At 33.2% G+C, this 208,542-nt stretch overlaps 25 protein-coding genes across 29 annotated transcripts; 12 read left to right on the top strand and 13 right to left on the bottom strand.

The window, feature by feature from the left end:
- Positions 1-2,444: 2,444 nt before the first annotated feature.
- LOC130621886 (actin nucleation-promoting factor WASL-like) lies at positions 2,445-12,757 on the bottom strand. Of its 2 annotated transcripts, none has more exons than XM_057437255.1 (11): positions 12,554-12,757; positions 7,688-7,825; positions 7,027-7,113; positions 6,407-6,506; positions 6,078-6,158; positions 5,833-5,965; positions 5,527-5,569; positions 5,128-5,296; positions 4,535-4,962; positions 3,596-3,707; positions 2,445-3,295 (listed from the first exon to the last, which is right to left on the bottom strand). In XM_057437255.1, the coding sequence occupies exons 1-11, from the start codon at positions 12,644-12,646 to the stop codon at positions 3,240-3,242; spliced, it is 1,440 nt and encodes a 479-aa protein (XP_057293238.1). In that variant the 5' UTR covers positions 12,647-12,757; the 3' UTR covers positions 2,445-3,239. The 2 variants fall into 2 exon arrangements, with proteins under 2 accessions (XP_057293238.1, XP_057293237.1); XM_057437254.1 differs by having other exon boundaries at positions 4,535-5,040; positions 12,554-12,755.
- A 9,461-nt stretch (positions 12,758-22,218) lies between these two features.
- On the top strand, positions 22,219-24,129 carry LOC130621208 (proteoglycan 4-like; the record flags this gene model as incomplete). The annotated part of the gene is made up of 1 exon (XM_057436523.1): positions 22,219-24,129. A coding segment is annotated over one exon (1,911 nt), but the record flags the coding sequence as incomplete, so codon positions are not given.
- Positions 24,130-26,601: 2,472 nt separating this feature from the next.
- LOC130621207 (integumentary mucin C.1-like) lies at positions 26,602-27,750 on the top strand. Its single transcript, XM_057436522.1, has 2 exons — positions 26,602-26,648; positions 27,018-27,750. The coding sequence occupies exons 1-2, from the start codon at positions 26,602-26,604 to the stop codon at positions 27,748-27,750; spliced, it is 780 nt and encodes a 259-aa protein (XP_057292505.1).
- A 13,474-nt stretch (positions 27,751-41,224) lies between these two features.
- LOC130622116 (late cornified envelope-like proline-rich protein 1) lies at positions 41,225-42,736 on the bottom strand. Of its 2 annotated transcripts, none has more exons than XM_057437519.1 (3): positions 42,626-42,736; positions 42,153-42,216; positions 41,225-41,689 (listed from the first exon to the last, which is right to left on the bottom strand). In XM_057437519.1, the coding sequence occupies exons 2-3, from the start codon at positions 42,214-42,216 to the stop codon at positions 41,466-41,468; spliced, it is 288 nt and encodes a 95-aa protein (XP_057293502.1). In that variant the 5' UTR covers positions 42,626-42,736; the 3' UTR covers positions 41,225-41,465. The 2 variants fall into 2 exon arrangements, with proteins under 2 accessions (XP_057293502.1, XP_057293503.1); XM_057437520.1 differs by having other exon boundaries at positions 41,225-41,686.
- Positions 42,737-45,923: 3,187 nt separating this feature from the next.
- LOC130621206 (uncharacterized) lies at positions 45,924-50,064 on the bottom strand. The gene is made up of 5 exons (XM_057436521.1): positions 49,907-50,064; positions 48,023-48,086; positions 46,943-47,404; positions 46,746-46,754; positions 45,924-46,691 (listed from the first exon to the last, which is right to left on the bottom strand). Exons 2-5 carry the CDS (start codon positions 48,084-48,086, stop codon positions 46,105-46,107), a joined length of 1,122 nt encoding a protein of 373 aa, XP_057292504.1. The 5' UTR covers positions 49,907-50,064; the 3' UTR covers positions 45,924-46,104.
- An 8,663-nt stretch (positions 50,065-58,727) lies between these two features.
- Positions 58,728-68,186, bottom strand: LOC130621205 (basic proline-rich protein-like). Its single transcript, XM_057436520.1, has 12 exons — positions 68,031-68,186; positions 66,250-66,316; positions 64,771-65,297; positions 64,399-64,417; positions 64,134-64,169; positions 63,539-63,997; positions 61,762-62,121; positions 61,284-61,425; positions 60,498-60,623; positions 59,815-60,353; positions 59,714-59,733; positions 58,728-59,541 (listed from the first exon to the last, which is right to left on the bottom strand). Exons 2-12 carry the CDS (start codon positions 66,314-66,316, stop codon positions 58,903-58,905), a joined length of 2,934 nt encoding a protein of 977 aa, XP_057292503.1. The 5' UTR covers positions 68,031-68,186; the 3' UTR covers positions 58,728-58,902.
- Positions 61,462-62,403, top strand: LOC130622115 (uncharacterized). The gene has a single exon (XM_057437518.1). The coding sequence runs from the start codon at positions 61,548-61,550 to the stop codon at positions 62,049-62,051; it is 504 nt and encodes a 167-aa protein (XP_057293501.1). The 5' UTR covers positions 61,462-61,547; the 3' UTR covers positions 62,052-62,403.
- A 731-nt stretch (positions 68,187-68,917) lies between the features above and the next one.
- LOC130622110 (uncharacterized) lies at positions 68,918-74,497 on the top strand. Its single transcript, XM_057437513.1, has 2 exons — positions 68,918-72,501; positions 72,730-74,497. Exons 1-2 carry the CDS (start codon positions 72,408-72,410, stop codon positions 73,911-73,913), a joined length of 1,278 nt encoding a protein of 425 aa, XP_057293496.1. The 5' UTR covers positions 68,918-72,407; the 3' UTR covers positions 73,914-74,497.
- Positions 74,498-75,181: 684 nt separating this feature from the next.
- LOC130622114 (uncharacterized) lies at positions 75,182-78,182 on the bottom strand. The gene is made up of 3 exons (XM_057437517.1): positions 77,583-78,182; positions 76,226-76,328; positions 75,182-75,761 (listed from the first exon to the last, which is right to left on the bottom strand). The coding sequence occupies exons 1-3, from the start codon at positions 77,887-77,889 to the stop codon at positions 75,626-75,628; spliced, it is 546 nt and encodes a 181-aa protein (XP_057293500.1). The 5' UTR covers positions 77,890-78,182; the 3' UTR covers positions 75,182-75,625.
- Positions 78,183-79,585: 1,403 nt separating this feature from the next.
- On the bottom strand, positions 79,586-80,897 carry LOC130621204 (neuropeptide FF receptor 2-like). Its single transcript, XM_057436519.1, has one exon. The coding sequence runs from the start codon at positions 80,663-80,665 to the stop codon at positions 79,586-79,588; it is 1,080 nt and encodes a 359-aa protein (XP_057292502.1). The 5' UTR covers positions 80,666-80,897.
- A 1,726-nt stretch (positions 80,898-82,623) lies between these two features.
- Positions 82,624-111,958, bottom strand: LOC130622105 (uncharacterized). Of its 2 annotated transcripts, none has more exons than XM_057437508.1 (4): positions 110,271-111,958; positions 106,885-107,067; positions 106,159-106,272; positions 82,624-83,847 (listed from the first exon to the last, which is right to left on the bottom strand). In XM_057437508.1, the coding sequence occupies exons 1-4, from the start codon at positions 110,362-110,364 to the stop codon at positions 82,745-82,747; spliced, it is 1,494 nt and encodes a 497-aa protein (XP_057293491.1). In that variant the 5' UTR covers positions 110,365-111,958; the 3' UTR covers positions 82,624-82,744. The 2 variants fall into 2 exon arrangements, with proteins under 2 accessions (XP_057293491.1, XP_057293492.1); XM_057437509.1 differs by lacking the exon at positions 82,624-83,847 and adding an exon at positions 103,595-105,891.
- On the top strand, positions 91,678-102,994 carry LOC130622111 (orexin receptor type 2-like). The gene is made up of 2 exons (XM_057437514.1): positions 91,678-91,750; positions 101,296-102,994. Exon 2 carries the CDS (start codon positions 101,324-101,326, stop codon positions 102,470-102,472), a length of 1,149 nt encoding a protein of 382 aa, XP_057293497.1. The 5' UTR covers positions 91,678-91,750; positions 101,296-101,323; the 3' UTR covers positions 102,473-102,994.
- Positions 111,959-123,762: 11,804 nt separating the features above from the next.
- On the bottom strand, positions 123,763-128,447 carry LOC130622113 (uncharacterized protein C8orf74-like). The gene is made up of 3 exons (XM_057437516.1): positions 127,851-128,447; positions 126,665-126,972; positions 123,763-126,138 (listed from the first exon to the last, which is right to left on the bottom strand). The coding sequence occupies exons 1-3, from the start codon at positions 127,969-127,971 to the stop codon at positions 125,821-125,823; spliced, it is 747 nt and encodes a 248-aa protein (XP_057293499.1). The 5' UTR covers positions 127,972-128,447; the 3' UTR covers positions 123,763-125,820.
- Positions 128,448-128,585: 138 nt separating this feature from the next.
- Positions 128,586-130,505, bottom strand: LOC130622112 (kynurenine formamidase-like). Its single transcript, XM_057437515.1, has one exon. The coding sequence runs from the start codon at positions 130,006-130,008 to the stop codon at positions 129,166-129,168; it is 843 nt and encodes a 280-aa protein (XP_057293498.1). The 5' UTR covers positions 130,009-130,505; the 3' UTR covers positions 128,586-129,165.
- A 697-nt stretch (positions 130,506-131,202) lies between these two features.
- On the bottom strand, positions 131,203-133,856 carry LOC130622106 (phosphatidylinositol-glycan biosynthesis class W protein-like). The gene has a single exon (XM_057437510.1). The coding sequence runs from the start codon at positions 133,594-133,596 to the stop codon at positions 132,166-132,168; it is 1,431 nt and encodes a 476-aa protein (XP_057293493.1). The 5' UTR covers positions 133,597-133,856; the 3' UTR covers positions 131,203-132,165.
- A 6,204-nt stretch (positions 133,857-140,060) lies between these two features.
- On the top strand, positions 140,061-143,254 carry LOC130622107 (uncharacterized). The gene is made up of 4 exons (XM_057437511.1): positions 140,061-140,230; positions 141,016-141,635; positions 141,782-142,046; positions 142,380-143,254. The coding sequence occupies exons 1-4, from the start codon at positions 140,206-140,208 to the stop codon at positions 142,811-142,813; spliced, it is 1,344 nt and encodes a 447-aa protein (XP_057293494.1). The 5' UTR covers positions 140,061-140,205; the 3' UTR covers positions 142,814-143,254.
- Positions 143,255-144,723: 1,469 nt separating this feature from the next.
- LOC130622108 (uncharacterized) lies at positions 144,724-147,271 on the top strand. Its single transcript, XM_057437512.1, has 4 exons — positions 144,724-144,830; positions 144,980-145,587; positions 146,032-146,296; positions 146,804-147,271. Exons 1-4 carry the CDS (start codon positions 144,794-144,796, stop codon positions 147,232-147,234), a joined length of 1,341 nt encoding a protein of 446 aa, XP_057293495.1. The 5' UTR covers positions 144,724-144,793; the 3' UTR covers positions 147,235-147,271.
- Positions 147,272-150,410: 3,139 nt separating this feature from the next.
- Positions 150,411-162,129, bottom strand: LOC130621838 (uncharacterized). Of its 2 annotated transcripts, none has more exons than XM_057437190.1 (2): positions 161,544-162,129; positions 150,411-153,217 (listed from the first exon to the last, which is right to left on the bottom strand). In XM_057437190.1, exons 1-2 carry the CDS (start codon positions 161,556-161,558, stop codon positions 151,568-151,570), a joined length of 1,665 nt encoding a protein of 554 aa, XP_057293173.1. In that variant the 5' UTR covers positions 161,559-162,129; the 3' UTR covers positions 150,411-151,567. The 2 variants fall into 2 exon arrangements, with proteins under 2 accessions (XP_057293173.1, XP_057293174.1); XM_057437191.1 differs by lacking the exon at positions 161,544-162,129 and adding an exon at positions 160,205-160,494.
- A 153-nt stretch (positions 162,130-162,282) lies between these two features.
- Positions 162,283-169,788, bottom strand: LOC130621202 (fibrillin-1-like). The gene is made up of 7 exons (XM_057436518.1): positions 169,646-169,788; positions 169,412-169,568; positions 164,612-164,678; positions 164,062-164,175; positions 163,534-163,656; positions 163,052-163,138; positions 162,283-162,858 (listed from the first exon to the last, which is right to left on the bottom strand). Exons 1-7 carry the CDS (start codon positions 169,786-169,788, stop codon positions 162,752-162,754), a joined length of 798 nt encoding a protein of 265 aa, XP_057292501.1. The 3' UTR covers positions 162,283-162,751.
- Positions 169,789-171,317: 1,529 nt separating this feature from the next.
- On the top strand, positions 171,318-174,972 carry LOC130622673 (60S ribosomal protein L23-like). The gene is made up of 5 exons (XM_057438162.1): positions 171,318-171,473; positions 171,618-171,827; positions 173,796-173,867; positions 174,541-174,582; positions 174,865-174,972. The coding sequence occupies exons 1-5, from the start codon at positions 171,398-171,400 to the stop codon at positions 174,945-174,947; spliced, it is 483 nt and encodes a 160-aa protein (XP_057294145.1). The 5' UTR covers positions 171,318-171,397; the 3' UTR covers positions 174,948-174,972.
- Positions 174,973-176,381: 1,409 nt separating this feature from the next.
- On the top strand, positions 176,382-179,290 carry LOC130622671 (carbohydrate deacetylase-like). Its single transcript, XM_057438160.1, has 3 exons — positions 176,382-177,181; positions 177,537-177,814; positions 178,859-179,290. Exons 1-3 carry the CDS (start codon positions 176,864-176,866, stop codon positions 179,166-179,168), a joined length of 906 nt encoding a protein of 301 aa, XP_057294143.1. The 5' UTR covers positions 176,382-176,863; the 3' UTR covers positions 179,169-179,290.
- A 321-nt stretch (positions 179,291-179,611) lies between these two features.
- On the top strand, positions 179,612-186,939 carry LOC130622674 (HIG1 domain family member 1A, mitochondrial-like). The gene is made up of 2 exons (XM_057438163.1): positions 179,612-179,815; positions 186,678-186,939. The coding sequence occupies exons 1-2, from the start codon at positions 179,692-179,694 to the stop codon at positions 186,851-186,853; spliced, it is 300 nt and encodes a 99-aa protein (XP_057294146.1). The 5' UTR covers positions 179,612-179,691; the 3' UTR covers positions 186,854-186,939.
- Positions 186,940-187,226: 287 nt separating this feature from the next.
- LOC130622668 (uncharacterized) lies at positions 187,227-194,214 on the top strand. Its single transcript, XM_057438158.1, has 7 exons — positions 187,227-187,612; positions 189,634-190,098; positions 190,325-190,709; positions 190,989-191,242; positions 192,725-193,183; positions 193,410-193,794; positions 194,074-194,214. The coding sequence occupies exons 1-7, from the start codon at positions 187,552-187,554 to the stop codon at positions 194,129-194,131; spliced, it is 2,067 nt and encodes a 688-aa protein (XP_057294141.1). The 5' UTR covers positions 187,227-187,551; the 3' UTR covers positions 194,132-194,214.
- Positions 194,127-197,294, top strand: LOC130622669 (ZP domain-containing protein-like). Its single transcript, XM_057438159.1, has 5 exons — positions 194,127-194,332; positions 194,762-195,065; positions 195,538-195,752; positions 196,228-196,801; positions 196,995-197,294. The coding sequence occupies exons 2-5, from the start codon at positions 194,782-194,784 to the stop codon at positions 197,185-197,187; spliced, it is 1,266 nt and encodes a 421-aa protein (XP_057294142.1). The 5' UTR covers positions 194,127-194,332; positions 194,762-194,781; the 3' UTR covers positions 197,188-197,294.
- Positions 197,295-199,510: 2,216 nt separating this feature from the next.
- On the bottom strand, positions 199,511-200,743 carry LOC130622672 (39S ribosomal protein L2, mitochondrial-like). Its single transcript, XM_057438161.1, has one exon. It carries the CDS (start codon positions 200,659-200,661, stop codon positions 199,801-199,803), a length of 861 nt encoding a protein of 286 aa, XP_057294144.1. The 5' UTR covers positions 200,662-200,743; the 3' UTR covers positions 199,511-199,800.
- Positions 200,744-208,542: the final 7,799 nt, after the last annotated feature.

The following is a 208,542-nucleotide window of genomic DNA, read 5'->3' as shown; positions in this document are numbered from 1 at the left end:
ATGTTGGATAAAGTTTGATCTCGGTCAAACTTTTCATCTAACATTTTCAGCTTTATATCCAACACAATTTTAATGAATTTTCATGTTGGATGCATTTGATTTCCTAATTTAATTTTCGAACACATTGTCGAACCTTTTTTGACAATTAATGTTTTTTTTCGATCGAATACTTGTGAATAAATTAATCGAGAGTGTGTGTGGAACGGTTTCAAGCTGTTTTTCTTGTACAGGATTTTTCTTAGTAGCCATTTTAAAACTTGGTAGTCATTTTAAAACTAATTACGTCAAGATAATACAATCAAATTTGACGTCAAATAATGTGTCTCATACGCAAATACAAAGCAACGGAAGAAAGTGGTACTATTTGCTGCAATGGAAATCAGCAGTAGTGACATGAGGACTGTGGGAAAGGTGAAGAAAATTGTAAAAAGTTTCAATCGTATTTCTACCACATTGTGTCTATCCTTTTCATGAGCTTGTCGAATTCCTAAAGCGAAATATAACGGAGTCAAAATGATCAAAAAATAGTTCCTTAAAGAGAGAAGATAAAAAGAGTGACGTTTTAACTAAATAGAAAGATGGATTGAACCACCATGCCTTCAATATGGAATGCAAAATTAAAGAATTGGAAGTACTTAATGCATATCAACAAGATGCGGTAGAAGATCTAAACGGAAAACTTGCCGAACAACATGAGCGGTACACACAATGCAAACAGCATGCAAAGGGTATCACCGTAATTCGCAATAAGCTTGATGGTATTACAAAAAATTTTTCTGTTTTTTTTACTGGAGTTTCTCTTTCTCTTGTTTTTTATTTGCCAGACACGACGAAACGCTATGGTCGGGCACAAATGTCCATCAAATACTTTTAATGATCGAGCTTTTTGGTATGACAACTTTAGGTTATCTGTAAATAGGCAGCCAACTTGAATTTTCTTTCTGGAACTAGAATCTAGTAGCCTTTCTATATATTTTTTTTCTTTGCTTTTAAAACTTCCTTTAGTTTTTGTAAGGTTTTACTGGCCATCTTTTTTGCACATAAAGAATTTATATGCAGGCATCTGTATGATGTTGTCGTAAAAGGCGGCAAATAACTGACGACGTTATATTTTGTTTTTAATAATTGTAGTCTTTAATTCTTTTTTTTTGTTAATTAGGTTTTCGAGGTCTATTTTCGTGATAAAGGAAGGGCACGTCTATCATTTGTTTGTACATTTTGTTTTGTAAACATGCTTCAATAAAAATTTAACGCGAAGTTTTTATGGCTTTTTCCTCACAGTTAGGTCTGTCATCGGGCATACGGACTGTCACAAGAAAAAGCTTAAAATATGGTGCTGATGAGAAATAATGAAGTCAACGGGATAATGTGGTTTATCGATGCACCAAGATACAAGTTCTTTACAATTTTTAATTGCTACCATTAGCACAATGAAGGTCAATTTGACATCCTCTTTTCCCACCCTCGTTTGTTAGGAGCATAGAGATATAATAGAATATCTCTATATGTTAGGACAAAGTGACTTTGATCATATTTTTAGCTAAGAAGATTCGGAGAGCAGGACAAATTTCAACCATCATTTATAAAATAGTAGCAAAAAAAAAATTAAAGTTTCAGGGTGAACAAGTAACAACTTAGTTTGAAATAAACCTTTCTAAGGTTAAGCGTTGAAAAACATGAGTAACTAAGACCTATCTTAACTAAAAAAGATAGTTAGATGTGTACTTCAAGTTATAGCCATGACGGCGTGCTTGATGGATGATCTAATGTAACGGTGGCCATTTTGAAGGCTTGTAGATCGTGTTTCGCCGTTTTGTTTTCTCAAAGCTTTGTACTGTTTCTTTATATGTTTTGTATGTTAAGCTATATTGTCACTTTTTTAGCTATATATACTTAAACAGAGCAATTTTAGGATTTTAAGGAAAGGTGGCTTAGCGAGCTAGCTAGCTCAATTTATTGCTAATCTTTAAAGTTTTTGTTCAGTTTGGTATAAGAGTTTTCTATCCTAGCCAAAATTATCTATTTTTATGTTTGGGTTGGTGCCTATCTGGCTAGCTGTTTATTTATATCTGGCTAAAAAGTGAAAGTGTAACCAAACGTAGTTTAGCTAGCTACACTAACAGTCTTAATCAATAATTCTTATGCTAAATGCAGGAAGCTATACCTTCTTATACTGTCATGAAAACTTTCTCTACAAAGAAAATTGCCGAGTTATTGTTTTAGCTATAGGATAAACAATCCTCGAAATTTTTAGACTGTCAAAAATTTGCTTGCAAATTTTTTTAAAGAGCAGTACTTCGCAAAAGTCTATGTTAAAGATTTCGTATTTTTTCATCTGCAAATACAAAGCATGAGTAACTAAAAAAAAAAAATCAGTTGAAAATGCAGTAGGATGCAAATCCAAATTAGGTGACTTAATCATAAACATATCAAAAATATGAATGTTTAACAATTTAAATGTATTTATTTATTCAAAGATACATACTAATCCAAACAGGTGCAACTAGCAGAAAATACGAACATATAATAACAAAAACAAAAACAGACCAGCTGTAATAAAAGCAAAAACAGAACAACAATACGCATTAAACACCGTGAGCATTGGACGTCTATTTGAAAAGACGTGTATTTGACAGATTTACTTTTCCCTAATGGTTTTCAATATTTAAAAATCACAGAAATACATCTAGGTAAGTCTCAACGTATGAACATTTCACTTGAAGCTGTTGAGAGATTTGTATAATTTCCATATTTCAAAATTAAGCTGTAAATACCAATTAAGACTTCCTTGTTTCAAAATATCAGCAATCTTGGATTTATCGTAGGTATTTAAGAGAATGAGGGATTATTCAGCCATGAGACACTTCAAAACAATTAGTTATTTGACTTTTTTTGTGGCTAGAGGGCTATCAAAAAGAATGCAAATATTCCGCTTCTATAGGAATAATTAGAAAAAATGTATAACAATAAAAATTTATACTAACTTGAAGTTTAATACTTACATAAACAGTGCAAAAATTACTAATAGACTTTTTATTGACTCTCCTTACAAATCAATTTTAGATTTAGCTACTTCAGGGAGGTAAAAAGCAAAAAAAGAGAGTCTGGGTCTGTAAGTAAGAGGCTAAATTCATCTTTGTAATACCGCCTCACCTTAACTGCATACAGTACAAATAGACTGAAATTGCCAGATAACGTAAATTCAACACAATGACAAATCTGTCGAAAATTGTCACTTATTAATCCCAGTCATCATCGTCAAAGTCATCATCTTCGTCATCGTCATCATCATCATCTAAATTAGAAATTAGTATCTTTATGGTGTTGTAATTTTTAGTTCATATTTAAGTTGACAAAGTTGGTTTTTTTAGATAAAAAAGCAGTCAGAAAAAAAGGTGTCCTATTGGCTATGTGCTTATTAAAAATTTATTTCACTTGGATACTGAAAAATTGATCCAAAAACTAGTTTAATCATGCCAAGACAAGGATTCAGTCTGCTGGATACAATGATCTCAACTGCTAAGTGACAGAGTACCCATGTAACGATTAGTCCTGTCATTACAAAGGTTTCTATAAAAATATAAGTAAAACCTACCAGAAACTTGAATATGAGCAGATCGTTGAGCCAAAGCTTTTGCAAGTGCACCTGCCATTCCATCAAGATCTGATGAGGAGGAGTGATCTTGTTCTATTTCACTTTGTGACACCTAAATAGGGATGGTAAAAAGAAGAAAAAAAACAACATAACATTAATAGGAAATGCTGAATTACCGTCAATTCTTTCCAATAAGTCTGCCTTAATTGGAAAAATATTTCCATTGTTTTGATTTGGCATTAATTGACTCAATGGCATCAAATTCCAACATATTGTGTTACATCAATTATTTTGTTAAGTGCATTGACTTCAAAATCCACTTGATTAAAAGCATTTTCAAATTTTAATGTTTTTACTTAATTAAGGAGCAATTTAATTTAGTATAGTTGTTAGAAAAAGAGATGACTGCAAAAACAACAACATCCTATTGTTCTATGTTGTAAGAGACTTTAAATACAGGTTGTGCAGATTGTGTTAAGAAAAACACCAAAATCTAAGTTTAAAATTATGTTTTTATTTCGAAAACAAAATAAGCGGATTTTTCATATTAAAAAAAGTCAATTCTAAATTACCACCAGTGTAATAAAACATTTAAACTAATTAATTTTCACAAATTACTTGAGGCTAGCCAGGGTCTGTATGGTAGTTTGTTTTTTCCCATGTCACAAATTTTGGATCCTTAGTAGAGCAAATAATAAGAAAAAACAATATTGATCATGGTGTTTGGTTGGTGTGAAACAAAACTTTATATACATTTCATAATATACTTAATTTGACCAAGCAAGTTTAAAAAAAAATTCCTTTACAAATCATAACAAAATTCACATAAAAAAACATATTATTGTTCTTTAAAAAAAATGATTGATAAATGTCATTTCAAACAGGAATTGCGGGGATTTGTAGACCTTTACAAATGCATGCTATAAGGAATTTACTTACAGTTTTTAATTGGCGACCTTTCCTAATAGCAGACAATAAATCATCACGTCCATCTCCACCAGCAGGTTTGTCGTTAACTTCAACCCTGTTTAGTTGTTTCCCTTGATGAATCTGGTCCAACAGTCCACCTCTGCCAGGACCACTGCTTGGTGGTCCAGTATTCATAGGTGGGGGTGGGGGTGGAACTGGGCCAACCGTAGGTGGAGGTGGTGGTGGTGGGGGAGCAGGTGCTCCAGTAGGTGGTGGGGGTGGGGGTACATTTCGTGAAGATGGAGGGGCTGGTGGTGGTGCCTTAGGGGCAGCACCAATAGGTGGTCTGCCACCATGTCTTCCAGTTGGTGGCCCAGATAGATGTGAGGGTGGTGGAGGTGGAGCTGTTCTAGGTATACCTCGTTGATGCATTGGTGGTGGTGGTGGTGGTGGTGCAGCTCCACGAGGTGCAGGACCACCACGTGAAGGTGGTGGTGGAGGAGGTGGAGCTGTCCTCATGGGGGGAGGAGGTGCAGCTAAAAAAAGGTTATAAAATTAAAGGCACATGTTTTTTACAACTTCAACCAAATACGTTGTCAATAACTACACAATATATTACCTACCTTGTGTTGGTGGTGATGCTTTCTCAAGTTCTTTTGTAGCCTTTTCAATACCTCCATGAGATTCAACAAAATCATAAATAAACTGAGATGTTTCTTCGTCCTGAAGTTGTTTCGCTGTAACACCAATGGTGTCAAATAGCTTCTTCCATTGGGGATCAATATTATCTACCTAAAATTACTTATTTTTTAGTCATGAATGTGAAAAGTTTGACCTGATGTGTACAATCATTTTTGGTATGACTATTCAATATTGGCTCTTTCCCGTCTCCTGCAAACAAAACCTGGCATACAAGCTAATTTGAGCTCAAATCAACTGACAACACTAATTGAAAGCGTTAGGGCACCGTTAAATCTCGAACTTTTGTTATCAGGTGAAAAGGTACTTTTTTATATACTCACATCAAATCCTCCTTTTGGATCCCAACCAACATGACCAACATGTCTAAGGCGTGAACATAAAAACAAGTTATTCTATGTATATATCTACAAATGTTCTTTCCAATGTTCTGTAACTTTCACGTTCTTTATTTAAGAAATAATCAACAAAGAAAGAAAAACTACTGAAATGACTTCATTTTTCCATAATACTGTTATCATTGTAAATGCCTCCAGTAGCTTATTTGCATTAACTTGCATAAAATGTTTCTTAACAAAATGTTATATAATCAGCAGAGAAAACGACTTGTTAATCAATTTAATGCATACCTAAAATCTGAAGGAGTACCAATATCATCCTTGGTTAATCTTGTTTTCTTCTTTACCTTACCACCTTTCTTTTTCAGATCATTAGAAGAACTTGATGGGCTGATAGTAGGTGAAGGTGAAGCTCGTTGGTTGACTGACAAATACAGAGAGATATAAGATTACAGACCAAATATGTTACATTAAAACAAGACTGCTATCTTGTTGAAAAAAAAACTATTTTGGTAACAACTTTGAAAAAAACTCACCATTGTTGTTGATGGGTTGCAAAACATTGCCTTGGGTGTTGGCAGAACTTGTACCACGCCGTGCCATAGTTTGTCTTCGATCTAACCAAAATTATATTCTGTTTATTTATTCAGTATAATTTTGAAATATAAATTACAGTGATCCTCGTTAAAGAGTTTTGTTATTTTTGCTATGAAATAACCATTCTATTGGTCTATACATATATTTAAATCTGACATAACGAAGGTTCTTGTTAATTATTTGAAATTAGATTTACACAAGAAAAAATATAACATCTTCAAATTTAGGAATTACACATACTATATATACTTCTTATTTTATTACTTACCATTCTTTCTTTGTTGTTTAGCCCTCAACTTTTCTTCGATAACATGTTTAAAATGCTGAGCTTCATTGGCATCTGCAAAATTAAGACCGGCTATGCAATCCTGTGAAAATTCAAAACAAAAAGAATAAGTAATTGTATTAAAGTTATAATACTTTAGAATCTGAAAAATATGCTACATACAAATAAACATCATGGAAAGAAGATTTAATTTAAAATATAAAATAAGAATCACTAGATCTCTAGGAATATTGGTGACAGCCACCTTCAGGAATACTTATTTTTAGCTCTTTAAAATTCATCTGCCCAAAACCGTGAGGGCTTCACATAATTTTGTGTCCTATTTATAATGCAGCGATTGATACTACAAAACATGAAACGGCAAAGACTACTTTATGGTAAAATGGTGACTGCTTACTTTCTCTTGAATCTAAAAAGGGGAAAATGCAGGTATGGCTTTCTTGGTCTAGTGAAGTGTTTAACAGCTACTGAGGGGAGTGAATTAAACCGTGTAAAAAAACAACTTTTGTGTACATTTGTATACCATAATAAACATTTCCAGAATAATGTGATGTGATATACTGTTTTTTGGGTTTATAAAAACAAATTAAAATAGCACTTACATCTGCTTCAAAGGAATGGAAATGAGGTCTTGGTGCATTATATTTAAACTGGTTGTATAATTCTTGTTCCCAAACTATGATTCTTTTCTAAAAATAAACAATGTTAAAAACAATTGTGTGTACAGATTCTTTTCTAAAAATAAACAATGTTAAAAACAATTGTGTGTACATACAACACCTCGGACTTCCTAATAACTGACTGCGGCATTTAAACATGTGATGGTAATATAAAGGTAAACATTTTTTTGTTTTTTAAGATTTCTCAGAATGATACAACACGTAAAAAGAAAATAATATAATTTAAACCAATCAAACAAAACTTTTGACATAATTCTTTGAATGTCACAATTACATCGAATTGTATCATAACATGTAAACAAAAACATCTAAAAGTAGTTTCCACAAGATATTAGTATTGACCAAAATAAAAAGATGTTTTCAGTGTACTAGCCAAGTGAAATTTTGTTTGTTTACGGCTTCCTAAAATATTTCTTTTTTTGAACAATGTAATTACATTTGTATTGCCCACGCATGATATAAATGTGAGAAACGTGGGGATAGCAATGAAGTGCCTTAAATTATTTGCAAACACAACAAAAATGATTAAAGAGATAATGTAAAAAGTAACATGAATCGATACATAAAATTATACCATACATACCGAGAGGTCAACAATTCGTATGAAATAAGATTTCTTTTGGTTATCTTTTGTAAAGCAAGCCACACCAACAATTTTTTTTTGCCAATGGTTTTGATTGGGTAAACAATGGAACACTTGAACCACAGTAGTAGATAAGCTCTAAAGGAATTATAATTTGAAACGGTTTTAATAAACATTAAAATTTTCGCCATTTTAAACAAATTTAAAAAATATTATGATTTATAAACATTTATTGGTGGATTTTTCCACGCGCTTATATACTAATAATGTAAGAGATTTAGGCATAAGGGATAGTGCTGTGACGATCACATAGCCATTTCTTTTCTTAATTAAAATATAAGGAAAATGCGCACAATAGTTTAAACAAATGGTTTCCTACACAATCAACATCGAAAACTAGAATAGCCATAATTAAGGAGGGTCAACAAGCATAAAGGGGTGTTTTTTTCGTAATAAAATATATGGCATCGGTAGTTATAAGGTAGGTAGAAAATCTATTCAACAATCATGATTTTATAAACAATCAGTTGTACTCTTTTCAACATTATAGAATAACAAAGGAGGCTGTTACGACAAAGATAAAAGGGACATTTATTTCTATAAAAAACATGGGCCATTTCTAAAAATAACTAATAATTAATTTTATTAAGTTCACAAAATTATATAATCCAGGTTTAAGAATTGGTTGCTTAGATTTATGAACTTTCGGTTAAGTTTTGACCTATATTCTCATCTCAGACTTTAGTAACTTGGTGTAATGTGTAATGTGCACTACAGAAATAAAACTGAGAAACCAGCAGGCTAAACTAAAAGTTTATTTGTACAAGCATAATTTAAAGTTTCACGAGCCTTAAATAAATGCTAACTTCATCTCAAAAAATCTCAGGACACTTACTGGTATCCTGCACAATGTGTGTGTCAACAATGCTGTCCTCTTTCAGGCCCGGTCGGCAAAATTTACCCCCCCCCCCCCCGACCGCTAAATCGCTCACATAAATTAATCTGCGTGAGCGATCTATGTGCGATCACAAAAGCTTGTGCAAATTAGTTTGCGTGAGTGGTCAAAGAAACAAAAAGGTTACGACATGCACATGCTTGATCTCTAAAATAAAACTAAAAATAATCCAATCATCGCTGAACAAAAATATCAACAAAAACACTCGATCGAGAGCCCTTAAAATTAGGATTTTTTTACGTCGGCAATAAAACGTCGACATTGTGTCAGCAATATTTTTTTGTAGTGAAATTGTTCAGCTGGCAATATCTTTCGTCATTTACCTTTCACTAGGGCTAGACCTCTCATAAATTCGATGCACTGATCTCCTAAGACGATGACAAATAAAAATGGAGTGCAAGTCTTATTGACATACCTCCTGGATGGTGAACTTATAGTTCACTGCCAACTGGCTTTTTATGTTTCTAGATGAACTTATTAGGTTATAGCATCATTAGGTTGTATATCGCAGAAGTCGCCGGTGACATGCTTCGAAAATGCTTGTCACCAGCACAGTTTAACATGAAGTAAAACTGTACAGGAGACTCAATTGTTAGAGTCTTTGAAGAACATCTCTCCTCACAAAACCATGGGCAGGGTTGACTTATTGCCTGCTGTGTGGTGTGGGAGAAAGAACTTCTGCACTTCTTTTTAATACAATATATACGGTTTTTCAATTATTATTACGAATCGAATAGCACCACAGTATTTCTGTAGCCTGAATTATTTTAGTTGGTGATAAGGCTGGATTTAAAATATTTGTGTTTGCCGTCGCATGACCGGGTCAGTCACATAACGCGGGTTGAAATTATTTTTTTTAAGGTCACTGTTACAAAAACTTTTTTTCTTTCTGCAGATGCAGGAATGCCTTAAAACGAAACCCAATAAAAATGAATTTTGTAAAACGTATTAACCACAAGTGCTAAGTTGAACGCGATGATGTGATGGCAGATTTGCTATATATTTTTAAAACTTTATTCAACATGTTTTTTCTTTGGTATTACATCACGCGAACATTCATCCGAAAGTGGTTTTAAGGTTGCTTGCATATACATGTCTGCAAAACTGCTTTATTTATATACTTCTCGACAATATAAAAAATATATTTATACTAAATAAAACATATCTACAGTGGCATACTTGTTTATGTAGATTCAAAAGGAAATTTGCAGTTTGAAACTCACTGATAAGAAATGGCACCCTTTGTAATTCATGTTGGTGGTCAGCAATTAACAAAATTCTTTGATTTACTGATGTTCTTTTTTTAATTTGGATGTTTTTTTGCTGGCAAGGACACAAACTTTTCTGGCATACTATAAAGTCCTTTGAATAAGCCCCTGAGCTTATTTTTCAGAAATATTTTTTCTAGGATTACAGCTTATTGGCAGGAGGGAGCTTAATCAAGTACTTATGGCAACGTACTTTTCCGTATTTAATATAGAAAGCTATATACGTTGTGTTTGTTAAACATCAGTAGGACTGTTAAAAATATTTTTGAAATCCTAACTATAAAAACTGAAGAGAATGGAGAATTTGTCTACTAGCTAGGAATAATTTAGAGGCATAAACCTCTAGCTACGAGTCAACAGTTCAGACTGTTCAACGTTGACTGTTAAACTAACTAGCAGATTTTAAAGTGATAAAATTCTTTCACTGAACTTTATAGCAGGCTATACCTACTGACACATATGACTATTCTAGCTAAACTTTTGAAACACTTGTAATTGGTTTTTGGAAGGTTTTATTCTTTGAAAAAAGTCTACAGTGTCCTTTGGACATCATTCAGCCTTAGTTAAAACTACTATTCAAAGTTTTAAAGTACAGAACTGACAAATCTGGAGATGTGCACAGCTAGCCACAAAGAAACAAAGGTTCTACCCTTGGTGTTAAATGTCCACCATATTAGCTTAACCCTATTATCCCTGAGCTTTTTTTGCCCTTGTAACCCCGGGGGTGGGGGGCACGAAGTGCCCGCGGGTTATATAAATCCTGAACCACTTATGCTTAGGTGATAAAACTTGGCACAGTTGTAGAATGATACAAACCCATTCCAGGTAAAAAAAAATTAATGACGTCATAGGGATCGGAAATGACGTCATATATATGAATAATTGGGCATTTTTGGGTAAATTTGAATAAGTCTTCAGTTATCAGCCATAATTTTTTTATACTCTAATATAGAAGCAAAATATATGCATAAGGTAAAATTATATAAAATAAAAACAATATAGACCATTTTGAGCTTGGGAGAATATGTCTATTGATCAAAACTTTGTAAAATATGTTCACATTTTTTTTCTTCGAATTACTGCGTTTTGAGGATAATTTAAATAAAGTTATAAAAATCAAACGAAAGACTTGTCATTGATGGATGGTATTGTCAATAAAGGGTAATGAGAATATGTGTATTGAGCATAAAGCTAAATATTATCAATAAAAAGATAATGTACATGTTGATAAAAAAGTTCATTGGTCACATGAAGCGCATGACAATGTCAAATGTTTTTTGCAGAATGGTTGCTTGCATTTTGTGCAAATTATTTTAACCTTAGGCAAAGCATCCTTTTAAATTTTCAACGATATCAGGTATTTTACTACTTTAAGTATTTTTTTGCATGCTTTAAATTGTAGGCATTGGGCAATCCAGCACGTTTAATTTATGTATATATGTGAATCTTTGTCTCTTTTTTGTAAACTCTTTAATATTATACACTTCACATAACCTACATTGTTCTATCTATATAACTATTAAAGGGACAAGGGATCAACAAAAGAAAATATAATATACATAAAATATAATAAGGCTTAGTTTTAACTGTTTTAACCATGAACAGTGACTATATAACTTTTAAGCTTAGCGTCTTCTTTGACACTAAACTTTGCACCCCATCCCTCCCTGCTCGTCTTACATCCATAAAAAATCCTAAAATTTATAAAAAAGCTAAAAACAAACAGCGTCTCTTCTTTGATCATTTATTGAGCTTAAAAAGTCCTTAAATCTATGCTGCTGTAAAAAGTCATTAAGCATGGAAAAATTGATTTTTGTGGGACACCTTTGGCTAGGAATTAGTGGGTGGATCGAATCATGCAAGGATTTGCATGAATCGATGCACCATTAAGGGACTGCCTTAATGGTGCATGCTAGGATTTGCATGACTGCCTTAATAATAATCCAGTCTTAAATCCAGCTTAATAACTGATTTCACAAGTAAAAAACTAGTGATCTGCTAGTATGTATAGCTGAATTCTGGTTTACATTCTCAGTGGTAAGCTCTTTCGGCTTTGGCATTTGCGTAGCAGGAAGAAAGATGGCGCCGTAGCTTAGTGGTTATAACTGTCATACTTGGGGTTGGGTTCCTTTTGGCGGTCATTCAATATGGGTGAGTGAATGTTACCATAGACCCGGGTTAAACCAAAAATGTGTGGGAAATTGTGGAGATGTCACAATTTGTGGGCCATTAGATATTGCAAGGACTTGTCTGATAGATTGGGTATGCGTAGCTCGAAATGAGCATTAAATAATCTAGGGCATAAGTTGTATCTTATTATTATTACCGTTTTCTGAATATTTGAAAGAAATTGATACAAAGAAAGTTAAAAAACTGGAGAAAACACGCTTTTGTCTCTAACAAACTTGTTTTTTACCTCCTTTTCTCCGATATTGTAAAACGATGGATAAGCCGTAAGAACACATGTACAATTGAATTATCGTAAAGGTGTATTAAAATAAATCAGATAGTTTATAACCCCAACTATGTTTGCGTTAGAAGAAATCCACAGTAAAAGACCTCTTTTCGCCAAATCCTTGTATCAGCTAGCTAGGGTGATACTGTACTAAAGACTGAAAGAGAAAGAAAAAAACAAAGTCATACCACACTTCTTCGCCCTATGATCGCGAATATATCACTATTTTCTCCGTTATCAAGGAGTGAAGAGGGACGGTTAACATCAGTGCCTCTACTCATGCCTGATTTGACAATAAGCTACAACAAAATCTTTTTTGTAAATAAAAATTCCCTGCTCCTTTCCCAGTTTCAGTCCGTGGGAGTTTGTTTTCTTGTTACCAAATTTCCCGAAAATTTAACTCGGGTTTACGCAATCGCTCGTCCCCAGCCTCTGATGTCTTATTCATGAAAAATATATAACCTGGTCTCACCCTGAATAATTGCTAATTGTTGCTAACGCCGCATTCCCTTTTTTGAAATTGCAGGTCATCGTGTGTCCGGACGTGCAATATTTCGTAACAGGGCCGTGTTAAAACTGCGATCAATCCGACCCCGGTATTTGTAAAAAAGACTTTTTTATTCTATGTGCTGTTGAGATTTTTTACAAAATAGCCAAATAAATAATATAGTCGTTAGCCCGTGGAAAATCCACGGGTTCGCCCGTCCTTTTTACACCGCATTGTGTGCTTCTCGCTACTGCGCAGCTAAGCTACCCTTTTACGTGACAGACAGACAGACAGACAGACAGACGTATACGGGTATTATAATATAGATGAAGATAATTTTTATCAGAGAGCGTTTTTATTTAACGATTCCATAGTTAGGCGTTGTTACTTAATTTCCTACCAAACGACGGTAACTTTCGAGGGCTACCAGGAGACGTACGTACCGCCACATGTGCCGATCTATTGGAAGAATGTAGAATAAATGTCAACCTCGTTCCCAGGGCAATTTGCCCTTTTGAATTTCATAGCGTCTGTTAACCACTCCGTAATAATGGCTCATGTGCCACAAGACCATGAGGACGAGGTTAAATAAATATAAGAATTGACTGTATGCGTTTCACAGGCGTTACTTAAACAAAAAATAAATAAAAATATATCACAACAAGCAAAAATATGATGCAGTTCACTTCACACGGATCATGTTTGAACTGACTGCGCACAGCAGATGCCAGAGTGATTAGGGAGAAAAATTGACAAGTTTATTGTGTTTTGGAATTGTTACATTAATATTTGGGTTGATATATGTAAAGAGAAAAAATTATTATTCGTTAAACACCTTCTTGCTTTGTATGTACAACACCTACGAAGTCTCCAGGGCTTGTTAGTTTTTTTTGTACGGTGATGGACAGACTACACCTTAAATTTTTAACTTGATCAACTAATGTCTGTCTAGTCGATAATTTACTTAAGCGTTGATTAGAGAAATCATATTGATGTCGGCACCAGTACTGAAAAGGTTATCTTATGTAAAACAATTAAAAAAAGGTAATTACAAAATATACAATGTTTGCGTGATAAATTTACAAAAGACAAGTAACTCCATTGCAACTTTTAGTTAATTGACACAATGATCAAAATAATGGAAAATCTTTAATAATTTTTTCGCTAAAAATGTTTCTTTAATCCCACTCTTCGTCACTCGATCCATCATAACTCGATTCATCATCTACAAAATTAAAATATATAGTAATTACAATTAAATACGATATTTGGTTATCACCATCACCATACGTTATAATCCACCATTTTAGTTCTAATTCAAGCATTTGGAGCACTTTCATAATGGTAGCTAATATCTCATAGTCTTTTTTACTTGATCTGAACGAGTAAATGCCTATCTGAAACTTTAAGAATGTCGGGTTTGTATTGTAATGACACTTTTCAATGAAAATATTTGAAGTTGTCAATGCAACTATTTTGAAATTTCCCGCTGACGTTTTGTAATTTTCTCCACTGCAAATATATTTCGAATGTTTGGTCTGTAAGGAAATTGAGAACTCTTGAATGTTTCCAATTTTGTTGTTGTTTTCTTTGATAAAAAAATGTCGCTGTTTTCAAAATTTAAAATTTGAATTCGGTAATTTTATCCTAAATTTCCCCTTCAGACATGTGATTACTAGTACTAATGACATTCCAATATGAGCGACCACTGTATGTTACCTATAGTAAGGTTTTTGTTAGAAAAATAAGTTTGTTACAGTCTTTCTAATTTAATTTATTTCACACTAGCAAAAAATGCTGACATGAAAGGCTAGTTTTGCCGTTTCACGTTAGCAAACTTTTCTTCTAGGCACAAATAATAGTTAAATCTAAGTTAAGATTGAAACTTTTGACAGTTTAAATTGCATCGAGGTTTAATAAAAATCATGGCAACAAATTTCCCGACATGAATCAAGAATTTTCTTAGTACATCGGCATTCTCCTCGGCAATTTTCTGGTACCGACGTGAATTAAAAAGTCAGCCGTTAGCACATAAATAAATGAAGTTACCAGAAACGTGGATGTGAACAGATCGTTGAGCCAACGCTTTTGCCAAAGCTCCTGCCATACCGTTAATTGCTGATGCAGCAGTCTCTTCATTCTCTTGATCAACTCGAGCTACCTACAAATGTTGTATATACATTGCAGTTCCTTGTTTGCCATCAATGTAGCAATAATAAACAGTAACAATATATATTAAATCTTACAGTTTTTAGTTGATGGCCTTTTCTTATTGCTAATAGTAGATCATTCCTACCATCGCTACGATCGTTGCATGCATCTATCTCATCTGTCGCGTTGTTATCTTGATCAGGAATCTTCTCCACTTTATCTACGAAGCCGTTTGAATCTTTAGCGACAACGTTTTGTGATGTTTCTGTTGGAATTCGTTTAGGCGGCGGAAGTGGTGGGGGAGATGTATTTTTATTGGAAGATGATATCAGTTTTGGTGGTAACGGTGGTCTTGACGGCTTTTCATTTCTCTTTTGAGGTACATTGGGTTTTTTTGAATGGGGTGGCAAAGGTGGGTGTATTCTACTTTGGTCCTCTACTGAATCCACTGCTTTATTACAACGCACAGGTAAGATTGGAGCATATCGCTGAGTTGCTGATAGTAAAAGAACAAATACAAGTATTAGATACAAAATAATGTCATTTTAAATTTTGGTCAACGTTTACATTTACAACGTTTACATACATTTACAAGTTAAATTAGCGTTATCAGCAGACTGAGCTGTGCAAAACATCTGTAAGAAGTAATCACAGATTTTTAAATATTTCTAAAACTGTTTTCAAGGTAAAAAAATTGTTGATCAGAAAAACTATGCTACTGACCTTGCGTTTGCTTTGCTTTCTCCAGTTCTTTTGTAGCTTTTGCAATACCTCCATGAGATTCGACAAAATCATAAATGAACTGAGAAGTCTCTTTATCTTGAAGTTGTTTCGCGGTTACTCCAACAGCATCAAATAACTTTGCCCATTGTGAATCAAGGTTATTTATCTAAACCGAAAGTTGGCTCTAGATCAATAAAGTGACTTTGATCCCAGCGCCTGTTGCCTTTTTTTTGTCCGTCTCGCCTTTCCGAAATAAAAAAAGACAACAGACGGGGTTCGGTAAAATAAAGGAAGCTGACATTTACTTCGGAATTAATCATTTTTTTACCATATAAAATTTGTTGAATGCGATATTAATTGCCTTGAAAGAAAATCTGCCTCAGATAATTTGAACAGTTTATTATTTCCGTCTATTTTTTTCTGTAAATTTCGTTCTAGATTGACTCATAATGACAACTATAGTGGGGTGTTGTTGGTATGTGTAAAGATAACTCACATCAAAACCTCCATCTGGATCCCATCCAACATGACCAACATGCCTGAAACAAATTTAATGCAATGCATTAGAACACTGAAATTATAGTGGCTTATACAAAAAGCTCTCCATGCGAGTTATCGTTAGAGCGCCTGGAGAACAAAACGTAAAGCAACTGGGTTCTAAACACAGCAACCAGGCCACTCTCTGTGTTGAGTTTAGGGTTTGGGGATTAATTTTTAACAATTATTTCATACCTAATAACTAACCTAAAGTCAGATGGAATGCTTATATCATCTTTAGTCAGAGCTGTTTTCTTTTTACCCTTTAAAATCTTTTTCTTAAATCCATTTAGTGATAGTGTGGTTCCATTCGCTAAAAACAAGCATTAAGATGGATTCACAAAATGCTGTGAAGAAGACATAACCTAACAACTATTACCAGAAGTCGAGAAGCATTACACTACTGCTAACGTTCTTACAAAAAAAAGCTCTTAATTAGGCATTTACAATGACAGAAGCTGTATGACGTCACCATTGAATTATTAAATTCCACTCAAAAATGGAATTAAAAAAACCTCTGCTTACGTAAGGAAAATTTCCTGCTGCTGACACTATTGCTGTTTTCTTGTGACGCTGATTCAATTCTGTTCCCTAGATTAAAAAAGTACGTAGTATCATAGTAACTGCTTTTCGAAATTTTGGGTCAGGATTAGGTCTAATCGCAAAAGAAAGGTGATGACTAAGGGTTATAGTCAATAAGAACAGCAATGAAGAGTAGTGAGAGAAGTTGCAGAATAATACGTAGATTTCATTACTTAGTCTTTCTTCGATTACTTGTTTGAAGTGTTGGGCTTCTTCGTTTTCAGCAAAGTTAAGACCAGCTATACAATCCTAAGAAAATAATATAAGATGCATAAAAAGATATACTTAAAAACCTGGCAAACAAATCGACTTCCCACACGCAGGCTAACTACTGGTCGCTGTTTTGAGAATGAAGAAAAAATATTCTTGATGTGCAACGTTTAAAATTTATTTTTGTTCCAAGACAAAGGATTTCAAAAGATAGGACTGCAAGAGAAAGAATATACACACCTCTGCTTCGAATGAATGGAAGTAGGGTCTTGGTGTACTATATTTGAATTGCTTGTATAATTCTTGCTCCCAAACGATGTCTTTCTTCTAAAAAGAGACAAGAAGAAAGTTAGGTAGTCATTACTCAAAAAATAATTATGGAAAGCAAAGAGTTTGTGTGTAATGCGTCAGAATAATAGTTTTAGAATTAGCTGCAAATATAGACCCATGCGGAATAAATTAAGAAGCATGTCCAATTTTCGCGACTTGAGAAACAATTTTTGAAGACACGGAATAAGTAAGGGCTTCTCAACTTTTTTTCCCGACAAAAACGGACGAAAACTCAAAAGCACAAGGCGATGCATAGTTGACAGTCTTTGCCAGAGAATTTGATTGGCTATTAAAGAGTGCAAACTTAGCTCAGGGAAAGGAGATGCGAATCAGCCATTATCCAAACGACTGAAGCGAAAAATAATTCTACTTGCCGCAGTAATCCACAAGACAACAGGTAACAAGAAGAACGTAAACATACCTACCTTAGGGTCAACAATTCGAACAAAATATGATTTCTTCTGATTGTCTTTCACAAAGCATGCAACTCCGACGCACTTCTTCTGCCACTCTGTTTGATTCGGATAGCAGTGATATAACTGGACGATAGAGGTTGATAATGTCTGAAAAATCACACGCACGGTTTAGTATGGATAAAGAAAAAGTCTTCTCAGGAACAGAATTAAAGTGGAACTATTTTTCACTAATTTACTACCTGGTAGTTAGGGAGATTCGATTCGCTATTCCAAAAGTAGGAACCTCAGACGAACCCATTACACTACGTGCGGGTACCATATTACAGACGCGCGCTGATAGCCTATCCAGATGGAAGTTAAAGTTACGTATGTAGATGATAGTTTGTCATGGCGCATCCGTGTGTTTATTGTCTGCGGAGAATGATTCACTCAGATGGGACATCCGATAATGCCGGTGTAGCCCATCTTAACGTATACAGCCTGGCAGCACCTCGAGACTTTTATATAAATTTTTTCAAAGTTCTTTGGCAAAAAGATTTTCTGTCAAAACAGATGTATTAAGGAATATTGATAAAGAATCAAGAAACATTTCACACCAGTACTCGGGTTCTTTCGAAGGAATGCCTTAAGCACTATTCAAGGCTTTAGAACGAAAAAAGGAATAAAAAACCTTTCGCGAAGATTATTGTTCCTATTGTCACTTTTAATGTTGACAATGGAGAAACTTAAAACAACTGTACGCATGATAAACTTAAGGTAGCAAAGTTTACCACGCGGCTTAATAATTAACTGTCATAATTAACGTCTTGTGCGATGATTAATTATTTGAGCAGAACTAATTATTCTGCTTAATTAGCGTGATTACACAATTTAAAACTACCGAATTTTTCTCCAGCTGGTACTCAGATCAAAATTGTGCAATTATATTCAGTAACTTTCAAATACAACACAATATACCTGATATTAGCAAGGTAGAGATTTCTTACATTTCTGGCTGAAAACGACTTTTATTTGTACTTGGAAGAAACCTATTTATAAGCGACGAGTCAGAAATGTCTTTTTCTGTTTGACGAATAAAAAACCGAAAATGATAAACCCATCATGCTTATACGACTCATAAAGGGATATATAATTCCAGGCGTGTTATAGTTCTTAAATAATTAAAAATTGTAACTTCTTTTAAAGCTCTGTTTTGCTCAGAAAAAATAGCTAATTACAAGATTTATTTCTAATTCACAGACGCATTGAAGTCAAACTCTGCATTTTTAAAGTCAACTTGACAAACTTATATATGAAATCGTTTCCGGCAGATTAAATAGCCGTTACGGTTGTGCCGCTGATCTATCGTTTAAGGATGTAGTATATATATAAGAGGACGGAGAAGTTATTAATTAAAAAGGTTTAAAATAGTTAGCCATTGTTGGTTAATAAATTTTCTGCATTTGTGACGAATGCTGAAAAAATTCGTTAACGTTTTAGCAAATTCTGGAATATCCATCGGAAATGTTTATCTTGGAAAAAACGAAAATAACAAAGTTATGAAGAAACCAAAAACAATCAGAGAAAACACACAATACACATACCACGGACCCTCGTCCAATACTGTTAAAGACATCTTCATTCTCCTTGCTATCGAGAAGAGCTGACGGTCGATTTGATTTCTTGTCTTTGCGCATGATTACTAACAAGCTGCAGTCATCCCGTGCACACAACAAGTAATATAACGTTTAAGGATTGAATGCACCGATATACATCTATCCCTTATGCAATATCTGCACTCCGCCAACATCTGACCCCAGAGGAGCACGTTTCTTGAATGAGAAGATATAAGCGCAATATGAGATCGTTACACATTCTTGAGCTCGACTAATTACTTGGCAAGTGAAAAGTCCGCAGGCAGGTTAAACTTTGAAAGGGATAATTAAGATTGTTGTGGTTTTAAGATAGCTGCAGGAATACACGATAATGTTTTTTATAAGTATTTACAAACTTTCAGTTTAAAATAATGTTTGATTTTTTAATAGATATATTTCATTATTGGAAAATATTTTATGATTGTTTTTTTTATTAGTAACAAAACCCACTATTTTTCATATAAACAATAAGAAAAAACACGACAGAAAAAATAAAGCTCGTTGACGATCTTCGTAAAATGTTCTAGAACGAGGCTTTAGTTTAAGCATCAACTTTCACCTCAATGACAGAAGGATTATCCCTTGACCTTACCAGATTATAAAAGTTTTAAGAAATGAGATATTCACGTGGTGGAGATTTTATAGCGCGATAAATAGGGATGAAGAAAAGTGCAGCGAAAAAAAGTTTTTAAAAAATCGTTAATTAGATATGTTTTTTTCCGGAACAGAGGAACGAAGGTGTAGAAAAAGGACTTCATTTTCGCTTGCCTAAGATTTTACAAAAGAAAATATAAAAATTATATACAGCTTGTAAACAAACAACTGTTGGGAATCGAAGATGGCCACGACAAATAATTTGTTTCTCTCTGTATAAATGTCTTTCATAGCTAAATAAAGTTCTCTTGTCAAGTTTAAAAACAGAATAGTAGCTACGCGTCCATCTTTGCAGTCCATGGCTGATCGTGTGCGTAAATCAAATCTATTCTATCAATTCTAAAACAGAACAGCCTAAATTTAGGGCAAAATTAAGCATCATGCGACGTATTTTTATTTTGCAGGAATCACCTTTTTGTACAATTCTAAATATATATAGGGAAGGATCTGAAAGTCCTGTTTCATGGAAAGAAACATCATGCTTAACGAAGATTTACAATTTGTAAATAAAATTATTGTTTTAAGATTATATTAAAGATTTTGTTAGTTACACATAATTGAGATCTCTACTCCTAGCAACAAAAACAAGAATAAAAAGTGTATCAATCACTTTTTAACTGCAACAACTAAACAAAAATTATAAAAATTGTAAACAAAACAGCAAAGCGTTCACAGTAATAAAATTGCTTTAAACCATGATTTAAAATAAGAGCAAGCTTCAAACCCTCGCCCAATCTACAACTCTTTGATTATTAACTCGTTTGATTTGCCAATGCCAGTACGGTAAAGTAAAACCCCTTATTTACAAACCGGAAAAATTTGGGCACTATTTAACGAAGCATGCAATACGCTTAGTACAAGTTTGGTTGAAAAAGTCTTGTTGAAAGAAAATCGATGAGAAGAAATTATACAACATGACTTCATTATTAACTTTATCATTGTTGGAATTGTTATGTTCCTTTAGCTATCTATTAGCAAGACAGTATAGCGTACAGATTCTTTCTGGTGGGAAGCTGGAATATCTTCCTGAAGCACCAAGCGCCATGCCTCCAGGTTCATGCATAATTATCGACATATCAAATTTGAATTTACGCCCGAGTCATCCTCACGAATACAAAGTGATCCATTCTCCAAGCTCCGTTAAAAATAATTTTTATAAGGACATCTTTTTTAAAGAAGAAGATCATGCAGATGAAGAGATGAGAATTAAAATAAAAAGGAATCCATATGCAACGGTGACAGTGGTGGTAAACATGAATAAATGTACCTTCGCCAATAACAAGTATAATGTTAGTCTTGGCGATTTCTATGGGAAACAAACATTTGTGAAACAGCCAAAAAAAAATAGACTCCTCTCAAAAGGTTCAATGTTCTTCTATTACATGTTATTACCAGCACCTGTGAAATTAACAAAAGGTAAACAATTCGACACATTATTTCGCGCTCTTTACTACTCGAAACAAAACTTGCATGTCTATGAACGTTTTTTGATTAGGAAGCTCGCTTTTTCACTCTAAATTCTGGATTCGCACGCTATATTTAATAACAGTACATATATTAAAACACACACATTTAGCTAAAAGCATACTTAAAGTATTTTTTGTTTAACTAAAGTTTTAAAAATTGTGATTTTACAGTTTTTAGCTAGTTATACGAATTTTGGCGTGAATCATTCAGTACTACAACAAATTGTATTTCTTTCTTATTTGGTATGATTATTTTGAGCCTTAAAATCATTAGAGACGTATTTCGCACAATTTTATTACGAAACAAAAGGAATGAAGTAGTAAAACTATTTTCTTGCTGTCCTCATTATTCTCTCTGTGTAAAAAATACCATTACCTAACAAATTAACATTCAGGAACGTTCTGGAAAATATCTTGCAGTGTAATCTCAATTCTCTGTTGCTTATACAAACAATTTATAACATATATACCTGTTCTTGCTCATAAAAATGTATACCAGCAAAAATTGCACTAAATTTTTTTCAAGTGATATTTTCGCCCTTTCCTGTTTTTATCAAAATAATTTTACAAATTGAAAGTCTTTAAAATATATATATATGATTACGTCATTTTGGAACAATAGACGTTATCCATTTTTTACCGACATAAGTAATGCAGATCTGATTTGCCCATCTGTCTAAGGTTAATCATCTTTTATCAGAAAGTATATTGACAAACATTGTGTTTAAACTTTCTTTAGTCATTCTAACAACCACTGCAACAACAACAACAACAACAACAACAACAGCAGCAGCAACAACAACAACGACCATCTCTCCAACCACTATCCTAACCACTTCCACTAACAAACTAAAGACCACTGAAATTCCAGAAACAATCCGTAAAAGAAGAACTACAACACGAAAACTACGTCCAAACACAGTTCGAAGCACGACAACTACACGAAGAACATCCAAAACACAAGGTGTAAAATCAACAAAGAAGCCAGACACCACGATCAGCCAAGAACCTGACACTACTACTACAGAAAATCCAGATACCACTACTACTAAAGAACCAGCCACCACCACTACTGAAGAACCAGATACCACCACTACCGAACAACCGGAAACTACTTCTACTGAGGAACCAGGAACCACTACTACTGAGGAACCAGAAACCATTACTACTAAAGAACCAGAAACCATTACTACTGAAGGACAAAATGCCATCACTACTGAGGAACAGGAAACTACTACTACTGAAGAACCAGAAACCACCACTACTGAAAGACCAGATACCACCACTACTAAAAGACCAGATACCACCACTACTGAAGAACCAGACACCACCACTACTGAGGAACCAGAAACTACCACTGAACCAGAAACCACTACTACTGAGGAACCAGAAACCACTACTACTAAAGAACCAGAAACCATTACTACTGAAGGACCAAATGCCACCACTACGGAGGAACCGGAAACTACCTCTACTGAGGAACCAGGAACCACTACTACTAAAGAACCAGAAACCATTACTACTGAAGAACCAAATGCCACCACTACGGAGGAACCGGAAACTACCACTACTGAAGAACCAGAAACCACCACTACTGAAGGACCAGATACCACTACTACTGAAGAGCCAAAAAACACCCCCACTGAGGAACCAGAAACCACTACTACTGAGGAACCAGAAACCATTACTACTAAAGAACCAGAAACCATTACTACTGAAGGACCAAATGCCACCACTACGGAGGAACCGAAAACGACCACTACTGAAGAACCAGAAACCACTACTACTGAGGAACCAGAAACCACTACTACTAAAGAACCAGAAACCATTACTACTGAAGGACCAAATGCCACCACTACGGAGGAACCGGAAACTACCACTACTGAAGAACCAGAAACCACCACTACTGAAAGACCAGATACCACCACTACTGAAGAGCCAAAAAACACCCCCACTGAGGGACCAGAAACCACTACTACTGAGGAACCGGAAACCACCCCTACTGAAAGACCAGATACCACTACTACTGAAGAACCAGACACCACCACTACTGAGGAACCGGAAACCACTACTACTAAAGAACCAGAAACCATTACTACTGAAGTACCAAATGCCACCACTACGGAGGAACCGGAAACTACCACTACTGAGGAACCAGAAAGGACCACTACTGAAAGACCGGATACCACTACTACTGAAGAACCTAAAACCACCACTACTGAGGAACCAGAAAGCACTACTACTGAAGAACCAGACACCATCACTACTGAGGAACCAGAAACCACTACTACTGAGGAACCAGACATCACCACCGCTAAAGGACCAGGTACAACCACTACGACTACACCGGAACCTAATACTACGAAAACTAAAAATCCAACCATCAATCCTAAAACCATAGTCAAACCAGATCCAACTGTGTCTGAAAGCATAAAAACCACCACATCTACCACTAACAATGATCAATGCTGGCATTGTCCATTACATTGTGGCATAAATTGTTCAGCATCATGCCGAAAGTGCTGCTGTATATACAAACCACACAAGAGGAACAAACCGCAGAACAAAGCTTAAGACCGAAGGCCGATGTAGTTATTATGGCATGTAAAAGTGGGGCAAAGGACGAATGTAACAAAGAACACTCTTTTAAGTTATGTTATTTTTAATCCATTTCGTGATTCAAATAATTTTTTTTTTCCGCATTAAAGCATCATCGAAACAAATGTGTGAGTTGTATATGACAACACAGAATTGTACATCAGCTGCTTCAAATAATTGTACAATATTGCATACATCATATTGAAGCAGTAGAATCCCTAAAAGATGAAAAACAGAAATAAAGAGATTTATCATGTTAAGGGTAGTTTCATATATGGACACAAATAATTGTACACAATTGTATATATTTATAGGAGAGATTGTAAAGGTGTAACCACGATCTGCAATATATTGTGACTTCAAAGCTTAAGTTTTCTTAAATCATATTAGTTTGAACTACAATCATGGACATAATATTATTGGAAAAGGCCGATTTTTGGCTATTTTTCGAACTGACCAAATGAAATCGCCTTGTCAAAACTCTGCAGTCGGCAGGCTGCAAAAGTCTTGCTTTGGGAGATGTGTAGGCCAGGTAAATAGCGTCGAAAATGCACTGCTGGCAGTTTCTGCCATGTCTGCATTTCGAAACAATCCACACGACGGCCCGCTAAGGTGCTAAAATTCGGGAAAACGGGGTGTGCAAAAATTAGTATGGGTTAAGAGTTTGAAACTAAGCAAATAATAAGATCCGAAGTGCCAAGTCCGTTTGCGATCATTGAGAAGTGAACTTTGACAAGTGTTTATAGCTGTTTGTTGGACGAACCATGAAATTCCTCTTTTCCAATAAATTAACTCTAGGATTGCAGTAGCAAATTCATATTGAATGAACTTCATTAAAATTTCATTCATTTTTTGTTTTCTGCACATTTAAGCAATAGAAAAACAAGCGTGTGAAGTATTTATATCCTTCTTGTATATAATTTTTCTTACGATTAGTTGTACGTTATATCAGTAGAAACACTCTTTGAGGGTAGTTTGAAGTTAAATGAAGTTTGTTGAAATCAACCCGGAAAAAATCGTACATTATTTATTGATGCATGAAATGCAATGTAAAAGTTTGGTTGAAAAATTTCCTGTTAAAACGATATCGATGAGAAAACACTGTACAACATGGCTTCTTTATTAGTTTTTTCGTTCTTAATAGTACTAAGCTTCTGTAACTACTTATCAGCAATACAGTATAGCGTACAGATTCTTGTTTCTGGCAACCTAGAGTATCTTCCTCAAGCACCAAAAACCATGCCTCCAGGATCGTGCATCATTGTCGACATATCAAACTTGAATTTTCGAGTTAATCATTCTCACGAATACAAAGTGATCCGTTCTCCAATCTCAAGTAAAGAAAGTTTTTTTACAGATGTTTTCTTCAAGGAGGAAGATCATTCAGTTGAAAAGATGGAAATTAAAGTAAAGAGGAATCCATATGCGACGGTGACAGTGGTGGTCAACATGAATAAATGTACCTTCGCCAAAAACAAATATAATGTTAGATCGGGCGATTTCTATGGAAAACAAACATTTGTGAAAAGGCCGAGAAAAAATAAAGTTCTTTCAGGGGGTTCAAATTTCTTCTATTACATGTCCGTACCAGATCCTGTGAAAATAACAAAAGGTAAAGAATTCGATACATTATTTTGCGCACTTTAACCCCTGGGCCACCGTAAGGTATTAAAACTTTCATTTTTTTTCCGAATGTAATTGCTAATATCTCTAAAAGTAAAAAGCTAATTCCATCCTCTTAAAAAAAGTGTTCAAATATTTCGTCTATTCTTGACGTGCAACACGGCAGGGGGACTACGCCGCGTAACCCCCCCCCCCCCTGGCCGGGTCAACAGCGGCCTATGGTTGCCAAAGGGTTAATAAACTTGCGTGTCTCTAGAAATTTTTAAAACATTGCTTCCGTACATTTTTGCACTAAAAACTTTTTTGTTTTTTTGTGCAGTCTAAATTTTGTTGTTAGTATGTTTTACTGATTTTCTTTTATACTGAAACTATAAAAATTCTGTTTTCAGAGTTTTCAGCTTAAAATAAACGTTGTTTTTTAGTATAGGGGTTTTTAATAACCCATAGCTAAGCATGATAAAAGCAAATTCGTAGTGAAGGCTCCTTTTTTTCGATTTCTGATATTTAGCTAGCGCGAAACAAGTCGAGCAAAGCATGTATATCAGAAAGCGAAAAAGAAGCTCAGGGGACGAAATTGTGATAAAGGAAAAAATATTTGTGCATTTCTTACAACAATTAAGTCTCGTGCACCCATGTAATAAAATTATAGATCTGCGTTAATTTTTGGCGTGAATAGGGCACTTTATTAAAAAAATAATCGAAGGAGAAAATTTGGGACAACTTTCCTCACTAAAAATTTATATCGTCAGGGAATTATGCCCTTTAGTCATTTCTCTTAATGGCATTTCTTTTGTCAACAATTCTGTTTTTCATTTTTTTTCCAAAATGTTCCATCAAGTGACGAATATTTGGTCATTTTTCTCCGACGACACGTAACCCGATGAGATATGTGTCACACATTTAAGCCTTAGGTCAGGCTTCAGAACTCGAATTTACTGCTGGCGAGATTTAAACGCTAAACGTTTTTAACAAGTTATTGAAACAAAATTTAGCCATAACTAGCTCACTCCTACTGATTTTAAAAACTAAAAAACTGAAAAGTTGAAAATGAAGAAGTATAATTCTAAATATAAATATCACTGCATAGTTTTTTTATGATTTGGGAGACATGTTTTATCTGTAGTGTGATTAACAGAAAGAAAGTAATGCCGATCTGAATTGTCGAATTGTCTATGGTTAATTATCTTTTAGAAATAAATGACACTAACAGAAATTGTTTTAAAATTTTATTTAGTTATTTTTACGACCACAACAACAACAACAACAACAACAACAACAACAACACCTATCGTCCTTCCAACCACTGTCCAAACCACTTCCACTAAAGAAATAAAGACCTCTGAAACACCAGGAACAACCCTTAAAAGAAGAACTACAGTACGTAAAACTACTACCCCAAGAACAACAACTATGGCACCAGAACTAGTGACTATATATATAAAAATAAAAACACCTAAAAGAACAAGGCCGTCAACAAATAATAATAATACCACACAGGATGTTAAATCAACAAAGAAGCCCGACACCACTACTACAGAGGAACCAGATACCACTACTACTGAGGAACCAGAAACCACCACTACTAAGAAGCCAGAAACCACTACCACTGCAGGACCAGATACCACCACCACTGAGCAACCAGATACCACCAATACAGAACCAGATACCACCACTGAAGAACCAGATACCACCACTAGTACTGGAGAGCCAGACTCGAATACTACCGGCAAGCCAGACACTGCTACTACTACACCAAAGCCTGATACTACGATAACAAAAGAGTCAACTACAAATGTCTCTAAAGAACCAAAAACCACAACATCAACTACTACAGAGATAACTACTATCTCACCTAACCGTGCTCAATGCCGCCATTGCCCATTACATTGTGGTATAAAATGTTCAGGATCGTGCCGAAAGTGCTGCTGTGTATCCAAACCAAACAAAAGAAACAAACAATACTATTTTCTCTAAACGATAACCAAACGAAGAACATTGGTTAGCACCAAAGAATGAAGATGTAGCTAGCAGTATGGTAAAAAACAGAGCCCTCTTTTAAGTTATCTTATTTTTAACGTAGTTTACATTGAAATAAAATATTTAGTAATAATAAAAAAAAAATAATACAGAATATTATTATGCTTAAATTTAACGATGAAAAACTAAAATATAAAGGGATGACTGATTTCTTCTGTTGACTAAAGGTAATTTCCACTATTACAATGTATATTCTTTTACAAAGAATTGTACTGATGTAACACGGCGTACAATATATTCTGAAAACAAGTCTCACAAGTTTTTTTTTTTGAATCAAATTATGTTTGATATGAGGAAACTAGTGGCAGGTAAAATGAAAATAAAATTATAAAAAAATATGTATTTTCAGAAAAAAAGATTAATTTCCTATCTAATTTGGCGTTTCTTTCTTGCGGAAAAAGCGAGTAGTAATAAGGAATAGAAGAGTCACATGTTGGAAGTTATTTTTAGGTGTACTTTAAATCGAAAACATTTAGTAACTGTCTCCTTTTTTTCCTTATGTAATACATAAAAAGTTGCTCGTAAATACAAGAGATTATATAGTGTGATTAGGTAGGATTAAACAAGTGTGACAAGGTAGGATTACAGAATGCGACAGGTCAAGGGATTAAAAAGTGCGACATGATGGGATTACAAATTTGCAATAGGCTTGGGATTGTAAAGTGCCATGGAATGACAATGTGATACATCACACATTAAAAAGTGTTTCAAGCAAAATTGATTTCGAGATTTTCATCTTTTTTTATGTCAAATATTTATATTTTTATTTGAAATAATTTTTTATGCATCATAAGCTTGTCAGTAAAAAAAAATTTGGACTAAAAACTTCGGTGTTCTGTGTATCCTTAATATTTATATCTGTAACGTGTAAAAAAGATTTCTACAACAACAAGAATTACCATGTTTCTTAAAGCACTTGTCTCCACCAATTTTTCACGATTTAAGTGGCTGCGTTTCGGAAGTTCCTCATTAAAATCTCACATCGTTTTGTAGCGGAAATGAATATCCTCTGCGCAGTAGCGTCATCAAATTAATTAGAAATAAATTATCATTAAATAAGTTCCATTGCCACACAATTTGAAATCCAGTGTAATATTTTTGCACAGAGTCGCAAATTAGAAGCATTAATTGATCATTAGTCCGTAAATAAAGTGGATAATTGGTTTATGGTTATATTGTTTAGCTATCTACTCGTGCATTAAAAATTCTGGAAGGGGTGTAAATTTCAAGCAGTCAAAACATGTTTCTAACAACCCTCGTCATTTTCACGTGACGTCGTGTTTCTATATTAGGAAATATGCCGTTGATATTTCTTACCGGTTCCGTTATATAATTACATATAGGAATCCGTAGATGACCGAACTTTTTCCTTTCTCACATAAGAATTGTTAGAAACGTTAAACGCTCCAATTAATTTTTTTCAAGTTAACAATTAAAAAGAAATTATTTGATATTGAGCCTCCTGTTATAAGCTCTAATTATCTTTTTTTGCTCCATAATGGCAACCTGCAGCTCCGTTTCCATTGTCTTCGGAGAAAATATAAAGCTCCAGTTCTATACCTTTCTTCATTCGCTTTTGTGTTTATTGAAGCTACTGCATTTGTTTTATCTTGTCATCGAACTTGTAAAAATGAGAATCTGTATCGTATTCTTCTTTGTATTGCTTTTGAGAGACATTGAAGCAAATCCAGGTAACGCTATTTTTTATTCAATTATTGAATGATTATCTGTCGCTTTCCATTCTTTATTAAATTAAAGAAGTCGTGAGTACTAGGTTTTCGTTAGTTATTCGCGATATCAGCTCGTTAAGGGGTTATGATTCAAAGCGCGATGTACAATGCGCTTGGTGAAAGCTTCTGATATAATAAACACCACTAAAAAGTGCAGGTTTTAAAAAAAATAATTTGCTATAACAAATTTGATCTCTTCTTGTTACTCGTCGATATAACCTTACTTGTAAAATCTCCAGGATTTTTGTTGTACGCTTTTAGCTATGGTTTAAGGTTGAATATATGTTCAGAAGGCGTTAGAAAAATAGCTTCAAAAAAATATCTAAAAAGAAAAAAACATTTTTAGAAAAGTTTCTACAAAGGCAAATCCTTGATTGGTACCGTAAAAAATTAAGCTGTTGGATATAATCATTAATTATATTGACACCGACAGTTGAACACTGTAGAAGATGGTTCCTATGGCCTGGTAACACAAAAGGGACTGGTCACAGTATCTATCAACTCTATATTGTACACACGCGTATTATGTTAGGGTTTGTGGAATAGAACCTTTCAAAAATAGTGTGAATAAATTCGAGTTTAAGAGGATTATAGTGTACAAGCATTACGTGGCCTTTCTTGAGAAATAGTATTTTAAAAATTCCATGTGTTTTTATAAAAGGTTATAACATTATAGAACTTCCTGATGGACTAAAAAGTTATGAGAAAGTCATACCAAAAGAAGTTGGAACCCATTCACTTAAATCAACACACGAGGTGAGTTTACCGGCAAGCAAGGACTCCCGTCTTTTAAGTCTTGCAAGCAACTATATGTTTTCAGAGTTCGCCTATCCTTTTTGTGTACGTAGACACAAAACAAACCAACATTAGTATCAACATCGTCATTAAATCAATTATTATAACCAGGAGTCCGTTCATCAACCACAAAACATCTTCCCACCTCCCCCCGTTTTCACCACTCAGCGCAGTTATAAGCATTTTGAGTGATCTTTATTCCAAATCTTCCCCTAACCTATTCACATAACACGATGGATGGTCACACGGGCTTAAACATTTCTCACTAAGAAAAATGTTAGAAGCCATCCAGGGTTTTTGTTTCTTTATGATGAAACACACAGCTAATCCATGCTAAAAATTAACATTACTTTTAAATTTAGAGATTCGATCCAACTATTCGGGAATTTCTTCTGTCCACAAAAGAAAGGACTTTTCACCTTATATTACGAAAACAAATGTATGTTACACGAGTATTGGGTTTTTGTTCTTTCTATTTTCTTGTTTTTCTGTTTTGCTTGTAAAAGGTCATGTTTATGTTGCCATAACAAATTTCTCATTTAAATATTTTCTGTTATTTTAGTAATATAGCATCGGATTATTTCTCCATCACAACAGACTACGGATCAAACCAAGAAAATGTAAACACTTCATATCTTACTATCACTTCAATTTGTGCTACTTCTCAAAATTGGGGAAAATTTTATGCACCTATTTACAGTTTAAGTTGTTCACTCATTTTCTGTATAGAAAAAATGAAGTCAACAGAGTGAATTTAATAATGGTTTGACCATAGGCATTATGAATATTTTCATTCTTTGAAAAAATAACTAGTCTCACGGCATGAAAATTTAATATGTTGTCGTAAAACAGATGTAAAGGAATTGTAACTTTTCTTTTCAAAGTATTTCACAATAAACATATTCCACTTTTCTTCATGGTCAGAGCCATCTAATTCACAACAGTTTACTTCCCTTTTCCAATTCTCAATAAGAGCTTTGTAACAAAAGAAAGATTTATTTAAATAATGATTAACTAAAACTGTGAACTTGTGTATTAAATTCCTAATTACCTTAAATCCCTATCAAGCAATCTCTGAGACTAAAATCACCTGCTTGTAAAACATTTAGGTTTCCGATTTGAACCAATGTCATTATCGTGGAAGACTTAAAGAAGGAGGAAGTGTCGTAATGAGTATCTGTGAAGGACTCAGGTAATAAATAATACTTAATAAGAGTTACGGTATTCTATTGATTTGTTAGCATTGGGCTTGAGTCACTGCGACAGTATCTATCATTTTTCAGAGGTTGCATTACTGATGCGAACAACGAAGTCTATTTCATTGAACCACTGGTATGCATTAATTTCTTTGTGGATTCCCAAGAAAGCCATCTTCAACTTTCTTTTTGAAAGTTTCTTTATTAACCCACTAAAGGTCTACGTTTCTTTTTCTTTAGGGTGGGCGCGATGAACATATATTTTATAAACTTGAGAATGTCATACTTGACAAAGGTAAAAATAGATTCTCTGATTGTTTATTTAAGCTGTGACATATCTCATGAGAAATCAAATGGAACATTGAAATAAATTAAATTTTCATTTAGGCTCCCTTTCACGTTACTTCTTCGGAAATGAGAAAAACACAAAACATCGCTTTAAAAGAGTAAGGATTGTTATCATTGTAGCAGAAAAAGAATTGCTTGCAATGCTTGTATTCTGTTACAAAAACCTTCTTCTTTCTCTGTAATTTAGATAAGAAGGTCGTCTTACTCACAGCAATCATTAAAATATATTCCAATGGCGGTTGTGGCAGACCATAGCTTTGTGAGTTTGATTTACTCAATACAGGTTGACAATCTACAATTTTTTGTCAAGAATAAAAGCACTTATAGCTTATCTCAATTTCAAACTAACAACGAACCGGAAAATGTCTATGTTGAAAGTTGAAGAAGTATTATTACACCAGCCGTTATTGTGTTAACGCATTATTAATATTACCGTTTGAATGTAGAATTTAAAAAATCACACTGTTACTGTCGATGCAAAATGGGACTTAACAGCCAACAATGTCAATTTATATTTATGTACGGATTCAATGTCTACTAAAAAGACATCCTACTCTGAAAATCAAAATTTTTGGTGTCGCAAAATTATATACTTTTTTACATGTTATATTAACGTGTATATGATTATATAATTTTTCATTTTTGTGTTTTCTGTATGATTTAGTACAAAAGCTTCAAACGCGATGAAGCAGCCGTGGTTGGATTTATATTCAGCATACTTAACTATGTGAACCACGTAAGTATATGAATAATAGCTATTGAAGTCCATATAACATTTAAAACTTTTTTTGCAAATCTCTCTCTAACAATACTAGTGAAAACTCCAAACATGACACAAAACCACATATTTTTTTCTTAGATGCAAAAATATTTGTATAGTAACATCTTGACTATTTCAATTCATTTACATTGTTTTGCTTTGCTAGATTTACAGCGCAATCAATATAAAAATTGTGCTGACCAACTTAGAAATATGGACAATAAACGATCGCGTCAATATAACTGATAATGCGATAGTCACGTTGAGTAACTTTCACCAGTACCATCGAGACGTTCTCATCAAAGAGAAAGGTTGGATCCACCATCATAATGCTCATCTGATAAGGTAAATTAAAAACTTTTTTGGGATGGTCTGTGGTCTTTTAAATGATGTGTGGACTAAAATTGGAACGTGACCATCAAACCCCTGTGTCTAATACTTATCAAAATAAACCATTTTTTTCGAGATTTATTAGGGTTAAAAATACCGATATTGTGAAATTTAGAGTTATTCAAATAATTTTTGTCTAACTCTAGTAATGTTGTCATAAAAAACTATAAATATTCTAAAATTAAAATATAAAATGTATTCTTCTTTATAGTTTCAGTTCTGTTCAGTCCAGTTCGCCTTTTTTTAATATTATTTTTATAATTTTGTGCAATTGTACTAACTATAATATTTCTTTGTCTTTCGTTTCAGTGGTAAACATCTCGGAGGTCTGGTTGGCCTTAGTCGAAGCAATACTTTGTGTAAAGGATTGTCGGAAGCCATGACAACCGTAAGATAAACAAACACAATTTCTCAGCATTTTTGTTATTTTTCTATCCTATTTAAATACTTTGTGAGAGGTATGTGATACCATAGTCATAAAAAAGAGACTATGGTGGTACGTACCAAACTCAAACATATACATATTTTTGTGATCATAATTTAGGTGTGGCACTCTAACCCTTACTTTGTTGCTGGTGCTGTCGCCCATGAACTGGCTCACAATATTGGAATCAGACATTTTGGTATGGCTATACTATCCACTACGAATGACTTCTATAGGCGAATCTCCTCGGGACGATTTTTACGACGATCATCATCAATAATCGAATTTAATTGGTCGCGATTTTTGTCATGACGAAAAGTTGAATTGGTTTCTACTTTTCGTCACAAAAACCGTCGCGAATATCGTCCAGTGGAGATTCGGCTTATAAGGACGACGGGCAAATATATAAGGATCGGCGAGCCCATGGACTTTTCTCGGACAAGCGACTAGTATAATCACAACATTCTATATTGTTCTTTTTAAGCATCACACGATACATAAAAGTTATACAAAAACAATTTCCAAAGCTACATCTGTGAACTGTTAATCAAAGCCAATTTGTTTATACGTGTTTTGATTTTTTTGAATTTAGGTAAATCATGCAGATGTACTGCAAACCATTGTTTGATGTCTACACATTTAAGGTTTGTTTTTATCTATTCTTCTACATTCTGATAGTTGATAGGTTATAATAGAAAATTTTAATAGGTAATAGCAAATTCAATTTTCTGATATTTTAAAGAAATGCATTAAAAATAATGATAATCAAAAGATTGCAGGCAAAATACGTAAAGCTGAGAGGAAATCTCCCATTTTCGGCTCACTTTATTATTTTACAATCAGATTTCTTATCTCCATGTTGGTTTCTGTTTTAAAATGTAAACTTTTCAAAATGTGGCTTCGCTGGCATACTAGATGTTTTTGTATAATCTTAAAGAGATATTAAGATATGTAGAAGGTTTTTGAACTTCTCACGCGATTATATTTGTCTTTTCTTGGGTGAATGCAATTTAACGGTAGACAGAAATATAGATTCTTCACGCTGATTTAATTTAAGAAAGTACCTCTTCGTTTGCTAAATTACGACATTTACGATAACTATAATAACTACGATAATTACGGCATTTACGCCAACTACAATAATTACGATAATTAAGCCATTTATGACATTACGACAATTACGACATTTAAGATAATCTTATAGTCTGCGTTACTTGGTTGATGGTCTTACTGAGTGTACAAAGCAATCATTTAATGAGGTTTGTAGACGTGGAAGCTGCAGGTGCATGCTGTCGTCACCAAAACAGGTATTTTATGTGCTACTTAGTTTGCTCATACATAAGTTTCAAACTCTGACTTTAATTCAATTAAATAGGAAGGTTCAATTCAATTTTTTAGCGCGTCGTTCCAGGCGCACTCGTTCTTTTACACGCACTGATTGTTTCAAAATTCAAAATTATTTTGACTTTTTTAACAGCATTGCAGTGTATAATGACGTAATTTTATGATTTTCTTAAATTGCTGCCATTGAGAATTTGTGCGCACAATTCTGTTTCGAGTGGACATTGTGCAGCTTGGAGGGCCAACCTCGCAGTGCTAAGTACGTCGTGATTTGCAATCTAGGTGGACTTTCGCCTTAAGGATATTTTGTTCGCAGCTTTCGGAGTTCAGTACATGATATGCACATTACATTTTTTTATTTCTGTGCGCAACGCCTGTGTTCTAGAGGTTTTGGAAGTTGGTACGGGTCGACGCTGGAAGATAAAGCCATGCTTTTATAAAAAAGTAGCTTTAACATTAGTAGATAAAAACGAAAACATGAATTCACAAAGTATCTGTAAAACGATTCACCTATTGCCTATATAGGCCTAAGCTGTTCTAAAGTAGTGGACATAGCTTGCTTGTGGCTATACTATGTAACTGTATTTTAAGACAACAAAAATTTTTTTTGGTATTTAGATTCTTGATACAAAAACAAAATGTGGCAATGGGTACGTTGAAGAAGGAGAGGAATGCGACTGTGGACCAGTTAAAGTAAATACTCGATTTAGTTTCGCCATAATATACGCTTTTTTATAATAATGTGTACAATGTTCTATGTAGCTATACCAAAATGCTGCACTTAATTTCAGTAAACTGTTAAATTTAATTTTCAATATATAAAAATATTTATTCATAGTAATTCTATTTTCTGTTCCAGCTGTGCCAAAACAAATGCTGCAATGCAACAACATGTAAATTGATCAAAAATGCTCAATGTGCTGATGGGAAATGTTGTAACACTGATTTGTGTATTTTCATAAAAGCTGGTACAACATGTCGTAATGCTACTGATGTATGTGATGTTACAGAGCGCTGCAGTGGGAAAGATGAAGAGGTAGGAGATGAACTTACTATGTGTTACGTTAAACGTTACGTCGAATTTTTTTAAAGAAAATCACACTTATTGAAATATTTATTCCTTCTTTTTTTCAGTGTCCACTTGATGTTACAGTTGCAGATTTTTCTTCGTGTAATAAAGAGACAGTGAGAGAAAATATCTTTGTTCTGATTCACACTTCATGATACCAGTTGTAACATTTCTGATCAATAACTTATTTTATTTGCCAGGGATACTGTTATAAAGGAAAATGCTCTCCAACTTTGCAGCAACAATGTCAAAACCTCTGGGGAAAAGGTATTAATATGATTTTCCTTTTAGATGTAACTGCTTTAAATTCTTTTTAAATTCTTTTTAAAAACACTCGGTTTAAATCTTTCTTTTTTAAACTATTTTAAATAAAAAGATACGCGAAATGTCTCCTGAAACGATCATAACGGCTGCACGTTGAGGTTGTTTTGATAATGAATTTTTGACAGTAGCGATGGAAAGTGCAAAGAAAGACATAATAATATCTGGTTATCAAGCCATATCGTTTTATTTTTATAGAAGCTAATTATGACGAAAAGAACTGCTTACGGCGCACCCAAAATGTTAATGAATTTTATAACTGTGGAAAAGCAAAGAATGGTTCATTTATTCCTTGCAAACCAAAGTAATCTTCGCATCATTTTTTTATTTTACTTTACTTCGTTGATTACATATATACAATATTTTGACGTGTTCCCTTCTAAGAGATGCAATTTGCGGTAAGCTGACATGCGTTGGAAATAAATTACCAGTGTTTCCAAAAATTGGAACTTCAAGAAAAACAACTTATTATTATGGGAAGAATGGAGTTTCTTGCAGGTAAGGGGTATAGGACGATAATAACGCTTACTTTTTACAAACAACATTTTTTATCTATTGCTTTTTGGTATACTAAACAAGCAACAGAAAATAGAATATTATTCTGTTTCCTTCTTGGTTTAGATTGTCGTCAGTATTTGTATACGACATGCCTGATCCAACAATAGCGGCACAGGCAACAAAATGTGGTGGCGGGAAGGTAAAAGAAGGAAGGTTTTTGATTTTTTTTAAAAAGCAGCTTTATATACATAACCATTCCTATAAATCTGTTCATATAGAGCAAGCCGCCATTACCTAAAATATCACGAAGGGCAGCTATACAGACATTTTTACCACTTTTACTGCATTAAATTTATCTATGAAAAAGAAATGTATAACAATTATGGCAATTGGCGGTCGACGATCTTTATTTTTCCAGTTTATGCTCTAGCTATTTTTACCTAATAATAAATTTCTCCCGACTTCTCGAAGTATCATACTATTTTGTAGGTTTGTTACAACCACGAATGTGTCGATGTAAAAGCCCTTCAAAAAGCGAAATGTCATGGGCTTTGCCGAAAGGGAAAAGGGGTGAGAAATCTTCGTATATATAAACATCTGTCACACGGAAACATTTTTAGAGGTAACCTTTTTTGCAAAGGATTTCAGAACCAATCAAAATGTGTAATTTCTAGATATGCACCAATCAAAATGCATGTTATTGTTATCCATGTAATGGAGGTTCATCGTGTTCTCGTTTTGATGGCACCAACTTACGAGGAAAGCTGTATTATCCGTCGTGTCTTAATCAGTGCATAAATGGTGGTGTACGTCTCTTTTATTGTTTTTGCTTCCATTCTTTACAAAATTCAAATTTTCATTCCTAATTAGATGTAAGGCGAATAGTTCAGCAATATTTTTTTGTAAGAATCAGGCGCTCTAAAGAAACAAAATACTACAACTTTTAGTGAGAAATCTATACTATAGTGGATTGCCCTTGGGAAAATATCCCCACAACCAGTAATAAAATTTCCCTAAGAAGAAGGTATTATCATGAGAGAATTATGTAACTGGTTTGTTTTTTCTCAATATAACATGGATACGGATATAAGTATTAGAAGTTATCAAATGGCCAAAAAAAATCAAATCGTCACAAAATCCGAATTATTAATTTAATTAGTTAAATTTTTCAGAAAGTGCTTAAAACCAAAAATGTTTATAAAAAAACTAGTGTTTCTACCAATTGCGTTTTGCTCAATCTTTGCTAAAAATGGAATACGTCTATAAAGGATTGAGTATTGAGAGGTTGTAGCGGAAACACGGTCTAAGGTCGCTAATTAGGCAGTGATAATTACCGCGATTTATCTGTCAGGTGGTACTACTTTGACGAAATTAGTTTTCTAATTTTTGCGAAGGATTTTCTCTGTGATTTCGTAAAGAATAATTTTCGAGAATGTAGATTTCTGGGTAAGTTTAATTTTCACGAGTTATAGGCAATAAGAAAATGCTCAAGAGAGTTGCGAAAAAAACAAATATGTGTAGTCACACCATAATCACAAGAAAAAGACTATGGTCACACGTAGTAATAAGATATAAGATATAAGATATTGAGAATATATATATAAAAGAAAAAGAATATATTGGTAATTATTTCACAAATTTCGCAAATAGGGACTTGGTGAGAAGACAACTACTGTCTTATTCTTGCTTCTGTCATTGTTAAACACGTTATCAAACCCTTTAAAGGATGTGCAATCACATATTTCCATCTTCTACTACTTTATAATAGCCATAAACATACATAAGACAAGAAAAGTGAAGTCTTTTAAAGTCATCACCATAAGAAAAGTGAAAGGTTTTGTTTATATTTTCTCAGTGATTGATTTTTTAAAAAAGGGCCTATTATCGTTAATCGCTAATATAGAATTTCGCAAAAATAGAGAAAATAACTTAATTTCGCGAATAATTAATCTCCTTAAGGTGACACGCTCAAATACGCATTCTTCCTTATAGAAATGTAATTGGAAAACGGAAAAATGTTTTTGTCCAGCTGGAACAAATTGTCCTAGTTGCAATGCAATTGATCCAACTAACATACATGGCAGACAATGTTATGCAGAATCATCTAAAGGTAAGTATTAAGGTGAAATTAGTAAGAGATGAAATAACAACCTCGTTCTCAGCGCTTGTTGTCTCTTTTTTATCCCGGGGTTAGAAAAGATACAGGATGCCATGATGACAAGGTTGATAAAACAAGAACTTTGTTTCTGATGAAACTGTTTTAGCTGGGATAGGGGGTGGGGTGGGTGCTGCAGGTGGAGGTAACAAGAATCTGCCACATAGTTCATATGATGTGTCTTATATTTTTTTTTAACATTGTCGTCGCTGTTGTTATCATATTGTGATCAAACTTATCAAAAATAAGAAGTAACCAGAACTTGAACGCTTAAAAGCGGACAATTTAGACTGGTGTAGAATAACATAAATGGAGGCGGGAAAATTTATATTGGCATTCTAAAATGTGAATTTTTCCAAATTTTCTCTTCTGCGTAGGACCCAACCCTGGTGGGTCCTGCACCTTTCTAATTTACTAAAATATGGCCCCTCCACTTCTACTGTTTCAATGGTCGTATTATTAGGATTTTTCTGCATGTACTCAATCAATGTCTTTTTTATCTGTTGTTAGGCTTGACATGCATCAATTTTGGTTTCGACGGTTTTTTCACTAAGCAAGGATGTAAAGCTAGCGCGGAGGGAAAGAAGAAATCTTTTGTGTTGTTGGAAAATTTTCGGAGTGTGATTGATTGGAAGTTTCTCGCGAAATCAATGCATAAGTAAGATCGTTTGTTAGCTGATGTTGTGCTGACTGACACCATGTTTGAGAAATGTTGACAATTGAAAAATTTAGGCGCAAAATCTTCTAATGGCAATTCTTAGTAAAGTGTGTCAGTTAAGCAAATTAATTCTGATTCTCGTAATCAAATTTTTACCTGATTGAAAGATTTTTTCACCGGCAAAGAATAAAAAAGTTATTCAACATGTCATAAAATAACTTTAAAAAAATCTATTTTTTTTTAGGATTTTATGCAAATGTGCTAGAATGGCAAAGATAGGTGGATACAGGATGTTTGGAATTCAATATTGGGGGGAATGCTGGGCGTCTCGACGAGCTTTGGTAACGTTAAAATCATCAACAGAATGCTTCAACTCGACATATAAGAAATGTGAACAAAGAAGTAAAACATGTGGTGGAACACATCAATCCATATTTTTATACAAGATTATTTAAGAAATGTTTTTATTTGCAAAGAAACAGCTGGTATAAAGTCGGTTAACATGATTTTCCCTAATCATATTTTTTTTAAAAAACAAAGTGCAACAGACAACAATAACAGCTATATTGTAATTTAATAGATAATTTTAATTTTTTATATGTATATATTTATATCTTTTGTACTTGGTCATTTTTTATATCTCCAGAAGTTATTTACTCTTGGACGGTTAAAGAAATAAAAAAGGTTTAAAATTTGTTTAATGACACATTAATCAGTTCCAAAGCAGGCGGATTAAACCCAGTATTAAGAAATTAGTCCCATTTTGATGCCAGGTGATCTATGCAGGAGATGACGTCAGTTATTTCCACCAGTTTTCAAGTTACTTCGCCAAAACTTAAGAGTGTAATGCTTCGCCATTCTTAATAAACTTACCTTTGACGACAATAATGTTTGGAATTGAAAAGTTTGTAAATTGCAAAACGTTATACGTGATGTTTTATAGTCTTTATGTAAAGAACATTGTGAACAATATAATCAACTTTGCATAAGTCACATTGAAATGGAGAGTATTATTATATAAGACTAGTCCATAGGCCTAAAGTTTAGGGAGAAGAACAATGTAAAAGTTTCGTCTTTTAATCTTGGTGACGCCAGCAATAACCCGTTGCAAAGTTTCTGATGGCATCATCAACCCGTTCATTCTGAAACAAATTGAATTATCCAGGCTTTGGGAACTTACTTAATTTGGTCTCATGCAGTCTGTAGTAAACCACGCAGGAGATAATGTCAGTCATTTCGACCCGTTTCCAAGTTCTTAAGCCTTAAAGTTATATGTGTACTGCAACGGCTTCATTAACTTTAAAAACTTTACTGGCGTCGAACTAATGCATTACCGTCAGCAAAGAGCTAATTTATCGGAAAAAAATGATACATAATAACATCATCCTTGTAAAGGCACATACACACGAACACACAGAAGCAGAGAATTAGTTATTAGCTTTTCGGTAACTTCAATAATAATTATGAAGTCACCGCCCAAATGCTGATATCAGCAAAAATGTATGTTATTTATTTCCTCACTTGCATAGTACATTTTTGCCATTAGTAACAGTGAAAAGGTATATAGAGTGGTGAGAATTAGCCACGCCCCATTTCTGTGGTATCAAAAAATAAAAAAAAAACAGAAAGATTTTTAAATAACTTTGAAAAACAATATCTGTAGAATAAGATTAACAATACGCCAATAAAAATTAATAGGGATTAAAATAAAAATAAAACAAACAAATAATTATGAAAAATGTAATTCATTTTTTGTTCAAGACTCGGCATAATAGCCGACGATAGAGAGTTCCAACTTATGATTATTATTTGCACCGACATATAGGGCTTTATAGATATGAGGACAGGTTTTATTTTATTCTTAAATATCAAAAGCACTTTAAAGTAAGCTAGTAAAGAAAACGTTTATATAAAATAAATGTATTTTCGTTGTGTGTGAATATAGTGTAGTATTTGTGGCACACAGATTACTTCTTCTCCGATTGACAGCAGGCTTGTGGACAGGTACCTACGCAAGAAATTGGACACATTGGAGGGCACGCCTCTGGTGGCGGTGGAGGTGGTGGTGGAGGTGGAGGTGGAGGTGGTGGAGGAGCAGGAGGTTGACCACAACAGGATGGCAAGCAGGCAGGTGCACAACCTCCCGCACAACCATCAGAACATTCTTGTGCGCTTCTTTTTGTTTTGTCTTCTAAAGAAAATAAACAGGTAAATAAAAATCAATGATAGGCTAAGAAAGTGAATAAAATTTCAAAATTTTGTTAATTTATATTTATATGATAATAAACATTGATACTTATAAAACAGATTCTGCTTTTATTAATAATAAAAATAAATAAAGCGTAAGAAAAATCGAACTAGGCCAAATAAAATCACAAGTTTAGTTTACATATCTCTTTAGACATATGTGCACTAAAAAAAAGTGACGAGTTGAAAAACACAGTAGCTGTTATTGGTATATTTAAATTTCCCGCAGCAGGTCTGAGAAAAAAGAGTGTTAACTGCAAACTCGTCTTCCGAACAAAGCGATCACCTGAGTTAACTATGTGGTTTTATTAAGCATTCTTTGCAAACTAAACTACTATAAGAATTCAAACTGTTTTCTTTTTCAGATATATCGCTGGTATAATATTTTATAAAAGTGATTTACTCACCGTGAATGGATTTGGCATTAGATATAGCTACCAAAACTAGCAAGACGGCTAGACAATATCTCATCTAAAAAGGTGGTAGCAATTATGTTATCAGAAATGCAATTAGGTACCTCCTTGGTCGGTTCTAGGTAGGTCCTAGGTAGGTCTTACGCAGGTCCTAGGTAGGTCCAATATTTGAAAGTAGAGCACAAACCGTTCTTTGAGGTGCAAAAGGTACCGACTGAACTGTCTTTAAGGTTTTAATTAACATGGATAAACTAAAATTACAATATGGTTGAGACGGTGTCTTATTGATTTTAAAAATATTACTAGTTAAATTAATACTTTGTGAAGCTATCTTATAAACAACGGTATAAAATACTTAATGACGGACCTTAGAAAATACATTTCTCTAAGACTAATAGTTACTGAAGCCAATTGTTGAATCAAAACAGGATTTAAATGTTAAAAGTCTTAAGATTATATTCTATTACCTTGAATTTTTTCTTTTATTCCTGAAATTAGTTGTTGCTTCTCTATGGCTCAATATTGTAACAGAATGCTATGTAATTTTAAAAGCACAAATAAAACTGGTAGCCTTGTTGTTATTTGCGCATGATTTCTCAACCACAAAATGTTTGAATTTTTGTAATTACATTCGACATGATAGAAAGGCTGTCCGAAATAAATAATAAAACATTTTAAAAGAACTTTATGAAAAAAATTTATTTCTTAATCTATTGTACAAATTAATGTGAATATTCTTGTAGGAATAAGAAAATGTTGACTATTTAAGAACATGCACTAACTATCAATAAATCTCTATTATAATAGCCGTATTCCGTCTGTCCGTCTCTGCGCGGACCCCCGCTGAGTTAGAAAATGATGTTACGGAAACACCAATATCAAATGCGATATATTTTTATCCACTTTGTTGCGACGGGTAAATATAAAGGACGGGCGACCCCGTGGGATTATCCACGGGCAACGACTAGTCTCTATGTAATAATAGCCACCGTCTGTCTATGTATGCGCAAAATGGTACCGCAAGTAGCGAGACACACGAAATGCCGTAAATTAAGGACAGGTGAAACTGTGGATTCATTAACAGGCCACCGACTAGTCTTTATAATCACAGCCGTCGTCTGTCTGCCTATCCACAAAATTGTACCACAGTAGTGATACGCACGAAATGCGGTATATAAAAGACAGCGAACCCATAGATTTGTCCACGAGCCACCGACTAGTGCATATACAATTTTGTCCCAATATGACTACTAATGGCCTTATTACAGCCGTAGTCATTATGATTTTTTCAAAGTTCCCGTAAAAAAATTTAAAATCAACATTTCAAGAAAAAATAAGGACAATAGAGCGAGTAACTAACTCGTACGAAATAAAACTTGCGTACCTACATATGAAATCTGTAGATATTTTCGTCAATTTATTTGCAGAAAAGCTGGAGAAATGACGAGGGTGAAGATGAACAGGTACCTTAACAATTTGAATAAGCAGTTTTAATTTGCTTGGCGACTTAAGCACCAGGCTTTTTACCAGTTATGTTTCACTTCAATCTCCACCACCACTCTCCCCTCCCTCCTCAAAAGTTTCATTTTGTTGATTTTTTCATTGTTAAAGTGTTACCACCGCAAAGAAACAAGTTATTTTCATAAAAAAGATTTTGAGAAGATTTCTATGATCTTGATTGGTTCTTAAGATTTTGCAGTTAGAAGTTCCACTAATTATGCATGGCATTATGCATGACATGATGATGAAGGTGAGGTGTTGTATTTAACAGTTTTGCCTAACATATAGATTCTAAAAAATGTTTTGACAATCAGTTTGCCCTTTTGTACGTTTTACATAAATTTTCATATTTAGTTACTATAATTAAGTTCGTTAACAATTGCATATTTTAAAGCTTGTTGATGATGTTAGTTTTTCGCATAATTAGCGAAAGTTTTAAGACTTACATCTCGACCTTAGACCAGACAGAATTGAAAAGTAAGTCCAAGGGCCTCTTGAATTAGCTAAATCCATATGTGACTCCTTGCTTTGAACGTCCGTCGACCATAACGGATAACCCACATGTTTAGGCTGCAAATCTTAAAAGCTATGAATATGTTATTTTAAGATTCTCGCTGTGATTTAAAACTACTTGTCAAACGTGGACATCTTGTCATGTTCTTCTTCGTATTGGTTTTCGATTACTTAAATTCTATACACTGTATTATTTCTACCAAGAGGTAGGGTTTTTACCTAAATCTACAACTAATTGTATTTTTAGACCTTAATGGAAATGGAAAAAGACAGCGGAAACAATGTGTATCTGTTGTTAAAAGGTCTAAACAAAATTGGTGAATTTATTTATTTATTTATTTTTTTATTTATTTTCGTATTTATTTATAATTTATTTATTTTTGCGAATGACTGAATTGACAAAAATTCACGGGAACATATTTTTGCGGATTAAAACATTTCCCTTCAAAAAATAAAATTTCAAAAAAATTTTTGCCATAAATTCCATATTGAATACATACATGTTTGCTACCTTCGGGATGATAAATTTGTAAACATTGAGTTTCATGGCATTTGTAAACATTTTAAAAAATTTGAGAAGAGTCAAACCACTTCAGCCTGTCAAATTTTAGAAATAACTCAAAAGAACGTAGGTATTGTTTTTCTAGAGAAATATGTGATCACGTGACTGATTATTTTATTTACTAGAAGAAACTCATCCTTTTTAATTAGCCCTATCTTGTATTCTGTAATTGAGCATTGAAAAAAAGTGAAGAAGAACAAAAAAGAATATGTGTACCATTTCGTCGTATCTTGTTTATAAAAAAGAAAAGAAAAATGGCGTTTTGAAAAAAACAGTCAAAGGATATCCACAATTCTCTTTCTTCATACAGAAAAATACAAATGTGTTTGATTATGGTCTTAAACTTCGTGAGGTGTATTTTTAAAAAATCAAAATGATTCATGTCTAGTTGATTCCCTTTGGTGAATTAATTTCGCGAATTTTGTGAGTTTTTTTCAATAATTTAATTTTTATCTAATTAATGGGAATAATATTTCCCTTAAGGTATGCGCAAACTTGTTTATCCCACTACATTATTTTATTTATTTATTATGATTTAACATTGAGACAAAATTTGCACTAACTCATAGCATTGTAAATAACGCGATGGACTCACGTTTTTTCCTTTACTTTAAAAATCGACTTTTAATTTTTTCATATTTTGAACGTCTTAGGTAACTTAATTTCAATGTCTTTTGTTATGACACAGCTAACCACCGTTAATACTGCATATCTCAAAACCACATAACACGAAGAAGTGGATAGGTGTTAAAGAACTTCTTTTGAGTGTTATAAAGCGATAGGAGATGCAATGAATTCAAATGCAACAACTTACCTTTACCTAATGTTGACCCTTAAGAAAAACGTATTGAAGTTTTTGTATATAACTGGCAAAATAACACCAATACAGGCAGTGCTTGAACATGCAACTGTTCGTCACTTTGTTCCTTCTTTTGGCAATGTTGCAATATTATTTGCAAGTTAAACCTCTTCGGCTCACCATAAAAGGGACTTTAAATTAGCTCTATTAAACTGACTTTCGAAGGAAGCATTTAATCTATCCTAGCTAGTGTAGTTTCAGCTTGCAAACTTTGTTGACACATTGTATCAAAAACCTTTTTGTTGTTGTCCTTGTTAGTCCTTAGCCTTTTTGCCAGGGATGAAACGAAATTAATATTGCTGCAAGAGAGATACAAGAAAAAAGTCAACGCTTTACTTTTACTACCAAAAATATTTCATTTAACAGCTCTACGTTATCGCAGATAAGAAAAAGCTACATAGTAGTTAATAAAACAGATGGTCAGTTAATTATAAATCTTCTCCAATCTTCCTTTTTATCTTGGTTTAACAGCATCTTTTACGACACCACACCAATATTTTTTATCAGTAAATTTACTTCTTTCTTGCTGGGCAACAGTATTGTGGGCACGTTGGCACACAAGTTACTGGGCAAAGTGGAGGACATGGTGGGGGTGGCGGGGCAGGTGCTCCAGGTGGTCCACCGGGTCCAGGTGCTCCAGGTGGTCCTGGGGGTCCTGGTGGTCCTGGTGGTCCAGCTGGTCCTGGTCCTCCTGGTGGTCCTGGACGTCCTGGTGGTCCTGGATTTCCTGGGATAGCAATTGGTGGTGGTGGTGGTGGTGGAGGTGGTGGGGGTGGTGGTGGTGGTGGAGGTGGTGGTGGTGGTGGAGGTGGTGGAGGTGGTGGGGGTGGTGGAGGTGGTGGTGGAGGTGGAGGTGGAGGTGGTGGTGGTGGAGGTGGTGGTGGAGGTGGTGGCGGAGGAGGTGGCGGCGGTGGTGGAGGTGGTGGAGGTGGTGGTGGTGGTGGTGGTGGTGGTGGAGGTGGTGGTGGAGGTGGAGGTGGAGGTGGTGGTGGTGGAGGTGGTGGAGGTGGTGGGACACAGCAAATTGGTAGACAAGCTGGTGCACAAGTAGCTGGGCACTCTTGGCCACAAGTTTGTGGACTTCTTCTTGCTAATGATTCTAAAAGGTAAAATCAAAAACGTAATAATGTTTATACAGGAGTTCAATCAATACTATTTGCAGCTGCTTGGCAAAAAATACATCACATTTACAAAAGGAATTTCATTTCTATATTGTATACAAACATTTTATTACAAATGGATATAATTATATATACTAAATGCCAGAAAAGGCACGTCGTCATGTCGTCGTCTTCGGTTTTCAAAGTCATTAGTGTTGAAAATATGTCCAGCGTTGGTAAATAATGATCTATTTCTTTCCAGGTGCTGGACAACAGTTTACTGGGCAATAGGCAGGACAAGACTTCGCACAGAGTGGTGGACAAGCTGGAGACCCAGGAGGTCCTGGTGGTCCGTTTGGTCCTGGTGGTCCAGGTGGTCCTGGTGGTCCTGGCTGCCCTCTGGGGCCATAAGGTCCTTGCCCCCCTGGTGGTCCTTCTAATCCAGGAGGTCCATATAATATTTCTGCTGGTGGTGGTGGTGGTGGCGGTGGTGGAGGTGGTGGTGGTGGTGGTGGTGGTGGTGGCGGTGGTGGCGGTGGTGGTGGTGGTGGTGGTGGCGGTGGTGGGGGTGGTGGTGGTGGCGGAGGTGGTGGCGGTGGTGGAGGAGGTGGTGGTGGTGGAGGTGGAGCACAGCAGATTGGTAAGCAGGCTGGTGCGCAACTTGCGGGACAGCCGTTAAGACAACCTTGTGGGTTCCTCTTCTTTCCACCCTCTACAAGAAAATAGAGAGAGAAACGTCAAAAAGTCAGTTGTTAGTCGAATTGGTTTTTATTGTTTGTTAGGTTTGTAAGTATGAAAAATGGTACATCTTAGATAAAGTAAGCAGTTGTGGTGTTATTTTACATGTCTGTTTTAAATGTCCGTTCTGTCACTACGTTTCGGTTTTGTTTTTTTCTGATGTAAAACGTTTACTGTTGGAAAGAAAAGGACTCCACTTTCTCCAATGATGATCCATTTTTTATACATACATTAAATACACAACCATTAAAACATCCACGGACATAAACGAGTTAAATCCAAAGAACGTTTTAATGTGAGCAAAGACAGGTAAAAGACTAAATGAAACTTCTGTTTTAGGAAATAATCAAATATACTTTCGTTAAAAGAAATAGGTAGCCAATAAAAGAAAACTGTATATATTTCAATGGTTAAATACTAATATTTGATAAACATAAATCTCAAAATGAGATTTTGTAATAAAGCAGTTGCTTAACCTCATAACAAAGAGTTTTGTCAGAAACAGATGGTGTTGTAAATAAAGCACAGAAACAAATTAAAATGGACGGAAGGATGATTAAGGAAGAACGAAAATACTATGATAAATACTCACCATGAATTGACTTGGCGTTAGCAATAGCCACCAAAAGTAATAATACGGCGATACAGGACCTCATCTAAATAAGATGAGATAAACATAAGAATAAATATAGTTATAAATAAATATATCTTTTCATTCTTTGCACTACAAATTAAGGTTGAGTAATCGGTTAACAAATCAACATATAGCTGATTTTTTTTTCGAATAGATAAAACTATTTATAACGAAAATGACTGATTACTTGCTAGTGAACTCTAGTTTAAATGAAAAGTTATCTTTACCTCGAGGTAAATATATTTTTCTTCCAAGCTGAAATTAGGTTTCAAAAAAATATGCTCGTCTTAGATAAGATAGGTAGATAAATTTTACACTTTTTAATTTCATAATTGTAAACAAAGCTGGTAGCATTTAAACTCTTTTGCGCATGATTAATCAACCATGAATGTTTTCTACTTGAATCATTTTCGGTATGATTTTGTTGTAGTGCTCAAAAAAAATTAAAAAAACTGTACGAAATCAGGAAAATAAAGATGTTATATTTATGGAAGAATGCAGAAAATATTATTTTCAGCCCGACATGAAATTTTAACAAATTTTTATGTGTATTAATAAGAATTTATAGAACTATAAAAATATAAAAATATGATGTAAAAAGAAAGTCACCCACAGTCAGCATGATGTAAGTAATCTAGCCCCACTACCTTACCTATCTTAAGCGGAATTTAATATGTCTGATCCTCAATAAAGATCAACTCAAACGGTTACCGTAACAATGGATATGGTAAGGACACGCCTATCCTATTTTATAAGAATAATTTTTGTAGCAATCATCAAGGCTTAATCTCCAAAATATTAGAAATATTTTAAGAATAATGATGTAGTTTAATCATCAAAGACTAAGAATGTTTTTGTGAAACTTGAATAATATAAAATATTGACTTTCTTGTTGGGTCATGAGCCCTTTCATTTGATATTGGTCTATTCTTCATTTATTCAACCACGCTGAAAATGTTATTACGTTTTTTAACAGATTCAATTAAAACATTAATCGATTATTTAAGAATTAGTTTAAAAAATTTTCAATGCTGAAAATGAACCACGAGTCTCAAACAAAAAAGTACGATTCTTATTGTGTAAATATTTTTATCCTTTATAGCTATTTCCTTTTCAACTAAAGTCTTCGGATTCCGATCAAGGGAAAAAAAATTAACCATACATTCTTAAGCATAGTTAAGCGCAGTTATTTCTCTTTGCCTTTTAAATTTTTTTGAGCTCATATTTGTGCAAGATGTTTGAGACCCGATAATTGTATATTCTCGGAAGCACTTTTTTGGTATATTTTAATGTCGCGTTTTTATCAATTTACTATTTAGTTAAAGTATAAAAAATCGAAGCATTCATGCCACAGGTGTGTAATTTTAACTTTAAAGTTCTTAAATCACTCAGGGTTGAGCTAGCTACTTTATTAGTGCTGGCATCATTGAATTTCGAAATAAATTTAATTTATTAGAAAAACTCCCGAATATTTTCTCCTTTTCTAGTTATAAAGAGTCACTCAAAAAAGGCATGTTTATGTTTTTTTAATTAATGTTATTTTTTAGCTAGCTACTAGTTTCAATCTAGTGTTTAACACGTGCAACAATGCAACGCTTGCAGAAGTCAATATTTTACACAATCAGTAAATGTAAAATTTGAAGAGAAATTGTAAATTGGCTGACAGTGTTGAAAGATACACGCCAGTATTCTTAATGAAAATTGTGTTCTGAGAGATCATTATAATAAAAACCTGTTGAGTTACATCTTCTTTATATTTAATCCAACTAAATTTATATGTCTTTTGTTACTGCACTGTCATGAAACCATGTAAGAATTAAAAGGTATTGGAAAATAACTCACCTTGACTGTCTGTTAAGAGATCTCTACCCAACTAACTCAAGCCAGTACAGAAATATCGAACAAAGATGCCAAAGTTATTAATTATTAACAAGGTTATTGAGTTTTGTATACCATATCATGCCGAAAAGCATATTTGGGTATTACAACTTTCAACAATTGGATGATATACAAAAAAAATTGAACGGTTGAGCGATTATTTTTGAGAGTGTTTATGTTAAAGAAAAATGTGTTGCATTTCCATTCAGACTATTAGTTGTTACTGATCAAAATCATTGACCGTAAAGAAAGTAATTGATCTAGAACGGCTTATGCTAGCAGGTGTGGTTATATGGTTAATAGAATTAATTGTGCACATGTGAAGCTCTCGAAATGCAATGATTGCCCAAATTGAAAACCATTTAATGCTTGCACATTCGCAAATGGCAGGTTTATGGTTTTGACAGGCAGCTGTGCGGAAAATGTTTTGTTCTATTTTTGTTTAAACACGTGCAGGCGCAGCTTTTGATTGGTTTATCTTAACATGAGATCGCACAATGCAGAATATGCTGAAATTCCAGTCGCCTTCTTTTTGGGAATTTGTATGATTTAAAAAGAGATTCTTGTGCATATCTTGTGCAATGCAATGAGTAGAGGATATTAAAATGTCAATCAGAAAGTTTAAGAAACTAGTCGTTAGCCCGTGGAAAAATCCACGGGTTCGCCCGTCCTTTTTATACCGCATTGCGTGCGTCTAGCTACCTGCGCAGCTAAGCTACCATTTTGCATGACAGACAGACGGACGGACGGACGGACAGACGTATACGGGTATGATAATACAAATGTTGGGTGAAATGTCTTCCCGCCATTTTTTACTCTGTACATAACCGTAATTCCTATAGCTTTTATTGCATTGTCAGCAAAATATATACTTCCTTTGAAACTAACCTTTTGACTAATACGAGATTTCCATTGATCTTGAATCTATTTGAGCAAAATTGTTTATTGAATTTTTATCAAAACCTACTGAAAATAAGTAAGGAAATAAATGTTTTAAGTGTTTGTCCGAAATTCTAAAACATTTTAAAAGTTTGCAATTTTCTATTGATGGTTTAGCTAATTCCGCAATTATTAAAGAGGAAATCCAATACACTGATATAAATCTTCTCAGGCAACCAGTTTACTTAAAAGGGAATATTAAAAATTGCATCATTTGTATTATCTATTAAGATAAAAGTTTCAAACAATGTTGGCGACCAACCAATCGTAGGCAAGTTGGGCAAATTGACCAATTCAGGCAATGTGGGCAAAGTTTTCTTATAGCCTACCACAGGGCAATTAATCCTAAGAATTTCAAGCGTTGATGGTCATTGCACAAAACGATAGTTTAAACCTAATTTTGAACAAGAACTTTTTGTCCTGCCAAAATATTTCTTTGCATAAGACTATGGCAATCCAAAGTGACATTTCATGAGAGACACCTTTTACTTTATCAGTTATTTTAGCAGATTCCATGTAAATGCATGATGCATCAATACAATACATGTTTTAGAATTATTAGTAATTATCTAAAAACAAACTGAGATTCTGCCAAAAAATACAGAATAAAAACAATTGAAGGCTCAAATAATTTTCTCCAAACCAAGAACAACCGAAGCCTAAATATTGCCATAAGAACAATCTAGAATGCAAATTTTTGCAAAACTCTGTCAAAGCTACCATTTATGATAATTTCTTTGCCTAGTCACAATAAGCTGGAAGTAATACAATGGTCTCTCTAATTAACGGACACTCTAAAAAGCGGACACCTTCAATTAACGGACAAATTTCATTACACCGGACGAATTCTAGTCAAGGTCTCACAGAAAACTTTCTAAACAGCGGACACTCCAATTAACGGACACATTTTTCGGCGATTTTTCCTTTCTAATTAGCGGAAACCTCGAGAAATTTTAAGACTTTTTTTGTCAGGGTAAAGAATATTCGTTTATCTTTATTTCTTTTATTTACTTTATATAGTTTTATATATAGTTTATTGGTATTTTGAAACAAACACGTACTTTTATATTTTTTCTAGGTTTTTAATATTTTTCTTGTGTTGACATAAAAAACTTTGTATATCTTAAATTCTAATTTTTCTATTCTTCTAAGTCTAAAATAATCAAATTTCCCCCCAAAACCTCACAATATATCACTTTTTCGACTCAACAACAAAAATTTGTTCAAAAATAGTTAACGCGGACACCTCTAATTAGCGGATAGATTTTTTTGCACCAATGGTTATCCGCTATTTAAGAGACTACTGTATTCATATAAGCGCGATTGTGGCTTTTTTCAGGAAAAAATAAAAGACCAGCATCAGCAACAATTGCTTGCACTAAAAATAAAAACATTTTGATGCCGAAATAGTAGGTTCCATATTATAGCAGATTCATAAATAAAAGCTGGATGAAATTGAACTCTAAAGTTGTATTATTTAAAACCAATAAAAAGAAACCGGGATAAAAAATGCTTAAGAAATAAGAACAGGCAATCTTAACCTTATTTGGTATAGGGGAGGGGGAAGCATAAAATGCCCACGGCATTTTCAAAGTCTAATAACTTTTTTAAAACTGAATGAAATTACTTGAAATTTTGTGACTTTTCCTAACTTTTATTTGACTTTTGAAAAATAAGAAAAAATATTTCCAAAAATGGTTCTGTCAATGTCACTTTGTCCTGTTTGACAGGTGGTCATATCAACTTTTTTACTGTAGTGCTAAAAATAAATGCTTTCTAAACTAAGCAGTTGTACGAATATGGGATTATGTATGTGACAGTGACAAAAAGTTATCATACAATGTTGACATGTATACTGTGTAATTTGCAAACCAATATATTGGTAATTTACAGAACGGAATATTTGTAATTTCGTATTTCTCTATTTCTATTGTCATATGATGCCGCCATAGGTCATTTTCTCCCATGTCAATCCAAATGCTCTTTATTGAGTAGCTACTGACGTAAGTGCTAATAGATATACAAAGTTTTATATGACAGCTACTTACACTAAGGTTCTCAAATATAGATTTTTCAAAGAAATTACTTGAATATTTGAATTCCGATCGATTTCTATTTTCTCCTTAGAGAAATCCTTTGTCTTTATACCACCTGTTAAGGCTTCTAATAATATCTCACATTCTTATATTACTTTTTAATGACTAGTACTGTAAATAGTTTTAAAATAGATACAAAAACGAGAATTTCCAAGAAAGACATATTTTCTTCAACCATTGTCTCATTATGACGTCATCACTTCCTGTGTGACATGTCAACCTAAATATTTTTTCACGAATTAAGTCACAACATATTGTTGCTTCTTTGTGCCAAGTTTAGTCACTTAAAACCAAACTAAACAAAAGTTACAGTCCGCGGGCACTTTATGCCCCCCGCATATTTACAAGGGTCAAAAAAGCCCATACCAAATAGGGTTAAGTTTTACTTAACTGATTCCTTATATAAAATTTATGTTCTAAGTTGTCCCAAATGTTTTAGTAAAGGTTTTATCTATATTATAATACCCGTATACGTCTGTCCGTCCGTGTGTCTGTCACGCAAAATGGTAGCTTAGCTGCGCAAGTAGCGAGACGCACGCAATATGCGGTATAAAAAGGAAGGGCGAACCCGTGGATTTTTCCACGGGTTAACGACTAGTATTACTATATTACACCACACTAATCATGACTAGTTACATTAAATTTTCTTCTTTACAATTTTTTTCTGTATTAGAACAAAAAAGATCTGAAAATGTGCGCAAAATTTTTCGCCATTTCAAAGTAGCCGACATTTTCTCGACGCTTTGTAGTTGGGAAGAATACTTTCCTTCTTCCCAAATCACCACTGCCCAAGACGGGATGTTTAAAATGCAACACCCTGGGAAAAATTCTGTGTTACTATGTATGTTCAATAAATGCTTTTCTATCCCCACCCCCCTTCCCCTTTCCATCTTTTTAGTAAATTCCGTAGCATACCACATGTCATCTTTTTTAGTGTGACGTCACGTTCTTTGTTATCATGAATCATCGTATAAAAAGGGGGTCAGGGAAATTATTAGGATTTTTTTGTCAATTATCTTATTTACAACCAAAGCCATAATAAACATTTTATGCGTGGATCAACTAAATTTACACACTTAAATCGGTTACAAGACTTTTCCTTATTTTGAATTTCGGTCCCATTGTTTTGCCTTTTTAGAGCTCGCAAATTACAATGACATTGGACTAAATGACGTCATCTAAGTTTTTTCAGCCTAATTTTCCACCAATGCGCAAAGAACCAGCAATAAACCAGACCGAATAGAATATTGCATTTTTTATCTGGCAAAGTTGTTACAATTGCCTTGTCCAAAGAAAACTGATCTATAATAACATACTTAATCTTAGGATTAATCCTAACTTTTGAAAGAAAACAATTTTCAACAGTCATCCATTATTAATTATGACTAGCTTTTTTTGCTGATCGCTATAATAGATGTAATTATAGTCAGTGTTTCTTATAACTATGATGTAATTTAAGTGTAGTAACTGCAACGCTACTTAATTTGGCAAAACTAAACAACATTTGAAAGTAAGGATATCTGAACATTTGGAAATTTTTCCCTGTGACCGGTAGGGCTGTTTAAAAGTGCTCAGTTATCTGCCGTCAAGGAAGAGCTTTTTCTCTGTTTAGCTTCCTTTAACGATTTTAGTGTCATCACATCAGCTCCCAATAATTTGCTTTTGGAGATTAAGGAGAGCGTGATGATCTATGGGGAGAAACCTGTATTTAACAAGAACATCTTATTATCTTTATTATATTTTTTCGACAATAGATGTCTGTCGAAAAACAAACGAGACGCGGTAGGCAGACGGCAAAAAAACGCCACACAATAGATAAACAATCTAAATCATCTGAATATTAATTGCAGCTTTAATTAATTACTAATTAATTAGTTACTTGCATGACACAGAAGCTGCAGTGATAAAGACACACGAAGGAATTTAATTACTCCACTAGCTTCACTGAGGACGCTAGCAAATATGTGAATTTGGTATAAAGCAAAACGTACGTAAAAGTCGATTCTGTAAAATAAAGAAACTTATGAAACAATGAGCCTCTGCCCAAATTTTGTGCTACTTATAAAAAAATTATTTTTAACAGTTTGTGGCTCAAGTCACAAGTACCTCCGTTGAGTATCAGGAGGTTTCCACTTATACGAACATGATCGAATTGATCGATTCAAACAACATTGATATCCCACTTATTTAGTTTAAGTGGCCCCCAAACTTGCCTCAAGGTAACCTGGACCAAAATGAATGTAGTAGCAATTTTGGGCTGGTGTAAAAATATGGGGCTATTTCGCCCTCCCCAGTATACGTTTTGTGACATAATTTTATGAAAATGTTTAAAATCTCCTAAAAATCCGATTTCTTCAGAACTTCGGGTAATCTCTGAAAAAAAAAGATAATGGAGATGATCACATGTAGAAACTTTGTATAATTAATCTTGGTGGAATAGCGTTATGGTGTAAGTATACCATGTTCTATTGCGCTCGTATTCCTTACTGAATTTATTCTCGATGATATTAAGGTGCGAGTCCAGAAATTATCTCTTTTCGTAAAGTAGAAAAAAGTAACTTTGATGAGCTGTTTCTCAGTTTTTTTTCATAGTCTGATAAAAAGTGACCTACCGTTGGTCTGCAAATTTAATGGTTGCAAACATAATGGCTTTTTCTATCTTGAACATTTCCCACTAGTAACGTATTCTCACGCATGAGATAATATAAAATGAGCGCCTCCCAACGAGCCCTTAATAAGGTCCTCTCCATTTTTAAAATTTAGCGCTCGTTCGACAAAATAGTGCTATTTAATACAACCTTTTGTATAAAAAATAGTGTTCTTTACTTCCATATGAACATTCTTAATTTTTGGGGAAATTTATAGCATAATCTTAGCACAGTTTAGAAAAATCACCCTTAAGGTATTAGCTTAATTTCAAATATTTACGATAGGATGCAAGCTATATTTCAGGATGATCATATTCTTAAGATATTCTTAAGATATTCATAACTTTTTTTCTAATTTCATCTTGAATATTCTTATACAGTATATTCTTAAAAGATAGGGTGCAGAGTTATAATAATTAAATTAGTGTTTAGTTCTATTTATTATGTTGTTAAATGCTCTTGCAAGAATTTTTAGAGAAACTTAAAATTTCAAAATTAATACGTTTGAAGTTTTTTTTCTTTCTTTAGTTTGCGTAAAAATGTCACCTTTTTAAAAAGTCTTTTTCATTTAAACAAACGCCTCTTAAAAAAGCGCGCCTCCAGCAAATAAATTTTCAATTAACATTCGAGCGAAAAAAATTCCGATTGTTGATTTCCAATTGTTTTTTATCACAGTGCGTGAAGTTGTAACCTATTTCAAATGCGGGAGAAGTATTGTTTCTGTAGCAATCTGATTGGTCAATATTTTAATGTTAGCGCGAAACGAAATAAAAGTTTAATCAGATCAATCAAATTTTTCGCAAGGATATAATTTTTTTATTAATAAATAAACTTTATGGAGTGATGAAAAATTTCACTTGCACTTTTCGCCAAAAAAATGTAAGTAAAATTGTGACTTTTTTATTAGAACAATGAAAAATAAAGGAAACCAATAATCAGGTTAAAATTTTACTGATTTTCTGTTTTTCTTGGAATATGCAAAAAATGAGGATAGCATTTTCAATTGTTTTACTTAGGTAAAGGAAATAAAAACTGCCAGACCTATTAGAAAGATAGATTGGACATAAAGATCCTTTTTTATGTGCATTAAAATTTTTAGCACATGTAAATAATTTTAATTGTAAAGTTACTCAAAACGAACATAGACCTCTTGGTTTTTGACCGGACAGTCAAAACTGGTGCTAATTTTTTGGCTCTTATAAAATAGTGTATAGCGGAAACTTTATTTCTAGACTTCTTTTTTATATCAGGGCTGTAATCTATAATAGATCTGGTTAGCGGGAGATGATTTTTTTTAGCTTTTCTTAGTATTAAAATTCATTTTGTATTTACACGGTAATATCATCATGACCAACTAAAATCAGTCGCGCCCTCTCAAAAGTGGAGAGAACTGGGGAAACTCCAAAAGCTTAAAGTGAATCAACAACTGTTCAATTTAGTTAGGGTTTCCGTTTTTTTTTTAAGTCCCGTCCTGCTTAAATTACAATTCTAACCCACCCTAATAGTTATAAGCAATAATGATTAAAAGCGAGAATATTCACGCTGGCCGCTCTCCAAACTGTTGAAAAATTTGGTGTTTATTATTTATCAACATTACTTCAATTGTTCCAACATTGTACAGCCGGGACTTTAATGCGTTGTAAGTGGGACCTGACTTTTCAAATATTTGTGGCATAAACAAATATTTTCATTTCCAGGAGACCCAGCGTGATTTTTCTTACCACAGGGAACAGAAAGGCAAGGAAACATTACGCCGGGCCGGAAACAAATTTTCTGCGACGTTATATTTTATTTTGATATTTTAATGTACGATGGAGAGGCTAATAATCTGTGTAATTAAATCGAACAGTTTTGTCTCGTTGATTCAGAACAATGGTTGTTGTTCACTTTAGCAACGCACTGATTTTGTACATTCTTGCCGTTTGTGATATCAAACCCTGCTTTTTTTCCGTAATGGCGAACTTGTCGGAGGAATGCTCAACAAACACAAATGTAAAAATCGACATTAAACTTTTGTAATTTTACGACTTATAACAACGAAATGTGAAAATAAAATTCTGAATTCGTTAATCCAACAATCAAGCTCGACCCCAGCACCTATTTCTCTAAACCTATCAGAAAACGCAGCGCTGTTTAGAAGCATATAGTCGTGGGGACGAGGTTGTTCAACAATGATATTATGATCAAATCTAAGTCAAATTAATTTTTTGGCGGTAGGTCACCTTTAAACACAGTATAGTATATATTTTTATAAAAGTATATATTTTTGATGATGGAAGAAGATCCCGAAATATATTGATAAAAAGTAATAACTTTAATTTTATTATTCTTTGTTTTTTTTTAACTACTTTAAAAAAAAAAATCAAATATTACTGTGAAAACATTCACTTTTATATTTAAAATGACATTTCTTTAAACGAGCGCCTCATTCATTCTTTTGCAGGCACTCGATATTTTTTTTTTAAAAAAAAAACAAAGGTGCATCTGTTAGACTGCATATTTTTTTAAAGAATATCGTACCTCTCCATCTGTTTTCGACTTTGTCCAAGTTAAATTTGAGTGTTTAAAATGTAATAAAATTTCATTAATCCTCTTTTATCGCCACATACATCTCTTCGTAAACAATTTTGACAGAAATACACACGAAAAGGCAGTGATAAGCTCGAACCATTGTGAGATGAATCGTAAAGGTAGTTTTAGGTATACCATTTTTATATTTTTAATGTGTTGTAACAACCCCAATATTTTTTGTATTTTGTTGAGTGAATTAGTTTTTTTTTCAGTCGATAGCTTGTGGAAAAATCCACAAACTCGCCAATCGTATATTGCTATTCTGACATTTTGGCACAACGTACGGATTTGGCGGCCATTTTAAATAAACAAAAAAATAACGTCAGGTGAATAAATTACTCTACGCACGGCCGTCGAAAAAACAAAAACAAGATACGTGTATTAGTATAAGAGATATGTGTAAGATTTAAATAACGTGGTAGGTATGTGTTTAACCTATATATGTAAATGTTTTTAACAAAAAAACGTCCAAAGAGCGTTTCGATTTTTAAAATTAAAATTTTGAAAATAGACATTACAGAAGACGACAAGTTTAAATAAAATATGTTTATTATGAAAATTTTTTTAACTATCCAAAAATGTATAAAAATACATTTTCTAAATAAATTTTGCTTCAAGCAATTCCAATGAAAACTTTTTAATGCCAAATAATAGCGTCCTCAGCTTTTCTCTTCTTCTTGACTCCAAAAGTTAGTTTTAAGAGAAATTATTTACCACAAGAGCAAGGTGGTGGTGCGCAGGTGCAAGCTGGTGGTGGTGGTGGTGGCGGTGGTGGTGGTGGAGGAGGAGGAGGTGGTGGTGGTGGTGGTGGAGGTGGTGGTGGAGGAGGTGGTGGTGGAGGTGGTGGAGGAGGTGCAGCTACACAGGCTGGGGCTGGTGCAGGACAGATTTTCATGCAATGATGAAGACAGATTGGTGGTGGTGGTGGGGCTGGTGGGGCTGGAGCACCTGGTGGTCCTGGTGGACCTGGTGGACCTCCACAGCCTGGGCCTCCTGGAGCTCCTGGTGGTCCTGGTGGTCCTGGTGGACCTCCACATCCTGGTCCTCCTGGTGATCCTGGTGGACCTGGTGGGCCGGGGGGACCAGGGATTGGTGGAGGTGGAGGTGGTGGCGGTGGAGGAGCACATCCTGCTGCTGCCGCTGCTGGTGCTGGTCCGGCTGGTAAATTGATTACTTGCATTGGTAATTCTTGTACTACTGGTGCACCGCATCCCGCTGGAGGTGGTGGTGGTGCCCCACAAGGAGGAGTACAGCGTTTTTCTAAAATAGAATTAGTCATTGGAAGTTGCTTTCTGGCTTTATTTACACCATTCTCCATAATGATTAAATTAGTAAATTTTATACTCTTTGGATAGAAGATTTAAACAAACTATTGAATTAACTTGAGCTTTGATTTTTTGTTATATTTCGAACAGTGAAATATATGTGCTTGAGATAGTGTGACTGTTAATAAAACGTGTGTAGTGCTTGAGTTAAAAATAAAAAACAATTGATTAAAAAATTAAATTTTATTTCACAAAATCAAACTTTTTACTTTCTACATAATATAGAAGTGTTAATATACTATCCGAACGCGTGGGTTAATTTTGATGTCCACATTTGGTTTATTTTCCACAACTGCATGGTGGAGGAGCACAAGAACAGGCTGGTGGTGGCGGTGGTGGTGGTGGTGGTGGTGGCGGTGGTGGCGGTGGTGGAGGAGGAGGTGGAGGTGGAGGAGCAACACAAGCAGGGGCAGGTGCTGGGCAAATTCTCATGCAGTGATGGAGACAGATTGGTGGCGGCGGTGGGGCTGGTGGTGCAGGTGCTCCCGGTGGCCCTGGTGGTCCTGGTGGTCCTGGCATTCCTGGACCTCCTGGGCCTCCTGGTGGTCCCGGTGGTCCTGGTGGTCCGCCCTCTCCTGGTCCTCCAGGTGGTCCTTGTGGTCCTGGTGATCCTGGTGGTCCGGGAATTGGTGGTGGAGGTGGGGGTGGTGGAGGTGGTGGAGGAGGAGGAGGAGGAGCACAGCCTGCTCCCCCAGCTCCGCCAGATGGGATTTGAATTACACTCATTGGAAGTTCTTGTACGCCGGGACCTCCTCCGCATCCGCCGGCTCCACAATCACATGGTGATCTTTTCTCTAAAACAAGGAATACGAAATGCTGGAAGAGTGTCCTTCTTTGGTGTAGTAGAAAAGTTTAGTTACAGCGAATTTATTTTTATCTTTTAGTTTTAAATTTTAATTTGTGTCTATGTTTTGGCGTTTCATTGTTTTGATGTGCATAAGTTTCGTGTGAATACATTAATGTAAGAATAGATTACAAAACATAATTTTCAAGAAGTAATTTGAATGGATTAGCATCTTTGTGTAGAGTTTTTCGCGCCGAAAGGACCGCAATTTTTGTGATCTTTTCCTTAGCTTTTTTGTCATACGATGAATCTATTCTTCTGACACATACTCCTTTTAAATCGTATTACGAATAATTCAAGCAAGATATAAATTTAAAGATAATATGCGATGATAAGGTCTTAACATGCTGATGTCAGCAACGGGGATTCCTCAATAAAACAATAGATATAGCCACACGATCCAAGGCGAGCTTTAGAAATTTAAAAATGGTAGCACGTTTTACTTATTTAACAGCCACGCACAACAAATTGAATTGCATTACTAACGTAATATAACTTCGCATATGGGACATAATTTGTGCTAAACTAATAATTATTAAAGTAATAAATTTCCAGGTCCAAAGTTTGAAAATACTTTGCTAGGTAGAAGGTTATATAATAAGTGAATAAAATGTTATATAGACAGGGTTGCATTCTCATTCTCCTTATAAATAGAGCTAGCTTGCGTCGTGGTTTGCTCGTCTGTGTCTGCCATTTTGTTTTTTATTTGAGGCGAATTATTGTTGCCCTGAGCAACGCCCATTGTTTTTTTTAAATAAAACGTGGACATTTCCCGGCAAAAATAGTTGAGTCATTTCTTGCTTTGCCCTTATATATTCGCATATTACCTTTAAGTCTTTCAATAACAAAAAATTATGTGTGTTTTAGAAATCTTCAGAAAAATCTGTTTTACTACTAATGAGCTTTTATGCTACCTACATGTATAAGTTTAGGATAATTAAATAGAGCAGAATGTAAGCGTTAGTTAAACATATGTAAGGGAAGTACTTTTTATCTGCTTGTGGTTTTGACATCAAGCAATCACTTATGTCTACATGTGTTGTGGATAGAAACATTAAAACTATATGTGTGTGTGAAGATATTTGTATTTACTATTTCACAAATATATAAATTAAATTGCGTAAAAAATATATGTGTATACAGATATGTAATTGTTCTCATCCATTCCATTATTCTACATAGATGACGTGTATGTGTTTGCATTATCAATCATCATTTCTTACTTCCTTCTGCCAACGCATTGTTTATTTGCCACATGAACAAGGTGGTGGAGCACAAGTGCAAACTGGTGCTGGAGGTGGTGGTGGTGGAGGTGGTGGTGGAGGTGGAGGAGGTGGTGGTGGTGGTGGAGGAGGAGGAGGTGGTGGAGGTGGTGGTGGAGGAGGTGGAGGCGCACAAGCTGGAGCAGGTGCTGGACAGATTCTCATACAATGGTGGAGGCAAATTGGTGGTGGTGGAGGAGCTGGTGGGGCAGGTGCGCCTGGTGGTCCTGGTGGTCCTGGTGGTCCTGGAGCTCCTGGTCCTCCTGGACCTCCTGGTGGCCCTGGTGGTCCTGGGGCTCCTGGGCCACCTGGTCCTCCTGGTGGTCCTGCAGGTCCTGGTGATCCTGGTGGTCCAGGTATTGGTGGTGGTGCGCAGGCAGGAGCTGGCGCTGGGCCACAACCAGCACTAGGTGCTGGAATTTGAATGACGGATGGTGGAAGTTCTTGACAAGCACATGGTGGTGCTGCGCATTCACATGGTGAGCGTTTGTTTGCTGAAAAAGATATTTATGTGTACCGAATGGTGTATATGTTAAACTAACAAGAATATTAGACTTAGCCTGTTCTAATATTGCAATCCAATTTATTGCTGTCGCTTGATAAAAACTTAATCTAACTCTGAAAGCGTGTTATTAAAAAAATATATAATAATTTCCTCTAATTGTTGAAGTTAAATGCTAGTATATAAAAAACTACTTTGAACACTAAACTGTATACTAACTTACTGCGGATGATTTTCGTAATATATCGCTATTTTACCGTGCTAGGTTACCGTGCCTAAATTTATATGCCTGTTAAATTTACCACGTAAGTGAATTAATAAGCTGTCTGAAAGTGGAACCTACTTTTTTAAGTGGTCGTAAACATAATTAAATAGAATTATTTTTCAGGTCATTTTTGGATTATAAAGATTATATCTATAAAAGTTTTATGAAAATGCTTCCGAATACCAAAGAAAATAAATCAGGAACAAAATTAATTTTGAATGGAACAGGTGCGTTGAGTATTCATAATTTGATTGTATCAAATTTCTCAACATACAAAATATTTACCAGACGAAGAAGGCTTAATGTCTTAATGCCTTAACAAAAAATCTAAGGTATTTCTTTTAGTTATGTTAATTGTTGTAACTGTTGAGAATTTTCTTTTTTTATAAAAATTTAAAGAAAAGAAAAATTTCCACAAAAAAGCGACAGAATAGATTGTATTAGAACTCAGTGCATAGAAAAGATTTTTTAGAATTAATTTATAGTAGGCATAATTTTATAGAAAATTGATTGAATTTCTCTAAAGTTAAATGTTTGTTATTGTAAATTATATTTTTGAATTATTTTTTTTTTAATTTTTGACAGATTTTCACAATAAATAAGTGTCTAACAAATTTATCGTAAGAATATGCAATGAACGTCTTTTTTATTCAGTTTCAACAATTTAGGCTTTCTTTAGCATTAAGAAAACGAAAAACTAACACTTAATTAGCTGCAGGAGAAAATCAAAATTCAAGATTGCCACATGTTTACTGTTTTTTGTTTACTGAGCACGTTGAATTACTTTAAAATTTCAAAACTTTATTTTATTTTCTGACTCCAATTTGTATCAGTACCAACTAAAAAGTAATTTTGTGTCATTTTTAAGCACGTTAAAGCTATATGAAAATGACCAACTTGTAAAACGCATCCCTTTAAGCTGCGCTAGAAGTTGCACATATGCTTATCTAACTGACTAAACTAAACTCATTCAAACAAAATTGATCAAGGAGTTAGAAAAACAAGTCGCAGGTATAAATAAATAAATATTTTTAGTGACTATTTTAATGTCATTTACAAAATGAACTTCTTGATTAGTTTTTTTTTCTTTACTCATCAAATTCTTCATTATTACATAAGCAAGCGCAAGTGATCATCTATTTACCACATGAACATGGAGGTGGTGCACATGTGCATGCTGGTGGCGGTGGTGGGGGTGGTGGTGGTGGTGGTGCACAAGCTGGTGCAGGTGCTGGACATATTCTCATACAATGGTGGAGACAGACTGGTGGTGGTGGTGGAGCTGGAGGAGCTGGTGCTCCTGGTGGTCCTGGTGGTCCTGGGGGTCCTGGAGGTCCACCAGTTCCTGGGGATCCTGGAGGTCCTGGGGGTCCAATTGGTCCTGGGCCACCTGGTCCTCCGGGTGGGCCTACTGGTCCCATTGATCCTGGTGGTCCTGGAATTGGTGGTGGAGGTGGTGGTGGTGGTGGTGGAGCACAAGCGGGTGCTGGTGGAGGTCCACAGCCTGCTGGGGCAGATGGGATCGTTATAACTTGGGGAGGAAGTTCTTGACAACTGCACGGTGGTGCTGAACAACTACAAGGCGATCTTTTGGAGCCAGTATCTGGAATAGATCAGAATAAATGTCTTAGAAATAAATTTTAAGTTGCTTTTCAGCTATTCTAATTGTTTTTTGTTTTTTGTTTTTCATATATCAGTCAGACATGGAAGGGTCAGCACTACCGTTCAGTTATGCAGACTTTGCGATGATCGTATTGCCATTGCTTGCGTTGATTCTTAAAATATTAGTTAATTAATGGTTATGTATGTGCAAAAACTCTTCAATGTCTAACTAATTTATGCTTTCCTTCATGCAAGAAACATTAAACAGCCAAAACGAATTAAATAAAATAGATATTTCAGGTTCAACATTTTAGCATTAGATTAGTTAAATATCTGATAATTTAGTCAAAAATTTATATTTATGAAAACAGAAATTTTTCATTATTGTTTTATTAACATTACCTTTAATTCGTTGTGACTGCTATGTTTAATAAAAATATATTAAAAAACGCTTAGTAACATAAATATTAGACTAAAGCGTTATGCAGAAAAATAAAAATAATTAATATAATGGCATCATGAAAAATAGTGAGCATGCTATATAAGAATGTAATAGAAGTAATGGAAGTATATGGGATGTAAATAAAACAAGTTTAATTATAAAAAATCTTAAGTTTCTTCCGAAGGAAAATAATTTACATTCTTTCACATTTGAAGAAATAATTCTGTTGTTGTCAAGTCAACTTGTCGATTTAATCTTTCTCCTATCAAGTCCTTGAATTGTCATCAGTTATATTAGATGGTCAATTGCCAATTACACGTCTTTCGTACTTATTTTCCACACGAGCATGGTGGAGGGCCACAACTGCACATTGGTGGTGGTGGTGGAGGTGGTGGTGGCGGTGGTGGTGGACATGGTGGTGGACAGGGAGGTGGGCATTGTGGAGCACATGGTGGTGGTGGTGGTGCACATGCTGGTGCAGAAGCTGGGCAGATTTTCATACAATGGTGAAGACAGATTGGTGGTGGTGGTGGAGCTGGTGGTGCTGGTGCTCCTGGTGGTCCTGGAGGTCCTGGGGGACCTGGTGGTCCTCCACAACCTGGACCTCCTGGAGGTCCTGGTGGTCCTGGTGGTCCTCCGCATCCTGGGCCTCCTGGTGGTCCCATTGGGCCTGGGGCACCTGGTGGTCCAGGCATTGCAGGTGGTGGGGGTGGAGGTGGTGGAGGTGGTGGTGGTGGAGCACAACCACATGGTGCTGGTGCTGGTGCACAAACACATGGTGGAGGTGGTGGTGGAGGTGGAGGGGCACAACATGCTGGAGCTGGGGTGCAGCCACATGGCATGGCAGATTTCTTTACACCTATAAGAAACAATTGTTATGTCAGTTATGTCAATGTCGCTGTGTGTACTATTAAGTTGGTGGAACTGTAATAAGATTCCTGTTACCAAAATTGTCAAAGAAAGCGTCAATAGTCTTGTTCCTTAGGTGCAAAATGAAGGACAAGTGGGCTGCACACATGGAATTGGACATGTTGGTTGTAATGAAGGTTGAGTACAACATGGCATTGAACAAATCTTCATGCAATGGTGCGAACAAATGGGATTACATGCTGATGCAGCCAAAACTGGAATTATTTGTCCTGGAAGAGGAGGAGGAGCAGCCTGCGCTAATTGGGAGGCACAACAAGAGGAGGAACATGTTGGGGCACAAGAAAAGGGACAAGTGGAACCACATAAACTGGTATCTCTACCTAGAAAATGAATTTCCTAGTGTAAGGATAATTACCTATCCTTTTTTGTCAATAAGGATTGTTACTTTTTGGTTTTTAAAATCAGTAATTTGTACAATGTCATTCTTTCTTTTAATTGTTTCAATTGTCGTTTATTTCATCACTTTATTTTATTATGAAAAAATTTGAGTTAAAAGCAAGAACATAAGTAGAATAAAAAAAAAATATTTCTTCTTTACAAATTATAAAAAAGATGAGTGATTAAAGAAGCAAGGAAAAGATTTTTTATCATTGCTTGAAAGTGCTGTATGCTGTACGGTGTCATGCATAAAATAGACTAAAAAGCAATCTGAAAATGTTCCTTTTCGTTCGATCGTATTAGCCATTGAATTAGTCAACACCGTTGTAAACCAAGTTCTTGAAAGAAGAAAAGAGCTTTGCCTTTGAATAAAGGCAAGGTATTTTGAATAGATAATAATATTATGTTTATTTTCAGATTGCTTTTTTTGTCATATATAAAAATAAAAAAGTAAAAAAAGAAAATGAATTAAAACAGAAAAAGTTAAAAGAATAAGTACTTACGGCTAACAGATTTAGCTGATGCATAAGCCACGAAGGCAAATAACAGAATCACTAGCCTCTTATCCATCTAAAAAGAAATGAGAAGATGTGCTACTTGTAAACCATCATCACAAGAAATAAAATATACATAGGCTAAATTTATATCGCCATCAATTCTTTTTCAAGTTTAATACTTTCTTACTATAATTCTTATTTATTATTAGTACCTTTTAAATTTGTACTATGTTTCTCTTATTTTTATTTAATTGTAATACTTTTTTTGAAGTTTACCTTATAAAAAATCTTTCTAAGGATGGTCCTCTCCTACTTGAACAGTTTCTCGAATATTGTGAATTAAATTTGTGAACAATTATCAAGAACAGGTTAACAACTATTCAATGATCTTATTATGCCCAGTTGAGTAGACGATCAGATAATGCCACCTGCATTATTCAAGTTCATTGATCTCATTATTAAAAGTTGGTCAACCGTAAACTATATATAATTATTCTCATTTTAGGCATAATTACGCTAATAGCATGCATTTATTTTGTTCAATCATGCTTAAAGCTGCTCACAGCATACAAACTGTTTTTTTTTAAAATATGTAATGCGCATGCGCAAAGTTCGGCATGTTTTTGGCAAAATTGAATAATTTAAAGCAAAAATTATATTTTAAATTATTTATGTCGAAAAGTGAGAGTACTTCTTAAATTTTAAAATTTAAAGCATTTTTTTAAAAAAAATTTTTACCGAAACGTAAAAATCGCGTAATAAAGAAAACATATAAAACTACTAATGCTGATTTTTTAAAAATGCTTCATAAAAAATAAACAGCTTATGATCAAAAGGTAAATAAATAAAACTTAAACTGTAGTCTCCTTATAATTTTCTATTTTTCTTCCAATATTTAGGCCCAATTTTTTTTACTTGATTTTTATAATTTTTACTTCGTTACAATGATTTTAATAATCACACTAGCTGATAAAATTGTTAGCTTTATGTTGTTCTGAAAACAATTAAAATTACGATTTATTAGTTTAAAAGAAAATTCGATAAGTTTTTTTAAAAAATGAGTTGGGTAAAGCCGATTAAGCAAAATTTTTAGATTTTTTATATTCTCATCTTGTATTACTTTCTCCGTTCTCCGTATTTTCCGTTCTTTTTGACTTTTAAGAACAATAAATAACAACTCGTTGCTTTTTTATATTAAATATTTTTTACAAAACTTTTCTTCTTTTTTTAACGACACTTTTTTCTAATACATCCTATTTAAGTAATATTTCTCAGATGTTTTCCACTTTTGCTAAATGAGAAAGCAAGAAAAAGTTTGTATTATATTTTGCATAATACTTTGAGTGAATATAAATATGCTCAAAACTGATTTTCTTTAGCATTCTAACATGATTTTGATGATTTTACTGTTTGAACTACTGCTGCCATTTTTTTAAAAAATATAAGCCAATGGAAAAATGGTACAAAAGCTTATAAAAGTAGATATAAAAAATAGTCAGAAACAGTAGATACAACTTTTTTTTCCTTTACTTAGTAATTTACACTTATTGTTTAACTATTTTTTTTATCAACCTGGTCACAATTCGTCACATCGTGATAAAAAAATTTAAAATCGTAAAATAATAAAGAATGGAAAGGCAACATAATTTTTATTAATAATTAAGAACTTAAAACCATTTTATTTTGTTTTTAAAAAATTTAACATCCGAAGAATCGGCATTTTCGGTATTAGACATTCCCATATTCAGAAGAACTATACAAAAAGAAAAAGAAATATGTGAACTTACATCAATCTATCTATGTTAACCACTTTCTTGAGACGTCGTTACAGTTCGTGTACTGATTACAGACTGTTTTGTTGTTATAGAAATACCTCGATAGCGGTTCTTATAACAAAAGCCCTGAAACCTATTGAATCGCCCTTTCTTAAATTACACGCATCAACGATTTAGCAGAATACAAACATCACATATGAATAGACTTTGTAAGAGATTTTTCAATTTACATCAAATGTTGTTTGAGGTAACCACATTGAGTTTTCTCACTATGTGACTTTTTACGCCGCTTGATGAAGCTGTGCGGTCTGCAAAAGATTACACCAGATCAAAACAGTAGATGAGGATTGAATTTTAAGTAAGAAAATAAGTACTCAATGCTGTATGATATTTCAGCATGCTGAGAAATTTTTGAATTGAGCATGGCTTGGTGTAAACACAAAAATGCTACTACTTGCACCAACATTGAATACGATCTCAAGCTCAAACAAGGTCGAGATAATAAGAAAATGTAAATATCTAATAATATTGACACGAATAAAAACTGTTTCATAATTAAATGCCAAACTTTTTTACAATCTTTCAGCTAGCTGCTCTTTTTGTTTTTGTTATGACATCAAACTCAAAAATGTTTACCAAAACTGACAGGAAACTAAAAGAACGCTATACAAAATGTATGAGGAGGCTTCTTACTTAAACTTTTTTTTATTTAAAATGGTTACAATAACTGACATGCGCGATATTGTTGGATTCGAGCTATTTTCGAGCCTGATTCTACTCAGAAAGCAAATAAGCCAGGGAGAATCTTTACTGATTTTATATTTTTCAATTTCGAAAGAATAATGTTACATGCTTCTTAAGGTTGAGAAAATTAGTATTTATGAAAAATATATTCGTAAAACTGTATTAAAGGATGATAAAAAAGATAAAGTATTTTGATAAACTTTTAGGCTCTTGTAAATAAATGTGCTTGTGCTTGGAGACATTTTTCTTAAAATACAAATAAAAAATGAGATACAATAAGAGACACATCTTGTGATAAGGATTTGTGAATGAAAGACTCACTCGCGAATGTATATTCTTCACTTTTATATTGTATTTAATATTTTTTATGTCGTTTAAAAAGAAATAATAACACAACATCAAGTAACAATTTTCATAATTCTCTTTTTCTGAATAATATAAAGAAATCTGTCTGTATAAAAACCATCTTGTGTTATGTCTAGAAAATACATTATACCTTTAATAACTTTAACTGTTACAATCCAAGAACGAACGAGAAAAATGTATTGTTTTCGATGGGAAAATAAATGCTCATAATATTTTTTAGCATTTTTGTCAGAACTGATTGAGTTTATTGGAGCTAAGATATTAGTGTTTTTTGTTGTTGTTTTTGCTTCATTTTTCTTTTTTGCTATATCGAAGAAACATGATAACATATAATTATTTACTTCTGAAGCAAGGTGTTTAGCCATTTCTTTTAAGACAAATAGAAGTAAAACTCCTTCAAAAGCTGAAATAATTATTTAAGTTGAAATCCACACTAAACGATTGGTAGATACTGACACAAAAATTTGTTTTGCTGTAGAAAAGAACAAAGATGCTTGATCTAGTTTCATCCTTCGATAAAGAATCTAATGCTAATTTACTTCTTATCAGGCCTATAATAGGTAGCTTTACCACCCTGTAGATTAGTGCAGATAAAATATATGCAATGTTATTATTATATTTAGATTTCATAGCCTAGAAATGCCGAAATATAAGAAAAGTTATATTTCGTCTGGGTCACAGACAACTCACTTATGCACAATTTTTTAATATAACAGTATAAAATTTCATGCCTTTGAAGAATTTAAAAACCTTAAGAAAAAAATGTTTGCAAAAAACAAAATGCAAAACTCCAGAATTGTGCAAAATGTGAAATACAACATTGCGAATGCGCAAATATTTAAACTGTGAAAATAAAGATGGCGAATTAAATACCTCGACTAGCTATTATATATACAATACGAGAACATCGCTTATATTTGTAAAGTGATTTTGTTTATTTTGAATTTACAGAGAAAATTCAAAGGTTGAAGTTTGCGAAGACATGGTATAATATCGCAGACATCACTTCGATAATTTTTCTTTCGCATCCGTTCTATAGTTATTTTATAGTTCTAATCACGATTGTAAAGCAATTTAATTCTCTTACATTAACTATGAGATACTTTTAGTAACTTTAGCTTAGGCAAGCCAGGTTGTCATGGCGACAAAGAGATATAAACTAATAAAAACATGACTGTAATACTTTTTTGATGACAGAAAATAAAGCTTTAATTCACGTACGAAATTATAAGGATATAAATGTAGAAAAATGGAGAAAAATAAAAAGTCAGTGTAAGAAAAATTGTTTTCTCAATTTATTAACGCAGGCGGCTTTAAAAATGGGAACTTCAATTCGCCTTAAGTAGGCCGGTAAGGAGAAATCATCCAAAAGTTTTGATGCGCAAGTCTGAAGGATCTCAGGCTACTTTAACCCTATTCGGTCCAGGGTTTTTCAAACATATTATGACCGGGAGGGGGAACTTCGCTCCCCTCGATAACTTTTTATAAGGCATGTCCAAATCGAATCCAACTTTACACACTTATAGTACGTCAAGAAAGGAACAAAATGTCAGTACGTTTTCTGTGACGTCCCTGAAAGCATGAAATTTGATCGAAATACCACTATCTAGTTAAATTAAATTTGTTTAGTTCTAGAACGAATTTTTACATTCTGTTTCATGTTTCTAAAAGCCAAAATGTTTGACCTGATTTTTACATAGTTCGCATAAAAAAATCAAAAGTTGTATGAAAATCTAACTTCTCCCAAATTTCGGATAAAATCCAAAGAAGTGGGGAAATCGGATTATCCACGTGTCCAAAACATACACAAGGATTCTACTTGATGAAACAAAGTTGTGTTGGAAGTTTCAAGTTTTAAGAATAATCCCATCAAAGGCTATTATATTTCTCTATTATAAGAATTTCATAAAGATTTTTGCTTTTAGTAATAAAGATTTTTTGGTAGTTTTTAGTAATAAGCCAATGTCAAAACCGCATGAGAGGTATTTGATTAAAAAATTTGGCACGCATGTGTCTAATAGATAAATATTATTAACATAAAGGGGTTATTTAAAAAAAACGTCCGGGGAGGCGGAATCTTGCCTTAGGTAAAAAAAATATTGCCTTGTCGAAGAAGTCAGCGTCTTGGACAACAGGGTCAATGTCAACGAGGGGAAGAAAGTCCTGATGGTGTCGTTTGATTTTAGCATAAAAATATCAAATAAAACTTCATAAATCTTTTTTTTTTTTTTTACAAAATGAAACTGATGTGCTGTATTTTTCATAATTAGATAATTAGATAAGTATCCCATCTTGTGAATATACCAGTTATTTCTCTACAGTGATCAAACTAAGTACATTTTTCACCGTTTTGAAAAATAACTTACTGAAAATAATATATATAAAATGAATTTGTGTTCAAAATATTTTAATATATATTCCACAGATTTTTAGTCCCACTCAGAAAACCTAGAATTTCCTAAGTTACTGATAACTTAAGTTATCTAACTTCGAATTTTAAATGAAGAATTGTATTGACGACAGAAGTAAAGAAAAGTGGAAGAAGAAGGAAAGGTAAAAATAGAAAAGAAGAATATGGAATAGAGAATTGGTAATTTTAATTTGGGCTATTTGAGAATTGGTCATCATTTAGGTCAAAAATAAAAAGTCTACAAAAACACCCGTTAACATTTGATTTAGTTTTAATTAGGTTATGCTATGGGAAAATAACATTTAATACCAAGGCAGGTCCTACTTTTTCGTACATTTTGCACCATTTGTACAACTCTCTTGAAAAATTTAGTGTCGGACGGAAATTTTCATTATAGCCTTTTACCGGCGTTTCTTTTTAAAAAAGAAGTTTTTGAACGTCTCAAATCTGTTTGAGTTGGAGGAGGGATTAAAAAACTGTCCAAAAAAGATAAATAATTAAAAAAATAGATTGAAATAAAGCTGTTTTAATTAAAGTGCGTCCAATAAAAATGAATACTTTCAAGAACTTTTAAAAACACAAAACTTTGAATATTTTTCACGGTTTATAAGAAAGCTTATTAAAACCGAAATTGTTGCTAAGTATCAATTAAACCCTTTCGGAGAAAAGAAACACAGATAATACATCCATAACTTGTCAAGATTTTTCAATGTGAAGACTATTTTAAAGCGATTCCTTTTTTTCCGTCCGACACTAAAATAAATAATGTCACTCCATTGCTCTTTAAGCTATTTTAGAACTTTCGAACGTCGTTCGAATGATCGAATGTTTATTTTTTTAAATCATTCACGTCTTTGCTGACATTTAAAATGGAGCCAACCGAAAATGCGTCGTCTGTCTCGTCAGCAATGTCTCATTCTTCTACGACCAATGAAAATGCACCAGCCATTATTAAAAAACGTGGTAAGTTTTTTTTAAACACGTAGCCTAAGTTTTCTTAGATATCATAGATTTCTTGTATTATATATTATTTATTGCTGAACCAAATAATCCTTTTTAACTGTTTTACTATCAGAACATGATGAAAAGACTTATTCATTCCGTCCAACACTAAAATACCATTATGTGTGTCATAATGAATCTGTCGCGATTCGATTGTTCTTTTTTTCATAAATTTAATTTTTTTTCTAGGTCGTCCAAGAAAGGGTGAGCTTCCCATGACGAACTCTCAAAAATGCAAAAATTATCGAGCAAAGAATAACACAATTGAAAAGAAGAAAACCGAGGCGCTACGAAAAAAGATTTGGCGCCAAAATCTCAAGAACAATCCTTCAGACTATGAACGTTACAAAGTATCGGAACGTCATCGCAAACTAAAGAAAGCACAAGCAACAGCGGCCCAACAAATTGAAGACGCATCCATCGAACCTACCAGCAGTAACGATTCGACCCTGAGCACCAGTTCTATAGAAGACATCGATTCTACCGAAAACACAAATGGTATCGACTCAGAAAGTCCCACAAGCTCCCAATCATGTCGTTCCTCATCACCATCGTCGTCATCTACCTCAAGTTCCCCAAGCTCCTTCACCACAAAGCAATCGCTTCACCGTAGCGTATCGCGTGTGAACAACCTCCTACCAAAAAGCCCACATAAAAAAGCTGAAGTCATCGAGAAATTAGCTAAGAAATATCAGGTGAAATTTCAATTCAAGAAAACTTCACGTGGTAGACCTCGAAAGGACTTGGATGAAAAAGAAAAGCAATGGTTGATTGGCTTTCTCTCCCGCGCAGATCTCACCTACACTAATCCTGGACGAAAGGACAATGTATACATAGGTAAAGTCGACGGCGAGAAAGTGTTCAAGCAGAAGCTTTACTTACTATGGAACATTAAAGACGTTCTTAATATCGCTAATGGATCCGGTAAAATCAAAGTCCCGGACACTTTCTTTCATAAATTTGAAAAAACATTCTCACAGCTTTACGATTTTTTAAAAGCTCACAAAGAATACGCCTTTAATAAAAATATTCCACACGGCTCTTGCCTGTGTGAGATATGCGAGAATGCAACTCTCCTAGCTAAAGCATTGAATAAAGTTTTGGAAAACCCAATCCCTTCAAATCCCCACGATTTAGTCGAGAAGTTTGCATGTAACCTCTCTTTAAAGAAATGTGCGTCTAGTCAGTGTGAACAGTGTTCTACTTTTGATTTTGGTCCAAGAAAGTCCGATTCACACTCCGAATCCTCATCCTCGTCTTCATCTGAAAAGGACAGTGCCGATGACGACATTCAATATTTCTGTTGGACAACCATAGAGAAAAGGATAACAAAAGCGAAATTTCTCTTGGTTTCGAGGATGCTGTCGCGTTAAAATCTTGAAGGAACGTTAAAATCTTGAAGGAACATATTTCGGTCAAACGCATCCAGTTTTCTGCGTATGTTCAACAGAAACAAGATCTCACTGCTGATGATTTGTTTGTGCACGTAGATTTTGCAGAAAACTATAAGAACGATCAGCAAGACGAAATTCAGAGCGCTTATTTTGGTCACCAGAGCTTCTCCTTATTTACATCATGCTGTTATTTCCTGGACGAAGAGCAAAAGCTAGATCATAAAAGCATTGTCGTTATTACCGAAAGTTCAGATCACAATCGCATTACTTCGATGAGCTCCTTGAAACAAGTTGTGGAGATTGCTGAAGAATGGACTAAACGGAAATTTCATCGCCTAATCGTTTGGAGTGATGAAATGGGCTCCCTATTTCGTTCGCGTTTCGTGTTCAAGATTCTATCTGCTACCATCCTCGCTGATAAAAGTTTGAGTTGGTTCTACAATGAGCGTCACCACGGAAAAGGACCGATGGATGGGGTTGGAGGTACGCTAAAAAATGTCATTTTTCAGCCTTCAAAACTGTATTTTATGAAGTTATTTATGATGTTCCTTGGCATTTATTTACGATGATTTTGTTTTTCTTTAAAGATTGAACTAAAGTTCGAGCTAACATTCATTTTTAAAAAGCTCTATTTATTTTCTTACTTTAGTGTCGGACGGAAGATTTTTAAAAGTTCAATTTAAACTGGACAAACCTAACTCATCTTTAGATAATTTCTTGAATTAATTGCGTTTCCATATAAATCAACGTTCTGTCATGTTTTTTTGCGAGAATAGAGACATTTATTTTCTTCCGTCCGAAACTAAAATTCAGCTTCCGTCCGACACTTTATTCCATTGCTGAAGAAATTTGTTAATATACAAAGTTCAAAAATTGTAAAATTTTCCAAATACTGTTCAAAAGAAAGAGGAACGTTTCAGTACAAATATATATCCTACTGCATCTTTCTTTCTCTTACTTTCGATTCTTTTTTTATCGATTTCGTCCGACACTAAAATCAAACTCTAAATCCTTCCCCGTCAGTATCTAGTATGATCACATCCTTTTTACCCAAACTAAACCAGCCCTCAGGCAATAGAATAAACGCATAGGGAAACCGTAATTATTTGTAGATTGTTTTTTATAGCCTATTCAAGTATCGATTTTTCCGTCCGACACTTTTTTAATAAAAAAATAGCCCGAATTATAAACAGCGCGATATTTTCTGATAATTAATTTTTTGTCCAAGTTAAAAAGAATTTCAAAGAGAAAACGCGGAAGTTATATTTAAAAAAATGTAGCTACATTAATAACAATTCTAAAATTATTAAAAAACATATCATATATAGGATAAGAGAAAAAATTATAATAAAAATTAAATAAAAAAAGCGTGTTCTGTTCTTTAAGTCTGCAATGTTTATTAAGGTCCATTCTCTTTTGAACACATATGATGTGTGATCTTTCGTGAGGTCCTGTACCCATCTATCAACAGAACATGGACATATATATTTATTTAATTCCAAAGGATCGAAATTTAGTATCCTGTTTAGAATGACACATATATGACTTCTCACAAGCGTAGCTCTGACACACCATTTTATTCTCCTCGACAGCTTTCCATCAGATGTAGCTATGGTTCGCAATTATCAACTTCCTTTCTTTTTCTGCAAGTTCAGCTTTATCAAAATAAAATTTCAACACGTCAATAATTTTTATAAATTCACCGTTCGAAAAGAACTTTTTTTGGTCAGTATTGGAAACCGATCAATATGTTGATATATCCACGTGAAATCATCTGGATCGATGGCTAACAGGTGGTTTTTCGGTATAAATGCTCCAGAATAGAATCTAAGAAGGAAGCACACAAATATCAGCTGTATATATGTTGCATTATAAATATCTTATTGAGGAGAAAAAATACGAGACTTAAGCAAGGAAAATTCACTAAAACATAACATTAGTCGCTTTCTCCCGGCTAAAGTTGTGTTTTAGTGAGAAAAAAAAAGAATTTAATTTTTTAGAAATAAATTATGGCTTTGTTTTTTCTTTCTTGTTATTTTATCCCTCTCTTGTAATCACCAAAGTTTATTAGTTAATATGAAAACAACAAACTGATTAATTAGTAGGAACAAAAAAAGGAAAATAATTAGTCAGAATTAAGTTGAAAACATTTAGCCGGGAAAAAGCTAGTCACCAACTTTCAAAATTATTCACTTGTCATGCAAAATTAGGAGATAATAAGTCTTTGTGTTCACCAATCGTTACCACACCTACACTATCTTAAACTGTTTACAAATATGTTTATTACCTACCCGCGTAAAGTGACGTAGAAATGAACGATGATGAAGATCGCAACAATAATAAGGAGAACGATCAACAAAACGATGGCTGTCTTCAGATATCGACTAGCTTTTTCTGTGAAAACAAGAAGATGAAAAGTTGAATGTTTTATTATTGATTACTAGTCGATAAGGCCCATGAGAAAATCCACTCAAGCAGAAGTACAATAAAGAAGATCCGTCATTTAAATTTTGATGATGTAAGCAATGACCCATCAATACACAAAAATGTTTTTTCAGAATTTTGTTTGGACGCTGCCTCTATTGTGTAGAGCTTGAAACTGTGATCAAGAAAATGTATAGGAAGATGTACGTTTGGTGAACGGTTGAAGAGATATTGAGATTTAAAATTTTTTTGATGGAGTCATCAACCCATCTGTTTCGAAACGGCTGGTATGACCCAGCTTTGGGGAACTTACCCAAATTGGTCTTTAATGGCCCCTAGTTATCCACGTGGGAGATGACTAAGTTATTTTTAGCCGTTTCCAAGATATAAGGCCTTAAACATAATAGTGCAATGCAATGGCCTCACTAATTTTAAAAATACTATTCGCGTCAGTTTAAATACATTTACGTCGTGTCTTAACGTCTGAAAAATTAACAAATAAGACATAACATTTTTTGCGGCTTCAAAGGGAAATGAACACATCCACTTTGCCTGTTACGGACAGACACAGTCTTTGTATTATTATAAGAGATGACTCGATCGGTTAATATTTGTTATTTTAAAGGACCTCTCTAAGGATTAACAAAATCAGTTTTTTGTTTCTGGATCAATCCTAGATACATAACGTATTTTACTTAAATAACAAAAAAAGTGCAAGGTTTTTTTTGTAAGAAAAATTCTGAACAGGCTATTAGTTTTTGTTTCTCTATTGTTCTAAATAATAGACCCATTGTTTTTAATTAAAAATTGAACAATCTCTTAACATGGTGTTTGGTTAAAACTTTGTCCAACTGACTCGATTATGCCACAATGGATTCTCACCCAGTCCTTTATTAATGTCTTTTTTTTTTTATTTTGTGTGTGTTTTAGCTGGAGGACTTTTCCTAGGTTAAACTTTATAATGCGATTAAGTTCTTATTGGAGACTTGCTTATTTAATTCACTTTGTTGTACATCAAAATTCGGAACATCAAAAGGAATATTTGATCACATTTTCTTCAATTACATTATGCAAATGTGTTTGCAAGAAAAAACGAAAAAAAACGAAGATCAGCCAGGAGTTTCTCAATGACGTCATAATAATAATCGAAATCGCACAACTTAAAACACCCGTTCATGGAGAAAAAATATAATAAATTATTATAATAGACTTATTCACGCTTACTACTCTTTTCTGCCTTCGTTGCGTTCTTATCATCCCTAGATTTCTCTATCCAGTTAACTGTCTTGTTTTTTACTGCACTGGATATTTGAGAGCTATTTCTGGATGGATTACCGTGTGTTCTTTCAGTTGCAACTTTTAAGGGAACATGGTTTACTTGATTGTAATTTAACTCTTCTTTTGTTGGTTCGGATTTTTTAACATTTGTTAATTCTGTGTTAACTAAAAAGTTGCTGTTTATTGAATATGTGATAATAGCAGCGAATAAATGTACTGTTATTTTCTTCATTAGCCATGATAACACTTTCATTTCTCCTTCCTTCTTCCTTATTTTTCCCTCTTTTTCCTTCTTTCGTCTTCTAATTCCTGTTCCTATTCTTTTTGCTCTGCCTTCTTCCTTTTTCTTTTTCTTCTCTTCTTCTTCTTTTTAGAAATTGTCAAGTTCTGACCACTCGATATTTATAATTTTGTTCATTTCAATTTACCACCTTATTTTGGGTTGTGTTTTTTAGAAGATTATTTTGAGTGTTTAACGTCGTAATATAAATTATATATTTTTTTCTTTGTTATATCATGCAAAAGATATAATCAGCTTAAGGTTTTGTTTACTTATTTAGCTACTCAAGTTATAAAAAATTTCGCATTCATATTATTATGTTTCCTTTGTTTAATTCCTTTTTTTTCCCTTTAAACACATCAATATTTCATATTAAACAAAATTTATTAATATTTACAGAGGAAAAAAATTAAAATCATTCTTATCCTCTATTTTTTTTATATCTGTTTTGTTTTATAATTGTTTATCATTTTTTTATACAGGTTACAAAAACAGAAATCCTATTTTTAATGATTTTAAATTAATGCTTCTATATTTTTAACTAAAACACTGCATAATTATTTACCGCCTGCATGCACAAAAATCCTTTTTCTAAAATAGATTCCAATATTGGAAAATCAAGTACTCTCTCTCTCTATCTGCACTTTTCTCTTAAACTGTATTTATAACCTAAGTATTCATACCCAATGTTTTTTTTATTGTCGTGACATGAAAGGAAGAGATTGTTGTCGGGAGGAGAGTTGAAATCTCATTTTCGTTGGTGCTATACTCATATGCGTTTTACATGTTTCATATGAGTTTTATTTTTATTATATTTTCGATAAACAATAAATTTTAAAAATTAATTTTCTATGTAAAGTAATTCCTTTATATTTCCTAAGTAATATATGTATTTTTACTTAATTTAAAGAGCGCTTATTTAACTTCGGCAGATTTAGTGTGCATCTAAAAATGAAAAAAAAAGTTTTTCAGTAGATATCTTTCAATCTTATTTCCAACACCCTTATCGGCGTTCCATTGTCCAAATGCTGTAGGAACAATTGGTCGTCAATTAAGTGATTGCGTCTCTGATATCAGCCAGAAAAACCCTGGAGACAAGGATGTCTAAATCAAAAATACCCCAGAACTTTACTTTTTGACGCATAACAATGTACTTGTGATCTAATTTCACATCGTGATTTTTAAAACTTTTTCACCTAAAAATATTTGATAAATTATTACTGACTTTGTACATATGCATTGTTTTATCGATAATGTATTCTAATTTTATAATTTTGAATTGAAATTACATCCAAGACTTCACTGTAACCGACTTCACGTATATATTCTTCCTCTCCTTTTACAGTTAGATGTGTAAAGCGAGTGTTTAATCCTGTGTTTTAAGCCTTTGTTTAAGTTGACACCTGTATCTGTATGGCGGGCGAACCAATATATTTTTTCGCGGTGTAAAAAATACACAAAATAGCATGGTCAACGGCGCACATAGACGTTGAGCTCTATGTCTGTAAGGTGGGCGAGCCGAAACGTTTTTTTAAGGGGTAAAAAATGCACAAAATAGCCATGCCTGAAATGCACATAACGGGCAGATTCTAGTGGTCGACAATTAGATTATTTTTACCAACGCCATAAATACAGTTCCTTTGCTTACGGGCATACTGAATCGCCGTTCTTAATTTGCAATTGAACCAACCCTTGTAGTTTCATTCATAACGCATGTCGAATTCGTGTTAAAGTCAAAGGCAAGTATACATTTAAAAGTTTTTTTAAACGATGGACTGATCAGAGCATAAATAATCCAATTAACTGCAGCAGTAGCAAGGATAAGTAGCTGAGACGTTCTCCAAATCATCACATGCACATGTGTGTTAAAATATTTTGCTAACCGAATCACAATGAATGGTGTCCATAAAATGAAAAATATGCCAGTCACAACAAGGAAGAGCTTAATGATATTAATTCGTTTTTTTATATTACGTTGTTGACTTCTTTGCAATACTGGGAGTCGTCCTTTTCTTGTGTTCGTCGATCCAATGGTGCTTCCATTGTTAGGTTCGCCAGTGTTTTTATTTCTAACACCTAAGGTATTTGGCTGAACCTTTTTTTGTCTGATGAGAACTTTCGATATTCTGTAATGCGATATACACATGACAGTCAATGGAAGTAAATAAATCAAAACAGAATGAACGACGTAAAAAATTAATCGAGATTTTTTTGACCAGTTATCATTTGCGCATATTTTTTTGCTTTTTTTATTTGTTTGTCCGGATGTTTCCTCTAATCGTATGAAATAGCCGTAAAACAAGGGAGAGCAAAATATGAAAGCAATCATCCACAATGCAGCGGACATATATAAACTTTGTTTAAACGTACGTTTTCGTTTGTGTGGATAACATATGGAAACGTATCTTTCTACAGCGACTGCAACAAGTGTCAAAACTGATATTGTGTATGAAGCTTCAATAAAGGTGCCCTGAACGCGACACCAAACTTCTCCAAATTCCCACTCGCCAACGTAAAAATCAACAGCATTGAATATGGAAAACAAAACAAATAAGATGTCAGTAATTGCTAAGTTTGCAAGAAATCCGTTGAATACTGTTTTCATGTGTTTGAACTTTAATACAGCTATCAATATCAATACATTGCCGATAAGCCCACTCAGAAATACAATGCAATAATACATGGTAAACATAATTGTGACAGTAATGCCTGTTTGTTCATTGATTGCTGTAATGGTTGTATTATCCATCAATCAACACATATGTGATACAACCAGTATGTCTGACAAGGGAAGATAAAATGGAGAAGAAGCCGATAAAAAAAACAATACAATAAATGAATGTAGTACGGCTACCTTACCAAGATATATTTGTGTATATTCTTACTAACAACAGAGAAATCAGGAAAACGCATGCAATGGATATTAACCAATAAAAAAGAATCATTCCTAAGCGATAAATTTACGCAACATGCAATCCTTACATTCGCAGGACCCTCGTTGATAGCAGTACCAATAGGAACTGAAGAGGCTATCCTGGGTAAAAAAAAAATAGTAATAATAAAGTAGAATTTTACGTAATTATCTTTAAAAAGATTATATTTCTTTTCTCCTTTCGTTATAAATTTTCAATTCTTTTACAACAGTGTACTGATGCAACGCTCAATTGGTGTATCCTTATTGATCATCATGGGCATAATCGATGAAAGCATCTACCAACTTTTTCCCCTATGTTCGTATGCCGTTCTCTCTTTAAGTTGATCTTCCTTACAACTTTTAAAATAATATTTAACTAATGTTTTACTTATGGCAAATATTAAAAATTCACAGGGACTTGCTGAATAACATTTTCGAGTAATTTGGCGGGGAAGAAGTCTTAACACTTTAGAAAGTTCTCGCAGGTGTTATAATAAAATGTTTATCACTTTTTGTTGCTGAAATATTGAAGTACAAGGTGTCTCAACAACATAAATTAAAAAATGTATGTTTCGGAGTACAAATCGAAAAAAAGGTGCATATTAAATCAATATTGCAGTAGAGCAATATTACCGGGCAACGAGGTTCAAAAGAGGCCTTAAGTAGCAGTGTGTTTTATGAATCACGCACGAGATGTTCTGTCGTAGTTGCTAAATACGTTCACACAAATATCCTATTGAGATTTTCATGTCGTAAGTTTTATGGGGAATAAGGTCAAACTTTCATGATAAAAACTTTAATTAAACAAGAACTATTAATTCCTGAACTGAAGGACAACTAATTTACCGAAAAGTCACCTGAAACAACATAATATGCGAGACTTGAAATTAAAAAAAAAAAACATTTCTGTAAAAATTAAACTCGGATTTGTGGGGAGCTGGTCATGTAAAAGGGTCATTTTCTTCGCAAAACATAATAGCTACTCCGAAAAATACTGACATGTGATGGGTACAAAGGATCGCGTGACATATACGCAAGTCTTCTTGTGAAACAAAACTACGTGTGATAATTAAACGCTTTCCTTTTATTCAACACTAATTGTTAACCCGTGCAAAAATGCACGGGGTCGCCCATCTTTGAATTACACACTATTTTGTGCGCCCGTTGCACGACGCTCTTGTCGCGGACAGAAGGACAAAATACGGTTATTATTAAAGAGATAGCATTTAACCTTTTTTATTTACATTTTTATTGTCAATATCTATTTGACAGCTCTTTTGATAAAGCTAAATAAGGTGTGAGATAATAAGACTACGTAGTCTTTTACTTTTTCCTGCAATTTTATTCTGCGTACCTGATACATACATATATATACCACGGTAATTATTTATGCTGATACTTATGAGTACGTAGAAGTTTATCTGTAATTTTAAAATAGCTGTATGCAATTGTTTTGCGAAAAGAGAATAAAAAAAATAATACCGAACCGGGATAATGAAACATATGTGCTAAAGTCTTACTTCAATTGCATCTTTTTGACGCTGTAGTAACCTGGTTTCTACTTACGTATAGTAACTTGGTTCTATGTGCGTCTTTTTACATTGATATTATGTCTAATATGCTTTTTCAAACACATAGATTACTTGACAAAAGTGGAAACAGGCCTGACGCGTCAATAACTTAAAGAATTATTGTACAGAAAGAATCTAAAATGCACGCATGCATGATGAATGAATAAATGAATGAATGAATGAATGAATGAATGAATGAATGAATGAATGAATGAAAGAAATACGAATTAGAAAATATTAATCCTTGTATTAGAAATTATCTCTTGCCAAACAAAACTTAAATTTTATATTTAATTTTAGATTGTTGCACTTTGGAAATGCCATATTAAATTTATACTGATTTTTAAACAGCCACTGAACGAACCCTTGTAGTTTCATTCATAATGCATGTCGAATCCGTCTTAAAGTCAAAGGCAAGTATACATTTAAAAGTTCTTTTAAACGATGGACTGATCAGAGCATAAACAATCCAATTAACTGCAGCAGTAGCAAGGATAAGTAGCTGAGACGTTCTCCAAATCATCACATGCACAGGTGTGTTAAAATATTTTGCTAACCGAATCACAATGAATGGTGTCCATAAAATAAAAAATATGCCAGTCACAACAAGGAAGAGCTTAATGATATTAATTCGTTTTTTTATATTACGTTGTTGACTTCTTTGCGATACTGGGAGTCGTCCTTTTTTTGTGTTCGTCGATCCAATGGTGCTTCCTTTGTTAGGTTCGCCAGTGTTTTTATTTCTAACACCTAAGGTATTTGGCTGAACCTTTTTTTGTCTGATGAGAACTTTCGATATTCTGTAATGCGATATACACATGACAGTCAATGGAAGTAAATAAATCAAAACAGAATGAACGACGTAAAAAATTAATCGAGATTTTTTTGACCAGTTATCATTTGCGCATATTTTTTTGCTTTTTTTATTTGTTTGTCCGGATGTTTCCTCTAATCGTATGAAATAGCCGTAAAACAAGGGAGAGCAAAATATGAAAGCAATCATCCACAATGCAGCGGACATATATAAACTTTGTTTAAACGTACGTTTTCGTTTGTGTGGATAACATATGGAAACGTATCTTTCTACAGCGACTGCAACAAGTGTCAAAACTGATATTGTGTATGAAGCTTCAATAAAGGTGCCCTGAACGCGACACCAAACTTCTCCAAATTCCCACTCGCCAACGTAAAAATCAACAGCATTGAATATGGAAAACAAAACAAATAAGATGTCAGTAATTGCTAAGTTTGCAAGAAATCCGTTGAATACTGTTTTCATGTGTTTGAACTTTAATACAGCTATCAATATCAATACATTGCCGATAAGACCACTCAAAAATACAATGCAATAATAGATGGTAAACACAAGTGTGATAGCCAAACCAGCATTTTTATTATCTTCTGCTATTGTTGTATTAATCATTCGTGAATGCGCAATCGATATATCTAAGAGAAAAGAAAATCGGCTATAATGTGTCTCAACCAAGTACGCTAAGGTACTTGTTTTTAAGTGAGTGTGTGACAATTTAGAGTAGAGACAAGTGTTAAAAACGGCGAAAAGATTTGGTTGTGTTAAAGAAGTTTTCTTTGTTTGAAAAAAAAGAGCTAGGTAAATTGGTTAATAAATGCAAACTGAAGTATGAGAAAAATGTTAAAAAACCAAAAAAAACAACCAAAACAAGTGATCTGCTACAGTAAAAGAATTTTATAGCAATCTTTTCAATGTTAAACACAACGATTCAAATCTAACTAATGCTTTAAAGTTTGCTAAAAGATGTCACAAAAAATACGTAACAAACGACTTTGCAAAGGCAAATCATCGAATCACTCCCCCCTCCTTTTCTCCCCTACACTCTTACGATAGAAGACTATTTAAGTGGAGTGGATTTTTACTACAGGGAAATTTAACTGAGCTGCCATCACTTTGCCAATGTCTCCCATATCTACCAAAATAAATTTGTACTTAGCATCACAAACTTCCAATAAAACGATGCTAAATGACTCTTTGTAATTAGAAAAATGAAGAACGAGATAAATATTTTTATCCTTGCATGATTACATGTTTACCGCCAATAGCGCGAAGTACATTGGAAAAATTCCATCCCTGTTCAAACTCGAGTGCAACGTTTTGCATTCTCTTTCTGTTAAAGGCGGTTAAATATATTTCTCTTGAAGTAAGACGTTCCAAGTTACATTGACGATCCTACTGTCAGCTATTGAACTCATTCTGTAGCCGGCACCAATTGTATCTTCAGCATCGCCGTCACTAAACATTGCAATGGAACATTTACACGTTCCTGTGGACAAATGGGTTTGCCATTTTTGTTATTTACATAAAAATGCTTCAATTGTTTGTTGAGACATCCAAAGATCACGACAAAAGTATTCAAAATCGTGAAGATCTTATATCAACATTATAGATTTAACATTTATTTGGTCGCTCTTTGCTTTTTACACAAAGGATTTTATTTGCATTCATCTGCAAACTGAGTTTGTAAAAGAAGTTTTTTCTTTAATAAAAGCAAATGCTTTCTTCCCTTTTTGGCTTTCATGTTAGCCGTTGTATTTCTTGGCGCTTTTTTTGATCACGTAGAGATTAACATTTCATTTCGCGCATCACTTTCCGCCACGGAAACCTCTCCTAGTGGATATGAGACTTTTTGACCTCTAGTTCTAGTTAATTTTAATCTTGATTAAAATTATTGAAACAACGAAATTATTTTGGCAATTTCTTAAATGTTCTGTTTTAGCTATGTAGGCCAGATAAGCTCGTATCTTCCACTTTCTAACAACTTCATGTTATCAAAGAATTCAAACAACTATAAAATAAATAATTAAAAAATAGATTGCTACTGGCGAGAATTAACTTCTTTTGAGATATGGGATCTAATGATATACCAAATTTCAAAAATACCAAAAGGATTGCGCCGCAGCTTTATTTCGGAAAAACTCCGCAAAACCCGATTTCAATAACACAACAAAACCCGAAAAAACAAAAACATGCTACGAAGGTCATTTTGGTTTAAAAGGGGTGCGAGAGGTCTCCTTTGGACCTTTTGCTCTTCTAAATACTTTGTACATATTGAATATTTACTTTTTGTATGTCTATGTGATGAATATATTATAACGTTTTCTAGACATGTATAAATCGTAAACAATCCAATTTTAAGATTTTGGGTGCAAACTTAGATTTTCAGGCAGCACCCTGCTAAAGCCATCTAGCTATAGATTGCTTAATTTATTTCTATTCTCTTAAAATTTTTTATCCACTTTCTTTTATGTTGGGATTGTGGCTGTCAAGCTAGCTAGCTCTGATTTAAAAGTGAAAGTAGCCAAATGCTTGTAATCAATAATTCTTATTTTAAATACAGTTAGATAGCTACACTTTTTAGATCACGACATACTGTATACCTGTACTAGAGCGCTTCACTTAAAGTGTGGCACAGTTTACGGCTGTATTAAGCACTCAACATTGCATTTAACACCGGATCACACATTTACTTGTGGCTTTACTTGGCGTTTCGACTGCAAGTCCCTAGGCTAGTATAGATTTAATCGCGTTCGTTAATATCTCCACTCTCTGTTTTTCGGTCAAAATAGTATCCGAGTAACGATAGCTCTTTTAAACATGCGACGATGCTACTAAACAAGCGAGTGCATGAAAAGCAGTAAAATTTTAATACAACATTTCAACAACGATGAAATAAAAAATGTTCAGTGTTTGTCTAATATATTTTGACTAAGACTTACTTAACTACGGCTTAATCGAAGAGTCTTCCTTTTTTGTTTTTTTATTCTTTACTTTTGTTAACATTTTATACACTGACAATATCGACTGCTAATTTTACCTCTAACTTCATACCGTACAAACAGACAATACGGGAAAAGTGTTTCATCGATTTTAAGGATCATTGAAAATAATCGTTGAACAATGACAGTTTAACCGAGTCTATATCAATCGGCTTGTACACAAATCCTTTAACAGAAGCTATACCTATCTTTCAATCTATTTCCATACGTCGTTTTCTTCTTTTAGCTGATCTTCTTCTCAGCCCTCAAAAGGAGTTTTTAGCATCTTTTTTCTTATATAACGTATGTTTAAAATTTTAAAGTTCTCACAAATGTTATAATGCCTTTGCGCTATGGAATATTTTGTCCACTTTTGCAGATGGTATATTAAACGGTTAACACTTTATTCTGTTAAGGTTTTAATATCCTATCTTCAATGATCATTTTAAATGCTTTTTTATGATTTTTGGCCATATACCAATTACTTTATAAGCTGTTTTTGTTGTTATATTTTTCGCTTCTATTTTTATAAGTTCTTTTTACCTGCTACATCTAAATATTGTGTGTCTGCGTGCATGTGACAGGTAGAGGCGGTTATTTTGGTCCAAATACACCTTTCCCGAATTTCATAAATTATAATAGATATGACGTCATCCAAAATTTTATAATAGTTCTGTGCTCTTTAAATAAGGATATTCAGATAGAATATTAAAATATCATGAAAAAAATATAGTTTTTAGAGCAATATAATGTTCTGGTAGGATTTTATTTAGATTTAAAGAAAATAAGTTTTTTGAAAACGAGGCTATTCCTATAAAGCTCGGTTATATAAAAGGTTTGACCGTAACTTTCAGTTCGGAATTGACCCACTTAACGAACAGAAATATTTACGAAATTAGGTAATTTGTTATACCTTTTGCCACAGAAGTAAGGAAAAGAATCATTTTAATATCGACCTCTTTAATTGAGTTTGGCATAATCAGGAAATTCGGGAAAGGTCTATTGTTCTACAACAGCGTCTTCAAAACATTCCTTTAAACTCTATTCTCACATTAGGCAATTTCATTCGCTCGGAATGTCACGGGCAATTAAACTTTTTTTTGTTGTTGTCTATTTCATTTTTTTTAAAAACAAATTTATTTTTTGCTTTTTTATAAAATACACGTTGTTTTTTTCATAAGCAACTGCATTCTTGGGTTCAGGTTGTGGTTGCTAGGCCTTTTTGCAATTTCAGCCTCAAAGTTGCCTAATGGTTGCTTCATCTGTACAAATGCTTCTGTAATATAACCTGGAATCTCATTGAGCAAGTAAAAAAGCAGACACAGGCAATGAGTTTAAAATAGCATCAAATAGAGTAAATCAACACTACAACTATTTTTTATTTTACTCAAATAAAAATGTGGGAAAAAAATTCTGATTTAGTAAATATCAAGGACAAAGGAGTGTTATGGTCAGTAACCGATGATGTTTTGGGATTTCTTGTAGAGATTCTTCTTGTGGAAGACTGATCTAAGTGGTTGCTAAGCATGTAGTAGAATTCAGCCTAAGTTGCTTACCACTCTGTCAAAACTCAGCCTAGGCAGTTGCTTAGCAGTTGCTTAATTTTTGACCATATTTCAGCCTCAGTTTTGTAGCAACCAATTACTTATAAGAAAAAAACGTGTAAACAAAAAACTTTTTAAATTTAAAAGTTTCTCTACGAGGCGATTCTGCGAGTTAACAATTCTATGCTAACACGCTGTCAAAATTCGATTTTATTATAAAGCATCATTATAACACCCGCTAAAAACTATGTTCTGTGTTCTGAAGAATTTTTGTGTACTTTTTTAATTGTATATTAATTAGTGTAATTGATAATCAATGTACGGGCAAAGTGAGGGGTTATTAACCTTGTTACTGTTATTGTTAAACGTTTATCATTTCTTGAATATGATAGTTTAGTAGGTGATGTTTCGGAAGATCCTTCTCCCATCATTGGGTAAAGTCAAATGATGTTGAGCATCTATTTATATTAATTCAGAAAATTAAAATTCGTAAGAAAAAAATAATCAGGAACAAGTTGTTAATTACAGTTATTACATTTTCAGGGCCGAGATGAAAATAATTACTTCTTCTGTAGGCCAGGTAGTTAATACGAGATGCTGTTTATGTGTTTGTCACGTTTTACACTATTGATGGTTTCTTTTATTTTCCCAGTGATTCCCAGCCAATGATTTTATTCTCATTCCAGTTAAACTGATGACCGTGATCCGCAATTTTGTTTTTCTTCGCCCTCCGTTTTTTACTGCGTATATGTTTTGCCTATATATACTGCATCACAATCTTTACATTTCATGTTGTGTTGCTTCAAAACTCGACGAAGGATGTCGCTGGGAGCTGGTACAAAGGGTAGAAACGCTGATGTGGTAAATTCCTCTAATATTCTACTGTTGGTTGGTTCTTTTCTTTATTTTGTTTTCTACTTACGTGATGACCTTCTGACTGTATCCATATGCGAATGATGCAATCTTCACGACACTAACTACGCTGTTGGGAGATTCAGTGAAAATTTTTGATGGCATGATTCGTAGATACGGGTCAGTGCTGTGATGGTTTGCGATACATTAAAACTGGAACTTATACAAATAGATGATCGACATCATTTTACTTTGTCCAATAATGGGAGAACGATCTATGTGGCTTTATGTGCAATAAATTTGTATGTTTCTATGCAAAATTTCAAAATATATAGCTAAGTAGCTAGTTCAGAAGATTCTTAAGTTAATTTTTTGATAAAACTTGAGTTAAAATCAAGGTAAGTGCTTACATATGTAAAGAACTTCACTGTCATTTTAAGTTAAATTTAGATGCCCTATATTATATTTATAATTTTGGATGTTATTTTTTTTCTCAGTGATCATAAACTTTACCACTGACATTAGCTCGACTTTCGTGTAAGTCACTAAAGCCGAAAACCAACACCCGTTTTGTAGCCCCTTTAAGACAGGCTTCCGTTTTAGAGGATATCCGCTATCAAGTGTCAGAGGTTTTGTTATGAAAGTTGTGATTTAGTTTGTTGCTGAGCATAAAGAGAAACGTCCGCTATTAAGGATGTCTGCTGCAAAAGGGTTTACTATATGCGCATTAAACGTTAAGGTTTGATAAGAAACAATTGCATCGAGGATTTTCATCTGCCAAAATTCAAACAGATTAGCATCACATATGCCAGGTGGCAAACTTAATTACCCATTTAACTCCTCTCTTTAGTTAAAAATTACCATCTTAAAACAGCAGTTACATAATATTCAGGGCGGTTTTTTAGGTAGCTATAACATTAAAAGTGCACAAACATAAACTGAAATGTTTTCACAATCATATACTTACGCAGAAGAATTCAAAACTTGCGAAAGCTTCTTCTCTTTAACCCTATTTGGTATAGGCTTTTTTGACCCTTGTAAGTATGGGGGGGGGGGCATAAAGTGCCCGCGGGCTGTAACTTTTGAAGAAAATTGAAATCGATCAGAATTCAAATCAAGAATTTTTTTTGAAAAATCTATATTTGAGAACCTTAGTGTTAGTAGCTGTCATTGAATAAAACTTGGTATATCTATTAGCACTTACGTCAGTAGATACTCAATGAAGAGAATTTGGATTGGCATGGGACAAAATGACCTATGATGTTATCATATGACAATAGAAATAAAGAAATAGGAAATTACAACCATTCTGGTCTGTAAATTACCAATATTCCGGTCTGCAAATTATATAGTATGCATGTCAATATTGTATGATGACTTTTTGTCACTATCACATACACACCTGTCAAAAAGGACAAGGAGACATTGACAGGACAATTTTTGGAAATATTTTTTTTTATTTTCTAAAAGTCCAATAAAAGTCACAAAATTTCAGGTAATTTCATCCAGTATTTAAAAAGTTATTAGACTTTGAAAATGCCGCGGGTACTTTATGCCTCCCCCCGTACCAAATAGGGTTAAGCTTGGTTTCAAATACAGCCCGTGATTTTTGTGCAACTATTGTAATGGACAACGGCATGCATATCTTTTGCGCTTTATAATCATTCTATTGCACCGAATGTGGAATTCTGAAAAGATCCCCACTCGAAAAAAAATGGCATCCCTTCTTGTAGAACTCAAATTAAAGCGACCCCTCAATAGAAAATTGCTTCCTGTCTACGTGTTAAAATCGTAACAGTGACAATGTACAAAAGTTGCTCAACAATGTATTATTGAAAATCAAATTTTAAGTAGATAGTTACTGTATTTATTGATCTACTTATTTGCTGACAGTATTTAAGCCCAAGGTACTGGTACAGGTAAGGTAAGAATTGATTACCAGGAAATGTGTAAATTAAATTGAATTGACAATTCCTCTTCTATTAATAATTTACTAGGAAAAGTCACTTACAGAGTTTTGTATGCAATTTTTAGCTAGTTTATTACATAAGACAAGCTGTAACAATAGGACAGCTTTAAAATAAGTAAGTTTTAATTAGAACGTCACACCTTAAGTAAATCACACAGCCATAGCTGTTTGAAATATCATTACATAAAGTTCATTCATCAGTACTTATGTTGTTAACCAAAAAAAAGAGAGAAAATAGATTTCAATATCGAGCCACATGGTTGTAAATATCGTTTATTTGTTTTTTTTTCATATTTCATTGACCATTCTGGAGAGATCAAACACTATCGGTATTTCAGAAATACCACAAGTTGTTCCAGTTGTTGCATGTAACGTTTAAAGAGAGAAAAAATGCACATAGAGTTCCAGTAGGATACATTGGCTGATACAATTGACTTAATAAATGTCCACTTTTAAAAGTTCGATATAAAAAACCCTGAAAAATAAGGTTTCCATTAAACTTTGCAACTGTTGTTTAACTGTTGTTGAGATGGGAAAAAACTTTAAAACAACTACAAAAAGCTCAATCTCTATAACATTTCTTATACAACATCTCTTGCCTTGCTTTGTTGCAAAACATCGCGTAAAATAAAATTGTAACAGCTGCTAAAAAAGATTTTTATTTAAATGGAAAAACGACCTTGAAACAAAAATCTGTTGAAAACCATTTAAATGGTAATATAGCACGCCTATGAACCATACATTTCCAATGTGCTTTAGTTATGAGTAATCTATGAACTCTTCCACGTTCCGAAATATGTTGCCACGCATGTGACCACAGAAAACGTGAGCATGCCAAAAAAGAAAAAAAAACTTTTTTTCAAGAATACTTTAAACCGGTGAATTGCATCTAAAGAAAGCTTTAAATAAAACGTGAAGCTGTATTAAAATGAAACTCATACTTTGCACGATGCATATTTTTTGTACAAAATTAAAATGTCATTATTGATTATAGATTATGAAATAGTACCTATTGTTTTCAAACAAGATTTTTAATTGTTAGTATTATTAATTAATGGCAAACATTCAGTTACCAATGTGCTTAATTAATGTCAATGCTTTATTAATTAAATGTCTGATGTACAAAAGTTCACAAGTGTTCAATACAGCTGGCAGAAACAGAAACAAGAAATTTTTGTCTTTGTGAGTAGTTAAGGTAAGAATGTCCTTCTATAAACGTTATGTATTTTAAATTTGATATATTTTGTGACAGTTAGAAACTAGTGTTCTAAGCTACTTTAATCTATTTTATTTTGGTTTATTTATAAAATTAAGTTATACTTGTTTGTACATTAGCTTTTTTAATGTAACAAGTATTTTTTTAGTCCGTTGATGATTCTAAATCGGTTGATTTTTTGCAACTACTTCCTAGTGATCTATATTTCATTTTTCATAATCTATATTTAATTTTATTCTAAGCACTTCCATCCACACGTGATGTTAGGTCTTATGCAATACCTTTCTTCCAAACTTAGGCTTAATAAAGATAAGACCTTTTTAAAATACAGCTATGACTTGCCTTGACTTGCCTAGATAGTTAAGGTTAGGTTTTAACTATAATTTCTATCATCTAACAGAAATTTATTAATATGACCAGACCTATACTAATCTATACAACTGCCATTTCGTGAATTTTATTTTTCTAATACAATTCAAGTTGCATATCTCTGTGTTAAAATCATATTGGCTTCATTATACATATCTGCTTGGCATTTAGTGTGAGAATTCTATTTTAATGTGTTACACGCACGTCCGGTTGTTTCACATACGAGACATATAGATTGTGAGGTCTTCCCTCTAACGGTGGGGTCAATACTATATACCTGTTCTTAAAACATCTAACTTGGCTTGCACCCAATTTTGGACAGTTATTGTGTTCTTTTTAAGTGCATTGTACTTGTCATCTCCCTCTTTTCATTAATGAGGAAAGTAGAAGTATCCATATACTGTAGTTTTTCCTGTTCTTAATTAACTTTCCTGCACAAAGAAAAACTCAAGAGGTAATGGGACATTGTAACTAAAAAAGGAATTGTTACGTTTTGAGTAGCTATCTCTACATTAATAATATCCGTATTCTGCCTGTACATGACAAAACATCGTGCTACGGAAACACGAAATGCGATGTATAAAGGACAGCTGACCCTGTGTATTTTACACGAATTAACGCGACTATAGTTTTCTTACATTTCGAAAGAAAAAGAAATCGCTGCTGTGGTAATGATGCATCACATTAGACAAACTTCAATTTATTGCATAAAAACACTTGTAGTCACAAGGCTTGCGAAAAGATATATCCAAATCTCGAGGTATCATGATGTTTAATATAGGGGAGTTTGAAATACCTTATATTAAACCGTTACTATATACATAGCTACTTTGAATATGTTTAACCACAACCACATCAGGAAATTTTACTGCCTACTTATTAGTTATCACTAAAATCTTTTGCTTAGTAAAAAATAATACGACTAGACAGGACGCCATTTTAGTTAGTTAGCCTCGCCTTCATGTGAGACAATTTTACCGGTTGAGTAGAATGCAAGTCACGTATCACGTTTTTATTGTTTATAATGTAAACGACCTAATTGCTTAGTGTTTAAATCCGCAACACGTTTTATTTCGTACTTTCGGCAGATTACGGTGGTTTTTCACATACACTACTTGTCCCACAAAATACTATAAATATAAATTTATATGAGTTTTAAATCCACAGAATTTATTTTCTAGAAACCCATATCGACGTACTTTTATTACACGCTTTTTTATAAGAATATGTTTTACAAGAATATGTTTTATAAGAATATGTTTTATAAGAATATGTTTTATAAGAACATGTTTTATAAGAACATGTTTTATAAGAATATGTTTTATAAGAATATTTTCTATAAGAATATTTTCTATAAGAATATGTTTTATAAGAATATGTTTTATAAGAATATGTTTTATAAGAATATGTTTTATAAGAATATGTTTTATAAGAACATGTTTTATAAGAACATGTTTTATAAGAACATGTTTTATAAGAACATGTTTTATAAGAATATGTTTTATAAAAATATGTTTTATAAGAATATGTTTTATAAGAATATGTTTTATAAGAATATGTTTTATAAGAATATGTTTTATAAGAAAATGTTTTATAAGAATATGTTTTATAAGAATATGTTTTATAAGAATATGTTTTATAAGAATATTTTCTATAAGAATATTTTCTATAAGAATATGTTTTATAAGAATATGTTTTATAAGAATATGTTTTATAAGAATATGTTTTATAAGAATATGTTTTATAAGAATATGTTTTATAAGAATATGTTTTATAAGAATATGTTTTATAAGAACATGTTTTATAAGAATATGTTTTATAAGAATATGTTTTATAAGAATATGTTTTATAAGAATATGATTTATAAGAACATGTTTTATAAGAATATGTTTTATAAGAATATGTTTTATAAGAATATGTTTTATAAGAATATGTTTTATAAGAATATGTTTTATAAGAACATGTTTTATAAGAACATGTTTTATAAGAACATGTTTTATAAGAACATGTTTTATAAGAATATGTTTTATAAGAATATGTTTTATAAGAATATGTTTTATAAGAATATGTTTTATAAGAATATTTTTTATAACAATATGTTTTATAAGAACATGTTTTATAAGAACATGTTTTATAAGAACATGTTTTATAAGAATATGTTTTATAAGAATATGTTTTATAAGAATATGTTTTATAAGAATATGTTTTATAAGAATATGTTTTATAAGAATATGTTTTATAAGAATATTTTCTATAAGAATATGTTTTATAAGAATATGTTTTATAAGAATATGTTTTATAAGAATATGTTTTATAAGAATATGTTTTATAAGAATATGTTTTATAAGAATATGTTTTATAAGAATATGTTTTATAAGAACATGTTTTATAAGAATATGTTTTATAAGAATATGTTTTATAAGAATATGTTTTATAAGAATATTTTTTATAAGAACATGTTTTATAAGAACATGTTTTATAAGAACATGTTTTATAAGAACATGTTTTATAAGAACATGTTTTATAAGAACATGTTTTATAAGAATATGTTTTATAAGAATATGTTTTATAAGAATATGTTTTATAAGAATATGTTTTATAAGAATATGTTTTACAAGAATATGTTTTATAAGAATATGTTTTATAAGAATATGTTTTATAAGAATATGTTTTATAAGAATATGTTTTATAAGAATATGTTTTATAAGAATATGTTTTATAAGAATATGTTTTACAAGAATATGTTTTATAAGAATATGTTTTATAAGAATATGTTTTATAAGAATATGTTTTATAAGAATATGTTTTATAAGAATATGTTTTATAAGAATATGTTTTATAAGAATATGTTTTATAAGAATATGTTTTATAAGAATATGTTTTACAAGAATATGTTTTATAAGAATATGTTTTATAAGAATATGTTTTATAAGAATATGTTTTATAAGAATATGTTTTATAAGAATATGTTTTATAAGAATATGTTTTATAAGAATATGTTTTATAAGAATATTTTTTATAAGAACATGTTTTATAAGAACATGTTTTATAAGAATATGTTTTACAAGAATATGTTTTATAAGAACATGTTTTATAAGAATATGTTTTATAAGAATATGTTTTATAAGAATATGTTTTATAAGAATATGTTTTATAAGAATATGTTTTATAAGAATATGTTTTATAAGAATATGTTTTATAAGAATATGTTTTATAAGAATATGTTTTATAAGAATATTTTTTATAAGAACATGTTTTATAAGAATATTTTTTATAAGAACATGTTTTATAAGAACATGTTTTATAAGAATATGTTTTACAAGAATATGTTTTATAAGAACATGTTTTATAAGAATATGTTTTATAAGAATATGTTTTATAAGAATATGTTTTATAAGAATATGTTTTATAAGAATATGTTTTATAAGAATATGTTTTATAAGAATATGTTTTATAAGAATATGTTTTATAAGAATATGTTTTATAAGAATATTTTTTATAAGAACATGTTTTATAAGAATATGTTTTATAAGAATATGTTTTATAAGAATATGTTTTATAAGAATATGTTTTATAAGAATATTTTTTATAAGAACATGTTTTATAAGAACATGTTTTATAAGAATATGTTTTATAAGAATATGTTTTATAAGAATATTTTTTATAAGAACATGTTTTATAAGAACATGTTTTATAAGAATATGTTTTATAAGAATATGTTTTATAAGAATATTTTTTATAACAATACGTTTTATAAGAACATGTTTTATAAGAACATGTTTTATAAGAACATGTTTTATAAGAATATGTTTTATAAGAATATGTTTTATAAGAATATGTTTTATAAGAATATGTTTTATAAGAGTATGTTTTATAAGAATATGTTTTATAAGAATATGTTTTATAAGAATATGTTTTATAAGAATATGTTTTATAAGAAAATGTTTTATAAGAATATGTTTTATAAGAATATGTTTTATAAGAACATGTTTTATAAGAATATGTTTTATAAGAATATGTTTTATAAGAATATGTTTTATAAGAATATGTTTTATAAGAATATGTTTTATAAGAATATGTTTTATAAGAATATATTTTATAAGAACATATTTAATAAGAGTATGTTTTATGAGAATATGTTTTATAAAAAAATCAGCATGTGGGTCCATTAAAATCAAATAGTAAAATAAAAATAACGACCAGTCTCGTTAAAAATATTATAAAATTAATATTATAAAACTAGTCGTTGCCCGTGGAAAAATCGACGGGTCCCCATTCCATCCATTATATTTATCCATTATATTTACCCGTCGCAACAAAGTGGATATAATTATATCGCATTTGATAATCGTGCGCATTTTAAAAATTTCGACGATTATTAAAGAGATATTTAAAAAGCGTGTGGAGGCCAAACAAAATTGCATTTCCATAAAAAATTCTTCTATAAAATGCTTTTCATATATGCCCGCTCTACTTCAACTTTGGAATAACACAAGGAAAGAAAAGGCGACATCCTTAGAAGACCGTTATTGAAGAAGTTACATACAGAGATATGTTTGAATTTGACTAAAACTTGTTTAACAAAGCAATATTTCCTTTGAACATGCTAAGTACTTCATTTGCCAAAGCACATTTCATCAAGGATTATATCTGACATACGATTTTCTTCCATGAAAAATATTATAGCTTGAATTCTTGTGCGCATTCTACAGCTGAATTCATTATAAATGCATTAAAATTTGCCGAAAATGATAAAGATATTATACCAAGGGATAAGACACGAAAAAAATTCTACATAACGCATAATTTTTCATAGCAAAGCAGGTTTGAAAAGAGAACCTACCAGCTTTAGAGCAAACCATTTATTGATAAGCTTGAGAAAGTTTAATTTTGACATCTGACTGCTTATATAATTGCTCGACGTAATTTCTTTATAATGCTATCTCGTATCTCTAAGAAGGTTAAATTTCTTTAATGGTAAAATTATAGTATGTGCAAAAATGTCTTTTTGACTTGCAAAGAGATTCAATTGAGTGGATGTAAAAGGATTCAGCTGACTCATAGGAAATACTCTTTTGAAATTTTTACTCATACATGTTGGCTACACATGTAGATACGTGTGTGTTCTTTTCTCATATTTTGTATATTGGCGTATTTTATCACTTGATGGATTGTCATATATAAATTTTAGTTTGAAGAAAATCTGCTTGGAGTATTGACCGCTTTTGAGAAATTATTTCTATGTGGTGAGAATAATAATTATAATAATTATTATTGAGTTTTCAAATTTCAACTTAAAAGAATGAAAATGGAAATTGTTAGGGGTCAATCAAAGAAAAAAAATAATAAGTGACCTAGTCTGTTTTTAGTCTTCAAAAAAGGGTTCTTTTAAATTGGACTTTCAGAAATGGGCAAAAAAAAAAATTTGAAAACCAGATTGGAAACACCTTTTGGTGTGCTGATGAATAAAAATCGATCCGCCTTCGCAATAACATTCGTTCATACTTTGTATTTTTAAAATATTGTCCTACTCAATACAATAAATTTCTACATAACGCATAATTTTTCATAGCAAAGCAGGTTTAAAAAGAGAACCTACCGGCTTTAGAGTAAGACATTTATTGACAAGCTTGAGAAAGTTTAATTTTGACATCTGACTGCTTATATAATTGCTCGACGTAATTTCTTTATAATGCTATCTATTATCTCTTAAGAAGATTAAATTTCTTTAATGGTAAAATTATAGTATGTGCAAAAATGTCTTTTTGACTTGCAAAGAGATTCAATTGAGTGGATGTAAAAGGATTCAGCTGACTCATAGGAAATACTCTCTTGAAAATTTTACTCATGGATGTCGGCTACACATGTAGATACGTGTGCGTTCTTTTCTCATATTTTGTATATTGGCGTATTTTATCACTTGATGGATTGTTATATATAAAATTTTAGTTTGAAGAAAATCTGCTTGGAGTATTGACAACTTTTGAGAAATTACGTGTATTTGGTGAAAATAATAATTATAATAATTATTTTTGTGTTTTCAAATTTCAACTTAAAAGAATGAAAATGGAAATTGTTAGGGGTCAACCAAAGAAAAAAAATAATAAGTGAGCTAGTTCTGCTTTTAGTCTTCAAAATAGGGCTCTTTTAACATGGTTTCAGAAATAGGCAATAAAAAACCAGATGGGAAACACCTTTTGGTGTGCTGATGAATAAAAATCGATCCGCCTTCGCAATAACATTCGTTCATATAATGTATTTTAAAAATTTTTTCCCACTCGATGCTAATTAGTTATTTAAAGACCTCTTTTGTGTATTGTTAGGCATTCTTATTAAATTTTTACTCCCTCAGATACTTTTCGTCAAGCTCTTCTTTTCGTGCTTTTCTACTTGCATCCTTCTTTTTAAACTTCTTTAGTTTTAAAAATCCTTTTCACAATTTTTTTATCTTCTCGTGAGAAGACAGTAAAGTGCCCTAGACATTTTAAGTTTTTTTGTCTTCGTATGACAACGTTACGTAAAGTTAAATAAACTTTTTTGACAATGTGATTTCCTGATTGGAGAAATTGTTACCGATACACTCTGCCATTAATAAGTGGAAAGAAAATATAAAGTAAAGAAGGAAAAAATATCCAATGAATGAAACTTTTTTAGCATTCGATGGTGTGTAAGAATCTAAACTGTCTCATAAAAAATGCCAGTAATGCATGTTTGTAAAAGTCTGAATTAACTTTATCCAAAGTCGACGTAACAAACGAAGCAATCAAATCTATAGCGTTATGTTTTTTTAAAAGCAATAGAAATTCTAAAATGAGACTTGGATGCTTTAAAAAGTACTTTTTAGGCTTAAAATATGCTTAGGTTATACTCAATGGCAAATAAATATATGCTTAAAAAACACACATGATCTCAAAATATGCTTATTGGAAGAAAATATTGCATTTAAATTTTGAACATCCATAATTACAACTTAAATCTCACTACATACTCGTTAATTCAGACATAAAGAATAAGAATAAAAAGAAAAACATAAAAAACTTCACAACATTTTCTTAGGCTTCACATAGTGCTTAGCATATGCTTAGAAGTACAAAATTTAAGCCTACGGATGCTTATAAATGTCATGCTTTTTTAATAAATATGACGTGTTATGATGTTGGTGGTTGTGGCTGTGAAAGGATAATCTATTTTTTTCAAAATACAACTCATATGGCCCGTCGTATGGCAGTTCAAACTGCACGTTTTTTTCATTAGAATCTAGTTTTAAAGATTATTTAGTTAAGAACATAATAAGAACAATTTAAGCCAGTAGTTTCTTAAAAAATAAGCACGTCTAGCTTTAGCCAAAAATAAAAAAATCTGAAAATGGTTCAAAGATCAAATTAAATTAAGATTTTAGTAAATATGATTCTTTTATTATTATTATTATTAAAATCGATTTTTTTTTAATTTCGATTAAAAGGTAGAAATAAAATTGACAACTTCAGTAACTACTTATTTTAAACGAAATGGGTAATGTAATGTTAATTCTCCGACATTTTGTCCATGTCTCCATATTTTCTTAAAGAAAAATAAAACGTCACAGACAGACGGAATTATTATTGTTATTACGCTGATCAAGAAAATATGCAAAACCATGTGTTTTTGACGAACGGTTACAAAGATACAAGATTTAAAGATGTTTTGATGATCCATCAACCCAACGGCCCTGTTATCAACGTGAGAGATGTTATTTCTACCTACTTCCAAATTACTAGGAGCAAAATTTATAAGTGCAATGTACTGGCTACAATTGTATTTGCGTCGTGACGTAACGTTAAAAAGCTAACAGATTAGTTAACAGATTAGCCTTTGTGGCGATTTCAAGTTTAGCACGACTCGTTTTTGGCCGACAAACAGACAGAATATTATAATAATTTTTACTAATACTTATTTTATCAGAATAATTCTTTAAAAAAGATATATTATTTTAGGTTGTGTCGCTCCTCAGATTAGTCAAAACTTTAGACCATTTTTAAAACTCGCTTGACCAAATGAATGAGAAGGAGAAGTATTAGAAAAAAACAAAATCAAATAGAAGATAACTTAGACGTCAAAAATTCCATCTAACTTCTGTTTAAACTTCACGTTTCTCGTTGCAAAAGAGATTAGTGGCATTCTGCAATACAATCATGTTATAAGTCATTTTGAAGTCAAAAATATGTTAAAATGTCACAGAAATAGGATCCTTTGAGTAGAGCAGCTTCAAGATCGATTATACGCTCAAGTTGATTATAGGCTCAAGTTTTGCAAACAAACACGAAAATTCGCCTTCATCAGAATTTTGACGTTTCTTCAACAGAATGTGTAGTGTTCATCCATACCTAATGCGTGCTTTCCTAAAATTTATTTTTATAATTTAAATCTCTACACTTCGCTACCACTGATTATGTCACGATTGACAACAATTCTACAAAGATTTAAAATCAAAAAAGACAAGTAGGTGGTCTTATAAAAACACCTTCATCGTGACAAACCGTCTAATATCAACACGACTCAGCATTGTTTATTTTCAAGGGTTTTTTATGTCACATATAAATATTTTTATTGTGTTTGTCAATAACATTCGTATCCCTAAGTTATGAATGAATACAATTTTTTTTATGCTATTTTGTTTTTTATTTCTTATATATATTTGTCTTTCTTTTTTATTGACAGTTTAAAACAAAAAGAGGCTTAAATAGAAAGTGTGACAATCAAAATATAATATACGCCACCATGTCTTTTTGTAGCGTTAGGAGCTGATCCTTCCAATGGCAGAAGTTATATTAACGAAACAATAATCTTAGCACACATGGTATACAAATCAAAAGAATTTATCTACAGCATTAGTATTTATGGAGTTATAACATATAAATAAATATATAAATATAATAATCTATGATGTATAGGTAGATATTCACATAAGAGCTCTGTTTATTAGGTTTTAGTGGATGTGTAAGAAACAAGACAAAGAGTAGCACTATATGACCACCTTGGTCAATGTGTTTTTTAACATTTTTACTCTATACATACATCATGGTGGATAGACCAACTATCCATACATTATTGATGGCAAGCTAAGGACATCTTCGATCTTTCCACAAGGTATAACATTACTTTATTCTCTGTTATAGATTCACTGGTTAAAAAATTTATTGATCGATGGCTAACACAACCATAGCCGAAGACAGTGATAAAGCTGGCATCACAATCACTATTATATTTTCTATCTACTACGGTATTGTATTCCTGAGTGGGTTTATTGGTAATGTATTGATAATGGTAGCTGTATTTAAGTTCAAACACATGAAAAGTGTTGTGAATGGATTTCTAGCTAACCTAGCATTAGCTGACATTTTATTTATTTTGTTTTCGTTATTTGACGGGTTAACTTTTCTGTTTGATGAGTGGAGATTCGGAGATGCAGTATGTCGAATTCAAAGCACTTTTGTTGAAATTGCATACACGATATCAGTTTTGACACTTGTTGCAGTCGCTGTAGAAAGATACGTTTCCATATGTTATCCGTACAAACGAAAACGTACGTTTAAACAAAGTTTATATATATCTGCTGGGTTGTGGCTCATCGCTTTTATATTTTGCTCTCCCTTGTTTTACGGCTATTCCGTACGATTAGAGGAGCCATCCGGACAAATAAATAAAAACAAGAAAAGAATATGCGCAAATGATAACTGGTCGAACAAATCTCGCCTCGTTTTCTACATCATCCATTCTGTATTGATTTATTTACTTCCATTGACTGTCATGTGTATATCGCATTACAAAATATCGAAAGTTCTCATCAGACAGAAAATGGTTCGGTCAAGTACATACAGTTCAGAAAGCAAACAAGAGATAATCTCTACAAGTAATGGCGATATTAACGAGAATAAAAGCAGCCGCACGTCGGTTAACAAGATAGACAGTAATAACGCTTTGTCGACTATACAAAGAAAGCGACAACGAACTGTAAACAGAAGAGCAAATATTATTAAACTGCTTATAGTTGTGACTGCGATATTTTTCACGCTATGGTCGCCATTTATTTTTATTCGGCTGTTACTTTATTTCAAGGTTCATATTCATCAGATGATTTGGAGAGCTTCTCAGCTCCTTATACTCGCTAATACAGCAGTGAATTGTGTTATATATGCACTGATTAGTCCAGCGTTCAAAAAAGCTTTTAAGTGCTTATTTACCTGCGGTGCAAAAAGCAACTCGATGTTAACGATGAATTACAGTATATCGAGGAGTGTAGAATTTTCAGAATCGATGAGAAAGCACACGACAATAGCTCAACCTGTACCGTAAGGAAGAATTCAATTGGTGAAAAAAATTAGATTGATCAGAAGGTTGGAAAAACTGCTTCGAAAGAAATTGTTGTTATAACAAACGTAAGCTCGTAAAACATTACTTTGTGCTGGCTCGTAAATACGGTAAAACCGCGATGATTTGGTAACATCGTTAAAACTATATTGGATTGTAAAGCAAAGCAACACTTTGTTACAGTTAAAAATATGTTATTTTTAACTTTTGCAAATTACTGGTTGGATAGCATCAATTTAAAAAAGTGGCTTCATTTGCAATTTTTTAGAAAACTTATAACATTTTGGATAGAATAACTTTCACTTACTTGACCTATTACCTTACTTACAGAAACAAACAGAATAAATATATGACGACAATTGAGATATGGAAGGATGCAATTTGACATATAAGTGACATAACACATCTTATTTATATGTGACAGGTTTGTGTAGCTTAATATCTTTTAATTTGTAAGTTAATAACATTGAGTACATGACTAATAAAATGAATACACGATCACCACAAGCAGGCCTATTTTTATCACATGTTACAAAGCGATGTCCTCTGTTGCAAACATATTTTTTTGTTTATAAGTACGTAAAAATTAGAAAGCAGGATGGGATATGCTTATGCGCAAAACACAATCAGGCTTAGAGTATCCTTACGTATGCTTATTTGAGAAAGAGTTTAGAACTTAAATGACTTCTGAATACGATGAAATGGTCAGGTTTTTGCGATATTTTAAGTTTCCGAAACACACTGACACACAAACATGGTACACAATAAAGTAATGTGAAAGAAATACCCAAAAAATGGAAGTCCTGAACATTTAAGTGTGTAAAAAAGGGTAAGCACTGCAAAGCAATATTTTAATCACTACAAACGGTGACAGAAAATGTTGGCACATGAACGCAACAGGGTAGTAATTTAAGCTATTTCTATATTTATACAATTTGAACTTGTCACTGTTCACTAATCAATGTTCACAGCTGATTTAGGACGTAGAATACTGTTATTTGGGTAAATCCAATGAGACTGACACCATTGTGCAACTGTGTTAAAAAATCACCAAATAACTTACGCTACAAGCAAAAGAAAGACAATACATAATACATGTGAAGAATATGTAAGCAAACCATTTATTCAGCCAAAAGCTACTAATACAAGATATGAGTATACAAAAGTATTCATAAATAAAGCGCCTAAAGTTAAATGTTTTAAATTTATATGCAGTATATGTAATTAAGAACAGACATACATTTTATACAATTGATTTCTTTAAACAAAAGGGGAAGTTTGTTTGCTTGAGAAAGGAATATTTTATTGCAGTTAGGGGTACCACACCCAAATAATCAAGTATATCAGTTGCAAGTAATAAGTGCTGGATTAGAAAGTTTTATAATAAATGAAAAAAAAAACCGCGGTGGTTCAGCGAAAAGACGCGGTATATATATCTTGATGTTAGTCAATTTCGAGGGCAAGAAGTTTTGCGAAATTAGGATGAAAAATGTTAAACAGGGTACGCTTAGAAATTTTTTGCTTGTTTCGCAAAAAAAAAAAAAAAAATCTCGCGAATTTCCTTTTTGACTGAATCGCAAAATTGAGCTTCCAAAAAACCTACATGAAAGTAAATATGAGGCATTTAATAATTCCAAGATATAGATGTCTATCTTAATATCCAGATGCGATTAATCCACACAGTCTCGTGTATTCTATAAAAATTTCTTCATGGTTGCCACTCTTTTTATCGAGTCAAATTTGAGTCCTTTAATGAGGATTATAAGCTTTTTTGAGAAGATGACGGTACTTTAATAAAAATTGAGGAAATTTTCCTACGACACAAGTAAAGAAGAAATTATTTCGGTAACAATGTAGTACTTCTTTAAAAAACCGTATAGGTTTTTATAAAAGGTATTGAGGAGATTGGAGTAGAAAGTTGCAAAATCTACTTTTGAAGGAGACTTAAGAAGACTTTTCAAAATTGAGGAGGATTGATGAGAATCGAGGAAGCGTGGTGGCCCTCATTTTATGAATAACGCGATTCGCGAAAATTTCTGCTCGCGAAAATTTCTGACATTATTAAAAAAAACACGTTAAAAATGTCAAAGTATGAAATTTCTCGTGAAATTATTTTATAAAAATTTAAAATTGTGTAGTTTAAGGTAGCCACCAAAATTGAAATTCGATGTGATCATGAGAAATAATAGTTTGGTTTTATAAAATTAAAGAAAAAAGGTATTTTTAAAAATATATTGAGGAGGAAATTGTTTTCCAGAAGTTATAAGAAGCCACCTTGTTTAGGAAAGTCGAGAATGAAAAGTTATAAGAAAGAAGGAAATTCATTCTAAGAGCAACACAACACAAATATAACTTTTTAAAAAATTAAAAAAAAAATCACACGGTCATTTATACTTCAGAATAAGTAGAACAGTAGCGGGACGCGATTTGTTCAAAACAGACAGACAAGGTAAAAACGTAAAAGTTAAAATGAAAACAGGAAGCATTAACTGGCTCATCGCTAATTAAGCATTTAATTTGTTTTGAAAGTTCCAAAGTAGATAAGATATCTTATTTGATCTAATTTTATAAATTACTAGCTATTTTTAATTCAACTGTAACAATAAATTCATCAATAAATAGTACGGAATAAAAACATTGAAAACTTCATAAAAGACTACACAAGTTTTCAAAATAACGTGATCTGCTACAAATCTGGTCTTTCCAGCAACTTTGTTATTTAAATAGAGAAAAGCGATAATCTTCCGGTACCGATTCTAACAAGTCTTTCTCTTCCAGCCACTTCCTACTAAACAAATCTGCAAAGTATCTTTGTCCGCTGTCGCATAAGCAGGTGACAATAGTGTGTCCCGGACCTAGTTGTTTGGCTGCTTCCACAGCTGCAGCTACGTTTAAACCCGATGAAGAACCAACAAAAAAACCCTCTTCGTGAAGCAATCTAAAAGTCCATTCCACTGCCATTTTATCGGTGATATGAAACGCTTGATCCACAGGACTTCCGTTCACGTTGTTAGTAACACGACCTTGTCCGATGCCCTGCGTGATTGATCCGTCTCCGGTTCGTTCGAGCTCACCGGTCGTGAAATATTTGTAAAGAACGCTACCTTCCGGATCGGCTAAAAATGCTTTAATGGAGGGATTTTGTTCTTTTAAAAACATTCCCGATCCGCTTAATGTTCCACCTGTCCCTGTACCAAAAATAACACAGTCCACCTTGCCATTGGTTTGTTCCCAAATCTCCGGACCTGTAGTTTCGTAATGAGCTCTCCTATTGGCTAGATTGTCAAATTGGTCTGTCCAAACTGAATTCTCGGTTTCTTGAGCATAAGCCATAGCCAGCTTATTGAAGTTTAGAGGACTAGAAAATGGCGCGCGAGGGACAGCTCTAACATCTGCTCCCAAGGCTACAAGAGTAATTTATATATTTTCTATTTATGTTAAATATATATACTTATTGGATTACATAAAGATGTAATTATCAGTCCTTATTTAAAATAAAATTGCAAACTAAAACGGTGTTACAGTACTGGAGGAGATTTTGATGCCAAAACCGGAAAGTGCGGACAAAATGGATTGTGTATCGCTCACATGATTGTGCAACCATACACATATAAGAGGGTTTTTTGGAATCATTCAAATATTGAAATCACTTTCTACTAAAAAGCAGTTACCTTTTAACATGTCTATTTTTTCTTGTGTTTGATCATCTGGAATAAAGATGACACATTTATAACCAAGCGTCAAACACATGTGCGCAAGCCCAATGCCTGTATTTCCAGCAGTACCTTAATGAAATATCAATGAAATTAGTGTATGCAAGCCTAATACATCTATCCATGCACCTACATTGAGACATCGAAAGGGTGCATCATAACAAAACATAATAAATACAAGTTTTAAAGTACAGAATAAAAAAAAAACATTACCTACCTTGAGATGCCAAAATTTGACGTGAAATATATATATTTTCGTTCACTATCCATTATATTGTGACGAAAGTATTGTGCTCAAATTCCACTTTATTAATTTTTAAGGGAGTTGATTAATTTAACGTAGTTTAATTTAAGTTAACAACGGGAAAAACATTTTAATTTCAGCGTGGATTTAATTTAGCGTACTTTGGTTGCTTATTTCGTCAAATGCAAAAATTTCTCCTTCTAAGGTATACACAACTATCTAATATGTTTACGTACATAAGAGCGCAATAGAGATTAGGACAAAATTAATGATTTTAGATAATTGGGGAACTAAGTGACAATTTAGGTGTGTTGACTAGTCCGTAAAATCATTTATTTATTTTTTATTTATTCTTTACAGTAATTCACTTGCCATATGTCCAATTTGTAAAAAAAATGCATCTATGCATCTATCAGACTAAAGGCTTTCGACAATCTTACCTTCCACAATAGTTCCACCTGGTTGTATTAAGCCTTTTTCTTCAGCATCTTTAATAAGATAGAGTGCAGCACGATCTTTAACTGAACCACCAGGATTCATCATTTCGGCCTTCACCATGATGTTACATCCAGTTAACTCACTTGCTTTTTCTAATTTGATCAGAGGAGTGTTTCCAACAGACCCTATGGTACATGGAAGGAGCATTAACACAATGTCAACTACATATACTATATATACGGTGCATGATTATCAATATACATGTTTTAATAATGGGAGCAGTACTGTGCTAACACAAAACTCAATTACCTTTAAAATTTAGGCTTTTAACCCGGGTTCAGGTTGTGGACATCAGAAGTAACTTTTATGCTTCGTTTTTAAAATCTAGAGCCATGATGATGCTGCAATAGACCTTGCTACAGACTTTTTTTTACATTCTTAATTTTTTGAGACAACAATCCAGCTGAAAATATATATTGGGACAAGACAGCTAATTTCACTTGTCAATGTTCACAATAGACTTGGATTTTAGGTTATTACATTAAATCAAAACTCTTAAAATGTTCTTATTGTTGCTGACATCAACATGACCATTTCCCAGGATATCCAGGGCCTTTGTTGGGCCTAAACTTTATTATTTTGTTGTTACAATGTGAAAATGTGACTAGAAAAAATTTCAAATGCTGTTTACCTAGTGTGCGACTGCAGAGCATTGGCCATTTGATGCTTTTGTCCATATTTAAAAAATGATAAAAGACTGCCTGTCTCAATTTTTTTCTTCCTCTTATTGTTCATAACGCACTTGAATTGACAGGCACTATAGTTCCAGGCAATGCAAAAGTATGTATGGTTGCTTTAAAAACATAAGCCAACGCCTATAACTTAGTTGTTCAACTTATTTATTGAATAAAATTTAGAAAAGTGGTATATATATGTAGTGATTTTTATTTTGAACCAAAAACAGTTTTTAGTATGACAAAATCCTTAATATGGTTGGTTTACAGCTTATTTTTTCAGGGCTTTATATAGGGCTTTGTATAAAGCCACACTAACCAGTTTGGGAAGCTATTATCAAAATGGTTTCATAAAAAACGCACACAAATAACAAATTCCAAAAACCATTTTTTAGTTTTAATTCACAAAAACAATAATTTAATTTTCTTTGTGAGCCATAAAGTTTAAAATAAAGATCTTCAATTCAAAGAGCATTAAAATTGAACATTTATTTGACCTGAAATAACAACTTTAAAAAATTGATTAAAAATTTTAGTTTATATATACATAAAGAAAAAATAATTTGCATAAGATGCAGTCATTTTTGCAAGCTTTAGTCTGTGCTTTTCTGACATTTAGCTTTGCATTTCACAGATCAACATCAAACCAGTCAGTATATATCTGAACACTACTAATCTTAGATTTATAAATAGGTACACCATAATGCTGCCATGATTTAAAATGTCATATCTTGTAATGAAGTAATTTACTAATATAATCTTAGCAGTGAAGTGACTAAGCCCAAAATATTTTGCACGACTTTTATTATAAAATATGTAAACAACCTGGAGTTACAGATGCACCAAGGAATTTTTTGATTTTTTTTTAGGTTGATTCTATGGATTCTTGAATGTTAAGGAGAGCAGGTAAAATGTTGTTGTTGCTGTTGCTTTTAGTTGAAATGAAATGATATGATGACACAACAAGCAATAAAAATGGTAAACAATGTCACGGACAGGTCGTGCTGCCTGTATTCTTATATTTATCATGTATTTGCATTCATAAAATATTACCTGCTATATATTTCTTTACACAACTATTATGTAGTGATTTAAGTAAATTGAAGTTTTTTTAGCAGCATCCCAGGGTTTTTTGTGATTTTAGATTCTCTTTTTAAAATTTATCTAATCATTAATAAAAGCATTTAAAAAGTGAAGCACCATTAACAGGCCTAAACTTCTTTATATCCTTGTTCCTTGTTTCTAAAATAAGGAAGCAATTCAAAAACTTGACAATTCAGGGAACAAACTTATGTGAGTTCTGATTTTTTTAAAACCTAGAAAAGTTTGGAATATCAAAAGTTTGTATATACACTTAAATTAAAAATATGTGCCTTAAGAAAAAATGCAAGTCCCAAAATTACAGTGTAAAAATACTGATAATTTGATAGTATTGACAACATATATACATATTACAGCACCTCCTTCACTAGTGCTAACAATGTCTAGTTCTAGATTCTTTTGACTAAAAACCTGACCTTTAACAAAAATTAGATTTAGAATGTTTGAGTTTTTTGAACTTTTCCAGGAGTTTTAGGGTACCAGACAGTCAGTGTTTGATTGTTACATTTAATAAAAATGGTAGCAGAATAGAGCAAAAAACGAAAATTGCCCACTACTCGTGAAAACGCATTTAACACAATTCAGAAGCAATGTGTAACATTGGCACTATAAACCCTACAACAAACGTCCAAACAACGTTACCAGGGTGCTGACTCACCAAAAACACAAAAACCACGGGGCTGTCGTACGACTTCTGGCGTTTTAAAAAAACTTAAATTTCTCCTGGGAGAAACCCCAAATCAACCGGAAACAACATTTTTTTATACATTTATTACCATGTATTATTTATTCTTTTAATTTAGAGCAGTGGTAGCAAAAGAGTTCAAATAAAAACTGTTTTTTATATTGTTTATTCCATAAATAGCTGTAACAAAATTCCAAAAATAATAGATGAGTTGCCAATGCTTACATTTGCAAGATTTTTTTTGTGTAGAAAATGTAAACAACAGACCACGGGAATCAAAGAAATCCATCCAAAAAAAAAAATGTCTGAATCCAATTAGAGATTTTTTAAAAAAAATCCAAAGAATGTTGTTAAAATGTAACTCCAGTACTTCTTGGCTGTATGCTTTTATAAAAAATCTCCATTAATCGACAATTTGCCCAGTGTGAGTCTTGTTTTTTTACCTACACAAAAGTGTGTGCATGCCCATTGTTCTCCAACAAAATCAAAACAAATTACATCACACGGAAAGTGGTCTATAAACTGAGAGTACAACGACAAAATAGCACATTCTTTCTTCTCGAAAAAAATTAAATGAGAACAATAAGCTCGCACACATCTTATTTCGGGCTCAATTTGGGCGGTTTCAGACGGGTGACTTTTACGGGCCGGGTGGTTACAGACGAAAACCTTGAAAAAAACCTGAAAAAAAGACGAGGTAGATAGCTAGCCACAGCTATTGTAAAAGCTTTTTGTGTCTGTAAGCTAGCTAGCTAGCTATCTAGCTAGTTATATTCAGCTGGATGTCAAATTGATTGTTTTCGTGGCAACTTGAGAATGGACGTTGCCCCTATATAAAAGCTGAAAATATAATTTTCTAAATCCAAACCTTTAAATCCAGTGTAGACATTCTGTGTTACTACTCCTCGTTTCAAAAGAGCAAAAGAATTTAGATTCTTTACGTTTTGAATTGCACGTTTCATCTTTGTTTGAAAGATCTTTATGATTCAATCTCAAGCACAAAAAACTACTATGCTGCCACTGACTGAGCTATTTACTGCAAAGCCTGCAAAAAATAAACGGCAACAATAACAATCTTGATTTAAGGTAATGACAATTAGTCCTTAATCGATAATTGAAGGGCAAAGAAGATATGGTATTAAACTAAACACTCGTAAAAACGCACATCGCCGCCGTCAGAAGTTTGCAATCTTTGTTGAAACTATGTTTTATTTTTGAAAAAAAATAACACATGATTTAACGCTCTTATCACATGCTGCAACGCCAAAATGGTGCAAAAAATTTGGACTCAATCCAATCTTGCCACCACAAGTGTACTGGCGCACCAGCAGGTTGTGTGGTAGAAGCCTACCTCATTTTGCGGCTACTTCGACATCATTGACGTAGAGTTTTTTTGTCAGTCCAAATTTTTATCTGCCTTCCTCTTTTGGAGCCTGCCGCGCCCTAGTGTTTCCTCTATATAGAAGAAGGATGAAATAAAGGCGCGTGTGGTAAGAACACAAATTAGATCACTTTTTAGAATAAACTTCTCTATGCGTAAAAAAATACTAAAATGAAATATAATGTTCAGACTTCCCGTTTACTAAAAAAATTCATTGTTTTACCTTCTCAGATAAAATAGTCTTGGACAAAGTTACAAAATATTTTCTGGGTGACTTATGTCTAGTCCAAATAGGGCTCAATGTCCCACAGCTTTCCTCTAATGGCTAATAATTTTAGAGTGCTTTTTATCTTTCTTCCCAAAAGAATTTGTTGAGCCGTGCCGATAAAAAATATGAAATAAAAGACCTAGCGTTAAACCTCGGATACCTTGACACAACCGGCATTAAATATAACAACCAAGCTTAGACAAACCTGTTTACCCAGAATAGGTTACAAAATAACACTAGACTGAAATTTTGAGTATGACTACCACTTTCCCAACCGGATCACAAATCGCGCCGTCCCTAATATCAAAAAAGGAAAAAGGAGTCCTGGGACGAGGTTGGTAAGTTTTGCGTTATAAAAATAGTTTAGGTTTTGCTATGTAAATGAATAGATGAAGAAGTATTGCTTTATTCTCGTCGCTAGAGCTCTTTGAGATTAAAGCCCTTTCGAGGTTTATCTCAGAGGGTTCTGGGGTTTGAGAATGGTACAGCTCTCGAATTTGGATTGTACTAACTTTGCGCAAATACACAAACTCAACGTCCGGGATTCTTCTTTCGCGCAAAACACATTGCAGCGCAGTACAGTAGAGGTGTGCATAAAGTTACGGACATTAACTTTCAAATTTAAGTTCTATAGAATTGAGTCTTTGCTTTTTAGAACCTACTTTTGACGCCAGAACCTGTGTTGAATATTTAGCTTAACTGTTAAATATTTATTTAATAGTTTTCTAAAATAAAGCGCTGCTTTTTCAAAGACACCAAGTAAAAAGAACTTTTTCTAAGTTTGTTGCGCATTTTGCAGCAATGTTTACGCATTTTTGCATTTTATATGAAGAACGATCTCGCGCTTTAAAATGTACCTTAGTACTAGCATTCTACAATATAATCAAACAGGATTCAAAAAAAGTTTGACTTCTTTTAAGAAACCATTTACTCTTTGTTCTTGTTTTTTAATTGCCGCGCGTATAGACTAGATGAAGTAGAAAGAAAAAATTCTTCAGTTAAACGCCTTACTTTTATTTAGGCCTTGCCATCTGATAAAAACTACATCATGGATTGCATGAAATGCAACCAATCGTTAACAAACCAAAGTGAAATGAAATTACAAAAATAGTTATTTATTTAATGCAAGATCTGTGCCTCATAGAGACACATGGAACAAATTCTTCATACAAAATGATGATGAATGTAAAGAGTCCATTCCACATGAAAAAATTTGAACATATTTCTTTTACTTCTAGCTTTAAATTTAATGTTTCTTCTGTGGACAACATGGTGCTGGGCATGCTGGGACACATTGAGTTACACAGATAGCTGGGCATGGTGGTGGTGGAGGTGGTGGTGGTGGAGGAGCTGGTGCACCAAGTGGTCCTGGTGGGCCATTTGGTCCTGCTGGTCCTGGGGGTCCTGGTGGTCCACGGTTTCCTGGTGGTCCGTTTGGTCCTGGACCTCCTGGTGGTCCTGCTGGTCCAGCTGGTGCTCCTGGTGGTCCTGGTGGTCCTGGAAGTCCTGGTGGTCCAGGTGGTCCTGGAGGTCCTGGTGGTCCGTTTGGTCCAGCTGGTCCTGGTGCTCCGAGTGGTCCTGGTGCACCTGGTGGACCTGGTGGTGGTGGTGGGGGTGGTGGTCCAACTGGAATACAACATACTGGAGAACAGGCTGGAGCACAGAAAGAAGGACATGGAGCTGCACATGCAGTAGGTGATCGCTTGTCTAAAATGAAGTCATAAATGATTAAAAAATGAGACAGGATTAAAAAATAGGGATGGAAAAAAAAGAGGATACGTTGTAGATATTTATTTATGGTTGCGGTAATATTCTATACTTCAGATAGAAACAATGATATAGAACCTCAATGGTTTTGTTTATGATTTTATTCATCAAGTGATGCTCAATGTGAGATTTTAAGCAGCAGGTGGCTTGAACACCAAATTATAAACAAATTAAAATATTCTTTTAAACTTTTGAAAAAATGTTAAGTATTAAAAAATGCAATTTTAGGACTACAAGAAAATATTTTGAATTAACTTTAAGCAGTTAGTATAAATAAAATACATTTTCTAGAAAAGAGTTGTCAGAAAAATGTTAAATTAGCCATTTTTTCAAAAATGATACAGAAGTGTGCGATTCTTTAGTTTGTTTTAGTTCAATGATTGATGAGATCAAATGATTAATTGCGAAGCTGGCGAAAAAAATCTTTTTTGTTTGCGTTGTTCGAAATAAAGTTTTAGATATGCATGTATTTAAACCAAGTCGAATATTATAAGTATTACAATAATATATTTTTAATTACTAATATTAAATAACTACGCTCACAATTTATGTAAATAAATGTAAATAAAACAAATGCTTACCCTTTTGTCTTGGGATTCCTGCCATGCAGGCGCCGATGATGGCGAATAATACAATAAGCTTGGTGTCCATGATTTATGACAGACTTTCTATAATAGATATAGAATTAATAATATTAATACTAATAAATATTCCAGATTCCATCAATACAAAATTGTTTTTGGTAACAATCAAGATTGTGTTCAATTTAATTCTAAAGTCAAGAAAAGAAGTCAACCGAAACTACCATGTTAAAATTAAATGTTACTTGATTCAGATATTTGTATTTTTATACATTTTTCTCATTAATACTAATATGATTTATATTTGATGTTTAGATTTTAAATTTATGTTTAAATATTTCGCGTATCATTATTATAGTAGTCAAGTTTAATATGAATAATAGATTATTATTTTAATTGTGATAGACTTTATAGTCTGTAAAAATTTAGATTAAATCTAGTTTATACTGGATAATTTTTTTTGGTTTTCAGAACAAGTTTTTCTTATTTCTGAACTATTAATATCAAAGAATACACAATAAATTTATAAGCAGTAATATTATAGTAGAAGAAAAAATAAGAAGTATATTATTTTACAAATACTTTAAAGAAATATTTCAAAGTTATAAATACATATTCTTTTTCTTACCTCAAGTTAGCTTGATATTATGTCTGCTCGATAGAAGTACTCGATATGGAATGATAACGTTAGGTTCTTTAAGGATGAAGGGGTCGCTTGAAATCACATATCTCACACTTCAGTGCGTTTCACAATACCTGCTATTCATGAAAACTCAATGCAATTACCACGCCCAGTGAGCATCGGGGTTCTGAACCGAATAAGATCAACTTTACTGAGCATTTTCTGTATTATCTTTTCACACAAACTAAACACTTTCACAATCACTAGAGCGTAGCAGAAACAATGCTGAAATGTTTTCAATAAAAATGAACCGTTTTGGGGTTTTGCAGCAATTTTTTTTTCTGAGATATAACTTTCTAGAATAAATGTCTGTTTTCAAATAATGCAACTTTAAGGTCACCATAAAAAAATAGTGGTCTACAATTTACAAGGATGACAATGGGTACTTTAAAAAAATATTACGTTTCGGACAGGAATTAAGCTTTATTGTTTTTCGCATGGTTGGTGAGCATGGCTAAACACCAGTATCTGCAATAATTAAGCTCGTTGATTTGTTTATAATTTCACTTGATCTTATTTCGGGTGGCTCCATTTAAATGATTACCAAAGCAGAGAATGCATTTGACATTGAATTGTGCATAATTTTTCATACTGTGTATAATCATGCGCAATGAATCTGATCAACAAACTGCAACTTATCGACCAATCATTTCATCAGGAATAAACTTCGCTCGTGAAAATTTAACAAAACACTTGATCTGCAATAATCTAGCTTTCATTTGCTCTACGCAATCGTATGTTAATCATCATTCAGCATGATTTTTCAGACATGATAATTTACTAATGAAAAAAGGTTCGTTTAGCCAAGAGAGCGTAGATATTTCGTTCAACACTCAATGCATTTCGATGGTCTTTTACTAGAACGGTGAGCTTTCGTTTTTCTCATTATCATCTTCAAGCCTAAATTCTATGTTTTATATGTAAAAAGAAAATTATATAGAATCAAATAATGAGCTAAAACTCAATGAAAATTAACAAGCAAAGTTTCTCAGTTAAATTTAAAAAAACTGATTTTATGTATTACACATTCAGGAAACGAATTTTACTGAAATTTATGCAATAGTTAATATAAATTTGCTGTTTTTTCAAAATTTTATGTTTTGTATTCGCATATCTAAATTAAAAATTCCAATTGAACCAGAAGCAGCTTCACTAGTTCAACGAAATCCAAAAATGAGTTATCATGTCAAGAGTTTTATCATTATACAATAAGTGAATCAATTTTACTATTTATACCTCTTTTTCCTTCATTACTTGATAAATTTGATGTTGGTCTCGCTTGAAGATGATAATAGGGTATGCTGATTTGCATTTATATAAGAGAATGTGCATCAGCAGACAATTCATGGAACAAGAATAAAGCTGTTCTTTTTAGTAAAAGTCCTCGTTTAAAAACAAAACATGATATTCAGATAATGATAATAATAAAATAATATAAAAAACGAACTCGATACTATTAACATTAATAAAAAAGACGTGCTTTATTTTTTGCAATAAAATCCAGAGATAAACGTTATACGTGAATGCGCATGATACCATGGTACACGTTCTGTTTTTCGAAAAACAAATCCTTTATCTTTGGGAACATAATTATTTTATTGGTCAAAAATTTTGGCTCTACATGGTTTTATCTAGGAACATCGAACGTGGTCACAAATTTAATTTTACAGTATTTATATTTACTTTGGCACTTTCAACACGGATAACTAAGAACATCTTAAGGCTTCCCTTAAAGTTCATGTACTTATAAAGAATGCCATATTGGATTTTGTCCACACATTTAAAAAGGTCGCTAAGTATCTTTTAAACACCAAGCAGAAATCGTCGCAAAAAATAATAACAAACGAATAAATTAAATGTGCTAATATTTTAGGTTTTATATATTTAGTTAAATTTCTCCAAGTTTGGACAGTAAAACGATTGTAGGTACTTAAAAAGATATGGTTTCTTAATCATCTGAAAGAATGATGTGCTATATACCCTGGTGAGAAAATACGTCATAAAATGCATAAAAAATGCCACAGAAAAAATAAAAAAATTCTAAAAGGCCAAAACACCTGAAGAACTGTCCAAATTACAGGCCCTCTCAAAAACACAAAGTTGCGTTACGGTAATGCTATCCACTTAGTTCTCAGAAATTTTTCTTTAAATTTGATTTTTTTGGTCTATAATTTTGTTCCGTTTGTTTTTAACTATCACAAACAAAAGCGAACACTGGCGATCGAGCCAACATAAACTTTAGCCTCGCTTATCTCAAACATTACGCCAAAGCTTCCGCCGTGTCTGCTAAATTTTTTACAAGTTTCACAAGACCCTGGGTAGGAAGTTGAAATGTTATTAAAAATTATCCTTGAATTCAAAATCTTCAAAGTCAGATAGGACAAAAAGAATAGATTTCTATCCCCTTAGATATCAGGTTTTATCATAAAAGAAAGTTAACCAACCTCGTCCCCAGGGCTTGTTGAGCTTTTATATTTGACCCCATATAAAAAGCCTATCAAGCCCTGCTTGGGGACGAGGTTGAACAAACGGTATATAAATTAAATATAATGTTTTTTATAAGAGCTTTGTTTAATCCACATTTTTAAAGTAAATTGACTTTTTTGAAAGGACATCGCCACACAAAAATAACAAAGCAAATTAGAGATAATTGGCTTGTAAACACAAATACTTTCCTAACCATTAGACAGCACAGTTGAAAATCGCGCAAAAAGAACCCCACAGGGGGAGCGTCATAATTCCTGGCTGAGAGCTAATGTAAATTAGGCTACTCCTTGGCGACCAACTGCAAATTTTGGAAAACAGGTGCACATTCCTAGGGTTAAGAATTCAACAAGAAGGAAATTTTGTCTCGCAACCGTGATCACCTGGAACTGTTGTCAAGAGCTTATTTTGTGAATATTTTTCACTCCTTTGCTAACTTTGAAACCGGAAGTGAGCCATATTTAATAAAAAGTTGGCTAATTATATTACTAAATTTTTCGGCTTTTATCGCAAAAAGTAAAAACTCGCGGGTTTTTTAGGAAAGTATAGTCCTTTAGCCTGGTCCTTTCTTACCCAAAACAGCGAGGAAAGACTAAAACAAAAAATTCTGCATCACAGACGATTTCCAGATTTCGTTTTCGTGATCTTATTTTGCTGATTAGTCACATCTATTGTTGTTTTAAACACATAGGTTTTCAGGAAAAACTCATTTCTTCCCAATTTTTGTTTGAGCTGGTTATCTGAAGCGATGCTTCCACAAACTAAAGTTTTCGAAAGCGAAACGTGACAATGTTTATAACAGAAATCATATTAGATGCAGTGTTTACCTAAGCAGCATCGTTTCTTACTCAATTTCCAATTAAGGGAAACTCCCATTACAATTTGACCAAATCTTAACTTGGTCAACCTCGTCCCAAGGGGCTGTTGCCTTTTTGACATCGAGGTCGGCGGCGAAAAAACTTGTTAGCCGTTAAGTAAGCGCTAGCGGCTTCGACATAGGCAACAAACCCTGTGGACGAGGATCAGATTTTCGAGAATATGTAATAAATTTGACAGAAAATCTTTGCAGGAGTTCATTAAAGTTAAAATCTTTGGGTTATTGACAACAACTATATCTGGTGTTTTACATTCATTGTTTATAACGCAAACTAGACGTTAGCCCGTGGAAAAATCCACGGGTTCTCCCGTCCTGTAAATTTACCCTTGGCAATAAAGTGGATAAAAATATATTGCATTTGACATTCGTGCTTCCGTAATTCGATTTTTTAACTCAGCGGGGGGTTCGCACAGAGACAGACAAAATACGGCTAATTATTAAAGAGATGACTATTAATATTTGTTCATGTTATATAAGACATTTCTGCTAGTTACAACAGGTAAGGAATCTGCTGATAGTAGAGAGCCATTTCTTGTTCCTATGTCATCATAGCGTACTCTTAATAGCTTATATTAAAACTTTCAGAGCAAGTGCGATTATTCTCGTTTCCAGAGCTTTTTGAGATTAAAAGGTTTACCTCGAAGAGCTCTGGGTACGAGAATGGCGCAAAGTAGAACGAATAATGCATGTTGCATTTCGGAAATCTCTCTTCCGCAACTTTCTTTTAGAAAATTTTCTAAATGTTCACAAATTTTAAAAAAGTATGAAAATTAGGGAACCCGAGATAGAAATATAAGAACAGAATTTACCGAATCGTGTTATTTTTTCTCGTATATTTTTTTATATGGCACTACCGGAATTGTAATATGGCTTGTGACATGGCGTAATTCTATATTATCGAGCATTCAATTTGACGCAAAGAAGAGAAACGGTCAAAAATTACACTTTTGATTTAACTCCCGTCGAGCGAGTAATGAAATAGGAGAGCTTGAAAGCGACAAGTATTTTCGGATAATCCTTACAGCTTTCCTCAAATGCACAGCAAAACTTCATAAAATTACAGCAATTTTTGTAACTAATTTTAAAATCAAATATTAATAAGTGAAATTTTCACTTATTTTCAATAAGAATCACGAAATTCTCTAAGTTTAATACTTTAATTCATATTGCCAGTAATCGAGCGAAACAAAACAAGAAAATGTTATTATCTACCCAACAACCAGATTCAGTTGCTTATAAAGAGGTTATTGTTGCGGAGATGGTGTAGTGGTAGCTCATTCGGCTTGCAATCATAAGGTTTAGAGTTTGAGTCCCACTCGGGGCGCTTTAAATGTAGTGTTGTCAGCCCATATGGTGCAATGTACTAACCGCTAACCGGCTTGTGTGGCAGAGAACAAAGTCAGAGCTAATGCTATACAATTTCTCGGGCGGTAATGTACCGTAGTTACAGTCAAAGGGGAGAAACAGCCAACCGTATGGATGTAATCCCCAAGGACGGTAAAACTTCCCGTTACTTACCTACTTGTTATTGCTTCTAATCTTGTTCTTATGCTAAAAGGGTATAGAGTTTACGCCTTTTTGTACAGAACACGAGTGTTGTTACACAGGACTATCAGTTCACAGGCGCTAAATTACTTTTCTGAACTCGAATTTTTTAACTCTAAATAGCAACCTCGATCCCAGGACCTGTTGTCTCTTTTTACTTATCGGATGGCGAGAGACCTATCAATAAGCGCAGCGCCAATGAAAGACAAAAAGCCCTGGGACAAGGTTGTCCAATAGATGGAAAGGTAGACAAAGAATATTATCATCGCAAGACACTGGAATACGCACGGGAAAATACAAGAAACTAGTCGTTAGCCCGTGGAAAATCCACGGGTTCCCCCGTGCTTTTTTACCGCATTGCGTGCTTCTCGCTACTTGTGCAGCTAAGCTACCATTTTGCGTGACAGACAGACGGACAGACGGACAGACGTATACGGGTATTATAATATAGATTGTTATAGCCCACACGGTACAGCTAAAAATAAAAACTTCAAGGGGTGCAGGCACAAAAAACTATTCCTTTGGAAATTTACTTTTTCTCCAAAAATAAACTTTATATATTTTTATCAAAAGAAATGAAGTCCCTTCATTCTTCTATTTAAATCCTTAAATTATTTTGATAATAAAATAGTTAAAAATCAAAATAATTTCAGAGCTTAAATATGGTTGACTTATCAAGTTCATTTTGTCTCGATTACGTGACAACTCGTTGCAGAGGAAATACTATATGAAGGGACTATGTCATTTTGCTAAAAAATACAAGCACCAGATAAATATGTACGCTGCTGTATATTATAAGTGAGAGGTCTTCGACATTATAATCTAACGTTAACCGAATGATATTGAAGAAGAAAGAAAATTCTTCAATACATTCTCCCCATTTCTAACCACAGGTAGCAAGTATAATCATATATGGATCTAAATCTTTCAAATATATATTACAAGGTGATCAAGGCAGTAGAAAGTAAAGTATTATTAGTTCTACACCTTTGCGAAGAATTCAAAATTATAGTAAAAACCAGATCGACTGGGATATATCGGGACAAAAATTGCTAGAATTTCTACTGCTTCGATCAGACCTTTTTCTCTAGCTTTGAATATTTCATTTTTTCCCAGCAGTTGTTATAACAATTTCAGAGTTGATATCATCAAGTGATCCAAGCCATCGTCAAAAATAAAAAAAAGCAAAAAATAGAATAAAATAAACTTGATCTTGTCCCGTTCCCTTTTCAGTCTTTGAAATAAAACGTGTTTTCTTAAAATCTAGAGGGAAACTAATTATTTTGTTACTCAAAGTTCAATTCCTAGACGTGCAATGAAGTTACAACTTCTTTCGTTCGATGATGATGATGGGTTTGGCGGCAGCAGCTTTAGTGATTTCACTTCTCTTGCGTGCACAACATGGTGGTGGACAAGCAGGAACACAGGCTACATTACAGACGGGTGGGCATGGTGGAGGAGGAGGTGGTGGTTGGCTAGGACAACAATACGAAGGGCATGTTGGAAGGCAGATAGTAAAACATTGTTTTGGACATGGAATAGCTGGGGGCTGTGGAATGCCAGGTGGTCCTGGTGGTCCTGGAATTCCTGGAGGTCCAGGTGGACCGGGTGGTCCAGGAGGTCCGTTTGGTCCTTGTGGTCCTGGGGCTCCGAATGGTCCTGGTGGACCTGGTGGTCCTGGTGGTGGCGGAGGTGGTGCTGGTTGGCAACAAACAGTTGGACATGGTGCAGAGCAAGATATGGAGCACGAAGCTGGACAGAATGGTTGTGCAGGTGGTGGTGGTGGTGGTGCACAGCAACTAGGTAAACATTTTGGAGCACAAGATGATGGACAACCAAGATTGCAAGTTGATCCTCTCTTGTAGCGTTCTAAAATAAAAAGTTTATAACTATAGTGCAAGGTTTTTTAATGATCGGTACCTTACTAATCATGGCTTTTTGTTGTACAGTATGGACGTAGATGTGCAGTATAGAAGTAGCTAACCTATATGCGGAACTTATCTGGCATTTTAACGCATCAAAACCTTTATGAGTGAATTAAAATACTCTTGGATTAGTATTCAGGACAAGGTTAGTCAAACAATAACAATAATTAAAACAAATTAAAATCTCCTAAATCTTAGTAAAACATATACCACATATAGAGCACAGAACTGTTAAAAAAACACAAGAGATCACATTCTTGTTAAAAATACAGATTATTAAGTTGAAGCAGAAAAAATCACAGTTCTGAATCAAAGGACTAAGAGAATTGCACAAAATAACGAATTATTGATAAAATAGTGAATAACCATTAGCATAGCATACAAAGATCTATAAATTACTAAATATGTAATATATGTAAATATGTAATATATATAATGAATAAATACCTGTCAGTGATTGAGCATTTATGGTAAATATAGTTGCCAGTAAGCAAACCCAGAAGGTAGTATCTCTCATTTTATCGTTTTATTAGACCAAAATGTTCAAGTTCTAAAGAAAGTCAAAGTTTTTTTGCGTAACAACAAAAACGTTAAATATCTTGCAGATTATTCTTTCGGGATATTGTCAAGCTCATACGTCCTCACGTGAACGTCATGTTATTTAGGCGATGACAAAATTCTTTAATCTTCAAATGAGATAAATTTCCACAAAAGCCGCTAATTAAATATCGATTACTCCTCAAGATATATTCTTTCTTCCCTTACAGAACGACAAAGGGCTATGAAAATTTTTCTCGATATGCACAGGCTGAGTAAAGGAACGGGTGTTTCGTGAGCGAAAGATTAAAAGACCACGTAGATAATATCACACCAACCGTAATAGCAAAATCATATCTTGGCTGAAAATCTCTTTCTCCTCGAAAGGGAGATTAAGCAAATTGAAAGACAGAATTTGTATAAAACAACAAAAATAAGATAAAAAACATAATACTTACCTAAACTGCCGCACCGAAAGTTCAAATTTTTATTTTTCTTTACAGAAAACCGTTCGACCAGGAGATCAAGAATATTTACGCCGTAGGTGAGTGTAAAGTATGCCGAAATGATAAGTTTTGAACGCAGATTAAACGATTCAATTGGCAAACTGTAAATTAAATACAGATTGCCTGCAGGTGCTGAGAATATCTACGAGCATTTTCGGCATTTTGTCAGTTGCTTATTGGTTTAAAAAGCAACAACTTCTTTCTGATTGGTTGCATAAGAGATTTATGCAACATTCGAATGAATATGCGGCAGATTTTTTAGAAGTTTATTTTTTTTAAATGTTGTTATAATATTTATAACAGCTCCGGTCTTTTTACACATGAATTTACAGGATCAAGAATGGAATACAAAGAATGCATTAAGGCAATATTTCGAGGAAAAAAGCTATGGTTAAAAAAAATAAACTGAAAAAAGTTTAGGGAACTTAACTCTGTTTCCTCTAAGCAAAATCATAGAAATTACACGCTTGGTTAATTGCTTGAAATCATTTGATGCGGAAAATGAAGTTTTTATATATATTTATTTGATGATCATTTTTTGAGAATGATTTTCAGAAGCGAGAAAAAGAGTCTCGTATTTGATCGTCTTTGTTATCATAAACTGTGAAACCATAGGTTTTTACTCATTCAATACGTCAATACGTCACTACACAGTGTCAAAGATATTGAATTTGCGGGAAAAATAAATAGAATAAATTTACATCAGTTGATTATTTCAGATATCGATCGCTGTTTGTTTTATAAGAATCAAGCAAACGTGTAACAAGTACGAGGTTTTCACGAAAGAGTTTTTTAACAAGCTTATTGATTTTGACATATATTAACATATATGCAAATTTCTTTTTCACCTTTTTTTACCTTAAGTTGATTAAATTTCGCGCAGATTAATTATAACGAATTTCACCCATATTCGCGAAAATAATTTTTACCCATATATTCGCGAAATTACTTTTTGCTGAAATTATCTTATTTTCTCGCTAAATTTCCTTTTTCTGGAAATACATGATAGTACCCAGCCTCTACAATATAAGCAAGTTCCATTAAAGGATACTTGATTTCATTGAATAGGACTGAAATCAATTAACATTGCCATAAAACACTAGATTTGTGAAAATAATTCTTCGCAAAAAACCTTAAGGTGGCAGTAACCCTTTTTACTACATCTCCAAATTATGGACCTTTACGCGTACTAAAGTGATTTTGATTTTTTTCTAAATTGCTGAGTCAGTAGAAATTTAAAATTAAAAATGTATAATACATAAGAAAAAAATCGGCTTTTACCAGCTCCGGATAATTATAACCTCGTGTTTTTTAACGAAGTTTTAAAGCAAAATTTGGTTTGACCAAGTTAAAAGGGTGTTTAAAGGTTTTTGGGTAACATCCTATGCTGTATGAGACGCTGTTAAAAGAAATATATCCAGAGTAAAAATTATTTTCGCGAACCTTATCATAGCTGAATGATTTACCCAACATATCTGAAATTTTTAAAGTTAAAGAAAAATGCTTTCAGAAGTTGGAGCTCGCGCAGTGCCGTAATATAAAGATGATCATAAAATTCTACGTTATGCGCCATCTTTGTTGTTATTAACGTTTCTCTTTAATAATTACGTAATTTCTTTCTGTATACTTTTACAAGCGTGCAGCATTAGAAATATGTTCGGCAGAATAATCACAACGATTAAGTTTAAGGAGGGATCCTGGGACACAAAACAAAAATCTCTTCTTTTGTAAACATCTTGGCCTCAATTTTATTGTTCTGAATTAAAGTTGCGTCGAACATTGCATAATTAGGCGACGTCACTAAATGTTCCGCATATAGAATTCATGTCTACAATACAACCAACTAGGACTTTTTTGCAGTGCTCCGTTGGTGTGAAAGTAATTGTTGCTCCATTTTTAATGTTTGCTCGCCATGTATTTACCAACTATTTCATTTCCAATAAAGTTGACAACAGTGCCTTCTTAGGTCGGAAGAGATCAAGAATGATTCTTCAACGTCTCTGTTACGTCTCATTACTTTGCCAAAGTTTGCATTGGTTAATCGCATTGCTTCTGGCAACAAGGTTTGTAATCTTTCAAAAAGTGGAAATCATAATCTTCGTACAGAACTTGATCGCGTCGCACATTTTATAAACCTGGCAGTCACTTTTTAAAAATATGTTTTTTTAAATAAATTTTGAAAAAATCGAAAACTAACTTAAACTCTGTTAAAAAATGCGAAAATCAGTGTACACCATTTGTCAAAATATGCACCACTGGTTACATTAAAGCGATATCTTCTTCCCCCAGGGTGACCACTAATAAAATGAAAATAAAAGTAAGGAGATTAAGGAGAATTAAGGAGACAAATTGACATTTTTTAAGGATATTTTGCTGCGAACGAGAATTTAAAAAAAAAAAAAATAAGGATAATTAAGGGAAAAACCAATTTTAGTTCTTTATCTTTTTGTGTTACATACTATATTCTATGATGAGAAAATTATACATATTATACCAATATACATATAAATTGTGCCCCGAAAGATAGAAAATATAGAATTTCAGGTAATTCAATAGTGTTGAACAATCCACAAACACATTTCCAAAAAAGTTACGATCAGAAAAATTAAGAAACAAGGAGAAATTAAGGAGAATAGCTTAAATTTTTTTAAGTACTTTTGAGTAGACTTTTTTTAAGGTTATTTAAGGAATTTAAGGAGGAGTGGTCACCCTGTCCCTGTAAAATTATTCAAGAGCAACCTCATTCCCGACACACCTGTTACCTCGCCATCACAATATAAAAAAATAAACCACAGGGGCTGTAAAAGTCTTTAATTACCCTTCCTCGAGTGAAAAGTTCGAATTATCCGAAGAATTTAGCCTTAGGGTGACGAAGAATGGGTCGAGTTAAAGAATGTTAGGTTTATCCGAGGTTCGAGTTAACCGTAATTTTTTATAAGAAAGTTGCAACGAAAGTTTAAAGGACTCAAGAACTCAAGAAAATGACTTAAGGGAGTCAAGAAAATGGTTTAAGATAATGATCAAGATAATAAGCTTAACAGAAAATTATTAAGAAACACAAGACAAAAACTGCAGATAAAATACACTTATTGGAAATAAACAGTTAGTTAGTAGTTAATAAACTAGAGGAAGAATCCACTTACGCAATATTTTTTGTTGCGTAAGTCGATGTATTTTATCAATCTTCACAAAGAACATTAGTGCTAAAATTTAAAATAATCAAAATTGCACCCTTTTTAAGGTCAAATGTTATCAAGCCATCACCAGATATTCTTTTGAGCATTTTTGTAACAAAACATTGATTAGTAGCAAATTTGTAGAACATTCCTCCACTTGGGTTAAAATGACAATACGCAGTTTCTGATTTAATATAACACATATTTGGATTATAAACTTGAAAACATATACATATATTTTATATTTACATAAAGGAATAAATTAACATATATTATTTAACTTTATTTACATCAAACATCGTAACTTTTTGATTAAACACCATGTCGTTGTACAAGCTAAAGACACAAGGTTGATAGTACGATAAAATACACTCTAGCCGTCAATGAGTGGCGAATAATATTTGCATCAGAAAAAGAAACACGCAGACAGAAACTACTGTAAATGGAACAAATCGTGACCATTAACTTTTGCGAATCACCAAAAGACCTTTCTTTGTTCAAATCCCTAACCCTAACCTATCCTTGTTCAAAATAGACCTTTCTTTGTTCAATTTTTTTTTTTGTTAAAATTAACTTTTCGAATACAAGTAAAAAAAATACAGAAGTAGGAGTACAAGTACAGAACTTGCGGTGGTTTCCTCTCCTTACTCCTTACAACTATAGATAGTCTACACATGTATAACAAAACTTCAACGGACTTTACGATTCGATGCTGGTGATTTGGATCTACTTATTGAAGCAGTCTTCATCTGCGAACATTTTCCTAAAGCATTATTCGTTAGTTTCTTCTTCTCGTGCTCTAGCATGACCAGGCGCTTACTCCGTTCCAAAGCGCAATCCAGTTCGGCTGCCGTTAAATCGCCGTGTTTTTTAATGATTGAGTTTACAATCTCGGAAATTTCATTGACTGTGACTGTGTCTGAGCAAAGTTCTTCTAATGACTTCATATACGATTCAAGTTCTTTAACAGTTGTTTCAGTGGTGCTGCATAAGGTAGCGTTCAGCATCTGCAATTTATAAAAGGCGTTATATGAGAAGACATCCTCCCACACCTCTTATTGTCTGTAGCAGGAAAGTATTTTAAATTTTAATGTTATAAAAATCATAACATTTTTTTTCGAACTTTTTGTTACGTATACAGGGATCGTTTTTGCGTTAGCTATTTAAGTAATTCCTTTAGCATTAGGGCAAATCTTATGAGACCGGGAAGTTTTTTAGCCATTTTTCAGGATTGATAGTTAGCACTAACAACCGATGCTCCGCAGCTAATGGCTTGAGAAAGCACTATTCTTAGAATACCTGGGTGAGAGCCATTCACACCAGGGCTTTCAAAGATCTAAAAATGCTGACGTCAGCAACAAATAGAACTGTTAAAGATTTGGAATTGAAAAAAATAAGTCAAGACTCGGTTTCTTATACATCACCATACGGATGCGAGAATACAAAGGTTTTTAGAGTTTGTCCACTTTTCCTACGTCCCCCGGTCTATCTTTTAATTAAGCTTTAAACAATAAATTCGATTGGTTCACTAACCTGTTCTTGAGCTAAGAACTTGAAATCTTCCTCCTTGATTTTCTGCTGACGCGTCCATACATCCGCAGGAGTACTTGCTGACAGTGGTGCAATACCACGTGGTGGTACTTCTACGAGAGCTTCGTAAACATGTACTTGCTCGTCGCGTTGGTAACACAAAGCATAAACAAACAGGTGATAGTGTTGTATCACGGTTAAGCAAATGTAATCGATGCTTGATTTTAAAAAGTCCGACTTAAAATGGCCAGAAGCGCACAGTTCGTTCATCTTTGTTCGAAACAAAGCAACAGCTTCATCGATGGAAAGCTCTGTAAAGTTACAAAATACATATAAACAAATTGCTAAGGGAAGTCAAGCTTACCGATTTAGTTATTAAATATTCTGCATAAATTATGACATCACCTAACATAAATTCAATGTCTTCTATTAGCATAATTTATGAAGCAAAAAGAGCTCAACAGAAACGGAATAAAAAAAATATTCCTGAAAATGGCGTTGTTTACTCATATCAGGCCCACATAACGGCGATGTTTTGGATTTTTTTGTCGGTATGCAGGTAAATTTTGTGAGAAAAATTATTAAATCTAGTGGAACTGTTTTGTCCAACCAATTTGTCTAACCCTAACAAATAATTAACCCTGTATGCTTTTGGTGATAATGACGTCATGTATATAAATGAATAGGTGAGTTGTAAATATTAAGAACCGATTGTTCAAAAAAGTTATACGAATTTTATATGAAATTAACTTGATTTCACAGTATTGAAGTTTTACCTCCTCACAGTAGGTAAAACTTCAATACCTCAATGAATCGATGTTTTCGGAAAGATATAGGCGACATTCATATTCACAAAATACGCATGGACCATTTCTGTACTCTTTGTAGCAACTAATGATATATATACTATGTAACAAGAATAAAATACGAAAGCAAGCTCCTACAAAAAAAATCAGTTCGTATGTACCCTGCCGCCACGCAACTTCTCCCCCAATTTGTTCGACTTTGCTCTGATGTACTATATATTATATAGCATCAATGCTACAGAACGGTATAAAAAAATGACATCACACATTGTCAACGGGATGTATTAGTAGGATTTTATGTAAACACTTGCACAAACAATGTATATGACCGAGCAGCGAAACTCTTGTGTGAAAGAATAAAAAATTAAAATAAAAAACCATACCTGCGAACACAGTCTCTTTAAGAAGGTTGAAGAAGAACTTTAAAAATATTTTCATATTGTATTCTGGCAAGCCTTCCTTGTGAAGAAAATGAAAACAGTCCAACAGTGCATCTTCTAACATCGAATGAGATGTCAATTCTGATGAGATGTCTTTGTCTTTAAAGGGTGTGACATCATCATGGAGTGTATCGGCAATAAAGTCCAATTGGTGCTGTCTATTACTACATTTTATTGGTTGTTGTTACAATTATATAATTTTTTTTTTGTTTTTTCTTTCCTATTCATTTAAAGTTAGTTTACATAGTCACAAAGTGCAAAACAAATTGACTAAATTACACCAAACAAAACTCCAAGGAAGATACCTTGAAAGCCTACACAAACGGATGCATTGTGAATTTACTTATTAATTATTCTTATCCAAATATTTTTTACAGGATATAGGATATAGCCACTTCAGTGTTGGAAACACTGTTATCAACTTGGGTCATGTATTCTCAACTTATACATTAGGTATACACGGACATTGTCTACCTAATTTTCCTCACATGGCATGGGTTGACCCATAGTTGTTGCTAAGGCACATGCTAAATATGCCGGGGCTGTGGACTGAACCATGGACCTTGTGATTACGAGGTCCGTGGTTCGGTCACGCGCCTTTTAAAGCTGCTAATGGTTCCTCGTTTATATAATTGTGGAAATGATATTTAACTGTTAGGATTATAAAAAACGACACTATTGGAATAAAGCGTTTTTATTTAAGAAAAATACAAAAAAACACAACATAAGCATACACACTGCATAACAACGTTTAATATTATTAAACGATGTAAGAGTTCTTTATATCTCTTTAACGCAAAAAACACCCAGTAAATATATAGTAGCAAAAAAAATCTCAAAACTCTCCTTTACCTTCCTAAAATAAGCACCCACCCTCCAACAAGTGCTAATGCTGTAATTCAGAACAAAAAACACCTTAGAAAAAAAGAGTGTCCAGATGCTATAGATTGACGCATTTTTTTTTGTTTTATATAAACCGCACTGCTATAATTGTATTGAAATTTATGGTACACGCCCGCTTATTCGAACAAGCAATGGATCAAAAAATAAGTTTGAATATACAAATGCTTTAATTGAGCAGCAAAATACAGGTGTTTCATAAAGTGAGGGAATAAAACAATTTATTTGAAATAGTAGATGTTTTAATTGAAGGCATTCGAATTAGCGGATAAGTACTGCATAACATTTAGTTTATCTTTCACCAGTTTTACAATTAGTTAGAAATATATTCCTCCAAAACTCTGATCAAATTACAAAGCTATTTTTTGACCAAAATTTTGGCGGCCTTTAAAATTTCTTTTGTTAGCATAGCGTTTTCGTCATACATACTAAGAATGATGCTAAAATGATCTTCATTGTCGACAGTATAAAACCCAGACAAAGTTTCACTGCTCTGCTTTTGAGAGAAAACTTTTGATTGTCTATAAAATTCTGGAGAATCATTCTCTCCAATACAAACAAAGATAATGTTAACACCCTTTATTGGCTTCATCAAGTTTAAACAAGCTGCACTTTCTTTACTAAGACGCAGAGTATCATTAATACTTGTATTAATTAAGGGAAGCAAATCATACACACCACTAACTAAAAATAAAGCATCCACAGAAACATTACCTCTGTCTGCAACTGCAACTGATGCATGTGCACCTGCTGAATGACCAAGTAAAATAAGTTTTGTGCTCTTGAATTTATCCTTAATCACTATTAGAGCGGTTTCAATTTGCTCGATAATTTGTGGAATTGTTACCTCTGGTGTTAGGTCATATCCAATAACAACGAAAGCAAATCCGTTACATACAAACTGTTTAGCTGCAAATGAATACAAACTTTTATCGCCTTCTTGCCAATACCCACCATGGATATAAACAATTATAGAATCTTTTGGTTTTTCATTTTTATTTTCATCAGGATAAAAAATATCAATCCTTTGTCTTTTTGATGTGCCATAACTGATGTCCAACTCAGAAGTAATATTTCTACGAGTTTTTTCGCTTCGTTTTGTTGCAACATCTATAAAATTCTGTATGACTTCCTCCCTTGTTGCATATCGTTTAGACCAAAAGCTTGGGTTATATTGTTTTTCATACCAATCATTTGACATTTTAAATGACAAACAATCAACTTGATAATTACTACAAGTGTTACTGAAGTACGAACATTATTATTACAATCACATATCTAAAAAAACTAACAAAAAGAAAAACACTTTCATCATTAGCTGAAATGTCTCACGTATAATTTGTCGTAAATAAAAAGGCAAGAATCATGAAAATATGAAACATTTCTGTCGCATTGTTTTTCCTTAACAATAAATAAATTGACCTAAAACGTGTAAAATATAAATCACATGAAAAAATAAAACCATGTCTTTCGTTGGGTATTACAAGATCTCCATTATAATTATTTAAAAATCCTTAGAGGATAAACAATACAGTTCTGTTACAAAAATTAATGATATCAATATGTGTCCTCCTTGATGTTATGTAACGCTTCCAGTAAACACACCACACAACAACCTAATAAGTTGATACTAGTAGCTTGTAACAGAAACAAGTCGCAAGAAATGCTTAAGTTTTTCCAAAGAAATTCAACATTTATAGACAGCAATACAAAATTTTGACTGAAATAAGGAACAAATTTTTATGTCACACAAAGTTTCAATCATTTTGTTGGTGCGTATTAGTGTCTTGCAGGAAGAAATATTAATATTAAAAATGAAACAACAAATTCCTCCCTGAAATGTCAATTAAAAAAACTTTTTAAAATTTATTGTCCTTCTCATCACAAAATAATGTTGTTAGTTCTGTTTTAAAAGCTGCAAATTTATCATTTTAAACGAAATAGAAAACAACAATAGTGTTAATTGCCTATGACTTTTTACATAATTTATAACAAAACAAGTAAACATTGTCTGTGGTTTTAAATCTGTCACAAAAATATAAAATAGCAGACAATACAGTTTCCACTTAATCAAATCACTCTATTTTATCACATGATTTGTCCAAGCCAATTAACAAAGGAAAACGCTGAATTTTTATGAAATACAAACAAAGTTTTTAGGGGATACTTTATAAGCTCTTTTATCGACAATTGTTTATCTAGTACAGACAGACAAAACACATTTACAGTACTAGTATATATGAATATTTGGTAAAAACAGTAAAAGATTCCATTTACAAAAATTTGTGTTCTTTTTGTCACAAAACAATTTCTGGTCAATTTCATTAAAACGATTCGAATATTAGACAATTAAAAATTTTTTATACAAACTGGATAACAATAACAACAACATTAATGAAGTTAAGCATTTACATTTCTTGTGGTATAAAAAACCCATAACAGTATATTAGCATACAATACAATTCCCAGCGAACTCATTTAAAATGAAAATAAAAGTTTTATAAAATACAGAATATAGTTTTAGGGGATGTTTTATAGAATGTTTTAAAGGCAATTTAAAAAATATAATCGACTTTGCCTGTTACAGATAAACCAGACACAGTTAATGCTTAAATGTCCAGGCTATACCTTCACAATAAATGAGTGTCCACATATACTTTTATTCGAAACGTGTGACTTGAAAACAATAAAAACTGTAGCTACTAACCAACCTTACTCAATCTGATAATGAATACTGTTCAGTTATTTTCCTTATACTCTAGCTAAAAGTGTTTGTACATAACTTATTTCACTTCAGTACCTCAATTCAATAGGTGGGAAATTTGTCATAATGATTCATTATAAATTAAGAATTATTAGAAGAACGTCCAACATGTTTAGAACATATGCTCCTTCCAAATAATTGCCTGGTCTGAATAAATGCCAAAAGTCAAAATTCTTTTTTTAAATATCTGGGCGTTTCAACATGTCATTTACAGTATTTTTTCTCGCACATAACAATGGCTTTGAAGGGCCTTACAAGAAGACCACATGTTAACAATGACACAATTTTCTTCTTAAAATGCACATCTGAATACAAACATTTTCATTAAATCTTACCTCCTGCAACAAAACAAGTTTGCTCTTTAACATGTACAAGGTTGTCTATGAATCTTTTTATTTTTTAAAAAAAATCTTGATCAGTTCTCAATAATGATTTTTGCTAATTATGCTAATTAATGCTTGACATCATGTATTAGAAAGAATGAGGTGCTGTTTTAATGGCTTATCAATGTACGTGGTAATGTATATTTATAATTCACCTATTCGGTTTGATATTTTGAACATATTTCCTAGGATGTAAGCTTTAATAAACTCTTTATGACAGTTGAAAAATAAATATTATCCAAATTACTAAATTTAATCCTAATAAATAAAAAAGATTGATAATTACTGCCATGAGATTAGAGCAGTTTATAGTATCAAACATGAAATTTACAATGCCAGTAAGAACATTGCACAATATGAAATATAATAAAAGATTACGATTTATCGCTCTGCATAGAACTGATAAACTAGAATAAAATATATTCGATTTGTTATTGTTTTTCTTTTCGTTAAATCTATCCAAGAGTTCACAAAACAAATCAATCAGCATGAATCCAATGAGAAGAAAACAATTACAAGCCACTTGCACCAAGAAGTACGATAAATTTGCCATTTGTCGAGATATTGGGGAAACAAAGTATAAGCTTGCATTTAGTACTACCAACATTGAAAGAAACCACAAAAATAACCAAAATATTTTATTGACCAAAGGTAACTTGGCCTTGAAGATTTGTCTACCAAAAAACAATCCACAGAAATATAAACTCAAATAACCGATGCAAGAAAACAATCCTTCACGGTTTGCATCAATAAAGGATGCTCTGGACTTATCACCTTGTAACCCATCTTGTATAACATCAGTTAATCCAAATCTTGATAAACAGATTTGATATAATGTTACTATGATTACCGATAAAGACAAATAACCCAGCTGCTTCTGATACCATGGCAGTAAATATAATATAAATGTAGCCAGTGGCTTGATTAAAGCTAAAGTAAAAAAAAAGTTCCAGTGAACGCCATACTCATTCACATGCTCTTGGTAATTACTTCCTTTTATGAATAAAACACGCATTGCTCCACAACAAACCAATATCAAAGAATTCTTCAAATTTTTTGTAACATCGGAAAATGGTAAAGCACAATTTAATCTAACACGGGCCTGTGTGGATGTTAGTGCATTGCTAAATATGTATGAACCCACAGCCATGTCCATAACACCGACTCCATACACCTCTGCTTTTGCAAATCTTCGAGGAAATATGTTAAAATCAACCGCCAGTACACATATAGCAGTGCAAATATGCATCAACGCTTTATAATTGGTCAGATACATGTTTTCTACTGGGTTGATATGGTGACATAGATAAATAAACTGTTTGAAAGACATCTTATTTCTGATATGGCTATGCAGTGCAATTGTATTAAGAAAAAGCAAAGCTAAGTTTAATTGCAACACATAGTCAGATAATAAAGTCACAGAAAAAAATCCTGTAAAAACTATCAGGAAATTCTCTATTAGAAACAGAAGGCAGTCTTTATACCATCTTCCACTTCGAGACAATCCAAACTTGCATTTTATTAAAGCGTATAACATGCAACTTAGCACTGGAGTTGCAGCAACTTGAAATACTTCTGGTATTGTTGTGCCAAATGTATTTGAAACAAAGGCAGTCTTTTCTTTAGATATTTTCTCATCCATTATTCTAAATATACAATAGCAACATATGTAAATATTTGATATTTTTCCAGAGATGACAGTCAAAAATTCTTACCACCACACGCTTATCAATTAGGGGAGAGTCATCGCCCTTGCTAAGGCAAAGACTCACCCAATTCTGAGAAATAAGTAACAAGCTGAGCCATTTATTGCTACCCTAATTCCACAAAATGTTTGTCTTGCTGAGCAATATCAATTCATCTCACATGGAAATCGATGTTATCTTTCTTATTATTTGCAATAAAAAATAACCAAAATAGTTGAAAAATATAAAATATATAAAAAAGATTTTGTAATAAAATATGCGTTTAAAAACTTATTCTATTTCTTAAGGTTGCTGGCCCAGTATATATAAATATTGTAACCTTGGGTGAGTGATTTATTGCTCAGGCATTATTTTTTTATTAATAGGCTTGTACCACTAACTATAGTATTGTGTAAACGACACATAACTAACCCACTGATCTATCAGATTAAGAAGACATTTTTAAATCATGGTCACAGAGCATATTCAACAGGGTTCAAATTAGCAGTTCGCAATTCGAATCGAAATACCATTTTCGCAAATCACTTTGCGAAGAGAATGATAAAATTGCAAATCTATTATTTTGAAGTGGCAATAGAAATGCTTTTTTAGAACGCATTTTAAAAGTTTAAGAACGAAGAGCGGCAATAAAAGTACTTTTTTAGATAGCATTTTAAAAACTTAAGAGCGAAGAACGGCGATAGAAAGATGGTAATCTAAGATCTAAGATCTAAGATGTTCCCAGGCCACATCTAGATGATAGTTTACTTTGTTACAGAGTACAGAAATTTTTCCGATCCGACTTTACTTTTCTAATTCGAACCCTGTCTATTGTCAGGTCTCAAAGATCTAAATTACCAATTTCAGGATCTCTGACTTTATTAAAGACGATCTTGTTGTCTTAGTCAGAGATATTTAGATGTTTTAAAAAGATTTTGTATCCAATTTAGAGAATGTCACCACAAATGAATTACACAAAAATCTAAAGCCTTTAGAAAGAGATACTAAAACTGTAAAATCAAGACTTAATATTATAAACTTAAGCACCTTATATTGTCTTAGAAGAGCACAGAATAAAGTTTTAAGAGTATAAGAGTAAAGAGTATCTATCACTCAGACAATTTCAACTAATCAATTTAAATAAATTGGCAAGTCAAGCTCTCTTTTTTTGTAGACTCACTGTTTTATTCTGATATTTATAAACACCATTTGAAGAAAAAGAGAGTTTGGTAAACCCTCAGTGGCAATCAGAAATGTAAAATAGTTAACTCTATTAGCAGTGGCAATAAATCTAAAACTTTGTATAAAAAGAATGCAAACAGATTTCGGGTAAAAAATAATTTGATGGCGTCATTACGATCAGAATTAACATCACACATGCCTAAAATAGGCCACTGTTTCAATTTTTCAATAACTTTCAATTTTTTCAAGCATTACTGACAAAACAACCTTAATTCTTGGTGGACTTTTTTACTGAATATATATAAAAAGCTGATTTTATATATAAAAAAGAAAATTTTAATGACATCATTGGGATAAATGTAAGAAAAAATAATATATCTAATACAACTTCCAACACTCATACATCTATGTCACCACATTTTAAAATTTATAAAAAAATTACCCCTTTCCGAAAAATGTAAGTTTTTGCGTATAGGTTATTACCCCGTCTTGATGATTTTTCTGAGTGTATAAAAATGGTGGTTGTAAAAGTCAATGAAAATAACAAATAATCATTTGAATGCTTAAATTGTAGCATTTAAACAAGTGTTGTTTTTATACTTTATATATATAATTTAGACCACTAATAAACATCTTAATTTGTTCTATGCAAAAGCTTTGTTTACATTTTTTTGGCAGACAAATAGTTTTTTAGCCAATCAGATCTTCTAAAAATAATTATTAGCCAATTGAATTGCCTTATTTTGCCTGCCAAAAATTAAAAGCAAAAAAATTATCAAGATAGCAATTCATCTAAATAAAATCTTATTTGCATTTTACTAAAACGTTTGAAACCGTTAAATTAGCTATCATTACGCAAACAGTACTTTAAAGGTGCGTCATCACCCTTTTTAAAAAAAAATAACATATGCATTTTTTTACTTATTTCAAAGTTCAGACAGAGTTATGACTTTCCTGAAAATATGAGGATATAAAACTTACTAGAAATGGAAATAATGGTACTTTAACATCTTAAATTTATTGCTGTTTTTTTCTAACCGCCATATTTAACGATCTTGTTGATCTCTTATTCCCATCTAATAAACGGACCGTCGCAACTGTAGGTAAACAAACAGCCTTAGCTTTAACCCTATTAAACCCGGGCTTTTCAGGTCTGCTGTAGCACCGGGGGATGGGGGTTGGGGGCATAAAGTTCCTGCGGCCACATTTTTATAAATTACTCATGAACTACAAATCATTTTGCCATAAAACTTGGCACACTCAACACAATAGGAATACAATTGACTTTTAATTTGGGTGTAATGACGTCATTGCAACCTGTTGTGACGTCATCAAAGACAAAGGGTACATGATTTTTTTATTATTAATGAAAAATGTTGTAGTTTAGAGTATGCTATGTTTTGAAAGTAGACAACAGGGAATTCCATGAGACGCGTGCGATCGCACGCGCACGCGCCCACACACGTGCAACAGCTATTCAGGCGTGCGATTCATCGCACGCGTTAATTACGCTCTTTACTCTCGTAAAATAAAAAAAATTAACGAAGGAATTATAAAAGTTGATTTTCTACAGCGTAGTTAATGTCGCCGTTTAAGGCTATGCTTTAAGCATTTAACTATTAAAAACTGTATTCCAAAAATCAATCGTTTTACATCCACAGCTTCAACTGTATCATTAAAAACAGTTAATAACCACTTGTAGTTAAATTAAATTTTTTTAAAAACGTTAATTAAACGCCGTGTTTTTTTCCCGTGTTTAAATTAAATGTGTTTTTTTCTGCCTGTGTGAAATTAAATGTATGTTGAACATTTTAATTTAAAATTCCTAACTGTATAAAAGAACATAACATACTTGTTTTACTTTTAAAAATCTAAAGAACAACTTTAAATTTAAAAACAACTTTAAACTATTCCAAACAAACCGTCTCCCAAAATCTAACAAACAAAACTTGAAACCTCAATAAATAAAAAATGACTCCCATTTTTACCATTTTTATAGATAATAGATAACCCACGGAGAAAATATAACCCTGGGAACAAGGTTGGGGATAAATAGCACTACAAACAAAATGGCAGACCATTGCAGTAAGTGCAACGTGTGGCACGTGTCAGCGTCTCTTCGTCCACTGTTTAAATTTAATTATATGTTATTTACCTATTATAAATTACTTCCTACAACGAACTAAGGTGTTTTGTTAATATATTTAGCACTTTTACACCACTTAACACTCACGGGACTGATAAGAGTGAAATAAACCAGGAAAAAAATCGAAAAAACGCACGCGCAAATTTTCTAAAATAGATTTACGCGTGCGATGTGTAGCACGCGTGTTGTTTTCTTCGTGGAATTCCCTGGACAAGTATGTAAAATATACACAAAAATATTATAATTATGAAAGAAGTCTAATTGTTAAATATATGTTAGGAGAAAATAAAATTTGATCACAATAAAAAAATTTTTTTTTTCCAATTCAAAACATCAAATTCTTCTTTTCTTTTAAAAGTAAGTATATTTCCCAAAATGAAGAATTAATCACAATAGGAATAAGATTGACTTTTAATTTGAGTGTTATGACGTCATTACCACCTGTAGTGACATCATCAAAGATAAAGGGTAAAATATCAATTTTGGTCCGTAAATTATATTATCTGGTCTGTAAAATACATCTGGTCCTCATTTTATCGTACACGTGTGATTCCTTTCAAATGTTTACCAACTGAATAGTTTTTGACTAAAGACTCAGCATAGAAGGAGATAACAAAAAAGTATTTTTGGCTTGTTTTTTCTTTGTAAAACATGGCATCAAAAAATAGAAGGAATATCCTGAGGTTCTATTGGAAAGGCGCAGAAGAAAAAAATAATTTTATCTCTGTTCTATTCGCCATTGTTTTTGGAGAGCAGAGACAAAACAAAACAAACAGAGAGAAGAAACTAAAACATTGCCTTGTGGTTAATAAGTATGATAATAAATGTTTATCACGCTCTGTCTTTTTTTATTAGCATGAATGGAATTATTGCGTATATTATAAGTAAAAAAACCCAACGGGAAGAATGCACATTGGGATAGCTGAAGATAGTTGAAGCATTATGAAGATAATTAAATTTAGAGCATAAAAAGGGAAGTTCTGAAAATTTAGGTATTCTAATTGTCTAGATCTGATAATGTCTCCATAAGGAAACGAGTAACTGTTTGAACAAAGGAAAATAATCAAAAAGTAGAGCGAGGCAAAGCTATCTTCAGAAACAACAACAAGAAGAGGTGGTTGTTCCAAAGAAGTCTGATTTCAGTAAGTTAAAACGTTTAAATATTAAAGAATAACACAGAAACTTTGATTGATTTATCTGATTTATCATGTTTGGAACTTAGTTGATACATTTATAAAAGCATTACGATAAAAACAAAGCTACAGATGCCCTCCCTCATTATTATTTTTTCTGTAATGGCACAAATATAGCAACCATGTGATCGATTTTGCAGTGCGTTTATTATCGCATGATTCATGCAATGAAATGTAATGGCGGGTCTGTAGGCGAAGAGAAATTGGGGTGAGTTTGCATTTCTATGAAACATTTGAACATGTTCTAGCTGTCAGTTTTCAATAAATTTTTCAGGATAATGTTTTCTCATGTTTATATCTTTTAATTTTTACAATAAAATAGGCACCTCAAAAAAAATTGCCTACAGAGGGTGATTAATGCGCCTTTAAAAACTTTTCTTTTCGTCTTATTGTTTTTTCAAATTGACTAAATTCTCGGATCCAGAATAATATTATCAAATTTTAAAAAAGAAAACAAAGAACTTTTGGGGAAAATGAGTGGCATAGCTATAGTTGGAACGGTCAGCAAAAATTATCTAAGATAGGAAATTTGGAATACCAAAAGATTATTAGAACAGGATTTATTGTAATTTAGAGTTTTCAAACTTTATAAGAGTTTAATATGAAACATTTTCACTGCAGTTGATTTGCGTGATCATTTATTTCCTCCTTTCATAAACATCAAAAGTCTCACTGAAACACAGAGTCAGTTGTATTTAGTGAACTTTTAACTTGAAATTTGCATGTTTCAATATATTTTGGTGGTGAATTCAAATATGTTGTCTATTTTTGTTGAAAATGATAAGAAAATGTAAAGCATGTTAACCCGGATCAGAGAATGCAGCTTGTTTTTCTCGATTTAGGAGTAGAGAGTGAGTGTTTACATGTTTATAGCTAGCTAGCTAACATCTGTCGCACCTGGAAAAAGTCTGTAGAGCGAATGTAATTTTTGAAAATAGAAAACTAACAGCAAAACAGTAGGGAAATCAGTATGAGAAGTGTCAAAGCTTTTTTTTATCGTTACATCGTCCTACCACCTCTACTACTACCATCTTGAATGCTCATGGCTTCGCAATTTCGTGTTTTGTTTTCACAACAACACACTGATTTATTCGCGGGGTCTTTTTGATGAGCACTCGAACTTCACACATTACTGTGTTCCGTTGATTAAAGATACGGCATGACAAAATTCTGAAGGGGTAAACAAGTCGTTCCAAAAGACCCAAGACAAAAACTATCCTTCCTTGTCACCCTGTTCCCCAAAAATATTTTTCGTCGTCTTTTCTCATATCAAAAAGACAAATAAAACCTGGGGACGAGGGTGCCTGTTCCCCGGAATTCTTGCCTTTTTGATACGAGGTGTCTTCTCTCTTATCAAAAAGGCGAAAATTCTTGGGAACGAGGGTGGTTGCTCCAAGATCTTGGAATTCTTCGTGACGAGTTTACCATTCATGAAAAATTAATACCCGTGAAATGAAGATAATTCGTCCAAATTACGAGTTTGTGTCATGTGAATACACGATGTGAATAAGAGAAGAATGTAAAGGCGAAAAAAAAATAAAATACCTTTTTCTCAATAACGTATTTAAATTTTCCAAAAATGGTTTAAAAAAATCAAGTTGGTATTCCCATCAAATATATTATTTGACAAGAATATTCGCAAAGACTTAGAGAGCCTCGATTCCTTGCAAGCCTCATTTATATGCCACTTTAAAATGGTTGCAAGGCAGAATTTCTTTGTGGTATAACGAGATGTTTTTTTTTTCTCGAGAATATGTTAATCTCTTATGAGCAAATGTTGAAGCAATGTTGAGCTGAAAAAAACAAAATACCCAGTTGACAAACATAAAAATTTATTCTCTTAAAATAAACAATGCACAGATAGATAGCTCTAGTTAGCATGCCAAAACATGATTTTTTCTTATTGTCCCCTTGACAACACACTTACGATGTTATTTAATAAGCAAACACTGCAAGTCTTCAAAGAATATGTTCGACCACAACATGAAATGAGCAAAAGCAAGTAAAACGAAAGCTTAGAATAAAAAATTGATGAAATTTGCAATATGGACATCAAGACAGTCATAATTAGTAAGTTTCTTATAAACATCACAATATAGCATTATTGATAGACAATTCTTGTTGATGTTGTTTTAAAGAAGCACAAAAAAATTTCAGAAAGCAGTGTTATAACTAAGAACGCCCTAGGTGATTAAAAAATCTAATGACGGAAAGAATATTTAGCACGGGGTATTATTACGTACAAGTTTTACAATCACAGGCAGATAAATAGCATATTTTGTAGTAGTCAATATATGACGACAAAACCTCAGGTGAATTAACTAGCTATTTTTTTCGAATTGTTAGCTAATCCTGTCGATATTTATTACATTGTGGAATACAAGAAAACTAGGTCTCCAGGCGCCTAATCTTATAATAGGTGTTTATCATTTGTTAGAAATTTAATCCAGAATAAATTCGAAATCATGTATCGTCAAAATAAATATGCTGAAATGTTTGTCATTCTTTCATACGCTATGTTTAGTTGGTAAATCAACAAACCGACCATGCCCCCAAGGCTTTTTTGAAAAGGACCTTGAGAAGAGGTTGTAGGTAAAACCGCCATATTTTCTACACAATGTTTTAAAATTGACAACATATATTATTAATCAACTTTGTTACGCGAAATATCTTATTGCAGTGGGAGCACTAAAATCTTATTTAAAAAATCTGATTCCTATTAAAGATGTCGGACCTCTATTGGTAATGCACTATCTCTCGAATCCAGGACACATGTTTTTTAAAAAAAACTTTTTGACTAATTTAATTTATCAACATCAAACAGCGCAAATTACTATCTCCTTGTCTCTTTACAGGTTTTAGCGTTATTTGCTTAGCATCCTGCTTCAAATGCCCTGTTTGGAAGAAATATGGCCAGGAACCGCCAAAACTATGCATACAGCCCAGCGACCCTCAGGATAGACCTCCTGCCGATATGGAAAGTTGGTTTACGGAAAACATATTCAATGATCTTTTCCCGAAATCTAATTTAGGTTGGGGACCAACATATTGTAGACCGTACAACTACAAAGCATTTATTATAGCTGCAAGATATTTTCCAAGATTTGCTACTGAATATGTGGAGGTGGATCCTGAAGGAGCAGACTTGAAGACGAATTACACAAAGGACGAAACAAATAAACGTGACCTATCAGCTTTCTTTGCGCATGCTATACAAGAAACTGGTGAAAACGATGTACATATCTATGAGAAACTGCCTATCAAGGAAGAAGCCGATGCCTGCTTTTATAGAGGAGGCTTTTTTAATTGGTTTGAAGGTGGACCAGTATCACCTTTAGTTAAAAATAAAGGCTGGGATCCATCTGATGGGGTATATTGTACATTCAGTGGACGCTATTGTGATGAAGGTACAGATAATAAATATTTCTACCCGTGTGCGAATAACACCGAAGAAGAAGATGAAACTTGGTATAAGGTGGGTTTAATATTCTTAAAACGCTGAAGTATGTTGTTTGTCTCTTTAGGTTCTTTTAAGGGGAAGGGATCGCGCTGCCATTATAATTTTGTTATTCATCCGGGATGTCTTGTATTCCGTCAAAATATATTTTCTCTTTTTTCCAGGGATGTTACTTCGGTCGTGGAGCAATTCAATTGTCATATAATTTTAACTACGGCTTATTTCAACGTTGGCTAATTGAACAAAAGGTTACCCATGATGGAGAGCCTATTAATATTCTCCAACATCCAAACCTAGTAGTCACAAAAACAGATCCTCCACTTGCCATAATGGCGTCTTTATGGTTTTACATGTTTCCGCAAAGTCCAAAACCAGCCATGCATGACATTGTTATTGGTAATTGGGTTTCACCAGATCCAGATTATGCTGGTAAGTTTTACTTGACAACAAAAGTAACGCAAAAACACCTCTGTTTTTGTTTTTTAAAACATTAACTTTTATCCTATCTGCGATAGAGCATTTCACGCAGAAGCTGAACAACTTTCATTATACTCGATAATTTTTTAAACAATTTTTGCTCTATTTACCCAGATTGTATATTACTTTCCGTTACATTTGGACTGATTCTTATTAAATTTCTTGTTTAAAGGTTACCGGTAAAATTGCTTTAGCATCCTGTCGTAGGCCAGAACGAGCGTGGAAAAGATCACATGGCGCAATATTTTTTTTATTTGTAACTGCTGAGAATATATATATATTTAGGTGGTGTGTTTGGTCCAACTTCATTAGTCATTAACAACGAATGCAACGGTGAAGATCCTAGCTACCCTGGCGGTGGTGGGGAAAATAGACGCATCAAGGCTTTTAGGTGGTTTACTAATTACTTCAAAGTCCCATTCTGCTTTGGAGAAAAGAAGACTTTGTCCTGTAAAACGTTCAACGGTGGGTCAAAGAACTTCGCCTTTCCAGACGGTCGTAAAGTCTTTAATTCTTGGGATGCAGATTGGAAGACATCATGGGATCCAAGTCAACCGTGCTCGTGCAGAATGGAAACGTATCAGGATTATGTCCAAGCTTTTGATCCAAATATCATGCCGAAAAAATATGCTGCAGAAAATGAAATGAATAAATTATGGTGCGAGAAATTGTATCAAGAAGGATGGAGAAATCAGGGCTGCTCTAAATACAAACCATGACTATAGGGTTTAAATTTGCAAAAAATAATAAGCTTTTTCTCGGTTAGTGTAGATAATTTCGCGGGTCAAAAAAAATGTATTTCGTGGAAACGTTTGTAAATGTTGTCCTTTCTTACGATATTCGTCCATTTTATACTGAGATAATGATTTAACGAATCATTATTGATGATTTTCGCGCGGTATTAATTTTCGCGAATGGCACATTACAGATTATTTCGCAAAAATCTGCGATAAGCGCAAATATTAATACTCGTAAAAATGAGTACCAGTAAGATGGTATCATATTTTGGAGGGATAAATTATTGCGGGGGAAAATTTATTGTATTTTTTTTTAATATTGTTAATGATAGATATTTTGTAAATTATACTAGTCAAATTTATTTTCGTTTCTCTTTTGATATGGTTTTGGACGATGTTATAATCATAATCATTTTCTTTGCATGATATGAATTCATTCAACGTAGTCCCTTCTAAGCTGAGATAACTCTGCATGTGCTCCGATTTATCAGAAGACGTCTGGACAATTCCTTTTCCTCCTTGTTAATTACGAAAATTATTAATAAAATGTCATAATCGCGTAATTGGTTGAAAGGTGGTAAAAGAGATGACCTGGGAAAGCGTTTTATAGGTGTGTACGTGAGGAGCAAACACTTATATTTAACCCACCCTGTCGTACTTCAAGGTTAGCAAAAGAGTCAGTATTAACAGATAAGTAGCTACTTGCTACATTGGTTTGTAGCTGAATATTTGCTAGTCCCATTAAGAGACAGAGATCCATGAAACAAGGTTATGTAAAAAGATAAGGTCGATAAAAAAATATATATTTTGGCACAAAGTTGTACGAAGATAGGAAGTAGGCATGTTTCTATGTATGATGATAGAAACAATGATAGTTAACAAATCGTATTTACAAAACAACGTTTTTATATTTAGAGGACACAATGCAATAATTTATTTATTAACTTTCCTATTTAAGCAATGATTTAAGCAAGTTTAAGCAAAATTGGGTTGCCCAATGAAATTCAAAAACTTCAATTTCGAGAGTTTCTCATAAGACATTTTTATATATTTTATATAATTTTCTTACATTTGATATAATCACCCTGTTTGTTGTTTCGCTCTCCAAAATAACAAACAATTTGTGTTTCGTCAGGACGTTCTCAGTAATGGTACATGTCGTGATTCTATTTTTCGGAAGATCTTCGCTGTCTGATATTGTTGAATCAAAAATGAAATTTTTCGACCAATAAGTCAACAATTTATGTAAAGTAGTTCAAACTTTGATGAAAATAATATTGTTGATACAAATTTACAATCAGTTTTAAGCAACTGGGCAAATCTAAAAATGTTCACCTATGCATACTGACACGTTGAAGGGGGTTAAGATTTTTAAGAATCAATCTTAGAAAAGTAACATTTGTTGCTTTGATAAAAAAGAAGAATTTATAGTTAACTTCACCTTATAATACGAGCTAAGTCAATCTCAGTCTTGAACTTTTGGAAACTTTCACCATAGCAGGATCCCCTAAAAAATTCCTAAGAAAAAAGTTTTGTTTTGTCTTAGAGTTTGAAATGCGCCACAGAGGCAAATAATAACCTAGGAAGTGTTTTTTTTAAAAAAAAAAACATTTATAGCTTGATGTACACATCACTAATTGGACAAAAAAAGAGTTAAGCTCGACCCCAGCACCTTTTATCGTAGCGGCGAAAAGGTGCTAGAAGTATCAGAAAGCGCAGCGCCGTTGAGAGGCAAATAGTCCTGGGGACGAGGTTGAAAAAAAAGCAAACGGTGGTAGAAATAACTTACGACAACCTGTGCAAACATTATGTATTAATAAAATGGGAAAATTGGACATATTATACATAAAACATATTTGTTTTTATATATATTTAAATTTCTTTCCTACCCCCCTGCAGCTGTATTTCAACTTTGACTATTTATAAGAACGCTCATAAATGAAAGTCTGTATTCTCTTGTGAATGCAAGCAGACATGAGGAACCTTACAGCGATTTTAGGTGAGTGATGTTATGATGCAGTAACTAATTTGTACCAATTTTTGCGTGTATTCGTAGCGATATAAACTATTATAGATATATATATATTATATATTATTAAATAATTTCGTTTCTACCTAGTCGGAGTGTTAAGTTTCCATTCTTTACAGGTTTGTGTTTGGTTGGAGCCATCGTAGCATTCAAATGCCCAGATTGGCAAAAATATGGAAAGCCACCTCCTACGTCTTGCAAAAAACCAACAGATCCTCAAAATCGACCTAAATCAAAAATAGAAAGCTGGTTTACTGAACAAATTTTCAATGATTTGTTCCCTAAGGCAAATATTGGTCATGGCCCTTCTGATTGCCGTCCATACAATTACAAAGCTTTCGCCATTGCTGCTCGATATTTTCCAAAATTCGGAACAGAGCATGTTACTACGGATCCTGAAGGAAATAGACTGCTAACAAGATATACGTCTCAAGAAACATTCAAAAGAGATCTTGCAGCTTTCTTTTCACATGCTGTGCAAGAAACTGGTGAAAATAACGGACATTTGTACAAAACGTTGCCAAAACAACAAGCAGAAGATTGTTTTTACAGAGGTGGATTTTTCAACTGGTTTGAAGGTGGTCCATCTTCACCTTTTGTTATGAATAAAGGATTAGATCCTTCAGATGGCGTTGGATGCGTTGCAGCTGCAAGATATTGTGATCAAGGATCAAATAACAATTGGTGGTATCCATGTAGTACAGAAAAAGTAGGAGCGTGGCATAAGGTTAGTCTCCTTTTGTTGCATTTTAACTAAATAATACCTTATTCTGTTCAAACTCTGTGCTAAAGTTGCACGAAATCTTTCTCATAGTCTAAAATTTGATGACCGAAACAGGGCGAATTAGTTGATATAGTTACATATATAGCCTATGAGTAAGTTATGAATCCAAAAATGGTAATGCTAAGGATAATGAGTTCTTGCAGTTCTGGCATTTTTTACCTGCACTGGGAGTAGATTTCTCTATGAAAGGTCTAATTAAAACTCAAAATATTTAACTTTTAGGTGTGAATGACTATTCTTATTCACAACTTTATTCTTATATTTTTTATTCACAACTTATTTCTCACTACATGTTCTGTCAAGCAATGTTGTGAAGTTTAGGACTGTCAATCACAAAGATTCGGGCACTTTCACCTTTTTTTCTTAGTTAATTATTTTTTCTAATAGGGTTGTTATTACGGCCGAGGAGCTATCCAGATCTCTTACAATTACAACTATGGCTTATTCCAACGTTGGTTGAAGGAACAAGGTATCACTGATAAAGGAAAGCCAATTGATGTTTTAAAAAATCCAAATCTGATCATGACCAAGACAGATCCGCCGCTCAGTGTAATGGCGTCAATGTGGTTCTACATGACTCCGCAAAGTCCTAAACCTTCCATGCATGACATTGTCATTGGAAACTGGGTATCACCTGATCCTGATTACAGAGGTTGGTTGGATGGTGTTGGTTTATTTTTTTATTTTGCAGTTTTGTTTAAAGTACACGTTTTTTTTGTTTTCTGTTTTATAAGAAATTAACCTAAGGGCCTAGTAATCAGGTTTCTATATTATTCAATGGCTACAGTCCCCAACGGCCCTTATGCAGTGTTAAAAGAATTAAGGGTAAACTATCAAAAATACATATTAAGTTAAGAGGCCATCTTTTCAAGTTAAAATTTGTGGGTATCTGGCAAACAATTAATGAAAAAATTACGTCATTTACGTTAAATTGTGTATGGGAGCATGCCATATTGAAGCAGAAACAATAAACTGGACTAGCAAAAGTTTTTTAAAATTTTAGACCTCCTAGTACTCGGTTTTTTAAAGACAGGTTTCTTATAACAATTTTTTTTAAAAGCGCATGCCTGCTTCTAAGTTTTTATAGAGATCAAAATTCTAACTGACTTTAGCAATTTGTATCTAAGTTTATGTCATGTTTTGATAATTTTCTTTCCAGGCGGAGTCTTTGGTCCAACATCATTGGTGATTAACAACGAATGTGGTGGCGAGGATAAATCTGAACCAGGTGGTGCTGGAGAGAGTAGAAGAATAAAAGCTTTCAGATGGTTCACAAAGTACTTCGGTGTTCCTTTCAACTCAGGCGACGCTAAAACGTTATCCTGCAAGAAATTCAATGGTGGTTCCAGAAAATTCAAATTTCCCAATGGTAGAAAAGTTGCAAATTCTTGGGACGCCAACTGGAGGACTTCATGGGATCCAAGCAAGCCATGTGAATGTGCCATGCAAACGTATCAAGGCTACATACCAGCTTACGACCCAGCAATCATGCCTCATTTTGCAGAAGAGAACGCAAAAAACAAAAAATGGTGCGAAGATATGTATCGAGCAGGTTGGAATAAACAAGGGTGTGCTGCATACAAACCATAATTTAAATTTTACTTAAAAAAATAACAACTAAACTATACTTATGTATTATTCTATTCCTTTCAACATGTCGATAAAAGCGCTAAAGCGGCAAGATCTACATGCGCGCGGATGTCAGAAAAAATACAAGATGCCGTGGGGACGAGGTTGTGCTTTTGTTTTGGTTTTAATGCTTTGCTAGTTGCTTAAGGCTTCTGATATATAGAATCTGCTAGAAATTACACTTTTAGTATCTTCAGTTTGGCACCTACTCTTAAATTAAAACTTAGCCTAAAAAACTATGTATCTGTCATGCCAATTTCCTCAGAACTTTAATTATCTGAAATCTACTTGTCTGTGAATTAAAATTAAAATAGTTCGTGGGACGGCACCGAAACGATTCTTTTATGTTTTAGGGACCAGAGCGAAACAACAAAAAGAAACTTGAATATATATGTAAGACTTCAAATTTACTGTATCGATGCAATAGTGGATATAGAACTTAAATCGCGTAAATGTAACATAAATTTAGGGTTCTAATTCAAAATAAAAGTCTACGTCCAATGAGACGTCATCTCATACTGTAAAGTACAGATGAAACATTTTGCAAACAGTGCAACCTTAAAAAGAACACAAAAACACAAATCTAACTTAAAAATCTATAGTTAAGCAACGAAGAAAAATTTTCATATTAAAAATGCTCTAAACGACTAAAGCGGTTCCTGTTTTACTAGCCAAGCACCCTCGCCCCTCGCTCTTCGTGGCTTCGATCTATGTGCTTATAATTTAGATACTTTTGTTTTATTTAATATATTTATAATGTTATTTTATTCTTACTAAAGCATCCAAGACTTACCACAAAACAAAAATAAATCGAATCTAACCCTTCATAAATTAAAAAGACTGTTGGTTTCATATATGTCCATTTCATTTAAATGTTCCCGCTTTTAATAAATGACACAAAACAAAGTGGACAAATAACATTTATCTTAAAATAAACAAACCTTAAAAGGCTTAAAATCAGCGACGAAAACGATAGCGAATATAATTTTTATTTTACTTTTTGGACAAAAAAACAAGAAAATGTATTTTGACGAAGTAACTTGGCAAAATGTAAATAAATAACAAAATAGAATAATAGATTATCCCTAAAGTGGCTTTTTTTTAAACAGATCAAAAAACAACTTAATAAAATAAACCTAAATATAAACAATTTAGTTTTTTGGGTTAATTTCTAAAGATGACATCTTTCCTCCAAGATCACATAAATTTCGGCTGCATTACAAAAAAATGATCGCATTGTTTTGGTGTAATAAAAAAAGCTTTGCTAAGAATTATTAAAACTGCAACATTTAAAAAAATTATTTCTTTTCAAAAATTATACACAACACCCACCCTCGTCTCCAGGTTTATTTTGTATTTTTGATATAAGAGAAGACTATCAAGAATTCAGAAAACCCTGGGGACGAGGGTGCCACAACACCAGTCAAAGCCACTAGCGCTTTACCCAAGGGCAGACGTCGATGCAAAAAACTCAAGAATCACTGGGGATAAGGTTGACAAAAAGGTTGACAAAAACTGGCAATGTGTCTATGTTATTACACGTATTCTGTCTGTCTGTGTGCGATAAGAAAGTCGTGCTACAGAAACACGAAATAGCAAATTCGATATATTATAACCCACTTGGTTGTTGCATTTTACAGGCAGGCGAACCCGTGGAATTCCTTCACTGTCTGACGACTAGTATGTCGTATATAGAGCGGTAATTCTTTGGTGTGACTTACCGAACTTGGGAAAAAAGTAGAGAAAATTAATTGCTGCGAAATTTTCTTTAAAAGGACATTTGTCAATATACCTTAAATCCTCTTAAAAAAGGCCGGGGTGTTTAATTTTTTGTTATCAGAACTGAAATTTCAGTTTTGTACTTATACACGATTTTAGTTTACAAATGTTCTCTAAATAATATCTTCTGCATCTTTAACCAAAAGGTTAAAGTAAAAAAATTATAGGAAGTTTCAACCCTTTGTTTAATCACTCAACTAACTTGAGCAATAATAACTTGAAGACTTGTCAATAACTTGTTTTTACCCGTAAAAATGACATCTGGCAATACTTTTCCCGCGATTTTTACAGTTAGGCGTTTATTAAATGTTTTGGTATTCATGGAAGCGTTTAAAAGAAGGGTAGAGGATTGACGGTAAATGTGCAGGAACGATATTTTTGTTTGTTTTTTTACTTACTAAGTACCATACATCCGTTACAATTTGATCAACGCTAAAATATTGCGCACAATTTACTAAACGATTTATATATTTATACCGCGGTACACCTTAGGTAAGCCGAATCTCTACTGGACAATATTCGCGACGATTTTGTGACGAAAAGTAGAAACCAATAAAACTTTTTGTCATTACGAAAATCGCGAGTAATGATGATGATCGTCGTAAATATCGTCCTGTGGAGACTCGCCTTTAAAATCTCAAGTACCAATGCTGACATAACTAAAAAATTTAAAAATTATTCACACTGTGATAAACAATTTAGACTGCATTTATTTCCAGACCTTTGAGGGGTCACTGTCCCTGGAGTTAAGGTCAGTAAAATATATCACATGCTTCGAGGGTCTTATTATCGTGCATGGCGTTAGTTTAAATCAGTAATCTCTCTATAATACACTTAAAAATCCTCTGCTTAAATACATCTTTGAGAATAAATAAACGTTTTCATTTAACTGTATTTTCTGCGCATTTAAAGAGCAAAAAGCTTACGAGTTTTAATCTTAGTGCATGCACACTAGGACAAAATCTCTAATTTTAGCAATAAAATAACGAAAAAATAACTCTGAAATAATAAATAACAATAAAATAACTCATTTAGGCCCTTTGACACTGTCTTCAGAGTGAAGGATATATATTCTCTATATGAATTATTCTCATTCTTCTATGTAGTATTAATTAGGACACCAGAAAGACACCAGAAAAGAGTGGACCTGCTGCCACTCCTTTCTGGTATCGTGGAGATGTTCCGTTCCTGTGTACACAATATAAGGGGTAGAAATACAGCATATCTCGCTATAGCTGTGACGTTTTAACGCACGCGATTAGAGAGATTGTTAAAATTTATCAGAAGCTAAAAAAAATCACCCATGATGGAGAACGCTTCCGCTGGGTTGTATATGTTCGAGATAATAAACAACAGTCTTGTGGGTGAGGTAGAATTTAAATAATATATTCATTCTTGCAGAATTTTGTTCATTATAGCTATAAGAGAAGTTACGCTATTAAATTACACAAGTGTTCATAAATAGAAATGATAACGCTAAAAAGCGTTTAAGTTGAATCTTCTGTCTTGTCATAAGTATAATTTTCAACTAAATGCAAGTATTCACAATAAAAATAATAGCACGTTTTTTTATATAAATACTGTTCATAACATAACTCTTTTCGGTATATACAATAAAATTTACAACACATATATTACGTAATATATACAATAAGAAATCCTGTAGACGTCAAATGTCAAACACAAAACGAACGCAGGGAAAACGTACATGCACATGCGCAGAGTTAGTAAAGATGGTAGCTTTCCGTGAATTTTGAAACTTGCAAAAAATATCGCATGGTCTTTGGTATTAAAACGAAGCTTTAGATAAGTTTTACTAAAAATTGATCAAGAAAATTCCATTTGTGACTTTAATGCCAACAGCACCTCTGCTATTTTCATATTCCTATCAATGACATCTAGAGCATTCAAAAGAATGAATATACAAGGACCTTACAGACGACAGTTAATTTACTATCCAATTTCAGTATGACAACACTCCGAAAAACTAAAATTCTCACACGTTTTCTAAACAAGACTTTTCTTATTTTGTTCCTGCAAATACTGCGTTTTGTATTTAACAACAAACAGAATCTATATCAAAGTTTTTTGGCGCAAAAAAAAAACAAGATGGTTTCATATGAAAAAAATCCTTATTGTTTTCTAAGATATACGTTTTGAAAGTTTAAGCGAACTTATGACATCATAAGTTTTAAAAATTGAAAAACAATTGCTGGCATGTATAATGATGATAACTAAATATAAATGTTAAAAATATCAAACTGGAGAGGTGAAAACATATTTTCATCAACATATGTCTTGATAAACCTAAAAAGCATCTCGTTTATATGAAATACGAGATGTTATGTATAATTCGCATAACTAAAACATTCAGGATTCCTTTTTTCAGGATTCATTTTTTGCAGGAGGTAAGCTTTAACAATGAGTAAATTTATCTAGAAATCTAGTGGCATCAACTCGATTTTTGTTATTTTACCACTCATTCAGTTAAAAGTAGAGACTATATGAAAACCATTTATACAAGAGTACTGTTCTGGGGAATAAGAGTGTCCCTGAAGGAAGACCTTTCTACAGGTAAGGTCACCAAACGAATGTCCTCGCGTTGTATCCTTCTTAACCTTGGTAAATTCTTCGTCCTCCTCAGAACATAATAAAGCAAGGTTGAGAAAAAAATAAAGAGAACTGAAAACACACACATCAACACAGTCTCCACCACAACTTGCGAGTTTTCTGTTTTCCTGTTGTTTTGACTAAAATAGTTGCTTATGAGGTCGCTACGTGCACCAAGTCGACAGCCATACAGGTTGCAGGCAGATACCACTACGTAGTAGGAACTCGAACGTAATAAAGGCATCAATATAGTGGAGTGGTTCGATTGTAAAATAATCTTTTTTCGCCCATCCACCGTGGAGGAGAGTTGTACTTGATAATAATAACTCAAACTGTTCCAACACTCTGCAGGTAATGGCTGAACCCTAATTAAAGCACGATAGTGCGTTTGGTTCAATTCCATATGCGTTAGATTATAAAAATTAGAACTGGTGCACGGCAGCAATCCAGTGGATGTGGTGATACACAGTGGTGGAGTGTAAGTGGAAGCGTAATCAAAATAAGCATGATACTGTATACACACTTGATACGTCGTGTTTGAATATAAACCTGGTATGGTAACATTACACACCAAACTTGCCATGCATTCTTCATGTACCTTCATCACTGTTTCAGCATTATTGTTTATTTCGCTGTATCTTACTTTGTAGTGTAAATGAGACAAGGTGGAGAGACAATCGACTGGTTTGCGGAATGACACAGTAATGCTGTTTGTAGATGGTTTAATCACTTGTAATGATAAAGACTTCGCATCAGCAAAGGCAAGTAAACTGTGAAACTTCGGGCTGGTCACGTCCATATTCACACCGTATCTGTTTGTGCCGTATATAAAGGCTAAGATTTTTACATTGCACTTGGATTCGCTGGGGCACATTCTCAAAAACTTACAAAGAACTTCGTATTTTTCGTTTTTGTTGAAAACATTGCATTTCAATTCCGTACTATTTCTACAACGTTCACTCGAAGCTTCCAGCGATAAAAAATATTCCGCAGACGTTAAGTCCTCCCGACACAACGGCTCGAGATTACTGGATAAAAACAGTTCGTCTTTTATGTACTTAAACTTTATATAGCTGGGTTTTGGTGGGTTCTTTCCGACGGTTATATCTGTTAATCCATGATAAAGTAGTGTGTTCGCTTTCCGCAGTTCATATTTAAAGGAAAGAAAAGCACGAAGACAGCTCTTGTGCGATTGGACATGAACTTCAACCTGTTCAGTGGGAGCATGTCTCAACCGCAATGATAGACAATTATCCAGAGACTTGCATCCAACGAGGGATGAGTTAAACAAAGGAATCATTGAAACATGGTAGTCCGTAGTCGGTACCGTCAAATTATCATACAACAGTTGACAATAAAACACGGCGTCAAACTTGGATGAAACTTGCACGTTAGAAGCAGAATCTGTTCTAGCAAACGAAAGCTTTCTGGGACAATAAACACTTGCAGGTTTCTTACTCGTGGTGATAATAAGATTAACTGCAGGGTAACTTGCAGACGATGATGTAAACGATAGGAATAGCAGAACAACTTTTACAGGATCCATGGTACAGTACTATGATAGAAAAAACAAGACAAATATATACAAAACAATGCCAATCATTGTATTCCTATAACTAGATATCAATGTCAATTCACTGTAGCAGATTTTCAAAATAAAGAAAATATATAATTGGAACTACTTCAAATTTTAAAGAAGCTTAATGCTACTAACAATCACAAAATGATGAGTATGAGAACACAAATAATAATTTTAATGCATGGCAAGGCTCAGCCATTTTGTTTTCGTAAAATAAAGATTCCTTTGTTAAGAAATGTGGTTACTCAGCAAAATCTAACGATTTTCAGTATAAAATATAGTGCGTGCGTGGCCTTGTGGTTATGGAGTTTGCTTCGTAATCACGAGGTCCGTGGTTCGGTCCACAGCGCGGGCATGTTTAGCAAGTCCCTTTACCACAGCTACGGGTCAACCCTTACCATGTAATGGAAATTGGGTAGGTATTGCCGGTGTATACTTAATGTATACATTAAGAACATAGGACCCACATTGATAAAAGTGTTTCCAACACTGAAGTGGCTATCTTGTATAAATATTCGGAATAGTAATATTTTTAAGAGCTGCTGCTAAAATAGAAAACCATACTACTTTTTAAAACGATTGCATTGTTTTTTTTTTTTTTTTTTTTGTAAAATTAAACACAGAAATTGATTGTGAGATAAAATAACAGGAAGCTATAATGTTCCAAACAGACTACTGACTCTTTGGTTAAATATAGTACAGAGATTGTACCATTTAGAGATGACATCAGGATAGAAATGTCAAATTTAGACACTTTTGTACTGTTTTACAGACTGCGTAAAATTCGGTAAAGCAGCAAGAAAATTCAACATTTTTGTCATCATCACATTGCAAAAAAGCAAAAAAGCAAAAATTTTTTATTTATAAATCCGCCTGGTTTGCTTACATTTTCAGGGATGCTGCGTATGCTTGTTCTTAAAAAGCTAAATTTGTCAAAATACCAAAAAAACCATGCTGTGGTACATAATTTTGATAAAAAAAGTAACATCGTTAGTAACTTATCATTTCTTTGGTTATCCTTGTGTTTTTAATCTCCTTATCCTATTTAAAGCACTCTTTAATGGTATGTTTATTAAAAAAAAATTTCAAGACACAAATTTATCAGAGTATTTGAACAATATACTGATAAATTTTTAACAAACGAAAATTATTAAAATGTCAGAATGATACCCATTTTCAATTAGATATAAATGTCCTGTATTTTGTAAAGAGCATTAAAATCATATCAAGTCTTATTTAATAATACCTTAAAACAATTTTAGGGGTAATAAAATGATAAAATCTTAAGAATTTACACAACCAAACTCTACTTTATATAGCCCTTTTTATGTTTTCTTAGACTGTTATGTTAGACTCATTGAGTATTGAGTGCACAGATGGTTACTACCACATATGGTTGACAATGTTTACTATGTATGTTTACCATACTATGTTTACTATGTATGAATGAATTGGATAGGATTTGATAACAAAATTACTAGAAGTGGAGTATTTACAAAGAAAAATATCCTGATTCAGATTTGTTAAGAAATTATTGCTCTACATGGGATATATTTTCAGTACAGTTCCAGTTAACTATATTTTCCTATAAAATAAATACAAAAAAATAGTTATGTCTCTTTTTGTTTTGAGGTCACAAGCTGATAAAACCTAACAATTTTGTAGCTTTGAAGTGTTATGTTTTTTCAATTTCGTGTCCTGGAAATAAAAAAAAATATGCAAAATTGCTCAAAAAGTTCCTAAAAACATCATATTCAAAGCAAAATACATAACTCATAAAAATAAGGAGTTTAGAGCATTTTTTATCAATTTCAAAATTCTGGGCATGTTATTTTTTTATCAATTTATTGTTCCTGAAACAAACGAGAATAAGAATGTTAATATTTGCTGTTATGAAACAGGGATTTCATATCCAAGAACTTCTGACTATAATCCTAAGTCTAAAATCAAATTGATTTTTTACTTATTCTTTATAAACATTTCTGATAAACTTAAAACAATGGATACCAATGTCCAAAAATCATCAAAATATGGTCTGATTTTATGAACTTGTCCAAATACAAATTTTAATAAAATATATGTTCACATTGGTCTTCTATTTCTCTGATTGCAGAACTAATTATAATCATCCATCATCTATGCAAACAGTTTTAGAAATATAAGAACAGTAAACGTGTGATTGTTTTCTTGAAATTCAAAAAAAAAAAAAAATAAACAAATCCACTTGACCTGTCACAGACTACATACACATCAAATAAGCATATTATATATTATAGGAAATATACACCTACATATCTACCCTTCTTCTTGTGGCAGACATTCTAAAGAATCAATTCGGTTCTAAAGAATCAATTCGGTTAAAAAGAACCAATTCCAGAGCCTTTCCCTGAAAAATCTATAAATTGCATAAATTTTTAGATTTAATATGAATAGTAGGAGTCATTTACAAGTTCCCTTTTGACAAAGCAATTGCCACATATCTTAATGGTTCTGTGACTTTGTTTCATACCTAACATTATAATGCCATCCATAAGAAACGAAAAATTAGTAAAAAAGTCATGAAGCCAGTTGTTGTTTATTCAGGATGAGCCATTCGGAAGCTTAGCTTACAAGTTCTAAACAGTACGGGACCTCTGTGAGGGTGAGTCTCAGCCAATTGGGAAAATCGGTCATGTTACGACATCACAGATAATTAATCTCACTCACCAGATTGGGAGAATAGGGAATAACAACCTAGATCAAGTGGGCAAGCTTTATTGAAAATTTGTCACATTAAGCAGCTGAAAGTTTCAAGATAAAGTAGACTCTTTGAAGATTTTGTGCCTGTTATGATTGGAAAAATATCTGAGAGATTCAACACGTTTCTAAAGGATGATTCTTTTAAACCATTTAACTTATTCAATGTTTTAGTGTAGGAGTCATGTTTAGAACTTTGAAGAAATTGAGCAACAAGACATCAGGAACATCAAAATTTCACAAAAACGTTTCTGTTTAAAACAATATATTCAACATATTGAATATATAAAGACACAGTGTGAAAAATATATTTTATCTTCTTTATATACATTGTGAAATAAACTTTCCCTCAGTATTGTTTATAGCCGGATTTGGATTCTTATTTTGTATTCTTATGTATTGTCTTTCTTTTTTCTTTAGGTAAAAAGAATTATCAAGCAGTTATTTATTAGCCTGTGTGAGCAAATGTTGCAGCTGTGGTGCAGGTTCTGAGTTATCATCATTTATATCATAACAGTCCGTTATTTCTGTAAATCATGTTACTGATGATGCCGAGTTTATCTGTTGTCGAACGAAGTAACTTTCTTAAATTTCCATTGGTTAAAGAAGGCAGGTTAAGACTACTCTAAAAACTACTCAGGATTTTCATTTTCAAAGAAGATTCCATTTAGATTTGTTTAGAGTTTATTTTTGTTTTATTTTAATAGGTTTTTCTACTTTAAAATGCAATCTTTGGGAGCACTATAATACAAATGTCTCCCTCAAATACTTCTTCACCACCAACCCAAATACAGAGCCTACAAGACGCTATTAAAGAAGACAGTGAACACAGTGATGACAGTGAACATACGATGACAGTAATGAGTACTCATCACCTGAAGAAGTTTAGTCTCTTTTAAGGAAGACATAGTCTATTAGTTTTAAGATAAAGGAGTTGTAACTATAACATACAGTTACCTTGTAGGAGGGCAAGGTATAAGCTTTTTGGATTGTTATTAGTGATGTATATAGAGGAGTTGGCATATCGTCATAGAGAAGTGGGTAAAAAATTATATGGATGTTATGCGTGTTAATAGTCTTATTATAGTGATAAAGTTTTTGATAGGTTAATAAAATTGTCACTTTTATGTCAGTTTATGCTCCACAGTGTGGACACAATGAGGAAGATAAAGATAAGTTTTTTGATGGGTTAATAGTAGTCACATCAAGGTTTGGAGACAGTGAACTTGTCAGGGTGGGCGGCAACTTTAATGGTCATGTTGTGAAGTCATCTGAAGGTTATATAGGTGGCATGGAAACTGTGGATTTGGGAGCAATTAGAAAGTCAGACAAGGTGGTGAAGAAGTGAAAGTTATATCGGGAAAGGGTGTGTTTCCCAGCAAAAGTTGCTGGTTTGTGATATTATCGTGAAGAGTGTTAAAGAAGCCAAGAAAAAGTACAAGCCCCGTCTTAAAGTCTGGAAGCTAAAGGAAGAGATTGTAGCAAAACAATTCAGTGCAAAACTCAATGTGATAGTAAAAATGTTCAAAGTACTTTAACTATTTTAAAGAAGTGTCTTCTAGAAGCTTCTGATGATACCTGTGGCTGGACAGAAGGACCATCTAGAAATAGACAGTCAAGGTGGTGGAATAATGAGGTTTAATGAGGTGTATAAAGGAAAAGAGGAAATTTTGGAAGGTGGAAGTAAAAATATTTGCTTAGAAGCAAATGTTGTGCCATACATCACTGTATAAGGCAAAATCAGAAGTAGAGAGAAACAGATTGCAAGTGTTTTTCCAAAAGATTTTTCAGCAAATGCGTTAAAAAAACTGTACAACCTGCGCAAATAATTTTGTATGGAGTTGACTGTAAAACAAGTGTGCGTAAAGTGTGTAAATTATTAAATGAACATATTTTGGGCATAAATCATGTTACGAACGAGTGTTTCATCTCTTATTCCGACCTTGTCCCCTGTGGCCCCTGAGCCGTTATTACTTAGGTTTTGTTCTGCAAAGTGTCTCTAAGATTATTTTCGCATGTTTTTTGAAAGGTAAGACAGTTTTATTGATTAAGTGGCACAAAGCACAAACCTTACTGCACGGAAAAATATGCACAGTTTTTCCAAATACATGCACTGTTTTTAAAAATATTTAAATAAAAATGCTGGGCTCGTGTTTTGACATTTGCTGGATAACAAGTGGCGCTGTGTTGTTGGTTTTAAAGATGGTTCATTGTCATCATTTAGAATCATTTTTTCCAGTCCTCTGAAGCCTAAAAAACACAGAAATACGGAAAAATGATAAAGTGCGCAGCTTTTGGCACACTTGACTATAATTCCTGTTTTTCAGCTTTATCTTGCCTTTTGTTTCATTTCTGACTCCTACCCTTTGTTGGTGAATTTATTCCTGTTTGATTTTTGTTCCAAAAAAAGTCAGACAGACTGTCAGGACGTTACAGTGATAAAGCCGGACAGATGCTTATGTAAAGTAAAAAACATAAATCCTGGGTCCATGGTTGTATTGCATATGCAGTGGCTGAAAGATTCCTGTGACTGAAACATGACCTCACTTCTGTAAAATCAAAATAGTAAATGCAGCAATTGGAAGACCTCATCACATAGCGATAAACTTAAACACTAAAGTAGTAAATTATGCAAATGTAAAAGTGATACAAGAAAAAAAAAAGCCAAATGTATGGACTGTTTTATGCGCACGATCAACCTTTTAACCTGCATAAAAAGTGATGTGCACATTTGTGTAATGCAGTACTTCCTCACGTAAGGGCAAGTTCAGGTAACTTTTAAAATTAAATTGGCGGTTGTTCTTTGAAACCACCAGCACCGTCCTGAATTCACCAGGAGCATTCCTGGAATGCAATTTCTTGTACAATGCCATGCGGACAGTTAAAGCGAAAGGAGTTAAAAAGAATTATATAAGTTATTTATCAAGTATATACATCGTATCAAAAAACGCTTTTTTTAAGAACTTTGCTACCACATAGCAGGCCATTTCTTGAAAAAAACTATGCCAGAGCTACAAAAAGCACCCGCTAAAAAAATTAGGAGTGCTATGGTGTGCGAAAAATCGCACTCGTAAGCAAAATTTACAAGTGCGATGTTAATATTTGCAAGTATGATTCACACTTAACTATTTTTTGTTTACCGCAACGTTTTATGTTATTTAAGCTGTATAGAAATGAATTTGAAACACTGTTGAACACGATGATGTGTTGGCAGATTCGCTATATGTTTTTGGCATTAAATATATTTCTAGACATTCTTGATTTCTCTTTCCCCTTTTAAAAAGATTTTTTAAACTTTATTCAACATGTTTTTTCTTTGGTATTACATCACAAAACCATTCGTCCGAAAGCTGTATTGAGGTACAGGACACCTAACCTCTCCCATGTTCTGGTTATATTTAACTTGCATGGGTGGGCACTCTTCTCGCAGTATTCTGTGACGATGAAGGTCGGATTGACTTGTGGCATGGTTCCAAATGGTCTTCCATCTTTCGTTCGAGTCTCAGTGTAATGCACTAGCCGAGCATAAGAGTGTCGGCATGAAGGAAAGGGGCTGACTTTAATGTTCTCTATACTTTTTAAACAAATCAATCACAAAGAAATGAATGTTATGTAATCAGCATAATAGCCTTTTTCGTCGCTCTATAATATTTTAGAAAAAGAAAAAATTCACGAGTGCAATAAAAAGCACTCGTAAATCTTTTTACGAGTGAGCGTGCAATCACACTCGTCTCAAGGAATGGCCTGCATAGAAGATTTATTTAAATAGTTTTTTTTATAGTTTTTTTGAATCATCTGTGCTGAACTTTTAGTGTTTTTACCGTGAATCCTTGAGTGTTTTTTGGCAACCTGTATTTTCGGGCGTATACTTAATTTTAAGATCCTGTTCATGTGCCACGCGACCATAGAAACAAAAGAATGTACTATTTTGACAAGCAAAATCTAGTAGCCAGCTAGAAATCAATTGCACCCTACAACAGACAAAAAAGTATTTATATAGACAATTTTCTTTGTAACGCATGTTGTCTATAATTCCCTGACCTCTTATGCAAATTGACAGGTGGTAAGCCGTGGACCAGTCCATTCTAAACTTTTTTTTCAGGTAGAGGCATCATTTAATCTTAGAATATAGCTTGCATGTAGTTTAGATTTAGATCATATATCAGTGAAAAGATGCTAGTAGACACAGTACAAAAGTTTTTAACCATAATTTCACCTTCACCTTACCTAAGGTTGGCATTGTGTTGCCTGTAGATTTTCCCACACATGCGCAAGAATCCTGTAAAAACGTAAACATTGAAACTCATCTATATGTTTTAAAATTAGTAAATCCGCGTGAAGTAAGGAGATTTATCTTAGACCAAGAGTTCCCAATTATATTCCGAAAATTCCTAAAAATTACTTATAGCCAGGCTAAAGCTAGCTAGCTATATAACAAATTTCCTCTATTATTCATGTTTATGAATGATATACATAGCACAAACATAAATAGGTAAATACGATGGCTTTAGTTTATCTTTTTTAATACACACATCTTTTATAAGAATACCAAAATTTTAAGCAGGCTAGTCGTTATTCTTAATTCTTCGTTCTAAACAAAATACGTATTGTTTTAATTTAAAATCTCAGCCTGATATTCTTATAAAGTACATTCATTATAAAAAAAAGCATGTAGTTTTCTTGGTGGACACTACCATGATTTTGAGGACTCTGGGCAGCCATTTATTTTGCCATTTATTGCGTCTTGATAAAAAAATTGCCTACTCTGCTACTGATCTGAATTGATTTGTAATATTATTTTAATCGTTTCTAATCATGCATATGCACCAGGACCTGTTACAATGTAAAGCTGTTGGTAAATTGAGCATGTGTTAGCAAAGTATATGTCTTGTTATTTGTGTTAGTTGTGAAGAGAAAGTTTCCGACCACATACAGGAAAGTGCAGAAGAGAAGCATCAAAATACAGAAAAGAAGTTTGAAAATGCTGAAGAGATCTGTTTGGGCAGTTCGGGAGTTGAGTCAAAAAGGGAAACCACTACCCATCTGGGAAACGGTTTCTCATTTGGGAAACCGTTACCCTAAACAGGCCAGAAATACGGCAATGGTTTCCCATTAAGGAAACCACCAAAATAAAAAGGAATCTGTTCACGAGCTGATTAAGAAGTGCACTACAAATTTTTAACCAATAGAAAGAGAATACTTTCCCGCAAATTTTCACCAAAGGAAAAAAAAATTATTATAGCCTCTTTCTGCAATTCCGTAAAATGGTTCTGAGAATGGGTAATGGTTTCCCAAAAGAGAAACCCAAGTTAAAATCAAAAAAATTAGTTTAGGAAACAGTTTCCTATATGGGAAACCATTTCCCTATATGACATGGGAATTTCCCTATAAAAAATGGGAAACCGTTTCCCTTTTAGTGTCATCTCCCGAACTGTTGTATAGAACTGTTGGGGCCTTCGTGTGTAGCTTAGCTATAGCTAGCTTTATTGTTTCTCTGTCCTTTGCTTTAAGGTCAACTTCTTAATATCATATCTCAATATATATAAAGGAAACAAACAAAAATTACCTCGCTACAGCACATGTAGAGAGGAAGCAAACCTCTGATTCAATTCACCAGATATATGTATATATACTACTTTTTTTGGCGTAAAGATATTTGCCGCGGCTGTTCCGCGAAGTAGGATTCATATGTGGTGTAGCGTGGCATTGAGGTCAAATATTCTCCTTGTGGATTGTTACATGACGGATTAACAGCAATAGTTTAAACACTGTCCTGCCCCCAAGACTACGGGGCCTACAAATCTACATATAAACAGTCACCAGGAAATATTTCATTAGCACAACGCTACTCGCTTCTTCTTACCCTTGCACAGTTAGTAGTTTCATAAGAACTCCATCTACAAGAGACAAAAAGACACATTAAATTCATTGTTTACCGTAATTAATATGCTGAACCAATTTGTCGTTTAGGCGCCTCAAAAGAACGTGTGTCTGAATGTTTGCAACTGTCATGTGATAGTGAAATATATTACATTATATACAACATTAAAACGTTCTTACTGCCAGGTCCTACGATACAGGGAGGTAAGAAATAAATGCTTATAAATAAATTATATGTTAAAGAATGTCTAAAAATTGCCCACGTAAGGGATCCCCCCTCCCCCAGGTCCCCCCCTCCAAGACTTTCCCTCCCACCATCTAAAAAATCGTATTGTAGCTCCCATAATTTACTAGTCTAGTAAACTACACTTAACATTTTTCCCTTTTTGATATTCTTGCTAAGAAGTGAAAAAAAAGTCACGTTTATATTGTATTTATAATTGCTAAATTATTTCATGAATTGCATATTATAACTTTCTTTTTGTACATAAGGTTTATGCATAAAAATAATGTTTTATTACAATTATATCTCTTTCCAAATCGACTTTTTATAAAAGTTCTTATTTCTCCTTCTTCTAAATAAATAATCATAGGGTGAAAAAAAATTCTACCTCTATGATATAATGTTATACCGTATTTATGTTTCCAACTCATGAAATTAATTTGTAACGGATTTGTCGTTTTTACTGCAATGCTCACAAAACGCCATTCCACCATAGAGATGATTTAACGACCTGTTTTTCTTTCTTGCATTCCCTTCTTGCAAAAAAAGAACGATTAAGTAGCACATCGCAATTTAAAACCAACCTTGAGAAGAAAGGTCTCCCTGATTCAAACCAACTTTAACTCATGATCGAATAAACTATTGGATTTATCTCTATCTAGAATTCTATGTTATGTCCCATAGTCACCAAAACTCTCTTTACAAGATCTGTAGTGTGTACCATTGGCGTCGATGTATATATCTTCATAAAGATCTTTTTCGTATAGTTTGACAACACCTAGGAAAGCAGTAATACAAAATTTCTCAGTCATTAGTTCATTCATTCATTCATTCGTTCATTCATTGATTCATTCATTCATTCATTCGTTCATTCATTCATCCATTCATTCATTCATTTATTCATTCATTAATTCACTTAATTATGATGTATTCTAATTTCTAACGTTTCAAACAACAAAGTTGTATTTCACCTGTACTGGTAGATATGCAAGACAATCCAATATAACCAACAGTGATATTATGATAGTATTCTCCACTAAGCTCACTACCCTCGACATCTAAGATAAAATTTCGATTGACATTACTTGCATACACATCTCCAGGTATACCTGGAATCTTATTGTTTTATATAATAAAACAGTAAGATTATAAGTCTCTAGATGTTACGTATATGTGATTGTCGTTTCGAACATATATGTTTCAGCTCAATAAGGGCAATCTTCAATCTCGTTTCCAGGAGTTGTTAAGCTTTATTTGGACGGCCTGAACAAGGCTGTTCACACTCTCAAATATAAAACTCTCAAATATAAAACTCCTGGGAACGAGATTGGAAAATCTTAACGCTTAACAACGGTATTCTTTGTAAGTCAACGTAAATTTGGGACTGGGACTATCCTTATTGTGCAATAGGTAGTAATTACGTACGTAACATCATCAATAATAAGAAAAATACCAAAGCAATCCTTCCCATTGCCAACATAACCCTCATTGCAAAGACAATAATATGAACCAGGCGTGTTGTAACAGGTAGCGTTACCATGGCACCGGTGCAGGCTACCAATACATTCATTTAAGTCTGAAAGAAAAAAATACACTTGTAAGTTATATACTTTCACACTTCACTTTAGTGGAAATGTTTCCTCTATTCGTCATTACACTAAACTCTAAATAAGATTTTGGAAACTATAGAACAACTTTTAATGGCTCAACCTTTTAAAATTTCGCGTAAGATAAAAATGGAATAATCAAAAATTGGAAATGAGTGTAACGTCGTCCCCACATTTATTCTCTTTGACAATAACAGACAGCGAAAAGAGAAAAACGCCCTGGGGACAAGATTGCGTAAAGTCCTCATGTTATTCATTAACGGAAAGATTTCTTCCGTAATAGAATGTCCTTTAATGATTATGCAAATTGTGAATAGCATCGAATGCATTTTTCAGTAAGAAAAAGTTTGAAACAATATGAGAACATGTAATACCTGAACATTCTGTTCTATTTCTAGTGAAACCATCTCGACAATTATATTTGCCATCGTAAAAGACAGGATTTAAATTTTCAAAATCAATAACATTCGAGTTGCACTTCACCACACCTTAAGAAAAACATTTGTAGATTTTATACATAAAACTCCTCATTCTAAAACCTTGAAACTCACCAAATTAACTTAATGAGTTCAACATACAGACTTTAAAGTGGCTAGAGATATTGAGATCACGTTTGAAGGCGGATATACAGTCTTAAGAATAATACTTTTTGGTTCTTGATCCTTTGGAAATCGACATGTTGAGCCTTAATTATTCTTAAAGTGATTCTTAAACATTTCTTTAAGAAATGAAGAAAAAAAATGGTACTAAGCGAAAATCAGGTAGTTTAAAATTCGGAAATTGAGTTTTGATTCCTATACATATATACTATATATACACACTTTTGTATGTATTACAAACTTCCTTTCCAACCTATGTAAATGAATAATCAAATTATTTAAATTTCGCCAAAAATGTACCTTCGCAATAAACTTATATTCTTACCAGATAAAGATAATGCTACCACAACGCCGCACCAAGCAATGTTTACAACAAACATCATTCGTGTGTCCTGAAAAAAAAATAAGTAATCTTGTTTCCTAAAAGACTTTAAATCGGTTTTTTTTTAATTCCTAAAGTTTTATTTTTAAAGTAAAAATACAAAAAATTGTTCGTAATAGCATTATTTGAAACATCAAGGAGTTTACTAAAGGCATATACCCGGATGTACCAGTTAAAACACACTTTGCTCTGTTACGTAATCAAGAAAATAAAAGGGCAGAAACAGCGGGAAAATATCACACATCGTTAGTTAGTTTTGCAGACCCACCCATCCACCTTCAGTGACAATCTGCGCATATAATAATAATATATTATTTATTATACTAGAACTTGTCTTTTAAATTTTACCGTATTCCGACTGCATACTACCTAGTCTAATTTGCTACACTTGTATCGCACATACGAACGTTTAAGAGTTAGTAAATCAAGTTATTTTTGATTAAATGCAATAAATTAGAAAATAATAGCGAATACGAAGTGTAGTTACAATGTTGTTTTGAAATTCAATATGATAAAAGGATAAATATAATGAGGTGAATTTAATGTCTAATGAGAGAAAAAACAATCAACTGTAAAATATTCATTCTTTAGAAAACATCAAAAGAAATCTTTGAAAGTATTTTATTTAAGTATTTTATAAAAGTAAATGAAAGTATTTTATTTATAGTTATTTTATTTAAAGTATTTTATTTATATTTAAGCTCCCTTGAGAAGAACAAAGAGAAATTAGAAGGCGGTGTAAAAAGTAAATGTAAGGTCATAAATGTAAATTTTAAAACAATGAGCTGTTACTAGTACTAACAGTTTTTAAAAAAGATTCACATAATAAGGTTCTTCTTTTATCAGGTCTAAACTTTTAAGTTCTGCTAATTGATATATAAATCTTTTTCCTGATATTTCGGCACTTCATGGACTCCGAGCGACGTGGATTGTTCGGCACTTCTGACATGCTATTATAATATACGATTAGCGCATTCCAAACGCTGCTTACCAAACCTCCTTGTACGTGTACGCAAAAGATGCGCTTTCGTAGCCGAGGTATTTGCGAGTTAATGCTTCGTGCCAACTTTGAAAAATAGGTCAAATATTTCTTTAGTGCCAATACCTGGATGTCCTCTACGAATAACTTAAAGCCGGTTATTTCCCCCCCTGATATCTGTTTCTTGATTTGTAGGTGCCTATATATATTTTTTTCCATTAGTATGTTTACTTTTGCTTTTGGGAGAAACAGCAAGTTTTTGGTAACTTTTTTACATATTAATAACTTCGTCCCAAGGGCTCTTTTACACCTATGATATTCCTGATGCCAGATGCCAAAATTTAAGTGCGTAAACCAATCACTACATCTATACAACCTCGTTCCTAGAGTATTTTTTTGCTTCGATATCAAAAAGCAGAAAACTGCTCTGGAAACGAGGTTGCATACCTATCATGTTGCCAACTTTATAATGACGCATTTTTATATCCTAATATAAGCGGGAAATAAAAGAATTTCAATCTAGATTATTATTATCTTTCAACTTTTAATCTTGATATAGGTCAGCATGACGGGGTCGTTACAACTTTCCGAATTTGTATAAAAATAATTATGACACTCCCAAGTAATAAACAAATGAGTCTAATGCAGCCAGATCTAAAATTTATTCTAGCGTCTGTGCTTCTCACCACCCAAAGAATAAGAACAGGGCCGAGGTAGCTTAAGGAGGCAGGAGACGAGCAACCACCCCAGTAAAAGAAGATTTTGTCATTAATGGTTTATGGGACAAAAATGTGCAGATGATGCGTTTTTAAGCCAGTGTAGTTTAAATCTCAAAAAAAATTCCTGGCACGTCACCTTAAATAATTGTGGGCCTAAGCAATGATGACCTAATATCAACTGCTCTTATCTCTCTATCCATTCAAAAAAGACTCAAGTTGTTGCTATAAGTCGACTATTGACATCATCTTTCTTATCAAAAATTCTTATCAAAATTTCTTTATCAAAAAAGAAAAAAAATGTCTTATTCTTTTTTGTATGATTGTATATCTCTACTTTTTTATTTCTCTTTGCCCTTCTCCATTTTTCTTCTATAGACTTCTTTTATAGATTTTTTTAATTTATTATCTTGTTCAAAATGATAGTCGAAGCACTACCTTGTGCAAAGAAATTATAAAATAGCAAAAACCGGGGAAATTTACGACAGGCAGTGTGCTTTGTTCGATTGATACCCTCGCGGTAGAACGTTCGCTCTTAGCGCGTGAAAGGTTTTTTATTTAAACCCCGGTCAAGCCTTGCAAGAAGCTATAATAAAGTGTTAATCTTTCCTTTTGCTTGGCGTTTAGCACAAGAATAGGAATGATATCTTAGACAGTTGTCTACTTGATCGATTGCTGCTTGCATGGCTTTCTTAGCCCAAATAAAAGCTTCAAATGCGCTAGAACTCCGCATGGTCCTCGTTGATAGCAGTACCAATAAGAATTGAAGAAGCCATCCTGGTTGATAATAAAAAATAGCCATAAGTAAATTAGTGTTACAAAGATAAAGATATTTCGACCCCATTTCACTGTTCTTTGTTTTATAATGACAGGTTGTGAAAATACCGCTATTCAGGGCCGGTGCTAAGGTAACTAATTTTTCTAATCTACCATTTTGCTTTATAATAAATCCAATGAAAAATTGAAGTGTGTTAAGAAGTGTGTTAAGAAGTGTGTTAAGACAGCATTTAACGCAACCTCATCCCCAGGGCATCTTGTATCCTTTCTGGCAACGGGTCGCGCCGTTCTGGTTATAGAAAAGAAAAAACAGCGCTGGGAACGAGGTTGCATTTAACAATTGAGTTACTGGCTAATGTCTTTAATCATTGGCAGATTCTTATCATTAGTATAGATCCTTCGCAAACTGTTCAAATCTTTTGTCAAACCTCAACCTCGTTCCCAGGGCAATTTTTCGCTTTTCAAAATTCGAGACGACAGGAAGATGTCGGATATCAATAAAGCGTCAAACAGCCCTGGGAATGAGGTTGATTAAACCCAGGTAGATCTTAACTTATATTTTAGTTGCTGTGGTCACATAAAGGTGTGTTTTGTAGAATTCTTATCCGCAATCTGTTTAAATGGAAATGTTTTTTTTTATGTAATCGCATTATAAGATTATAAATCTGCACAAAGCAAAACAAATTAATTAATAACGTCTGAAGACAAAAGTAGACAAAAGGCATTTCAAAAGCATATACCGCGAAATTATCCGGCACAATATGCGTCCACCTCAAAATAAAACGTCCAAAAAAAGACACACAACTCTTTCAAAATATTATAGGTGAAATAAATTAGTATTTGGCATAAAGCAACTATATATTGCAAGAAAATTCACTAATGTGCATATCGTGCTAATATTTTCTTTTGGGTATTGATAATTTTGCGTTTCTTTAAAAAAGAACGAACTCTAAATAGGCCTTTATTGCAAAACGTTTTATTAAATTATAAAGGTAGAGTTGCAGCAAAGATAAAAAACAGCAGTGTGTTTAATTAACCAATTAACCACGAAAGAAGAATGGCGAATATAAATGCAGTAACTACGTCAATGACATACCTGGCAATGACAATAACAACAACACCAAATAATAAGTTGTAGAATTTGAAATGTTACGTAATTACATTTTTTTTATATTTTTTAAGAAAGTTAGGCTTCTTGCGAACACATGCATGTACATGTATCTCCACCTTTCATCTGTAAAATAATGCGCGCCATTAACATTTTTGTGTGTAATTTACACGGAGGTAAACTTGCGCATGGCGAAATTTCATCAGACCGTGTAGATTATGTTTTTAAAAACAGCAAACGAACTTCAAAGTCAATTTCGTCCCTAAGTCTATTTACTTCTCGAAGGCGTCTTGTTTGCAGATAAATGTACTGGGGTCGAGTTTATTTAGAATCTGATGGCTTGTACCTTTTTAACGGTCGTTTTCAAGAGGTTTAAACCTGTTTGAGTACTTGTCTTTAATTAATTTTTCATAAAGAACACTGCTGCCATGAGGATCTGGAGTGTAAAATTTGGTAAAGTCCTGAAATCGCAAATTACAGGATTCCGTTCATGCATTTTTCGCATGGGTATGACAGACAACACGGACAAGAAATGCACAGTAAACGAAAAAGTTCGCCGTATATACAGACTGTCACTTTGATCTTTATGTCTATAAATTTGTTACTAAAAACTTTAACCATTACAGGGCGGTTCTTGAAATATCCTTGCAAAACCGGACGAAAACAATCTCACAGTTTGACAGCCATAACTCGCGATGACTAGGTTGTCATGAAAAGTGCTCCTGTGTTCCTGAAAGGGGATGAATTGGGCTACTAAACGATACCAAACAGAAACCATCTTGTCCTCAGCCACCAAATGCAGATCAAATTTTGAGAAGTTGATTATTTGTTAACAAAAAAGCGGATCAATGTACGTCCGATGATGCCTTACAATACCTCATTTCAAATATAATTTGTTGCTTGTGTCATGTTTAATATCATTTGTACTGACGTTTCTTACACATTCTGTACCCCCATGGTGAATTTTAGTACAGTTGTTTATAAAAACAATTCGTGTATAAGAGAAAAACCTTCTGTAGTAATTTAAGATTTTGTCTTTTCCAAAAAGCACTATAAACACATAAGAAAACATAAAAACTTATTTGAGCACTATCTACAAATAGCTAATAAATGAAATAGAACTAACAAAGAAGTCACATAAAGACAACAAAATCTTTACTTACAATATTGTAACCTCCCTGTTTTCTACGTTTCCTCTTTTGAGCAAATTTTCCTTTGCCTTGAACGCATGTGAATCTGTGTGCTGAAAGGCTATTGTCACGTTTATAAACGGATTTAATATCGAAGCAACCGCTGTTTTTTGATAATATTACACAAAAGCTGATTTAATTTTAAATAAAGGCAATTAGTACCACTTTTAGTTTAGTCCAGTATCTGTAATGAGATGAGGCAATGACAAAGATATCCTTAGTATGATATCGATAGGACATGGTGAGATATGAATGATCTGTAATTCTGCATCATCAGGCAAGCTAACTATAGTTAATTGCCAGTTATTCAAACCAATTTCAAAATTTTTAATTAAATTTTTTATGTTCATAGTTAAAGTTAATAGTTATAGCGTGGGCGGTTTAATTCAAAACAAATGTGTAACTCCCACGTTGTTAAAACCTGCTTCAGATAAGAACTTTATCCCTCAATCATTATAAAAAGCTAGTTTTTCGATGACTAAAAGGAATAGGTCTCTGTCAGGAAACCCGCTTTTTAAAAGCCGAATTGTTCCGACCCAGGACTAATTCTAATAATCTCACAGTCTCAGTTTGTAAGAAGAAGAAAAAAAAGATTCTGGTGACAAGGGAGTCAGCGTTAGCATTACTGATTGTGTTCTGATTGGTTAAAGATTTAGGAGCGAGTTAGTTTGTTATTTAAATTAAAAGTGCGAATTGTTTTATGAAGTTTTACAGATGCCGTGGTAACACTATATCTCCGTCACGAGATAGTGTTCCGATCATGTAAAGACGACACAAAATGGTATGGAAGAAATTAGCCTTCTAATACTTTGAGAGAAAAATCGTTTAAAGATAAGGTAAAAAATTAAAATGCAAACAGCAAACAAATTTTAAACTATTTGAGGCCAGAGTCTACGAGTGTAAAATCAGAATATTTTGTTTCGTTGCCGTTGTGGCTAAAGTTTAAATCAGGATATATTTATATTCAATGCAAAAGGAAGACTATCTCATTCTAGAAAATGAACGTACAATCATCATAGGGCTTTAGTAGCAAAAGAAAAATAGTAACGCGATAAACTATGGTTACACTTTCTTGAATAAAAATTTACAGTTATGAAGTTGACTTTCCAAAAAGCGTATAATTTGTTGCATAAGCAAAACTGAGATAAAGACGTTTTAAATAGCAAGCAGCAATTGATCGGCACTCTAATTAGTGGGCGCTTTAAGTAGCTGACAGTTTTTAGTTGCACGAAATTAACAAATGTTTCATCTTCTTTAACGAAAATCTTTATAAATTAATAGTTATATCGACTCGAACATCTCCTCTCCCCCTTAAATTAAACTGCATTGATCATGGGTTACATAGTTGGTACGCTAAAGCTTCTAGAGACCAGATTCTTGACAAATTAAAGCGGAAAAATGAGACGTCCCAAACACAACCTCGTTCCCAGGTCTCTCTTTCACTTTTTTATGGCTGACGGCGCTCAAGAAAGGCAAACGGCCTTCTTCAAAAATAACCACGAGAAATGGTTTTTTTCACCAGCTGCCGCCAGGGCTTCTTTCTTGAGCGCTGTTTTATGATCATTCTTAAGGAAAATGTTAAAAGCCTTACTTAACCTTGTATTATGTTGATGAATCAAAAGCACAGAGGGAGTGTAGAAGAATCTAGCCCTTCAAGAGTTCTTTTTGGCTTTATGAACGCTAGCGCAAAAAAGAAAATCAAAAAGTGAAAATTTGGTTTACAGGTGCAATATCGGGGGACGAGATTGCATCTGTGTAAAGCAAATTGTTTGATAGAATTCTTCTATATTCTCCTCACATAAACTTTTTCAGAAGAAGGGAATATAAAATTAACTTGAATTTTTTAAAAATACCTTCCTTCTAAAAGAGGGTCGCGCACAAATGGGTCTCTAAAATATTAGAATACTCAACTACAGAGAAATGCACCAAGCCTAATTTTTTATTCAATAAGTAAATTTAATGATATGGCGTCATAATATCCACTTTGTTTTGTCTTCATTCCTTTCGAAAACAGCCAAGATGTCGACCAAGAGAGGTAGCTCAAGATTTTACTATGTGGATAATTATCTCTATATATCTGAGTGATCTATAATGAAATCAGTGATGATTTTCGACATTTTAAATAACTGATGTATTACATAGTAATGAAACTGAAAGATTTATTTTGTACTTTTTCTAGCTGGAGGAAGAGTCGGCGGGAAATTCCGCATCTCCCTTGCCCTCCCTGTGGGTGCTGTTATGAACTGTGCTGATAATACTGGCGCAAAAAATCTTTTTATCATCGCTGTCAGTGGTATCAAAGGCAGGTTAAATCGTTTACCTTCTGCCACTAGTGGAGACATGTTTGTGGCATCAGTAAAAAAGGGAAAGCCAGAACTTAGAAAAAAAGGTACGTAGCTAGCTAGCTAGCAGAACTTGTAAACACACATTTGGTAGAGACTTTAGATGGCTTAATCTTGTTGACTTATTATCACATTTGCAAGTAATTATTTTCTAATTTAAAAACTTGATGTTCAACACGACAATTTTCAACATGCTCGTCGAAAACTATTTTGTTGTAATTTTTGTTTTTAGATTGAACCCAGTTTGTTGTCATTCCCACATGGGAAAAAAACGACCCTAAAAATTTTGCCACAAAATAAATTTAGAGAAAAAAAAAGAAAAAAAAATTATTACAAATAAGTTAAATTTGGTGAATAATTATAAGATTTCTACTTGTGCTATGGGTTTTTGCAAAAAGAATAAAAGGAGTAGTGCTAGAAAGCATTTTTTTTCAGACTTCCAACAGGTAAAAAACAAAAGTGCTTGCCAAAACAAACTGTAAATAACAAAATCTCTGTCTCTGTTGTATGCGGGTGTTTGCGGCTTATCGGCACCCTCTTGAAAAAACCCGCATAGTCCCGAACAATGCCCAAAAAAAAAAAAGATTCACCATAAATGACTCTCGAAGAATTATTTAAAAAAGTATAAAAATTAAAATGAACTAACTATATGGTAGCTAAGTTGTTAAAAGAACTGTTTTTTATGGTTTTTGATAAGATTTACTTGATAAATAACTTATATATAAACTTTATTACCTCTTTTCTCTTCAAGCACGTTCTTTGAACTGTCGTCCCCCATGTTTATGTTGCAAGGTTTGCATTTCGGTAATGTTCCAGGCGTGTTTGGGAAAGTGCGGGCGGTTTCGGTGGACAACCGTCAATTTAATTCGAAAAGTCACCTGAACTCCCCTTATATATGCGGGCGTTTGCGGCTTATCAGCACCCTCTTGTTGTCATTGCTGCGTATTACACTTTTGCAGACTTTTTTCACAAGGGAAAAAGCAAAACAAGTTGTTGCTCATCTTCAGTATTTGTTACAAATATTAGAAACAAAACGAAACAACCACATGGTATATATAAAATCACTTGTATATATAAAATCCTAGGTGGCGACTAAAGGCGGGTTTCCTTATTGTGGATCTGTTTTCCACAAAATCATTTTAATATTTTATTTCCAAAGAATTATTTTGACAAATGTAGTATTTTTTTTAGCAATTTTAATTTATTTTAGGCCTATTTATTGAGATAAAGTAGCTTTTAATTGGAATTCCTTGTATCATTGAGGCTGGCCATGCTTTAACTGACTACAAAAAAAAAAATATACTGAGTAAACTAGAAAATTCACAAAAATTAATCTCAGCCAAAATTATTTAACTTTAGGTATATAGATTCACTCAAATCAGATCAACACTTAACTGACAGATATTTTCTATTACATTACCAGATGTAATAGAAAATATCTGTCATAGGGAAAGCTTTAATGTGACTGTTTTCTGAACTTTTTTCAACTGTTACCTGAACTTTTAGTCTCCACAAATGATTGTCTTAAAAAAATTAAAATCCACCAATATGTAGTGACCATAAAGTAATAAGGGGCAGGGTGTCCTAAATAAGTGAAAAGGTCAGCATTTCACTGTGAAAACCATTTAATAACCTTTGGTGACAGGAAACGTTGTTTAAAGGGAGGGACAGATGAGAATTCATACTTTGAGAAAATTTGAAGTTATGAGCCCCTAGTCTTTTGTGTCCTAATAGCAAAGTCATTCTTCATTACTTATTCAGCCAAGTCACTTAATCAGCAGGTTAATGCTGATTTTTTATGAAGGTGAATAAAACAAAACATTCGGCAATAAAAACACATCATTTGAAACAAACTTTTATTGTAGAGTGTTAGATTTTGTCCTTTTATTCCGTGTTTTGTTTTACGATAACACAGATAAAACATTCTAAAAACCATCACCAACCCTCAACACTTTGTTAGGCATATGTGAACTTTTGATACATTTTGTATTGATTTCTTACTTTCTACTTGACAGTTATGCCTGGTGTAGTCATCAGACAAAGAAAACCATACCGTCGAAAGAATGGTGTTTTCATCTACTTTGAAGGTAAACTTTGTTTCCTGTTTGTGCAGTGTTTATTATAGGGTTATAGTACATCTGGTAAAATTGTCTGAAATTTGGGATTTTTCAAAAAATGTGTCTGAAAACTACAAAACTGTTGTTGATATAAATTTAACCTTTTTTTCTCTTTGTTTTCCATTAAATAGGCAGTTTTATTTTGGTATTCAATTAAAATTTTTATTTGTTCTTGTTATTTTTTTGTTATTACTTTTTATGAATTTTAGGTTATTATTTAAAGTTCTATGTGCATTATATATGGTTTTGTTTGGGAAAATTTTTGACTGGTTGTTTATAAGTGTGTCTTAAAAATGAGTAGATAAACTAAAAGGGAGTTGACTTCATGTAATGATAGATATGTATTTGGCAAAAAGAAAATGTTTTACTGGTTTTAAATTTTCACCTTTTTTCATCTATTATGCTACTTGTTATGCTATTTTTTATTATTGGCTGAAAAAATCATTTACGTTTTCACTCATAATTCTGGAAAAAAAGTATTTAAGGGTTCTGTCTTAAAATTTAACAATAAATTGTCTTTACCAACCCTGTATTAACAATGACTTCCCCGATAGATCTGAAGAGAGTTGAGGAAAAAGTAAATAATGCAATATTATAATAATTTATGTCGATAATTTACTATGATTTTGTCTGTCTCGTTTAGATAATGCTGGTGTTATTGTTAATAATAAAGGAGAAATGAAAGGTAAAGAAATTTATAGATTAACTTTTTCTCTGCAATTTTCAACAAGGCTTAATAGTCTTCTTATGGGGTCAGTTACATGTAGCAAAATTTGCTGTAATAATCATGAGTACTTTTGTTACACGTATTTTTAGCATTGTACAAATACTTCTTGTGTTATAAGTTTTGCTACGTTGTTTAATGCAGACAATGGTTTGGGTGTGATCCTTGGTTTTTTCTGCTTTTGTTCTCTTTTATTCCTTCCTCTTTTCTTTTTTCTTTTTAAAATATTGAGGTTTTTTTCAGGTTCCGCTATAACTGGTCCAGTCTCAAAAGAATGTGCAGAATTGTGGCCAAGGATCGCATCAAATGCTGGCAGTATACAGTAATACTGAAATAAATCCACACATTGAATACATTGTTTTCTCTTGATTTCGATTTCTGTTTTTTTTTTCTGTTTTTCTGAGTTCGTAATATTAACGAGACGAGGAGTTCAGAAATTATGTTTTGCTACGGTCTCTGATGGCCAACCGGGCCAGAAATCGCGAAAAGTTGTACCCCTTTTCGCGTGTGTAAAAGGATTAAATTGATTAAAATCAAACACCCTTAGCAGGCTCCAATTTTTGCATGCCTGATGTTAGAACATTGCGTTTTTATTTCAAAGATCCGCGAATAACGTTTTAGTGTTCCACAGGGCTTTTCCTGCTTAGCGGCCCGGGGAAAACTTTTAAAACTGTCGTTCATAGGGAACTTTAAACAACAAGGGTAACAAAGGAAACAACGGTGCGGAAAATTGTAAAACGGGAGAATTCTTTTCCACGAAAACTACCTCCATTTTTCCAAACTAAATGTAAAAGTAGTGATAGCTGTACTAATTTTCTTTCTGGCTACTCATATCCACCATCTCTAATCCTACACTAAAAACGAAAATTTTCGGACGGAAAAACTTTCGGATTTTTTTTCGTCCAAAATTTGTGTCTGCCGAAAGTTTTTTGATCTAAAATTTCGTTTTTTCTATTTTTTTTAAAAGAGGATAAATGCATAGAGATTATAGGGTAATCAGAAAATCAATAAAAACTGCAGTTTTCACATTTGGCTGAGGCTCTATAAAGTTGGATCCTGAAGAGCCTTTTTTAAACCTTGATTGATTGTATGACAATATAAATGCTTCTAGCCTTCTTTTTATGTCATTTCCCGTAATCATTACTTTTGAAATTTGGTTAAAATTCGTTCAAAAGACTTATCCATACATTTTTTGACTTCATAAATCTTGTCCGAAAAATTTTCCGCTGAAATAAAAAATTGTGTCCGAAAGTTTTTCCGCCGAAAATTATGTATGTTGATTTTTTGGATTTTTTTTCAGATTTCTTAAGGAAAAACTCTGTGCGCGTTTCGGATGTCCTCAAATTAAAAAAAAGATATTTTAATGGCAATAAAATATATGAATGATATTAATGTCGTTAGATTTTGGTGCGTACATATTAAACGAAGCGCAATTAAATACTGATTTAACACTTCAGGTGAATGTCCTAGAGGGGTTATTTGGGACTAGTCGGAAACCAATCTCCGATGGATGTTTATATATACCTGTTTTGGAAAATCTGATGGTTGTGCAAAATTTGTTTCGCTGTAAACATGACAGTAGAGTGTTCTTCATGAGAATATATAGTTTTGAATTTTCTAGTTTCAATTCGAAAACATAATGTCTTTTTTTAATTAACTTTTTATTCTGCTTGTTTTACGTGAGATTTTTCCTGAACTGACGCTGCACATTAATGTTTAAAGTACAACTTCATTCCCAGGTCCATATAACCTTTCTACGTCCCAATAAAAAGCTTGGTGTGTTCGGAAAGCGATGTATACTCAACCTTGTTACCGGTCCTAAAGGCAAAAATTCGCGGTCTAGATTTTGAAAATTTGAAATTTTGAAATATTCGTGGGCTGGGTGAAATAAACCGACTAAGTTCTCTGTTCCTAAATATATTCCTTCTCGTTCACGCCTTTCGTAGAAGAGACGTCGAACGACAGAGCAGTTGAAATCAATTTTACTTTTTTAAAGCAATTGACCAACCTCTATTCCAGGTTTTTTTCTTTTTGCCACTTATATCAAAAAGAGGAAAGAAAGCCCTAGGATCGAGGTTGGCAATTGACAAAAGGCGCTGGTTTGAAGACTTAAATTTGACTGCCTTTCTCGTTCACGTTAACTGTTGCCTCTTTTGTCCAGACAGCGAGTCGCAGGGAACAAGGTTGGTTTGTTTTTATATTTTATCTGAAATGGTAATTTTATTTTGGCAAATATGTTTAGATGAGTACGATAAATAGTTATTTGGGTTGCTTCAAGATAACTGCTGACGATTTTGGGTACTGTGACGAAAGAAATAGAGGTATATTAGACGCAGTCAAGGAAGGGGTAGTCAATAGCGTATCTGTGCTGATGAACGCTTCTGCAGTCGAGTCAATAAACAACAAAAACATCGCAGTTGGGTTACATTTGAACCTCACTGAAGGAAGGCCTGTTGCACAACCTTGTGATGTCGCGTCACTTTTAGACAAAGAAGGACATTTCTTTGATAAATTGTCCATTGCTGGTCATATCAAAGGAGGTCGGATTCTTCGTGTGCATGTAAGAACAGTTTGATTTTATAGTAAAACTTTTTTTTAAATCGTGGGCTTTTAAAGTGTGTACAATTGTTGTCCCTGGCACAATTGTATTTAGAGTTAGGCCAGAACTTTGTAGTTTGTTGGTTTCACGAACATACGAATAAAGTTCAAAATTCACTAAAAGTACACCTTTTTATCAAGAATTGGAAGTGTCCCTCTCTCTTGTTTTATGATTCCATTTGTTAACCCCCCCCCCCCCCCTCTCAGGTCTCTACAAAAATTTCGAATAGGTCAAATGAAGGTTTTAGTTTAATAGAATAATCAAGAATAAAATGATTTGTTTTTCCATTACAACTTTTGACACTATTTTGTTTCAGGTAGACATCGAAATTGAAAGTCAAATCAAAAAGTTTATGACCGTGTTTGGACATACTCCATTTTATATCGATGGACACCAACATGTTCATATACTACCTGTTATAATTGACGGCCTAATCAAACTAATGAAGAAGTATGAAATAAAAGAAACCAGGGTACCAGAAGAATTGAAGATAGCTGACTGTTATTGGATTGCACAACCGAGACTTGGTTTCTATCTCGATGTTTGCTGTAACGCAAGGGAAGCGAGAAAATGTTTCAATCGTCATAGTATTAGGTAATGCGCTGTCTTATCGACCTAAACTTTGCCGGCCCTGACTGGTGGCTTTGCGGTACAGTGTTTGCCTCCATTGTGAACGGTCTTGGATTTAAACCCCAGCCGAGTCATGCCAGGGACTATAAAATTTTGAACCAATCCTTTTTGCATAGTGATAACCATGAGAATAGGATTGATATCTTGGGTGGTTGTCTAGTGAAGCGGTTGTTGCTCAAATGAGAGGCTAAAATCCACTAGGAACACTTTTGCAGGAACCGAAGAGGTCATCCTGCTAGGTAAATCTGTAAATTATGGTGTTAGTTATGATATGAGTGACTGACAGGAAGATAATAAAAATAAAGGCCAACAAAAAGTTAAGGCTGACCAACATATTGACTTACAAATTTATCACGTACTTCTCAGTGGCACCAGCTGAGTTTTTTGGCCTTTTTCTAAATCAATAAACTTAAGAATAACCTGGCCAAGAGTGACAAAATACTTGAATGAGTGTTGAAAATTAGGGCGGACAGATTTTCGCCAACAATGTTTGAGTCGATAAGGTACTAATATTGTTTTATTTTTAATTTCTTGGTTAATTGCAATCCTATGCATCTTATGACATCGGGACGGTGTAACGAACATATTGTACGCATACCCTACTGGAGTAAGGTTCAGTTAAATGTTATCCCTTATCGAAAAAGAAACGATTTGTGACTTAGTTGTTGCCTAAAAAATGTATATAAAAATTGGTGTAAACAGCGCACATAGTGTGAGTGAAATGCAGTTGTGTTTATTTGTATGAAGAAGATTTCCCTAAATTCTATGTGGACGTTTTGGTCATTCATTTCCCAACTATAACTTTTATGTATCAAAATATTGAGTGGGCTATAGCCCCCTCTCTCTTGGCGTCACAGGGCCTGAAATATATCTGCGACACGGCTCTGTATTAGAGCCGTTCCGCCAGAATATCACAAGCGTAAAAAAAGCCCTGTGGACGAGGCTGTGTCGATCCAATTTAGGAAGAGACGGTTAATTTTACACAAGATTTTTTTCCCTTTTTTATAGTTTTCCGAACTACTTTATTGGTCTATCAACAATGTCTCAAGATATGAACGAAAAATATCTGTCTAAAGCTCTGAACATTATATCAGAAGATATTAGCAGAAATCGTGCAGAACAAAAATGTAGACTGGTTGAAATTATGACCCACCCAGGGTATCCTAACCAAAATGGCAAAGGAGGGTGTAGCGAGAAGGGACCTGATAGTTTCTCTTGTTCGCCTGATAGAAAATGTGAGCTGAATTTTTTAAAATCGCACATCATAAAAGATATTTTGAACGACTTTATCATGCAAACGTTTAAGGAGAAACGATGACATCGTATTGTCAGCAAAAAACCCTCGCGCGGTTAGCTTTTCGTAAAAAAAAAACAACAAATGTATTTGATTATTTATGTAAAAGGTCGTTAATATTTAAGAAACTGTAATCAAAAAATGCATTATCATTGTGTTTCCTTACGTCAAAGATGCAATTTATGTTACCCTTGCAAGCAGAATCTCACGTACGCATGGGCTACCTGGTTTTTATCGTCAAAAATATAATAGGAGAAGTTAAGTTAATAATCAGGAAAATTTTACCATCTGTTAGTTTTATTTCCTGTACACAAGATTTCATTTCATCGCTTGCTTGTGGTAAATACAAAATATAAACAAGAGTTAAGAATACACGCAACAACTTATCTGTATCCGACAACCTGGTAAGAACCAGGTAAGTCCGAAATGTTTTGCCGATCTTGCACATTTGTAAACAACCTTATTGGTCATTCTTTAAACGAACATGTCGAAAATATACAACTTGAATTTTTCCTACTTTAAAACATAATATTCTCAATCCTGAACAATGTCTTCAGTTAAAACTAATACAGCAGCTAAAAACCCAAATTATTGGGTTCCTGAACACGACGAAGTCACTGACCGTGAAAAGTTTATCAGTAAGGCTAAAAAGGACCCATTTGTTCCTATTGGTAAGAATTTTATTTGTTTCGTTCTTGGGAAATGTGGAAATGTTTGGAAATAAAGTAAGACTCACTAATTTCAAGGGGGGCTTTTTATCTAGCTAGCTATATATACACCCTCTTAATACACCTTTTCAAAATTAGTGCAACCATATTTGATTAATTGGTGCAAAGTTTGGACTTGAACCTGTTTTGCCCAGATTGCGAAAACGGCCTGTTTATAAACAGGACGCCAGGATTATGTACGCATACCCTGATTATGTTTTATGTTGTGCTGACTGGATTATAAACGCTGATATAGTGGTTGGCCAGGCAGGCTGTAATTAGCATTTTCTTTAACCTTTTGGAATGGCCAAAAAAAAATGTCTTGACCTAATTTTTCCCTGCAAGATTAAACATCATTGTGAGTATATTTCAACATAATATACTTTGAAGTAACTAAAGGGATCCCGAGGTACTTTTACAAGTTGGACTTACCTGAAAGGTTTTCATAAGAAATTCCCAATGACATATTCATTTTTTGTTAAAAGTTCATGTAGCCCCAGATATCGTTTTTTTGAATATTTGTTTTTCTTGTCACCTTGTCATTCCGATCTGACCTTCATACTGTTCAGACGTCTTTTTGCCGCGCAAAAAAAGGGCGTCGCCTGTGTCAAAAAACTCATTTTAACTTTAAAGAACTAAAGACTTGAATATGTCCACCAACACAAGCCCCATCAGTATCAACCTAAGGAGTAATGTAAGAGCCAAGACCACCAACACAACCAACAACAACACGAAAAGTGAAATGCTCCCGGAAGAATCCTCATCCAACTTGGCAATCACACAAGACTTCCTTATTGAGCAGATCTCTAACCGATCTATAATTGATTTCTAATATGGCGGCGAAGATGTGCTAAAATTAGTCTGATGCTCATGCAGTAATTTATGTGAGTTCTTTGGCTTCCCTCTCAAACGCGCAAACTAAGAATTAGTAAGTTTTTTTGTGGTATATGCAGTGAATTGATTAGGGCAAATTCTAACTGTATTTTTTGTGATTTTTGTAAACTTTGGGTTCACCCAAGTTGTAACTTGCTTAATTCTAATGACTTCAAAAAACTCACCAAGGATAACTCAGATGAGGCATGGTCGTGTTTAAAGTGTAATTCTGAAATTTTTCCATTCCAGAGTGACAATACACCTCTGTTTGAGGCACAAAAAAGTCAGATTTTTTCTGACGTTAACTCTCATATTGAAACCTCTTTTTCAAATAATGTTGATGATGAAGATGAACGGTTTACTAATTGTAAATATTATGAATATAACAGCTTTAACTCTACTCTTGAACAACTTTCTTCTTCGGACCTTACACCTAATTTTTCTTATTTTCATCTTAATACTTGTTCTCTTCCCAAGAATATTGATAATATCAACATTCTTCTGAACTCTCTCAATATTGACTTTGATGTGTTAGGCTTCAGTGAAACTAGACTTAGTAAGTACTCAATAACACCAATTTTAAAAGGTTATAGAGGATTTCATAACCTTTCAAGCAGCAATGCAGGAGGTACTTCCTTGTATATTTCTAATTCGCTAACAGTAGTGGTACGCTCAGACCTTTCAAATTTGCTCTTTCTTGAAAGTAAATTAGAATCAACTTTTGTAGAAATCTTAGATAACAATCGTAAAAATACCATTGTTGGGTGCATTTATAAACACCCTAATATGCCAATTCCTGAATTTATTAATTTGTATCTTAAACCCTTCTTTGAAGTAGCTATTAAGCAAAAACAAAAACTTATTTTAATGGGAGATTTTAATATTGATCTTCTAAAATGTGAAAGTAACCATCTAGTTGATGATTTCCTGGATGAACTTTATTCTAATTTTTTACAACCATCTATAACAATTCCAACCAGAATATCTAATACATCTAAAACTTTAATTGATAATATATTTACATCTAATCCATTTACAAAATATTTCTCAGGTAACATCATCACCTCAATTTCAGACCACCTTCCTCAATTTTTAATTTATTTTGACAATCGAGTTAAAGTCAAGGATAATTTAGACACCTATTACAAGGATTGGAAAAATTTAAACATTAATGCCGTAATAAATGACATAGAATCTATAGATTGGGATTCTACTTTGCTTTTAAATGAAAATAATGTAAATAACTCTTTTAACCTTTTTTTTAATCAATTAGACCAAATTGTAAGTAGACATACCCCTAATAAAAAACTATCAAAAAAACAATTAAGTAATAGAAATAAACCTTGGGTCACTAGAGCTATTCTAAAATCCATTAACATCCGCAATAATTACTATAAAAAGTTAATCAAAGCTAAAAACCAAGAAAAAAAATTATATTATCAAAACCAATATAAATTTTATAGAAATCGTATAGTTAATCTTATCAGGAACTCAAAATCAAACTATTATAAAGAATTTTTCTTAATCAACAAAAATAACAGTAGAAAAATTTGGAAAGGTATAAAGGATATTTTAAATAATAAAGATAACAACAGTAGATCTAGCACTTCTTCCTTAAAAATAAATGATAAAATAATCTCTGAAAAATTAACTGTAGCTAATGCTTTTAATGAACATTTTACTTCTGTTGCAGATAAAATTAGAAACCAAATTCCACATAACAATACACACTTTTCATCTTACCTAAAAAATAATAATAGTAACTCATTATTCTTTAACCCTGTAACAATAGAAGAAGTTTTAAAGATCATAAATAACCTTGATTTAACCAAAGCATCGGGCCCAAACAGTGTCCCTAATCTTATCTTAAAACAAGCCAACATAGCAATTTCTGCAATATTAACCAAACTTTTTAATCTTTCCCTACAACAAGGTGTATTCCCAAACATATTAAAGATGGTTAGTGTCATACCAATCTACAAGAATAAAGGGTCTCCTCTTGATCCAAATAATTATAGACCCATATCATTATTAAGCAATTTGGATAAGATCTTTGAAAAAATAATTAAAAACCGATTAATTTCTTTCCTAGATTCTAATAAAATTATAACCAATAAACAATTTGGATTTAGGACCAAACATTCAACCACCCATGTACTAATTAGTCTCACTGAAACTATTCGACAAAATTTAGATAATTGTAAGTTTGCATGTGGAATCTTCATAGACCTTCAAAAGGCCTTTGATACTGTATCACACGAAATTCTCCTTTCAAAGCTTGAACATTATGGAATTAGAGGTGTAACAAACTCCTGGTTTCGCTCCTATCTCAGCGATAGGGTACAATATGTCTCCCTAACTAACACCAAATCTAAAAAACTTTTTATTAAACATGGAGTTCCCCAAGGTTCCGTTCTTGGTCCTATTTTATTTTTACTTTATATTAATGATTTAATTAACTCAATAATTTTTTCAGAAATTTTTCATTTTGCAGATGACACTTGCATGTTATATGCTAACCATAATCTGAAAAAAATGCAGAAGCATTTAAATATAGATTTAAAATGTATATATAAATGGCTAACTGCAAATAAAATAGCATTAAATGTAGCAAAGACTGAAGTCATCCTATTTAGGCAAAGAAATAAAGCAGTCAACTATGATATAAGGCTGAAATTAAATGGAAAAAAACTTGAATTCTCATCTCATGTAAGATATCTAGGTATATTAATAGATGAATTTCTAGATTGGGATTTCCACATATCTTATATTGGCAATAAATTAAGAAAAACAAATGGAGCTCTTTGCAAACTAAGATATTATGTGCCTAAGGATATCCTACTTTCAATTTACCATGCATTATTTTCTTCTCATATTTCTTATAGTCCGCAAGTGTGGGGTCTCACTTCAAAGTCGTGTAGAATTTTTCGCTTACAAAAAGCTGCTCTCCGAATCATTACTTTTTCTAAATTTAACTCACCATCAAATCCTATTTTTCTTAATCTTAATATTCTTACTCTTTCAGATCTTAAAAAATTTCTCAACATTATTTTAACTTTTATATTATAAATCTGCATTCTCCAGGTAATATTTGTGATATTTTTAAATTGGTCTGCCATTCATCTAATCATTCAACAAGAAGTAAATCCATTAAACTTCTAGCTAGACCTTCTGTTAGGACTACCTCATTTGGTCTCAAATCTATACGTTACCAATCTATTATTAATTGGAACAATATCCAACAACACTTTCACCAATACGACCTAGCCTCTCTCACTCTAAAACAACTAAAAAAAATCTGCAAAACTTATCTTCTGGATTGCTATAACACTAATCTCTCCACTGCATAAAAAAGATTTTACTAAAAAATTTTTTTTTGTAGTGTCATACTGCTTATTGCAATCGTTTGATCTTATATAGGTGGCCATCACCTACATTAGTATTTATACTATCTGATGGTCTCCCCGTAGGTATTTATTTAATGTAAAATATACAGTTATCTCACACGAAATAAATACTACTACTACTACTTCCATCTTCTTGTTCTTTAAAAATTTCTCCGTAAGTGACACGTGACCCTATTACGTACTATTTCAGTAGCGCTCACAATTTATTGACTTTCACTCGCTAATTGACTTTCATAGCCAAAAACAATTAATATACTGTGGCAACAAAGTTAAAAAAATTCAACGTACTTTCCACATTAATCTCTGTACGAACGATTTGTTTTTTTTTAAAAAAATAATTCAACATGATATACTAGCCGTCTAAGCAACAAAACAAAATAATGTATTAGCAGCAGGTGTGTGCATGATTTCTTTTATTTCAAATTTAAAAGAATTTATTTCAACAAACAGGTTGTAAAAATTACTGATCTATAATCTGTCGACCTAGGTGGAGTATGATGCTCAAACTTATAGACAGAGGCAGTATGTTTCATGCTGTAAACCCGATATTCTCACCCAAAACATAATCTTATTTAAAAAAGTACAGGACATACACATTGTCTTTTACTTAAATTTGAGTAATAATATGCAAAACTACCAGGTACATAGCATGACCAAATCCTAAAAGCGGCAACACCTGGAACATGAAGTATATATAACATTCAACATTCACTACTGTGGTTTTGAACTTGTAAGCCATAATCCTTCACCTATTTATATAGAATTTAGTGATTACATGTGAAAGGAGGAATCTAACTTCATATATCATATAAGTTAAGGTATGCAATGATCTCATATTTTCCTAAAAATAGACAATCCAAAATGTATTTCACAAAGTTTGGAACTTTTCAACTTAAAAAAAAGCTGGAGCACTGGGTTGTTTGACACCATCAGTTTCTTTAATGCCTATTTATCGTTTTTTAAACTAACTAAGCTATGCAAGCCTTAAAAGCTTTAAAGATAGTGACTGGTTCTTTACTGATGTCGTCTTAGAGTTATATTTGTGTTTCTTTTTAAAACAAATAGTTCCTGATCCATGTCTCCTTGTGTATGATCGTCAAAGACCATGCAGTTTAGACTTTATCTGGATTTTATTATGTTTTTTCAGAGCTTAATTATGCGTTCATTACCCAAATTAAACTTTAATATCCTGCTAATTAAAGCATATAGGTTTTCCCTGGGGGCAAAGGTGGTTTTAGACTGTTTAAAGTTATTGGAGCTTCAAAGACTTCTGGAATTCCGTCTAGACAAGGCCTTAATGTTGGAAATACACCCAGGTAATGTCCTAAATATTCCATGTGATATGTTGTGATTTTGCGCTGCAAGACTTTGGACATGCATGCATGTATTATGGGTAATGCTAGCATGCGTTTTACAGGGTATGTTAATGACTTTCAAATCTAATCTAAACTGTGTTATTTCTAAACTCAAATTCTTCTGCATCAAGTCTGTCTTTACTACCTCCTGCCAAATCTTTTACGCTTGACCTATATTTATTGTAAAGTTTTTTTGCGAACAAAAAAAATCACTTTCGTTTTTTGAATATGTCCATATACCTCTTCAAACTCTTCAAACAAGCTCACCTATGTTTTTTCACATTCTTGTAACCTTACCTCATTCTTTACAACAGTTGTCATAAAATATCCAAAAGGTCCCTGGGAATGATGTTAACCTAACTGTACCAAGGTCTCCCGTGACCCCAATGGCTGCACCTTTCATACAGTCTGAATGTAAATCTACTATCCTTTTTGTCACTCAAAATAACTCCACATTTACTCGTACCCACCCTCAAAACTTAAAGATTTCATTGTTATAAAATCAGCCAACCTATATGTATTTTCAAAAAACACTTTATTTGAAAATAAAAATGCACGAAGCTTTTCGTAACAGTGTTACATTATCACTGATCGGAAATGTCTATATACATTTTCTATTAACTTTTTTCTATTAAATCTGCTGTACAGTTAGGGCGTTTATTTGGGACATTGCAATTATATAAAGAACGAATTTCAAGATTTTGTACTTTCTCAATTTTTTGTAGCTAACGTATCGTGAAATATCACCTTATTTGTTACTTTTACGCGTGTTAGTTTTTCTCACAGATAATAAAAATCAATTTCGCGCGTATTTTTCGCGCAATAGTAACAAGAGCGTGTTTCGCGCGTATTAGTTTTCGAGCAAGTTTAAAATTCCCCCGCAAATAGCAAGGAGAAAATTGTCAAGTGCTGGGTTTTACACAAAAAAAAGATGCGTTTCTTTTATATGCACTGTGTTTTTATATTTTCCCGCGTAGTAATTTCTGGACTAAATTTCGCGCAATAAACTTTTGCGTGAATACGCTATTTTTACTCTCAATAAGAACTTTTGTGTGTGACTGATATCATAAAAATTATATATAAGAATTATATATTTTAAAGAATTTTATGTTTTTAAAATGCAAAATGTCCCTTAATTTTTACTTACGTATTATTATTAAAAATTCTAATTTTTCAATTTCTTTAATTTAGGTTTTGTTGGTTTGCTCGGTGCACTTGGATATGGTGTATATGCATACAAAACGAGAGGTCCAGCTATGACCACCAGTCGTTATTTAATGAGGTTACGAGTCATCGCGCAAAGCATGGTGGTCGGATCTATAATACTCGGCGTAGGAATTACCCAACTTAATAAAGAGAAAAGGTGATACATATTGAAAGCCGTATACATGTAGATATATAATTTTTAGTGTACTTGTAAATTTTAGTCATTAATAAATAGAGCAATCGTTAATCGTTTACTTAAACTAAATTACGCTTGCACTAATTTCCCCGCATTCGTGTAAAACTACGCGAAATGTAGTAAAAGTTATGCGCAAGTAAAAGTTATGCGCAAAAATTTATACGCGCGAAACAACGAATATTTACGTCAAGTTGTTTTTTTACCGTTTTTTTCACTTTGTTGTGCCAGGTTAAATCTGCCTTTTATCCCCCCCCCCCCAAAAAAAAAAAAAAAAGTGTATTTCACTAAATATGTAAAGTTTGAACTTTCGTGAAATTGATACGGGCAAAATATATTTCCTTACTCATCGCGAAAGTTAGGTATTTCTTCCATGATAAAAGCATAAATCGAAGTAAAAGTAATCTAGAAAAATATAGCAAACGATAAAATTACCCGAAGAAAAAAATTGTCACATCGTCACTAAAAAACCACTTGTTGAATTTCAACGTCCAAGGTGAAGCGCTATCAGACAATAACAAAATATTCTTCTTCGCAGAGCTGCGGAATGCTTTATTGTGCGTTTCATATTTCTCTTATGTTTATTTTCTTTTGCTGAATGTCATACAGACTTTAATTAGCATGAAGAGAAGAAGGGGATAGCTGCGCAGAGAAACACACGAATAAATGTTCTCTTTTTCAGCAGCCATGTTTGTGTACTTCGTTCTGTTTATTTTCCAAACCGTAGGTAAGAGCTTCTCATTGATATTTTTTGTGTCGTTGTTGCATCTGATCTTCCGAGTAAGTAATTCGTGGATTTTAGGGTAGAAGCCTTTTATTATTTTTCGTAACAATTCAGTAACTCTTTCTGTAGAGCTTTCAACAAAGGTTAAAATTTTGCTGTTATGTTGAAACTTGATTGTTTTTAACGCAGCTACAATCAGTTTAGTACTCACGTCAGCCTCGTTCCCAGATCTCTTTGAGATAAATCTAAAGGAGGTCTGAAGACGAGAATACAGAACAATATCAGCGAGCAGTCGAGCAGACCAGCCTTGTTCCTAGAGTATATTGCCTTCATGATAAACTTTGAACAAGGATCCTGGAACTAGGGTGAAAGTACACAGCTCACGAAGACAGGTACTTCGTTTATCAGTCCATTATTTTGTTGGTCCATATAAACCAACATTTATCGGACAATCAGGTCATAAAATTTGCAGGTCATCTTGGTTACCAGACTCCTTTTGTTTTTTAAAACGTTTTGTTTTCCAATAGTAAACAAAGATTGGAAAAAACGATTAATATTCGTGTTGTTTTCAAGCCATGATTGCTGTGCAAAGGAAAACATATAAAAAAAAAACAGTTAGCCAGAGTTACTATGCAAAAATGGTCAGAAGCAAACATTCTAGTCCCCAGCCTTCACGACAACAAATGTAATGTAACACGTTCACAGTTGTGAACAAAACTGTTTTGACTGAAACACCGAAGCTGTTATATATAAGTCAAAAAGTGTCAAAACAAGATAGCGTTAGTTTCAAGTGTCTTTCCTTCAAATTGCATATTCTTGAAAATATTAGGAAACGTAGCGAGTTAAACATATTACCTTTAGATTCGTAGAATAACTTTTTCCTCTATGGAATCTAATTCACTATATAATGATGACACCTCCACGATTTACTGTAGGTACAAAGGTAGATTAAGTATTAAAATATCGGAGTGATTATCTCGGGAAACTGATAAACTTTGATAAAAAATAATATCTTCTCAAATTGAAAAGTTTAGCAAACAAAATACTCGGTAGTACGATAAAAAGAAAGACAAATTGTTAGTTTCATCCAAGCTATTATTCGACAGAACCTGAATAAGGGCGACATACAATAGACGTAGATATACAATCGGAAAACAAGACGAAATAACACACAGTTTTCACACATAAAATACAACTCAAGTTCCGTCCAAATGTAGAAAGTTGTGATTTCTTGACTTCACAACAATCTCTTTGAAGACCTCCAAAAAAGTAAACAATTGTGAGCACATTTTTTAAAGAACTTACCAAACCTACACTTCTAATAGGTTGTCTCGCAGTCACGACAGGACTTTACTGAAAATTTTGTCGGCAACGGGTAATTTTGAGCTTGCAATTTACCTTGGTGCGAAACATTACATCATCGCTGCTGTACGTTGGTTACAGTCGCATTTTTACCAGTTAAAGCGCGCATAATTTTGCCAAAAAAATTATGCATTTTAAAGTATTGGTATTTTGTTGGTTTAAATTTGAAAATATTAATTTGGCGTGTGTGTTAATTTTGAGGTGTTTCAAAGTAAATGGGTTAGGAAAGGAAACCTCGTCCCGATGGGTTCTTGCGTTTTTGACATTGGGGCCAACGGTGAAGAAACTTGTCAGCCGACAAGTAAGCCATGTGAATTTGACATTGGGAAACAAACTCTGGAGACGAGGATGCTGGGATGTATTGACTAGGTCATTCTTTAAACGTATTCTAATTGTCGCAAAACTTAGGATTTTCGGGGGTCTAATGTGCAGGAATTCTCAAAGGTAAAAACTGGTCCAATGCCTAGGTTGCAAGAATACACACTCATTTCGCTGTTTCGCTTTACTTACAAGCAAAGTATTTTTTTTTACCCCAAAAGCGGAAAACGGCTTTTTCCCCTTCACCGGCACTTCGTTTGTCAAAAAACGACAATAAAAGTCAAAAAGTACTGGAAACAAGGTTGATCAAAGATTACAATGTTATAAAGTATTTTTATTTTTAGATGCAGTAAAGTTATCTTCAAGCGATGTTATCGTTCGTTGTCATGACAACAAAATGGTAGTAACAATTGAGCGGGAAAAGTTAGAAGATAAAAATAATAACGTATTTGCTTTCTCTGATGCAAACTGTCAAGCTGAAAGCAACAAGACGCATTTTGTGGCAACTGCTGCCTTTGATAGGTGCGGAACAGTCACACATAAAGAGAAAAATGGCGTCAAACATAAAAACATTTTACGAGAAATTACTCCTAAAACAAACGACAAAAAACTGCCTAGAAATCACACAAAGCATTATTGCCCATTTATGGATGTTTACGTTTCTTGTTGGATTCCCCTTAAATCTCGTGTAAGAGTTCCACGGAATATTATAACAACGACTAGTGCCGAAAAAGTTGTGACGTGTAGAGAAAAAATAGGCGTTGGTCCGCAAATTGATGATGGGATTTTAAAACGAGCGCGACTTTCAAGTAAGTTTTTGTAACTACAAACGCAACGAAACTGGTTCTACACCTTTGTCGGAAACCAATGAGAAAATAGAACATAACAGGTTATTGATTTCTTATGCATTAAAAGTTTTTAATACAATGTGTATGAACTGAAAATCATGTCCTGAAAAAAATTAATTAATAAATATCAAACTAACGGTAAGTGAAAAGGAAATGGAAGCTTATTCTGAAAAATATGGATTTCTAGGTATAAATTCTATATCAACAAAATTGGAAACGATAGCGTGCCCTATGTTAATCGGAATTGGCGAAGAATTAGAACCAGATCGCGTGCTCACGTATACCAAATTAATCTCGACCGAAAAAGTTACGATCAAACGGAAAATGGTGAATTGCAAACCCCTTGAGCGTACTAGCAAATTCAATATTCAGATGTCAATTTATTCTGATGCTACATACACCGAGTTGTTGCTACTACAAGAGAAAGCGAAACGCTCCGACAGATATGATGACGTATACTATGAAATCTCGATTAAAGATCATTTAAATTTAAATATCGTTCCGACTACTTGTTACGCAACCCCATACCCAGATCCTAGTACGAAAATGAAGTACACTTTTGTCAAAGACGGGTGAGTGTTTCAGGTGTTAGATTCTCTAGTAACTACGATGTAAATAAAACAAATTTGATGCACTCAAATGTACATATATGTGATCCATGTGGAACTGGCTAACTGTTTTTATCGTTCTGTGTCAATCAGTTCTTTCGTCCGAGTTGCTGTTTATGTCTGTAGTTAACAGTTGTTCCGTCGAACGTAAACCAATGCCAGAGTGCGTATTAGATTTATTTTGAGTTCTACTTGGTAAAAGAATTCGCAATATTTTTTTGAATGCAAAATAACTTCTTTTAGGTGCTCGTTAGATGAAACCTATAAGCTGTATCCATCCTTTAATGGAAAAGTAAGGTTTAGCATCACAAGTTTCAAGTTCTTGCAGTCAGCTTCCGAAACATTTTATGTGCACTGTAGTGTCGTGGTGTGTGAAAAGGAGAGCGGAGGAAAGACATGCAATGTTGGCTGCAATGACAAACGTGCTCGAAGAAAGATACGGGCAACAAATTTCTCAACTGATAAAATTGTCAGAGAAAAAGGTCTTAGCGTAAAAGGTAAAATCACTTCCGTACACTTTGGACTCTTCGGTATATTGTATTACTACCTGCGTGGGAGTGGGGCGTGTGGCGTGGGAGTGTTACTATGCAAAAATGGTCAGAAGCAAACATTCTAGTCCCCAGCCTTCACGACAACAAATGTAATGTAACACGTTCACAGTTGTGAACAAAACTGTTTTGACTGAAACACCGAAGCTGTTATATATAAGTCAAAAAGTGTCAAAACAAGATAGCGTTAGTTTCAAGTGTCTTTCCTTCAAATTGCATATTCTTGAAAATATTAGGAAACGTAGCGAGTTAAACATATTACCTTTAGATTCGTAGAATAACTTTTTCCTCTATGGAATCTAATTCACTATATAATGATGACACCTCCACGATTTACTGTAGGTACAAAGGTAGATTAAGTATTAAAATATCGGAGTGATTATCTCGGGAAACTGATAAACTTTGATAAAAAATAATATCTTCTCAAATTGAAAAGTTTAGCAAACAAAATACTCGGTAGTACGATAAAAAGAAAGACAAATTGTTAGTTTCATCCAAGCTATTATTCGACAGAACCTGAATAAGGGCGACATACAATAGACGTAGATATACAATCGGAAAACAAGACGAAATAACACACAGTTTTCACACATAAAATACAACTCAAGTTCCGTCCAAATGTAGAAAGTTGTGATTTCTTGACTTCACAACAATCTCTTTGAAGACCTCCAAAAAAGTAAACAATTGTGAGCACATTTTTTAAAGAACTTACCAAACCTACACTTCTAATAGGTTGTCTCGCAGTCACGACAGGACTTTACTGAAAATTTTGTCGGCAACGGGTAATTTTGAGCTTGCAATTTACCTTGGTGCGAAACATTACATCATCGCTGCTGTACGTTGGTTACAGTCGCATTTTTACCAGTTAAAGCGCGCATAATTTTGCCAAAAAAATTATGCATTTTAAAGTATTGGTATTTTGTTGGTTTAAATTTGAAAATATTAATTTGGCGTGTGTGTTAATTTTGAGGTGTTTCAAAGTAAATGGGTTAGGAAAGGAAACCTCGTCCCGATGGGTTCTTGCGTTTTTGACATTGGGGCCAACGGTGAAGAAACTTGTCAGCCGACAAGTAAGCCATGTGAATTTGACATTGGGAAACAAACTCTGGAGACGAGGATGCTGGGATGTATTGACTAGGTCATTCTTTAAACGTATTCTAATTGTCGCAAAACTTAGGATTTTCGGGGGTCTAATGTGCAGGAATTCTCAAAGGTAAAAACTGGTCCAATGCCTAGGTTGCAAGAATACACACTCATTTCGCTGTTTCGCTTTACTTACAAGCAAAGTATTTTTTTTTACCCCAAAAGCGGAAAACGGCTTTTTCCCCTTCACCGGCACTTCGTTTGTCAAAAAACGACAATAAAAGTCAAAAAGTACTGGAAACAAGGTTGATCAAAGATTACAATGTTATAAAGTATTTTTATTTTTAGATGCAGTAAAGTTATCTTCAAGCGATGTTATCGTTCGTTGTCATGACAACAAAATGGTAGTAACAATTGAGCGGGAAAAGTTAGAAGATAAAAATAATAACGTATTTGCTTTCTCTGATGCAAACTGTCAAGCTGAAAGCAACAAGACGCATTTTGTGGCAACTGCTGCCTTTGATAGGTGCGGAACAGTCACACATAAAGAGAAAAATGGCGTCAAACATAAAAACATTTTACGAGAAATTACTCCTAAAACAAACGACAAAAAACTGCCTAGAAATCACACAAAGCATTATTGCCCATTTATGGATGTTTACGTTTCTTGTTGGATTCCCCTTAAATCTCGTGTAAGAGTTCCACGGAATATTATAACAACGACCGAAAAAGTTGTGACGTGTAGAGAAAAAATAGGCGTTGGTCCGCAAATTGATGATGGGATTTTAAAACGAGCGCGACTTTCAAGTAAGTTTTTGTAACTACAAACGCAACGAAACTGGTTCTACACCTTTGTCGGAAACCAATGAGAAAATAGAACATAACAGGTTATTGATTTCTTATGCATTAAAAGTTTTTAATACAATGTGTATGAACTGAAAATCATGTCCTGAAAAAAATTAATTAATAAATATCAAACTAACGGTAAGTGAAAAGGAAATGGAAGCTTATTCTGAAAAATATGGATTTCTAGGTATAAATTCTATATCAACAAAATTGGAAACGATAGCGTGCCCTATGTTAATCGGAATTGGCGAAGAATTAGAACCAGATCGCGTGCTCACGTATACCAAATTAATCTCGACCGAAAAAGTTACGATCAAACGGAAAATGGTGAATTGCAAACCCCTTGAGCGTACTAGCAAATTCAATATTCAGATGTCAATTTATTCTGATGCTACATACACCGAGTTGTTGCTACTACAAGAGAAAGCGAAACGCTCCGACAGATATGATGACGTATACTATGAAATCTCGATTAAAGATCATTTAAATTTAAATATCGTTCCGACTACTTGTTACGCAACCCCATACCCAGATCCTAGTACGAAAATGAAGTACACTTTTGTCAAAGACGGGTGAGTGTTTCAGGTGTTAGATTCTCTAGTAACTACGATGTAAATAAAACAAATTTGATGCACTCAAATGTACATATATGTGATCCATGTGGAACTGGCTAACTGTTTTTATCGTTCTGTGTCAATCAGTTCTTTCGTCCGAGTTGCTGTTTATGTCTGTAGTTAACAGTTGTTCCGTCGAACGTAAACCAATGCCAGAGTGCGTATTAGATTTATTTTGAGTTCTACTTGGTAAAAGAATTCGCAATATTTTTTTGAATGCAAAATAACTTCTTTTAGGTGCTCGTTAGATGAAACCTATAAGCTGTATCCATCCTTTAAAATCCTGGAAAAGTAAGGTTTAGCATCACAAGTTTCAAGTTCTTGCAGTCAGCTTCCGAAACATTTTATGTGCACTGTAGTGTCGTGGTGTGTGAAAAGGAGAGCGGAGGAAAGACATGCAATGTTGGCTGCAATGACAAACGTGCTCGAAGAAAGATACGGGCAACAAATTTCTCAACTGATAAAATTGTCAGAGAAAAAGGTCTTAGCGTAAAAGGTAAAATCACTTCCGTACACTTTGGACTCTTCGGTATATTGTATTACTACCTGCGTGGGAGTGGGGCGTGTGGCGTGGGAGTGGGGCGTGTGGCGTGGGAGAAGTGCACTTATTATATTATTCCATTTTGTCTGTATGACTAAATCAGGGCTTGCACTACAAAAACGATTGATCATAATTGAAGTTTTCGTAAAACTTCGCTACTCGGGCTACCATTTACCCCCGAAAAAAGTGTTTAACATAGATTGCCAATGCAAAACCAACCACTGTTGTCCAAATTTAATTGTAGTTCTTATGTTCGATACTAATCTCGCACGCAGGATTCCTTTCAGGTCGGTTTTACTACAAGAACTGAGAGATAGTCTTTCCCGTTCAGAATAATAGAACTCATTATTATAAAATTTAAACGCAACAGATGTTTTGTTTCAGCAAAAGTTGATCGAGGCAAAATGGTTAATAGAGTCGGTGTCCACATTAGTAAACAACAACGATACCTTATTTTCAAAAAAATGGGAAGTTTAATGCTTCTTATGAATATAAAGCTTTCAAAAGCTCAAGTAAGAGAATATCACAGCTCGCCTGTCACTATGGCGATTGAAACTACAATACAAAGATGGCGGATAAAGTTGCAGTTGAGTGAAAAATCGCAAAAATTAAACTCGTTAATTCAGCTGCATTGCACATATGGTCCGTCACGGATAAGTCGACGACAGAAGTTGGTAATCGCAAACGGGTATGTTATTAAACTAAAATATCAAGCTGTACGATAAATAAGCAAACCTCGTCTCCAGATCTTTATGAATTCATAGAGAGGTGTTTTTATGTTTACATTTGCTAAAAGTTGAATATCGTGCTGGTTTTAAACTTAGTTCAATTTTAAAAAGGTGGGTTAAGTTTATCAAACTAATAAAGCTATTTCTTTTGGGTCGAGTTTTACTTCTAATGTTAGAGTACCTGACTTGGACGCCTCTAGGAAAGCAATGTTAACCTAGAGGTTAACATTGCTTTCCATTTTTGGCGAAACATACTTACTCCTGGAAACAACTGCTTTATACTTAGGAGAATAAATTATTTCCATCAATGTTTGATTAATCGCAGCCATTTTGTTTATATAAAAACACGTGGTTGGATGTTATTTTGACGAACAGAAAATTAAATTTATATTTATTGGAATTTTATGTTTATTTTCCATTTTATATATTTAGTTGTTCCAAAGAAGACGCATGGAGAGTCGATGTAAATCCCTACGACAATACCGTTACAATTAAAAGTGAAATATTTTCGCATGCAAGAGAAAACAACAAACCGTATTTTATGACATGCGCAGTTAGTGTTTGCTCAAAGCACGATCCAATGTGTATGACAGAGCATTGCAATGAAGAGGCACCGCGAAGAACTATTCGGTCTGTGTCAAGCTCAGGTTGGTATAGATAACAACAGTAAGTTAGTGACAGTTTTAGTAAAATGTCTGCTATCGGAAACCAATTCTAAAGCACTAAAAATATCCCCCGGCCACAAAATGATAAATTTGAAACCTTTCGAACCGGAATTAGCGTTCGAAAAATAGGGTCGTAGCTGACACTAATTGTTTTTTTTGATTAAGATGTTAGGGGCGCAAGGGAGGAAATTTTAAGATTTCCTTTCCATATTACCAATTACTGACATAATTCTTTAGGGAGGGTTCCTCCCCAAAGAATAGTATAGATCTGTCCTATCAGCACACAGTTATGTCCACTTAAAGCACTGTAGCTTTGATTCGTGAATTTACGTACCATGATCTAAAATTTGTTGTTGTTCTTGGAAGTTTGTGAATTCATTGAACCTCTTCGTAATTTTGCCCCGATAATAGCCCCATTATTTACAAAATTATAAACAAAAGCTTTTTCACTTTTTAGGCTCTCGAACGCAGTTGACATGCCATTCAAATTCGATAACTTTAACAGTTCGAAAACCCTTACCCGGCAACATACCAGCAGATAGTTTGCATTTACGAGATCCAGAATGCAAAGCGAATGAAAACAGTACACATGTCACCATAACAACAAAGGTCAATCAATGTGGGACGAAACTTACGAGAAAAACATACTATGTGGAATATAGTAACGTTTTATTAGAAAAACTACCAGAAACACTAATAATTCGAAGAGATTTAGTACAAATTCCATTTCGGTGCACATACAGCCAAAGTCCATTAGCAAGGGCATTGTCAATCAAATACGAAACTCAGTCCGTTAAGTTTCGCAGTCATGCGTTCGGAAGTTACAGCGTCAACATTGGTTTGTACTCAGATAGCAATTATACTAAAACGAATACAGAAAGTCTGGTTGATATTGATTCAGATAGGGATATGTATTTCGAAGTAAAAATAACAAGCCCTCAATTAAATTTAGCATTGTTCCTGGACAAGTGCTTCGGTGCTCCGTTACACAGAACAACGCAAAGTGAAGAGTACGCATTTATTGAGAATGGGTAAGTGAAAAGTTGTGCGTTTTTAATGCGACTTAAATATATTCTTATATAACATTTACTAACCTCCTCCCTGGTTCAAAGAACCTGGTACCAAAGCTAGAGAGGTATGTAAGTTAAAGCTATTAACTTCAACGTTGCAAATTCTTTCTCAACATCTGTGTATTTTTATTTACTAGTTTTTCTGTGTTTCTAGATGCGCTTTGGACGACACGTTAAAGTTTTATAAAACCGATGATTTTAGCAAAATTCAATTTAGCATCAAACCCTTTACATTTACCGATAACAGTAGTAATGTCGTCATAAATTGTTACGTCACCGCGTGCAATGCACAAGAGTCGAATACAAAATGCCGGAAGGGTTGTCAGGACAACAACAATCAATCCTAAGCACGAACGATGGAACAGATTTTATACTTCTGAAACATTGCGCATAAGCTACTGCTAACAAAGTTGTTTTTTTTGTACTGAACTAAAGCTAAATGAATTCTTATTAAGTATCTCATCTTAAGTAAGGAAAATGACGTTGTCTTCTGAAATTTTTACATTTTTGCAAAGCTTAAAAAACGTCCATCCGGTTTTAGATATTTAAATTTTTTTTACACATTTGTTGTCATTTCACCGTTGTGAAAAAAATTGATTCGACAAAAATTATGCTCATTAATCAATGCCCAGCTTCGAAAAAATTATTCCATTTTAACACAGGATAACTTTAGCATTTGAAAAGCGTTTTAGCCAATCCGGAAATTTTGAATTTTCTGGGGCAGTCCCAAACATGGTGGGACTCTACCTCGTTCCCAGGGCTCTTTTCCAAAAAAAGTGAAAAAGAGCCCTGGGGAACGAGGTTGGGTGGGACCTACTTTGTAACCATATTGCCTCTCTAACAACCTCATTCCCAGGGCATTTTGCCTTGTTGATGAAGGTAATTCCGTAATAACGGCTCAGGGGCCACAAGGCCCTAGGGTTGCTCCTCTACAATAAAACCAATTCATCGGGCTCAACAAATCACTGTAGAAGTTTACCTAGAGCATATTCTATCTGCATAGACGCCTTATTTATGAGCAACATAAAGGCGGGTTTTCACTTAAAACAAAAAGAAATAATAAAAACGCTACGAACACTTAAATTGGGCACCCTCGTCCCTAAGGTTTTTTGCCTTTTTGATACGGGAGATGACGCCGAAAATATTTTTCGCCGTCTCTTCTCTTATATCAAAATGGCAAAAAACCTTGGGGACGAGGGTGTTAAATCGGGGTTATCCAAAGACACTGATTATAAAATTAAGATGTTAGTCATTCGCTAAAATTAATTTTTATCCGTCAATTTTTCCTCTGTCGCCAATTTTTTAGCTCATACCGCAAGAAGACTGTTATTGAAGTTCTATGCCAATATTGACATCAACTTCTTAGCAGAAATAAATAACAATTTAGTTGTTTCATTCAGTCTCCGGCCAATACTAGGCCCACACTATTTTTCTGTGTAGCGGACGAAAATATTTAGCTCGGCCTAAAAATGCGGCGACTGCGAGAGAAACTTGTGCGAGTCTAAAATATCGTTATTTTTTAATTAGTAAAGAAGAAGTATTTTTATACATTTCGTGTGAAGTCACTTTCCGAGAATACCGAAGGATTTTGCGGTGATCATTTTTTTCTTTTATCATCCTTTTAGGCGCAAACCTCCAAAAGAAACAGGCAAGAAAAGCGGGACAACGCACATAAAAGCAAATGTAACAGTCTTCTTTATTCATGTCATTAAGCTTACCAAATTCACTTTAATGGCCAAATTGAGAAAAAGTTGCCATTTACAAAGGAAACTTTCTTTTTTCCAAAAACGGAGATATTAGCTTGTTTTATAAAAACAGGGTGTCCACTGACTTTCAAATCATTTAAATTTTAGGCAAAAGCACCCAATTAACCCTATTCAGTACGGGGTTTTTCGAACATACTATGACCCGGGGGTATCTGCCTCCCCCTCAAAAACTTTTTACAGGGTTGTTTAAATTGAATCAAACTTGACACACTTATAGTACGTCATAAAAGGCACAAAATGGCAGAATTAAATTTTTGTTTGCGTCAGGACATTTTCTGTGATGTCATCAGAAGATTGAAATTTTTTAAAAATGTCACTATCTGCTTAAAATTTAATTACTTTTGTTCCAGAGCGAATTTTTGCATTCTGTTTGAAGTTTCTGAAAGCTAAATAAAAGTTACTTAACATATTTTCCAGTTTTTACGTGGATCGCATAAAAAAGTGCCAAAATTACCCGAAAATCTGTTTTTTTTTCGATTTTTGGGTAAAATCCGACAAAATCGGGAAATCGGATTAATCACGTGTCCAAATTATGCAAAATGATTCTTCTTAATAAAACAAAGTTGTGTTGCAAGTTTAAATTTTTAAAGATATTCCTAACAGGAGTTATTAAATTTTCCCCATTATAAGGATTTCATAGAGATTTTTAGGGGTAGTTTCGAGAAATGGCCAATATCAGGGCCTCTGAAAGGTATGGGACCTAAAAATTTCACATGCAGGTGTCTAATAGATAAATATTGAAACTCCGTAAATTTTAGAGCCATATAATGTAGCAATAAGGAGTTATTAAAAAACTGTCAGGGGGCGGAATAAACAACCCGCAAGACCGAATAGGGTAAAAGTTTAGGATTTTTCAGATTTCACAGGATTTTTTGATATTAATAAGAGATATTAGCTTTATTTCATCCTATTTTCGTTAATTATGAACGTTCTTTATATACAGTGACATTTTCCTGAAAAATAATAGCAGTAGTTATTCGTTACGTTTATCAAACATATTTATTTAAGTCTAAAATTGCAAATTTTAGAAAAATTTGAGAAGATTCTTAATCTCTCTCTTCTATTTTAGAAGAATTAAGGAGATTATAGGAGGAGCTACCCTTAAAAAAAAGAAAAAATTTTTTTTTCACTCTCTTGTATAATTTTTCCACATTTAAACACAAACTAATTTTGTAACAAGTATTAACAATTTCATTATCTGACTTTCTTCTTGTGATGCCATCTGTCCTTGCCGGTTTGGCCCCTGGGTTTACGATTCAGCCACCTACTGCGACCGGCTTTACCAATAATTTCATGTTTTTTATTGATATTAGAGGCACGTCCAATCACTGCTAAGCATTTAACACTCACAGTCAACTGAGGACGTCTTTTATCAGGGCACTTTAAAACTGCAATATCGTCAGATTTTCTTAGTAAGGTAGCATATGTCCCAGCAGCACGACAATAAATCCCTCCTTCACCTGGCAACTTCTCAATACTATGGACCATTGTACCAAGTGGTAAATATTCCAAAGGGTATGCGTCTCCTGGTACCATACGTGCCAGGGACGCAGGTTTCCCACGCGATGCTGTTAATATATCGCCAACTTTTGTTTCATGCGGGCATAGAATCAATTTGGTCTGATTACCACCGTTACCAGCAACAAGAGCAATGTGGGCAGTGCGAAAAGGATCGTAGCCTATTTGAAGTATTCTATCCTTAATAGTTTTTGGTTCTTGGCCTGGCTCTGACACTGGTACACGAACTGTATCAACAATTCTAAAGTTTCTTTGGTGCCCTCCACCCTTGTGTCGTATTTTTATGCGACCATCTTCACCTCTGCCACTTTTTGACTGATTACGGTAAAACTTGCCATCTCTCAGTCTGTGAGGGAGGTCTTCAATAGTCATGTCTGTATTTCTGGGGCGTGTATAAGACCATTGTGTACGACCAAATATAGCTGCAGTTGTTGATGTGTACCTCACAATATTGGCTTTTCTAAACAATATTTCAGATACAAAACTTCCAGCGACTTTCAAAGTGCTTGTTGTAAATATAAGTTTTGATTGTAACATCTAAAAATAAATTTAAATCACATGTATATTATGTAAAAAATATATATAGTAAAGATAAGTTATTATCTGTTATTTTAGAAAAAGAAGATGAAAAAGAGAAGATTTTTATTTACTGAGTTTTTTTGTATTTTTTATATTAGAATAACCATTTCCGAAGGAAAGTTTTGCCATGTGTATACCTTTATGCAACCTGTTTTTTGAAAAAGGAAAGAACAAAATGAATAAGAAAACACCCAATGACTTGAACAGCTTTAAATTGCTGTACCCAGAACAAAGACTTTACACAAACAGAGGCTAACAGTGTTGTCCCATTAAAAAGTTATCGGGCTTTTCTCAGTTGAGATTTTAAGAATATATATAACATTAAAGATAAATACAGGACGGTAAAGAGCTGATTTATGTTTTGGTTAAAACTTGAAGTTGAAATTTCAACTTGATGACAATAAATGGGGTCACCAAAATTATTTTATTTCCAGTCAGCATTTATAAAGATGGTAGGACAAGATGTGGGAGAAAAAAATTTTTAATTATGTTTGTTTTGAATGGATAGGACATTCACATTGATTGAACTTCTTTCAAAGAGGCAATGAGAAAACGAGCTTGAAAAAGTTATGATGTCATTGCATACTTACATAACATTTCTTTTTAAGCTCTTATCAATTATAATTGGTAATTCTAGAATTTTTTGGCTATTATGCCCAAAATGGCATTTTTGATGAAGATTTGATTTAGCAAATGGTCAAAAAATTCAAAATTTAACATTATTGTTGTTTACAGGATTTCAAAGTTTCAGTAACCCTTTACTAGCTATGATATGTAGCAATATGGCAACTGATTCAAACACGAGGTAACCTGTTATGAGGGTGCCAACTCACTGAAAACACCTGTATATATAAGGGTGAGTTTGGGCAACTTTTTGAATAAAATTTGCGCTTCTCTGCCAATAACTCCTAACTCCTAGAATTATTCCTAAAATGCAAGGAGCACTTTTAATTACATTGAATCAGCCACAATAAAAGACAACATTCAAGTATTATAGAATTATTTGACTTTATTAACTATATATCAAGCAAATTGTATCATATATATGTTTTGAAAACTCTACAACAACAAAAATTTCAGCAAAATTTGTTTGTGATACTATCACAGTATATTTCTCATAGTTATTTGCAGCACTTTTGGGATGCAAGACTTGATGTCCCCTGCTGTTATCAAACTGTTATAAACACTCTGGTATGGTTAGCCAATGCAATTTTTGTTAATAGATAAAGTAATGTTGACTTAGTAGGTTCCAGTAAGTTTCTAACATAAAACGTGATGCCCTATTTTAAAAATTAAAAAAAAAAACTAGTTGGTTCTATTACAGTAGAACAGAACCAAAACCAAAACTAGTTGGTTCTACTACAGTAGATCTACTCTAATAGAACCAACTAGTTTTTTTTAATTTATAAAATGGATGCACAGACTTTATGGGGCAAAATTTTGATTTATTTTTGAAATGCTGAACTTGACAGTAATTATGCACCATTTTCAGGTAATCAGCACCCTCTTCTCGTAAGAGGGTGCCGATAAGCCGCAAACGCTCGCATATATACAGGCCACTTTTCGAATTAAATTGACGGTTGTCCGCCGAAACCGCCCGGAACATTCCCCAAATGCAACACCTTGTAACATAAACATGGCGGACGACAGTTGAAAAAATGCGTTTGAAGAGAAAGGAGTTATTAAAGTTTATAAAGTTATTTATCAAGTAAATCTTATCAAAAATTATAAAAAACAGAACTTCGCTATCACATAGTTAGTGCATTTTAATTTTTATACTTTTTTAAATAATTCTTTGAGAGTCATTTGTGGTGAATCTTTTTTTCTCCAGGCATTGTTCAGGACTATGCGGGTTTTTTCGGGCAAATAGCTGAATTTTGTTCAAAATGCAGAACTCTCCCGAAAAAAGCCCACACTTTTTACAGCGTATGCGGCTTATCGGCACCCTCGTGCTCTTGTAAGCCATTAGCTAGCTAGAGGTATGATAAAAGAAAAACAAAACATGTAGCCTAGCTAGGTAGCTAGCTCTGTATAGTTATAGGAACTTGTTCCCTTCCCCTATCTGATTGCTCAAATTTTAGTTTGCAATAAGATGTATGTATGATTAATAAAATTTTGCTACATGTGTTTTTGAATTTGTTAAGACAAGAATTTGTGATGCAATACCCTTCCCCAGCTTCACTGGATTCTAACGCATGCTAAGCGCACTAGGCTAAACTGTAATTATATTATCAAAAAGATGCGTGTTTGGGTAAATGTGAAACAACCAGATATGACAAAAGAGAAGGAAGGAGCATCAAAAAAAGGGCAACGACTTCATTTAGCACCGGGCTAAGTGGTCCCGACACACGACGTACAACATAACTAACAACCTTCATACTTTATCGACATAAAAAGCCGACAGACGTTCAGTCATACTTCTCCAACCAAATGGACCCGACAAATGAAACCGCATTATCCGACATCCTCTCTATATAACAAATACATATTTTTTCTGTCGATGGTCATACCAACGTAATATCGCATAATACTGCATAATACCTTCATAATTCATAAAAAACACATAAATTTTCTGTCGATGGCCATACCAACGTAATATCGCATAATACTGCATAATACTGCATAATACCTTCATAATTCATAAAAAACACATAAATTTTCTGTCGATGGCCATACCAACGTAATATCGCATAATACTGCATAATACTGCATAATACCTTCATAATTCATAAAAAACACATAAATTTTCTGTCGATGGCCATACCAACGTAATATCGCATAATACTGCATAATACTGCATAATACCTTTATAATTCAAAAAAAGTACTTAAATTTTCTGTCGATGGCCATACCAACGTAATATCGCATAATACTGCATAATACTGCATAATACCTTCATAATTCATAAAAAACACATAAATTTTCTGTCGATGGCCATACCAACGTAATATCGCATAATACTGCATAATACTGCATAATACCTTTATAATTCAAAAAAAGTACTTAAATTTTCTGTCGATGGCCATAACAACGTAATATCGCATAATACTGCATAATACCTTCATAATTCATAAAAAACACATAAATTTTCTGTCGATGGCCATACCAACGTAATATCGCATAATACTGCATAATACTGCATAATACCTTCATAATTCATAAAAAACACATAAATTTTCTGTCGATGGCCATACCAACGTAATATCGCATAATACTGCATAATACTGCATAATACCTTTATAATTCAAAAAAAGTACTTAAATTTTCTGTCGATGGCCATACCAACGTAATATCGCATAATACTGCATAATACTGCATAATACCTTCATAATTCATAAAAAACACATAAATTTTCTGTCGATGGCCATACCAACGTAATATCGCATAATACTGCATAATACTGCATAATACCTTTATAATTCAAAAAAAGTACTTAAATTTTCTGTCGATGGCCATAACAACGTAATATCGCATAATACTGCATAATACCTTCATAATTCATAAAAAACACATAAATTTTCTGTCGATGGCCATACCAACGTAATATCGCATAATACTGCATAATACTGCATAATACCTTCATAATTCATAAAAAACACATAAATTTTCTGTCGATGGCCATACCAACGTAATATCGCATAATACTGCATAATACTGCATAATACCTTTATAATTCAAAAAAAGTACTTAAATTTTCTGTCGATGGCCATACCAACGTAATATCGCATAATACTGCATAATACTGCATAATACCTTCATAATTCATAAAAAACACATAAATTTTCTGTCGATGGCCATACCAACGTAATATCGCATAATACTGCATAATACCTTTATAATTCAAAAAAAGTACTTAAATTTTCTGTCGATGGCCATAACAACGTAATATCGCATAATACTGCATAATACCTTCATAATTCATAAAAAACACATAAATTTTCTGTCGATGGCCATACCAACGTAATATCGCATAATACTGCATAATACCTTCATAATTCATAAAAAACACATAAATTTTCTGTCGATGGCCATACCAACGTAATATCGCATAATACTGCATAATACTGCATAATACCTTTATAATTCAAAAAAAGTACTTAAATTTTCTGTCGATGGCCATACCAACGTAATATCGCATAATACTGCATAATACTGCATAATACCTTCATAATTCATAAAAAACACATAAATTTTCTGTCGATGGCCATACCAACGTAATATCGCATAATACTGCATAATACTGCATAATACCTTTATAATTCAAAAAAAGTACTTAAATTTTTTGTCGATGGCCATAACAACGTAATATCGCATAATACTGCATAATACCTTCATAATTCATAAAAAACACATAAATTTTCTGTCGATGGCCATACCAACGTAATATCGCATAATACTGCATAATACCTTCATAATACTCTCTGTCGTTACATAAAAAATACAAAAATTTTCTGTCGATGGCCATACCAACGTAATATCGCATAATACTGCATAATACTGCATAATACCTTCATAATTCATAAAAAATACATAAATTTTCTGTCGATGGCCATACCAACGTAATATCGCATAATACTGCATAATACCTTCATAATACTCTCTGTCGTTCCATAAAAAATACATATTTTTTCTGTCGATGGCCATACCAACGTAATATCGCATAATACTGCATAATACTGCATAATACCTTCATAATTCATATGTATCGACAGAAAATTTATGTGTTTTTTATGAATTATGAAGGTATTATGCAGTATTATGCAGTATTATGCGATATTACGTTGGTATGGCCATCGACAGAAAAAATATGTATTTTTTATGTAACGACAGAGAGTATTATGAAGGTATTATGCAGTATTATGCGATATTACGTTGGTATGGCCATCGACAGAAAATTTATGTGTTTTTTATGAATTATAAAGGTATTATGCAGTATTATGCAGTATTATGCGATATTACGTTGGTTATGGATTATTGACAGAAAAAATATGTATTTGTTATATAGAGAGGATGTCGGATAATGCGGTTTCATTTGTCGGGTCCATTTGGTTGGAGAAGTATGACTGAACGTCTGTCGGACTTTTAATATCGATAAAGTATGAAGGGTACTAGTTATGTTGTACGTCGTGTGTCGGGACCACTTAGCCCGGTGCTAAATGAAGTCGTTCCCAAAAAAAGCAGTCCTGCACATGGCCTCGACAAAATGATCTGAAGTGAGTTTTCATGAAGCAGTCACACGAAATTAAAGATCTATCTGCGTGAGCACCACATACAGAATCCGAAATTTTGTGAATTTATTTATTCAGACGATTCTAGGTGTGAGAATCAAACTTGGGAAAAAATATTCGAAAGAGCGCGAAAGAAATATGCGAAATTTTTTGTTGTAAACAATGAAAGTGATGTTTTGGTTATTGAATTTTCTTCGAATATTTTCTTTAATAAACATGTAACCTCTGTTTTCTTGGAATTCAAAGTCTACGATGTTAATATGTTGTGTTTTGTCCCAAAGTAAATTAGCTAGCTAGGTTTATCGTATGTCATATTATTTGTGGACTATACGTAAATTGAATTTTCTTTTACAACATCAAGGATTTAGGTAGCTAGCTTCCTGCAACTAGAATTTAAGGAAAATGAGAATTTCTTTGTAGTTGACTTTTTCCCCTCTTTGCTGTTGTATCTCTCTGGTCTAGGCCAAAGATAAGATAAGGATAAGAGGTGGGAATAAATACACTAAAATAAATATGCTTACAATCTTACAATGAATGGTATTTTAACAAACATGCTATGTATGTGTGAAAAACACTGAACAAAATGCTGACTTCAGGTAAAGAAAGGTGTTCTCGTTAATAAAAAACTGCTTTGCATTTTCCTTCTTCAGGAATGTTTATATATTATATAGAACAACAGACCACAGTAATCAACAGTACAGAACTTTAGCCCAATCAGTGTAAATATTATCAGATTGTATAATATTACCCAATCGAGTGAGTTGCACAACATTGGCTAATTTTTATTACGAAATCGAGTAATTCTGCCTTGACCTCCTGCAGCCATATGTTACTGCAGCCCTGGTTAACCTTCTACACTATAAATGAAGTCAGCCACTTGGATATTGTCTTCACATGTAAAAACATGTACGCATAACCTGTGTCCTTTATATACCTCAACGATCGAAATAAGGGTTCGCAGTTCGCTGAATGTGAATCGTTTTTTGAATACTGTGACCCAATTTACACAAGTAATCATCAAAAATGCAAATCAGAATTTCAATATATTCTCAAAAGAATAAAAACAACAACAACAGCAACGACTAGTGACCAGTCAAGGCATCGTGTGCATGTAACAACTTGCACCATGTTTGTTTTTGCTTATTATTCAGACTGCCCATTTTTTTCTTTTGAGAATTAAACCTAGCATTGACCCGGTCTGCAAATAATTAGACTTGAAAGTGAAACGTGGAGAAGCATTAGAAAGTTTACCCTTTGCCCCAAAATACGTCTGCAACGTAAATTCAAGCAAGTAAGTAAATGCAAATTTTTTTTCAGTCGTTTTGCAAAGTATTCAGCACATAAAAATTTTTATTTCCAGATTAAAGTCATAAACACACGAGGGTTGTTTCAAGGAAAGGATATTTTGATTCGCTGTTTGCTCCAATTTATAACAGAATTGATTCGCAAATTGATGAAAAACGAGTCGCAAAGACACCAAAATACTTCGCAATGTCAAAAAAAATGTGGGAACCATTTTTTTTTACCTTAATTTGATCCCTCTACCTTCTATTCTCGTGTTGTGAAGTTTTGAAGAAAATGAGCATTCTCCCTATTGAAAAACAAGAATTACACGATAAAATTCATAATAGAACTGTCAAAAATAGAACAAAATCTGGCTATGTAAAATTTTTCAATGTGCACGCCTATCAATAAGGGAAGAGGGAGGCTCTTGCTCACGCAAAACCTTACCAAATTTTGAGAAATGAGAAACTAGCTGAGCCATTAATTGCTCCCCCTATCTCACCAAAAGTTTTTCTGGTTGAGCAATATCAATTTATCTCACATGGAAATCAATGTTATCTTTCTTATTATTTAAAGTAAAAGTTAACCAAAATATGTGAAAAAAGCAAGATAAAAAAGATTTTGTAATAAAATATGCATTAAAAAACTTATTCTGAATATTCAGATTTTTTGCTTTTCTTATTGATAGGCTTGGATGTGGTTTGTAGGTTGATAGACAATGAGATGGATAAATATATCTAGGTGTATCTTGATCACTGTCCAAACAATCAAGCGCAAACAATGAGAGTTCAAATCATGCTTGCAATCCAAGCCATGTAAATATCCATATCACCTGAACGGCACGGTGAATTTTTTTGTTGATCAGTGAAGTACTGATGGACCGATTGAGACATGTCTTGCCCTATTGGGATATTGCGGACTCACTTGATTGAATAATACTTACCTGATTGGACTAATGTGCCATACTGATGAAAGAAATTCATCCAAAAAAAGAATATGTATTTGCTTAAAATTATAGTTAAAATTTAATTCCAGTTCCTCTTGGCCATAAAATCTTTATCTTACCCTGTGTGGGTCCTGCTGTTTTACCTACACAAATGTCAATTGTTCTTAAAATAAAATCAAAGCAACTACAAAACAACGCTGAAAATGGTCTAAAACAAAAAATACATTTAAAAAAACTTAAGTTAATACACTTTGGCACTTTTGTCAACATTTTTTAGATCACAAACACACAGAAAACATAATTGATAAGGGGGAGAGCATGTGTGTAACTTTATTTCTATTGTAATGCTTTTTACAAATATGTAAACGTTATGTTAAATTC

This window comes from Hydractinia symbiolongicarpus, chromosome 12 (genome assembly GCF_029227915.1).
Source record: "Hydractinia symbiolongicarpus strain clone_291-10 chromosome 12, HSymV2.1, whole genome shotgun sequence".
Classification (NCBI taxonomy): domain Eukaryota; kingdom Metazoa; phylum Cnidaria; class Hydrozoa; order Anthoathecata; family Hydractiniidae; genus Hydractinia; species Hydractinia symbiolongicarpus.
The sequence above is the reverse complement of the archived record's forward strand: the minus strand, read 5'-3'. Positions and strand labels throughout refer to the sequence as shown.

What these genes read in the sequence shown, in the direction of transcription:
- LOC130621886 (XM_057437254.1), bottom strand. Translation starts at nt 12,646, where the DNA reads ATGAGTAGAGGCACTGATGTTAACCGTCCCTCTTCACTCCTTGATAAC. An exon ending in TCCATTCCTTTGAAGCAGAT is followed by an intron (nt 6,507 to 7,026) that starts GTAAGTGCTATT and finishes GAATTTTCACAG; the next exon opens with GATTGCATAGCCGGTCTTAA. An exon ending in TGCTCATATTCAAGTTTCTG is followed by an intron (nt 3,296 to 3,595) that starts GTAGGTTTTACT and finishes TTTCTAATTTAG; the next exon opens with ATGATGATGATGACGATGAC.
- LOC130621207 (XM_057436522.1), top strand. Translation starts at nt 26,602, where the DNA reads ATGTTCCATCAAGTGACGAATATTTGGTCATTTTTCTCCGACGACAC. An exon ending in TCATTTTTCTCCGACGACAC is followed by an intron (nt 26,649 to 27,017) that starts GTAACCCGATGA and finishes TTTAGTTATTTT; the next exon opens with TACGACCACAACAACAACAA.
- LOC130622116 (XM_057437519.1), bottom strand. Translation starts at nt 42,216, where the DNA reads ATGAGATATTGTCTAGCCGTCTTGCTAGTTTTGGTAGCTATATCTAAT. An exon ending in TAATGCCAAATCCATTCACG is followed by an intron (nt 41,690 to 42,152) that starts GTGAGTAAATCA and finishes TATTTTCTTTAG; the next exon opens with AAGACAAAACAAAAAGAAGC.
- LOC130621206 (XM_057436521.1), bottom strand. Translation starts at nt 48,086, where the DNA reads ATGAGGTCCTGTATCGCCGTATTATTACTTTTGGTGGCTATTGCTAAC. An exon ending in TAACGCCAAGTCAATTCATG is followed by an intron (nt 47,405 to 48,022) that starts GTGAGTATTTAT and finishes ATTTTCTTGTAG; the next exon opens with AGGGTGGAAAGAAGAGGAAC.
- LOC130622115 (XM_057437518.1), top strand. Translation starts at nt 61,548, where the DNA reads ATGACGTGTATGTGTTTGCATTATCAATCATCATTTCTTACTTCCTTC.
- LOC130621205 (XM_057436520.1), bottom strand. Translation starts at nt 66,316, where the DNA reads ATGGATAAGAGGCTAGTGATTCTGTTATTTGCCTTCGTGGCTTATGCA. An exon ending in GGCAATACGATCATCGCAAA is followed by an intron (nt 63,998 to 64,133) that starts GTCTGCATAACT and finishes GATCTATTCCAG; the next exon opens with ATACTGGCTCCAAAAGATCG. An exon ending in ATTATCCTAAACTTATACAT is followed by an intron (nt 60,624 to 61,283) that starts GTAGGTAGCATA and finishes AGTATGTGTCAG; the next exon opens with AAGAATAGATTCATCGTATG.
- LOC130622110 (XM_057437513.1), top strand. Translation starts at nt 72,408, where the DNA reads ATGGAGCCAACCGAAAATGCGTCGTCTGTCTCGTCAGCAATGTCTCAT. An exon ending in AGCCATTATTAAAAAACGTG is followed by an intron (nt 72,502 to 72,729) that starts GTAAGTTTTTTT and finishes TTTTTTTTCTAG; the next exon opens with GTCGTCCAAGAAAGGGTGAG.
- LOC130622114 (XM_057437517.1), bottom strand. Translation starts at nt 77,889, where the DNA reads ATGAAAGTGTTATCATGGCTAATGAAGAAAATAACAGTACATTTATTC. An exon ending in AACGAAGGCAGAAAAGAGTA is followed by an intron (nt 76,329 to 77,582) that starts GTAAGCGTGAAT and finishes TTGTTTTCACAG; the next exon opens with AAAAAGCTAGTCGATATCTG. An exon ending in TTCTACGTCACTTTACGCGG is followed by an intron (nt 75,762 to 76,225) that starts GTAGGTAATAAA and finishes CTTCCTTCTTAG; the next exon opens with ATTCTATTCTGGAGCATTTA.
- LOC130621204 (XM_057436519.1), bottom strand. Translation starts at nt 80,665, where the DNA reads ATGGATAATACAACCATTACAGCAATCAATGAACAAACAGGCATTACT.
- LOC130622111 (XM_057437514.1), top strand. Translation starts at nt 101,324, where the DNA reads ATGGCTAACACAACCATAGCCGAAGACAGTGATAAAGCTGGCATCACA.
- LOC130622105 (XM_057437508.1), bottom strand. Translation starts at nt 110,364, where the DNA reads ATGAAACGTGCAATTCAAAACGTAAAGAATCTAAATTCTTTTGCTCTT. An exon ending in TGTCTACACTGGATTTAAAG is followed by an intron (nt 107,068 to 110,270) that starts GTTTGGATTTAG and finishes CATGTACCATAG; the next exon opens with GGTCTGTTGGAAACACTCCT. An exon ending in AAAAATAGACATGTTAAAAG is followed by an intron (nt 83,848 to 106,158) that starts GTAACTGCTTTT and finishes CTTTTCTCTTAG; the next exon opens with ATATATCGATTGCGCATTCA.
- LOC130622113 (XM_057437516.1), bottom strand. Translation starts at nt 127,971, where the DNA reads ATGTTAGAAGATGCACTGTTGGACTGTTTTCATTTTCTTCACAAGGAA. An exon ending in TAAAGAGACTGTGTTCGCAG is followed by an intron (nt 126,973 to 127,850) that starts GTATGGTTTTTT and finishes GTAACTTTACAG; the next exon opens with AGCTTTCCATCGATGAAGCT. An exon ending in AGTTCTTAGCTCAAGAACAG is followed by an intron (nt 126,139 to 126,664) that starts GTTAGTGAACCA and finishes TATAAATTGCAG; the next exon opens with ATGCTGAACGCTACCTTATG.
- LOC130622112 (XM_057437515.1), bottom strand. Translation starts at nt 130,008, where the DNA reads ATGTCAAATGATTGGTATGAAAAACAATATAACCCAAGCTTTTGGTCT.
- LOC130622106 (XM_057437510.1), bottom strand. Translation starts at nt 133,596, where the DNA reads ATGGATGAGAAAATATCTAAAGAAAAGACTGCCTTTGTTTCAAATACA.
- LOC130622107 (XM_057437511.1), top strand. Translation starts at nt 140,206, where the DNA reads ATGGACATCAAGACAGTCATAATTA. An exon ending in CATCAAGACAGTCATAATTA is followed by an intron (nt 140,231 to 141,015) that starts GTAAGTTTCTTA and finishes GTCTCTTTACAG; the next exon opens with GTTTTAGCGTTATTTGCTTA. An exon ending in ACCAGATCCAGATTATGCTG is followed by an intron (nt 142,047 to 142,379) that starts GTAAGTTTTACT and finishes ATATATATTTAG; the next exon opens with GTGGTGTGTTTGGTCCAACT.
- LOC130622108 (XM_057437512.1), top strand. Translation starts at nt 144,794, where the DNA reads ATGCAAGCAGACATGAGGAACCTTACAGCGATTTTAG. An exon ending in GAACCTTACAGCGATTTTAG is followed by an intron (nt 144,831 to 144,979) that starts GTGAGTGATGTT and finishes CATTCTTTACAG; the next exon opens with GTTTGTGTTTGGTTGGAGCC. An exon ending in ACCTGATCCTGATTACAGAG is followed by an intron (nt 146,297 to 146,803) that starts GTTGGTTGGATG and finishes TTTTCTTTCCAG; the next exon opens with GCGGAGTCTTTGGTCCAACA.
- LOC130621202 (XM_057436518.1), bottom strand. Translation starts at nt 169,788, where the DNA reads ATGAACATAAAAAATTTAATTAAAAATTTTGAAATTGGTTTGAATAAC. An exon ending in GGTAGCATTATCTTTATCTG is followed by an intron (nt 164,176 to 164,611) that starts GTAAGAATATAA and finishes GTTTTTCTTAAG; the next exon opens with GTGTGGTGAAGTGCAACTCG. An exon ending in AAATAGAACAGAATGTTCAG is followed by an intron (nt 163,657 to 164,061) that starts GTATTACATGTT and finishes TTTTTCTTTCAG; the next exon opens with ACTTAAATGAATGTATTGGT.
- LOC130622673 (XM_057438162.1), top strand. Translation starts at nt 171,398, where the DNA reads ATGATATGGCGTCATAATATCCACTTTGTTTTGTCTTCATTCCTTTCG. An exon ending in GCCAGAACTTAGAAAAAAAG is followed by an intron (nt 171,828 to 173,795) that starts GTACGTAGCTAG and finishes TCTACTTGACAG; the next exon opens with TTATGCCTGGTGTAGTCATC. An exon ending in TAATAAAGGAGAAATGAAAG is followed by an intron (nt 174,583 to 174,864) that starts GTAAAGAAATTT and finishes GGTTTTTTTCAG; the next exon opens with GTTCCGCTATAACTGGTCCA.
- LOC130622671 (XM_057438160.1), top strand. Translation starts at nt 176,864, where the DNA reads ATGAGTACGATAAATAGTTATTTGGGTTGCTTCAAGATAACTGCTGAC. An exon ending in GTCGGATTCTTCGTGTGCAT is followed by an intron (nt 177,182 to 177,536) that starts GTAAGAACAGTT and finishes ATTTTGTTTCAG; the next exon opens with GTAGACATCGAAATTGAAAG. An exon ending in TTCAATCGTCATAGTATTAG is followed by an intron (nt 177,815 to 178,858) that starts GTAATGCGCTGT and finishes CCTTTTTTATAG; the next exon opens with TTTTCCGAACTACTTTATTG.
- LOC130622674 (XM_057438163.1), top strand. Translation starts at nt 179,692, where the DNA reads ATGTCTTCAGTTAAAACTAATACAGCAGCTAAAAACCCAAATTATTGG. An exon ending in GGACCCATTTGTTCCTATTG is followed by an intron (nt 179,816 to 186,677) that starts GTAAGAATTTTA and finishes TCTTTAATTTAG; the next exon opens with GTTTTGTTGGTTTGCTCGGT.
- LOC130622668 (XM_057438158.1), top strand. Translation starts at nt 187,552, where the DNA reads ATGTTCTCTTTTTCAGCAGCCATGTTTGTGTACTTCGTTCTGTTTATT. An exon ending in TACACTTTTGTCAAAGACGG is followed by an intron (nt 190,710 to 190,988) that starts GTGAGTGTTTCA and finishes AACTTCTTTTAG; the next exon opens with GTGCTCGTTAGATGAAACCT. An exon ending in AAAAGGTCTTAGCGTAAAAG is followed by an intron (nt 191,243 to 192,724) that starts GTAAAATCACTT and finishes TTTTATTTTTAG; the next exon opens with ATGCAGTAAAGTTATCTTCA.
- LOC130622669 (XM_057438159.1), top strand. Translation starts at nt 194,782, where the DNA reads ATGGTTAATAGAGTCGGTGTCCACATTAGTAAACAACAACGATACCTT. An exon ending in AAGTTGGTAATCGCAAACGG is followed by an intron (nt 195,066 to 195,537) that starts GTATGTTATTAA and finishes TTATATATTTAG; the next exon opens with TTGTTCCAAAGAAGACGCAT. An exon ending in TCGGTCTGTGTCAAGCTCAG is followed by an intron (nt 195,753 to 196,227) that starts GTTGGTATAGAT and finishes TTCACTTTTTAG; the next exon opens with GCTCTCGAACGCAGTTGACA.
- LOC130622672 (XM_057438161.1), bottom strand. Translation starts at nt 200,661, where the DNA reads ATGTTACAATCAAAACTTATATTTACAACAAGCACTTTGAAAGTCGCT.